Here is a 288,358-nt window from a genome sequence, read left to right as displayed (position 1 = left end):
TACAATTTGAAATAAAAAACCTACTGATGGAATTCATGTTATTTATTTGTATAGCACCAACAATACATTCTATTCTTAAATCTGATTTGTATTAATAAAAAGTAAAAATAGTAAATTGCTATCTTACTGTAGCAAGTGTAAAGCTAATAGATATGCCATCTTGTTCTAGGACAACTTTTATTGCATTAGTAAAAAGACAAATATGAACTTGTAATAGATACTTGAATTTGGCTAATACGCTTTTTTTATTACCATCCATATTACCAAGACAAAACATCTGTCTCTAAATAATTGAGTACCCATCCATGCATTTTATTATACACAGTGGAATTTGTCTAGATGTAGAGCTTTACCAACTATGTAAAAAAACCCGCACAGGTAACTGGGAACAGAATGTTTAAACCCCAGCTTGGATAGCTTTTAATATATTTGACCGCATTTTTAGGACAAAAATGTTCCTGTTGATGTTGGTTTTGCCATTGTGGGTTGTAGGTCACCATGTAGCACCATGGTGAAGGTTATAAAATAAAATAACTCACAGCCAATCATCATCATCATATATATATATATATTCAAAATCATGTTAAACAAGTTGTACTATTATACTCCTTTTGAAAGGAAGTTTTTCCCCCTTCCTTCCACCAGTTTTGACTTTTGTTTGTCATAAATCAAGGGATTAGACAATGTATTGAGCTTTGTATCAGGAAAGCAATTTGAACAACCACTTATCACAGCTCCCAGGTCTTCCATTCATAGGGTAACTAAACACAATCTCCCTTTATTAGGCTCTCTGGTTACATCATGCTGACAGGGGGACAGACACAGGTGACTTTCGCAAGAGTTAGTACACCATTGCAAATCAACAAGGGCAGTGGTAATAAAACCAAATCTTCTACCTGCAACATGGTTCTCACCTTCTGAAGCTGGCTGTGGGAGGCACTTCCAAATAAACACTGCTTCTTTATGTGGTCTATGCCCATTTAATTTGAAGATGTATGCCTGACCAGAATTTTATTAATAGTAGTATTAAAAAATATCTAGTACCATACACTTACAGAGCACTTTACACATTTGTTGTCTTGTTTCCAAGGGCCCTGTTCTGTCAATTACAGAGTAGGTTTCTTATTTTCAAACTAAAATTTTATGGAATATTTTTGTAATTGAGATTAACATTATGATGGAACAAGAAAAGGAAAGGAGGTACGCCATGGCAATCCCAGCCCCCACATATCTGGAAACAGAAGAAGCACAAGAATCAGCCTAGTCTCAATCCCCAAATAAATTTAATTAAAAATGTATTAGCAACAATAAACAGCATTAATCTACTAAACTACAGTTATATGGTCTAGTCAGTGGTTACTAATTACACTTCAGAATCCGTTTCCAGGGCTCTGGAACACAATACCATCTACTACCATAATGTACAGTTCAAATAAAAAAAGTGCATTGGTAAAAATGTTATCAAGTTGTTCCATGTTTAGGTCCTGATCCTGCACCACTGAAGACGATGAGCCAGACTCTCATTTCCATCGAAGCCACTTTATACTGCTCTAATAGTACAAAGGAGCTTTAAAGTGGGTACAAATGTAATTTATTTCTACTTTAAAGCCCCATTAGACTGCCGGAGCAGTGTAAAGTGCCCTTAGTGTAAATGGGAACCATGCCCAATGGCTTTGTCATTGAATTCCATGGATACAGGCTCAGACCTTTATTTTCACAAATATATGCTTCCACATAATTGAGTACTCTGCTAAATAGAAGGTAATTAGGCAATGTAAGATTTAACACAAATCACTTTTGTCTAATATATTTTCTAACAATGTCGTAATGGGGTTTTCCTTCCGCAGGAGCTGGGTTGCAGGGGGGTGTGGTTTGAAAAGCCGTGGGAATGTTAAATGAAATAGTGTTCTTTTGGAGGGTGGAGCTTCCTGTTGCCGGCTCTAAAATAGACAGGCACCGTTGCCTGAGGGCTTTGCCTGCATCCAAGCTTTTGTTGGACTTTTGACACTGGGGTCTTGCCTCATGTATTTGGCACCACCTGATCCATTCAATTTTCTACTTGGTCCACGTGCTGCCCTTGGGATGTGGGCCTACTAGAACAAGGCTATCTAAAGAAAACCTGTGAGAAAGTTTAAGATAATTTTACACAGAATGAAATTCTATCCTGAACGGATGGAACCAAGTCTGGGTGAAGGATGTTAAAGGAAAAGCAATTGTGATGATGTACGCTGACATCCCAATGTCACACCTCCTCATTTCACCCAGTGCAGCAGTCAAATATAACCAATGCTATTTTACCGCTGCCCTCAAGGTCTTAATGGATATGGTACAGAGACCATCAGTGAGATGAAGGCTGAAGTATCACCAGAGGTGAAAGTAAGTCGGTACGCCCCAGTATGGCGTACCGGTAAGAGCTGGTGTGCCATACCGGGACCGGCTTTCCCAGAGGGCAATTTAAAGCCCTGGGGTAGCAGAGGCAGGGCTGCAGTGGGGATTTAAAGGGCCCTGGAGCTCCAGCCGCTGCTACCACCCCGGGGCCCTTTAAATCCCTTCCAGAGCCCTGCTGCCCAAGCCCTGGGGTAGCGGTGGCGGGGATTTAAAGGGTCGGGGCAGTAGCAGGGGCTGGAGCTCCAGGGCTCTTTAAATCCCTGCTAGAGCCCCGCCGCCGCTACCCCAGGGCTTTGGCAGCAAAGGCTCTGGCAGGGATTTAAAGGGCCCCGGGGGGCGGGGGGTAGCAGTGGCTGGGGCTCACACAGAGCTTCTGGCTTCTTCTCCCCAACCCAGAAATTCTAATTAATTAATTCCGTGTCTTGCCACCCCAACCTCTTATCTACCTCTTCCCCAGTCGAGCTGTTAATTATGCACCCCCAGCCTCTTGCCCCTCAGCGTACCTCTCCTATGCCTGCAGCTCCAGGAGTTATTCACCCTTTCTCCATTCGCAGCCCAGTTTTTCAGGGATGGAAAGGGGGAGGGAGGAGAAGCAAAGAGCAGACTGATCAATTTTTCACAGGAAGGGAGTCGGGAACAGGCATCTTGAGCTGCTGGGCTCTTTCTGCTCTCTCCTCTCGGCTTTCCTCTTGTAACAATTATGTCAGCTGCTCCCTCTTTTCCCTACTACCTGAAAACTCCTCTGGGCTTCGAAGAGGGAGTGGAGGTGGGAAGGGTTGCAGCAGCCCTGATTGGTTGCTCTTCCCCAATAGGTGGGGATATGGAGAAGGCTGCCAATCAGAGGGAATTTCTCCCCCTTCTTCCCTCCCTGAAGAGCTTTCATTTCATCCCAGCAAAGGCCAAAAATCACATTACTCATGATGCAATCATGAGAGAGTTGGTCACACTGCAGCTGTAGTGTTCCAGAAAAAACATAGTGCATGCAGGAAGTTACAGAAACTGAAGCAATTTCTGAGATAGTTGGGCCTGTTAAAAGCAATGTATTAGGCCTAGTGCTTTTTAATGGATCTGGCAACGAATGGGAAGCCTGCATAGGTTGCAAAGGACTGGTGCTATATGCTCTTGGGTGGTGTGTATATTACATATACATACACACACTCTTCCAGCATGCAGGCCACTGCCTGGCAAACAAGCTGCAACTATTTTGTGCCTTTTTTTTACCTTCAAGCTGCACACCACATTGACCTCTGGCAGTCATCCTTAATTGATGGTGAGATCATAAGGTTTGCTGCTCTTCGAAAGTCTTCTCAGTATCACTTTAGCATCAGCCTTTTATGCTAGGTTGCTAATTGTGGTACGTCAGGGAGAAAAATCAGTGCTTCTACATACAAAACATCTCCCCCCTTCCACAGCACCTTGACTTTTCCAGAGATTTTATGTTTTGTTTTGTTTTTTTAAAAAGGACATTCACAGTCATCTAACAGCCAGAGATGATTATCTTACCTATAGAACAACCTATTCAGTGATATTCTTTTGTCGTCTTTCCTGATTTTTCCTCCCAGTTCAAGCGCTCTTGAAAAGAGCTTGTTCTTCCACCGATCACTGTAGTCATATGAGTTCATTCCGTGCCTTTCTTGTAGTTATTTTGGATCATCACTTTAGAATCAGAAATTAAATGTCAACATAACTAACATTTTGAAAATGCAATCAATTTCACCATGATTGAAGGAAAACAAGCAATTTAGACATTGGAAGGAGGCCTGGTAATGTTAAGTGAAACAAAAAATCAAATTGTCCCATTCCTCCTAGCCTAGGTCATTTTCAAACCGATTCTCTCTGACCCATCGTCTCATCAGTAAAGCGCTCCCTGCGTCACAGATGCGTATGTAGCACTGGTGTTCTGCAATGGATACCTCCAGTTCAGTTCTCTTGCTGAGTTTGCCCAGCTTCACTGCAGGTTATTTACTACACTGATTATTATTCAGCTCCAAAGGACATAAAAGAAGGAGGAGTTGACCTTATTTGGCACAGATTTGCAGCTGTTACCATGCCATTTTTTTCTCTCTCAGAGTCTTACAGGCCCTACTACCTTGATTTTTTTCTGACTTCATAGAGTCTGTCTCTAAGTCAACTGCCACGCTCATTTCGAACATTCTCCAAGAATTTCTGTGCTGTCACGCTCTAATTCTTAACTTCTAAATTTTTAGGTGACTTCACTACATGTAACAAATCTACACACAGATGGGATTTCACCATTATTCTTGTTCTGCACAGTATAGCCATTTGGAACTTCATGGCAAGAGCAAGGATAGCACTCAGTTTCTGGTCCAGAAGCCCAGGCCCCTGTCACTCGAACTAACGGACCATCTCCATTGATGGGTGGCGGTATATGGGCTGTGACATACAGCTGAGCAGTTCTGATTCCATCAATAATTGATTCTGATCAATCATACATCACACATCAATCCTACAAATCATACAGCTGAGCAGTTCTGATTCCATCAATAATTGATTCTGATCAATCACATGCACTGAAAGCCATCAAACTCTAAGTTATTAAGGTACAAAATCTGCCCTTTGATTTTAGCTCTCTTTTTTTCAGTCTGATGCCAATCCAGTGATTAATTTGCAACATTTACAAATTTTTTATCCAGTCTGAGTTGCTTGGAGAGGCACATTCTGAAAGTCCAGGGACTACTGAGAACCACTAATACAATAACATTAAATTGTACAAATATATCTGACCCAGTTTGAATATCTAAACCAAAAGTGAACTAAACCAACCCCACAAGCCAACCACTTTATTTATACCTGATCTAAGTATAATACAACACATTAACTTATTTTTGACAAAGTAAGACTATCAGCAGTCATTGTAATCAGAAAGATTAACAAGAAAAACCAAATCCATGTATAGGAATATGCAGTACTATAAAGATAACTGGCTTCTATCTCAAGCCAATGAAAACTCTGTTATGCTGTTATGGTTAATGGCAATGTATTCTATTTATCTGAGATATGTTCCCACCCAGATGCAACTAAGCCTATTAATCATACAGCTAGAGGATAATGACTACATAAAAAAATACTTGGATGGATTCATTGTATCAGATTGCTCAGGGTGAACTGTTTCCACCTGGAAGATAATAGAGTTTGTTTCATTACTGGTCTTCTGCAGACAGCTTTGATGGCAACATTCAGTAGCTTATTAGGATATCTAACATAGTACATTTGGCAGCACACAAAGGACGTTTTAATTTTATACACCTATTGTGAAAAGGTCACATAGATTTTCCTTCGTGGAATATTGTAATACATTGTTGTATACTTTACACTTTAAAAAAACAGAAAACTGAGATGTTTGGTTATGAAACTAAATTATATTATAATAAACAATGAGCTGGCTCATATGGTGGCTTTAATTTACTCTGAACACATCATATTTTGATGGTAAGACTAATTCTTTCACCCAGTAAGGGAAACTGAAATCACAAATACATAATCATTTCACAATGTAAATGGAGTGACTCTCCTTCATTCAGACCGTCTGCCAAAGCTTAAAAAAAAAAAGGGTGCAGGGGGAGGAGCAAAGACAAACAAACCTAACAGAAAATGAAAATAAAAAAAATTAAAGATGCAGGACAATTATCTGAGCTTAATGTCTGATTAGGACCATACTAGAATTACCATACTAAATCTGACCAGTAGCCCAGATAAGAGAATTTACTTCCTAGCCCAGGCAGTTAGTTCTTAGCTTATTTCCTGAAGCCTGAGGAATTATATCCTTTGTAAATTTGTTTTAAGTAATGTAACTGTGGATATTTACATTGTCTTTGTACATATGTAACTCTTTTGTGAATCTTACTAGCTCTTGTTCTCCATGTTATCTGATGGCAATGTGCTGTGTAAAACAGTATTTCCATTTATCCTGTCAATTTCCTTGAATGCCCCCTTGTTCTTGTAAACTAAGAACGGGTAAATGGGAGTCAATTTGCCTACACCACATCATCCATTATTTTATATCTCTCTATCATGTCTCCTCTTATTCCTCTCCAATCTAAACTAAAGTCTTTTCAATCTGTTCTCATAAAGAAGCCTCTCCATGATAACTGTCATCATCCATCCTTGAACCGTATTTCTGCTTTAGCTTTTTGAGACTGAGTGACCAGATCTGTACATTTAAGGGCATGTCGTACCACTGATTTATGTAACAGCATTGCTTGGTTTTTGGTCAAGCTCCTTTATGTGCTATCCCGCCTTTCCTTAGAAATCCATTTAGATAGCTGCTCTCACAGACTTTGACAGGACTCAGAATACTCTGACATCCACCTTTTTCTTCAGCAATAGTTCCAGGCAGATATAAACAGCTGAATAGATTTTTTTGTTCAGAAATATTCCAGGACTGTTAATTTAAACACAAAAAGAAAAGGAGTACTAGTGGCACCTTAGAGACTAACCAATTTATTTGAGCATAAGCTTTCGTGAGCTACCGCTCACTTCATCGGATGCATATATATAAAAGACATTATGCAATAGGCAAAGTAAAAAAAAAAGACAAAAGTAATGTAGTGTACTAAAACCATACTGAGAATCACCAGGCTTTTAGACAGAAAGGAAAGTAAACAGACTCTTCAGAAGGTAATTAGAAACAACCATTACAAACAGTTATGTCTGAAGGAGGTTAAAGCAATGTACTGTTCTGTTTCCTTGTTGAGTTCCACTTCTATATGGTGAATGTCAATGAAAAGAGCATTCTCATGGTATGGCAAATTAGCTCCTCTAAGTTAACCACCTTTCTGCCATTTTTTAAACCAGATCCTTTTAGGCCACCTCTTCTCACCCCAATATCAGCCTATTTTTCCAGTCTGTTCAAGCCTCTGTTTGATTCTCAGACCTCAAATGCTGAATTTCCCTGTTTCCACTGAAGGCAATGGGTGTGGTGAGTATGTTTCTGAGGAAAGAATTTGGACCTAAGACTTTTGAGCAGTCTCCACTTTCTTTCTTTCTTTCTTTCTTTCTTTCTTTCTTTCTTTCTTTCTTTCTTTCTTTCTTTCTTTCTTTCTTTCTTTCTTTCTTTCTTTCTTTCTTTTGGCATAGCTACATTAAATTTTAACATACTGCATCATACTTTATTTGTTCAGGATCAGGTTAATATTCTAAGAAACTGCTTAAAGCTTCTGGCTTGTAAGCACTTGTTAGCCAACACATATATGTTAGGTTAGCCACACTTGTTAGCCAACACATTATACAGATGCCTGGCAGTTACAAGAGCTGAACTGGCCTATGTTTTTCCCAGAGTTCTGTTCCCTCATGCTAAGCTACAGCCCACAATACTCTGCAGTTGTACAACTCAGCATTTGGGTGCTTTTGGGTGCTTTTACCCTATACTATACAGATTTCATGGAGGAGAAGTGTTTCTCAAATTGGGGTCCTGACCCAAAAGGAGGTTGAGGGGGGTTGCAAGGTTATTTTAGGGGGGGTCACAGTATTGCCACCCTTACTTCTGTGCTCCCTTCAGAGCTGGGTGGCCAGAGAGTGGCACTGCTGACTGAGGGCCCGGCTCTGCAGGCAGCAACGCAGAAGTAAGGGTGGCAATAGCATACCATGCCATCCTCACTTCTGCGCTGCTGCTGGTGACAGCTCTGTCTTCAGAGCTGGGTGCCTAGCCAGCAGCCACCGCTCTCCAGCTGCCCAGCTCTGAAGGCAGCACCGCTGCCAGCAGCAGCGCAGAAGTAAGGGTAGCAGTTCGGCAAACCCACCCTACAATAACCTTGTGACCCCCCCCCCAAACTCCTTTTTGGGTCGGGACCCCAACAATTGCAGCACCAGGAAAATTCAGATTTAAATAGCTGAAACCACGAAATTTACTATTTTTAAAAACCCATGACTGTGAAATTGACCAAAATGGACTGTGAATTTGGTAGGGCCCTAGTCATTCTGTTTAAAATGTAGATCCTTCACTGCAGCATCAAGTAAGCAGGTCAGGGGATCTCTAGGAAGCCACCATTTTGTTATGAGATGAATCTCTTTAATAATTTCCTCCCAAAACTATGACAGGTTTCAGAGTAGCAGCCGTGTTAGTCTGTATCCGCAAAAAGAAAAGGAGGACTTGTGGCACCTTAGAGACTAACACATTTATTTGAGCATAAGCTTTCGTGAGCTACAGCTCACTTCATCGGATGCATTCAGTGGAAAATATAGTGAGGAGATTTATATACACAGAGAACATGAAACAATGGGTGTTACCATACACACTGTAACGAGCGTGATCATGTAACGTGAGCTATTACCAGCAGGAGAGCTGGGAGGAAGAAAACTTTTGTAGTGATAATCAAGGTGGGCCATTTCCAGCAGTTGACAAGAACGTCTGAGGAACAGTGGGGGGAGGGGAATAAACATGGGGAAATAGTTTTACTTTGTGTAATGACCCATCCTTTTCTTTCTTCCAAAACTATCTAATTCCTGGATACAACAACCACATGTACAAGTATGTTCCTTTTCCCCACAATTCCTCCACCAGAGAGCTTCCATGGCAAAAATATGATGGATCATAATTGGAATCAAATGCCATCTATACAGTCATTTATAAACATTTTCTTTAGGAGCTACACAAATTGAAGATGTATATCCCCTTTCCCATATAGTGACCCACTTATCCAGCTCAATTTCTTTTATCCAAATCCTTCTCCCATCTTTTCATCTGGGTTGTTTTCTTACCAAGAACTTTGTCATGCTCAGCTTTTCCAGAATGATTTTTCTTAAATTAACCAAGTTAACCAAGGGGATAATTGAAATATTATAATCTCCGTGTTAGGTATAGAGACATTCCAGAGACAAGGACAAAGATGACTGATTTTGTTGATGCTTAGCAAACATGCCCTGTGCACCAAGCTATGACTGGTAAAGGATGTCTCTAAGGTTTTGCTGACGTCTACAATACTATGGCCAAAACAAGATAATGAACTAATTACAGGTTTGGTGCAGTCTATTGCATGGGGCTGTGCAAGCCTGGCAAAGTCTTCAAAAACATACAAAAGATAATAGATAAGAAGTAATGGAAAGAAATGTGAAACCCTCAACCCTAGTGTATATAGAGGTGGAGTGTGCTCAGATTTTGAGACAAATTGACCAGTTGCACTGCTGCCTCCTAGATCTGTGGTAAGATATTGTTTTTCCTTTCTGTGTTATGTTGTTTTAATCTTTGATTAATAATCTTTGATTAATAAAGTTAATTAAATAGCCTATCTATTTGACATCTCTTGTTACTGAATTAAGTTGAACCTGTACCAAATTATTATGAATATCTATAGTTAGGCTCCAGTCTTGTTCAAGTTATACTCAGTGTTTGGATGGTCTATTGATCCAGTTGATCACATCTTTTAACTGTAATGCATAATAAGACAAATTAGGGAAAGTTAGTCCATCCCACTTTGTAGGCTTTTATAGAACTTTGGAACTCACCGTTTGTCCTTTATGTTTCCTGGTGAATTTTAATAGCGCATCCTATCTTCTTTTTTTTTTAATGTCATGTCAGGGATACCAACAGGGATGCACTGAAACAAAAATACCTTTGGGAGGACATTCATCTTTACCAAGGCTACCCTACCTAGCCAGGCAATTTCATATTTGTTCCATTCCTTCAAGTCTTTTATTATTTTATTTCACAGTGTAAGGTAATTTATCTTTAAAAGATATTTATGTTTCTCCACAATCTTTATTCCTAAATATTTTAAAGATTCCTTTACTCATTTAAATGTATGTAGCTGACACCAGCTGGTTTTGACCCTTTCGGGAATATCAGTTCCTAAAATTTCTGACTTCTTGTTTGTTTTGAAGCCTAATACCTGCTCAAATTCCAAAGCTTCCATTTAACTACATCCCTTTATCATTATAACCAGTTGGATATAATATCCATTATTTATTGGAATGTCTTAGCCCAATTTTGTTCTTGTGGACTTGGACAGTTTCTTCTGCTCTCATGTTGTCTTGAAGATGCATCTCTTTTAATTATTCTGGCTCTCCTTGATCTCATTGATCCCCAGTGATTTCTTGGTGACCTGTAGGACAGAAGCTTTTGATCCCATCCAGATTGTTCTAGAGTTGATTCACAATTCCCATGTCCATAAGTACTTGTTTCCCTTCTTTTGCATCTGTCCTTCTATTTAAAGGACAGTCTAAATGGGAACCCCCTTAAGGCCAGTTATGCTTTGGAATAGGCTTCCAAGGGAGGTTGTGGAATCCCCATCATTGGAAGCTTTTAAAAACAGATTGGAAAAACTTACCTGTCAGGTATGGTCTACTTGGTCTTGCCACAGAGCAGGGGGCTAATTCAATGACTTCTTGAGGTCCCTTCCAGGTCCCTACATTTCTATGATTTATATCTTATATTGTTCTTTCTAAGAATTGTGGTTACTTGGTATAGCTGATAAGGCCTCAGCTGAAGTATTGTATCCAGTTCTGGGCTCCACATTTCAGGAAAGATGTGGACAAACTGGAGAAAATCCAGAGAAAAGCAACAAAAATTATTAAAGGTCTAAAAAACATGACCTAAGAGAAAATGTCGAAAAAGGTTGGTTTGTTTAGTCTGGAGAAGAGAAAACTGAGAGGGGACATGATAACAGTTTTCAAGTACATAAAAGGCTGTTACGAGAAGGAGGGAGAAAATTTTTTCTTGTTAATCACCGAGGATAGGACAAGAAGCAATAGACTTAAATGCAGCCAGGGCAGTTTAGGTTGGACATAAGGAAAAACTGCCTGTCAGGGTAGTTAAGCATTGAAATGAATTGCCTAGGGAGACTGCGGAATCTGTGTCATGGGAGGTTTTTAAGAACAGGTTAGAGAAAACACTTGTCAGGAATGGTCTGGTTAATACATAGTCCTGCCTTGGGTACAGGGGACTGGTCTAGAAGACCTCTTGAAGTTCCTTCCAGTCCTACATTTCTATGATTCTTTCCTTTCCCAGACACGTAGGTCTTCTTGTTGTCTTTCCTCATTGCTTGCTGCGCTGCTCTGAAAATGGCTGCCACCACACTTCCCCTTTGTTTTTCTAACTTTTCCAAAACAGCCACTGCCACACTTCCTCCTCCAGCCACAGTAGTACAATTTATATTTTTTTACTCTCATTGTGCTCTTTACAGGATAATGAGGGTCAAGTTTATCCTCCCCAAGCTTGTTCAGTCTCATGCTCCACCGCTCTACTCTGTCCAGTGCCAGGTACTCTGTAGAACATGAAGCAAGGCAAACAGAGTTGCAGCTCCCCCACAGTGTGGGGCCCTGTCTAGCAGGGCTATAATAAATCTGGCCATAGGTGGTATTAGGGGAGGCAGGGCCTCAGTTACACCTGGGGAAGTGGAGACAAGAAGTTAGTTTTCAGCAGAGTTTTTGCAGCAGAACAGAACCATGCAGGCCCACCCCCACCACCCTGCTTCTTTGAGTCCTCAGAGAGGAGGGGGCATTACCCTCCAATCCCCCTCCCACTGCACCCAAAGGCCTGGGAAGAATGGGGCATGAACCCCCTGCCTGATCCCTGAACTCCCCCTGCTGTGGTGAGTCCCAAGGTGAGTGGGGCTGTTACCCACTCCCTGAACCCTGCATCTACCCCTTCCCTGCCGCAGCCAAGGCTTGGGGGAGAATGGGGCATGACCCCCCTCCTTGACATACTGACCTGCCTCTGCCTCACGGTACCCAATTTCTGTGCTGCCACCACCATAGCCCCCACCCTCCACCTTGCTATTGGCCACCAAGCCTGGCTGTCCCCACCCCTCCTGCACTCCCACTGGTCAAAGCAAAAGCACAGCAGAGGTCAACTACATTCCCCAGAATCTTGTGACATACCAGGAGACTTGGTCAGTCTGTCCACTACTGGTTATTCATATTTAGGGCACAGATCTGTGCAGATTAGGTTGGCTTTGTTCTTTTTAGCTTCTTACATTAATTTCATTTATTCCTCATTTATAGCAGAGAGCTGAATTAAGCCGCCAGTTTGTTTCCTGGTTTAGTTGTAACCCTTCTGCCAGGCCAAGTTGATAGCAGCAAGGGCCGGGTTCAGTACACAGGGGTTCCCTCTCATCAAAGCAAATACAAAACTGGCTCGAGCCCCCACCCAGTGACCTGGGAAAATCTTACACACCCCCTGGGCGCCTCGAAGAGGCAATACTTCCCCTCTCGCAAGCACGGAGTCTCGGTGTAGTAGAGAATCTTTAATAACATGAGGTAAACGACATCAGCATTAAATTGGGAAAACACCACAACTAGTGTTCATTAACCAAACCATGAGCAAAGACCCACCCCAGAAAATTGGGCCACATCCTTTCCCTCGGGTTCTTGAGTCCCAGAACCCAAATGTCTCTTGAGTCCAGCAACCCTCAAATCACCCAAAATCCAAAAAGTCCAGCCCCAGAGTTCAAAAGTTCATCTGCAGAGTGTTACTCCCCAGTCTGGCTAAAATGTGCCTGTGTGTGGGGGAAAGAGGTAAGGGGTACCTTACGTGTCCTGAAGCTGACTGCCCCACAGGGCTCTGCTCTGCTACGCTGTCTCACGAACAGCTCCGCTCCACCACGACCGGCTCCACTCTGCACAGCTCGCCGTCTCACGAACAGCTCTGCTCAGCTTGCCGTCTCACGAACGGCTCCGCTCCACCACGACCGGCTCCGCTCGGCACAGCTCGCTGTCTCACGAACAGCTCGGCTCAGCTCGCCGTCTCACGAACACACCGCTGTCTCACGAACGGCTCCGCTCCACCACGACCGGCTCCCTCTGCACAGCTCGCCGTCTCACGAACAGCTCGGCTCAGCTCGCCGTCTCACGATCACACCGCTGTCTCACGAACGGCTCCACTCTGCACAGCTCGCCGTCCCACGAACAGCTCTGCTCAGCTCGGCGTCTCGCGAACACACCGCTGTCCCACGAACAGCTCTGCTCAGCTAGCCGTCTCGCGAACGGCTCCGCTCTGCACAGCTCGCCGTCTCACGAACAGCACCACTGCACTCTAGATCTTCCGGCTCCCCACTACTTGACACAGTGCTCAGTGATTTCAGCTCTCAGTGATTTCAGCTCATAGTAGTGGGGGCCTTAGTGCTGGTGCACCATAAGGCCAAAGTGAATGCAGCACAGTACCTGTAGCAAGACTCTTAATAGACCCAACATTAGCTCTGACATTCCACAGTGGAGAGAGACAGAGGTGCAATTGGTGCTTCAGGCCCTCACAAAGGGGCCCACACCACCAGGTACTAATACCTGTCTCAAGTCTCTCTCCCTTCACAGAGTTTTGGAACCCATGTCCCTTGCCTAGCGAGTGCTACTCAGTTGATGGTGAGTCCCTCCATCATAACAAAAGGCCAAGTACAGTTCCAAGCACAGTTCCCATAATCAGGGTAATAACAATTTACTCTTCCCGCCCCAATAACAAAGACACTGGGGATCCCACAACAGCCAAAGTGACCATTTGGGCAGTTATGGCCTCATTCTAGGCGGGGTGGGTGTGCCTATGCAAATTGAGATCAGCCCCTGAAGTTCTTTTCCACTACTTGCCACACCTCACCACCAGATGTCAGGGTGGAGCCCATCCTGACTCTGCTTACATAGTCATGCTTCCCCATTCTCCCCACCGCCACTCTGCAGGTTTTTTCCTGGTCTCCTAACCTACTTCACTCCCCAGCTTCTTTTCCACTTAGAGTAGACCCTTGCTCATTCTTATTCTGTTAACTCGCAACCCAGATATAGTTCATAAAATCCTCCACAAAAAATGCTGTTGTCTTACACCACACTCCACTTCTCAGCAAAGATACTTAACAGCATGTTGCTGTACTAAGGCACCATTTCTCTAAAACACCTTTATGTTTACAAAATACACGACAGTACCACTGCAGCATGCCGAAGTTTGAACATAGAGTTGAACCCAACTACATTTGTCAAGCAAGAAGCTTGTTTTCCCCCCTAAATCACATATTTCACTAATCTGCAATAGGTCTCCCAGTCATTCATGCAGATTAGCCAGGCACTGCTGATATTCAAGATAGTTGGGTTCTACTGGTGATTCTAACCTGCCCTTTTCAATATAGTCCCCTGAATGGCTAAATAATTGGATATTAGGGAATTGTCTCCTTCAGTCGGAAACTGCTTTTTGGCATTAAAACAACTATCTGTTCTATACAGTCCTTCACTGTTACTGTGCTGTACTATATTCCCCCAGAATAATGCAAATAGAACGAACATTTAGATTCAACGTCTTCCCTCCAACCTGCACTTAGTCCTTAATATTTTCTCATTTGCTGTTCATAAATGCACAACTATATACCACGAACAACACTAAAGCATAGCTAATGTCAAATATTTTACATGGATGAAAATATATTTAGAACTGTGAGCACAATTGAAATGTTTATTTTGGAACTAAAGTCTCACTTGTATACCTACACAGTAGGCAATGACTAAACTCATTTGTTTTCAAATGTTTGAAAGTTTCTGATTTTTTTTGAAGAGTATAAACAACACGTAGTGTCCAAGTAAGTATTACTGAATAAGATAGTGATTCACGCCATCTGGTTTGTTCGGTTGGTTCACATTACAAACTGCTGTTGGGTGTGAAAGTGGTCTACGTTACCTGAGGTAAGTTAACTTCCTAGAATGTGCTAATTTTTCCATTGTACCATGAAAAGCTGATATTGCCCATAACAGTTAAGATTTTTACATTTATTGTGCCCTCTAGCAATCATCCAACTAAAAGTTTGTCCGTGTATCCATTATAAACCTATATTTGCAGGGGTGGTTTAACTCCGCCATATTGGGGGAAAAAATGTCTGGGCTGATTTCTTCCATAGAAAGTGTAAGCCCTAAAATGAATTTGTAAAAAATAAAATTAAAATCTAACATGAGCAGTTTATAAGTCACAGATGTATCAGAAAGTAAAGAATACATATAAGTAAAAATACAGAGGTTTTAAAATCTAGATACTTTTCAAAATACTCAGTATGGTACAGGCTGCAGCATTAGATAACATGCCTGTCAGAGAACAAAATTTGATATCCCACATACCTGTATTTTGGCAAACAGATTGTGCCACACTGATGATTTATGGCATGCCACAGCCAAATATGGATGAGACATATCCACGTAAGATCATAATGTAGCTCTAACAGTTCAGATCAAACTGATTCCAGAAAGAAATTAATACAGAGCCAGGAGGCCAAAAATTATTGCCTGTAGCTAGGAACATGTCAGCGGATCCTCAGCGAGTTGCAAGATCTGCTATAAATTTCTTAACCACAAAAATATGGGCAGATCCAAGCAGAATATCAGGTGGTAGCATTTGTCTCTTAAAGTCCTAAATGTGACAATGTTTTCTATGATAATATTCATAATAATATATTTTGTAACATGTTCTGTGATATTAGAAAGAGCATTTTTGAAACAATTACTCAAATCAAGCAGAAGACTGTGCCAGATTTACAGCCTAATCCTTAAAATGATGTTCTTTTACCAGTGGGAAAGAACAGTACCAAGCAATAAATCAAACCGGTGCTTTACTTTATTAGTGAATGACTTCCATAAATCAGCAGTTGAATTACTAAGCCTCAGGTCTAGGTTAGCAGAAAGATGCTTGCAAAATGCTTTTTAATTAAGAATTTAAGTTATGATAGGGTTAAATAATGTATTTATTTCCAAGTGTTGCTGGGAATATCATTTCTGAAGCAAAGATGTGAGTACTGATACTAGTGTCACCTGGCACAGTTCTCTTCTTTCTTCTTCCTCAAAGGTAGATGTAATCACAGACTCACAGAGTCTTCCAGGTCTAGTCTGTGGCTTGTCCTTTAACATCGCCACATCATACTGAAAACTTTTATAGTCTAATTTATGTAAATGCATTCATCACACAATAGCAAATGGCAAACACATAAAATATTGATTTTTTTCTCTCATTCAGATAGATTTGATTTCACATCACCAGCGCTGCTGACTCCAAATGTTCAGAAATCTTTGAGTCATGCCTGGAACAAAAAGTCATTAGGTTGGCTTTAGAATCATTAGATTTTAAAACAGTAACAAATGCTGGGTTCTTTTTATTTCCTTTCTGGCCATTGAGCCTCTGGGGTGCGCTAAAGTCCCACTTTCAAGCTTTTCTCTGAAACCATAAAGGCTAGACAATTACTTTTTTAAATGAAAGCAAGAGTCTCACATAGTAACTTGTGTCCAGGAGCTGGGGCTTTAAGTGAAACTTCATATATTGCAGGACTGACAATAAATCATGAGAGCTGGCAACACTCCAGGATCTGGAACTGCTCATCTCTTCAGATCTGGGTCCACTCAGTGGCTGGAACTGTCAGAATGAAACACTGTAACAAAGGTCCATATAGTCAAGGGCTCAGGTGTGGAGGAATCTAGCTTTCTCCTTGATGTATGCTATTACTCTTTCTTAATGAAATGCTAGACTGTGACTGGCCCCTATGTGGGTATGCAAAATGGGAGGGTGCAAAGAACCTTGCTCCCACTGTTGACCTGTAGTACTTCAGTGATGATTGTGGCAGATTTTAGGATAATTTATGTATTTAACTGACAGCAAGAAATAAATTATACAACAGTACTGAGGCTGCTGTAATCTAGTCTGGCTATATTCTTTGATTCATACTCTACTAAGGCTTCCTGTTTGTGTGTGAGAACCAACAGGAAGCATGGCACTTGATAGTGTCCTGCAGGATATGTGCAAACTTTAAAATTACTGCTGAAACTTAACTCTTTATGTCATACCTTCCCTTTAAATGTTTTTTTCTCAATTCCCCGAGGGAATGAATACTCCCAAGAGAGTGATTTAGTTTAACATCAGTAGGTCTCTGGTCTCGTGTACACAGAGGACATTCAGAAAAATTAATCAAAATTAACTAAAGGTGTTAATTTAATGTAGATTTGTTAAACTGCATTAAATCCTTGTGTGGACACACTCATTCAGAATTAAAGTGGCTTAATTCACTTTAACTTAATTCACAATCTGTTCAGTCACTGTCCCATAGTCTGAAAAAAGGGTCAATCCACAACTGTTTTGGTTCGCCCTGTGTATCTCTCTCACTTCCCCCTTCTCTGCTAGCTGGTCATTTTATTTCACAGTCATGGTCTCAGCTAACTTTAACAATAGTGTACAATAGTTTGGCAAAATGTTCCACTTTCTGTGATCATTGAATATGAATGCAATGACATTTCATTAATCACTGTAGCTTGCTTTGGCCAATGACTTTACATACTCTTAATTATATTTAATGCTCCTCCCTCCCAGCAGTCAGTCACTGACAGGAGAAGGCTGGCCTGCTGAACCCTCTGGATTGGAAGGCTAATTGGGAAGGGTGTTGAGCTAAAGAAAACTGGCAAAAACCTTGTTGCTGCTTTAAGGCGGAATCCCAGCTGCTGAGACCTAACTGAGGGGGAAACCTCGGATTGGAGGAATGAAATATTGACTAGTTGTGACGTAAATGACATAACCTGTGGCCGTATACATCATTGTTGCAACCACTGTTATATATTTGCCACAAATATTGTACAAAGGTTGTTGTGTAAGGTATCTATGGAAAGGTTATGATTTGCTGATTGTGATTATGCTATCTGTATGGGTGTATCATTTTTGTAGTTGAAGTTATGAATATTGGCTATGTACTTTTATATCAATGTGTTTTGATTCTAAGTAGCCTCAGTGAAGCATTTGGTCAACTTCTTGAGAAGGGACTATTCTCAGTAAGTGCCCAGTCAAGAAACACTTAACTGATAATGGACTTTGGGAGACGCCAATCCACATCTGAACTTTCCTGGGAACGTTCAAACTAACATGTAAACAATGGCATCGGCCTGCAAACTGACATGCATGGACATATGACTTGCCCATGTGACTCTGAGCTCCATCTTGCTGTTGTAATTTTCCACAGTAAGAAGAAAGAGGTGTCCTTCCACCTGGAAGAGACTATAAAAGGCAGCTGCCTCATCTCCATTTTGTCTTCAGTCCTGCTTCTTGCCTCTGGAGGGACTTTGCTTCAAACTGAAGCTCTGAACAAAGGACTGAATGACCCATCCCAGCTGTGGATGTACTCCAGAGACTTGAATTGAACCTGCAGCTTATTCCATCACTGCTACAGGCCTGAACCAAGAACTTTGCCATTACTGTATGTAATTGATTCCATTTAACCAATTCTAGCTCTCATCTATATTTCTTTCTTTTCATGAATAAACCTTTTGATTTTAGATTTTAAAGAATTGGCAACAGTGTGATTTGTGGGTAAGATCTGACTTGTATATTGACCTGGGTCTGGGGCTTGGTCCTTTGGGATCGAGAGAATCTTTTTTCATTTACTTGGGTATTGGTTTTCATAACTATTCGTCCCCATAACGAGTGGCATTGGTGCTAATACTGGGAAACCGGAGTGTCCATGGGAATTGCTTATATGACTTCCGGATAGCCACTGGGGTAAAACCAGCGTGTTTTCTGTTCAGCTGGTTTGGTTTGCTTCGGTGTGCAAAGGAACCCCAGCCTTGGGCTGTAACTGCCTTGCTCTAAGCAATTTGTCCTGAATTGGTACTCTCAGAAGTGTCCCACCAAGGGCAGCATCGTTACACTAGACCCAGGCAAGAAACAGAGGAGCTACTCGTCACAGCCCAGCTGTTGCAAAAAAGGCTGGAAGCAGCTTTAAGGAGGTGCTGCTGGAGCTGCCAAAGAAGAAGTGGTGAGGACTCATACAGCCCAGGTGGGGATAGTAAAATTCAGAGATCTGGGGAGAAAACGTTGACAAGCTGGGCAAAAGGTAGGAGCAACTCAGGGAAAATGGCAGAGAGATTGAAGGAATAGGCCCCTGGGCTAGAACTCAGAGGAGAAGAGGGGCCTGGGTTTCCCTACCATGCTCCAGACCACAAGGAACGATATGGGCATTAGAAGGAGAAGAGGCCTAGTATTGTGGGCCCCTGTCATAAATATAAAGGGAAGGGTAAACACCTTTAAAATCCCTCCTGGCCAGAGGAAAAATCCTTTCACCTGTAAAGGGTTAAGAAGCTAGGATAACCTCGCTGGCACCTGACCAAAATGACCAATGAGGAGACAAGATACTTTCAAAAGCTGGGAGGAGGGAGAAAAACAAAGGGTCTGTGTCTGTCTGTGTGATGCTTTTGCCGGGGACAGAACAGGAATGGAGTCTTAGAACTTAGTAAGTAATCTAGCTAGATATGCGTTAGATTATGATTTCTTTAAATGGCTGAGAAATTAAGTTGTGCTGAATAGAATGAATATTCCTGTCTGTGTGTCTTTTTGTAACTTAAGGTTTTGCCTAGAGGGATTCTCTATGTTTTGAATCTAATTACCCTGTAAGGTATTTACCATCCTGATTTTACAGAGGTGATTCTTTTTACTGTTTCTTCTATTAAAATGTTTCTTTTCAAGAACTGAATGTTTTTTCATTGTTCTAAGATCCAAGGGTTTGGGTCTGTGGTCACCTATGCAAATTGGTGAGGATTTTTACCAAACCTTCCCAAGGAAGTGGGGTGCAAGGGTTGGGAGGATTCTGGGGGGAAAGACGTTTCCAAACAACGTTTTCCCAATAAACCCAGATAAACGTTTGGTGGTGGCAGGGGAAGTCCAAGGGAAAAGGGTAAAATAGTTTGTTCCTTGGGGAAGTTTTAACCTAAGCTGGTAAAAGTAAGCTTAGGAGGTTTTCATGCAGGTCCCCACATCTGTACCCTAGAGTTCAGAGTGGGAAAGGAATCTTGACAGTCCCAGACAGAGGTTGAGGACCAGCGTTAAAAGCCACTAGACTGTGAGGCTTCCTATTTGGGAATTTTCTTTTAACCCCAGAAGGGGAATGGATTGAGCAATGACCTGGCCAGTGGGTTAGGCCAGGTACAATCACAGACCATTGCAACACCAGAACAACTACAGGGGGTGCTATAATGAAAAAAGCCCTGCAACGCTGCACCCGGACACCAGGACATGCTTTGGCAGGGGCAATGATAATTACCTAAATATATTAATAAAGAGTTTGTTAATTGCTATATCAATCTGTATAATTTAGACACAAACACCTTCTCAGATACCTTGGATCAATTTTTCAAAAATATTCCATTACCACAAATTACTGCAGCCCAAATGGAAACCTTGACATGCCCCTAACAGAGGGTGAGTTAATTGAAGAGGTGAGTAAGAATATGAAAATGAGGAAAGCCCCTGGCTCAGAAGGTTTTCCTCCTGAATTCTGTGGACAGTTCCTTGATGTCCTGTCTGACAAGATGCTTAATGAGCCACTCCTAGAAGGCACCCTTTCCCCTACACTGAGGGAAGCTTTAATATCAGTTATTCCTAAACCATAAAGAGATGCCACTCTATGTTCCAATCATAGGCTAATTTAAATTAATGGAGATGTACAAATATTGGCAAAAATTCTGGGTACAAGACTGGAGAAAGTATTGGGTTCTATCATACACCCAAATCAAGTCACGTCGGTCAGAAGTCATCATGGGTCTGAGAACTTTTGACAACTTATTGATATTATAGCAGTAAAATATGATAACTCCAAAGCATATTAGCCTTAGGTACAGAACAGCCTTTTGGTAGGGTGGGCTGGAGGAATATATTTTATACTTTACAATAATTTGGATTTGGACCGGTATTTAGTTCTTGGATCCAACTGTTATATTTTCACCCAACCTCTTGCATCAGGACCAACAATGTGACCTTGGATACCTTCACAGTTTCTTCTGGGGTACTAGGCAAGGAAGCCTTGGTTTGTCTCTTGAGCCCCTGGCAATAGCTACACAGCTCATCCAGATAGTTGAGATATACAGCTTGGTTCAATGGAATATAAATTTGTATTAGATGCACATGATGCCCTTTTGTATATAGCCATATCACAAACCACTATTCCATCCCTCCGATCACTAACTCAAACATTTGGAGCAATTTCTGGTTATAAAATACATTGGGGAAAAACTGAGCTATTGGAAATCTCTTGGTTGTCATGTAGTGGGACTTTTTCTCAATGGAATTTCCACAGCCAAAGTGATGCAATTAAGCATGTAGGTATAAAAGTATAAAAACAATGAACAAACTAGTGAAGATAAATTTAGAGCCTGCACTCTGTCAAATAACTAGTGATACAAAGAGGTGACATCCTCTCTCCCTGAGCATGTGGGGAAGGATTAGTACAATACCAATAACTATTCTGCCTAGACTTCTCTGTAGTCTAAGCACCCTACTTGTATATGTTCCTCCATTTTATTTTAGAAAATGTAATAATATTATTGGAGCCTTTCTGTGGCACCCTCGTCAATGGCCACACCTATCACTTAAAAATCTCCAGCTCCCTGTAGCCAAGGTTTGGGCTCCCAGACCTACACAATTACTGTTATGCTTTTATCATGTCACATGTCAAACTGGTTCCAGCATGCTATCCCCCTGCCAGCCACCTGGGTGGAAAAGAAAGGATGTTAAGACAGCCAATTCCCCTTTTGGGTCTGCTTGGTTCCTTTTTGTCCAAAGGAGAAAAATAAGATACCTACAGTGGTGGTTATGCGAAGGGTCAGAGCTAAGAGGTACCAGATTCACCCTTGCTCTCATGCCTGGGATAACCCAGACATACACACTGGGAAAAAACCTATAATTTGGAAGAACTGGCTGAGCAAGTACATCATATGGATTTCTGAGTTCGTCGAAGATGAGGGCTGTGTCTCTTTTCTAACACTAAAGAACAATATCACCTGACACCCTCAGCGAGTGGCAGAACTTACAGCTAAAACACTAATATATCTGTTTGGTCCAGATGCCCTAAGCCTGCCAGAGAACCCAGAGTTACTGGGAACCTTGGAAATGCTTCATAAACTCCTTAGGCCCATGTCCACTATGTATGCTTTACTAATGATGAGGAACTCCACTGGTCTGGGGTTTTGTGAAAGGATGGGAAGGGGAGTTATCACAGCCCTTAAAAGAACACAACTGGCAGAGCAATATTACAGGACCTTAAAAATGCTTCTGTGGTCCTCAGGCAAGGCATGATATAGGAAAAGATTCTATTCAAAGCGTATTGGACACCACAGAGATTGTGCAAAATGGGGGCCTTGTCCTCTCATGTTTGTTGATGCTGAAATAAAGAAAAAGGAACCCTGATGCATATGCTGTGGGACTGTCCAACAGCCAGGCCACTGTGGAAAGAGGTGGACACAAAAGTGAACATAGTGCTTGGCTTTAGCAAACCTCAGCTGAAAATTATATCTTGAGTTTAACTCTGCCACAAAAAAATTGGTTCTTGTGGGCAGCAATGATTACCAAGCACATAATTTTATAAAAATGGAGGAATAGGTTTATGCCCAGAATAGAGCAGTGGTATTCGGACCTGTCTGAATTAGCAGCAAAGGAAAGATTAGCTTATCAAAATAGAGAGAAATTATATAAATTTGAAGAAAGTTGTATTCCATTTCTTGATACATTTGGATAAAGAATGCGGAGATAGCTTAAATAATGCCAGACTTTCACTCTTCCTGCCCCATCTCCTCCTTCCCCTTTTTGCCTATTTGTGTATGTCTTTTATTTTATATACAGTTACTCCCACCCTAACATGTTACATTTGTGTGATATTGTCTGATTTTGTAAAGTCTGGTATTGCATCTTTGGCAAATTGTAGAGTTGCGTAATTGCATAAGACATCCTCTGAAATGTGCAGTAATTGGTAACATATTCAAGCTGCAAGCCATTTACCATTCTGTATTTTTATTGTATTTCCTTATGAAAATCAATCAAAAAATAAACAATAAAATGGGAGATAATTTTAAAGTGGATTAGTAAATAGGAGTTTATTATGGAACCAGTATGATAAATAACTTCACATAGATGAAAGATGAGCTGACAACGCATGGAATGATAATGGTTTTCTTTAATATCTTTACCTCAACCGCATTAGCTCTTTTCCCTAGTGGAGATTTGGATCAGAGAATGCATTTTTCTTGTCAGTACTAAACTGTAGATTCATATAAATGATACAAATCTTTAAACTCCATATAAAGTGATTGTGATGTAGTTAGCAGGGTTCACGCAGTCTTGTAGCATGAAGACTCTTCTTACTTCCAGCAATGATTCGTTATTATTTAATTTTTACATATTAAAACGTAATAAACCTGGGAACTATAATAGATCTCCTGTTTGTATCTTTTAAATATGTATTCAAATTGGGGGGGAAATACCATTGGTTAAATTAGTTTTTAAATATATGTTTACAAGAAGGAAATTACTTGTGAGCATATATTATGCAAGAGAAATTGAATCACTAGTTACATATCAACTAAAACTCATTTGCACTCGTCTTGCAGCTCTGTGTAAAGACAATAGACAGGGTATTTTCTAACTGAGGGGGAAAGTGTGCCCTGTCCCTATACAATGGGAGGGTGTAAGGAGATTTCTATTCATTGTACCCTTTACCCATTGCTCTCCACAGTGCAAAGACTGCTTCTGGCTTGTCCTGCTAATGCTATTACCCACCCCAAAAAGAGTCAGATGGTGCACGGAGCAGATATCCTTGTGACTGACAGGGAGTATGGCTGCAGAGACCAAAGCTCGTTTTGGAAGGCAGGGCTCTCTGGACTGCAGGTGACAAGGGACAGATTAGACAGTAGCAGACAACAGCTAAGAGCAAACTAAGGTTTCTATGTTATGCAATTCTTATGTTATGCAATAAAAGTAAAAATAAAGTAAATAAAAGTAAAGCCAGAAACTGCCCCCTTCCCCATTGCTTAGTGGAACAGGCTAGGCAAGGAAGGGAGTACACGCTACACTTTAAAGGGTATGTCTACACTACGAAATTAGGTCGAATTTATAGAAGTTGGTTTTGTAGAAAGCGTTTTTATACAGTTGATTGTGTGTCCCCCCACACAAATGCTCTAAGTGCATGTAGTCGGTGGAGTGTGTCCACAGTACCGAGGCAACCGACGATTTCCAGAGCATTGCACTGTGGGTAGCTATCCCACAGTTCCCACAGTCTCCGCCGCCCATTTGAATTCTGGGTAGAAATCCCAGTGCCTGATGGGGCTAAAACATTGTCGCGGGTGGTTCTGGGTACATATCGTCAGGCCCCGTTCCCTCCCTCCCTCCATGAAAGCAAGGGCAGACAATCGTTTTGCGCCTTTTTTCTTGAGTTACCTGCGCAGACGCCATACCACGGCAAGCGTGGAGCCCGCTCAGCTCACCGTCACCGTATGTCTCCTGGGTGCTGGCAGACGTGGTACTGCATTGCTACGCAGCAGCAGTTTATTGCCTTTTGGCAGCAGACAGTACAGTATGACTGGTAGCCGTCATCGACGTAGTCCTGGGTGCTCGTTTAACTGACCTCGACGAGGTCGGGGTGCCTGGGCAAACATGGGAGTGACTCAACCAGGTCATTTGCCTTTTAAGTTTTGTCTCATGGCGATTGAGTCCTACCGGCAGTGCACTGTCTTTTAATCAGCAGCCAGCAGAAGACGATGGCCGGTAGTCATGCTGCACCGTCTTCTGCCGAGCACCCAGGAGATGACGATGGCTAGCGGTCGAACTGCACTGTCTGCTATCAGCAAGATGTATAAAGATAGATGAAGTGGCTCAAAACAAGAAATAGACCAGATTTGTTTTGAATTCATTTTCTCCTCCCTCCCTACGTGAAATCAGCGGCCTGCTAAACCCAGTTTTGAGTTCTATCCTTGAGGGGGCCATTCAGTTTCTAGCAAAGCCACCCCCTTTGTTGATTTGAATTCCCTGTAAGCCAACCCTGTAAGCCATGTCATCAGTCTCCCCTCCCTCCATCAGGGCAATGGCAGACAATCGTTCCGTGCCTTTTTTCTGTGTAGACACCATACCACGGCAAGCATGGAGCCCGCTCAGATCACTTTGGCAATTAGGAGCACATTAAACACCACACGCATTATCCAGCAGTATATGCAGCACCAGAACCTGGCAAAGCGATACCGGGCGAGGAGGCGATGTCAGCGGGGTGACGAGAGTGATGAGGACATGGATACAGACTTCTCTCAAAGCAAGGGCCCTGGCAATGTGGGCATCATAGTGCTAATGGGGCAGGTTCATGTGGTGGAACACTGATTCTGGGCTCAGGAAACAAGCACAGACTGGTGGGACCGCATAGTGTTGCAGGTCTGGGACGATTCCCAGTGGCTGCGAAACTTTCGCATGCGTAAGGGCACTTTCATGGAACTTTGTGACTTGCTTTCCCCTGCCCTGAAGTGCATGAATACCAAGATGAGAGCAGCCCTCACAGTTGAGAAGCGAGTGGCAATAGCCCTGTGGAAGCTTGCAACGCCAGACAGCTACCGGTCAGTCGGGAATCAATTTGGAGTGGGCAAATCTACTGTGGGGGCTGCTGTGATGCAAGTAGCCAATGCAATCAAAGATCTGCTGATATCAAGGGGAGTGACCCTAGGAAATGTGCAGGTCATAGTGGATGGCTTTGCTGCAATGGGATTCCCTAACTGTGGTGGGGCCATAGACAGAACCCATATTCCTATCTTGGCACCGGAGCACCAAGCCGGCGAGTACATAAACCACAAGGGGTACTTTTCAATAGTGCTGCAAGCTCTGGTGGATCACAAGGGACGTTTCACCAACATCAACGTGAGATGGCCAGGAAAGGTACATGACGCTTGCATCTTCAGGAACTCTGGTCTGTTTCAAAAGCTGCAGGAAGGAACTTTATTCCCAGACCAGAAAATAACCATTGGGGATGTTGAAATGCCTATAGTTATCCTTGGGGACCCAGCCTACCCCTTAATGGCATAGCTCATGAAGCCATACACAGGCAGCCTGGACAGTAGTCAGGATCTGTTCAACTACAGGCTGAGCAAGTGCAGGATGGTGGTAGAATGTGCATTTGAAACCAATATTCCCACTGTTATTACTGCTTGCTGTGCACTCCACAATATCTGTGAGACTAAGGGGGAGACATTTATGGCGGGCTGGGAGGTTGACGCAAATCGCCTGGCTGCTGGTTACACACAGCCTGACACCAGGGCGGTTAGAAGAGCACAGAAGGGCGTGGTGCGCATCAGAGAAGCGTTGAAAACCAGTTTCATGACTGGCCAGGCTACGGTGTGAAAGTTCTCTTTGTTTCTCCTTGATGAAACCCCCCGCCCCTTGGTTCACTCTACTTCCCTGTAAGCTAACCACCCTCCCCTCCTCCTACCTTCGATCACTGCTTGAAGAGGCAATAAAGTCATTGTTGTTTCACATTCATGCATTCTTTATTCATTCATCACACAAATAGGGGGATAACTACCAAGGTAGCCCAGGAGGGGTGGTGGAGGAGAGAAGCACCAGGAGGGGTGGTGGAGGAGGGAAGGACAAGGCCACACAGCACTTTAAAAGTTTAAAACTTTAAAACTTATTGAATGCCAGCCTTCTGTTGCTTGGTCTGTGCTCCTGCTGCCTTTCCTGCAGCTCAACCATACGCTGGAGCATATTAGTTTGACCCTCCAGCAGCCTCAGCATTGAGCCCTGCCTCCTCTCATCATGCTGCCGCCACCTTTCAGCTTCAGCCCTCTCTTCAGCCCACCCCTTACTCTCTTCAGCCCGTCACCTCTCCTCCCGGTCATTTTGTGCTTTCCTGCACTCTGACATTGTCTGCCTCCACGCATTCGTCTGTGCTCTGTCAGTGTGGGAGGACAGCATGAGCTCAGAGAACTTTTCATCGCGAGTGCGTTTTTTTCACCTTCTGATCTTTGCTAGCCTCTGGGAAGGAGAAGATCCTGTGATCCTTGAAACACATGCAGCTGGTGGAGAAAAAAAAAGGGACAGTGGTATTTAAAAAGACACATTTTATAGAACAATGGGTACACTCTTTCACGGTAAACCTTGCTGTTAACATTACATACATAGCACATGTGCTTTCGTTCCAAGGTCACATTTTGCCTCCCCCCAGTGTGTGGCTAGCCCTTCCCCTCCCCCTACCCCCCCCCACCCCCGGTGGCTAACAGCGGGGGGAACATTTCTGTTCAGCCAGAGGCAAACAGCCCAGCAGGACCAGGCACCTCTGAAAGTCACCTTAAGAAAAGCACCCTATTTCAACCAGGTGACCATGAATGATATCTCACTCTCCTGAGGATAACACAGACAGATAAAGAACGGATGTTGTTTGAACACCAGCAAACATACACTGCAATGCTTTGTTCTACAATGATTCCCGAGTACGTGCTACTGGCCTGGAGTGGTAAAGTGTCCCACCATGGTCAATGGAATAAGGCTGCCCTCCCCAGAAACCTTTTGCAAAGGCTTTGGGAGTACGTCCAGGAGAGCCGAGAATGCCAGGGCAAATTAATCATTAAATATGCTTGCTTTTAAACCATGTATAGTATTTTAAAAGGTACATTCACCAGAGGTCCCTTCTTTGCCTGGCGGGTCTGGGAGGCAGCTTTGGGTTGGTTCGGGGGGTACTGGCTCCAGGTCCAGGGTGAGAAACAGTTCCTGGCTGTCGGGAAAAACGGTTTCTCCGCTTGCTTGCTGTGAGCTATCTACAACCTCATCATCATCTTCCTCATCCCAAAAACCTGCTTCTGTGTTGCCTCCATCGAAGGAGTCAAACAACATGGCTGAGGTAGTGGTGGGTGAACCCCCTAAAATGGCATGCAGCTCATCATAGAAGCGGCATGTTTTGGGCTCTGACCCAGAGCGGCCGTTCACCTCTCTGGTTTTCTGGTAGGCTTGCCTCAGCTCCTTAAGCTTCATGCGGCACTGCTTTGGGTCCCTGTTATAGCCTCTGTCCTTCATGCCCTGGGAGATTTTGACAAATGTTTTGGCATTTCGAAAACTGGAACATAGTTCTGATAGCACGGATTCCTCTCCCCACACAGCGATCAGATCCCGTACCTCCCATTCAGTCCATGCTGGAGCTCTTTTGCAATTCTGGGACTCCATCATGGTCACCTCTGCTGATGAGCTCTGCATGGTCACCTGCAGCTTGCCACGCTGGCCAAACAGGAAATTGAAATTCAAAAGTTTGCGGGCCTTTTCCTGTCTACGTGGCCAGTGCATCTGAGTTGAGAGTGCTGTCCAGAGCGGTCACAATGGAGCACTCTGGGATAGCTCATGGAGGCCAATACTGTCTAATTGTGTCCACAGTACCCCAAATTCCACCCAGCAAGGCCGATTTCAGCGCTAATCCCCTTGTCGGGGGTGGAGTAAGGAAATCGATTTTAAGAGCCCTTTAAGTCGAAAAAAAGGGCTTTGTCGTGTGGACGGGTGCAGGGTTAAATCAATTTAACGCTGCTAAATTCGACCTCAACTCCTGGTGTAGACCAGGGCAAAGACTGCAGGAGCAGAAGCACTCTGAAAAATAAGGAAACGTGGTAGGGAGGGTCCAGTTCCTGGAATGGACCTTGGGAAGCATTGGCAGGCCGTGCAAATCAAGACAGCCTTCCGGCTGCTCTAATCTACAGTGGGAGACTGTCCAAGCACAGGGAAGATCTAGGATTGGGTGGCACAAAGAAGCATCTCAACCCAGCCATGGAGAAGGGAGGTACCAGAACAGCAGGTGAGTGCAGTGCACTTGTTGTTCAAAGTTTTGGCAGTAGCTGAAGTACTTGAGCAGCCTGCTGAGTGGGAAGGATTTTAATTAAAGGCAAATTGTCAATCTCCTGTGTACATTCATTTAAAAACAGTAGGGGAAATTTGATAACAAACACTTAGCTCAAAGCAGGTTGCTCTCCTTTCTTCACTAAGGAGATGATATCTGAATAAAGAAAGACTATCTCAGCTGAAAAATCAAATCAAACCTTTAAGTACATATCAGATTGGGAAATGTCACCAAACTCCGCAGTAAACAGGACAAATATGCCATACATTTAAACTAGGGATGTCGAGCAATTAAAAAAATTAATCATAATTAGTCGCTTGATTAATCGTGCTGTTAAACAATTAGAGAATACTATTTATTTAAATATTTTTGGATGCTTTCTACATTTTCAAATGTATTGATCTCAATTACAACACAGAATACAAAGTGTACAGTGCTCACTTTATATTTACTTTTATTACAAATATTTGCACTGTAAAAACCAAAAGAAATAGTATTTTTCAATTCACCTCCTACAGCTACTGTAGTGCAATCTCTTTATAATAAAAGTTGAACTTACAGATGTAGAATTATGTACAAAAAAGAACTGCATTAAAAAATAAAACAGTGTAAAACTTTAGAGCCTACAAGTCCACTCAGTCCTACTTCTTGTTCAGCCAATCACTCAGACAAACAAGTTTGTTTACATTTGCAGGAGATAATGCTGCCTGCTTCTTATCTACAATGTCACCTGAAAGTGAGCACAGGTGTTCACATGGCACTGTTGTAGTTGGTGTTGCAAGATATTTAAGTGCCAGATGCAGTAAAGATTCATATGTCCCATCATACTTTGACCACCATTCCAGAGGACATGTGTCCATGCTGATGACGGTTCTGCTCAATAATGATCCACAGCAGTGCAGACCGATGCATGTTCACTTTCACCATCTGAGTCAGATGCCACCAGCAGAAGGTTGATTTTCTTTTTTGGTCGTTCGGGTTCTGTAGTTTCTGCATCGGAGTGTTGATCTTTTAAGAATTCTGAAACCATGCTCCACACCTCATCCCTCTTAGATTTTGCAAGGCACTTCAGATTTTTAAACCTTGGGTCAAGTGCTGTAGCTATCTTTAGAAATCTCACAATGGTACCTTCTTTGCATTTTGTCAAATCTGCAGTGAAAGTGTTCTTAAAACGAACAACATGTGCTGGATCATCATCCAAGACTGCTATAATATGAAATATACGCAGAATGCGGGTAAAACAGGGCAGGAGACATACAATTCTCCCCCTGAGGAGTTCAGTCACAAATTTAATTAATGCATTATTTTTTAACGAGCATCATCAGCATAGAAGCATGTCCTCTGGAATGGTGACGGAAGCATGAAGGGCCATATGAATGTTTAGCATATCTGGCATGTAAATACCTTGCAACGCCGGCTACAAAAGTGCCATGTGAATTCCTGTTCTCACAGTCAGATGACATTGTAAATAAGAAGTGAGCAGCGTAATCTCCCATAAGTGTAAACAAACTTGTTTGTCTTAGCAATTGGCTGAACAAGAAGTAGGACTGAGTGGACTTGTAGGCTCTAAAGTTTTGCATTGTTTTGGTTTTGAGTGCAGTTATGTAACAAAAAAATCTATATTTGTAAATTACACTTTCAGGATAGAGATTGAACTACAGTACTTGTAGGAGCTGAATTGAAAAATACTATTTCTTTTGCAAAAAGAAAAGGAGTACTTGTGGCCATTTCCACCTTGATTATCATACACATTGTAAGGAGAGTGATCACTTTAGATAAGCTATTACCAGCAGGAGAGTGGGGTGGGGGGAGAGAAAACCTTTTGTAGTGATAAACACCTAATTTTTCATGGTCTGTGTGTATAAAAACATCTTCTGTATTTTCCACAGTATGCATCTGATGAAGTGAGCTGTAGCTCACGAAAGCTTATGCTCAAATAAATTGGTTAGTCTCTAAGGTGTCACAAGTACTCCTTTTCTTATTGCAAATACAGACTAACACGGCTGTTACTCTGAAACTATTTCTTTTATCATTTTTACAGTGCGAATATTTGTAACAAAAATAATAATATAAAGCGAGCACTGTACAGTTTGTATTCTGTGTTGTAATTGAAATCAATATATTTGAAAATGTAGAAAAACATCCAAAATTTTTTATTAAATTTCAATTGATATTCTCCTGTTTAACAGTGTGATTAAAACTGTGATGAATCACGATTAATTTTTTAAATCACAATTAATTTTTGAGTTAATCATGTGAGTTAGCTGCAATTAATCGACAGCCCTAATTTAAACACTGGAAAGATAAGAGCAGCCTTCCTGGAATATGAATAAATTTATTTCATGATTTGACCTTGAGTCATTTTTCTCATTTTCATTTTATATCAGTTTTCATTTGTCTCATATATTTGATATAATCTTTTCCAGTTTATCCATAGGATCAAAGATAGGTCAATATGCCTTCACTTGTTCATGCAATGGTTATGCTGAATTCGCACTACTCTTAAACAGTTTATAGAATCTCATGCCTTATGTTCATCTTCCCTCCAATGGTGCATTGATACTTTTGATAATAATGGTACCTGGGAGCACATCATGACATTACCTCTCCCTCACCAGTACAATACTACAGTGCTCCATGCTCAGGCAGATCTTCTATACTTACATTACCTTAAAAGTGCCATCTACTGTTGATGCAACACTGTGACCGTGATTGCCAATGTACTGGAATTTGGAACTCTACCCCTGGTATATTCTAAAAGAGGGCACTGAGGATTTGCTGGGGTAATTCATGAAAGTGCATCTATAGCATCTTTGATTAGACCTAGAAAGAAGTCTGAAAGTGAAATCCCAGTCCACTGGAATGCAATGGAAGTCTTGCCATTGACTTCAGTGAGGTCAGGATTTTACCCTGCGAGTGGAAACTGATAGGGTCAAATCCTGGCCCCAATCCACCTGTTTTGCACCACTCTGGTTGTGCACAGTAGGCAGAAAACTGGCTTAATGAGCCAGTTAGAAATTCTTCCAATGTACAGGAAGTCTTGGTGGGCAAAGAGCTGGCATATTTGATTATGTGCTATCCCCCAATCCTAGGCCTAGCATAGGGGATGTGTCAGAGACACTTCTGGGGGGAAAGAGGGATGGCTAACGTGACGTTGCAGTCATGCAATCTCAGGCTATCAGGGGGTGAGAAGGCATATATAGGAAGGAAAAATGTAACATTAGCAAGAAAAGTATTATCACGGAGGACTGTGAAAATATAGTTATCACAACGACTGAGAGCCTGATGATCATCAATAAAGTTGTCAGATTTGCTAAATAACTTTTTAGACCCCAGACTGGTTCCATCCAAAATGACATCAGTGTTCCTATTTTTTCCTGTCAAAATGACATGTGAGCTTCTCAAGGTGATGCTTCACCACAGGCGTCACGGTGCCACAGATTCAGGAGTGAACACTGACTGCTGTATGATACTGAGAGGGTCAAGGGGTTTCTAACTAATGTTAGTATCTGATGATGGGGAAAAACAACTCCTGCTGGCTGAGCAGCAGGAATGATCTTGGCAAACAGTTCAGTGCTGCAACTTCAGAAACTGTACATCTGACTAAGATACTTTCTTTGTGGCACTAGCACTGGGATTTGCATGCATGAACTCTGAAAGTCTGCTTCAAGCCAGTCTCTGCTACTGAGCTCTATGCAGGTGGCAGGAGGTTCAGTGGCTGACATTCACTTGTATTCACATGATTCAAGCTCAGTTGTCCCACTGGGGTTGGAAAGAAGTAAAGTTGCTCAGGTAGCAAATCACAATTTTCCAAATGAAAGACTGCATTATCTGCGTTACTTAAAATTCCTTTGAAATGGCACGTAGGAATTAAATGCAAGTTGGTTTGCCTAAACCTGTGACTATCAGACTTGATTGTAGTAGGAGAATCAAAGAACTATTGACTGGATTTTCAGTTTATGAATTGGTAATTGGCTGAGTGGCACTCTGAAGATGTCAAGTGGTCATTTTTACTTGAGTGCTATTATTATTTGAGGATTCTGAGAAGTGTAAGATAGTAGCAAAGGACATGGCTATCACAAGCAAGGCGACAGGTGGGAAGGGCTGGTACAACCAATGATATAGGCAAGCATATTAAGCTGTGCCTGTGATATGTGTGGGCAGCAGCAGAGAGAGATGCCAGAGAGATTCCTCTGCCTGAACCATTAACATGGCTTCCTGTGGGCCTGATTTTCCTCAACAGTGGAAACCAGGACTATCTCATGGACTTTGACAAAGATACTCCTGACTTTCACTGGTGTAAGCATAGAGAAGAATTAGACCTAGGATGTGATCAAAATATATAACCCTCTAATAAAGTTGATTCAGCACACATCTGTACCATGTGCTAAAACAATATGAAAATCGTAACTGTTAAAAAACCGTAATATTTATTTACAGTATCTGAGATCCTCAGACATCAATGACTGTGAGGCAGAAGAGTAGCATTATCCTTGTTTTACTTATTGGAAAGTGATACACTTCAAGTGGATTTGTGGGTGCTCTGCATCTCTCAAAGTGAGGCTCTGACTTTGAGAGATTAGACACCCAAAATTGAGGCATCCAAAATGAGTGGTCATATTTGAAATATATGTCCCTATTATCTGTTTGAGTGGGGAGGGATGGGACTCCAATAATAAATTAAACAACACTTTTTCAAGCTGATCATTTAGATATTTCATCTACAGAGAAAGTGTTCTCTTGGGCTGAAGACTTTCTGTGCTAGCCTTCAACCCACTGAGATTGCTGAAGAAAATAAATCCTTCAATGGCTCAGCAGAACACCAACTACAGTCAATAGAGATACTCCTTTGACTTCAATGAGAATTGAATCAGCTCCCAAAATACCAGCATAACTACGTGCCAATTTATATACTTTCTCTCTCTCAAATTAACTCTTTTACAATAATAAAACTGAAATCTAAGAAAATGATAAAACTTTTTATGCACTTAATATAATTATTCCAATCATGAAATGATCTGTAAAAATAGAACTGATAGATTTTCTTCCTTGTGTTAAGTCAAATGACACCAAGTTAGGATGCACTGAAAGACTTTTAAATGAATACATACAGTATTAAAAAAACATTAGTGTGATAATAAATTTGTAATCACTTAAATGAAGTATGTTAATCAAGTTTTTAATCACACTGGTAATTAATTTAGGGCAGGAAGGACATTAACAAAGCATGTTTTAAGCTTTAAGTTTGGCAGCTCTATATAATTAATTTTAATATTTCCAATAACCAAGGCACAGAACACCATGCACAGTCTATATGTCAGATATCACTGATGATCCTGTTAAAAATTAACTGTACTTGCATGCAAGTAAAGATGTAAAGAAGTCAGTATAGTCTGCCATTGTAATTTATATTCCTCTTCCATCAGAAGGGGCTACTATCCTTTCAGCTACATGCTCTTTCACACTGTTTAAAAATACAACCCTAAAAATGGCCTATTTCAGGAATCCTCCCCTTCACTATTAATTAACATATATAATAACCCAGCCGCTGAACACATATTTAAGATCTCTATGGTCTCCCACTTGCATCCTTGCCTAACAATCAGCCGTGACTTTGAGTTTGAAGTTCTGTCTCAGAAGCAATCATTCATGCCTGTAAACTTAATTCTGTAGCATCTGAGGAAATTCTAAGCAGCTGCAGTCATCCAGACATAACAGACATGTTAGAAAAGGAGAAGACTCTCCATTCTCCTTCCCCAAGCAGAAAGAGAGATTTGCATAAACTTCTATAAGTTTCCATAGCAATCTAAATGACATAACATCACACAAAATACATCTTCAGCACCTTTTCGTCCATACATCCCAAAGCACTGTACAAAGCTAGCATTATTACCTGCATTTTACAGCTGGGACAACAGGCACACTGGAGTTGATTGTTGCGGTTTCGGTCACTTTGACACTATTTGAGAATTCAGGTTGAATAATAAGAGGAAATATTTCCAAAAAAAGTCCGTGGTTCCTTTTGACATTTTCAAAACAAACCATTTCTACATTTTGTTTTGAAACAAACGGTTTTGCCTCAACCCTGTGTAGAAAAGGAGAAATTAAGGAAGTGAAGAGGGAATCCTCACGCTCTGTATGTGGCAGTCCGGACTTCAACAAACCATTTTTTCATCAAGGAATAATCAGGTCTTTGTTTAATCTTATTTTCTGTGTTGCAATTTATTACACCTATGCTGTTAATAGCAGGTAGCACATTATCTCCAACATGACTTTTGTCCTTCCTAAATAGAAAATTAAGACTAACTAGAGAAGAAATTGTTCACAGTTTTATGGGAGATCTAGCCATGTGGCTCCCATTAGGTGGCACAATGCAATCCCTGAACAAACTAGGAAAATGGACCTGCCAAGAGTCTTGTATGCACAGTGGATCGACAATGGAGAATGATCAAAACCCTACTAACAAGAACATAAGAACAGCCATACTGGGTCAAACCAATGGTCCATCTAGCCTTGTCTTCCAACAGTGGCCAATACCAGGTGCTTCAGAGGGAATGAACAGAACAGGTAATCATCAAGCGGTCCATCCTGTGTCGCCCATTCCCAGCTTCTGGCAAACAAAGGCTAGGGACACTAAAATGTTTCCAAGGTAAAAGAAAGCAAGTTGTTATGTTTCTATTGCTAAATCGCCACACCAAAGGTTCTTGACCAGCAAACTGAATAGTCAAATAAGTAGTTATCCCCTTTAAAAGTTTACTAACTGCTATCATCCGCTACTGTTACATAAATATTTTGAATAAAATATTTATCAGCTATAGTGCTTCAACAGAATCTCACTAATGAAGATCATTGGAGATTAATTGATGTAAATGCTCAGGTTTGCAGCACTGATTCATTTCTTTTATGTCCAAAATCAATAAACAATTATTTAAAAAACAGAGGACATGCACACAGACACACAAAAGTAATCCTAGCAGCAATTGCTCTTGACTTTGGTAACATCCTCATTTTACACAATCCATAGTACAGAAAGCTTGGGCAGGCAATAATTTTGTAGCTTTATGGGAGAGGTTTTTGTTTTAATCTCACTATTCATTTATTTTTCAGTTTGATTCCTCAGTTTCTTTTTAAAAATTGAAATATTTTGATATGAAAGACTCAGGCCAGAGGTTCCCAAGGACCCAGACTGTGGTATATGTAGAATTGATGGTACATGAGTTTGTTGGAAGTAGGAGGCCCCCCCATTTAAAGAGTAATAGGGCTTGGGGCTAGTTAACCCCTATTGCATTACATGGTCCCTCTAACAAAACAGATTTTCAAGGGAGCAGCAGACTAGCTGAAGATATTATTTAATTAGATCAGAGGCTCTTCTGCCTTGTGACACATGAAGTAACCCAGTGTGTTCAGCTCCGTCTGTCTAGTGCCATGTTTCTTGCTTCATTGTAGTCTGCTTCCATGACATGACATCTTTCTCAATGGTTTTCTTATACGTCATCTGTTGTCCTCCCCTTTTTCATCCTCTATCAAGTGGTATCCACTCAAGGACTTACTTATGAATACTTTTTTTTTTACATCTGTACAACATGCCCAAATCATTTCAGCTTTCTTTCTCAAATCATTGTCTCTACCACCTGTTGGCCAGTTCCTTGTAACACATCAGCATTAGTTACTTTGTCCCACCAGTGGACACAAAGTATTCTCCACAAGCATCTCTGATGGAATGTGTAAAGTTTCCTGTAATGGGCTTCTAACATTTTACAAGTTTCAGAAGTATATAACAATGAAATTGTATAACTTTATCTTGGTTCTTGTGTGAATGGTTCTTGGTTTATCTTGGTTCTTGTCCTTATATTTCCAAATATTTACCTGTCTCAGAAAAGCTCCACTTGCCTTCCCAGTTCTTGCTTCCACCTCCTTATGAAGTTGGCCATGACCACTGATTGTGCTGCCAAGGCAAACAAACTCATTAACCAAGATGTTCCTCAATATCTATCACAGGATGGTAGCTATCTCCTTAGCATGATAAAATCTAATCCTGTTAGGTGACTACCATGAGGTTTAAGAGGAAAGAGGCAGACAGCTTGGAGAGCAGGTTTTCCTGGGAGCATCAAGTCAGGTACTCATTGCTATAGGAAGCAAAACCAGACGAGAGAATGGTGCTCTGGGGAAGCCTGCCTGAATCAAACCATAGCCCCAAGAAGGAGGGCTGTGGGGCTCTGGTGTCAAGAGGACAAAGTGTGGGAATCCAAGGACCAAAGGAGGCTCTGTGGAATGAGGTTGGAACCCAGATCCTGGTGAGGCCTGCCTGAATCATGACACATCTGTGGAATCCTTTAACCCAGAGGAAGGAGTTGTGAAAGCAGGGCAGGAGAAGACTGGTTAGAAAGGCTCTCTCCAGAGAGGCCAGGGGCAGAAGTGGAACTGGCAACACTCCCGGATTCAGAAGCCTTGGAAGAAGGGAGAATTGGACCTGAAGCTGACTGATGCCCATGTGCAGCTCCCCACTTCCAGCCAATACTCCTCCATCTCTTTACCCCCCCCGCCCTTCCCCCACACACCTCCCCCCACCTTGGCCCCTTTCTGCCCCCTCCCCCCCCCGCACATCCTGCATCAGATCCATTTCTCCCCTTTCTTCTCTCTAACTCATACACACATACATTCACACACAGACATCACCAAAGCACTCCCTGCCCTCTAGCCACAATCCCTACCCTTAGTCAAACCTCATTATCTCTGAGCAGCAAACTGTTTTTCCATCTTGTGCAACTTTTTGTGACATCAAAAATGTTCCCATTCTGCATCATGATGAAAATGAGACCTTTTGAAGTTTTTCAAGGGGAAAAAAAAGAGCGCCCCCTTCAAATAGCCAGGTAGTCAGGGTGTGTATCTGAATCAGGCAGACTAGGGACTTGAACTTGGCCTCCCAAATCCCAGACGTTTGGATTGACCACCAGGATATTCTGGGGTGAGCTTCTCTCTGGCTTTGACCAGAAAATCCGGGACCTGAGAAACCTTTTCTGATAAATGTTTAGTCAAAACCAGTAGGATACCTCAAAATGTTGGTTTCAACAAATTGGCATTTTTCTGACAAAAGACAATTTTAATTGAAAGATTCTCTACCAGCTCTGAACCTCATCCAACCCTTCCAGCCAGCCTCCCCTAGCCAAACAACTCCCTTTACATCGAAATCTCCACAGCCAAATCCATAACTGATTTTACTGCAGAGTCTGTAAATACTTTATTAAAGCTGAAAATAAATATGGACAAAAAAGGGGAGGGGGAGAAAGAAATTTGCATGTGATACTTCAAACATGAATTTTTTAAACAGTTGGTAGGTGAACCAATTAAGTTTGGGAACTGCTGACTTAAATATAAAATCATTTATATTTATTATTATGCCTGGATCATTTATAGTCATTACATTACTTTTCACATACAGCATTAAATCAGCAGAGTCTTTTAATAGATATTTATGGTCAGATGGGACCCTTGCAATTATCTAGTCTGACCTTCTGCCTAAACACAGGCAATAGAAGCTCACCCAGTAATTTCTGCATCAAGCCCATAACTTCTATTTTAGCTGCAGCATATCTACTAGGAAGATATCCAGTCTTGATGTAAAGACTTCAAGTGATGGAGAATGCACTACATCCCTAGGTAAGTTGTTCAAATGGCTAATTACCCTCACTGTTAAAAATCTGCATCTTATTTCTAGTCTGAATTGGTCTAGTTTCAGCTTTTACCCATTGGATTTCGTTATGTCTTTCTTCTGCTAGATTAAAGAGCCGTCTACTCTCAGAAATCTCTTTCCCGTCTATCATCAGATGATAAGCAATCTTTAAAAATCACATTCTGTTACAACTTCATTGTCTACAAGAAGTGAGTTATAAAAAAAACCCCATGAATTTAACAATGCCTGTTAAGATGTCACAAACCTTAGGGACAGAAAGTGGCTGAGCCTAACATCAGCATGCAGGGCAGTAATGCTAAGTGAGATCCCTGCTGCGCAACTGCATTAGGCATGCCTGGAAAATGGCTCTGGGGACTGGGTGAGGGCACAGGCTATATGCTCAGTGTTCTCCTCCTGAACGAGTGGGTGGGGAATGGGCAGAGAGTGGTGGAGCAATTCCATTTACGGGCTGACCAGTAGAGCTGATTGGATGTGCAAGAGTCGAGACTTGTAGCAGATTAATCCCCCTCACCCCAGTGCAACAGGAGGAATTTGAAGGAATTGGGCCTTGGGGAGTGTCTTCAGGACATAATGCCTTCTGAAACTACTCCTGGAGTTGTACAGCGTATCCTCTGCCCTTTGCTCAGAGCAGTGTCTACAGTCAGTTTAATGCTTAATGATCCTATTTTCATTACATTTGTCCTTCCTTTCCCTTTCCTTCCCTCACGTGTTGTGTCAATATCTCACAATGTCAATTCAGATGTAAGGAAAGGGAGTGTGGCTTTACCTTTTTCTGTAAAGAGTCTAGCATATTTTTGTACTAATACATAACAATACTAATCTATCCTACTAAACCACTAAAGAAAAGAGCCAACAAAAAGGACACAAACTTAAATATTTCAATTTATACAACTCACACTATTATTTAGCAGCCAGGCATTTACATTTCATTAGCATTTTTTACTGCAGTGCCACTATATCTACATGCCATACATTTATACTGCTGTATAGTTAGATGACTTGACATTTTGAATATTACTTTGAAGTTTACAAAATTTGTATCATTTTTCCAGTTTCACTCAAAGCAGTTTTGCTTTCAAAATAAGATTCTGCCTTCAAATAAAATATTTCAGAAAATAAAACGAGTTAGGATCGCCCCTCTCACCTACATGTAAAAAAACAAAATTCATTTGTCAGCTAGCACCCTAGCAGTACAATTGCCCAGAGCTCTTACAAATACACCCTTTCTTAATAGGATTCTATATTCTAATAAATTGACACCTTTACAACCAAGTGGGCAACCTACCTTGAAATTGAAATGCCACTAAAACAAGAAGAATATGCACCCTCTGGCAGAACACAAATGACAGCTCAAATATTCCTATGAATCTTAAATGCGTCCCCCATTCAATTACCAATTCTTCTAGGGAAATAACCTCTTTTTAGTATATTTTGGTGCATTCTTAAGTGAACCACTAGACTAATGAAAACATACCCTTGATTTTTGAGCTCTGATTAGAATCAAATAATTGTAAATTGAAAAGAAGAATGTCGCTAATGCAGAATGAGAAAATAAAGAAAGATAAAGAGACAAGGTGGGTGAGGTAATGTCTTTTATTAGACCAGCTTCTGTTGGTGAAAGAGACAAGATATCAAACTCCAATAGAAATTTCAACCAGCAGCTTAATAACAATCCAATAGCAAATGTCAATGATTTATGTAACTAATACCAGACTCTCCCATCTTATCTCTTCCCAAAATAATTACTGGATACCAGAGCTGGATGCTGAAAAATATAGAAAAAATAATTACACTGCAGTGGAAGCACCCCTCTCTGGCAAGAGACTGCAACCTCCCACCCCTTGTGCTGGGATGAAGAACCCTGCTATAGCCTGACGGAAGGCAGGAATTCACCTTGGGATCACTCCAACAGGGAGATCTATTCAACATAATTATCAGCATGGACAGAAGAACCATGGTGCAACTGAAAGATGCAGTTAATGTGAATATAATAAACTGAATTCAAGGCATCGCAAGGAACTCAAACTCCACCAACAAAAAGCCCCTACAGCCTCAACCCCTCACTCCCCGATCACAGCATGTCCTGCCTTTGGACAATGGACAATTCTTGCATGCAAAGCAATCTTGTAATGTCCTGTCACAGGGTGACTGGTCCCTTTAAGGGAGAGCTGGTCTGTGCCCAGGATAACTGGTCTAGACTGGGATTATTCTGGGAAGGTCAGCCTGAAAAGAGGAGAGGGGTTAATGAACAGCTGGAGAATTTGAGTAAGCCTACTGGCTACATCTGGAGAGGGTGTGGTCAGGTGGGGAGCAGAGGAACTTTAAAGACAGAAGATAGGGCACTCAGAGGTGAAGTGTCTATGCTCTCTGGGAAAGGAACCCTTGAGGGAGTTGGTACCATGGGACTGTTTTGGTACCCCCTTGATGGGGCATTTCTGTGCGCCAAAAATGCTAACAAGGGGTTTGAAGAAGCAGAAGCAGCCAGCCAGTTTTCACAGCTGATTCCACCTTATCATTACTCTTTGGGTATGCTGGGAGTACAAGGGATGGCAGATCTCAAACCCAGGACTGTGTGTCCCCAGGCAGTGCTCAGACTGCAGCTGCCACCTGTCAGCAAACTGGAGCCACTGAAGAAGGGTGATAGTGGAACTCTAGCTCACCAAGAGCTCTGCCCATGAATTGCCCAAGTGGGGGAGGTGTGTGACCTCACAGATTGGCTTGGACACTCTACTTAAGCAAAAAGGAGGCCAGTGAGGTTGTCTGCTGGTGGCTGGGCTGACTGACTGGCTTTAGGTCCTTGTTCCTCTGCTCTGACTCTGTCTTTGACCCTTGTCTTGACTCTGACCACTAGGCATGACTGCTCATGCCCTGGTCCTTATAGGGAGATGTGGTAGTCAAACTCCCATTTATATGCAAATTCCTGGAATTCTTCTGAGGCAAATCGAAGTCCATTGTTAGTGAACACAGTGTCTGCAATGCCATATCTCACATTTGTTAGTCTCTAAGGTGCCACAAGTACTCCTTTTCTTTTTGCGATATCTCACAAAGTGGGCCTTCAGTTTGCCAGTCACTGACTTGTATCAGGAGAGGCATTGATCTCCCAACAATTTGAATATTAGTCCACTGTAATGAAGTACTGCTTTTTACTGATGATAAATAAGTCCACTCCCACCTTTTCTCATAGTCAGGTGGGCAGCAGTGTCCTTATGATGGCAGTTACCACATGACTGGCAAGTGTCACACCCTTCAATCAAGGAGTGGAGCTCTGTGTTTGTTCCAAGCCAATAAGCACATTCTCAGGCCCATCTAAGACAGCTGTCAATGCCCAGGAGTGAGGCATGTATTTTCTTTGCATGACATCCTTATGTAATGAGGTGGGGACAACAGCTTTCTGTCCTTGAAATAGGACTCTGTCCTCATCTTTAATCAGTTGGCTCATCTTTAATGTGAAGATGTGTGAGGCTGGCAGGCCAGATGCCAGCTTTTGCCCAGGCTGCTGGCATTAGCTAAGAACGGACAGACTCGTAGCTGGAGACCAGAGCAGTTCACTTGTGTGTTAGTTTTGCTAAAACTAAAATAGGTATTAGTGTTATAAGAATGTATTTTAGTGTTTAGACTCTGTGGGGTGCTTGTAAATTGCAGCATGCATTAATCTCACTTGTAATATCTGTATTCCATAGGCTTTAGTGAATTTGGGTAAGAGGTTGTCTTTACAGACTTGAGACCTGTAGGCTTTTGCATCAGTACCTTAATCCATACCTATACCTTAGTTAGCATATGCCCACGTATCTATAACATAGCTGGCTACACCTTTTCACTACCATTAATAGCAAAACCCAGACATAGCTCCTGATGCCCTGCCTTTGGCTTTGTGCAAGATGGCTGTATGACTACAAGCCTGAGTAGGTGCAGGTGTGTTCACATTTTATGTGTTTATTTTTTATCTGATATTGCACTTGTCCAGATACCGTGCCAACATCTTTACAACGAATAGAAATGGAACAGATTCAGAGAAAACTTACATTGATAAATGATGTCTACACAAATGTCTCTGTATCCAATCTTGCCCTGCAGTCTTGCCAACTCAGCTCCACAGGTTCACCAAAGGGAATGAGTTTGCCAGGAGGTGGAAGCCTTCTCCTGAGAATGCCCTGCCTTCATCCTCAGCAAATCTTAACCACTGGGATGGGTCCCAGGAAGAGAAGAAACTAGCTCTGAGACCATAAAAGAGATGTGCACCCAGACGCAAGTAGGTGGAAGTTACATTAGTACATAATGTGCCCACAACAAACCATCCTACTTTGGAGGAACAGTGTTTGTTCTGCACCAGCTGAAGTTTCTGGATTCTCTTAAAAAGTAACCGTGATAGGAGCACACTGCAGAAATCTAGCCAAGAGGTGAAATATCTGTCTGAAGCCTTGTATGGACCTCATCAACATATTACATCTGAGCATCTCAAACATGTAAATCAGTTCGTCCTACAAAACCTCTGTGAGATAGGGCCTATTATTGTACCCATTTTCCAGAAGAGGAACTGAGGCTCAAAGTGACTAAGGCTCTGATCAGAAAGTAGTTAGGTGCCAAAGTCCTGGGTTTAGGCTCCACTGTGATCCACATCCTGTAGGTGTCTAAGCTCACTCAGCACCTAAGTTTTCAGGGTAAAAGTTCCCTAGGGGCCTATGTTTCTGCCGCTGCATGTGTGCACTGTTGCCTCGCTCTAGGCATCCACACGCCTATCCCCCCCCTCCCCAAGCCCCAGAGCGATTCACTAATTGGGATAGGTAGAGCCCCATGTTTTTCACAAATGTCTGTACTGAAAAAAAGGTGTGTTCTTAACTCTTAACCTGTGTTAGCTAACTTTGGTTAAAATGGGAGGGATAAGGTGGGTGAGGTAATATCTTTTATTGGACCAACTTCTGTTGGTGGAAAGTAAAACCTCTTTTACTTTATAAAAAGAGCTCTTCTGTTCTGAGGAAGGATGCAGAGTGTCTAAGCTGAATCCAAGTTGAGACAGATTGGAAAGCAGAAGGGGTCCTGCATGTTGGACGCACTCACTTGAAATGAAATGGGAAACTGGAGGCTAGATTGTTCTGCATGAAGGGTTTGAAGTGGGCAATTAAGTTAGCAGGCAATGTGGTGTGTTACCAATTGTTGTAATGAGCCATAAAACCAGGGTCCCTGTTGAGTCCATGGGTTTTAGTGTCTGGCAGAGTTTTGAATTTAAGTTCCCAGGCTTGCTTTTTGAAGGTGTTGTGCAAGTTTCCTTTGAGGACAAATATTGAAAGATCAGATAAATACTAGTGAAGAGTTGGCGTATCAGGTTAGCAGCTCAAGTTGAGCTATACCAGTTTACACCTGCTGAGGATCAGGTCTTAATATGACTTGATTTTGACTAAACAGAATCCCTACTTTTTATATTATAGTCTGGGTATTACTCGAGAGCCCTGCGGTTAGGCCACTCACTTGAATGTGGGAGATCCAGGCTGCAATGGCTCTTTAACACACAGTGGAATAGCTTCGACAGGAGAGTTTGAGAACCACTTACCCCAGAATATCCCATAGCCTGGTAATTAGGGTGTTCTGTTGGATGGGGTGGGGGCAATGTAAGCTCAAAGCCCTTTGCCACAACAGATAGAGTGGAGAATTGAACCTAGGTCTCCCACAGCCTGGCTGAGCGTCCTAACCACTGGAATAAAAGGTATAAGGGTGGGATAGTATAACCACCATCTCCTCCTCCATTTTGTGCAAGGCCAAATCTGTTAGAGGGGCCTCTGAGCATGCCTATTGTATTGGGCTCCACATAGGAGATAGGTGGAAGAACACATATTTTGAGGATCCTGCTGGGGCTTAGGTGTGACGTAGGTGTCCAGGCACCTTGAGTAAGGCAGCTGTGTGCATGCTCTCTGGCCAATTTTTAGGCATCTAGGGCACTTTAGCAATGGAAATGTAGGCTTCCAGGGACTTTAGAAACCTACAGAGTTAGGTGAGAGCTGAGCAGGGATTTTGAGGATCTCATTGATGCCTAAATGTTGATTTGGGCATGTAAAGTGGCAGTAAGGTGCCCAAGTCCTTTTGTGGATCTAGCCATTGGACTTCCTGTCCCTTAGTTTTCTCATCTGCAAAATGGGGATAATAATAGCTATCTACTTCACAGGGGCCTTTGTGAACTTTATTTATTTTAACTTATAACATGCTATGATCTTCAAATGGATATGTTAACTTACTATTTTCTATAGAATTGCAAAAAAATTTAAATCTGTACTTTTGTTATAGGCAAGTCATATACCGGTCACAGAAATCAAAATACACTGTACTCCTGCTACCCTCATACTAATTATTAGAAGAATGTAATGGTTGATTGAGATTATCAAATCTCATTTACCTATGGCAGATGGTCCCAATAAAAGTGAGAGGATTTGGATGAGAATGTGAAGCAAAATTAATTTATTTCTGTAAAGTGCTTTAAGATCATTGCCTGGAAGGTGATTTAGAAGTAGAAAGTAATGTTATTTTACCACAGGAACTGTAACCCTAGCGCAGAGAGCCATACCCATAGGAACCCTAACTGTACAGTGCGGAGCAATACCCATCGGAACCCTAACCCTAACTCCAAGTCCCCTAGCCATGGAAACCCTAACCCTTGCGTGGGGAGATCTACCCATAGGAATCCTAACACTAGGAGGGGGAGCCCTACCCAAAGGAAACCTAACCATAGCCCAAAGAGCCTCCCTATAGGAACCCTAGCCCCAAGACCCCTACCCATTGGAACCCTAACACTAGCCACAAGTCCCCTTCCCATAGGAACCCGAATTTTAGCTCCAAGTCCCCTGCACATAGAAGCCTTAACACTGGCCCCAAGTCCCCTACCCATAGGAACCCTAACACCTATCCCCAACTCCCAAACCCCCAGGAACCCTAACACTAGCCCCAAGGCCTTTGAAGTTAGGATTAGGATTCCTATGGGTAGGGTCCCCCAGCCTAAGGTTAGGGTTCCTTTGGGTAGGGCCTTTGGAGTTAGGTTTAGGGTTCCTATGCCTTGGGCCCCCTGTCCAAGGGCTAGGATTCCTATGGGTAGGGCCCTCCATGTTATGGTTAGGGTTCCTATGAGTAGAGGTCCCCAGCCTAGGGTTAGGGTTCCAAAGGTTTGGGTGCTTGGAGTTAGAGTTAGGGTTCCTACGGGTAGGGTTCCAAGCCCTATGGGTTGGGGTTCCTATGGGTAGGGCTCTTGTATTTAGGGTTAGGGTCAAGAAAAGCTTCCAGACCGTGAGTTATTTCGTCATGTGTAACCCTCCCAAGGGATGTGGTGTAAGTCTTATTATGTGGAACTTTTAAAATTAGACTGGATAAAACACTAGAAAGTGTAGGGAATACATCCTGCACTGGCACAGTGTGTGGCCTTTTACTGTCTTTCAAGCAACCCCTAGCAGAGGTCGTACTATGGCACCCTGTCTGTGGCTGTCCTGTTTCTTCAGGGGCCCTGTAAGAACTCACAGTTCACAAAGTTATTCAGTCCCCAGAAGGGATCCCATTTATTTAGGCATCAGGTGCACAGTGGCCCTCCAGGCCCTAAACCCAGTTCAGTGCCCCTCTCCCAGTGGTTCAACACAGTCTTTCAAAACAAAACACAAACTAATGCAGCCCCCTCCTCCTTGAGGGTCTGCTGTCAGTCTTCCCCTTGGGCAGGGTCCCTTCCAGGCCTCGCTGCCTGGAGAGCATTCTCCTGCTTCTTGCAGTCTTAATTATGCTTTCCATTCCCCCCTCTAGCTTCCTGCTGCCTTTTAACTTGGGATCTCTTGATTCTCCTCAGGTGGGGTTCATCATGTAATCATGGCTGGCTGAGCCCCAGGCACTCCAGCCTAAAGGCAAGCCAGCGTGTTACACATACAAATGAACTGGATGAACCACTTAGTGAAATTGTTTAATTGTAGTGATGTATCGTACCTGTGAAAAGACACTAAGTAGTACTTTGGAGAGGGAGCAAATGCCTCATTTCACTGGTTCCTTATTTTGTACTGTACATTATGATTTTCACGCAGCTACTGTGTGTAAGACACATTAATTTTAGGTGGAGCTGGTAGTGCTGCTTTTTATTAGGGTTGCCCAACACTTCCCCCTAAAATCCTAATTTCAGTAAACTTTACAAAACTTTATCTCAAAAAGAAAAGGAGTACTTGTGGCACCTTAGAGACTAACCAATTTATTTGAGCATGAGCTTTCGTGAGCTACAGCTCACTTCATCGGATGCATACTGTGGAAGCTGCAGAAGACATTATATACACACAGAGACCATGAAACAATACCTCCTCCCACCCCACTCTCCTGCTGGTAATAGCTTATCTAAAGTGATCATCAAGTTGGGCCATTTCCAGCACAAATCCAGGTTTTCTCACCCTCCGCCCCCCCCCCACACAAACTCACTCTCCTGCTGGTAATAGCCCATCCAAAGTGACCACTCTCTTCACAATGTGTATGATAATCAAGGTGGGCCATTTCCTGCACAAATCCAGGTTCTCTCACCCCCTCACCCCCCTCCAAAAACCACACACACAAACTCACTCTCCTGCTAGTAATAGCCTATCCAAAGTGACCACTCTCCTTACAACGTGCATGAAAATCAAGGTGGGACATTTCCAGCACAAATCCAGGTTTTCTCACCCCCCCCCCTTTTTTTCCCAAAAAACACACACACACAAACTCACTCTCCTGCTTGTAATAGCTTATCCAAAGTGACCACTCTCCCTACAATGTGCATGATAATCAAGGTGGGCCATTTCCAGCACAAATCCAGGTTTTCTCACCCCCGACCCCCATACACAGGAGAGTGAGTTTGTGTGTGTGGTTTTTGGAGGGGCGTGAGGGGGTGAGAGAACCTGGATTTGTGTAGGAAATGGCCCACCTTGATTATCATACACATTGTGAAGAGAGTGGTCACTTTGGATGGGCTATTACCAGCAGGAGAGTGAGTTTGTGTGGGGGAGGGGCAGAGGGTGAGAAAACCTGGATTTGTGCTGGAAATGGCCCAACTTGATGATCACTTTAGATAAGCTATTACCAGTAGGAGAGTGGGGTGGGAGGAGGTATTGTTTCATGGTCTCTGTGTGTATATAATGTCTTCTGCAGCTTCCACAGTATGCATCCGATGAAGTGAGCTGTAGCTCACGAAAGCTCATGCTCAAATAAATTGGTTAGTCTCTAAGGTGCCACAAGTACTTCTTTTCTTTTTGCGAATACAGACTAACACGGCTGTTACTCTGAAACCTGTCAAAACTTTATCTGTTTGGCTTGAAATTTTCCATCCCAGGTGTCTGCTTCAGGCAGAATGTTGTTGGGGGAAAATTTCAGCCAAAGCAGTTCAGCCATTTCTGAGAACAAGATTAGGAAATAATATGTTGTGTTGCCCCTGTTAAAAAATTCTGGTGAATTCCAAACAATGGGTGTATCCAGAAGACCAGGTCCTTCTCCGTTTCAGCACTTTCCATTTCAAATATGCAAGAACATCACTTATTTTTTGTGTTATTTGTCCTGATCTTCCCAAAATTGTTTCTATAAATATTACAACAAATTTCCATGGCTGTAGAGATGGCATCTCCTTCCTCTATCTTTACTGGAGAGAATAGAAGTAGCCAAATTGAATATCTGCCCACGATTGACTTTCATCATTAGCCTATTGTCTTTCAAAGCCTCTCCCATGCCCTTTTCATGCAATTTATATGGAATAGGGCCCTTGTAGTTAGGGTTAGCATTCCCATGGGCAGGGATCCCCGCCCTAGGGTTAGGTTCCTATGTTTGCCTCATTTGTCACACAAGCCTCTTACAAATTTCTGGGCAACTTTGGGTATGAGATTGCCAGATTTGTATCTATGTTATCTAGCATTCCAAATGTGTCCTATAGCAAGGTGGTTCCCCTTCAGTGGATCTCTATCCATACTGGGTTGTTTTGAGATTGAAAAAAGCTTAGCTATGCCGTTTGATTCCCTCTCTTCTTTTCTATACCTGAAGAGGCTACCTACATCCTTAAGGAAAAATCCAGTCTTATTAAAACAGTCACAGCATGCAGTCATATTAATTCTCATCTTGTACCACTATGGGATAACCTGCGCTTCCAGATCAAGGTCAACTACACACGTAAGACAATCTGGATAGAAAAATGATTAACAAAAATTAAAAACATGATACAAGATGACAGACTGGCCTCCTCTGATTATATATGTAACAAATGAAGGTTACTTGCCTGTAACTGAAGTTCTTCAAGATGAACTCTGCATATTCACACTCATGGATGCTCTGACCCGTGCAGCCTGAAAGGTAAAATTCTACTAGCAAAAAGAAAAGGAGTACTTGTGGCACCTTAGAGACTAACCAATTTATTTGAGCATAAGCTTTCGTGAGCTACAGCTCACTTCATCAGATGCATAAAAGTGGAAAATGCAGTGAGGATATTTTTATACACACAGATCATGAAAAAATGGGTGTTTATCACTTCAAAAGGTTTTCTCTCCCCCCACCCTACTCTCCTGCTGGTAATAGCTTATCTAAAGTGATCACTCTTCTTACAATGTGTATGATAATCAAGGTGGGCCATTTCCAGGGTTTAACAAGAATGTCTGAGGAATTGGGGGGGGGAGCGGGCGGTGGGAAAAAAAAAGGGGAAATAGGTTACCTTGCATAATGACTTAGCCACTCCCAGTCTTTATTCAAGCCTAAGTTAATTGTATCCAATTTGCAAATGAATTCCAATTCATCAGTCTCTCACTGGAGTCTGGTTTTGAAGTTTTTCTGTTGTAATATCTCAACTTTCATGTCTGTAATCGCGTGACCAGAGAGATTGAAGTGTTCTCCGACTGGTTTATGAATGTTACAATTCTTGACATCTGATTTGTGTCCATTTATTCTTTTACATAGAGACTGTCCAGTTTGACCAATGTACATGGCAGAGGGGCATTGCTGGCACATGATGGCATATATCACATTGGTGGATGTGCAGGTGAACGAGCCTCTGATAGTGTGGCTGATGTGATTAGGCCCTGTGATGGTGTCCCCTGAATAGATATGTGGGCACAGTTGGCAACGGGCTTTGTTGCAAGGATAGGTTCCTTATCATACACATTGTAAGGAAAGTGATCACTTTAGATAAGCTATTACCAGCAGGAGAGTGGGGTGGGGGGAGAGAAAACCTTTTGAAGGGATAAACACCCATTTTTTCATGATCTGTGTGTATAAAAACATCCTCACTGCATTTTCCACTTTTATGCATCTGATGAAGTGAGCTGTAGCTCACGAAAGCTTATGCTCAAATACGTTGGTTAGTCTCTAAGGTGCCACAAGTCCTCCTTTTCTTTTTGCCAATACAGACTAACACGGCTGCTACTCTGAAACCTGTCATTCTACTAGCAGAAACTGTTGGAGAGTCCATGTGCCATCCTTGCCCCCACCCCCTAGCTGAACTCTGCACTTTCCAGGGCAAGGTTTTAAAAGGAGCTTGGCACTCCACTGCCTTGGTTCCTTCCCCTGCGACCAGCTGGATGGTTATGTTGTTGCTGTATGATCCTTTCAGATTGTAGATAGATAAAGTTACATAATTTTATTTAGTGATCATTAGTTAAAGGATATATCAGCCCTAAAATGGTGAAGGCTCTGGTTCCTATGAGCTGAAAAAAGGTTACCTCAGGTTAACTAGAGACACCTGAGGCCAGGTAAGGGCTGCCAGAGACCTTTAAAAAAACCCTCTTCTGGTGAGAGAGAAGCTGCAGCGGAGGTAATGGTAGCAGGAAGGAAAGGTTTCCCCTGGGCGGAAGATGGTCTCTCCTCTCTGTCTGCGGAGAAGGGGGTGGTTTTGCTTAAGAGAACTTCTTGGGCCAACTATGTAAATAGGGAAAAATAAAACCACAGTGAAAAGAAAAACCCTCTGGAGTCAGACTGATTTGCTCCAGGCCCCATACTATACAAGGAAGAAATATTGAAGCCAACAAGGCAAAGGAGGTACCCTGACACAGAACCTTTATTTTTCTCTCTGTATATATAATATCAGATTACATGCAATGCTCTGATTGTTCTCACTCTTGTACTATTGGTGGGGTTTTCTTTAAATAAAAATTTTAAAGTACTTTTCTAGTTTGGACAACTTTATATTCTGTTCACCAAGTGTTCCAGGCACACAGGGTTCTAGGCACATAAATCCTATTAACAATAACGAGAGTCCAATGTCTATGATACATATAATCCTAGATATTCAGTAAGTTTTCCTGAATACATTTTCATGGGCTAGGGCTTCCTGACTCCTGCCATGTGTAGATAATAGCAAATGGTAGCACAGATTCAGCATCATGGTAAATATGGCCCAACTATCTAGTAATGTGTATCCATTGCTACAGTACAACATGAGGTTAGGTTTATTGATTATTTTATTTTCAGCACTTTAGATAAATTACTTGTATTAATAGGCAAGGGAGAGATGTTTCAATCCTCTACTCTGACAATATAAACACTTGCCGATCCTCCACAGCTGTGATTAGCTGAGGAGAAAGGTGAGGTCTGTTAATTAGATTCTCATTCATATCATTATTAGAGCTGGGTAAAATTTTTCAAACAAATAGGTTTTTTTTGCCAAAAAATGCAGTTTTGGTGGAATTAATGTATTCAGGATCAGAGGAACAAGAAGCCTCCCTTACGCTGTCATTATGACTACAAATTGCCATTATGAGTGACAATTAATAGTTATTGGGCCAGGGAAAGAGCAAGAAGGACTGTATGGTGTAGTGGTAAGGGCACTCACCTAGTATGTAGTAAACTCAGGTTCTTGCTCCAGTGACTATTTATAAAAAAGTGGAACACCTTCAACAGGAGAGATTGAGAGAGCCCTTCCCTAGAATATCCAATAGGCCAGTGGCTAGGGAATACTCTGGCAACGTAGGAGACCCAAATTAAAATAATTTCTCTACCCCCTGCAGAGAGGGTTATTGAACCTGGGTCTTCCTCATCCCAGATGAGTGCTCTAACCAGTGACCTAAAGGTTAAATGGGAAGTGGCTATTGCAAAACATCCATTTCAAGTCAAATGAAACATGGTTGGTTTGACCAGAAAAGGATTTCTTCAATTCACCAGTATCCTCTGCAATTTTTTTATTTGGTTTGACCCCAATTTAATTTTTTATAATTATTTTTGGGATTGCCAACAATCCAAAAAATCAGTTTGTACTTTCAGAGTACTGTGGTTCACCTTTAAATAACATTGACAAGACTGAGAATACTAATAAAAACAATTTGGATATGTGCTAAAATGACTCTGAATTGAAAGTTTTATCACAGAGATGTACTTTGGAAAATCTCATAAAAGCTAGGACACTTAAGTACATGTTTTCAACATGACATTTATTGTATTAAAAAGCAAATGGATTTTAATAGAACAGTCGTATCTTGAATTTCATAACCTTTTGTAGTTGGTTTATTTTAACCACTGATGTTAATGTGCCTGCAAACCTTGTTGAGAAATACAATAGACCCTGTCAGCTGCGATACAGCAAGCTGTGCATCCTGTGTGCTAATTAATTTTTTCTATACATAAGTCACCTGCCTAGTTTGCTGTTAATATTTTAAAATGCTATCACCTATATGTCAAAATATATATAGCAACAACATACACTCCACAAAACCAATTAAATCCAATAAATTGTCATATTACTATGTGCAGAACTCCATGAGCATGTCAGCATGTTAAAATGCTTGAGATGGATTTTTTTTTTTTTTTGGCGCTTTAGAAAGCAGAGGCCAATCCCGTGAGTTGGTAAAGATTCCTTCTCAGCGTTTAATTCAAGGGGAATTGAGAGCACTCTACAGGGCATGGGAAGCACTCAGCATCTTGCAGATTTGTTGAGCTTAAATTGCCCAAGGGACATTCTGACTGTGTGTCATTTAAGAGTAGATTGAGTAAATCACTTGTAATTAAGATTAAGATTTTGTCATGGGTATTTTTAGTAAAAGTCACAGGCAGGACACAGGCAATAAACAAAAAATCACAGAAGCTGGAGCCCCACCACAGGGGGCTGACAGCCCCAGGCCAGAGCCCTGCTGCGGGGGGCTGACAGCCCCAGCCCAAGCAGGGCCAAAGCTGAAGCCGAAGAAGTCATTGAGATCTGTTAAAGTCACGGAATCTGTGACCTCTGTGACCAAATCGTATCCTTACTTGTAATATACCGTAGGGGAAAACTCTGCTAAATCAATGTTTCATTGATCTGCAACTAAAAAATGACTGAAGAGGTAAACTCTAATAATTATGAAATTTACCCTACCTAATGCTTTAGTGTTACACCTACAAACTAATGTTTCCTCCCAAACCCTTGTGAGATAGGGATAATAATATTAACCTATTTCACAGATAGTGAAATTGAAAAACAGAGGGGAAGGCCAAAATTTTCACACTTGGTTACCTAAACTTATGCACCGAAATTCATGTTCAGGTACTTAAATAAGAGTCTAATCCAAAGTCCACTGTGGTCAATGAAAAGACTCCTATTGACTTCAGTGGGCTTTGGACTGGGCCTGTTTTGTTTCAGGCTGGTCACACAAAAATGGAGGCCCCCAAAATTAGTGAATATTTTTGACAATTTTGGACATGCTGTTTGTGGAAGAGCTGGGATTAAAATTCAGAATTTCTGTCTTTCATTTTCTAGCCTGCTTTGTCTGGTATAGAGGAAGAATTGAACTATGCTGATTTTCAGTCTAATTAGACTGAAAATCGAAATACCTAAGAAATAGTACAACAACCCCAAAACTAGTCTTAGAAGTGGATGAATTATATTTTTGTGCATAATAGTAATTGCAAATGTTGATATTTTTGATTAAATGATTCATATATTTTCTATTCAACCAGTTCTAACTGGTGTTTATAGTGAAACAAATGGTTATCATTCGAGACATGTCTGCATGGAAGAAAATCATCCCATGGACCATGGCTATCAGAATCTGTTCTGCTACATCATCTGAAAAATGCTGCCCTCATTTCCATCAGGAGTTGGTATTTAATTGCTGCTTGGGAGTATATCACATATAGAAGTTGTCAGATGGAAAAACCAGCAATAGCTTCTCTTCAAATAACCTGCAGATAATAAAACACTCTTGGGAACAGGGCAGGCTCACTAGTTTACAAATGTGTGTGTGTGAATACTGCTAGACTTCTCCTAACTGTTAAGTAAAATATCAAGGTGAAACTGGCTCAGTCCCATGACATTTGTCGTGGGACAGGTCCTCAGAGGGTACAGCATGAAATTCATTGCTATAATTTTTCAAAGAGTTGTGCAGTTTTAGCCACAAAGATTCAGTTAAAGCCAATGGACACAATGCAGCTAACACCCTGCACAACGCTGAAAATGTAGGGATTGGTGGTATTTTGGTAGAGTTCGTTATTTTAAATATTACCAATAAAAACTGTCCATGCAAACCTTACTGGGCCGGATTTGAAAAACTTGCTCTATAGTAAAAGAAAGTGTTGCATGTAATAGTAGTTGCACATAACGGTTAGATAAGCAGTTTCTGCATTCATCATTCTTCATTCTGATATATAGTGAAGCTCACGAAAGGTGTTTTGCTGTGGAATGAATTGTCCTCGAAAAGATACTGTAATATATAGTTTTTAAAACATTAGTACCAGCATTTAAAACTGAATAATGGAACTGCTCATATTTATTCTTCCAGTTGAAACACAGAATATAAAATAAACCATAAGAACTACTGACTTTACTTTCATTGGCTCAGGAAAGCATTTGCAATAAAAATATAACATTTTATGAGGCACACAGGAATATAAATAAGCAAGTGGCCTGACATCATAAGATGCTGGGAATGGCTAGCCTACTTCTGTTCTATTTTTCTAACTAGCAGGTGTGGAAACTTCACATTCTGTCTTATAAATAGTCCTGTGTCACTTGCAGAGATTTTTCTGCAGGCACCAGGGGTAAAAAATATGCACAGAACAAACAATTCAAAGAATCAAGCTGGAAGGTGATAAGTGATTAAATTAATAAAGAACATATATTTGTGTGAAACTGAGCCAGAAAGGGTTAAGCAACTGGCAGGCTACGTGACCCAAATTCAACCTTTAAAGACATATTAGAATAGTATATAAATGATAATTAGGGCTGAAGGGCTAAAATCCATATGCTGTTTATGTTACAACCTGATATATAGACTATGTCAGCTCTTTTTACAGGCACAAAGTCCAGAGTTTGGTCAAGAGGCCACAGGCTTAGCAAATAGTGAACAATATTAGCTAAAAGAAGCAGATCAAACAAAAGACAACCTTGCTTATTGCTGAAATAAGCTTGGTCAGCAAGATGCCAGATGGAGAATTATAGTTGGTGGTTTTATCTAAAAGTTGCAAGCAGACCTAAGGAATGAAAGGGGCCCTGTTTCTTCTGTAGAAGAGGTGCGTTCCTACACACCAACCTTGAGTTTATGGAAGAGGTTCAAATGTGTCAGTATGAGATATGACATCCTCCCTCTCACAGATGTACACCCCTCCTCCCAAGCCATTACCAGTGCCAGCCTTCAAAACACAAATGAGCAACTAAAAGGCAATCTTTATTGCCATGTACTTTTCATTTGCCTTTTTGCTTAAACCCCTAGGTATGTACCTGTTGGACAATCAGATGAGCTACTTCATTCCTATGGACCCCAAATCAGAATTCAACATATATATTTTATACTAACACAGTTTATACATTGTTTAAAGGAAAACACCTATGTACTAATTGTATGTTACTTGTTAACCTGAAACCATGGGCAGAGACATTATGTAATCTTTGACTATTGGCTACTGTGCTTATCTTGTCTTGCTGCTAGACCTATCCAGGGGTTTGGGACTGCCTACCCCGTCATTTCCCTCTGCCCATGGAAAATCCATATAATCCATTGTAATCAATTGTTTCGCAGTGTCTCCGAGCATAATAAGCAAGGTGACACTCTGCCAGCGCTGTGCATAATAAACCCATGTGCTTGATTCTACATGGTGTCCATACTTTGTTTCTTCAGGGCCATTCATTATAAATAGCTAACAAAGCCATGTTAGATAGACTAGAGCTTTGAAATGTAAATCTGCAATTGTTAGAGAATTAGACGTAGATACTGATTGTGTTTACCTATATCTTGTTAGATGTTAACAATGTAACCAGATTAGCTTGTAGATGCTAAACTTAGGTTCTTTCTGTTACTATATTCTATTCATTCAGAGATCCAAAGGGAATATTAACATTTAGATGAGATGTGGTGTAATAATATCAGCCTTTATTTCTCTTTGAAGTTTGTAGTAAACTACCTATGAATGGCTTGAATGACTAATTACCTATGCTACTCAATGCAACTAATTACCGGTGCATACATAGTAAATAGAATTGACTTCAAAGCCATAATGTATATTCTTCATCCAATGAATGCCTGCTGTGTTGACTACTGTCAAGAGGCGATTGCAGCCTGGCAGAAATCTATAAAAACTCTAGGGCTCCAATCCTGTTATCTCAGATCTGCTTAAGCTTGGTCATGGGAAGCTTGACCTGCAAGACTGAGGTCTCTGGATTACCCTGCTAATTCTCATGGAGGAATCTGAACAAATTCTATATATAGACTGCCTATTGAATTATAACCTACGGAATTGATTTTGAAAGAACTTTTTGTAACTCAGCAGCTCACCATCTCCACTATGATACTGACCTAAGAACTTCACTCATATCTGTATTTATAATGATCTTTAACTTCAATAACTCTTTTCTTTTTTAATAAATCTTATTAATAAGAATTGGCTGTAAGCGTGTATTTGGGTAAAGTCTGAAACATTCTGGTGGGTAATGTGTCTGATCTCTTGGGATTGGTAGAACTTTATATATGGTGAATAAGATTTTAAATAATCTTCACCATATTTGACTTAACTGTCTGGGTGGGAGCCCAGGGCTGGATTGCTTAAGGGAAACTGTATTTCTGGGCTTCTGGGTAACCAGAAAGGTATCGTAGAAGCTGTTCAGTTGTTAGCTTGGTGAATCTAATTATTAGAATAAACCACCAGTTTTGATGATCTTCTGTCCCATTATTTACAATTTGCCCTGACTGAGCAATCTCAGTGTGGCCCCTTCACAGGGGCACCATTTCAGATTTTGGTTGGGGGTGGGCAACTTTAACTGTGATTTCAGGGGCTACTTAGGCACTTGAAAACTAGTTTTTTTGGCAAATAATTTAGCAATTAGCTTACAAGAGCACTGTATCTAATTCCTATATAAAAGAAAATTAAATAAATATTTGATCCACTGACTCTAATACTAACATGTTCTGACATCTTGTGGCAAGTCACTTAAGGGTTAGGTTTAAAATGTTAATGTATATTCTTACTTTGTTACTAGCTCTGTGGAAAGAGAGACCCCATCAGGACTTCTGGGTTCTACCTCAGCTCTGGGAGGGATGTGGGGTCTAGTGCGTTACAGCAGTGGGCAGATACATGTGGGTTATATATAGGAACATCAGAATGGCCATACTGGGTAAGACAAATGGTTCATCTAGCCTAGTATCCTGTCTTACAACAGTGGCCAATACCAGGTGCTTCAGAGGGAATGAACAGAACAGGCAATCATCAAGTGATCCATCCCATGTCGCCCATTTCCAGATTCTGGCAAACAGGCTAGGGACATACAGAACATGATGTTGCATCCCTGCCCATCCTGGCTAATAGCCATACATTGACTTATCCACCATGAACTTATCTAGTTCTTTTCTGAACCCTGTTATAGTTTTGGCCTTCACAACATCCCCTGCCAATGAGTTCCACAGGTTGACTGTGAAGAAATACTTTCTTTTGTTTGTTTTAAATCTGCTGCCTATTGATTTCGTTGGGTGGCCCCCTAGTTCTTGTGTTATGTGAAGGAGTAAATAGCACTTCCTTATTTACTTTCTCTACACCAGTCATGATTTTATAGACCTCTGTCATATCCCCCTTAGTCATCTCTTTTCCAAACTGATAAGTCTCAGTATTTTTAATCTCTCATTATATGGAAGCTGTTCCATACCCCTAATCATTTCTGTTGCCCTTTTCTGTACCTTTTCCAAAACCAATATATCTTTTTTGAGATGGGGTGACCAGATCTGCATGCAGGATTCAATATGTGGGTGTACCATGGATTTATATAGAGGCAGTATGATACTTTCTGTCCTGTTATCTATCCCTTTCCTAATAATTCCAATATTCTGTTAGCTTTTTTCATTCACCAGATGTTTTCAGAGAACTATCCACAATGACTCCAAAATCTCTTTCTTGATGGGTAACAGCTAATTTAGATCCCATCAATTTATATTTTCCCATGTGCATTACTTTGCATTTATCAGTATTGAATTTCATCTGTTATTTTGTTGCCCAGTCATCCAGTTTTGTGAGATCCCTTTTTGTAACTCTTAGTTAAGTCCAAAGCTGACTGCAATCTTGAATAATTTTGTATCATCTACAAATTTTGCCATTTCATTGTTTAACCCGTTTTCCAGATCATTTATGAATATGCCAAACAGCACTGGTCCCAGTACAGATCCCTGGGGGACACCACTATATACCTCTCTCCATTCTGAAAACTGACCATTTATTCCTACTCTTTGTTTCCTATCTTTCAACTGGCGTGCCTGGTAATGCTTTCAGGATCATGTAAGATCCTTAATTTAATTTAATTCAGTGACAAGCCATTTGATACCTTAATTACTCTGCCTCTGTTTATAAACAAACTCCCTGCCCCAAGGGCGGAAGCTGGGAGCAGCACAGAACTCATCAGATATCACACTCAAGATGCGTTGCAGTTAAGAGCTCCATCTGGAGGTGGAGCATGTGCTGTGAGCAGACCTCTGGGATGAAACTCAGGGTTGGGGGGAGGGAGGACTCCCCCATCCCCCCTAAATGACACCCCTGCCCTTCCAGCGACCACGGTCACAATTCTAATATAGATGTTTTAGCCACAGAGAGATGAATACTCCTACATGCTTGAGCTCCTGTGCAGCCAACCCGAACTAGGCCTCTATACAACTTAAGTCCCACTTAAACCCTATTTTGAATACTTAAGTGGAATTCAGGTGGTGCATAACCCTTGTGCTGGCCTTCTGCACAGCGGTGAAGTGTACCATTTGGAAGCAATATTAGATTGCGTTTGAGCTCAGAGAAGGGTCTTTCCTTCGAGTTGCCTACATACTTCCTTCAGCCAAGGTTATTGCTACCATTTGGGGTACATCTATACTGCAGCTGGGTGTATGTTTCCCACCTGGTGTAGATAGACATGCTTGTTCTTCTCAAGCTAATGTGCTAAAAATAGTAGCATAGCCAAGGGTAGCATAGGCAGTGACTCGGGCTAGCCACCTAAATACATACCCATGGGTTTGGGTGGGTCTGTCTACTGGAGTTGGGAAGCACATTCCCAGCTGCAGTGTAAGTGTACTCTAGGAGGCCAAGAAAAATGCCAAACTTGCTAATGGGTAGCAACAAGTTTATTTATTCAAAACCAAGGGATGGAGGTGGTCACTCCCCCCCATAATAAGGTTTATAACAATAACAGAAAATTAGGGTTCTTCATAGCATGGTTTTACAGCCTCAACCACTCACTCCACCTCATTGGTTGGCAATACTGGCTTCTTGCTTCTGAGGTACAATGCCTCCCAGAGCTACTTCTGGAGTGGTGAAGTTTCATCCCTGCCCCTTACTGAGGATTGTTCCTAAAGACATGCTCTTGCCCAAGGAAAAGACATTCATCTGGTGACAACGGTAGCTCCAATATCCTCTACGTTTTCATTACTAACGTACGAGAAGCAGTTGTCTTTTTTTTAAGACACATTACACTCTCCCCTTGAAGCAATGGTTTGGGGTGACACTGTGGTGGAGTAAAAGCCTGGGACACAGGAGCATCTAATACAACTACTGCTTTCTTGCCAAATGACTTCCTCTGTACTGTCTCCCCTTCCGATGAATGAGGATACCAACAGGACTGTAAGAAGGAAAAGTTGTGCCTCCAATCAATGGGAAATTATTTTAGATTTTTCATTGTCAAAGGAGACATTATGAAGTTTGATTTTTGACAAGCCTCGTTGCTTGTGGTTCATGTCTAAAATGTGACTAGGAAAATGACTCACTGGTCTGGCAATTGCCTGAAAAAAGTAATTTGAGAAAACTACGGTACTCAGAAATAGAATTTTTTAAAATGGAAAAGAGTTATTACACTTAGTAGGGGGTATCTCAGAGACAGCTTGCCCAGTCTTTCATGTTTTCTTTTTCCACATAAATATATCACACTGCCAAGAGTGGTGGGCCGGGCTGTGGTGACAGAACACAAAGATCTCATAACATTTTATGTGCAGCAATTGTAATTTTTGTTTCAAGTGCATGATGCTAATTATTTTAGTACAGTACCTGACAAACCAAATTATAGAATTTAAAACATAGATTAGGCAGGAGACTAGTAAATGTATGATTAGCCAATCAAACAATCATAAATGGATTTCTATAGCCATTCTGCCCATCCACACAGAATAGCACAAATAATCACTCTACCTTAAAGAGAGGGGGACAATGGCACACTTTTTCAACCATTCTTTTTCTGATGGAAAGCTCTTTGCCTCCTCTTGTCTATTAGATACCACTCTCATGTGTTCTAGCACCCTAATTATCCACAGTGGCTCACTTTGCTCCTGCTCCCCTCTAAGGCAACCACACCAACTTGGTGCTGCCAGTAAATGCTTATTGAGGATCTGTTCCAAAACCTATTGAAGACAATGGGAGTCTTTCCCAGTGGGCCTTAAATTAGACCTTCAGCCCCTAAACCCTCACAGTATCAACTTTGCCAGTTCAGTTTAGTCTCTTGGTTAAAGTCCTTTCCAGGAGGAGGTTCCTGTTCCAAGCCAGAGTGTGGTTGTTCTCATCAGAGCTGCATCTACACACATTCATCTTGTGATCTGCACCAGCTACGGCTGACATGGATCCTGCTGCAAGTCCCTGACAGTGGATAGTACACCCAGGGGAAGGTTGTAGCTCTGAAAAGCAGCCACTCCTGCCCCTCTACTAGAGGCCATCATTGTACAAGAAGTGAGTGGTGCTAGCCAAAGCAAGACCTGGCTAAGGCAGCCAGGTGATGTCCTTATTGGTTGAAATTCACCCCTGTATGGTGTCCACACAAGACCTAGTCACCACTCAGCTCCTACTTCAGCCAAAAATAGGGTGGCCCTTATGTTGGCCCTCTACATAGGTGGGAGTTCCCTCCAGGAAGCAAATGCCTCCTCAGTCCCCTTTGGATCCCAAATTGTAATCTAAAGATGCTTCCTCCATGGTGGGAATTCAAAGGGAGAGGGCAATAGAGCAACCATCTTTCCATCCTCGGGCTAATCCCAACTAACAGCAGGGGATCAAGAATTCTTCTATTTCTTGCACAGAATGCTTATTTATTTTGCCCATAGATTTATTAAAATAAGATTAAGTTAATCCCCTGGAAGACTATTTTACAACAGGCTGAAAACCTTCACACACAAATGGGAGCAGGCGCAATAATCCCACTTTGTTATCATACATGTGCCTCACATATTTAACCAGGACCTTTTAAAGCTCCATCTTGGTGGGCAAAACCGCCAAACTGCAGAAGAACCCATCTCTGTGTTCTGATTGGAATACACAGGATGGTATAGTGTGTTGGTACAAGAGTGGACAGTGAAAGTGTGTGAGCAAAATTTGTATGCCCAGCAACAGCATCCACAAAATCAGTATTTGCGTATAACAATCTCTATCTATGCATGCTATCTGGGGTAACTGCAAGATAGTTATGGATGACATTACTAGATGAATAAATACATATATTGTCATACATAAATACATATACTGAACTCTAGGGTACAGATGGGGGGACCTGCATGAAAAACACCCTAAGCTTATTTTTACCAGCTTAGGTTAAAACTTCCCCAAGGTACAAACTCTTTTACCTTTTACCCCTGGACTTTATTGCTGCCACCACCAAGCGTCTAACAAATATATAACCGGGAAAGAGCCCGCTTGGAAACGTCTTTCCCCCAAAAAATCCCCCCAAGCCCTACACCCCGTTTCCTGGGGAAGGCTTGATAAAAATCCTCACCAATTTGCATAGGTGAACATAGACCCAAACCCTTGGATCTTAAGAACAATGAAAAAGCAATCAGGTTCTTAAAAGAAGAATTTTAATTGAAGAAAAAGTAAAAGAATCACCTCTGTAAAATCAGGATGGTAAATACCTTACAGGGTAATCAGATTCAAAACATAGAGAATCCCTCTAGGCAAAACCTTAAGTTACAAAAAGACACAAAAACAGGAATATACATTCCATTCAGCACAACTTATTTTATCAGCCATTTAAACAAAACAGAATCAAATGCATATCTATCTAGATTGCTTATTAGCCCTTTACAGGAGTTCTGACCTGCATTCCTGCTTTGGTCCCGGCAAAAAAAAACACACAGGCAGAGAGAACCCTTTGTCCCGCCTCCCCTTCCAGCTTTGAAAGTATCTTGTCTCCTCATTGATCATTTTGGTCAGGTGCCAGAGAGGTTATCTTTAGCTTCTTAACCCTTTACAGGTGAAAGGGTTTTTCCTCTGGCCAGGAGGGATTTAAAGGTGGTTAGCCTACCCTTTATATTTATGACATATATAGAATGTGTGCTCACATTTTATGGGTGCAAATTAGATAACCACTTATGAGAGGAAGGATGATTTAGTAGCCAGGGTGCTAGCCTAGGAGTTGGGAGACTTAGATTCAATTTCCTGCTTTCCAACAGAGTTCCTGTGTGATCTTGGGTCTCCCAGCTGCCTCGTAGCCACGCTGTGCCTCAGTTCCCTATCTGTAAAATAGGGCAGTGCTCTTATCCCTCTCTCTCTAGTGGTGGTGGGAGGATAAATTCATTAACGATTGTAAAGTGCTTTGAGGTCTACTGATGAAAAGTGCTATATACAGCTAAATATTATTATGAAAATATGGCCCATAGATCTTAAGGCACATAAGACCCTGTATTGTTTTCCCTTCCCTTGTTGTATTACTTTCTACCCTCCCTCATTCCTCTGTAGCCAATTAATTTAGTTATTATTCATTTATTGTGTGATGTGATGATTAATCAATATGTTATATCATATATATTCAGTGTATGTTAGAGTTAATTTGTAGGGTTATAAAAGCATCAGATTGATCAGTATTTAGAGGAACCAAGTATTAGACATGAGTAAGACAAGCTGAAATGCAAAACCTGTAGATTGAGTCCTGCAAGACTTTATCTTAGCTATTTTAGACCTTGGAGACAAGAAATGATGACATAAGTGACCAGAAAATAATCCGATGCCCTAAGCTTATGGGAAAAGAGGTACCAAATGGTAATATTGCACAAAATTACCCAGAAGATTAATAATAGATCATAAAAATGTTATAAAGGTGCACCTGTCTCTAACATGTGTCTTAACCACAGGATACAAGTTGTGCATCAATGCTAATGAGAATAAAGGGAACTTACACAGCCTATAGAAAATTGGAGTCCCTTAAGTTTCCAGGGGACCCAGACCAATAAGAGAAAAGAGCGTTGACACTTTTATGGACATGCACAGAATGTAGGTATAAACAGAATCACACTATAAAAAGGGGATGCCCAGAACACGAAAATTGAGCTCCCTATAGGAGACTCCAGCAGGAACCATTCCTCTACTGATGATCAAGCCATGAGAAACCCATCAGACACTACCACTATTGTTAAGGGTGTGAGTATAACCACATTTGTAACATGTGCATAGGTCTGTATAGAATTTCAATATGCTTGGGTATTCATAACTGTAATGGCAACTTTAATAAAACTTGTAAAATAGACCAGACCGTGTAGTTGTGAATGTATGTGTGGTCACTATCTTAGGTCTTTATGTGTTCCTAGAGACTAACTCTGAAGCAAGTAGCAGAGGTGACTTTCACTCTGTTGAAACTGTAGCCGCCAGAGCCAAACCCATGGTGGTGTAATACCACATTACAAAATTCACTTTAACTACAATAAAATAAAAGGCTACCTCCTATCCTCTCTCTCATTCTCTCAGCTTTTCATCAAATCCTAAAATCAGCTATACTGCATTCATCCAAATTTGCCTTGTCAAAGAAGAATGGATCCAAATAGATGACATCCCTGATCAGAGCATGAACCATTCCAAGCAATAGGTGTCATGACCAACTAGCCAGCCGTCCAATGTTCCAAAACATCAACAAAAGCTATATTTCACCCATCTTTTCTATCCTGTCTCACCTCCACCTTATGTCTGTCTGTCTGATAAGAACAGGATAAAAGAACGCCCTTCTCACATCAGAAATGAGAGTAAATATGAATACTTGTTTAAATGTCTTGTTCTTTCTTGTGTTTAATCAATAAACTTTCAATTTGAATGAATGCTTTTGGATGTTTGCCAAATAACTGAGTAGAACCAAAGCCTCTGTAGAAACATAACCCCAAACCTATCACTGTTTAATGTTGGACAGTGAAAGAGTTTATAAATACCTTTAACTCTTAAGGCCTTTGAGATAAATATCAACACAACGGAGTGATTTCTTGCAAGAGCCAGACTAGGGGAATAGAGGGGAGCGCACTTGCAGGGCCACGCTATGCCACGAGGGGGTGCCCTGATAGATGGCTGCCTGTCACACAAAGGGCTATTATTATTATTTGTACTGTAATAGCACATAAAAGCCCTAGCCCCACTGTGTTAAACAGTACAAAAAGACAGTCCCTGTCCTAAAGAGCTAACAATCTAAGTATAAGACCAGAGACAACAGGTGGATACAACCAGCAGATGAGGGTAACAGTGAGACATTATGATGGCCTGATAAGTAGCATTACAACACAGCAGCCTACTAACCATTAATCCAAAGCTGGGCATTAATTGCACAAAGCTTTTAAAAGATGTTTTATAAAAATTTACTAAGCTGTTTTTTTATGTGAACTAAGGTAAATGATGGAGATCGTGCTGTACATGAGTGACGTAGTCCATTCAAAGATTTTTCATGGTTTTTTCTCCAACATAACAAAAACAATCCATTAGAAAAGTGTCCTTTTTCTTTTCTTGTTCGATACTCAACCCAGCTTGCCGCATTATTCACCTCAGGCTACATTGAAGGAAAAATTTAACCACTCCTGACTTATACTCCTGCTCCCTACCATAGTAACCTGCATGGGGTGCTGCCAGCCCAATGCAGATAAGAGAAGGCTTTTCCATGGCTGCATGGGATATAAATACCCCCTTCTGTCCCCCTCAGACACACACTCTCTTCTAGGCAGCAGGAAGGGCTGTGCCCCCCCTCAGACCTGGCCCAGTTGCTTCCTGCTCTTCTCTTCTACCTCTGCTCCAACCCAGTAAAATTTACCCATCCCCCCCTACTACCTGTTGTTGGGGGGAAAGCCCCCTTAAATGGAGAAAGAACCCCTTTTCCTCCAGCAAGCCAGGCAAGGACTCACCTCATGGATATTGCAATGAGCACATCAGTATAAGATCAGTAGTAAACATCTGTGCAGCTGATGTAAAAAGATGTGATTTTCACCAGTGACAGATTATACTGTGTGCATATTTTAACCTCCCACCCCCAACAATTAATAGCACTAACCACGATTTCTCTGCTTCTATTACATTTTTTATATTTGTTTTCCATTACTCCTTATGATATTGGAAATCCATATGTCTGATGCTAGGTGGAGAAAGGTTAAGTTTCAACTGCCTACGGTTTAATGGCTTAGTACACTAAAAGGAAATCATTCCAATTCAAGGGTCAGGCCAGAGACCTTAATTATCCAGAGGTTAATATATTGAAGAACGATCAACATTCAGGGTTGTTCAAAGGGGTGGAGAAACTGCATCTGAAACTAATGAAACTGCTCTGGAGGGAAGAACCTAAAGGGAAGGGTGATTTAAAAACCCACCTACACAACAGCGTGAAGGAGCAGGAGGTGGGGGTTGAAGGGAGCAGGGTGTCTAAATAAGTTTGAATAGGGAAGACATGCTTGCTGGTGCCATGACCATCTGACTCACAAGGAGTCTTGGTAAGATTTTAAACAGAAATAGCTATACGTTTTGGTAAGTATATTTACATGTATAGTCTGTAACTAAACTTTCTGCCACATCACCAATACTTACTTTCTTGTTTTCAGTAATGTGGTTTTTTTAAATACTTCACTTCTGGCCCAGATCCTCAGAGGCAGTCAGATGCCTAATTCCCACTGAAAGGTGCCTGAATACCTTTGAGGATCTGGGCCCTCTATTTTTAAGTTTCCTCTCTTGTGTTTGGCCTGGAACGTAGTATAATTAAGTCTCATGTCTACAATGTTCTTTGACCCTACTGAGTTCACCCAGGAAACCTCCTTTGAGCAAAATGCATCCATTGTCATCAGTAGAGTAGGATGAAAAATGGGCTGAAATTTTGTGAAAATTACCTTTTTTAGGGCAAAAATTTGAAATTCTGATGTAAAATTTTGATTTTTTTTTCAACCAGCTCTAATGATCAGATATTGCATTTCTTTAGTTTAGGCATCCCTGTGCCAAAGATGGTCCCTTTGGTTTAGTTTAGTGACAAGTCATTTTGCACAATGGCGTACAGCATTGCATTATGGTGTGAGCCTGGACTGCAGTGTAGCCGCTGTTTGTTAGCTCTCCTGCCAACAATAATTTCCACCCCCAATAAGCAGCGTTAGCTTTGTCAGCAGCAGCTTTGTCAAAGTGCTGTTCACACCGGTGCTTGTTGTCGGCAAAACTTTTGCCTTTCAGGGTGTGGGGGGAGGGTTTAACCCCTCTGAAAGGCAAAAGTTTTGTCGTTCAGTTGCCAGTGTAGACATAGCCGCAGTGATTTGGTCACAGCTGTGGGAGAGGAAGGAGATTTTTGGCAGAGGTAGTCTGATCATTAGCAGGGAGGGTGAGAAGATGCAGGTAGGTCAGAGTTGGCAGTAGCTAAAGAGAAATGACATAAAAGAGAGCATTAGCAGTGGGGAAGGGGAAGAGTTAAAAAAGGATGGATGTTACAAATGTGGTGCAAGAAGAACCAATAGGCAATCACTCATCAGTCTGCAAATCATAGCCAAAGAATTCCTGGAAGCAAGGGAATTACACATGATGAAGCTACCAAACTACAGTCAGCTGCCACAAAGTGAGCAGCGGCAGTGACACACCAGTGGGAAAGTCAGCCTCACGTGAGCAGATCACACCACAGGAAGCCCTAGGAATAAGGAAGCCAATCACAGCAGCCCAGACAGCAAAATGTGAACTGGCACAACTGTAGGTGTTACCATGGTGTGTTCTTGATCCCGCAGTTCAAAGACACCCAGCAGCCCTGATACAGATACCATTTTCAAAGCCCAAACGGTCTGTAATATATAATCTGTATATTGCTAGGATTTGTATTTTGCAGAAATATACATTTTTCTATAGTTTTGAAAATAACCATAATCTACACGTTTTTCACATCATTTGAACTAGGAATTTCCACCACATTGGAAGAAATACTCATTTGACAAAGATGAGGCATTTCTGGTAGAGGTGAGAGATCATTAACTGCTTGCCTTTCAGAGAACAACAGGAAGGTTGGGTTTAATGTTCCTTACATTTTTAATGTTAAAAAACTTCAGTCAGAGAAAGAAGGTCTGATTTTCTTCATCTGATCATAAATCAAAATGCAAATAAATAAAAAGCTTACAGTAACCATCACAGATATTTCAGAATCCTATGGTGAGCATGCTTAAAACTGTCCTTGCTCATAAAGCATATTTTTGTCTACATAAGAAAGACAATTATCTTGCTAAGTAACCCTATTTTTTGGCTAGTTTTATTGTATAATGTGACTTTGCTCCTTTTGAAGAATCTTTATCATTTCAGTTCTGCAGAGTATATTTCTCAGGATATATTCACACCACCATTTGGTGATGAAAAGAATGAAAAATACAAAAATATGCCTTATGAGCAAGGACATATTTAGTAGCATTTTGCTACAAGAGTAGTCCCACTACTCAAGGTGTTGCATACTGTTTACTGTGTGTGTGAAGGAAGAATGCTCTAAATTACTGTTAGTAACGTATTTTATGTTAGTCAAGTTTCTTCATCCTAATGTATATTTTTAAATGTTCACAATCTAATGGGGACATTTTTGTTTTAGATAATAGCAGACTTCAGGGAAGGAGTAGCAGGACCAGCTCTCCAACGAATTCTCAAATTTCTTCCCTGTCCCTGGCAGCTAGAAAGGATGGTATCCTGTATAAATTCCTCTACAGCATAATCTTTTCTAACATGGGGGGGTACTTGGTTTCTATTTGCAGCAGGAAGTTCTCTTGATTTCATTTAATCTTTAGTTAATGTATTTCCCTCAATAGTCACTTCCACGGGATGCACTGAGAGTTTTTAGATTAATCAGTTAATATTTGTTAAGTGCCTTGAAAATTTAAACACTAAGTGCATACTGTCATGATTACTATGTGTATATAATGTCTTCTGCAGTTTCCACAGTATGCATCCGATGAAGTGAGCTGTAGCTCACGAAAGCTTATGCTCAAATAAATTGGTTAGTCTCTAAGGTGCCACAAGTACTCCTTTTCTTTTTGCGAATACAGACTAACACGGCTGTTACTCTGAAATATGTGACTGTAATTTCGCTGTCTTGGAGCTTTCTGGTGTTGCTTTTTAAGGGAAGGAGAGGAGAAAACCTTTTAAAATTTCACTATTTTATATTCAACAGAACAATTGTCCAAACCTTCCCAAGAGTGTATATACTAAGTACCGTAAAGAACCTATTACTAAAGTTTTTATATATTTTCAGACAGTACAAATATTTAAAATAAAACAAAAAGATCACACACATCAATAACCCCTCTTCCCTCATGTGCACACATGAATTTTCCTATAGATTTAATAGATTCCCCCCCCAACTCTAATTTCTATGGTTCCATATGTCTGCAGGTGCAAGAGCGTCTTTATAGCCTCCAGTCAAAACTCACTGAAGTCAATCAGAGTCCAAGGGGCAGCTCACGTTCTAGCCCTAAATATATATGTCTCCCAAAATGGTTATTTGTGACTACTGACAAGGATTGTGCTGCTCCCACGTCATCTTTTCCTCTCCACCCTGGACCTACATTGTCATTAAATTGCTGTTGCCATCTCTCCACAACTGATTAGCAGATTTACTTCTCTTATATGGGAGACCAAAGCTACCATGGGAAGGATTTTGCAAGACAGGTGTATTGTAGCAGGTTGAATGGCTCCTACACAGGATTTGGCTAGGATGCAAAACCTTCCAGGATCTCATTGCAATCACCTTGCTGCCCACAGTCATCATAGGTTAGTGCAGGGGTGGGCAAACTACGGCCCATGGGCTGGATTCGGCCCATGAACTGTTTTAAGCGGGCCCACAAGCCGCACCACCTGGCTCGGAGGGGCACTGGGTCAGGGGCTGGACCACACTTGAGGTAAATGCTGCTCGGAGCCTGCACCCCTGAGCCTCTCCCCATGCCCCAACCCCTTGCCCCAGCCTTGATACCCCTCCCACTCTCCAAACCCCTCGATCACAGCCTGGAGCACCCTTCTGCACGCCAAACCTCTCATTCCCAGCCCCACCCCAGAGCCTGCACCCCCAGCTGGAACCTGCATCCCTGCCCCAGCCCTGATCCCCCTCCCACCCTCCGAACCCCTTGGTCCCAGCCCAGAGCACCTTCCTACACCCAAAACTCCTTATCCCCAGCTCTAACCCAGAGCCCGCACCCCCTCCTGCACCCCAACCCCAATTTTGTGAGCATCCATGGCCCGCCATACAATTTCTGTGCATTTACTCCTGGGGGAATTCTGCACCACTGCGCAATGCAGAATTTTCCAGTATTCCCTGTTTGCCCCACAAAATTTCTGGCCACCACGAGGGGCCACTGGACTCTGCAGAGCCTGGCTTGCAGTGAGTGGAGCACTCAGACTGGCTGAGCTGGAGGCTGCATGCTCTTTGATCCTCATTCTCCCAGGGATGGGAGAGGACCTGGGAGACCCAGCCAGTTCTGGCAAAGCATGAGGAAGGGCAAGGCCACATCATACCATGTCCCCTGGCGGGACAGTAAAGAAGCAGGGTGGAGTAAAGGCTCCAGGGTGGTTGGTGTCTGGGGGTAGGGGAGCCTGGTGTCTGAGGGCTGCCCTGAGGCTTGGCTCTGTGGAAAGTGGGGGGCTGGTGACTGGGGGCTGCCCTGTGGCTCAGCTCTGTGGGGCGGGGTCTGGTGCCTGAGGGATGCCCCACAGCTGGGCCCTGCGGGGAAGGAGGATGCTGATATCTGGGCTCTGTGGCCCCACACAGCTCCCTCCAGCACCCCCGAACTGGGTCTTGGTTGTTGTAGAGGTTTCTTTAACTCTCTACTCCTGGGGGAATCTGTTGTTTTCTATATTGTTGACAGGTATTTTGAAATAAATTACCAAAATAATTGAAACCAGAGTGATTATATTGTGTTATTTTGACAAATAAAATACACAGAATTTTAAAATATTTTGCACAACATTTTTAATTTTTTGGCACAGAATTCCCCCAGGAGAATGCCATTGTTGCTGGGCAGCACATTGCACCTCCTGCTACTTCTGCAGGTTTTCCATAAGCTGCCAGAGAATTCCTGCTGTGTTTGTTCCTGCTCTTGCTGCCTTTGTAGCACAGCCATATGTTGTTGCTGGGCAGCCTCCAGCAGATGCACCACTTCTTCCATTTTTTTCCCTTTAGGTTAATGATGAGTCTCACCCTCCCCTTTTATTAGGGTAGATAGTCAGACCCGCACTCTCCACCCACATATAACAGTAACTCACTGCAGGCACATCTCTTCATACCTGGACATGGCATAACAGGCTTTCTTCCTCTTGTGCCCTCTGCTGACAGTTGCTCTTGTCCTGTAGTGATCTGGCTCTTCTTGTTACTCAGCTCTCTGGCCAGGTTATGCTTTAGTTCCACCCCTTCTAGGATAACAAAAAGTCTAACAAATACAAGTGTCTGAACCCTTTATCTGCTCTGCCACCCTCAATTCTGGGCCAAATGCTCCATATGCCCATTTCTCAGGGCTTCCAGTAATCTATATCCCCTTCCCAGAGGCTTCACACCACCTTACCAGTGGCTGGTAGGGGAACACTGGTCTCCAGTGCAGGGACCCTAGAACAGAAAGTCAAGCTCTAATCCACCAGACTCCTTACTGCTATCTCCCTGGGCTTTTTCTATGTCCAAACCACTCCCTAGCCTTTCTCCTCACGCTGCAAGAGTTGCATATAGATCCCTGTTGCATATAGCTCTCGTCACTCCCTACCACCAGGAGCATGACTGCAGATTTTCTCCCTACACCCTCTTCTTCTCCAAACTTCCTCTGTTTATAGCATCACCTAGACCCTCCCACACTGGGTTTCACCATTAATTAGGCCGGACCACTCTCCACGTGCATCCAGGTGGGACTGATGGGCCTCTCAGGCCCAACTTAACCGTTTTGCCAGTTTTGTGGGGTAGAAGCCCGATCAGAGAATTCCTGAGTGTTGATGAGGCTAAATTAATTTGTGTAACAAAAATAATGTATTTAAATGATCAATCATGTATAATTCATCATAACATAGTGTGACGGGAGCCCCACAGTGCAACCTGGGACTGTGAGACTGCTGTGCCACCTTTTCTCACTATCTTGGGTTGTCTCTCACAATGCCTTACTGGTAGCAAGCAGCAAACCCCTCCAGGTCCTGTTACCACTCAATGAAACTGTATGTGGAGCCCCACACCCAACTAGATTGCATGAATGCTCCCAGAGCCACTCATGAATCACACAGAGAAAGGCACCCGCCAAATCCCCCAAGCTCCCAGCCTTGTACCCTAGGAATATACCATCTTGCACTGCTCAAGACCCTTTCTTGAGCAACGCAAGTTTATTAATTGGTTCACCACTTCATCAATGGAAAGTGGACATACACCACTCTTGTGACCTGAGCAGATTTACCAAGCACTTCAGTCAAACTCACTGGTAAGGAGAAACATTAAAATAAGTTTATTGATTACAAAAGATAGATTTTAAGTGATTATAAGTGATAGGCAAAGGTCAGAGTTAATTACCAAAATAAAATAAAAGATAAGCATGCAGTCTAAACTCTCAATCTTATTAGACTGGGCAACATCTAGATTAAGCAGTTTTTCTCACCCCACTGGATATTGTAGTTGGTCACAGTCTTTTATAGGCAGGCTTTTCCCTCTTAGCCCAGGGATCAGTGTCTTCAGCTCCAGTGTTCTCGTTGCCTTCAACGTGGGTGGGGGAGAAGAGAAAAGATGAACCATGGGTCCACTGTGTTCTGTTTTATACTCTTAGTCCATGTGCTTGGATAACGTAAGTCCAGGCATGTCTGGTGGGCATCATTGAGTCACCAGGCAAAGTTGAGCAATTCCCTTGGTGTGGCCTTATGCAAGTGAGTCATTGGAATTGCAACTCCCTTGCTGGACAATGGCTGTTGATGGTTGTTCAACACCTGCCCAGGCATTGTTCGACACCTGCCCTGGTTATTGTCTTTGGGAAACTAGTATCTGGGTGCTTCCCAAACCCACAGCATATTTTAGTGACAACCATACAACATAATTCTCGTAATTTCATATGCATTAACGACATACATATTTAGATGGAACAGTGGGTTTCAGCAGATCATAACCTTTCCCATGATACCTCACATAGCATGCTTTATATGAGATATATACAAATGCTGAATATGGGGGTTACAGGGTGCTCTCCCGGGGTGTAGCGTGTCACACATAGCCAAAGTCAGTATCTGTTCAGACCTCTTCGTTTCCTAATTTTTCCTTTGCTTTAACCTATCCTCCAATCCTAGGTTACAGTCACACTTTTCAGTAAAGAACTGGATAGAATTCCCTTCAGAGCCAGCCCGTGTTGTTCTTCATCAACTAGAAGTGCCTCTATTGAGCAGGATGACCCGCTCCCTTCCACAGAGGTTGAGAACACTTCCATCCATGGTGCCCCTGCCCAAGCCTGGTCGGGTACCTTGCTATTTTAAACAAATAAATACATTGCTAAGCCTAATTCTTACAATGGACATCAGTAAATCTTTTTTACCCCCCACCTCCCCCATTTCATGCCCAATATATTTTTAGTATGTTTCTGTTTCTTGGATGGAAAAAGAAAGTAAGGCATAAATGGGTTGTTGTTGGAAAGTACAAGAGCAGTCTCATGGTAGTGTGCTGCCATACAAGGAATCCAACTTTGACTCATGAGATCCTAGGACTGGCATAAGCTTGGAATGTGGAGAAGAAGAATGCTCTGTCAATGGTGGGAGAGAGCACCTTATATTGTTCTTCTGTGGCTTCTATGAGATGCATGGGGTAGTGTTAGGGGGCCCAGGTCAGGGCTGATGCAGCCTTCTGGTGGAGGAAGAGAAGCACAATTACAGTTCAAATCCAATTCTAGTTCAGCAGATACCATCTATCTATACATTTTCTACAGCAATCATAATGGTGGTATCAAAGCACTTCCTAGGAACTTTAGGTCTATATGGCAAGCTCCCTAGTGGACCTCATGGATTCTTCTGCTCTTCTCTGGAAAAGAAGCTGTCATTTGGCACATAATATTTCCTGTTTTTCTTTCTTTCTACCCCTCTTCATTTACCATGTTATGATTAGACATTTTTGTCAATGAGGAGGGTTTTACAACATGCTCTGAAGATTATCAGACTCTGGATCAGTCTTAGTTCCTTTGGAAGCTTGTTTCACAGTTGGACCTCCTGGATAAAGACCTTGTATAGTTTTCATACTCTTCATTTTAGGCTTTGCGAACTGCATTGCCACAAAAGAACATAGCTTTGTTGGTCATGAATGGAGATGTGGTCACTGATGTAGCTGATGCCAAATGCACTGAAGATCAGGATCAAGCTTTGGAATGACAATGGAAATGAACAGGGAGTCAGAGGAAGTACAGGAGTGACATCCTTACAGTGGCCTGTCCCATTGAGGAGATGAGTTATGGCCTTCTGCACTTGCTGGAACGTTTGAATAGCTTCCATCTTCAGTCCCATATACAGTAAGTCATGGTCATTCAGTATGGTGGCAATGAATGAATGGATTGCTGTGGCCAGATCCTCATCTGGGAGGAAGGGAGGAAGTTTCCTAGCAAACTATGGATAAAGGAAGGTTATTTACCATCACTGATTTTTAGGTTAAATGCAGTGTTCAAAAGGACCCTGAAGAGTCACATCACTCAGATAATGGGTGGGGTGGCAGGAGGCAAGCACTCTTTTTTGGAGGGGAAAGGCAGTAACCAGCCCATCCTTCAAGACTGTTTCTTCCTTCTGATCAGGATCACTTTGGTCTTGCCTGGGTCAAGCGCAAACTTCTCAGGGCTGGTCTCCTCTAGGCACTGTGACGTTTTTGCAAAGGTGTTGGTTGCATCAGTTGAAAAGGAAAGATCAGTACACAACTTAGTATCATCAGCATGTTAGTGGCAGCAGAACCTGTGGGGTCTCAGCACCTACCTGAATAGTCTCATGCAAACACTGAAGAGCACGGGGCCAGGATGTAGTTCTTGGTATCTGAGTGGGTAGAATCTTTTGTCACACAGGACTCATCCTGATTTAGCTATTACACACACAAAATCTGTACTGACCAGATTCTGAGAGACCCATATGCAGCTGTCCAGGAGGCAGAGCATACAAGGAGCCCCTCCAATCTCAAAAAGAGGCCTGTCAAAAATGCCATCCTTGTGCTCCTGGGAGGGGCAGAGCGTCAAGAGCAGTCCTCCTGCACACAAGTGAACCCGTTCATGATAGAGCAGCATTATTAGAGCCTTGTTGCACAAGAAAATGGAATACAGAATAAGTTTCCACAGATATATGGGCTCTGCGGTGCTCACAGGAACACTTATTCTTGTCTTAGGAGAAAAGACTCAGAAGACCCAAAAGGATAAGATATGGGGCAGCCAAGATATTGATTTTTAGATTCACTTTTCACCACACTTCAGATTTTTTTTTAAACTTATTTTTGTTACATATTTTTAGAGGCCTCTTCTAAATCATTGTGAATACATATAATGCCTTAGCTTGGATAAAAAATTGTCAAATCATATCTTTATGAATTTAAAAGGAAATGAGCTATTCAATTTCTTGTATGCAAAAGTGAAAAAACAAAAAGAGAAGTCCTATCCATTGTGAAAGTAGAATGAATTATATTGAAATTATAATTCATTAAAGAAATGCTACTTGAAGGGTTTGTTGAAATATAGTTGTCAGGAAGAGAAACATTAAGGAGTGTGAGACAATGGGTCCTCAAACTAATTAACTTAGAGCTCCTACTGAGCTAGGAGATCGGTAAACGTTAGTATGCAAATAAGATATGTATGTATATTTGTCAGTTTCTGCTTCCTTTTGTCTCTTATGTTAAATTGGCTTTGGCTTAATCGTATAAATAAGTTAGCATGAGCCTCAGAGAGGGGCTCACATATATCTGGGTGCATTAGCAAAGCGCTTTGCTAATAAACAGAGTGGTCTGACAAATTCTGTGTGCCTTGAATCTGACTTTGACACCATTAAAGCATAACAAAGGTTATATATATTTTTAAAATTCACAAGAGTACAGGAGGTATGTGTAAGTCCATAGGCACCATTTAAGCCCTTAAAAAGGGATCTAAATAGTATGTAGGGACTTGTGAGGGCTTTCTGCTCTGGGGAATTTCACCCTGATAGAGGTTGCTATTCTTTGGGATGCATTATGATCTGCCCCTGCACAAATGTGGCAGGAGGCAGGGTGTGCACTAAAAGCTTCCTGACCCCATGCACAGCATGTAGAGAACACTCAGCAATCCCTGTGAGTAGGAACTATACTTGGTCCTTCCTCCTTCTGGTGATAAAATCATACAGCTACACAATGCCCCCTACAATCAGCCTTGAGTGAGGTTATGATCTAGCTCCTAAAAAATTAATTTCAAATGAACTTCCTTTTGGGCTATAAAGTTGAGACTTTTTGAGAGAGAGGTGGAAAACTACATATGAGCGATACTTAGAATCTTCCAAAAATTAATCTTTTTGACACTATAAGTACACAGTGGAGTAAGAGACTTTTATTAGTAGTACTCTGAGTAATTATTCCTTTTGATCTCAGGACATTTATAATTTTTCAGAAAATAGCATCCTCATGGACTGTCAGATATTAATCAATCAGAGGTTGTTAAAGCACAGAAAATTCTTTCCTATCTCTTAAAGGCATTTCCCTATCTCCTTTCCACTTCTGTCTCCTAAAATTGGCATTTTAATTAAAAATGAATAAATCTATCACTTTCATTCATCTCCAACAAGGAGTTTGGGGTTGTCAGGGTTCCTTCCCCACTCTGAACTCTGGGGTACAGATGTGGGGAGCCGCATGAAAGACCCCCTAAACTTATTCTTACCAGATTAGGTTAAAACTTCCCCAAGGCACAGATTCCTTTCTTGCCTTGGGATCGCTGCCACCACCAAGTGACTTAACAAACAATCAGGGAAAGGACCACTTGGAGTCCTATTCCCACAAAATATTCCCCCAAGCCTACACCCCCTTTCCCGGGGAAGGCTTGAGCATATATCCTCATCAATTGGTTACAAAGGGACTATAGACCCAAACCCCTGGGTCTTAGAAAAATGGAAAAATCAATCAGGTTCTTAAAAAGAAGGATTTTATTTAAAGAGAAAAAATATGAGAGACTTGTTTAGAAAGATTTGGAGAACATGGATTGATGTCCGGTCCCTCTTTGAGCGAACGGCCACAGAAACAAAGAACCCAAAACAAAACCTCTCCCTGACACCAGATTTGAAAGTATCTTTTGTCCGCATTGGTTCCTTTGGTCAGGTGCCAACCAGGTTACTTGAGCTTCTTAACCCCTTACAGGTAAGGAGGAATTTAGGCTACCCCTATGGTTATGACGGGGTATTTGCTGTTGATTTAGCCTTGTAAATACTAGAAGTACCTTTTGTTGAGGAATTATTTATCTTTTATTAAACCTTTTGAGTTTTGAAGAAACTTTCCTTTGTAGAATGACAGTTGTTTGAGGTTTTGTTGCCCTCCTCTGGCCAGTCTTTGTCATACAATTCTCTTTAAATGCATGCAAGACCTACAAAACCTGCAAGCCACATACTGCAGTATTTCCCTCATTCATACCCAGGGGCACCAAAAAAAAAGGCATCAATTTGAGGGATAGAAACAAAATTATCTATAAGATTTTGCTTTGCTTTACATAGGACATTTTCAGCATTATCATTCTGCAAGATCATGCACAGCAAATACTGGATAACCAATGCGGCTTTTCAGTATGCATAGAACTTCCAGTTTTCATTTTAAACAAGTATTTAACAATAACCTTGTAATTTAGTCTGCCAAAATGAAGATTAAAATGTTCAGTGTCAGCCACTGGCTATTATTATTAATCATATTTATTACAGCAGTGCTTAAGGGCCAATCAGGAATGGGGGCCCCATTGTGCTAGGCACTGCCCAGAGTAGTAGAAAGTCCCTGCCCCAAAAAGCTTCCAGTCTAAATAGACAAGAAACAGAGCTGGGGAAAGGGTAGAACATAGCAGAGTGAACAATGTCATGGTGGCAAATGGCATGTTAGTTCCACAATTCTTTCTGTGGGTTTAATTAGGAGGGGGGTCAACTAAATAGAAAGGGAAGGGAAGGCGGGTGACGGGGACATGGCAGGGAAGAAGAAAGTAAGAGGGGTAGGGAAGGAGTGATGCTGAGGTGAAGAGACTGAGTGGCTGTTTGCTCCAACACTCCCACTCAATCAGCACAGGGCAGAACTGTAGAAAGTTCTCCCAGGGTATGTCCGCACAGCCAGCGACAGCAAACTGCTCAGCCCGGGTCGAGAGACTCGGACTCACGATCTAAAAATAGCTGTGTAGACACTACTCTGAAGCTGCTGCTCAGGCTGTCGCTTGGGCTTTGACAAGGGGGTGGAGGGGGCTTCGGAGCCTGAGCTGCAACTTCAGAGCACTGTCGACCCACCTATTCTGAGAGCGCTAGTACGTGCCTCACAACCCCAGGCCTGTCGAGCGGGCTGGGAGGCTTGCTGCCACAGGCTGTGTAGGTATACGCCAAGTATCCAGAGGTCCTTGCTTCTGCTCCTATCAGCTAGCTGGCTCCTCTCTGCAGTTTTTTGCCCCCCAAAGCCACATGGTGGGGGGAGGGAAGGCGCCTCATGGGTCTTAGTGCCCCCAGATTGGGATTGAGTCACAGTTCTGGGTGCTCAAGGGACAGGTGACCCCAGCTGGGCTCCATTTTATGCCCTCTTACAGATGCCAGCTGGTTAAACCTTGCTATTTAAGGGCCTAATTCTTCTCTCACCCCAGTGTAAATCAGAAGTAACTCCGCTGAAGTCAGTGGATTTTCTTTGAAGTAACAAATGGTGGCTGTGAGCAAAATCACTGCTCTCCTTAGGGGTAAAATCCTGGCCCCATTGAAGTCAATGGGAGTTTTGTCATTGACTCCAATGGGGACAGAATTTCACCTTCTTTCCTAAATGAATGGGAGACCTTTCAGTTTTGCAAGATCTCTCCTTAGCCTGACTTCATTTTTTATTGTTTCTATTATATTGTTAAATATTTATTTTAAATGAAAATACTTGAAATTTGTTACATTTCCTCAGATGTCAATTAATGCTATTTCCAGTCACATTCGCATTAAGCAGCTCCATGAGTTGGGATCACATAGTAAAAACAAAAAGGTAAAACACATGAGGGCTTCCAGCTATTTATTCACTTACCAAAAATACTCCCATATTTTTGTTAAATACTTGAAAACCAGAACCTCCAATTATTTATCTAGTGATATACAAGCTTCAGAAAAGTATTAAGACCCAATTAACTCTATACTTCAAAGAGCCACTTAGCACTGAAGCAGGGTTCTTGATGCCATGATAGTAGAAATGCCTGTGCTCCATCTATTCGAGCATTCCCACCTTTGGTAACACTGGTAGAGCTGTACTGATGGTTGCGTGATAGTAAGAGATTTCCCCAAAAAGGTCAGTTTAGACATGGCCTCATTTTACTTCACCTCATCTCTTTAACCTATCTTAGATACTATGGATGAAATCCTGGCCTCATTGAGGTCAACAGAAGTTTGGCTTCAATGGATTCAGGATTCTATCTTGTGTCTTCGATTGTTTTTCGCCTATTTCATTCATTGGTTTTTTGCTGTTCTGAAAAAGTCATGGCTTCTTTACTAAGTGAATATATTCTCTCCTATTGAAGAAACTAAAGTTGCTGAGCTCTTGAAGATCTCATCAATTTACATCACTAACCCAACCTAATATTTAATATATGAGCCAGAACCAGAGGATTCTGAAAGAATGATGAATGGAAATTTGAACAGCCATGGAAAACAGATTGAAAGTGACAAGAGAAGTTTAAACATTTACCTCCCAGATGGCATACACATCCAGAGGTGCTGCAAGGCCCACTGGTGCAAGAATAGGTTAGGAGCTCCCTTCAAAACTAAAAAAAAACGTTGAAGATTTTGCATACCTTTACCACCTTGGAAAAAGAGAGCGTACCTGTCTAATCCATAGATACGCAAACACAATATGCAGACTATCCACACCCAGAAAAATTCTGTTTATACATTTATACAAAATACTCACTGGCAGTGATATAGTGTTAAATTTTATAGTGCAGGAGCTGTGCAGAAATGATCTCACGTTGATAATTCTGTCATGCATGAAACAGTCTCCAAAATTTATCTTGTGTGTGATGTCATCCTAAGCTAAAGCATCCATATTGAAAACCTAATTTTTTTTTACCAGTAAAACATATGTAATTAAAAATCTGCACAACAGCAATTGTGACATCACACATTAGTAATAAATACACATACCACATCCACATAGAACATGCACAACTCATCTTTCATATGCCAAACTTTAAACTAAGTAGCAAGGCACATCCAGAATACACGTGTAGTTAGGCAAAAAGCCCAAGGCCTTCAGTCACAATTGTGTTAGTTCAGTTTCAAGCTGGCACAGCTCTACTGGAACTAAACGAATGGAGTTACACCTCTGTAAAATGGGAATAATGTAATAGGGACTCAAGCCCCAGATCTTTATACCTAAGCCCACAATTTTGCCCATGGAAAAACTTGCAATTTGAGCACAAACATTTGCTTTGCATTCATCAATCATGTGGCTGGGCACCAAATGCCAAGAAGTGTTGTCACAATGTGACACAGAGGCCCACTGGTGGTTCACTACTCTGTCAGCAACGCTTGTCAGGCCTGACATACTCGCAACATCTAACACACTGGTTTCATAATCTGTAACTAAAAAGGTGTTATGTGAGATATTATATACAAACTGATAACACGCTGTGTTAACAATCTTTGTGTTTTGTACAAATGGGGTGTGTACAAAGAATTATAACTAAGAGCTAGAATTATGTTCTTAAAAGGTGTTTGGCAAGCAATGAATAAGCCCAGCTTGTCCTAGATGAAGGAATGTATACTTGCTTTTCTGACCAGCCTAGTCATCAGGCACCAACAATGAAGGCAAATTTACATATAAGGTAAACAAAGCTATCAAGCAGGGGAGAAGACAAAATGATGTTACACCCCAGCAGCAGGACAAAGAGACTTTGACTAGGCTTACTTTTCAAAGAACACATTTCAGAGGTTTCCTGGGCCATAAGAAGAAGGGGAGAGATCCCCACAGTTATCCATCACTGGGCAGATACAAGAGTCCAGAGCTGTTGTACATCTGAGAAAAGTGGATCCTCCGACCAAGAGGGTTGAAGTCCCTGGGAGCTAAATTTTGGTAAGAAACCTGCTTAGGCAAAGATTGTAATGTGCTGAAATTAAGTTTTAGTCTTAGAAGTGCATTTGCACTTTTATTTGCTTGTAACCCTTTCTCTATCTCCATGCAATTAAACAAACCCAAAAACCTATTTAAACAGCTACATCCTCAGCACAATGTAGTCCATTTTACATTACTACCCAAGTCAGGTACTTATGGTGTATCTGCTTCCATATCACGGAAATGTTACCTGACCTACATAAAAAACTAGTCCCCACCCATGTCTGTAACATCTTCTAAGTACCTCTTAGATACACATACTATTCAGACAGGGTTTGCTATTACCCCATATGGGGCAAGATTCACTGGCATACTCCAGCTTCTTTTGGGCCACTGCATGAACTCATTTTAACTGGCTGGTCAGACCAGGTTGACAATGGTTTTATATTGTCAAAACGTTGCCCAAGAGCTAGAGTGCGCCAGTGAATCTAGTCTGGTTAAGAGAAACATACTCTTAACAGAGGTTAATTCTGATTGAGGCCACTACATATCTAGCCTCCCCTAACCCTCCCCCAGCCATCTGGGGACCCTTGAAACCTTTCCCCTGGAGCCGCTCTGCCCAACCACAATGGGACCTAGGAGCACTTCTGAGCTTGGCCAGGATCTTACTCACACTGGGGGAGGAGCGCTTGTGCAACAGCCCAGCTAGGGGAAGTTTCCAGCTCTTTGAAGCCCCTGGGGAGGGGCAGTAGCACTTCCCCAGCAACCTGGCTGGGGGCCACTTCCTGGTCCTCAGAGCCCTGGCTGGTAGGCAGCTGCCCAGTCATAGAACCAGAGGGTTAGAAGGGACTGCAAGGGTCATCTAATCTAACCCCTGCCAAGATGCAGGATGTGTTATAGCTAAAACCATCCAAGACAGAGGGCTAGCCAACCTCATTTTGAAAACCTCCAGTGAAGGAGCTTCCACAATTTCCCTAGGCAGTCAGTTCCATTGTCCTACTGCTCTTACAGTTAGGATGTTTTTCCTGAGATTTAATGTAAATCTGCTATGCTGTAGTTTGAACCCATTACCTCTTGTCCTGCCCTCTGTGGCAAGAGAGAACAACTTTTCTCCATCTTTTTTATGGCAGCCTTTCAAGTATTTGAAGACTGCTATCATGCTCCACCCTCCCATCTCTTCTTCCAAACTAAACATACCCAGTTCCTTCAGCCTTTGCTCATATGGCTTCCATTCCATCCCTTTGATAATCTTTGCCACTTGTCTCTGGATCCTTTCCAGTTTCTCTTCATCTTTTCTATACATTGGTGACCAAAATTGGACACAGTACTCCAACTGAGACCTAACCAGAGCTGAGTAGAGCGGTACTATCACCTCCCGTGACTCGACTCTGTTAATTCAACTTAAATTGCATTTGTTTTTTTTTGCAACAGCATTGCATTGCTGACTCATGTTGGGGTTGTAATCCACCACAACTCCCAGAGCCTTCTCAGCAGTGCTGCTGCCAAGCCAATTATCCTCCATTCTGTATTTGTGCATTTGGTTTTTCTTCCCTACGTGAAGCAACTTACATTTGTCTTCGTGGAACTTCATTTTGTAGCTCTCCAATTTATCAAGATCCCTTTGAATTTTAGCTCTCTCCTTCACAGTGTTTGCAATCCCCACACCCAGCTTTGTGTCATCTGCATGCTCTCTATTTCTACATTCAGGTTATTAATGAAGATGTTGCAGCCGGTTCGGTTCCAGACCATGCCAAGAAAACAACTGTACATGCTCATGCTCCACACTCTTCATGTCCTCACTCTCGTGTCCCACTCCGACATGAAGTGGTGGGACCTCCTGCCACCTCTGGAGGGTGAGGCGCCCTGGTGGGCCAACCTATATTCCACCCTGGTCCCGAGGCCCGCTGGGGACATCAACTGGCGGCTCCTTCATGCCAAACTCCTGCCCCTTTTGCAGCATGAGGGAGACCCTGGCGCATGTACATCTGGAGTGTGCCAGGTTGCAGCCCCTATTCCAGCTCCTCCTAGATATATTATTATGTTTTTGGTTGCACTTTCCCCTTCACCTTCTCATCTATACAATCCCTATCTGTGGCCCCACAAAGTCGCAGGACCTCCTTGTTAACCTCCTCCTAACCCTGGCCAAAATGGCCATCTACAAAACCAGGGAGACGAGGTTGGCCGAAGGGGTTTTCTGCGACTGTGGGGCCTATTTTCACTCCTCAGTCCATTCACGCATCCGGGCAGAGTTCCTCTGGGTGGCGTCCACTGGCTCCCTTGACACTTTCGAGGAGCAGTGGGTGCTGTCCTGGGTTCTCTGCTCGGTGTCCCTGTCAGGTTCCCTTTGTTTAGCCCTGTGACCTCACTCCCATTCCTCTTATATCTTTAGTTGTCCCCCACACTCATTTGGAATCCCGGACCTGTGGATCCTCCTCTTAGGCTGTGGGGAGATCCTTCAGCAGTGGGCGGTCTTCCGCCTGCCCACTTCCTGGATCCCAACAGGATTAATAAAGATGTTAAATAACACTGGACCCAGAACAGATCTCTGTGCAAACCCACTTGAGACCTCCTTCCAATCTGACATCATTCCATTAATAGTTACTCTTTGTTTGCGGTTGTTTAACCAGTCATGTATCCACTTAATGGTAGTTCTGCCAAGCCCACATTTCTCCAGCTTGTCATGTGGACTGTATCAAAAGCCCTGCTAAAGTCCAGCAATATTATGTCCCCTGCATTGCTTCTATATGCCAAACCAGTTACCCTGTCAAAGAAGGAAATCAAGCTGGTTTGGCATGATTTGTTCTTAGTAAATCCATGCTGGCTGCTAGAGATTACCCCTGCATCCTCCAGATATTTGCAAATTGAATGTTTTATGCATTGTACTAGTAGCTTCCCAGGTATTGAGGTCAGGCTGACTGGTCTATAGTTCCCCCACTCCTCCTTTATCCCCTTTTTTAAAGATGGGCAGCACATTAGCTCTTCTCCATTCTTCCAGGACCTCTCCTGTTATCCACGAGTTTGCAAATATTATTGCCAGTGGCTCTGAGATTTCTTTGGCTAATTCCTTCAGCACCCTGGGATGAGTATCAGGCCCCATTGACCTGAATTCATTCAAATTAGTCAGAAGATCTCTGACATGTTTTTTATATTATTATATTCATAATATTATCTGCATCCCATAATGTTTTGTATCTCTTTTCAAAAGCCCTGCAAACCCACACATCCACCATCTCTATGAGAAACATGGATCCTGCTCTGCTCTTCAGCATTGTGCTGACTGTTATGAACACAACGCACCTGGTCCTTTGGTATTTTCACAGCCACAGAGGAGCTGCGGAGGATGTGATGATGCCTTGCAGGCTGCCTTGTTGACGGACATACAAAGAAACAATTCAAGGTTGTTGTTGGCATTCACAGGGCAGCTGCAGACAGAGGAGCACTGGTTCTGGGCCCGAGAAACAAGCACTGAGTGGTGGGACCACATCGTTATGCAGGTTTGGGATGACAAGCAATGGCTGTAGAACTTTTGGATGCACAAGACCACATTCATGGAACTGTGTGAGGAGCTCATCCCAACCCTCCAGTGTAGCAACACCAAAATCAGAGCTGCATTCACCATGGAGAAGTGAGTGGTGATCGCTGTGTGGAAGCTGGCCATGCCAGATTGCTACCAATCAGTCGGGAATCAATTTGGAAGTGGGAAATCCACCGTGGGGGTTGCTGTGATGCAAGCGTGCAGGGCCATTAATTTTGTCCTGCTACAAAGGACTGTGACTCTTGGTAACCTGCAGGACATTCTGAATGGTTTTACAGCAATGTGGTTCCTGAACTGCAGTGGGGTGATAGATGGCATTCATACCCCTCTTTTGGCACCAGACCACATTGCCATGGAGTACATCAACAAAACTGAAAGGGCTACTTTTCTGCGGTATTGCAAGCACTGGTGGATCACCAGGAACGTTTTACCAACATCAACATGGGCTGGTCACGGAAGGTGCATGATGCATGCATCTTTAAAAACACAGGCCTGTTCAGAAAGATGCAAGCAGGGACTTTCTTTCCAAACCAGTGGATTACCATTAGGGATGTTGAAATGCCAATAGTGATCCTGCAAGACCCAGCTTATCCCTTATTCCCATGGCTTACAAAGCCGTACACCAGCCACTTCGACAGCAGAAAGGAGTGCTTCAAATAGAGGCTCAGCAGGTGCAGAATGACTGCTGAATGTGCCTTTGGTTCTCTGAAAGGGCACTGGCGCTGTCTAGTCATGCGATTAGACTTTAGTGAAAAAAATATCTGTGATTATAGCTGCCTGCTGAGCACTCCATAATATCTGTGAAGCAAAGGGGGAAAAGTTTCTGCAGGGTTGGAGCCTGGTAGTGAAATGCCTGGCTGCTGATTTTGAGCAGCCAGATACCAGGGCTATAAGAGCAGCTCAATGGGGAGATATATGGCTCAAGGAGGCTCTGAAAGACCATTTCAATAGTGAGCCACAGTAATGTGTGTTGTTATTGTAGTGTGCTCTGCTTGGCATTGTTTTTTAGTACCTCAGTATAAACCTTGTAATGAGTGCTGTGTATAAGGTAATATAACATTGCAAGTGAATCTATTGCTATTTTCTTTGAAAGATGTCCGCCCCAGCCACCATATGTTGTGAACTAATAAAGATGAATTAAGTTTCCATAAACAGACTTTTATTCCAAACACACATAATTGTAACTGAACCTTTGAAGGGGGGAAAACAGTCATTCTCATTTATTTCAAAAACATGTACAACAACTGTGTCTCTCATGGGTCAGTGTATGTGTGGCTGTGATTGTGTGTACTCTCCCTCAGGATAGAATGGTAGGGGTACTGCAGTGGTCCTGGACCATAGGTGGAATGTGCAGGGAGGTCTCAGAATGCACTTACCAATAGGCTGCAGTGGGATGCAAATATGGGTGACTTGGACCTGAAGGTTTGTAAGAGTCTCCAGCATGTCTGTCTGGTGCTTGAGAAGTGCTATCATGTCCTGCTACATGTCTGCTCTTTTGCTACATATTTCTCCTCTCCCCACTCTCCCTTTCCATTCTGTCTGAAAGAGTGCTCCTCCAAGCCCTCTGCTCAGTATCCGCAGCACCAGAGGTGTGCAGGATCTCTGGGAACGTGTTATCCTACATTCTCTTTCTTCTCCTTATGTGGCTGAGCCGCTCCACTGGTGTGGATGGAAGGACCCTCAAGGCCACATTTCTATCTGCAAAAGACACAATGCACAGAGGTATTATGAGGAGTGTTTTCACTCCCCTTGATCCATACAAGTTATAAGCACTACATTCTCACTTCCCCTTGGGATTCATAGAGCACAGCAGCAGTCCCAGCCATGGTGAGTACGGCCCCGGGGAAAGGGGGCTATTTGGGACAATGAGCAGGGAGCACATGGGCATCAGTATATGCATATAGGGCAATTTAATTGAATACAGGCACCATTTTCCACAGGCTGTGGTGATTTTAGCGGATATCTCACTCCTGAGGGTAGTGGAGCCTGAAAGGAAACAACTCTTGCATGCATCTGGCTGCAGACCAGGTCTGTATTCTGCTAGCCTGTGTTCTGCAATGGTGCCTGCTGAAGTAATTGCTGACTGGCGTTGGAAAGTGTCCTACCGCGGTGGAAGAAATAAGGCAGCCTTCCCCAGAAACCTTTGGCAGAGGATTGCAGACCTCCTCCAGGAAAGTTTCCTTGAAATCTCAATGGAAAAGTCACGGGACATCCCGGTGCACATAAACAAACTATTCCACAGGATCCCCTCTGCCCAGCTGCACAGAGGAAAAAGAAGCAGGTAGCAACTGTACCTTCATTGGTTATTTCACTACCTCTTCTAGCCTGATTAAACAATAGTAAATGAACAGATGTGTTCCTGCAATATCAAAGCAAACTGCATACTTACCAGAGATTCCTTCCTCCGCATCAGACTTGTCAGTGCTTGACTGCTGGGAGTGGCTCAACTGCTCCAGCATCAGAAAGAGGTCCTGGCTTGCTGTGCCACTGGATCCCCTGGTTGCCTGTCCCCCATAGTCCTCCTCCTCTTCCTTGTTCAGTACCTCCTCCTCACTGTGTGGGCCTGTGACTCCAACTTCCCCAAAGTATTCACAGGTCTCTTGGTGGTGTTGGTGGAGTCTCCCCCAAGGACAGCGTGCAGCTCCTTGTACAAGCAGCATGCCTCTGGCTCTGCACCAGAGCCACTATTTGCCTCCCTTGCCTTCTGGTATGCCTTCCGCAGCTCCTTGATTTTCACGCGGCACTGCTACATGTCCCTGTTGTAGCCCTTCTCCCCCATGCTCCAAGGGATCTGCTCATATATTGTATGTTAACATTTCTATGGCTGGTTCAGAGCCTGAAGAGCCTTTTTTCCCCTCCCAGGAGATCCACTACCTTCTGTGTACTCTGGACAGGAGTGCATTTGCTGCGTGGAGCCAGCATGGTCAGCTGGGCAGTTGCTAAGTGAGTTCTCCACACCAACCAAACAGGAAATGAAATTTCAAAAATTTGCAGGTCTTTAAAAGAGGAGGGGCATGTGCCCGCATACCTGGCCGTGGGGCAGCAGAGTTTGAAATGATGACCAGAGCGGTCACAAGGGGGCATTGTGGAACACGTCTTGGAGGCCACTAAAGTCAAAGTAAGTAAAGCAGTGTCTACATTGATACTTTTTTCAGAGTAGCAGCCGTGTTAGTCTGTATTCGCAAAAAGAAAAGGAGGACTTGTGGCACCTTAGAGACTAACCAATTTATTTGAGCATGAGCTTTCGTGAGCTACAGCTCACTTCATCGGATGCATTCCTGAAGTGAGCTGTAGCTCACGAAAGCTTATGCTCAAATAAATTGGTTAGTCTCTAAGGTGCCACAAGTCCTCCTTTTCTTTTTACATTGATACTGTGTCAACCTAACTATGCCAACCTAAGCACCACGCCTCTTATGGAGGTGGAGTTATTAAGTCAGCATAGCAGATGAGTTACATCAGTGGGAGCAACATTTTAGTGTAGATGCTTACAGAGTTAGATTGACATAAGCTACCTTGTGTCGACCTAACTTTGTAGACCAGGCCCAAGTATCTTGAACGTCTGGCCCTTACACACTACAGTGATAGGCATCTCTAAAAATACTTAATTACTGGAACTGTAAGAAAATATTATCAGCCTTTTGTTTGTCAAAATAAATATTTCAAAAGAATGACAATATCAAAATAGTCACAGAACACAGTCTTCATTTTTTCCTAACAATGAGTAAAAGTGGTCCAAAAGAAATGCGTATACACCACCAAACACAGGGCTATTCGGGAGAATGGAGGTAGGTTGGAGACAATGACTATATCTCACCTCTCTAGCTTTGTCTTCGCTACATTTTATCATGTTAGAACACAATGGTGTAGAGGTGAGTTAGCTAATACATTGTTAACATGATGTGTCAGTCCAGTTTAGCAAGGACGAGTGAGCATTGGGTCAGCTAGTCCTATTTAAGCCCTGGTCCCAGTTATATTTTTGCTTCATCAATGCTGAATCCTGAAGGCCAAGTTTACACAAAGCAATGTATGCTATAAAATGTGAGGTTTTCATATGCCCTTTCTGGCAAGAAATTGTATTGTCTATAACATTCCAGCAACTCTTCTGAGAACAAGACTTCATACTACTTCATGTTTAACTATTCACATAACAGCAATTCACAGGGCCTTGAATATTCTTCTAGAACGTTGTGGTGCTCTTTATTTGGTAACTTGCTATATAGTATCTCAGTAAGCAACTAGGACAAAGCTGGCCATCTCAGAGTAATCTCCTAGCAGGACTTCAGTGCTAGGAGAAAAGGGAAACTACAACTGGCCATGGACATTGGGGTTCCAGTCTTGGTCCCCTAATACAAAGCAGCCATCTGCACTTGCTACTGAGATAGGGCTGCCTTCCCAAGACTACTTCCTCCTCCTCTGTAAAACAAAGTGTGCATTTCTCTCTGAGACAGAACGAGAGTGAAGCCCTCAGATGGCTGAAAACAAACACAGCTTGGATCCTTTCCTTTTCAGAGCAGAGGGAGAGGATTATGCCCCCTTTACCAGCTAATTCCTGACTCATATGCAGGTCTGTGCAGTGGCGCTGGATCCCTTTTAATAGTGGCGCTGCTGAAAGCCAGCCCCTTTACCCCTGTCCACACCTGCCCCACCCCAGCTGGGGCAGGAAGCAGTGCCATGTCTCTGGGAGGGGGGGGGATCTGGACAGGGATAAGGGAGCAAAGGCTGGGGGTGGGCACGGGGCCAGGAACAGAGCCTCAGGCTTGGGGCCCGCAGCTGGGACCCGCGTGTGGGGCCAGTAGCAGAGTCCTGGCCACGGGGCCAGCGGCTGGGTCCCCATGAGTGGGGGGCTGGGTGTGGGGTCCCGGGCATGGGGCCAGTGAGCGAGGCCAGCACCCCAAGAGTAGAGCCCCAGGTGTGGGGCCAGTGGTCAGGAAGTGGGGCCGGCTGCTGAGACCCAAGCCCCAGGTGCTGGGCCAGTGGCCAGGACCTGAGCCCTGGGTGCAGGGCCAGGGAGCGGAGTCCCAGGCACAGGGCGCCAGGAACGGAGCCCCTGGCACAGAGCCCCAGGCATGGGGCCAGTGGCTGGGGGGCAGGGCCAGCGGTTGGGACCTAGGACTGGTGGCTTGGAATAGAGGCCTGGGTGTGGGGCCAGCATCTTTGTTCATTAATAGCCTTGGCAAGACATGTTATTTGTATCACATCATAGTTGTGTAGGCCACTGTACTTGGGACAGCAAAAAACTCTTATTAAAGCATAACTGTAGGTGCTTGCATTATTATAGAGCACCACAGAAAGTTAGCTTTGTTTAACTAAGCCCCATTTACCCTTACTTTCCCCCATATAACTCCAAAGCAAGAACTAGACTAATCTGTAATTCAACACAACTGAAGTAGTTTGGTACCCTCCTACTTTAGATTGCCATACTACCAGCGTTCCAATCAGAAGCACTAGAACTGGATACTCTCACTTTAAAAAGGCGGATGGGGTAGAGGGGAAGTGTTCTCTGTCAAAGGGCTCCACCTAGGGAATAAGTTTTCCTCCCTTATTCTGACCCTCAGGACAGTCCCCAGGGTGCGTCTACTTGCAAGGGCTGCTGGGAAGAGGGGGGCTTGATGGGAGTTAGATCTTCATGATGGTGGTCAGGTAGGGAGTTGTGTGATTGGTATAGGGTTCTGTTCTATTGATTATTGGGGGTAGCTGCTGTTTAATGCCATTTATGTTTTTGTAACAGGTAGTGGGGTGCCTAGAGCCTTGCCAAAATAAATAAAAATTTAAATTAAAAACATTCATGAGAACTGATGACAGTCTGAATACACAAATCTAACAGCAACAATTGCAAAGCCATACAAAAAAAGTTGAGGGGCAATGCAGAGTTCCTTGGTGCATAAAGTATTCCAGCTGTTCAACTTGCAACACCCCAAGCGAAGGCCCGGTAAGGTTAGTTATAGACATCTGCTGAAAAACACCACTACCATTAGAATATGGATCACTGAAAGTAAAACCTGCTCTAAACCAACTAATAAACTTACGGATGCAGATATTTTCTCTACAGCTACACAGAATATAATTACTTCCCCACTGTTTAGGCATCCCAGGATATTGGCCTTGAACCTAATTTATATTTATCCAAGATAGAGTTAACCAATAGGGATGCCAAGGCCCAGGGTGTAAACAGCGGTATTTCTGCATGTTTATGCAAGATTGCCTATATTAGTGTAACTGCCCTGAGTGAGAAAAAGCTGAATTTTATAATTGATGGCAACTGATGTATCCAGTCTTGCTTACCTGTAAATAATTCAAGTGCTGAAAAGTTTGATGAAGCTGAGCAAGCCTTGGGCACTTTTAAACAAATCTGAGGGAATTCCATTGGAGATTTCAGCTTCATTAAGACAGCCATGGTTTTTCATTTCAGCACAGGTTCGATCAACAAATAAAGCCCTAATCAAATTTGAGCTTTAAGTTAAAGATTGGCTGACTATCCCTTGACATTACTCTACTGTAATAAAAGAAACTGAAGATAATAGACAATGATTATTAAGATTTTTGTGTTGCAGCAGTTGCAAATATAAAGCTTTATTCAGCTTCAGTTGCCACCTTTCTATGCCCGGTTCTTATCTCATTTCCTGTTATTGAAAGGGAAGAAAGATACTGTACATTAGGGTAAGTAGCTTTTCTAGGAATGTATATAAACATTTTTCTTTCAATGCACAGACTATATGTGAGAGTGCCTTCAGTCAAATACTTCATAGCTTATGGTCTTCAATCCATTCCTAGTAAACTAGTATTTATAACAAGTACTTAGAAGGATCACCATGGCACTACAGTACTATTTAATGTTCTTTGCCTAGAATAGTCAAGGCTCTTTCCCATTGTCATTTATTAAATGTTTCCCAGCCAAATTTGTAAAAATAATGAACAAATGGAAAGTTCTTTCTAGTCAGACTTCAGAGTGCTGTAAAGCCAGTTTCTCTATGTAGATGGCTGGTGCCTTTACTGCCCTCTGCTGGTACATGCCAAAAGTGCTCCCTCTTCAAAACAGCTATAATATTTTTGTACGCAGTGTAATTGTAGCCTTGTCAGTCCGAGGTCAGTTTTGTTATTGGCAGTCCCAGACCTGATGAACATCAGTCTGAACAATATTTTAAAGGAAAAAAAGATGTGCAAATATTAGTACAATCAAGAATTATATATCTTAATTAAAGTCAGGGCTGAGTAGATTCCCAAATAAATCACCAAATAAAGGTGATTGCTCGGGGGCCTTTTAGCAGGTCCTGACCACTGCCCACATTCTCCACCAAGTGTTGTGGAGCCAGTACCCCTACACCCATCACCCTGGGGGAGGGGTAAGGGCATGGTAGACCCACGGTTAAGTCAATATGGTTGCGCTCAGCCACAAGTCTGCATAGTCAAATGGCCAGAATCAACAGAACTCCCCTTATCTTTAGGGAAGCACGACCCAATGGCCAGAGTCAATGGGATTCCCCTTGTCTGCAGGGGAGTGCGACCCGCTGGCCAGAGTCAATGGAAGGAGGGTTTGGTGGGCTGCCCTGCACCCCGAAAAGCGGGGACAGCTGGGTAGGAGGACCCAGGCCCTCCCTGCTCTACCAGGTCCCAGTCCAGGGCTCTGGTAGTGGCAATGGGGTTTGCTAGAAAGCTGGTGGGGGCCACCCACAATATGCCAACTGCTTCAGGGACACTGACTAGTCCCTCCCTGGGCTCCTGTAGCTGAAGTCAGTGTGCCTTCGGTGATGATTGCAGTCTCTCTAGGGCATCTGCAGGGGGCTGGGGGCTTGTCTGGGCCTTAGCATCTGCTGGTCCCTCGTCTAGGTACCTGGCTACTCTTCAACTGGAGCTGGCGAGGCGCATCCTTCCTCCTCAGCAGTCCACCCAGACTGAGCTAGGCTGCTCCCTTTTATACTGCAGCAGCAGTTGGAGCATACCCAGCAGGGTCGAGGGGGTGTGGCTTCTGCTGCTAAGAATGGTTCCTTAACCCCTTCTGCTCCAGTGTGGGGCCAGTACACCCCGTCATAGGCTTTCATTACCTTAGTATCTGAGCACCTTAGTACTAGTCAGTGGAACTAGGGGTTGGCATTTGAAATAATGTTGATATTTGCAGCCTGGGTAGGATAAGCTCTCCTTAAAAATCAAATACCAGTGTTTTTGCATACCTGTATATGTGTACATGCATGTTTATACAATACAATTCCAACTGGATTGTACTGTTCCTGGGTGTCATGTTTATACAATCAAATTCCAACTGGGTTGTACAGTCCTGAGTTGTACTCCTGGGTGATTCTGTGTGTTAGTTCTACGTAAAATTTTTTACATACTAGATTCCAGCACTTGGCTGATTTTGCTAACTTTAGAATTATACAAACAATGCCCAGCCTGAAGTAAATGTCTCAATCTTCTATACATTAAAAATAATGGATGCACATATAAAAGATTAACACATTACAGACATTCATTTAAAACTGAAAAGTGTATATAATGGCATTTATAAAACCTTTATCCATAAATATACATAGCCTAGCTCAGAATAAATAGGAAATTGCTTTTAGCTGCAGAAACTGTACATAACTTTTGTTGTTACTCTAGAGTTCCTATTGTGATTTTACATGAATTTGCTCTTGAAAGGGTTTTTTTGAGAACAGCAATTGGTGTACTCCACGCCACATAAAAGCCCCATCAATCCTGACTCAAAGTGAGAAGAAATACTGGGCAGAATAAGCAAGGTCTGTGCTTGAGCTATGCAATGTTGAATGAATGGATAAAACTTTCATAAATGCCATTATATATACAAAAGGCTTTGGTAATTTTATGAGTTGCCCAAAGCAAAAATTCTGAGCTGAATTATTCACTCAGGGCAGCATGAATTCTCTTCTCCCCTGGGAATCGATTTTCCAAGGTTTCCTCTAGGCTGTGCCTTCTTCTATCAATCCATTGTTCTCCACGCTGTTTGAGATTGGATTGCTATTCTGTAGACACCATGTTGCCCAGTAACCCTTGGCAAGAGCTCTTAAACATCAGGGTGACTGATTCTCCACATGCTTTCCTCATTTCTGATGTGGATTTGCCATGGGAGACTGTGGATTCGCACAATTTTCAGCCAGATTTTCTTAGGTTACTGTCAGACACAGAACTCAGAGTAGCAGCCGTGTTAGTCTGTATCCACAAAAAGAACAGGAGTACTTGTGGCACCTTAGAGTAACAAATTTATTAGAGCATAAGCTTTTGTGGGCTACAGCCCACTTCATCGGATGCATAGAATGGAACTCCATTCTATGCATCCGATGAAGTGGGCTGTAGCGCACGAAATTTATTAGAGCATAAGCTTTTGTGGGCAACAGCCCACGAAAGCTTATGCTCTAATAAATGTGTTAGTCTCTAAGGTGCCACAAGTACTCCTGTTCTTTCTGCGGATACAGAACTGTCATCTACTTATTCATTATGCTCCAAGCAAATTTGAAATGGAGGCATATGCCAAACTCTCCCAGACTGATCAGTTATGACTGTAAGCAAGTCAGCTCAGAGATTCATCAGAGGGCGCAGGACAAGTCAACATATGCCTGTCTGATATTCATTCATTTTTCAAAACATTGAGCCAGATTCAATTATATGCTCTGGTTGCTTTGTTCTGCTTTGGCAAAATAAGAGTTGAAAACCTAGTTCAACCAGCTACTTAAAGCAGGTTTATTTCTGTTTTGCGTCAGTGGAGTGCACTGCTTAATGGGGCTCATAATGTAAATAGCTTTGATTTCTTTTTCTGGTTTACCAATTGAATTCCAACTGGGGACTGGACCTATCCCTGATGTGTATTGAAGGTAGCCATTTTGATACATCCCTTACTCCTATCAAATCATCTGAACTAACCTAGTTAGTTAAAAACTGTTGTTTTTTCTATCCCTCCCAGTGGCTATACTTTTTAGTCACAATTTACTATCCATTTTTCTATTTTAGCTAGAGACAAGCCCAAGTCACGAATCTTGCTGTTGGATCTGAATTTCACTAACGTTATAGGCTGTTTAAACATGAGCTTTTGCTTTGGGCCCCTATCTAATTTTAACAAGTAAAACAACCAACACTAAACTGCTGTTCCTACCTGTTTACTTCTAGGCCTTGTTTTTACTAAGCCACCTGTAGCAACTCACCTACAATGCCTAGTAGATCCCTGCTCTCCTCCAGGAGATACCCCCGCTCTCCAAGCCACTATCCTGCTTATCCAAATCAACCCTAGGATATTAATAAGTAATACTAATCAGGGTCTTGCATCAGTTAGGCTGTATGTTTCATGCTTTTCCTTATAGGTGTGACTCGTATTTGTTGGTGCATTCTGTAGCTGCACCGAGGGACAAAACACCCATCAGTGAGGTAGACTGTGTTTGCACAATCACCTTTCTCTGGTTATGTTGCCAGGGGAGGGTAGTAGACAGATCTTCAGCTGCTTTTGGGGCTGTGCTGGCCAGACATAGAACCTATAGTGTGGCCTATAAGATCTAGATGGTTTCAACAGACTAACTTTGCATTCTAATTTGTTGTTAAAAATTGCATGGAGGGCTGATTCCAGGAGAGAGGGCTAGCCTGTTCCCCTGCAAGTGACATCACTTGAAACCTTGGCTCCCTCTAGCTACTGCTGCTGCCACTTCTGGGCTGGGGACAGAGCCCCTGTAACAGGGCTCCACTCACCATGCTGGTGCATCCTGCTGGTCATCCTGGGGATTAGCGCTGCAGGTCAGTACGCCCTCTCCTGATGATGCTTAGCCTGCTGTCACTTCTGCTCCTGGACCCACATCACTCCAAGGACCACGGCATCCTTTCCATGACACAGCCTTCTGGCCGTGTCATGATCTGTGCTCCTCTCTTCTGGAGGTGAGTGCTGCAGTCCAACTGTCCTGCCACTTTCCAGTGGCAACTGTAGCCAATTGCCTGGCCACTTCCCCGAGGCCCCAGCACCCTCTTTGTCCTTGCCTCAGGGCCTAAGCCTGCAAATCCCAGCAACCAGTCAGGAGCTCTCTCTAGATCCCTGGTCCCTGCTAGCAGTACTGCTCTATCCAGGGTGCTCACTTCTTTCTTTCTTTCTTTCTTTCTTTCTTTCTTTCTTTCTTTCTTTCTTTCTTTCTTTCTTTCTTTCTTTCTTTCTTTCTTTCTTTCTTTCTTTCTTTCTTTCTTTCTTTCTTTCCACCCACTCCTCCATCCTTAAGCTTCAGGGAGTAACTGACCCTGCTCTGCCCTGCAGCTCTTCTTATATGGGCTTTCCAGGCCCTGACTGGCTGCTCCTCTCAGCCCCTCTCCTATTGGCTGCTTTCTGTGTAGCCTTCCTAGGGCTCTATTAACCCCTTAGAGGCCAGTGTGGGGCCAATGCCTCATCACAGCCCCCTTCCCCTTGTGGGCTGCATCGCTGGGTGCGGAGCCCTTCAGTTATGCAAAACCTTAGCTTACACATTTCACCTCCTGTTGCAGGTTGTGGCTCCACCCCCACTGATTACATATGACTTTGGTTTTTAACATGTTAATGGCAGCCCTCCCACCCACTGACTTCTATCAAAAAAATTAATGATCAAGACATTAATTTAGGAGGAAGAAACAAGTAGCCTTAATCAGACTAAGCCAATTGTTAACGGCTTAGTTGATCCGATATTCTTTGCCTGTGTTAAAAATCCCAGACACCAACTGTATATTTTAATAAATTGGATTTTATACTTTTGGATAGTTTGACTGGGTAAAAGCAGCAGGAAATCAAAAAGGTGATATGCAGGAATTGCCTTCTGTTAATTGAGACATAATGAACTATTTTTTCGTGTCTTCCCAGGCAGTCTCTGAGGCTTTGTCCAATAGATTAGAAATGGATTGAGAAACCTAAGCAAAAAACAATTAGACTTAGCAATATTGCTTCAACAGCAGTTCGTTAAAGAAACTATTAGAGAATGTAATGATGGAATCTGAGACTTTATTGGTCACTAGTTATTTCAATTCAAAGGACAGAGGGCATTTTAGTTAATAGATAACATCTACCTTTATGAATCACTTTCAGGAAGAGGGTATATAAGAGTAATGAGGTATGATAGAGCTATTAGTGCATAGCTAATGAGTCTCCAGTGTGATTGATGCGTGTATTTTCTACACATGAATGGACAAACTAGGAAATTGCTTTTGATTAGTCCAAGCAGAAGAATGCAGATGGACACAGGAATGGCATTAAAGCAGGGGCCCCCAAACTTTTCAGGGTCGCAACCCCCCTTGCCCCTGTTTGTGGCCCCCTCCCCCAGAGCCAGGAGCACTAGGGGGGACACAGACAGGGATAAGGGGGCTGAGGCTGAGGCTGCAGCTGGGGGCAGGCTGAGGCTGGGGCTGGGTGTAGGGGAATCTGGGGTGGATAGGGGCTCTCCCCCTTTGCTGGGTCCCAGCCCATGGCCCTGGAAGTGGGATAGCACCTCCTGCTCACCTTCCCCTGGGCCACTTCCTATCCCACCCAATACCTCAGTTTGGGATATGGCTGCTGCTCATTTATACTCCTTTGCTCCAAACCCCAGAGTCTCAGGGCTGATGCAAGCAACCATATGGTGTCCTGTACATGGTCCTCCCTATCCCTGGAGTGATGTCTCAAAGGAGGGGGAGAAAGCTGTACAGACAGACCTGCTCAGTAAGAGCCGCTGCTATCGTCGTCGTCATCGTCATCATCATCATCATCATCTCAGGGCACCACTCCTCCAAGAAATAGTTTCTCTCTCTCCTTCCCCTGCCTAGGCTACCGGAGTTCTCTCTATACAGCTCCTTTCTCCACAAGCATGCTCAGCAATGCCTGAGAGGCAGAGCTTTCCTGACCCAGTACAGCTCCAGCCTTTCCCCTGCCTTGGTCTGAGTGTGGGGTTTGTAAGTCCCTTCATATTAGGCTACAACTTTGTTAACTTTTAAACAGACTAATGTTGTGGGACAGCTGCTCCCTCAAACTACCAGGCATTAATTGGGTTTAGTGTGGAGTCAACTAGCCTTAAGCCAGACAACTACATGAAAGGAGAGTCAGCTGCCTTAGCCCAACCTTTCTGAAGGAAAGGCAAGCTTCAGCTCAGCTGCTGACTCTTCCTACCAGGGCAGACAGGGGTACAGGTGCTCAGTCTCAGCAAGGGTATGATCTTCTCAACCTCTCAGGTTGCTGAGTTCCATGCCAGCTGCCTCCTGCGCATGGGTTTACCCCAACAGGTGGTCTCCAAAACATTTTCCTCACACTGGCTGCAACAACAGTTGTTCATTATTATACTACTTTCTTGTTGTTGCTATCTCTGTCCTTATCATTCCACCAAGCAACCTCCTGGTGCTGTGAGAAGAAGGGGGTGGGGGAAGACACATGACACCTTGCCAGTCTTCCCCCTGTTGGCAAAATTCCTTCCTGATCCCCAAAAAGGCAATCTGATCAGACCCACAGCAGGCCTGTAGCCCAGCTACCCCGGTGATGACCTGTAAAGCAGGGCAGCATTTGAAAGTCTGAGATGGATCTTCGGTGACAGAGCAGCCAGTCAGCTTCCCTGCCTTGCCCTACTTGGCTAGTAGGTGGCCATTGGAGGCACAGGCTATCCTGCCCAGCGTGGGCTTCACATGCATTCCGGATACTCCATGCCCCACAGCTGGATATATCCATGTGTGATGATAAGGGTCTACTACAGACTACCTACCCGGAAAGAAGAGGTGGATGAGGCTTTTTTTAAACAACTAACAAAATCATCCAAAACACAGGACTTGGTGGTGATGGGGGACATCTGTTGGGAAAATAACACAACAGGGCACAGATTATCCAACAAGTTCTTGGAATGTATTGGAGAGATTTTTTTTATTTCAGAAGGTGGAGAAAGCTACTAGGGGATTGGCTGTTCTAGATTTGATTTTAACAAATAGGGAAGAACTGGTTGAGAATTTGAAAGTGGAAGGCAGCTTGGGTGAAAGTGATCATGAAATGATAAGAGTTCATGATTCTAAGGAATGGTAGGAGGAAAAACAGCAAAATAAAGACAATGGATTTCAAGAAGGCAGACTTTAGCAAACTCAGGGAGTGGGTAGTTAAGATCCCATGGGAAGCAAGTGTTATATTTTGAGTCCTATGCAATTACATGTTACATCTACAGTATTACTAAGTAAGTTTACATCATTACCATTTTTACAATAGATGCCTAAGGAATGAATAAAGATGACACAATTAAACTATGTGGGTTATTTGAATATAAAAATAAAAGCCATTAATTTTTAAAAATGGGAGTCTCATCTTTCTTTTATGCCTCCATTTTAGTTCACTGTTTATTGAAAGAATTAGATTCTGTCATCCACATATTTACAGCTTGTTAAAGTGCTGCTTGATATACAAACAACTGCAGACAAAAACACTGCCTATATAACCAGAAAAAGAACAGATTTACTGTGATGACAAGAGTTCTCCTACTTTTATGTGATTAAGTCATACTGTCCCCATATTTTGCAATAACTGCAATTAATTTGTGTCAGTTCTGCAGTAGTCATTTACCAAGACGTGTGACAGGTTCCCCCCAGGGTGCCACCTGGAACTGGGGTACCACTGAGCCCCTTGTCCCACCAGCCTGGGCTCCCTCTCACACGGTACTTCAGTGACAAGCTGCAAAGCCCTCCAGCCTGCAGTTTCACTAGCATTCATACTGGTAGGGACACACGCAGCTTCAGTTACATGTAGGCTCTCTGTCCAACCCCTGCAATGAACCAACAATAGAAAGGCTACAGCAAGGCAACTCCCCAGTTCCCCAGGCATGCACCCCCTCTGGAGTATAAACCCAAAATTAAGCTGTCTTGCACTGCACAGGGAACTGTACAGCATAAGCTCATAAAGTTGGCCCCCTCCCTCAATGTGGAGAGGAATATGCAACAGTCTTTGCCCTTTGAGCTAAGATTCCCATACCCTTCACTCCAACTCACTGGTTTAGATAACACAAAACCAAGTTTATTAACTACAAAAGATAGATTTTAAGTGATTACAAGTGATAGCAAACAGATCAAAGCAGATTACCTAGCAAATAAACAAAAATACAAGCAGGATGCAGATTCTTAAGGGGCAAGCTGCATTTGGTTTACAGGTTGGAATCCCCAGGCGTTTCATTCGCAGGCTAGAAATCTCTTTAGCCTGAGTCCTGCACTTCTCCCAGTTCAGTCTTTGTTCCTCAGGTGATTCCAGGAGTCTTCTGGGGAGTCAAGAACACCAGATGATGTCACTCCCTGCCTGATATAGCTTTTGCATATGGTGGGAACCCAAAGCTTGGTTCCCAGACCAGTCTGTGGAAAAATACTGACATGCCAAGATGGAGTCCAGAGACATGTGGTCTGGTCACACGTCTTTGTAGAGTCACAGCAGCCATTACTTGGAGGCTGTCTGTAGTGTTCTCAGGACGGCTCCTCAGGTGGGAGAAAGCTTCTCCTAAGGCCTATTGTTTTTTCCTAATGGCCCATTGCCTTGAATAGGCCCTTCCCCACCCACTATCTAGACTGAAAGCATCTTGTCTAGTGGCCATTACTCAGGTGTAACTACATTTGAAATACGGATAGTAGGGATGTAAATATTGTTTAAAAAGTTAACCGTTTAAACGATTAAAATTATATCATTTAAATGGTTAACTGATTAAAGGGAGAGGGGCTGGGGCCACTCCATCTGGTGCGGCTAGGGCTGGGGCCACTGCGGCTGGCTGGAGTGGCTGTGGCTGGAGCCACTCCGGCCAGCCGGTGCTGGGCTGCTGGGGTTGGCAGACTGGACAGCACGGAGCTGCTGGGATCAGTCGGTCAGTTGGCTGGTGCAGGGCTGCTGGGGTTGGCCAGCTGGCTGGCCCAGGGGGTTAATGGTTAAGGCAGGTTAACCGGTAAGACTAATGCTTACTGGTTAACCAGTTAATATTTTACATCCCTAATACATAGTCAATATTCATAACTCCAGATACAAAAATGATACATGCATACAAATAGGATAATCATATTCAGCATATCACAACTTTTCCAATGACCCCTCACAAGACTTATCTTACATAAAATGCATCATAATTATGCTGTAGCCATATCATAATAATCACTATGAAGAATATGGGGTGCAGTGTCACAACATGTACTAAGGTTATGTCAGAATTTGTAAATAATCAGAAGTAGTTTGCATTGACAATGATTCAGGATTGGGAACTAATTAAAATTTTGATGACACAGTTATTAATAACCCCGTATAAGCAATCTTGCTGGTCACTGAATTTTGAGTTAGACCCCTTTTAATATAATGTTGGGACATGTATTAAAAAGGAGGATTTCAAAAAGGGTGAGGCTGATCTTTGAAGCACTTGTTCTTCTTACAAGATCTAAAGAGCATTGGAAAGGGCTTTCCAGTGGTGTTGAGCCAGATGGTTCCAGATCACATAATTTATTGTTTCTTTTTTAAACTGTAAGCAATCCAATAAAAAAAAGGAAAAAGAATCTTCTATATGTTTAGATTGCTTTACCATAACAAGTTAAAGAAGCTCAGAAACTGACAAAATTAAGTCACTTATTTCTCAAATCTAGCCACAAGATGGCATCTCACTACCACAGAACGTTTAGCAAGAGGAAATACATTTTTGAAAGAGAACTAGGCAATTACCAATATAAATATAACTAAAGTCAAAGCAATGGAGATTGTTTTAATGGCAATAGCGTCCTAATGTTTTTAATTCCCACCCTTACAAAAATTGAAATTGCAGTCTGAACACACCATTAATATAATGAGGGTACTTTGAGGATTTTTAGGCATTTTGATCATTAGAAGCTATTTGCTAACTTTGTGGTAATAGATTGCTCTAAAGTAAAAAGTTGGCAATGACTTCCTAATATTTTAGTAATATATAATTCTCAATGACTGAAAAAGTATCTTCAGATCCAATATAAAATGAATTAGGCAGATTTATGTGCAAAATGTCCAGGCATTAACTGGCAGTGAAATGTAAAGTAGAACAGAGATCAATTTACTGTTTTGTAATTATATTATTGTGGTACCAGGTATCACTGGCTTTTGAATTGATGTAATAGGGAAGATCAGCTGTTTCTATTAAAGTCTATCTTGACTAGACCTGACCAAAAAAAAAAAAAAAAATGGAATTTCCCTCCCGGGAAATTTAAAAAAAATTGGGAAGACTTTTTGTCTGTTAGTAATGAAAAAAATCAAAATTTTGAATTTTTTTAGCCATGCAAAACTTTGTTTCAGGAGAAGCAAAACAGATTTTTTTCACCTTGCTCCTACCTGCCCAACTCCCTGCACAGCTGCCTCCATATGATACTTGACTCCCCAGGGATCAAGCAGCCCAGGAGGCAGCTGCCAAGGAGCTGGGGAAGTGGTTCCCTGAGCAGTTTCCTCTCAGTGATCCCTAGCTCCTCAGGGAACGGGCTGCCTGGGGAATCAGAGAGCCTACGCTGGCAGGAAACCAGGGTGGCTAGCCTGGTTTCCATCAAAAGTTTTGATGGAATTGACACATTCGCTCAGAATGTTTTCATGTTTTCTGATGGAAAAGTGTTCCGGGAGAAATTTTTTGACCAGCTCTAATATTTTGATAAATATCTGGGGACTTGTATACACTTTAAACTAAACACTGTTTAAAATAGAAGGCCTTTAGTCATTTTATTCCTATCATAGTTATACAGCACCTCGAGGATCACAAAGCACATTTTTAACTATGGACTAAATGTGGTGGTGCGATTCCATGATTATTTAATCTGGGCTAGAATTTAAGACAGATTCTGTGACTCTGTACAGCATGAGCTGTGTTGGTCTGCCAGCTTGGGAACTATATGGTCTCTGTGTGTCATGCTGAATCAATAAAGAATCCCCTTTGTCTTTACCATACCTGAATGCTGTCTTTTCTCTATCATGAGAGGTACTGTTGCAGCACCTGTCAGGACTTGGTGGGACTGTGGGGAAGCAGATTGCACCAACCTAAAGGATGGTGCAGCCTGTGTACTCCCCTGCACACTAGGCCACCTGGGGAAGGATTGTGCCTCGGTGAGTAAGTCCTTCCTCACACTACTCCTGTAATGGTGCAGGTCTGCACTGCCCCCGGCTCACGCGAAAGGCCCCAACTAGCATCACTTCGCCACCACCGAGCTGCAGTCCCTTCTGAGCTGAAACACAACATTTTTCCCCCCAGTAGCACACTGCACAACAGTCAAGGACAGCAAGTACACTGCATGCGAGTGAAACTCCAGGGAGAATTTAGCCACGCAGGCTGTGATCATCCAAACTGGAACAAAAACAGGATTAACGGCTCTGCTTTTTCAGAATGTGACATGAGATCTTTAATGACCATCGGAGGTCAGGAACTCAGCTTAATGGCTCATCGGAAATCAGCACCTTACTCCCCAGTAAAATGCTGGGGTATTGGTTCACTTACTGCATCATCAGCATTGGTTCCTATAACAGCTCTGTTTTGCTGAAGTCTCTGACTGAAGCACTGGACATATTTCAAGCTGCAATTAGCTTCTGAGATCTAAGAAACTAAAGCACAGGGTGCTATGGCTGCAGCCTTCTTCAAATGCAGCTTGGAGAGGTGCTACATCATACTTTTCCCAAGCAAGGGCCCTTTTTTAGCTGCATAAGGGACTTCTTGTTCCCAAAAATACAGTGAATAATGTGTGCAACTATCATTATTACTAATGGAAGGTGGACAATGTTTCCAAAAAGATACATCAGTTTTTGTGCTGAAATAGTCAAAATATGTGCAACATAAGAAGGGTGGTTCCCTGCTTAGAAAATATCAGGGAAAAATAATCAAAACAGCCCTTTCCTTTCATACTGTAAATTCTTAAACATTTTTATCTGTTCCATTTAAAAAGGGTTCTCTGATGTTTGCAATAGGACAGTAATGACGTGCAATTTAAGCAGAACAATTACCGATTTAAGAGCTATTGCTGTTAGAGAACTGCCCAAATGATATTGTTCTAGAGACCCTCCTAGATGCTGTTCCACATTAGAACACACCTAAGGTGACATTACTGACACTTAGTGTAATCTCAGTAACTACAATGACTATACTTTATGATAAGTTTCACATCTGAGAGTATCCTTCGATAGTTTACAATACTGGATCAAGATCTTTCTCACAAACACTGCTAAGAAAACTATATTCAGAATTATTAACTTTTTTACTTACAATAGTGTGGCAATTTCTCAATATGTTTCCTCTGCATTTGTGTATTTTTATTTTAATATTAGGATTGTTATTCTGTCTTGCCCTATAGTTAAGAACTAAAACACCCAGTTCATCCATGATGCTGGGGAAAATCCTGCCATGGAAAATAAAGCCTCTTAATGAAAAATCTGTGGTATTTTAATAGCATTGCCTCTGTAACTTTGGGTTCCCTACTTCTGTCACCAGGCTTTCCCTGAGCTCCTTACAGACCACCGCCAGCATCTTGACAACAGTACAGGGGCATGCGCTTCTTTCTGGCTCACCCCTTTGCCCAAGTATTTTATGTCAGGTACTTTTTGATCCCTGTTCTGCTTCTTATCATAGTTCAGAAGTTTGTTTTCCCTGCCTGTGGGTATAATCTGCACTGGATACCCCAAGAGGAGACCAAAAGTATCTCAAAGGAATGTTTGTTATAAAATCCAGGTTAATAAATTCACAGCTAGTCTATGGTCTAGGTTACAGTCTAACAAAGAGGTAAACTGTGCTATTTAAGCAGAACCCAGGATAAGGAGAGCCTGAGTGCACTGCCCCAGGGGAAGCATCCGGAGCCATTCTGCCTCAAGCTGGTGCAAAGGGACAATAAGGTACCATTGGATCAGGCCCTAAGAGAGTTTTATAATGGATCCTGTTGGATCAAATGTAAATGGCTAGATTAAGTAGCCATAGGAACGGTTAGTTAACCTGTGGGCTGTCTGGGCTCTGTTTAACATTATAAACGCCGTACTTTGCAAGCTCAGGAGACACTGTGCTAGAGGAGGGGTTTCTCAAAAGAGGTACTTTCCAGAATCATTCTACCAGGAGGCATTTTATTTAGCAGGGCTTCCCCTACCCCTGTGAGAGGAATCCTCCAAAACATTTTCCCTTGCAGACATTTTTTGTCTGGAGACTCCTTTCCCCAGAGGGTTTCCTCTGACCCCCTTAATAGAGGATTTTATTGATGATACACTTTTAATGTTTTCAAAGTATAATCTAGTTTTGTTTGATTTGTGCCACATCATTTCTTTTAGCTAGGCTCACCTTCCCCAAGAGGAGGGCGGTATACTTGACATGTGCATATTGTCTTTTTGCTGCTCTGGACTATACTAGATACTGGTTGTGTGTGTGAAACTCATTTTACTGTAAGTTTATCTTCTTGGTGCACAATATCAGACAACATTCCCATTGCCTGAATAACAGTGCAGTCATTATGAAGGCAGTAAGAACTGAGTTACTAGCTCTGTGACTAATTGCTGTTAGATTTTGCCTAAAATTGCAAACAGGATGTTGTAATCTTATATACAATTATCTTCACTTAGCTACTATCTGACTGTTGGCCAAGCTATTAGTGTACCCTTATGCTTCATATAGAATGCTATTATTTTCAGCTGAGCTGGAAATAAGCATACACTGAGGCCATACATTAGAGTATTATCTTCGTTGCCATGCATCTCTTTTTATACGTAGCCATCTTCCTTGTCAAGGATGAAATACATTTCAGTGCAAACTAGTAGGCTGATATCTGTTGATTCACTGGTTTGCAATACTCATCTTGAGTCTTCATCTCCCTCGCCCTTAAGTGTGAATGTAACACAGCAGGTTGTTGGAAGCTTCTGGACATCTGCATTCCCCCTAAATGTGATCAGTCTTCTACTAACAGCGAATCCCTGCAAGTGGGTATGACAGGGCATCGTCCTGCTCCTGTCTCTTTTCTAGACACAAATGGGTTGGAGATTGTATACTGGTCAAACATATTGTGCAATTTATTTACTGCATTCTCCCTACCACCTTTACAAACATGTAAAGCTCTGCATTCACAAGCGTACGATCCTTAGCTCACTTAGCTAAGGAGCAGGGAGACAGAAGATATCTTTCCCCCTAAGCGATCTCTCCTGGCTGTGACTGTCAAAAGCCTGCTAGTCTCGCTCCTCCCACATGAACACTTCCTTCCTGTGCCTCTTCCACTTTCAGGCGAATTAGCCTTTTGGGCTCTCCTCAGCAAATCCCAATCTATCAACTAGGCACAGCTTTGCCCCACCAGTTTACTCCAGAGCGATTTAATTGCTGATCCAGGGACGAGAATGCTGTGGGATACATGTTGCAAAGTCCTCATCTATATGGATAGGGCAGAAGCAACAATACAGTGGGGACCAAAGATACAGTTTCACTCCTGATGTTGGAGTTTCAGAAACAGAGGAAGAGGTCAAATCTGAAACAAACTGGTTTCAGTTTAAGCTGAAGTGTCAGTTTTCACATATACCATTTTTGGGGGTACATATATATATAATTTTTTTTAGAGTTTGGTGTAGCTCTCCCGTTAGGGTGGCAAGTGTGAAAAATAGGGACACTTTTTTTTGGGGGGGTGGGGGGGGGTAAAATTGCTTATATAAGACAAAGACCCTAATATTGGGCTGTCTGGTCACCCTATCTCCCCTATACATGTGTGTTACAGCAGCTGCCAGTCATTGTTTCCCAGGGGCTCCCACTTGCTCTCAAAACTTACTAGTTTGAGCCTGCTGCACAACACAGTGGCCATTTGATCAGCAATACACACCTGAGACAGCTAGCAAATTTCCCTATTCTGGTCTAGTCATCAGCATTAGCCCCCTTGTATGATGTAGGTATTGGTTTTATTATTAGTTAGTTATTCATTATTAGTATTGCAGTAGTGCCCAAGCTCAGAGTCCCTAGTAAAGATGAAGGACCCTTGAATTATCTGCTGTCCAGACATGTAGGTAGGCACAGTTCCCGCCCTGAAGAGTTTGCCATCTTGTATTCATGTGTATAAATTTAGTGCCAGTCTGACAGTCCCGAACAGTAAAGTTCCCTCTCCACACAGTACATGAAGCATGATGCCAGCTTTTCCATGCTGACATGCCAATGTGGCTCATGTCACATCTGGAAGAACCACTGCTAGGAGCAAGAGGTCAGTCCTATTTTCAAGCCTATTCTGAGACTGGCAATAAGCACACCAATGGTGGAAGGTGGTTTTGGCATGTGACCTGGACTAGGAACACCTACTCATTTCACACATGCCTCTGAACATCCATCCGGGGTAACAGCTTTTTGTCATTACTAACCTGGGCTGAATTTGAATTGGCAGCTCAGATCTGAAATGCTCCATATCCTATAACCAGTCTCCTACATCATCCAGTCTTCCAAAATGATCCTCCGGGATTGCACTTGGCTTCCATTTCAAATCCTTCTGTGTGACTTAGTCCAACATTCCCTTATTTTATCTTTTTTTAGAAAATGCACAAAATGATTTGCCACTTTTCTCCCCACTAATACACAAGGGAGACACACCACACAATGCCTTCAATTTTCAGTTTTTTCTTTCCTATTGGACTATTCACAGAGAGTGAAATTTACCCTCATGTAGTAGGGCAGCACAAGGCATATGAACCAAGTACTCCTTATTTTGAAGTCTTAAATGGAATTTAGATGGTGCACAGACTTTGTGTTGGCTTCTGCATGGTACTGAATTTAATCCACTAGAACTTCTTTCATCAAGCTCTCAAAATGACTATCTACATAGTCCCTTCTAGACCTGTAAGCAGTCAATATTACTGCATAATAGAGCTCAATTTTGTAATAACCTCACTCCCCTGGCACAAAGCAACTGCACCCTAGCCATGGTATCTTCTTTACCAGGGAAATTGACCATCAGGTGAGGAAACATGCACCTGGCCTTCGTTGCCCTTAAAGAGCTTTAAAGCATGGAAGAGCACTCAGGAATTCTTTCCATTTCACTACCTGCCTTACCATCGTCAAGGCTCTCCTTTCATTGCCATCCATGCGCTAGCCTATCAAACTTGGTAGGAAGCACATCCCATTAAGAAGACTGCATTCCCCATCTGACTGCATGATTCTGCCCTGTGCTACTAGGCCTTGACCAATGCATCATTAGTGGAAGAAAGTTAGAAACAGACTCAATTATCTGGTCGAATATGGAAGGCCAGTACTTCAAAATGGCAGAGTAGGCTGCTAACAGGGATCAATCCTTTGGCAATGACCCCTTTTCCTGCAGACTACTTGCTGAGTTGAACCTAAGACTCTTATTATAGATTCATGAATGATTTTAATCTATCTTGGCAGCTTCCATAAGCATTGCAGTCATCTGGAAGAAAAAATAATCAGCAGTCAGTGAAAAGTAATACAGCTATGCTTTGTATTTGCCTCTCATAGATCCGGATACCTGGTGGAAAAAGAGAGTTTGCATTTTTTATTTTTATATATTAAAATTCATCAGAAAAATGTTATAGTTACAGAAAAATGTTTAGTGTATAATGCTAAATAAGATGCAATAACTGTTCTCAATATTATGTTTAGCAGAAAACTAACAAAAAAGTATTTATCGATGTGTGTCTAATCCTTGTTGTATTCGAAGGGTAATCAAAGGTTTACTACTAAAGTTTCAGAAGTTAACAGCATTTTAGCTGGAAAACCGGCAATCAGACACTCATTTATTTCTTCATTTAATCTTTTCCCCTAGACATGGGTTTTTCATTGAACACTTAGAGGCAGTGTTTGTTGTGGACACAGGGCTATCAGATGGCAAACCGGATCCAAGAGTTTTATTTCCCTAGGACATTATGGTGCAAGATGGTATCAGGGATCACAAGTAACACTTCTTGGGATAGGTGCTTGATGCACTACCATCAGATATCTAATACTATCATCTGACATCTAGTGTCTGATATCTAATACTGCTTTCCTAATGTTACTTTTCCCTGTAAGAAGTCGTCGTAGATGCAAGTGAGGTTACACTGTCACAGTTGGGAAGGAAAGTGTCCATGAGAGCATGAATGCAAGGGAGATGTATTAAAATGTGTAATCTCTATATTAAAACGTGGTCCAATCCACAAAAAAAGTTTGGTAACCCATAAAGTAAGAAAAAAATCCTTAGGCTGCAAACCTTTTAAAATGTCAACCCTTATTTTTATACCTTGCCTAGCACAATGGGATCCTGGCACATAACTAGGGCTCCTAGGTGCTACAGTAATACAAAATAAATATAATAATAAATTGTTATTTGTAATTGGTAGAGTTCAGTCCCACTTTGACAAATGTCTGAAATGAGCTGTAGGTAGAGATATCTTATAATTCATCCCACAAAAATGAAAAAAGTTTTTGTCACTGAATGAATAGATTATACACTCTTGATAGCAGCTGAAATAAGGTGTGTCAAAGAGCTCTATGTGCAATCACCATAAAAATATCCATGTAGTCAGAAGTAGATAAGACAAAAACCTGCAACATACTAAAAAAGAGCCCTCTGCCTGAAACAGAGCAACAGAAGAGGGAGTATATAAATCAACTTCTATTTATTTACAAGTGTTGTTGGCAACAGATGGTTGCCAGCATTTCATCAATACGTCTGCTTCAAATCAGCAAACTAAAAAGCTATAACAAACAGCACAGTTTATATAGTGACTCTCCTCCTCCAGCCCACTCCTGTGTGCGTTACCAGAAACAAGTGGTATAATTCGTCAAAGAGTGAAGCAGTGAGAAAAGGAAAGAAATGCAGTTATAAAACAAGGAAAACAACATGCTCTTCCACAACCCAAAAGCAAGAATATCCTGAACACGAACGTCTCCTTAGTAATGTCTCCTCTCTATGCTGGTTTGTGCATAACAAATAGTTTGGGGAGGATTTCTTTCTCCCCCAAATACAGAGCCTCTCCTACAGTAACAGGGAGTGTATAAATAGCTACTGTAGCTAGAAAGAGTCCCTCTTCTGCCTCCCTTTGTAAGGCAGTATGTTTAGAAGATAAATCAAATCAGCCTATATATGTCTCCTTTTATACCCTTTTATTTTCAAGTAACACACAAACTGAGTAATCTAAATATTAGTCCATCCTTCAGGTGAATTTGGATTTCAGCCTGGATGCCTGTGGCACACTTACATCTGACAATTTTCTTGGCTAAAGAAAATACATAAATAAAACTGATGACTTCATATTATTTTAATTTTGCCAAACTGGAGGTTTCATACCTCACATATTCACCCTCAGAGTTAGATCAGTTGACATATGGGAGCAATAGGCTTGGGAACTTTCCTTTGAAGTTGTTCAAGTCAGTTCAGCTCCTGACTCTCATGAACACTAAATTAACTCATACATTTAAAGAGAAAGACCCCGTCCCTGTATGCATCTGGGAGACACTGCTTTTGAGGACAAAGTGGAGATAGAAGAAAAAGTCAATTATATCATTATAAGTGAGAGAGACAATGTAATGAAGAACAGCTGTTTGAAAATGGAAACAGATGAATGTTTGCTTTGAACCTCTCTTATCTATTAATCTTCTGTAAATATTTAATTTGGAATTGATTGTCCTGTTCCAATGTTAGCATGTGGCAAGCAACAGATAAATCTCTCATTAGTTCAGTCCAGCAAGTCAATCTAGGGCCAGAGTATTACTCACATCACAATCTGCCTGAGCCTACACAGCCTGCTTGGGGTCAGATGCCTCCATTCAGCAAGGTATTTAGGCATGTACCTAACTTTAAGCATGTGAGTTGCACTGATTCTTTTTCAATGGTATTGCTTAGTGCTTAAAAAGAAAAAAGAAAAGGAGTACTTGTGGCACCTTAGAGACTAACCAGTTTATTTGAGCATGAGCTTTCGTGAGCTACAGCTCACTTCATCGGATGCATAGCATATCGTGGAAACTGCAGAAGACATTATATACACACAGAGACCATGAAACAAAACTTCCTCCCACCCCACTCTCCTGCTAGTAACAGCTTATCTAAAGTGATTATCAAGTAGGGCCATTTCCAGCACAAATCCAGGTTTTCTAAAACCTGGATTAGTGCTGGAAATGACCCACCTTGATTATCATGCGCATTATAAAGAGAGGTTTCAAAGAGGGATGGGCTATTACCAGCAGGAGAGTGAGTTTGTATGTGTGTGTGGGGGGGGGGGGGAAGGGTGAGAAAACCTGGATTTGTGCTGGAAATGGCCCTACTTGATAATCACTGTAGATAAGCTGTTACTAGCAGGAGAGTGGGGTGGGAGGAAGTTTTGTTTCATGGTCTCTGTGTGTATATAATGTCTTCTGCAGTTTCCACGATATGCTATGCATCCGATGAAGTGAGCTGTAGCTCACGAAAGCTCATGCTCAAATAAACTGGTTAGTCTCTAAGGTGCCACAAGTACTCCTTTTCTTTTTTCTTTTTACGAATACAGACTAACACGGCTGTTACTCTGAAACCTGTCATTAGTGCTTAAAGTTATACATATGCTTCAGTATCTTGCTGCATAGGTGCCATGGTCAGTAGCTGTGCATCATAATAAAAGAGGGAATCTTAAACTGAGTTGAAATATAATTGAAGCAAGTTCAGATGATTTGTGAAAAAAACAAGCTATTGAGGGAAAGGTAGCAAGGTTGTTTTTATTCCTTCTTTTTCTTCTGCTTTTCATGTATGTTTGATAAATCCTCATTAACACATTTGACAAAATTGAGTATTTCACTACTTGGTGACTGGGAGTAAAATTAAAAGCAGATCTGTTGTGAGAGTAGACCCAGCACAGACCCAGCTTTAGGTTAAAAAAGGAATTTGTTTGCACAGGTTTAGGAAGAGACTGCCTGACTAGCTCAGCACCTCCCAGAAGAAACTGCCTGAACATGTTCAGAGCCAGAGGGAGGTGCACAAGAGGTCACACTCTGGTCAGGTTCTAAGAGAGACAGACACCCCAAACAGTAGACAAAAAGATTTTCACTGTGAATCTTTCCACTGGAGTGATATGGGAAGGAGCCAGTGCCTTGCCACTTTATGGAAGAGCTCTGACACATCAGCTTTCATATAATAATATCTCTGTAGCTATCTGCAAGAAGCAGAACTATAGGCTCTAGCTACAGTGTATTTAGATCCTATCATTAGAAGTGTTAATAATGTATACTTTTAAGATATACCAATATATATTACCATTAATGATGTAACTTCCACAATGGGGAAGGAGAGTAATAATCTCTTTTGTGCTTTAATGTAACATACCAGGGCTCTGCTCCCACCTGCCACTCCAAAGACTAAATTGTGGAACCTACACTGGCTTGAAAGAAGGAAAATTTCCATGGACAATATTGTCAACCCCGAGTGCTCAAAAACCATGAGTTAGACCCAAAAAAGCATGAGATTGCCTTTAAAAATTATGAGATTAAAAAAAAAATCCTTTTATTTGCCTTTAGTTTCTGGGCCTTTACGGTTCACTCAGGTCACATTTTAAGGCTTTTCTCTGCAACCCTATGACCTTGAAATGTAGCTTTTATTTTTTTTAATGATTCTCACAAAATCATTTGCCTCCACCATTTGCTTGAAGAAAGGCAACAAATGTCATGAGACTTGCACTAATTGCAAGAGCTGGCAACACTGCAATCTGGATCATTTAATAACGAGGAAAGGCAAAGTACACAGTCCATTTTACTGGGCAAGAGCCCATCAGTCAAAAATACCCGTGCCTGACACTTTCAGCATAACGGTCAGCATGTTGCAGAACACTTTTAATGAACAAACCTGTTCCATTGCCATTAATTGCATAGCTTATATAAATGCCTTCTATGTCTCAGTACCCCTCATTCCTGGGACTCTCTGTTCCCTAACTGATGGCGGCCCTTCTTCGGACTAGGTGGTGGGAAATTTTGTTTAAAGAAAAATCTTAATACCAGGGATTACCGCTTCCTCAACTATGGGAGCCAGAAGGACCTCTGTGGAGGCACACCTTGGCTCGAGTATGCCCAAAGGCATTTTTGTATTTATGTTCTCATTTTAAACATAAAAAAATATGCAGAGAGAATTAATTTTGTAGCTCAAATGCTGCTAATATTGTTATCTTTGTTTGATAGTTTAGCACCATCTGTTCATCCAAATTAAAAGTTTCTGACAAATCATCTTAGGGAAAGCTGATTTTTTGTTTCTCCATGCAGCAGACAAACCCTTAGTGTTACACAGATCTGGTTGGGCAAAGAAATATTTTTCTAAACTGATTGGTTTAAATCTGTGTTGTCTGAGAAAATGACTTTTTAATGTAGTGACAGCTGGCTCCCTCTGGCATATTTTCAGTTCACATTATATTGGACCTGGATCATTTGTTTTATAACTGGCTGTAGCATAACAAACAGATCCTTTTAATCTCAGGTAGGCACAAATTGCACATAAATTATATTTGTGTCCATGGGGATACCTTTCCAATGTTTTTAAAATCATGCCCAAAAAGAAATATAAAATGGCCATATGTTACTCCTGCACTGAGACATATACAATTATAAAAAGAAAAGGAGGACTTGTGGCACCTTAGAGACTAACCAATTTATTTGAGCATAAGCTTTCGTGAGCTACAGCTCACTTCATCAGATGCATCCAAAATAGTGTAGCTCACGAAAGCTTATGCTCTAATAAATTGGTTAGTCTCTAAGGTGCCACAAGTACTCCTTTTCTTTTTGCGAATACAGACTAACACGGCTGCTACTCTGAAACAATTATAAAAGTGCATCAACTGGAATAGTTGTATATTCCAAGATGCTATTTTTATTAGGCCGTTTTTATTAAGAGTTGAAAAAAACTACCTTGCATATTAATCTCTATTTTCTTATTGAAATAACTGTATTCCACTTATTAAAACCATAACTAGAAAATTAAGATTCTATTCTTAATTTGTATTACAGTTGCACCTAGGGTCCCCAACCAAAATAGTGTCCCCTTTATACTAGGCCAGGGATCGGCAACCTTTGGCACATGGCTCGCCAGGGTAAGCCCCCTGGCAGGCCGGCCAGTTTGTTTACCTGCCGCATCCGCAGGTTCGTCCGATCGCAGCTCCCACTGGTCGCGGTTCACTGCTCCAGGCCAATGGGGGCTGCGGGAAGCGGTGGCCAGCACATCCCTCGGCCCATGCCACTTCCCGCAGCCCCCATTGGCTCAGAGTGGCAAACCGCGGCCAGTGGGAGCTGCGATCGGACAAACCTGTGGATGCGGCAGGTAAACAAACCAGCCCGGCCTGCCAGGGGGCCAACCCTGGTGGGCCACGGGCCAAAGGTTGCCGATCCTTGTACAAGGCACAATGCAAAAACAAACAGAGAGATGGTCCCTGCCCTGAAAAGCTTACAGTCTAAATAGAGAAATCAGATAAAGGGTGAAACAAAGGTACAGAGACGTGAAGTGATTTGCCCAAGGTCATTCAGCAAGAAAACAGACAGCAGATCTGAGTTCCAGTATAGTCCTCTAGCTACACTGCCTAATAATAGCTATCTTGAACAAACCTGAAGCACATGGCATGTAAGGGGCATGATATAAAATGGGTAGTACCATGGGTTACGCTACTTCCTTCTGTTTCACAGGAGGAGCACCTGCATGGTGCTAGTCACTACAGTGGTGAATATGCACCATGTAGCCCCAAATATGTATTTGATAAGGACTTTTTAAATAATCAGTTTGGTAGGAATTGAAGAAATGTTGATGCTGTCCAGAGCTAGAACAATGGAGCCAGAGCAATACACAAACTTCCCCACGTGGCTCAGGTATGCTCCTTGTTCCTGACCTACAGCCCTTAGGCTGTTCTAAGGTCCTGCCCTGCAGGAAGTACTTTACCTTACTTCCAGAGAGGGAGGAACTAGCTGAAGTTTGATGGATTCGTTTTTTTATACCAAGTGGACAGCAATAATGGTCAGAGGGTTTCTCAGAATACTCTCTGTCTATGGCTAGTCCCAAGGCTGTGAGCATTCTGTGCTGAAGGAGGAGGGAAGAGAACCATTACTCTTCTAAGTGCTGGGTTGTTGTTGTTTTTCTGCAATAAAGCTATTAAAATTTAATAAGCAATCGTTTATTTGGAATTAATGAGCAACTCAGGTTATAAAAGTCTCTTAGTTTACCAATCATTCATGTTCCCAATAACAAAACACAACAAAATGCTATTAGGGACCTCAGACTTGGCATTGCAACAGCAATAAATTGCCAGATACCAGGATGTTGGTAGTTTTCCTTATTAATTTTTATACAACACCCACATTCCCAGTCCAATCTAATAAATTTTAACTACTGTAATTAAAAAAATTAACATAAAGCATACCTTGCAAAACAAGCAACTTCATCTTTAATTTGGGCAAGCCTCCTTCCTCCCTCTCCATGGCCTGTTGTCTTCTTTCCCTGCATCACATCATGCTGGATGAAATCTAGACAGCAAAATCTCCTGGCCCTGGGACCCCAGCTGTCGTACTTCTCCGTGTGAAGGACCATATACACTTATTGTACCAGATGCAAATGTTATATAATAATACAAAACGAGAAGGAGAGAGTCAATGATTTTTGTTGATTGTACATTTTGGATTGTTTAGAAAAGTGTGGCCATTATTGTTTTATGGAGCTGGAAGACGCAGCCTGCTTAGTCCTTACTAGCTTCGTTGGAGGGGGCCATAAGTGTTGCCAACTCTTGTGACTACATATATACTCTTTTTAGTTCCTGCCCAGTAGTCTGCAACCTTCAACCAGAAGAATGTACCCTGAAGGCTTGCTTTGTGTTTTACAAGGGGAAAAGGGACTTTGCAAGTATATCAGGGTTACAAAAATAAATACTATGGAGAAAACAGGCCCATTAATAAAAGAGAGGGATAAAACTAATGTCTTCAAAATACGAGAGGTTCTGAACTCATTTTTAAAAATCCATCTTGTTAAAGTTGTCTATGAGTATGTCTACACTGCAGCAGGCAGTGTGTCTCCCAGCACACACAGACAGACATGCGCGAGCACTGTTAGGGGTCTAAGAGGTATATAGCCAGGTGGGTGGCAGCTCGGGCTAGCTACCTGAGTACAAATCCACCCAGACACCCTGGGTACGTACTCAAGTGACTAACCCCAAGATGCTGCCTCTGCTACCCCTGCTATGCTGCTATTTTTAGCGTGTTAGCTTGAGCGGAGCTAGCATATCTGTCTACCCAGCACACTCCCAGCTGCACTGCAGACATACTCTAAGAGATGGTAAACAAAGGGTAATGATAAATGAGCAAAGTGAAAGGAAGACTCATTGTGCCATGTCTAAAATTAGATTGTGAGCTTTTGGGGGCAGGACCTGGGCTTTAAGTCTATAAAAGTCCCAGCACACTGCTATATAAGTAATTATGAAAAATAATTACTGAGTTATGGAAATAGTGATTAGCTGGTTATTGCAGGGATCAGTATTAGGCCTGATCTTAATTAATATCTTTATTATTCAGTAGAAGTTGGTGTTAGCATCTCATTATGTAATCTTGCAGGTGATATAAATTGGGAGGATTTGCAAACATAATCAAGATAGAGAAATAATACAATGAGACCTAAAGAGAAGAGAAGTAAGGACAGGAAATAGAAAAAAAAAATTCATCTTGAAAAATGCAAGCTAATATAGTCAAAGGAAAATAATCCAAACAGATATCCACTGGGTGAGAAACAGCAGCGGTAGTACCATTGAAAGAGATCATGGACAGACTGGACAGCAAATGTGACATTAATTTGGAGTATGATATGAGAGCTAAAAAAGTCAATGAAATTTTGGGGCCTGATCTTGATAACACTGAAATGTGTACATAATTTGAAGCATGTGACTAATACTCAATGAACTACTAAAGTGCTTGAGATAAAGCTTGTGCCTAAGTGTTTGTAGGACCAGGACCTTGGTCTGCACACATAGATATGTCGCTGAGCAGAGAGATAATAGATCTTCTTTATATGGCTCTGGTGTGATACTGGAATACTGTGTTTGCTTTCTGCGTTCTGTATTACCAGAAGATGCTAACACACTGGAAGAAAAGCAACAAAATTGACCAAGGAGTTGGATTGATGATTTATGAGGAAAGATCAAAACTGAGAAAACTGTATTGCTTGCTTAAGCAATGACTAAGGAGAAAATACAAATATTTGAAGGATATATATGCCAAGGATGGAAAAGAATTATGTAGTGCATAGGACAGTAAAAGGAGTAATGGGATTTAATTTAGGAAAGAGACAATTTAGGCTCAATATCAGGACATTTTCCTGAACAGTGAGATGTATTAGACTGGAACAGTCTCCCAAAGAGAGGGATGGAACCCTATTCTGCGGGACTTCTAAAACTAGAATGGCCAAAATATTATAAAATGTATTGTAGGGAATAATCCTGTACTGGCAAAAGGATGTACTTGTTGGATTAAAGTGATAATTAATACACTTCTGTTATGGGAAAATGTAAGAAAGAATGATTCCAGAACAAACCCCGGATTTGGCCTGACCATTAGAAAGAAATATGTGTCTCAGCCTGCTGAGTTTGTGCTAATTGAAACATGCCTGTCAGTTTACAAGGTCTATGTTAATTGTAGAACAACATCCCCTGACAAAAAGTCTGTTCTAAAGTGATAAGATAACCATTAAGGACAGCTGTTTTACAACTCTGTTTTCCGGGACTCAGGAATAAGATTTGTTAACCCCACTCTTGCATTCTTATCTTGCTTGTTTCCTTTTCATATGTAACAAGTGGTATGAATGGGCTTATTGAAGTCTGTCATGCCCCAATGATTTTAGAATGGTCATGATAAAGGATGAATAGATAATAAAATGTAGATGTGATAGAAAATACAGTTAAGTGAAATAGGGTGTGATTGTGGATGTATATTTGGATGGGTAATAAAAGGTTGAGGTGCCAGCCCTAGAATAAGAAAAACAACTATCCAGGACTGTTTGGCCGAAGAATGCTCTGGGTGAGATAGCCCGATAACCCTAAGGGCACACCAGAATCCACCCACAACCGCCCCAAGGGGGGGGGGGGGCGAAGAACCAAAGAACAAGATAACAACAAGCTGTCATTGCTGTGCCATCTGCGTGACTTATTATAACTCCAAACGTGAGAACGTGATTTAACAAATCGGTATATAACTTCTCTCTTTCTTTTACTCATCAGCAATAAATAAATCCTGGACTCGTGGAAAGACAAGTTCATATGAGGACTTGATGAACGCAAAATAAACATTTACATATTTTGGAGACATGTGCCTTAGATAGTGTCTCTGGCCTAAATCCACAAAGTTACTTCATCAATTCAGCCCCAGATTTAAGCACCAGGAGTCCCAGGAGTCATGCCAGAGTCTATTGCAATCAACATAATCCTGTTAGGCTGCTGCCTAACCCTGTTGTTGTCTAGACTCTTTTGGTGCCTAAATTTTCCAGGTAAAAGTTTCCCAAGTACCTATGTTTCTGCCTCCTGGCATGTGCACTGCTGCTTCGCTTTAGTCCTCTGCATACCCATCTGCTGCCTAAGTCCCAGCATGATCCACAAACCAGGGGAAGATAGGCGGAGGGGTGCCTATTTGTCTGATCTGATAATCATGCTCAGAGCATGCTAAGGGATCAAACTTTGTTCAAAAAGTAATCTGTGGGGGGAGAGCAGGAGGTAACACTATAACTTTTAGCCCAATGGTTAGTGCATCACCTGGGATGTGGGAGATCCAGGTTCAATTCCCCCTTCTGCTTGCAGGAGAGCAAGGATTTGAACAGGTAGTTCTCACAAGGCTGCACTAATTTACCGTCCATTTTGGTCAATTTCACGGTCATAGGATTTTAAAAATAGTTAATTTCATGATTTCAACTATTTAAATGTGAAATTTCATGGTGTTGTAATTGTAGGGATCCTGACCAAAAAAGGAGTTGTGGGCGGGTTTCAAGGTTATTGTAGGAAGACTTGCAGTACTGCTACCCTTACTTCTGCACAGCACTGCCTTCAGAGCTGAGTGGTGGCTGCTGGATGGGAACCCAGCTCTGAAGGCAGAACCACCACCAGCAGCGCAGAAGGATTTCCACCCTTACTTCTGTGCTACTACCTGCAGAGCAGGGCCCTCAGCCAGATGCCATCACTGACCGGCCACCCAGCTGTGAAGGCAGCAGTGCAGAAGAAAGGATGGCCTGCTACGGTATTGCCACTCTGACTTCTGCGCTGCTGCTGGTGGGGCGCTGCCTTCAGAGCTGGGCCCCTGGCCAACAGCCGCCACTCTCTGGCCGCCAAGCTCTGAAGTCAGCGCAGAAGTAAGGGTGGCAATACTGTGACATCCCCCCCCCAAATCACCTTGTGACCTTCCCTGCAACTCCCTTTTGGGTCAGGAGCCCTAATTTGAGAAATGTTGGTTTCCCCTGTGAAATCTGTATAGTATAGGGTAAAAACACACAAAAGACCAGATTTTGCAGTGGGAGACTAGATTTCATGGTCCATGATGTTTTTCATGGCTGTGAATTTGATAGGACCCTAGCTATCGGATATTCTGACATGGGGCTCTCTCCTGTTAAAGTTGTTCCACTTTGAATAATGACTCACTGGGCCAGGGAGTGAGAATGACTGTATAACCGGTGGTTAGAGCACCCACTGAGGCAGTGGGTGACCCAGGGTCCAGTCTGTGGTTCACCAATGTGGTTGCCAACCTCAGGGCAGACTGTTACAAACCAGGGCACGAACCCCAAACTGGCTGTGTGTTCTATAATTAGATTTCACCAACCCAGGAACAAGTGTGAACTCCTAAAGCACTGAAACGGCCTTACCATGGAGTCACAGATAGTCCCCCTGGGTACTCTGCTCTATATCTTGCCACCCAAGCAAACGTGTCTTTATGATAGATAGTCCCTTAAACCAAAATCACAACAATATTCAGGTTACGACCAGTCACTTACCCCAGATCAATTATACCCTAGATCTCTCTCCAAAGACAACACTTTGGCCAACCCTGTAATAAACTAGCTAAAGATTTATTAACTAGGAAAAAGAAATTAGAGTTATTTACGAGGTTAAAGCAGGTAAACATACACACACAAATGACTTAGGCCAGGTCTACACTAGAAGGGCTACATAGGTGCAGCTGTGCCGCTGTCGCCTGTCTGGTGAAGACACTCTATGTCAATGGGAGCGCGCTCTTCATCAGCATAATTACTCCACCTCCATGAGACGTGGAAGCTATGTCGGCAGGAGAGCATCGTCTGCTGACATAGTGCCGGTGTTGACCGCATTTAGGTCACTGTAACTTGCGTCGCTCAAGGGGGTGTCTTTTTCACATCCCTGAGCGATGTTAGTTAGACCTGCCCTAAGTCTTAGATTCCAAAAGGTAATAGTAGCTGCTAAATATGCAAGTTCTATATGTACTTGAAGGCTAACCCAAAAAGCAACTTGTACTCCTGGAGGAATTCTGTGCCAAAAAATTGAAAATTCTGCACACTATGTTTTAAAATTCTGCATATTTTATTTGTCAAAATAACACAATATAATCACACCAGTTTCAATTATTTTGATAATTTATTTCAAAATATTTGTCAGCAAGTATGTCTGTAACAATACAGACAACAAAAAAGATTCAGGAAATTTTTTTTGACAAATAGATTCCTTACTAGGTATATTAATACAGAACTTTGAGTAATAATTCATTTAAACTACAATACAGAAATTATTTCCTGCATCCCTCAGAAGCAGTGCAAAGGCTTGGGGAAGTCAGGGGTATCAGAGGAGCTGAGAAAGAGGGAAGAAATTTCTGGGAAGGGTCCTGGGAATGAACCTGGAGGGTTGTTGGGTGTGGGTGGGAGAAGTATGGAACATGGGCTTTTTTGGGGGGGGGAAGGACTTTTAGGGATTTGAGGATCCTCCCGCATGCAGACCCTGGCTGACCCTTAGCCTCTCCCATACAGTCAGGCACATCTGCCCCATTCCCCATGTGTCAGTGCCCTCCCACAATCCCCCCATCCCCATGTGTCCCTGCAGCCCCACTCAGCCACCCCTCCTCCCTCATCCCCATGTGTCCCTATGTCCCCACTCACCCATCCCCTCCCCCCTTTCCCCATGTGTCCCTGCACCCCTACTCAGCCACCCCTTACCCATCCCCATGTTGCCCTGCATCCCGACTCCCATTCAGCCCCTGCCCCAGTCTGTCCCCTCCACTAGCCCTTCTGAACCCCAGTTTATGTGACTGCCCCAGCAGCCCTATGTGCACTGCCGTCTGTCCCCCCATATCCCATGCCTCCTTACCTGGTCCCATGGGCAGGGCACCATGAGGCACACAGCCTCTCCTCCTCCCTCTCTGTGGCTGGCTGAGTCGGTTACCCTCTGTTCTGGCACCACAGCAACCCTGGTGGGCAAAAGGCATAACTGTACTGCCTCTCAAGCAAAAGGTATTTTCTGCAGAGAAAAAAAATCTGCGGAGGATCTGAATCCTATGCCTGCGCAATTGTGCAGAATTCCCCCAGGGAGTAAATTTGGGGCTCTCTTGCTTATGTTCTAAATTCCAAGCAGCACAGTGATAAAGTGCTTTCTGGTTAGTGATTTTTATTCCTTTTCCCCAGAGTTCAAATTGATGGGACAAGTGTTAGTGCCTTTTTCCTCTTCATGGATATAGGGTATAGGGTGAGGGCTGGGCTGGGTTGGGTTGTGCTGGGGTGGGGATATGGGTGGGGGAGGGGAAGGGCAACCAACAAATTCTTTGTCCTTTGATATTTCAAAATGGCTCATTTGGTTTCAAAAGGCCTTCTTGTGAAACCACTTCACATTCATTAATGCTTCTTTCCTGTTTGGTGAGTTACACAATTAGAGAGCTTTACAATGCAAACACTCAATATAACTTCCTACTACACACTACAGATGTTATAAGTAAGATCAGTACATGCAGCATCCTACAAGCATTTCATCAAGTCTAAATACATTCTTATCACACTAAATACATTCTTATCAACTTAACATCTATTTTAACAATGCTAACACACAGGTGAGCCAGGATGGTTTTCAGCTATGCATTTGTCAGTGTTCAATGAGGCTTAGGGACCTTGGCATGAGCTGGCACCTGGTCTACCAGCATCACAGGACTCCCTCAATCTCTCCTGTTGAAGCTGTTCCACTTTGAATACCAATTCAGAGTCATAGGGCCAGAGTTGAGAATGCCTGCATAGCTGGTGGTTAAAGCACCAACTCGGGAGGTGGGTGACACAGAGTCCAGTCCCCCTGCTGCAATGACGCCTTCATTATTTATGCAAGCTGACTGTGAAACAGCTTCAGCAGGTAAGATTCAATAAATCCCACATCAGCATAGCCCATAACTTAATGGTTTGAGCACGTGCCTCCATCAAGCGGAAGGGGGAATTGAACCTGGGTCTCCCACCTCTCAGGGGAGTGTTTTAATCAATAGGCTAAAAGTTATAAGGTCACCACTTCCTCTTTTGACCATTTTGTGTGGAATGAGCAGGTGCCTCACTCATTCTCACTAGAAACAATTTAGGTACCTAAACTGCCTGACTCCAGGAGAGGGGTTCCTAGCTCTAGATTGCAAACAGAGATAGGTTTCAGAGTAGCAGCCATGTTACTCTGTATTCGCAAAAAGAAAAGGAGTACTTGTGGCACCTTAGAGACTAACCAATTTATTTGAGCATAAGCTTTTCTGAGCTACAGCTCACTTCATCAGATGCATAAAGTGGAAAGTACAGTGAGGAGATTGTATATACACACAGACCATGAAAAAATACACATTGTAAGGAGAGTGATCATTTAAGATGAGCTATTACCAGCAGGAGAGTGGGGTGGGGGGAGAGAAAACCTTTTGAAGTGATAATCAAGGTGGGCCATTTCCAGCACATTTCCAGGAGTAAACAAGAACGTCTGAGGAACAGTGGGGGGTGGAGTTTGAAGTGTTCTCCGACTGGTTTATGAATGTAATAATTCTTGACATCTGATTTGTGTCCATTTATTCTTTTACGTAGAGACTCTCCAGTTTGCCCAATGTACATGGCAGAGGGGCATTGCTGGCACATGATGGCATATATCACATTGGTAGATGTGCAGGTGAACCAGTCGGAGAACACTTCAATCTCTCTGGTCACTCGATTTCTGATCTCAAAGTGACTATCCTTCAACAAAAAAACTTCGAAAACAGACTCCAACGAGAGACTGCTGAATTGGAATTAATTTGCAAATTGGATACAATTAACTTAGGCTTGAATAGAGACTGGTAGTGGTTGAGTCATTATACTAAGTAAAACTATTTCCCCTTGTTTATTCCTCCCCCCCCCCCCACTGTTCCTCAGACGTTCTTGTCAATTCCTGGAAATGTGCTGGAAATGGCCCACCTTGATTATCATTTCAAAAGGTTTTTTCTCCCCCCACCCCACTCTCCTGCTGGTAATAGCTCATCTTAAGTGATCACTCTCCTTACAATGTGTATTTCTTCATGGTCTGTGTGTATATAAAATCTCCTCACTGTACTTTCCACTTTATGCATCCGATGAAGTGAGCTGTAGCTCAGAAAAGCTTATGCTCAAATAAATTGGTTAGTCTCTAAGGTGCCACAAGTACTCCTTTTCTTTTTGCAGAGATAGGGGCCTCCCTGCAGCCTGGATTTTGGCACCAAACTCCTTAGAAGGTTTAGGACACACTGCTCTCTTCAGTATCTCCCACTGGTAAGCATAGGCAGCTCCTTGTCTAGCTTGGTCGTGTAACCCACACACCTTCTGGATGTGGTGTTCTGTCCCATCTAGTGGCACCGAGACCACTTAGAGAGAGAGAGAAAATGAGTCTGCTCTACAGCCTTAGCTAACTGTCAGTTGGCTTTTAGCTCATGCAGTAGAGGCTCATGCACTAAGCTCCAGAAGTCCCTGGTTCGACCCTGCCCACCACTGACCATCTGTTACACTTGCTTCTGTAGATTGCATTTGGGTGCCTATCTCTCCCCATTCATTGTATAGGGAGTCTAGGTGCCTCAGTCAGGCTTTGTGGATCCCACTGTTGCTTCAATGATTTTCTAGGCACCTAAAAGTTAGACACTGTGATGCTGGCCATTGCAACGTTTAGGTCCCTTTGTGAATGTTGACCTCTCTCTTCTTCTGTTTAGTCTTCAAGCTTGTAATCAACTTTTCCATTCAGTTTAGTTCCACACATTCCTCCCCCTCCTTACATTAGGTTCTAGTCTTACAATTGCCACCTGGGCTATACAAGGAAAAAGTAATATATTTGCAATTTTCCTCAAGTACTTTTGATTAAAACATCTTATGAAATGGCAGGAAACATTTTAAAATACTGTTTTCAGTAACAGTTCTGCTGCTACAACTGTTTTCTCTCCAAAAGCATATAATTTATTAAAATAAAGTATATTAATAGTAAAAAGCTATATAAAAATGGACACTTTCCAAAGTGATTGAAGCTATTGATAAGGGAGTGAGCGATGTGTAGTGGTCAAAGCACAAAATTGGATTCTAATCCCTAGTTCTGCTAATGATTTACTGTTGGCCAAATTATTCACAGCTTTGTGTGGCTGACTTTCTCCATCACTAATATTGGGGGAAAATAATTATTAACACCATTGGAGTGTTAAAATTTAAGTTGTTTCTTAAAGCACTTTGAGTACCTTGGATAGAAGTTGCTTTAGAAGGGCAGCAGGTGCATGTAACATTGACTATAGACTATAGTTTAAGACTAATTCCATCCTCTGTTTTATCATTCCGAATTTTTGCTTACTCACATTCTTTCTATACTGAAATTTTCCATGTAGGCTCTCAGTCCAAAGATGCATAAAAAGGCGGGTGAGAAAAATAATTTGCTGTTTGAGCTATGTGAATGTGGAAAAAACACTTCTTCCATATACACTAATCAAGAAATTTTGCACTCTGACGTAATTCAAACCTCTGACCAGAGGACGTTGGGATTACTTTGTGAAGCTCATTGACACTCAGAAAGAAGGTGACTTTTAAGAAAATTTGTTGAGTAAGTTTAAAATTATGCATGTCTAAATTCAGCAGTTTTGTACATGGACACAATGTATTTCCAGTTTTGTAGACTCAGTGTAGCTATGCATTTGTTAAAAAAACAACAGTACCCAATGGATTTCAGTGGAATACATTATATTCAAGAAAATTCATTTCAAGGAATTTAGTTAATATTTCTGGAGGGAAAAAACTAGGAATAAAACACATGGGGAAAGTGCATTTTAGGGAGGGATACAAAGGAGAAGGGCGTGCTGTGACTCAGGAAGGAGACTGAAATGGAGGCACTTGCACTATAAAATATACAAGATGCATAGCATGGATGGTATAGAGTTGCAGGGACAACTGTAACTCTTGGGAATTTCTGACTGTACGAGTAGATGATCTCGCAAACTTTAATGTGGCACTGACACTAGTGCGTGCACGTTAATGAAAAGTGCAAGGCGTCACACTCAAGCCTGCTCAGCAAGGAAGTCTTTGTTCTCTACAACTAAACCTTGTACTGCGAGGGTGCGAATAACCATATCCCCTCTTCAGTAACTGCGCCCGCCCCCCGGGGGGGAAACCAGTGGGAACCACCGACTGCCCTTCGCCACCCGGATACGGCCGCGGAAAAGCCCCTGGCCTGGGGCAGAGGAAGCACGTGCCTCACTTCCTGCCCAACGGCCGTTGACCCTGGTCCCCCTCGGAGGCCTGGCCGACCCTCCCCCCGCTGTGCGTGCCCGAGCTTTAGGGAACACCCATGGGACGTATGTGTATAGATTAGACTAGGGAACGCTACCGCGGGCGCATGCGTAATGAGCACCTCCCGCTCTCAGTCACTTCCGGCTTTGTGGGTGGATTAGAGGGGTTTATCTCCAGGCTGCTGATTGACTGAGGCCATTTTCCGATCTGTGTCTCCCTCGGTGATTGGCTACTGTAAAAAAAAACGCGGTGTGTGTTTGATTTTCTCGTTGGCTGCCGTAATCCCTACTTCTCCCCTATTGTGGTTCTGTCGTGCTGATTGGCTCCTTTCATTCCCCCCCCCCTTGGCCAGGGTGCCTGGCTCGCTGATTGGCTACTGCGAGGCTACCTCCCGAGCTGCCTATATGCCCGGCTCGCTGATTGACAGCTCCAACCGTGCCGCCCCCCGCCGGGTGCGCGCAGCCCCTGCGGCTCCTGTGTTCGCCGAGCTAATAAAGTTTTGTTGGAAGAAAAGCGGCGCCTCCTCTCGCTCCTGCCCCTCCCTCTTGGAGCCGCTCGCCGCGCCCGGCTCCTCCCTCCCGGCTCGGGCCCTGGGGCGCTTGTTTCTCGCCCAGCTGCGCGCGTGCCAAGAGCTCGAGCCGGAGCCTCCCGGCGGCTCCCCCCCAGCTGCTGCCGCCGCCTCCTCCTGCGGGCACGGTAAGCGGCTCCCGGTCCGGCCGGAGGAGGGGGGTGCGCGGGGAGAGTCTCCGGGGCACAGACCCTCTCGCCCCGGCCGATACCGGGGCTCCGCGCCGCTCCCTCCGTTGCGCAAACTGGGGGGGGGGGCGCGGAGCCCAGCCCAGCCCAGCCCTGCCCCGCTCCGACCCCGCCCGCCTGCTTAGCGCGTGTGGCCGCCGTGACTTAACGGGACCCCGGGGCGGGGGACACCCGGGACTGCGCCGTGCGCACCGTCCCCTTCCTCACCCCCCCCCCCGGGTGTGCGCGACGGTTAAACTGCTGCTCTGCCCCCGGGGGCCGGACTCGCCTGCCGCGGGCCCCTCTGTGCCCGGCTCCGGGCTGGGATGCCAGCCCTGCCCCCGGGCGGCTCCGCGGCTGGCGCTGCCCGGCCTCGGGGTGGTTTCCCTGCCGCCGCTCGTGGGGCGCGCTAGCGAGGCGGCCGGCTGCCGGAGCCCTGCGTGGGGAGAGGCCGACCCGCGGCGGGGCGGGGGGGACCCTTCGCGCGGCAGACCCGCCTGAAAGGCAAATTGGGCGTCGCTGGTGCTCCCGCTTGCTCTTCCCGCTCAGTGGGCATTTGAGGCCCCCCTCCCCCCCCAAGTGTGCAGGAAACCGTGCTTAAAACAAGTGCTTCCTCAGACACAGTCGTACTATCCCTGGGGGAGGGACAGCAGCCCCTTGGCCAACCTCTTCGTCTTTGTTCCCTTTTCCCCATCTGTGAAACGGGGAAAAGGCTTGCCACCTCCCAGGGAGTTAGGAAACTTGATCAGCGTCTTTAAAGTGCTTTGACGTACTCTGGAATAAATTAACATTGGTGAAAAAAGTATTCTTAAAGCAATATCTATAATCCAGTTGGCAGTGAATTTGGTATCAGAAATCATGGGTTTTGACATTAAGGAGATGAGGGTGCAGTTTCTTAATTTGTCGACAGTGGAACAGCTATGTTGAGGACAAGGAATATCAGCAAAAGGTGCGAGTGTACTAGCGCTGAACATGGTTTATCTGCAAGCTTGGACTAATGCGTTCAGCATCTGGTGGTGGTAACCTCTGTTTCTGAAGTTCCCGAACACTGTTTCTTTGTCTACACATTAATCTTGTGCAGTCCTCTGTTTAACTCGTTGTGGACATCTGTTATCAGCAGTGCTTCATTTTTTTCTAGTGTAGAACATGCCTTACACCTTTAAAGTGGTTACACCTTTAAAAGTATCTTGTAGAGTATACTAGCTTTTGAATGGCTGTCATTGACACTTGTAATTTCTTTTCCTACTTTAAAACATATTTCAACTAATAAAACAAAACTAATTTTAAAATGTTTGCATTTGATACAGTTGAAGGACAGAGTCATTACAGTTTTATTTGTTAATTCAACAGATGCAGTTTATGTTGCTTTTTAGTCGTCAGGGGAAGCTGAGACTTCAGAAGTGGTATGTCCCGTTGTCTGACAAAGAGAAGAAGAAAATCACAAGGGAACTTGTTCAGACAGTGCTGGCTCGTAAACCGAAAATGTGCAGCTTCCTGGAGTGGAGAGACCTGAAGATTGTCTACAAAAGGTGGTTCTGCCTCACTAAGCTTGTAATTACTAGACATCAAAAAAAAATGTAATGAATAGCAAAGAAAATGATGAATGTGAAATGTTTTCTCCCTTACTGATGATGAAAACAGGCTGGTTTTGAGCTTTTTTTTCTTAAATCTAGTTTGATAACCTAGTAGGAAGCATTTATATGTAAAGAGCCACTCATGCGTTTAGAAATGTGCTGAAGAACAGAGATTAGATTTTCTTAAACTTAAGAAAAAGTGATTCTTTCCGGTTCTGTGTTCAGCTGTCTAAGTAAAAGGATGAATACAAATATGAAAAACAATGTATGATTCTAGGGCTATTTAGAATGACTAAATTCTATAAACATGTTTACCTCAAGCAGAGGGTAACTATAAATTGGTTACAAATATAATTTGGTCTCAGGCACCAGATATATGAATAAGAAAAGATTTTTGCTGTCAGTACAAAACAGTATTTTTTTACTTTGAGAAATCAAGATCAGTTTTCTATGGGTGAAAGTACTGTCTAATTTTCTTAGTCAGAAATCTCCCTTTGTACCTGTTTACTTGCAAAATGCTAAAGTTGTGCAGCTGGAATCTTTTCATTCTGCTGACCTTTTACATGTAATACAAAACAGCTGTGAAATTGCTTTTCTCCACAAATTACTGTAATTGACATTCCAGTGAGATGAAGGAAATAAATGAATCCTACTAAAAGCTAATTTTATAAAAGGAGTTCCATCCTTTCATTTTTAATATTTAAGTAGGGAATCGGGGCACTTTCAGAGGTTTATATTTTTTAGCATTTCCTGTAATTCTCTCTTGGATTGTAAATAAAATATCTTGCTCTACTGTTCTCGCCTTCTTTCCATTGGTGAGAAGATAGTTTCCTCCACCCCAAAACTGGAACTGAAATTGTTATGTAGGTAACTTTAATAATGTTGAGGCATTGTGTCAAATAGTATAACTGGATTCAAGAAAGAATTAGACACTTAGGCCATGATAATGCCTATGCTTAAGAGTGTAAATAACTTTATTCATATCAGTACTGCCATTGATTAATGTCAGTCTAATCATGTGAGTTAAGGTATGCTTATGTTTGCAGGATCAGGGCCTCAGTATGAAAGAGGATATAACCTGAAGCATATATATACATGGGTCTATACCTCTCATGCCTCGCTACTTGGCCATGAAACCTTTGTAGGCAGTACTTGATGAGGGGGTACGCATGCGTCCTTTGAGTCCTATAACCTACTGACCAAAGGCATGCAACATCCACTGTAATCACTTGTTTCACTCTCTCCACCAACTGCTGTGGTCAAGTTGAGGAACTTATTAAAAAAAATTGCAAGTTAGTTGATGTCAGGGAAAGTAATTTAATTTTTCCTTTGTTTTATTTCCTTGTTTTTCTTCAAGTTTGGGTAGTTATGGTCGTCACACAGCTGAGGGAACACCACCGAGAGGACTGGATTTAAGTAATGATAAATAAAAACCACTTAGTCTGATAGGTATAAGTGCCTTTGGGCTTGGAGAAAGTGCATTCTTCCAAAGATAATGATGAAACCCAGAAGCAATAGGAGCAGGCTCTAGTGGCCCAAGAGTCCAAGTGCAGCCTTCAGAGGAAACAATCCTTCATATTCAGGGCATTCCGGTAGTCTTTGTCCTGGGCAGGTAGCCAAAAGAGAACCAGACAATGACAAACCTTGGCAGGGGTCACAATCCTCCTTAGCAAGAGGTGCTCCATTTTGGTTGCAAGGTTGAGGACTCTACAGAGAATCCTGAGCCAATCCTCTACCAAGGTCTGCTTTCTTCTATCCCATAGTTTGGGGACAGTTTGACTCACATTGGGTAAAAACCATGACTTGTTAAAAAACACAAAACATTTAACATTTTTTAGTTTCATGTTGCTAGTTCATGTTTTTCTTATTTCATAATCTAAATTGCTGAAATGCATGCTTAATCCTTATTTCTTCTAGAACTACCTAATTGTTAGAATTTCAGATATTACAGAGCAAGGTAGTAGGTTTATTTAAATCAAAGCAAATTTTAAGCAATCAATTTTAATTGTTTTGCCTTTGTACTCCTAAAGAGAGGTGGTTTTACTGATTGATAATACTTAAAACGTGTTAATTTGCAACTAAATACAACCTTTACACTAAATTTGGTGCTGCTTTTTGCAAACTTAGGAGGAAACGCTATATCTATACACATTTATTTAAGCAGTTATATAGCTTACTTTACATTTATTCAGATGCTTAATTTTTTCATTTTGTATTATGTTAGTAAATGGTGAATAATGCATTTCTTACTTGCAAGATTAATTTTTTTACTTGTGGTTTGTTTTGAGCTCTTTGGATAGGAACTCAAATGCAATTAAAATGCAAACAAAATTTTAAAGTTTTTAATTAGTAAACTAAAGCTACCTTAAATATGTTGGATACACAAAAAAAAAAAAAATCAAAACCCGCTTAAAACTAACTGATTTATTAAACAAAGTGTTACTTGCAGTTAGTGAATTGAACTAGTTGTTTCTGGTGTCCTTCAGGATTTTAGAACTAGCAGATCTCATCCTCTTGCATTTAGTTTTTATTCATAGATTGGAAAAAAAAACAAGCTTTACTACTTTTCAACTTTCGAATGCTTTTTAACTTTGAATTAACTAGTCATTGAACTTAAACTAGTTAAATAACCTGAAATGAAGAAATTATTCTCTCTGCATCTGCAGAAGAGGCTACTGCTGTCAAAAGCTGATTTACTATTTCAACAAAACCTGGTTCCAGGTGTGTACCCAACGACATATACCAATTCAGTGGTTTGACTTTCTTTAAAACTTTGGCAGTAAACATACACTGTTTTAATTTTTTTATTTGATATAAGTGATTTTAATAGGTTAAAGTAAGTTTAACCTTAACATGGGTTGTCATAATTTCAAATAAGATTAGTTTTAAATGAAAAAATTGACTTTTTAAAGTCAGTTTTTATCCACTCTTACAGAGAATTTTCTAGGAAATTTCACACTTGAAGTGATCATTGATGCTCTAAAAAAAGAAGTCCAAGGGCCTCATCAACATCCCTTTGTTGTGAGATCAGTACAAACTCAAATACAAATTTGGTATGCTTATAGCTCAGAGGTGGGCAAACTACGGCCCGCGGGCCACATTTAGCCCACGGGACCTTCTTCCCCGCCCCCTGAGCTCCTGGCCCGGGAGGCTAGTCCCCGGCCCCTCCTCTGCTGTTCTCCCTCCCCCACAGCTTCAGCGCGCCGCTGGCGCACTGCTCCTGGCAGCCAGGCAGCACAGTTGCAGAGCTGCAGCCTGACCTGGTGCTCTGGGTGGCGCGGTGGTGGCAGCGCTGCCAGCCACCGGTGCTCCAGGCAGCATGGTAAGGGGGCAGGGAGCAGGGGGGGTTGGATAGGGTGGCAGGGGACAGTCAGGGGTGGGAGGTCCGGGAGTGGTTAGGGGACAGGGAGCAAGGGGTGGTGGATGGGGCAGGAGTCCCGGGGGGGCTGTCAGGGGACAGGGAACAGGAGGGTTGGATGGGGCAGGAGTCCCAGGGAAGCCGTCGGGGCGTGAGAAGTGTGGGGGGTTGGATAAGAGGTGGGGGCCGGGTTACGCCTGTCTGTTTGGGGAGGCACAGCCTCCCCTAACCGGCTCTCCATACAATTTTGGAAACCTGATGTGGCCCTCAGGCCCAAAAGTTTGCCCGCCCCTGTTACAGCTTGTGCCATATATACATCACCTGAAATATTCAATGTACGCAAATCAAAAAAGTTGAAATGCTTTGACCAAGCCGGTAGCCCTTCATCATGGTTAGTATTGGCAAGACATCCTCTTAATGAAGTGTTCTAAGAGGGAAAATATATATTTTCATGTGTGTCCATGAGAAAAAACACAGAAATAAACTCTTGCACATTCTCATCTCCAGAGGGCCCACTCTAGACTTGACAAGAGATTTAGCTTGCCCGTCTCAGGGCTTGTTTTGAATATTTTGAGGTCCAAGCTAGGAGAACCAGTATGGCTGCCTTCAAGCATTGGGGCCTGATGAGGGCATGTGCCTTTATTTACTTCTTCAGAAGATTATAGATGTGGCCCTTGCAATTCTGGTTGTATCTGGTGTAGGTGCTTGGTGTTCATAGCCTGGTTATGGGAGTGAGTTTCTTCAAGAGATCAGGCTACTAGCTCCTGTTTCGATTATTTGATTATTGCTGAATGTTTTGATGGACAATGCTCTCTTCCCTGCCAGCATATCATTATAGGTACCTTTGCCTCCAATTTGTGTTGGGGGTTGCAACTTAGAAGCTTTTGTACTTACAGATATTTAAATTTCCCCCTTCAAACTGTATGCTGTGGAACTTGAAAATGCATTCTAGTTAACACTTGCTTTAACTTAGTTGAAAATACTACATAGACAGGGTTTCCATCCTTAAATTTGTCTTTAAATATGGTTATGAAGGACAAACAGTCTTCTAAGAAGAAAGTTCCAGGTGATATCCTCTTTTGTATTGTTGAAAAGTAATTTGATGTATTAAAAAGGACTCTGAAAGCAGGGCTTTGGAGCGGAGCCTGGAGCTGGAGCATGGAGCAGCTCCGGAGCAGTGGAGCTGCAGGTTTTTAGCTGGAGCGGAGCCAGAGCACAGCTCCAAAGCCCTGTCTGAAAGGGTTGGGTGTAGTTTTCAAATCTGTATTTAGTTGTGAACACTGTATTGTGACCAAGTGTTATGGAGTGGGAGTTCATTTTTTTTTTTAAAGTGACACAAAAGCTGTTTTGTCTGAAACCGGTCAAATTGCTTGTTTAATCATGTTTAAGGCCAGTCCTTTTAAGAGCTTATTACTAATTTAACTTGAAATAAAGGTCTGCTATTGTCATGAGGTTCAAATTATCCTTAAGCATTGGAAGGGAAACAATTTAGCTGAACATAGCAATAATCAGCTGACGTTAAAATGAATGTGGAGAAAGTCATGTGCCTTGAGTAACAGAATAGAAGTATTCAGACAGATTTGCTTTGAGTGCTAGTAATTTAGAGTAAGCTTCAAACTGTTGTGCTAAAAAATACAGATATTTTTCTTTCCAGACTGATGTTTTCATAATGTTTTATTTAATGTTTTAGTTCTAATTTAGATTTTCAAATCTTATCTATTTTAAAAACTAAGCCAGTAGAAAGTGATTTACCCAATAACTGTGTATAAAAGACATAATTGGTTTTGTAGTGCATTAAAAAATCCTGTGGAGTTACTGTTTTTATTTCTGTTAAATCGGGTTTGACAAAAAAGGTGTAAAAAAAAAAAAAAAAATTGAAAAAGCATTTTAAATTTTCTAACAAGTTCAGTTTGACGTGAGAGAAGTCAATGGTTAAAAAGGCCATAGAAATTGAAACATTATTTGATCCAGGGAGGTGGTCCCTCCCAGTTCTTTTTAAGGAACAGTGGTCATATTATGTGGGAAAGCTTGCAGTGCTGCTGCTTCTAATCTGTTACTTCTGAGGATACACAGATCTTAGTTTCCAGGACTGAGAAGAATCTCACCTTTCAGGAGCACAAATTTAAGTGACATGGGGGCTGGTGTTTTTATAATAACATAAAGATAATTTTGTTGTTGTAGATATGCAAGCCTTTATTTCTGCTGTGCTATTGAAGATCAGGACAACGAACTGATAACCCTGGAAATAATTCATCGTTATGTGGAACTACTTGACAAGTATTTTGGCAGTGTAAGTTAGTGACTCTGATTTTGGTGTCAGTTTTTTACAAAATTCCATTGTGTTTTTAATATAGTAAGTGCATCATCATCTTGCTTAGTGGACAAAAAGTATTTTTAAAAGTGATATGTTTGCTGCTGGACGTGGATATCTGATATATATGGTAAATCTTACATCACTTGTTCTGCCAAACCAACCTGGTAACTAACCTATCTTCACAACACCCTTGTCAAGTGAGGAGGTGGTTGTGTGTCCTGTTCCTCTCCCCCCAGGCTCCATCCCCAATCTGCTTTCCTTCAGCTGCAATTTCAGGAAGAGTTCTGTGCAGCACTCTGCAGCCGCAGGCTAGAGCATACTCAGTGCAGAAAGAACCATAGTTAGCTATGAAATTCAAGCAATTCTCTACTAGCAGATGCGAACTGTGGTTTTTCAGGTGCTTGGGCCAAATCGCAGTTTGGGTGTAGTCTCATGGGGACAGTGAAAGGCTCATCCCTGACACGCAGGCCTCCCTCCTGCCAAATTTCAAGTCCCTGCTCCAAAGCTTGGGGGGACCAGAGCTTGTCAGAGAAATGGTCACCAGAATTTTTTAACATGGGCAAGATGTATTTCTCACTAGCCTCACTCTCAGAAGTGGCATAACCATTTTGGCTGAAATTCTCCACAAAAAATTCAGCCTTAGGAAAATGCCTGAAATCGAAATTTTCAGCCCAAACAGTTAGTTTGGCAAAGTTGTGAGCAAGTGAAAGAAGAATCTAATAATAGGAAGTGTCAGGCAACTTTAATAAGGCAGTGCTACCCCCCCCATCACAACACTTTTTGTGCTTTTCAGGTGTGTGAACTTGATATCATCTTCAATTTTGAAAAGGCTTATTTTATTCTGGATGAGTTCCTGTTGGGAGGGGAAGTTCAGGAGACCTCCAAGAAAAACGTTCTTAAAGCCATTGAGCAGGCAGATCTGTTACAGGAGGTAAGCAAATGGTACTTCTCCTGCCTAAGCACCAGCCTGCTGTGCTCTGGCTAATGTCTAATGAAGGCTCTCACTTTTCTAACATGATAGAAAGCGCTTTTTAGCATGCTTAGCATGTAATCTCCTGTTAGTTTTTCTGTTTGTGTAGTATATGTACTATCACAGTATTATCTTTCAGCTTGTTTATTCTTTTCACCTTGTATTCAGTACACACATATGTAAAGCTTCTTTTTAAAGCTTCAGATTTATTTAGAGATTCTCTGTGTTGTATGTTTTGCTAGAATTGCAAGCTGCTTTTTTCATGCATATACCTAATATTTATAGATGTTGCTCTTTTTAATCTCTCTTCCTTAGATTTATCTTTGTTGCACTTTAATCATCTTGATAATTATCACTAGTTTTTTGTCATACCTGATGCATGTGTGCTTCTTTACTGTTTCATTGCTCAAATCCAGAAGCTAGACTCTCTTCTTTGAGCCTCTTTCAGGTATAGTTAATATTAACTATTCTAAAGGCATTATGTCTTAATGTAGTTAATTTATTTTAAAATAGAAATGCATTATAAAGTTAGAATAATAGTTCGTCAGTAGTCATAGAAATATATAGAATGAAGTAGAAAAGGCATTCAAAACTTCACCTGTTATTCAGTTATTGAAATAAAAATATTTCCACTGTTCATTTCTGACTTCGGAGAAATGTTAAAGTATGAACTCAGATCTTCCAGAATTTGGAAAGCAATTTTTAAAAATTGTACTGCAAAATCCCTAGTAATAAAGTAAATTTAAAAAAACCCTCTTGTCTCTAACAGCCCCTTTGTATTTTATTATTTACTAACTGTGGTCTCAAGGTTAGAACATTGAACTGGCAGTTCAGACCCTGCCAATGACACCTAGTAAGACCTTGGGAAAGTCACTTAACTTCTCTGTGCACCAGTTGGTGACAGGGATGTACAACTTGCCCATCTCACATGCATGTTAAAGTTGAAGGCTTGTAAAATGTTTAGAGGTCACTGGTAAAAGAAGCTATATAAATGCAAAATAGTATTCGAGCTTTGTCCTGTGAACATTTTAATGAGTTATTATTTTGTCTTGTGAGAGATCTGTTTCTGTTGATCTGTCATGTGAGCATTCCATAGTTCTGAGGTTCTCCTTCTGCCATCTTTGATATTGCCCCATGAACATCTTATTGCTAAATTATAGGATTGAAAAATCATCCCATCCTTTATTCTCCACTCTCATAGTTTAGTTGCATTTTGTAATCCTATTACTTGAGGTGAAAGTAAGAGGATGACATATCAGCTAAGACTCATATTTGTAGATAGTTTATTAGCACCTCTGTGTGATGTATCCTTTTTTGGTTTGGGAAGCGTAATTATTCCTGCTTTCAAAGGATGCTCTGAAACCTTCCTCTCGTCACTCCTTTATTGAGGTGGATATTACAGGTCTGCTGAAATTTTAGCTGTTTGGTACTCTACTGATGCCATCTGTTATGACATAGAGAAAATGTTCCATGGGGTTTTTCATCTAAAGCATCTGCTTTCCTAGAATCAAAGAATTGCAGAAGTTACAAACGGGAAGTGATCTAGGAAATAATCGGTCTCCCTGCAAATGCATGATTGTTTCCTACAATGTCTTGCAGCATTTTGTCCAGTCTAGTTTTAAAAATTACAAGCAATGAGACTTCCTTTGGGAGGCTGTTTTATTGTATCCTACTGTCAGAAATAATTCCTGATATTCTGCCTAAATTTTATTTTTAATTTCATTCTACTACCCCTAGATTAGTTTGACACTAAAAATAAATAATGCAAAATAAAAAGCCTCCCTTTTAAATTTTTTTACAATGGGAAATTTTCTCCTTCCCTCCATTTTCTTTTTAAATGTGGACTTCGCTTCTTTGAAAGTAGTCATCCACCCCCTCTCCCCCCCCCCCCCCACCTTCTGATTACTTTTATGGTCTCTGGGTTAACTATTTTCCTGATTGTAACCAATAAGTAACAAAAATGTGTGTTCTTGCTGCTTTTGAAGTTTATTTTACATTGTGGTGGTGGAAATTTAATTGAGATTTTTGTCACCGTTTCATAGATTAATGATGTCAATTAAATGTAAAATGGCACTCTTTATATGGCTGCTTTTTTACTTCAGTGGGAGTTCAGTTGAAGGACTTCAGGATGTTAAAGAGGTTTAGCACAAAATTATATATTTTAGTATAGGATCTTTCCTTTCATGCTAGTTGATGCAAAGTGAGTCCAGAGTCTGACAATGAAGAATACTGAAATGTTGAATTCATGTGTCACCATTGGAGAATCTTTTTATTTCAGTGAATTTCTGTTTCTCTGAATAGTTCAGAAAAAGTCCACAAGAATAGAATACATTCTTCAGTTCTACCAATCCCAAGTTTTTTCAAACATCACTGCTTTTTTCTCACCAGATCCACTCCTCATATGCACAATATAAGTCAAAGATAAAGATTTTCTTTGAGCCCTAAATGGATTGTTACTTGACAGTCATTTAAAAAAAAATTAAGTACTGTATTTTTAATACATTAAATGTAATAAATTTTATATATGTATCATTAGTTAGTGTTTCTAACGGATTTTGATGACTAGCTGTTCAGAAATGTTTATCACACAAAGGAACATCATTTTACGGATCTTAAGTGGGAGGAAGCAATGACTGTTGTGAGTAATATTAAAAGGAAAACATGTACAGGCAAGAGTTGTTTGAAGAGTGAATTGGCCCCTTATAGGCTTGTCCATTTGTATTCCCCCAGCAGTTTTCCAGGAGATGCTTTATACTGTATAGCACCTTTTAGAGTATCATGCACTTAAACTTTCAGTACTGTTATAGTCACTTACAAACACTCAGGGCTTGTCTACACTTAAAATACTGCAACTGTGCCTCTGTAGTGCTTCAGTGAAGACAGAAGGGCTTCTCTCATCAGCGTAGGTACTCCACCTCCCTGAGAGGCAGTAGCAAAGTTGATGGGAGAATTCTTCCATCGACCTATTGCTGTATACACCGGGGGATAGGTCGGTTTAAGTGCATTGCTCAGCAGTGTGGATTTTTCACACCCAAGAGCGACGTAGTTATACTGATGTAATTTCCTAGAATAGAGCAGTCCTCATTTCTGTTAGCGCTCATCTCACTAATATACTGATTTTGGAGACTTACATGCTGTGGTTTCGTGTGTAGTTGATGCTCATTTTTCTTTAGTGTTCTTCTTAGCTCTCTTCCCACTGACAACACATTGAATGTTTTTGTATCTGGTGCTGTCCACTAAAGTTATCAATGAAACACAGCTCACCCTCATCTTTAAAAGAGCTGCAACCCTGACAATAGTTTGACATTCTGTGTGTGGAGGTGTAGGGGGGCACATGCATTTCCATTTGAGAAGGATACATTTTTTGTCATATTATGGAGCTGTGAAATAAAATTTTTCAGGTCTTGATGTGATATTAACCACGTTGCATTGTAATTATATTTACAGAGCCAGTTCTCCATGCCACTTCCCTCTATTCTTCTTTTCTCAGGTTGGCATTGACATTAGTACAGTATTCCAGAAGAACTGTAGCAATTTCTAATATCTGTATGCAATTTTTTCTTCTGTGTGGATATTGCTTTTTTCATTTTATATTTTATTTTTGTTGTTTCCTGATGTAAACATCAATTCAGCAAAGCATTTAAGCACAATCTTAAGTAAATCCTGGTTTAGCGGAGCACTTAAGCGTTGTGGTTCACTTTACGTTAAGGAAGTGTTTAAGTGCTTTGCTGAATCAGGGCCTTATTTGATAATCCTGTTTTATTGCAGTTACCAGTCTATTTAGTAACTCAAAACCATTACTGAGGCATACCTTTGTTAAGACATTTTGCTTTTGAGATCATAGCTCAACTCTTTGCCTGTAGTGACTTTTTTCTTCCCTAAGCATAAAATGCTATTGCGTTTGTGCTCATTTATGTATCTCCTATTGAACAGCTGAAAAGTAATTTTACTTTTCCTTATGCATCATATTTTTGTGGATGAGTAAAGGTCATGTGGCCAATTTCATGATTTTTAACAATTCCAGTTAAAACTGCTAATTGTTTTTAATACTTGACACCGTAACAAATAAATAACACAAACAATATAGTTTGCATTGATATTGTAGCATGGTGATCCTAGGATTTGAGAAACAAAGTTGGTAAGTTTACATCTTTTATTGGACCAACTTCTGTTGGTGGAAGAGACAAACTTTAGAGCTGCACAGACCTCTCTTTCAGGTTTGAAAAAGGTTAGTTGCCTATTTCATTTTAAGAAGTTTCTTGCAACATGTGTTAACCCTTTATTCTTAACAATCTGTCCCACCTTGTATTTAGCTGTGATACTCTAGTTACCTTTTCCAGACCTGAAGAAGAGCTCTGTGAAGCTGGAAAGCTTGTCTCCCACCAACAGAAGTTGGTCCAATAAAAGATATTGCCTCACCTACCTTGTATCTCTGAGTATAGTACAGAACAATAACAAAGTATCCATTTTTCGCATAGGAATATAGGAATTGTCATTCAATAATTCAATGGTGGCCATTAGTATGAGATACTGTCCAACTAACACTGTGCAAACCTACATACTTGTCCCAATACAAGTTACAGATACTATTATATATATATATTTATTTATTTAATAATACGTAAAGAATTAATCTCATTAAACAAAACCATTACCATCAGTGTTTACTAAACAACGAACATAACCGTTAAAGGCTTGCCAGCTGGTGAATATTTTTCTAGTAACCACATTTCAAAATAGTTTTGTAATCTTTTTTTGTAGGTGAATTTTTCTTTCACTGGAATTTCCCAAATCTTGTTCAACCCACATATTATCACTGGAGGTTATTTATTCCTCCATGGGTCTTCAGAAGAACAGGTTGGATATTTCACTGTAAATATTGGTGTTTGTTTTCATTGGAAGTTCCAACAGTTTGGCCAGAAGGTCTGTTGGTAAATCAAAATTGTTTACTTTTTGTTTCCATATTATTCATATAATTGTCTAATCCTTTACTAAATACTACTAAAGGATGTGCTTCATGAAAATTAACAATTAGCTGTATTTGTTTCATCTTTTAAAAATATCTTGCATCCTAATTTCAGTTAGTGACCTCTTGTCCTTGTATATGAGGAAGAATAAGTGTATTTTCAATCTGTTATTTCTCTATCTACTTTTTTGAAGGTGTATACTTTTTTTTGGTATTAAAAACCTACTTCCCCACTGAGATAAGCAACTTGTGTATGGAAGTGGAGGCTATTTTGGAATTGCCATGAGAATTTTTCTTCAGAGGAAGAACTTCTCGACTGGAAAGAGCAACTACATGTAGACTGTAGGATTGTGTATGGTTCTAAAGGCTGTAATATGCCTTCAGTAGTACACCAGACCCTCTCTAGAATGTGCGTCTATATAGTGCGAATTCGCATATAAGGCGGTTGTGGCCACAGATCCCAAATTTAATTACTTTAATTGGAATTCATTTTAATGTGGTTCCCGCTGTAACGCGGTCCTTGCATTAACACGGTACCGCACATGGATCCCAAATCCCATGTTCTAGCGAGGGTCCAGTGTATATAACCGTTGTGCATATAAATAATGCTAGCAATAGCAATTTTTAAAAATAAAAATCCCCGAACATTTTAACCTGTATAAGGGATCTCTACAAGTGGGTGGGAACATAATTTTTCACCATCTCTATTAGAAGACCACCTCTGTAAGCAGCTGCTTTTGTTTGTCCCCCTTGAGTGATTCCTTAAGATAGTTCTACTGTATTCAAGTAAACAGAGGCTGAAAAACTCAGCCACTGGTGAGTGGAGCACTTTCTGTGTGAATGTGGTGATTTCACATTCAGTTTCTGCAGAATCTGATCTTTCATTTAAAAATGTTTCTAGCCTTTATAGTTATGAATATAATCTTAAAGTATAAAGCAATGAAATACTGTTGTCCTGACTGTTGTCAGATTTGGTGCTTCTGCTATTGCTCATATTCCACAAAAGCAAAAGAATTAATGAGAATAGCAGAGTCTTGACTAATTAATGCAAGCTTGCATATCATGACAGTATTATTGGGAAATGTGTTCTTCATACATAACTCCCACTGACATCAGTGGGAGTTGTATACGGGACACATCTCACCATCATACCTTTAGACCTCAATCCTTTAGAAACTTATACATATGCTTTATTTCATGCAAGGATTTTTTTACACTGAACATTTTATTTGTATTTTATAAATTAAGCTATATTGTAGGAACCCTGGTGGGAAAGCAATATTGTGTGTGTCAGTGGGAGGCATTCAGTTAATGAAGTGTCCGAAGATTGGGCAACAATGGAAATCTATATATTGGTTGGGAGACATTAAAGTCCCAGGGAGATGTAGGAAGTGGTGGTGTTGATTTAAGTAGACAGCAGTCTTCCCCTAAATGTAATACTGAACCAGTGTCCCAACATGTCAGGAGGGTGAAGGGGAGTGAAGCTCTGCATTTTGGAGGTGTAGTCTTCAGGAATTATTTCACATCTCATTCCAATCAGCTGTACTTGTAGGAGATGCTAAGGCATATTAAGCAACAGTAGAGGTGCCAGCCAGCCAGCCACAGCAGGGCTGTGTTATTGCCCCAACCCTTTTTTCCATCTTTCTTGCCATAATCTTGATTCTTCTTTGTGACTGCATTTCTTCTGGAATTGGGATTGAATATCACATGGATGGCCAGCTCTTCAATCTGTGAGGTCTTCATTCTAAAATTAGTCACCAGGACTGTTATTACTGACTTTCAGTATGCTGATGACTGTGCTATCCTCACGCACATTGAGGCTGGCTTGCAGTCCGCCCTAGATCTCTTCTCACACGCTTATCATAGCTTGGGACTTTCCCTCAACATTAGGAAGACTAAGGTGCTCCTCCATCCTGCCCCAGAACAAGCTGCTCCTGTTCACCCACAAATTGTCATTGGTGGTGAACCCCTGGAAAATGTTGAGCATTTCCCTTACGTTGGTAGCCACCTCACCTAGACACCAGTCTTGATGTGGAGATTGAACATGGGATCCGTTGTGCCAGCGTATCTTTTGGAAAGTTGCTCCGTTGTGTCTTTATTGGAAACTAAGATCCCGGTCTACAATGCAGTAGTAATCCCCACTCTTCTTCAGGGATTGAGACATGGGTGACATACCAAAGCCATATTAAGCTTCTGGAGTGGTACCAACAGTGCTGCTTTAGGTAGATTCTCTGTATCGGATAGGAAGACCATTGCACCAATGCCAGCATTCTCTCTGCAGCTAACATCACCAGTGTTGAGGCAAAGATTATGAAACATCAACTTCACCAGGCTGGTCATTGTGTATGGATGGCTGATGCTCATCTTCCATAGCAGTTCCTCTTTTCTCACTTAGTCATGGTAAGAGGACCCGTGGAGGACAGAAGAAATGCTACAAAGACACCCTGAAAGTATATCTTAAGAAGGGAGGCATTGATCCCATGAATTAGGAAGAGCTGTAGTGATGGCATATCATACGTCAAGCCTCATCCCATTTTGAAGAGAATCGCCTTGCTCAAGAGACTGAGAAACAGCAGAGGAGGAAGGAAAGGGTACAGCATCCAGGCCAGCAGTTGTATTCTTTCCAAGCAACCACCTGTCACGTATGTGGGAAAAACCTGTAAAGCACGAATTGGACTCCTCAGCCATCTTAAGTCTCATCAATGACTTTTCCCCATGGCAGACATCATCCTAGTATTGAGGGATAGCCAACAAAGAGATGTTAGCCCTAGTGTCCTGGCCAGATACAGGAAGGACGATCTCATGCCTATGGACCTGTTTTGTGACATGTTTGGGTCATGAGATAGATTTGGGTTCTATTGTGGCTGTGTCATAGATTTCCTGTGATCTTGAGCAAGACGTTTAATCTTTGTGCCTATCTGATTATACATTTTTGTGAAGATATATTGATGTTTGTGAGGCGCTCGAATACTATGGTGATAAATGTTGTAGAAAAGCCTATATGTAAATAAAATACTTAAGCACAGTTTGGGAAGCTACATTCATCCTACTTAACTTTCCCCTGAAGTCTCACTTGGTTTCTTGTATCTTTTAGTGCAAGATGTGGCTGTATCTCAGTGCTAGGGTTGGGGAGAAGTGTATTACTTTCTGTGAGCCACTTTGGAATCCTCTGGGATAGAAGGCTCTGTAGGCTCTAACTGTGAAATAAAATAGTTTGCACAGCTTGTTTCTTGAGATTTGGGTAACTTGTTACAAAATATTGAATTCCAAAGCAAACTGCAACAGCTTAATCCAAATTAAGTCAATTATTTAAATGTTTGTTTTCAAGCTTATAACTTGAATAGACATAAATTATTATTCTTTCCTGCCTAGTTAGTTACTTTTGATGGAATGATGGAAGTAAATGTTTATATTTTAAAGTTTCTGTCCCCATGAGCCAAGAAGAGATTGCTAAAACAATGGATATAACTTTTATGAACAATTCATATTTAGTCAAATTTTATGTAATGTGGGTTGAACTAGTTGTCATTCAGTTATACTGTGTGCTGTCATTGGGTTGTACAGCAATTTATAAATAAAACACTTCTAAAATAATTTCTTTGGTAACATGACATATATGGGGTACATGGTAGTGTGGTATCGAGGTTTGATCAGAACTTGTTTGCAATGACTTGCAGAAATACGGTCATCCCAAAGTCATGCTAATAAAACTTCTAAACCATGCCACATTATCATGTAGTCTTTGTATGTGTCTGTTTTATAATTACTAAACTCTTCATAGCATTATATCTGAGCATAAAATATGATTTATAATCTTTATATCCTGTTTTTATATTAATTGTTTTATGGTTGGCTAGATGTTTGACTACTCTGCTTGTAGTTGGATTTGTGTAAAACGTTTTAAAAAAGTATATAAATTCACTAATATACTTTCCATTAACTGTTTTTGAGGCTACTGTTAAAATGTCCTAAACATATCATAGAAGTAGAGCTGGCTTTGTGATAGATAAATTACAAAAGTGTGCATATTTGCAAACTGCAGGAATATTGGAACATCACCCTGTTGGTTAGTATTACTTAAAACAATAGAGATAAAGTTTGAGTAGCAGCCGTGTTAGTCTGTATTCGCAAAAAGAAAAGGAGTACTTGTGGCACCTTAGAGACTAACCGATTTATTTGAGCATAAGCTTTCATGAGCTATAGCATCCGATGAAGTGTACTCCTTTTCTTTTTGCGAATAGAGATCAAGTTCTCAATTTGTTAAAATAGTGGTAGGCTAAGCTGGTGTTGCTAGTTTAGTGTGGAATCTATATTATAAGTTATAATTTTTATATTTTTTATATTATAAAAGTTATCAGCCTTTTAATGCCACTAACCATGCTTTCTTTTATGAACAACCAACAAACTCTTTCTCTTGTGTCTTTGGAGGAATAGGAACCAAGGTAGATGAAAAGCTGCTATGCGAATTTCTCTAAATAGAAAATAAGTTTTTTTTAGTTGGGAAACATGATTGCAGAGAGTTTTCACTTAATGTGTGCTGCTGCAGGTTTTCAAGCAGTTTTCTAGATCCTTAAAATCTCCTCATTTCACCAATTCTGCCTCCCAAAAAATTTGTTCAGCTGTGTAACAATACCCCTTTCCCTCTCCCCCCCGCTTCAATTTTGTTCACATGGAATTGGATAGGGGACTTCAAAATTTACATGTCTTTTTATGAAGGACGTTATAAAAAGGAGCTGTGTCCTCAAAAGCTTCATATAGTTAAAAATAAAAATAGAAAATAAATTCTTAATGTCACATATGCCAGCTGGAAAATGTCTTCCTCTCTAGTGCTAGATTTAGTTTTCTAGAACAGCTAGCTGTGTTCAAAGTACTACAAGAAATCCCAATGATAATACTTCCTATTTAGAGGCTCTCAGACTCATTAGTACTAATTGGAAGTCCTTACCATCTGATAGCTGTTCAGTAGCCTCTGTGATGCAAGGTCTAGTGAAGAGCATCCATGTTCCAAAACTATTATCATGAAATTATCAACAATCTCTGTAGACATGCCAAGGAATCAGTATATCTGCAATCTAAACTACCAGTTCATCCCTAGAGATGCTCTATTCCAGAACAGGCTTGAGGCATGCTGCGACGAGGCAATGTGAAGAATCTTGCATTGCCATTGGATGTATCATACTTACTTTGAGGATTTTACCTTCTGGGGTTATCCGTCAATGTGCACAGTAAGCTCTCTGAACAAATGGAGAACATTCTGCTTTACAATAAAGCTGCTACTACATCTTGTCTCTCAAATCCTGTGTTTCCTGTTTAGTGATATTTTTATAATCTACATTTCAGTATATTTCATACTTTCCTTGAATCAACACAATGCTGAAGAGAGTAATATATAATGTTTCATATGTACAGAGGCTTTCCAGTTGCATGGAATAGCTTGCCATGTAGTGTTCTCACCCTCTTTGTTCACGTTATTGCTAAAGATGTGTTTCATGAGGCTTCAAAACAATAGGAAAAGAATAGTAAGTTAACACTGCATCTGTCCTCCCATTGTGTCCTGTTCTGTGTCTTATACTGTAAGTTCCTTGTGTTGGGACTGTCTTTCTCTGTCTTGTATAGTACCAAGCACATTGTTGGTGCCCTTTTAGCAGTAGCTTCTGTTATGTCTATCTCTACGCAAAAGAAGAAATTTTGACCAAGAAGATATAAATTCTAGTGCTGAATTTTAAGGTCCGTAACAAATAATTGCAGAGTGTTTTTAGATGTTAAGCCAGAGAATCTATATGATTGAACATAGAAAGAAAATGGTTTTTTTACAATCAGTAATCTAAATAAATTTGATAATCCATTGACATTTGTACTTAATTCATCTACTGTTTTTAACATTTTGTATATAGTAATGCTACCTGAAAATAATTGCTATGAATTAACATACAGAACTTAGTTGTTGATAATGGTAACCAGAGGAGAAGTGATGTAAAAATGGGGTTGAGTAAATTTTGTATTAAAATACTTGCTCTAAACTGCAACAGAGAGGAGTATGGTAGCTAATAAGTGAACCTATGATGTAACTTTTGCCTTGTACAGGCATAAAACCAATTTTGCTGTAATTACAGAGCAGTATTAATGGTTTAAAAAATCAGTTTTCTGTGTGAAATACAACCACAGGGATTAAATAGATACAAAATATTGTAGCTTCCTACTGATACTTCATAAATCTTACGGTTATAAGTAGTGAACAATTGATACTACAGTTTTCTTGTAAGAAAATGCTCAGTTGGTTCCTGGGTGGGGGTTAATTATTAATGTGGGTTTCTAAACAACTTTCAGTAAACTTTTTTTTTTTAAGGTTTAAAACTCCTCTATCCTTAAACTTTATGCTTCTGTTCAAAAAATTATCAAAATCAAACCATAGTGAGCTTTTTCTTACAATGCAGCTTATTGGGATCCTCAAACAGATGTTCTTCATCTTTGCTAGTTGCATTTTTCCTAGCAGTGGACTTTAGTTAATCTAATGAAATTATTTGTTTTCTTGAAAATCAATAGCAGCTGAAGTATACTAGTGCTATAAGTAACTGATTTTATTTTTTGTATGAAGTTCAGAATATTTTTTTTAGTGTATCTAGACAAAGCCACCTACAAATAATTTGTTAAAGTAGTAACTATGAAATTTTCACTGCTGCTTGATTTTGTGTTTGTAGAGCCAGAATGAAGACTGGGGAGGTTTGTCTGAGGATATCTTATGATTAAGAGCAGTCTAAGGCCTTAGCCCTTTTGACCCCCCTCTAAATTGGTAACTACCAGATTTACCATTTTGGTGGCATGGATTAAATGGGTGCTATGCAGAGACTGTTGCACGTGTAATGAATTCCTTGCCTGATGAGTAAAGGATATACGCAGAAATTATGGGTGATGGGCTTAACCTTCTGCAACATTCGCATGATGGTATTTGGAGAGTGCTTTGGGTGTTCTGTTTTATTTTCATTTTTATACTAACAGCATCAGTTTGAAATGTGATTTTTTTTTTTGAGTTTTGTTTTGGTGTTGGTAATTAAGTGGGTTAATGGAGTTTAGAGAAGTAGTATACCAAAATTAATTACTAAACAGATGTTTGGCTTTGTTTACTTGTAAGCAACCCACTTAAACATATGTTTACTGGAAATTGCACTGTTACCTCTGGTAGGCAAATGACATGGGCCCCTGTGTAGAATGGGTGCTGCTTCAATTGACTGTATATCTAATACTGGGTGATGCTGCATGAGAGAACAAACTTATCTGCATATATAGTGCATTGCAACATATTTTTGTGCAGGCCCCTAAGAGAGGAATACATTGTGGCAGTGTTACAAAGAAAAGGTAAGACTGTCTTCAGAAAGCACACACCTGAAAAATGAGTCACTTTGAAAGCCTATTAGTCAAGGTCAGTTATATTTAACTACCTTTATGTAATGTATCAACTTTTATTGTGTACAGATGCAACCAGGAATGTTTTATTTCAAGTGTAGTTTCAGATATATAAAGATTAAGACTTAATTCATTAGACCAGTTGAATGTAAATGTACACAAATTTTGCAAGTAATGAAAGGAAATTTCATCATTAAGAAAATACATTTTGCAAAGAATGAATTCAGATGCTCAGTTTGCCTTTTATGATTAGAGTCATAATTTTGGTTTATATATGTGATAATTATTTTAATGGTTAAATTTTCTTAAATATGCCCAATGGCCTGTGATGGGATGTTAGATGGGGTAAGATCTGAGTCACTACAGAGAATTCTTTCCTGGGTGTCTGGCTGGTGAGTCTTGCCCACATGCTCAGGATTTAGCTGATTGTTATAGTTGGGGTTGGGAAGGAATTTTCCTCCGGGGCAGATTGCCAGAGGCCCTGGGGGTTTTTCGCCTTCCTCTGCAGCGTGGGGCACGGGTCACTTGCTGGAGGATTTTCTGCACCTCGAAGTCTTTAAACCATGATTTGAGGACTTCAGTAAGCTCAGACATAGCTTAGAGGTTTATTATAGGAGTGGGTGGGTGAGATTCTGTGGCCTGCGTTGTGCAGGAGATCAGACTAGACTATCATAATGGTCCCTTCTGACCTTGAAGTCTGAATCTGAGTCTTTTTTTGCCTTTTAAATAAAATTTTGCTTGCTGTTCATTTGATGACTCCTGTGATGGCATCCAAGAGTGTGGATAAAGTTTTGACTTTAAAGGAGCTGGATTGCACTACACTATTTTATCCTACATGAACGTGATTGCCAGCAATTACGATTTACATGATGCTGCATGCATTTTAATAGGGTAAACAAGGACAAAAAAATCAGGTTCATGTCAGCTGACTACAATGCTTTTAGTTTGTTCTGGTCTACAGTGACCACGAAATTGCATTCAAAATCATGTCCGTTAATACCATTGTTGGCATCTGTGTTTAAACAGTAAAAATCTTGTGGCCCTCATAGATTCAGTTATAACTTATCTAGATTTAACATTATTAATGACTTTCACTGTGGAATTGATTTGGAGGAAGGGAGTCTTTTTACTTTTTTGGAATGTGAGGGAGTTCAGCGTTGTAAAGCGTGTGGGAAGAGGGGAGGGGACTTGATAAATTGTGTAGGATGAAGATTTAGGGCACAAGAACAAAAACTTGGATTAATTCAATAAAATAATAGGCTGGTTTAAGGGAAATAGAGAATAAACATTCATAACAATGCATTTGGTTGTTTGGAATAATTTTGAAACTTAGTTGGGTGGAGCTCCATGTGAAAGCCTTACAGCACTTTTTTCATGCAGTTAATTAATTGTCCTATGGGATGGAGCCTTCATTAGAATTATTGGCACTTACTGTATCTTATTAAAACAACCTCCAGTGTGGCCTTTATATAGTCCTACACGCCATAGGAGGGTAGTTATTTATAATGATATAGAAGATACATACTACATTTATATTTGAAGGACATTCATCTAGGACATGGGTACTCGAATTAGGGGTTGTGCTGTCATCCTGCCTTTCCCATGTTACATTGCCAAATAGGAAATGGGTCTTGGCTAGATATTGGGTACCTGGCATGGATGGGAATTCCTAGAGGTAGTTTGGGGCTACAGTATGGCAGATGCTGAGTGTTACTGACCTTTGGAATACACCATTTATCAATTAACTGGCAGGTGTGAAGTGTTGCATTCTAAAGGGATTATCACCTTTGTTCCAACCAGATCAGGGAAGAAGTGGGAGAGATTGAGGGGGGAAAAAGACACCCACTGAAGACTGATTACACTGAATGAAGGTTCAGCTGGTACTTCTGTTTCCCCAGGAGAGAGTTGAGGAGGAGAGAGGTCACTACTGTTGTGTGTCTCACCCTTTCCTTGGCTGGTGAAGTGAAGACTAGGGAAATGACAGTTTTACTTCACTGTGTGCCTGTGTAAAATTTTTATATCCTTGCAAAATAATGCTTGAATTGCCTAACGATGGAACTGCAGAGAAAGTGAACAGTAGCAGCTTTGTACAGAGAAGTCTCTTATGAAATATTTCCTGGTGACTCAACCTCTATTTGCTAAACTGATCTAAGATCTGATGGATTCCTGTATAATGTCTCTTTAAACAAAATCTTACTGTTGTAATTATTGTTTTGTTTCTTATATTTACATGGCTAGGATCTGTAAACCTGTTAATATTTCCTAAACAAATTGTGTGTGTGTGTGTGTGTGGGGGGGGGAATCATTCATTTTGCAATCTTATCTTCAAGTGCATTTTTCCTTGAAATCTATTCCCATTGATAGTTGTTAATGAAGATTTCAGTCTTAATCAAGACTTCTCACTGTTCCCCCAAAAAGAAAAGGAGTACTTGTGGCACCTTAGAGACTAACCAATTTATTTGAGCATGAGCTTTCGTGAGCTACAGTGAGCTGTAGCTCACGAAAACTCATGCTCAAATAAATTGGTTAGTCTCTAAGGTGCCACAAGTACTCCTTTTCTTTTTGCGAATACAGACTAACACGGCTGTTACTCTGTTCCCCCAAAGATAGTTTGCTTCTTTGACCAAAAACACTACTGAAAAATGGACTACAGTTATTACCAATTCTATACTGACTACTGATTTGTTGCTCCAGTTTTGTATTTGTTTAGACTAGGAAAAGTGATCAAGGTTGGCCTGAGGTTAGTTAACACATTTCCACTCACAGTTTAATGCATTTCTCTTTCCTACCTCTAAACCCCTACCAGAAAAACAAAACCAACCTTAAAAATCATCCTCTACGCTACGCAGAATATTGATCCCAAAAATGGAGCAGTAAGAAACTCTATGAAGTCCACTAGGGATTTCACTATTGCTATTGATTTTATGTAGAAGGTGTTCAGATACTACAGTGATGGTGTATGCATCATCATTTAATGCATACGTACTTAGAGAGCTAATATCAACTTTTCCCTGATCTAGACACAATATTGCCTCAGTTTAACTATTACGGACATCAGTCAGCTACATTGAGGCAAAAGTTGTTAACCTGTATATGTATGCTTGGGAAAGGATTAAGGTTACGTTGGGGTTAGCTAGATATTTTAGCTAACATGAATCTCATCTGAACCACTTTCCTAATGTATACAAATCCTTGGTGACAGGCTGGGGTTTTCAGAGGAGCCTTACTCGCTTCGGTTCCTTTGAACATCCTTCCCTTAAGAAAGACTGTGTCATTTGAAGTAGTACTCATGATGCATTAATTTCCAAATAAGTATTTGAGAAAGAGAAATCTGAAACCAAGCTCATGATGTCAGGCGAAGTGTTGGAGTTTAAATTTTCAAAAATGACTAGTGATTTTCAGAAGTGGGTGGTTGATGTCACAACGTGGACAGTTGTGCTGCAGCTGTACGAATACAAGTCTATTGTGAGTAGACCTAACTGCTGGGTTCCAAGTGCTTCTAAGCCCACGGGGTCTGGGTAGAATCTACTAATTGTTTGTAGTCCTGGGTCTCTAGGTTGCACTCCCAGGCTCAGACCTTGTGTCTGAGTCCTTCCTTGGGACATGGGACTTCACAGTGCAGCCGCCTAGGCCCTGAAACCAATGTCTCAGATTTTCTGAGCCCCCAGTTGCTTAGACACGCTCTCTAGAGTTCCGTCTAGGCAGTGGAACTCAAGCTTCTGGTTTAACACCTTCAGGGAAAACGTGGCATGGAAGCAAGGAACATCAGCTTAGCAAAGGAATTTCTTAACCACAGTTACTCTACTCGTGAAGTATTTGAGAGTTACAGGTCTTTGAGAACAGGCCTGAGACACATCTCTCCTGGGCCTGATCTGGTTCCTTCTGAGAGTCTGAAACTTATCAGTGTTCAAGCTGAGCAGAGTCCTTTCTGCCCTTTCTGTTTCCTGCACATCTGGCTTACATGTGGTGATGGTCAAGCCCCCTGCTTCAGAGCAGCACCCCTTTTTAAATGGCTCTTTAAATGTTTCTTCTTTTGCCATGTGGCCAAGCTGAGAAGCTGCAGATTCATCAGCCATGCTAGTGACCAGGTGTAGAAAATTCATTGTTCCATATGTCATGGATTTACAGGATCTGTGCCATTTCCTAACCTTTAGACAGTCCCTGGGGAGGATATGTTCAGTGTGCTAGACTCCCAAAGGGTCACACTCTGCCACAAGGGTAGGTCACATAGCCTCAGTGGCTCCAAAACTGTGCTTCTGGGCTCCAGCATTCCTGTTTCTCTCATTGTGAGCTATGTGCCGCGAGTCCCATTGAAGTAGATTCCTGTTCAGAGACTTACTCCCTTCAAAGACAAGTGCATTTCAGCAAATATTTGCTTTTCAAAACAGAGTAGGGTTTTTATTGTTCAGCTGGAATACAGCATCAGGAAGCCCTTAGGTTAGCATAGAGGAAACAAAAGTTAAGGCTTATTCTGTATTGGCACTGAGGCAAGAATAAAAATAAATCTAATTTGGAAAGTACAAAAAACAGCAAGATAGCAACTGGATAAACCATCAAGTGAAGGATTAGGGCGTTCTTATTTGTCATGTACCAATCCTGCAAGAAATTGAATTACTCAGAGGCAACCCCCTGTGCTGGAGAGAAATTGGCACTGTGCTGGGAAGATCTTAAATTAATTGGTGAGTTTTTTGTTGGGTTCAGTAAATCTTCCTTCTCCCTGACCAGAAAGTGCTTTCAAGTACCTGTGAGATGAGGGATAGCCCAGCCAGGTGGAATAGTGGCAGGTGCTGGACTAGGGGAGGGGAGCCCAAGACCCCTTCCAGGAGGAGAAAATGATACACATTCAAGGCTATTTCACATACCTTTCCCAAATCTAAATTGGGGGCAGATAGTTTAAATGTACTTACTAAGAGACACAGTAAAGTTAACATTCATATACCATTGTTAAAGAGCAATTTCTTTAGACTCGTTAACAAAATATTCAAATAGGCAGTCTACTATCTTGCAGTGCTTCCCCTGGTCCACTAACTTGCACCACTCAATCAGCACAAGGGAAGCTGAAACTTCCTGTAAGTACCCTGTAGGGAATACCTCTTGCGTGGGGGAGATCTCAGTAGGTGTAGAGCTAGCGCCTATACCTCCTTTCCCAAAGGCCACAGCACCAGGGCCCAGCGCTAGAAGATGCCTCCTCCCTGAAAATATGCCTCAAGAACTCAGCTACATCATTGTAGCACTTCAGTGTAGACAGTATGTATGCCAATGGGAGAACCCCTCCCGTCAGCATAGATAATCCACCTCCTCGAGAGGCGGTAGCTAGGTCAACAGAATAATTCTTCTGTCTCCCTAGCACTGTCTACGCAAGGACTTAGAGTTGTTTAACAACACTTAAGGGTGTGGATTTTTCGCATGCCTGACTGACACAGGTAAACCAGCCTGATTTTTCTAGTGTAGACCAGGACTGAAACTTTCTCTTCACTATTTGTTAGTTTACATCTGTTTTGGGTTGGGCAATGAGAAAGTTTTCAAACTTCAAGACCTATCATGCCATAGCATTTTTACTAATTTAATCAGTGCAGTTCATATCTGAATAAGAATCCATTATAAGTTTAAACCAACCCATATGCCACTTGATTGTTGCTCTCCTACCAATGGTACATGTAACATAGTTTTAGAAGTGCTGAATTAGTCAAATTCACTTGTTTATAGTCAATTTCTAAATAACTGGGGGGCTGCAATGTTTGGGTCGCAAACATTGCGGAGTAACGTTACTTCCTCAAGAATGGTTTCCATGGAAATTGGGAATTATACATTTTTATTCTTTGTGATTTGTTAAAAACATATGACATTAAACTGAATTGGAGATATTTAAAGACCAGCTATATGGGGGGTATTACGGAGAAGATTAGCAAGTGTGGAAGTTTTTCTTGTAAGTATTTCCATCCCTTTTTAAGAATTTTGTTTGTATTGAGATTTCTTGTTGACTCCTGGAATGGAAAGTGAAACAATGTCTTTAATTGGCATACAGTAAAGGATAGTAACTGACAGGAAGATTTTCAAAAAATGCCTGACAGACTGAAAAGTAAATGTCCCCAGTCAACTTTCAGTGTGGCTTCTGCTCCTAAGTCCCTTGAGCGCTTTTGAAATTCTGACCCAAATGTCCTCAAGACATCGTAATGCATTGCATAAAGTGAACATGTGTTATGAATGCTGTGTGGGTTTTAACAATATACTGTAACTGAAGCGGTTTTTCTAATGTGCATATTCATAATGCAGTCCAAGAACAAACTGTTATTTTAATAATCAAGAGTATTTTCAGTGAAATAGTAAGATTTAATCTGTGGAAAAGTTTTTGATCAGGACACTGAGTTAGGGAAGTCTTGCAGTCATTAAACAAAAGTGCTTTTTTGAGAGGAGGGAATCTTGATAGTGTCTGGCCCCTCTTCATGAGACATACACATTTTAAAACCACAGAAAAATGAATTGTTGCAGCTGAACCTTTTGGAGGTACAAATGGAATTCTAATTTTTGTAGAATATTCCTTTAACTTCCTTTAACAATTTGTACTATGCTGTAGATGATAACTGTAAGGAAAAACATACCAGCCCATCATTTTGGTAAATTTAGTTGAAGTACAGTTCCTTTCTGAGTATCTGATGATTAAAATATTTGTACCTTCAGAGGCAGGACTCTCACTACAGAATTTTATCAGAAAATTCTTATCTGCACTATCATCGTTTCAAATGCACTGGTATTAGTATGCGGAGCCCTAGTGTGGGCAAGTCTTTGTTGGCTGGAACTGGTGCAGATAAAGTGTTGGTAGCACCAGCCGTAATCTGGTTTAAGGTAGTTGATATGGGTCCTTTCCACATGTAATGCACAGTAGAAGATTAGATAAGTTTATAAAGCTCTCAATATCCAAACACAAACATTTTAGCAGCATATTGTTACATGGATGTTGTATTCACCACTTCTAAAGAGCTGTCCTAACAGTATGAAAGGCAGTCTTCAATCTATGAATGAAATTCGTGGTGTTTATATAAAGGAAAGAAAAAAGGGACATCTTTTCCCAAAAAAACAAACAAACAATAACCGTACTTGGAATAATGATGGTGCTGTGTCTACATGAAATCTTGGAAATCTCACTGGGGCAGTGCTATTACTGGTAGCAGTGGTGAAAGCTTACGCAGATAGATCTCCAACATGTTGTAACCCATGTCTTCTGGATCCACTTATATTAGATCTAGATGATATAGTGGTAAAAATGCCTGTGCCCTGTCTTAGTGCTCCCTGCATTATATCACCAGTGGAGGAGCATTAATGGTAGTACAATGGTAAAATATTTCCCCCAAAGGGCTAGTGGAGACAAGGCTAGTGTGTAGTTCTATATTAGAGATAGTATTGTAAGAACCTTTTGGCAAGAATATTTATTGTATATATGTCCACCTGTGTACTATGTGTAAGAATGTATACATTTCTTTTTGTAGCCACGTCATGAATACTTTAATGTCCCAGTTTACTAAATGACTTCATTCATCATGCATGCAGAATTTCAGAGAGGAGATAGACCTGACTTATTCATGGCAGAACTTTATCCTCAGCTTGGTGAAATCAATCATCTTGAACACACTAGACTAAACCACAACCATTATCTTCGCTGTTGTACTTTCCTTCTCCCCTTCTGTTTGTGTATTCTCATGTCTCATCTTGATATAACTTGTTCTTGTCAGCATATGATCTCTTACGGTGTGAAAAGTTTCAAGTCTTTTGTTTAACATTTGTGTGGAAGTCATTCAGCTTGAATAAGTGCATATTGTAACATTACTTGATCTTTTAAATATTTCAGCTGTGGTGTTACTTTAAAATACATATAAAATTGTAGTATACATCAGAAGTTTACAGAGAGAAACTAGTGATCCCATGAAATAGTGTAAGCCTTATCTTTTTAAAGTGTGTATAGAATATATACATACATATGTATAAGCTTTATGTATAGTTGTAAAACTGTATACATCTCTAATGAAAAATGCAAAAGTAAAATGCATTTTCCTCTATCTTTACTTTTAATTTCTTTTGAAAGTATTTGTTGGGGGCAGTGGTGATTTACTGTTTGTTTTGTATAGAGGTAGCGGGGAGAAATTGTTATGCCCAATCATTGGCACTTAAGATAGATAATGTTTTTGTAATGTCACAATCTCAGAGTTCTAACATTCTGATTTGTGTTTAAAGGTTGAGTAAGCTTGAGCACTTGTCCTCCTAGTAATGGTTAAAATTGTTACCCAAGTACATTCCTTTGCAACCTAATACGTCAGAGTTGTAACTTTTTGCTTTTACTATTCAGTCATTACTAGCATATTAAAATCTTAATGTTCATTAATCAGTATTTGTAGTTTGAAATGTATTTAATCGCAAAATGAAGACTGCTTTAAAGATGTCTATTAAAATAACTATCCGTGTATGCAGAGCCAGGATGAAGACACATACTTCACCCTATATTGCCCACTAAAAGTGAATATTGTTACATTATTATATAGAGCTGGTTTATCTTTAAGGCAAAGATTACATACATTTAAAGAGAAAGGAACTGGTGAAATAAATCGTTTATTTCACCAGTTCACAAACAGTTTAAAATTTCAAAAGTATTTCATATATGGTAATGCACTACATTTTAAATGTCTATCTGACTTTAAAAAAAATTGGGGGACATGAAAGGGGAATTTTTGGATTTGATTTTGCAGCATTTTGGAATATGTTATAGAAAATTAGATTATAGGGATGGTTTTCCATTTCCAAGTTTGTTACTCTTTTTTGTAAGACATTAACAGTTTGTGTGAACATGTGCAGTTGGTTAATGCTACTTTAATCTGCATTCTCTCGTGCCTGTTGGCTTAAAATGCTATGCATTGAGCTGTAACAAGATGCTTTTTCTCTTGTTATCTGTATACAGCTGCTTGCTTTTAAATGACTAGATAATGAATTAGCTTTCCTGGCATGTCTGAAATAAAGTATTGCATGCACTTCTGTCTCATGTGAATGACTTTTTTTTTCAACTCTTGGTTCTGGTATTTCAAATGTGTATTTGTTACCTCTGTTAAATTCTGTATTGCAGGTGCCATATAAAATGTTGTAAAAAGCATTCCATAACAGCTAGATAAAAATGTATGCTAATGTTTTCTAAATCTAAAAAACACAAATAGAACTAAATATAGCATAGATCCTGTCCATGTTTTTTTAAGTCTTAAATTGATTCCTACAGTTCGTAACAAAATGTTTAAAAATATCAAGGCATCCTAAATTGGAATGATGAAGGCAGTTGGTAAGAATTCACGATAAAATGTCTGTCACAAGACTATTGCTTATCGCTATTGTACAATAAGCATACCTCATGATTTACTCGTGAGGTCTAGCTCTAGATTTTTAATAACACAGTATCCAGTCAAATTCCATTGAATTTTATTTGAGTCATGAGTGAAGCAATGCACTTAACTACACAGGATCAGTTAGCTGGAAGAAACTTTATTTTGAGTACAGTAAATACTTTTACAATTAAAGATTATCTGGAATTTGAATATACTGTGGCAGAAAAGTTCCTTAGTGTACAAAAATTGAAGTGACAATATTAATCTATAGTTATCTTGTAGTTTATTGTGAAAAGTGTTCTTTGGTCATTTAGGAAATAATCAATTTCACCTCTGTAGTTGTAGGTTTTCAAATCCATTATAATTAAAAGTTAAAATCACAGAAATGTAGGGCTGCAGGGGACCTAGCAGTCATCAAGTCAAGCACCCTGCCCTGAGGCAGGACCAAGTAAACCTAGACTATCCCTGACAAATGTTGAAAAATTGCATTAAAATAAACAGGATAAATGTGGACATCAAGCTTCCAGCAGCTTGCATGAGAATTTAACAGTTCTATTTCTCTTAATTCAACCATCGGAATAAAGTTCAACCCTCATTTATTATAATAAATGCTTAAATTAGTGCACAGGGAAACAAATACTTAAAAAGACACTGTCAGCTCATTGTTTTAATATACTTTTCAATTTGTTTTTGTTCTGTAATATTCTCAAAGCATGAAAATGCTGTTTCTTTTCTCACCAGTTTTGATATTTCATTTTAGAACAGGGATGGACAAACGTTTTGGACTGAGGGCCACATCTGGGTGGGGAAATCGTATGCAGGGCAGGGGGTTGGGGTGTGGTGTGCAGGAACGGGCTCCGGGAAGGGGGTTGGGGTGCAGGAGGGGTGCGGCGTGCAGGAGGGGGCTCAGGACAGGGGTGCAGGAGGTGTGCGGGGTGCGACAGGGGGCTCGGCAGGGACTTGGGTACAGGGTGCAGCAGGGGGCTCAGGGCAGGGAGTTGGGGTGCAAGGTGCAGGCAGGGGGCTTAGGCCAGGGAGTTGGGGGGGGCAGGGTGCAGGAGGGGTTTGGGCTCCGGCCCGGTGCTGCTTACCTAAAGTGGTTCCGGGGTGGCAGTGGTGCACACCGGGGCCAGGGCAGGCTCCCTGCATGCCTGCCCTGGCCCCACACCACACCACTCAGGGAAGCAGCCGGCACCACAACCCAGCGTGGCCCCTGAGGGAGCGGGGGGGCACAGGGCTCCGTGTGCTGCTCTTGCCACATCTCCAGGTACCTCCCCCGAAGCTCCCATTGGCCGCGGTTCCCTGTTCCTGGCAAATGGGAGCTGTGGAGGGCGGTGCCTGGAGGCAAGGGCAACGCATGGAGCCCTCTTCTCTCCCCTCCCCCGGGGGGCCCAGGGACGTGGTGCCGGCCGCTTCTGAGAGCAGCGGGGGGCCTGCAGCACCATGGGGGGCAATCCCATGGGCCAGATCCAAAGCCCTGAGGGGCCAGATTTGGCTCATAAGCCGTAGTTTGCCCACCCCATTTTAGAAATTTTTTTTATTATTATTATGGAGTAGAAATTTGCAAAAGTATTTTTAACATTTTTATAATTGATAGTATGCCAAGGCTCTTTCACACCAGCTTCCATGTCAGTACAGGTCTGAAAATATTTAAGTATTTCTTCAGTGGGAAAACATATCTGTGGGTGTTACATGGTTGGAAGTGAGATTTTTATGTCCTTGGCTTTATTAGAAAGGGGAAATTTTTAATTTTATTGAAAAGTGGGTGGACTGAAAAAATCCACAGGATTTTCTTAATCAGATTGTAATAACACTGAGTGATTTTAGTCTCCTTTTCGTACTTAATTTCCAGGATTATTGATGGAGTTGTGTATACATTGAGGGTAGAATGGACCTCTTGGGTCAAATGTTGGGCGTAAGCTGCTCAACAGTGTCCTTTCAAAGTACAAAAATACACCTGTTTCAAGTGAAGTGGAACTGTCTTAATACTTACCTTTCTGCCTTTAATAGTAAATCAGTGTATACACATGGGTTAATCTAAGATTAAAAACTTGCTCATTCTACGTATTACATGTATAGAGGTTAAATGACTCATTTCTGAAGTGCTAGTGTTACAATACTAAACCACTTGAGTCAAATAGGTACAAGACTGGTAAACTGACACTTTTAAAATGCATTTAAATAGTCTGTAAAACTAAGCTTTCTGAGGATTTGCTGCTAAATTGTAATCTTTCTTTTTCTTGCTTCATGACATGCCTTGTCTTAGGATGCTAAAGTAAGTTTGTGTTTTTTCATTCTCTGGGTGCTTTAAAATTACTTTGGTTTTGGTTTCGGTTTCATAAAGACACAGTATCTCTTTTCATTGACTATGATGATGTTGCTAGTAATTGTGGAAATGGACAGCCCAGTTTTTCTAATTGGCTAGATCTTCTTCCAGTTGCTTAGAAATATTTCTTCAAATTCCCAAAATGAAAGTCGGATACAGATTTTAGTATATATAAATATATTAAACACTTATTTGCTTTATTTGGCCAAAGGTCTTCATTGAAAATTTAGTGCAGTACCTTTAGGAAAGAACTGGTTCCAGAAGTTTATACCTGGTCTAGAATACTAGAGCACAAAATCTTGGGCTTCCCTTCACTTCAAGAGTGGCCATTTCATCCTTCTCAAATAGTTTTTATCCAGTATACAATAGTGTCTCTAGCTGGGAGGTCTATTTTGAGAATTAATACTGTTGTTTCTGTCTGACTAGGACCTGTTGCTTCCAAAACTTAGGTTTAAAGGATATTGTAGCTGTACAGTACGTTAGCCATTTCATTTTTACTTGAGGAATTTTGGGTTCTCCATAAAATATCACAAAATGAAGTAAAGTTAATCCATTACATGATTTTTAAAAATTCATGTCTGTTTTACTAAGTTGTGACTTGTTCCATGATGGAAGGTCTGTTGATTTATTTTCTTTAGTGTTAAGGGGTCATAAAGCTTACAAGCCATCCCTGTAAACTATGGCAAACTTCTTAATCCTTTTAGAAATGCATCTGATGTCATACATATAAACACATTTTTCCTTATGATTTTTTTTAATTAAGCACTTTCCATATTAACTTTCCGCATATAAGCTTGTTTAGTAGGAGCACAGGATCTGTTTACCACTGTCTCAAATTTTCCCTCCACAGGAAGCAGAGACCCCACGTAGTGTACTTGAAGAAATTGGACTCACATAAATCTCCTCTGAAGTCTCCTGGTGTTTCACATACTGTAAATGTTCACTGCCATCATTTTAATGTTTAGCTAATGGTGTAAGATGCTGTTTGTCAGTATTACTGTTTTGCTAAGTTGCTTCATTCAGGCCTACAAGAAAATATCCCATTTAAAGTTTTAAAAAAGGGAACAAAAATTTAAAACTTCCAAAAAAGGATAAAAGAAAGGGATTTCAATTCAAGACCTCTCTCTGCATTTGAGAGCATCATAGGTGACGACTTCAGTAATTATACTGTTTTATAAGCACCAGTGACTTAAGGAAACAAATGAATCAGCTTCAATACATTGTCATGTTTAACAGAGAGGAAAGTACATGTGACAACTTTAAATGTGAAACATAACAATATGGAACTTGGTTTTATGCAACCAAAGACTTATTTGTTCACCTACATTTTATGTCAACATTTGTGAAAAATCTGCTTTTTTCAGTTAATACAGAAAGATTGGGAATTAACTGTTTACTATGGAATTTTTTTCATTATACCAAAGAACCCTATTATGATCTGTATATCAAACTGGTATGAGCTGTTAAGGTGGTTTCATTTTTTAGGAACAGAGCTGCAACCAGACCATTTGATAAAATGGAAGTATACAATACAAAGATTTTTCACACAAGTACATGAGAGTTAAGTTATAAAGGGAATGCAGGTTGTAAGAAGTAATTTGTTTATTGGAACCATCCTGTTTTAACATCAATATTATTGCTTAATCACTGTAGACTTGTACCTAGATTATGTACTTTGCCCTTCTGACTATTCAGATGAGTAGATAGATAATGTAAAATACGCTGGGGTAGCACTTGACATCATGGAGAGAAGGGAATAATCTAAAGGGAAAGTTAAAAATGTGCAATTTAAAAGTTAGAGAGAGCAGGTGGGTAAGATAATATCTTTTATTGGATCAACTCTGTTGGTGAGAGAGAAGTTTTTGAGCTTACTACACTTCAGGTCTGAGAAATGTACTCTGAGAGTCACAGCTAAATACCAGGTGGAACAGATTGTTTAGCATAAGTAGTTAACACACATTTCAAGGGACCATTCAAGGTGAAGTGCCCCACTAACACCCCTCCAGTCATAGGGGGAAATGGAAAGGGGGAGAAGGCAGCTGGGGGAGGGTTGTTAGTCAGCTCCGGTGGAGCCTTCCCAAAAATGGGGGGGGGACCAGGGCTCCTGCCCCTTCTGTGGCTCTGCCTGAGTTCCTGCCAAGCCGGAAGCTGGAGCAGGTTGGGAGCCGTGGACTCTCCACCTGCCTGGGGTTTGCGGGGGTCCCTAGAGCAGCACGTGGTCTGTGTCCCCGCCCTGCAGGCCTCCTGCCCAGGGTAGGTGGAGGGCTTGTGGCTTTTACCCCAACTCAGCTCCAGCTGGGGGATAGGGCCTCGGAGCTGCAGCCCGGCTGTGGTAAGAGCCACACAGCCAGTCAGCTGTGAGGAGGCATGGACCTTTCACCTGCCCTGGATGGGGAGCCAAGGGGCAGGGACATGGGCCAGGGGCTTCTCTTTGGCCCCCCACCCTGGGCAGGTGGAAGTGTTGAGTCAGTGGCACAGTGCCGCCTGCTGCCCAGGCTCCCCAGCCAGGCTCCAGTTGCTGGCCTGGCGGGGTGGGCCTCGGGCAAAAGTTGGGGGCAGGGCATGTGGTGAAAAGTGGACAGGCCAGGCCCGTCCGCTTTCAAAAAGTGGGAGGGCCATAGCCCCCCCATTCCAGTGCTGATGTTAGTGGGGTATAGATTGTTGTGATAAACCATAAATCCAGTGAAAATTATAAGACAAAAACACCACATCACCTGTGGATGAAAACTTTTCTCAAAGTGATCACTCTATATCTATCAGTCCCCATCCTCAAAGGAAACTTGCACAACACTTTCAAAAGGTGAGCCTCTGAGTTTAAATTCATAACTTTGCTAGAGACTAAAAATCATGGACTGAACAGACACACTGAATGTATGGCTTATAACAACAATCTTGTATCCACTAATAACTCCCCTACCCAAGCTGCCTTCCCCCTTATTTCTTCTGCCCCTAGAACTGGAGGGGTGCTAACAGGCCACTTGACCTTGAATGATCCATTGAAATATGCGTTATCTGTTACGCTATCTGTTCCACATTGTGTTTAGCTGTGACTAAGTACATTTCTCAGACCTGAAGAAGAGCTCCATGGAAGATCAAAAGCTTCTCTCTCACCAACAGTTCGTCCAATAAAAGATACCATCTCATCCACCTTGTGTGTTTAATATTCTGTGACAGACATGGCTACACCACTGCATATAACTAATTTAGAAGTTTTTATTTTGAACCCTAGAAACAAGACTAATGGCTTTGCATTTACTAGTATATTATGGTATGCTCAATGGGGGCATAAGCACCTGTTTTAAAAATCTGTTTTATTAACCTGCTTCATTGCTATACATTAATGTCCTGACTGTTACCGTACATGCAGGTGACATTCATTGTGAAATTACTAAGCTTAAGCAAACAAGTGTTTATATACAGTACCACCAAACTAATTAACACTGAGGTCCTATTGAAAATTGGTGAGGGAGTTTCAGCATGTAAATGAACAAATAATCAAGGGTAATACACCACAAAATATACTTTCGTTCATTTACTTTGACAGTTATAGGTGTTTTGCAATATAGTCTACACTTTAAGTATTTAGTCTTATGAGATCTCTGTACAGAACTCTGTTCTGTTGCTAAGAAGTCAGTGCCATTTTTTTCTGCAAATTATATGTGGAGTAGCAAAGTTCTACTGTGCGTATCTGCAGTGATCACAAGGTGAGTGTTTTTCTAAGCTTGTTATATTGGAACTGATCATAGGCTCCATAACATTTCAGTTTGCTCACTTGACATAAGCAGTACCACACATTTACAGTATTCATTTCCACTCATCTCATGTACAGAACACAAGCCTCTCAAATCACTAGACTATCATGTTTGAAAAGGTACACAAGAGCCCTGTTCTGCATTTCACTCATGTCGAATATGTAAAAAAAAAAAAAAAAAGAGGAGATACAACTGGTATGGGATGGCCTGCTGTTTGTGCTGTTGAAGTGATTGAATTTCCTTCATTTAAAATGTCAATTTGAAAGCAGTTTTATGTGTTTAAACAAACCTATTTCTAAGGTTTACGCTGTCACTTGTATGTGCTAGGCTGGATTAAGCTTTGTTGTGATTGTATCAAAACCTGTAACCACTGTCTTACAATTAAATTAATGTGATTCTAATAAATGTTCACTTTTACACCACAGCTGTGTGCTTATATATAATCAAAGGTTTAATATTTTTGCAAGGGGAAGAAGAGGATGGGTAAATCTTTGATAGGTAAAAATGCACAATTAAACTTCATTACATCACTGGATTTGCATCAAACTTTATTAAAAAAAAATAAGGTGTACTGAAGGATTCCATTTATTTACAGCTATTAAAAATTTTACAGAAAACAATAAGTTAGCAGGTAATTGAAAGCTTAATCACATTAAACACTTTACTGTAAAGAAACTTCATCTAACTGGATATTCAGTTTAGGCTATAGTGCTATTTCATTTAAGAATTAACGCCAAAAACACATTAACTGAAGGTGTGTTGGATAATACAAACTTAACATTCAATTTCTTGATTATGATAAAGGGCAGTTCAGTACAGCATAGGCAGTCCTCATTTCAGTTGAAGTGTGTGTCTAACTGGGAGAAGCTGCCACCCATTTTTCAAAAAGCGAGCACTAAGATTCTTGTCTGAATTCCACTTGGCTTTACCTGAAGGAAGAAAGAAGTGTGGAAAATCATTAGTACCCTCCCTTTAAAGGGTTCCTGACACGGATAAGATGAAAGCAAGCTTAAATGCAAGAGCAAGTTTCTCTACTTCATCCTTTTCTACACCAGCTATTGCCACACAGTCTGTGCTGTGCTTGGAATACTGAGCATTGGACTCTTCAAGAATTTTCAAATTGAATGCCTTGCAGAATATTTTTCCAAGTGTTGAAGGATAGACTGCAAAACAGCATTTAGGGGTATAAATCAACCTCAAGCTAACCTCACTTCTCTAATTTATAGGCAGGATTCTGCTAATTCTGCCATGCTGCAAAATTTACCTGTATGGGCCAGCTACCATGGAAATCTAGTTTTCCTGGCAGTTTGAACTCCATCTTTTGATCTCATTTAGTACCAGGACTGTAAAAGTTTTGTTCTGCTTGATTTTACTTGCCTTAGAAAGCAGGAGGATGTTGTTTTGTATTCATATTTCAGTGAAGTGATAAACCAGCATCTTTACAAGGTTGTCAGATTTCTCTCTCCAGTGTATTGTAAACTAGCGCTGCCATTTATCTGTTACTAACTAGAGAACCTGAACATGCACCCTACCTTCCTTCTCTTCTTCCCTCAAAGCGACGCTCTCCCCCCAAAATTGTTGCTTTAGCCACTTGTCCCCCCAACCTCCTCTGCCAATGCATTCTCTATTTGCTTTCCCTCCCATTCATATCCTGTGAAGCTGGAACAAGGGTGAGGCATACAGACTCCATAGCTTATAAGGGATGCTGATGTTTGCAGCATGCTAAAGTGGAGTCCTGTAGCTTGCTAATAACCTACTCAATTAAGGCTCTTTTGAAAGAGGTTCATAGATAAGGTCTTGAGAGACTTATCTAGCCTGACTTGTATAACACAAGCCATGCCACTTTCCTGCATTAATTCCTGCTTGAACTAGAGCATACATCAGAAAAATCCAGTATTGATTAAAAATGTTAGTGATAATCTACCACAGCCTTGCTAATTTATGCAGTGGTTAATTACCCTCCTTGTTAAAAATTGCATCTTTAGTTCTAGGGCTGTTGATTAATTGCAGTTACTCACACAATTAACTCAAAAAATGAATCATTAATTGCACTGGTAAACAACAGAATACCAATTGGAATCTATTAAATATTTTTGGATGTTTTTCTACTTTTTCAAATATATTGATTTCAGTTACAACATAGAATACAAAGTGTACACTGCTCACTTTATTTTTTATTACAAATATTTGCACTGTAAAAATGATAGTATTTTTCAATTCCGTTTACACAAGTACTATAGTGCAATCTCTTTATCACGAAAGTGCAATTTACAAATATAGCTTTTGTTTGTTTCTTACATAACTGCATTCAAAAACAAAACAATGCAAAACTTTAGAGCCTACAAGTCCACTCAGGCATCCTTCTTGTTCAGCCAAACTCAGACAAACAAGTTTGTTTACACTTATGGGAGAGAATGCTGCCCGCTTATTTACAATGTCACCAGAAAGTGAGGACAGGCATTCGCATGGGACTTTTGTAGCTGACATTGCAAGGTATTTACATGCCAGATATGCTAAACATTCATATGTCCCTTCATGCTTCGGCCACCATTCCAGAGAACATGCTTCCATGTTGATGATTCTCATTTAAAAAAAAATTAATGCATTAATTAAATCTGTGGCTTAACTTCTTGAGGAAGAATTATGTGTCTCCAGTTCTGTTTTAACTGCATTCTGCCATATATTTCATGTTATAGTAGTCTCAGATGATGACTCGGCACATACTCATTTTAAGAACACTTTCACAGCAGATTTGACAACACAAAGGTGGAACTAATGTGACATTTCTAAAGATAGCTTCAGCACTTGACCCAAAGTTTAAGAATCTGAAGGGCCTTCCAAAATCTGAGAGGGATGAGCTGTAGAGCATATTTTCAGAAGTCTTAGAAGAGCAACACTCCAATTTGGAAACTACAGAACCCGAACCACCAAAAAGAAAATCAACCTTCTGTTAGTGGCATCTGACTCAGATGATGAAAATGAACATGCGTCAGTCTGCACTGCTTTGGATTGTTATTCAGCATGGACGCATGTCCTCTGGAATGATGGTTGAAGCATGAAGGGACATATGAATCTTTAGCACATCTGGCATGTAAATATCTTGCGACATTGGCTACAACAATGCTATGCAAACACCTGTTCTCACTTTCAGGTGATGTGAACAAGAAGTTGGCAGCATTATCTCCTGCAAATGTAAACAGACTTGTTTGTCTGAGTGATTGGCTGAACAAGAAATAGTACTGAGAGCTTTGCTTCTGAGAGCTACTGACCTAGGATAAGAAGCAATTTAACTTGTCTGACATGCAGTATAGCTGCAGTTTTTATTCTTTGAGGCAAAGTACAATGAATGACAAATATCACTGAGACAGGTGTCACTCACTGTTGAACAACTGTGTAGCCTTTAATACAATAATTGTGGTAATGCACAGGATGGTGGTCATCTCTGTTGAGGAAATGACTCTTGCCTTTAAGCATGAAAGGCAAAAGTTAGAGCTGAAAGATTACCAAAAATGTTTTAAACCTGTCCTGCTACTGCTATGAATTGGAGAACCAAGAATATCAGGGTTGGAAGGGACCTCAGTAGGTCTAGTCCAACCCCCTGCTCAAAGCAGGACCGATCCCCAACTAAATCATCCCAGCCAGGCCTTTGTCAAGCCTGACCTTAAAAATATCTAAGGAAGGAGATTCCACCACCTCCCTAGGTAACCCATTCCAGTGTTTCACCGCCCTCCTAGTGAAAAAGTTTTTCCTAATATCCAAACTAAACCTCCCCCACTGCAACTTGAGACCATTACTCCTTGTTCTGTCATCAGCTACCACTGAGAACAGTCTAGATCCATCCTTTTTGGAACCCCCTTTCAGGTAGTTGAAAGCAGTTATCAAATCCCCCCTCATTCTTCTCTTCCGCAGACTAAACAATCACCGTTCCCTCAGCCTCTCCTCATAAGTCATGTGTTCCAGTCCCCTTATCATTTTTGTTGCCCTCTGCTGGACATTTTCCAATTTTTCCACATCCTTCTTGTAGTGTGGGGCCCAAAACTGGACACAGTACTCCAGATGAGGCCTCACCAATGTCAAATAGAGGGAAACGATCATGTCTCTCGATCTGCTGGCATACGTATACATCCCAAAATGCCATTGGCCTTCTTGGCAACAACGGCACACTGTTGACTCATATCCAGCTTCTCGTCCACTGTAACCCCTAGGTCCTTTTCTGCAGAACTGCTGCCGAGCCATTTGGTCCCTCGGCTGTAGCTGTGCATGGGGTTCTTCCGTCCTAAGTGCAGGACTCCGCACTTGTCCTTGTTGAACCTCATCAGATTTCTTTTGGCCTAATCCTCTAATTTGTCTAGGTCCCTCTGTATCCTATCCCTACCCTCCAGCATATCTACCTCTCCCAGTTTAGTGTCATCTGCAAACTTGCTGAGGGTGCAATCCATACCATCCTCCAGATCATTTATGAAGATACTGAACAAAACCGGCCCGAGGACCGACCCTTGGGGCACTCCACTTGATACCGGCTGCCAACTAGACATGGAGCCATTGATCGCTACCCGTTGAGCCTGACAATCTAGCTAACTTTCTATCCACCTTATAGTCCATTCATCCAGCCCATACTACTTTAACTTGCTGGCAAGAATACTGTGGGAGACCGTGTCAAAAGCTTTGCTGAAGTCAAGGAACAACACATCCACCACTTTCCCCACTTCCACAGAGCCACTTATCTCGTCATAGAAGGCAATTAGATTAGTCAGGCATGACCTACCCTTGGTGAATCCATGCTGACTGAGGGCCAGAAGAGATGAAGGGCCTGATTTTCCACTATCCTGCATCTAGCTCAGTAACTTTCAGCTTTTCTCTGACATATAGCCATGAAATTAGTTATGTGCTCTGAAGAAATGCTGCAGCAGTACAGGAACCCTGTTTAATTCCACCAGGATTAAGTCATTTTGGGATGGGATCCTGTCAATAGCTACACTCACTATAGACTGCTTGAAATGCCCTCATTCGGGGTGGGGGAGGAGGAAGAGTGTCTGTCTTTGATTGTAAGCTCCATGGAGCAAGGACTGTCTCTGTATTTGTACAGTACCTAGCACACTGGGGACCTACTGTCATATTCCTTTAGGATACCATGTGATAGGACCTGTACCAGTACTATTGCATTTTGTAAAGTCTTCATGAGCTGTAATGGCAGTAGAAATACACATCACGGAAAATCCATCCTCAAGTTAGTTCCTTTTTGCGCCCTTCTGCTATTTCTCTTGCAATATTTCAGCTTACATTTAAAAAAACCTTTAGGTGTGATTTCAAATAAAAATAATCACATACTAAACTGTAGTGTTATTACAAAAAGCCATGCACATGACTGTTTGATTCTGAATCCTCACACACTCAGACCTCACTTAGGTGTTCTGGGAAACGGTAGTACTGAAGCATGAGGTATGAAAGCAGTTGGAAAATGAATGCTAACACCTCAAAGCTGTAGCAGCAGACCTGTGGCAGTCTAGTTTTTGGTGCTGAATGCATGCCCATACAGCTGAAATGTGGAGGAAAAAAACAACAGCAGCTGCTGAATGCACAACTGATATTAACCGCTGATGCACGGTAAAAGCTTTAGAAGAAGCTGCACCCTCAAGTCAAGGCTGGAATAAATATTTCCTTTTCTATTTAATAGTGTGGCTATAAGTATCTGCATTGTGGGGGATATTTTCCAGAACAAGATAGGCTCCCAGTTCCTCTTGAAAAAAATCAGTGGGAGTTGAGGAGAGATTTGCAAAGGGCAATTAGGCACCTAAGTATTGTATCTAATTTATACCCCAAGATTGTATGGGTTTCAAACATCCATTTGGAATGCTAACAAAGATTTTAAACACTAATAGCACCCCATCTATCAAGATTAACCTTGATTTCTAGAAGTTATTTTATTACCGCTTTGTTCAAAACAATTCATCCAAATTCATTAGTGGCAGCATGCTCCACATAGGAAAGTGTATAAGGAATTGGAATGAGGAAGTCCTGACAGCCCTATAAGTATTAATTACTCTCCTATACATACTTTATTCATTTCTTCAGCTACTCTGCTCCTCAGTTAGCAGCTCTTGTGTTTTGGTTTATAGTATCCCTGCAGTAATCTTTAGCCCTTACTTCACTTAAAAAAACCCAACCCACTTTAGATTACCGTGCCTTAACATTACTGCCTTGATTTATGCCCCAGCTAACTTGTTGAACCAAGCACATAATCTCTACAGCTAGCTCAGGGAGCACAGTATTGAATATCAAGTGGGCTACCACTGAACCAACCACCTGTGCACTCCCTCTTGGTATTTTTGTTCTCCAGGCTTGCACTTCTCCTTCCCTCAGCACGACCACCTCCGTGCTGTTCCTACATGCAGGATTTGCTCAGTGTCATTAGCAGCCGAGGCAAAGTGACATTCACATTCTTAATTTCACCCCCATGTTCCTGCTGGGCAAGCACTGTGTGGAAGCAGCAGCACAGGGAGCTTTCTTCCACGGTGGGGAGAATTTGATCCCTGATCTCCAGCTGATCGTAGGATACATTTAGGTGTCTAGTCCAACAGGAAGGATTTACACAAAATATTGAATTCCCAGGATCCTGTGGTAAATTTAAATCAATAAATCTGTACCATCTTTCTTAAACTCTTAAGTCCTGCTTGGGTCCTTTACTATGAAGATACTCATTTTAATACAAGATATACCCTAATGTAGTATAACATTATTCTTGGTACATAGCCATCTACTGCACACATGGTATCTTTGGTAACACAACAGTTGCTCAAGTGGCAACTCCTCAAAGAATTCTCACTTTTTTGGAGGTGGTTCATTACTTCTTCCTCTGCTATTTGACCTCTTTTTGCCCCGACTCCTGGACCGAGAGGAGCTTCTACTTCGGCTTCTGCTACGACCACGTGTACAACTACGACTTCTGCTGCGACTACGACCTCTCTTCTTCTTCCCTCTACTATGTGACCGCCTTCGTTCCCAACTTCTTGACCTGCTAGACCGCCATCTTTTCTTGCTCTTGTGGCTACTTTTTTTCCTCTCTGATTCTCCATTTCTTTTGTAAGAATGATCTGGGCTAGGGCTGCTCCGTCTTCTTGACTTGCTGTAATAGTCCTCATGATGGCCTGTTCTGTTTCTCCTTTCAGAGTTTTTAGCTGACAGATTGGTCCGTTCAGGAGAAATATGTATGTCTCTATTGGCCTCCCAAAACTCATTGTGTGGATTTCTGAATACGTGAAGAAAGTTGCAGTGTTTCCCTCTTGGGCATTTCTGCCTTTCAAATAAACCTGCAACAGATATTTTAATTTTTTTAAAAAGAAGGTTACTGGTAATGTTATACAAAGGCAACAATTCTATTTTTTTAATGAAATGTCAGCCATTTTAATTAAATATGTATTTTAAAAGATTTGTTGCGCTTAATCTTTTGGCTTTTTCCACTATAGATAGTCATACCACGCCTATCAGCCTCATCGACAAAGAAAAAACACACTTCAATTCTTTTCAAAGATTATACTCTAATCTTACTCATGAGACACATCCATCCTGATATTAGTTTTAGCTTTCAAACATTCTAGTATGTCTTATACTAAAGTGAGCTAGTAATTTTATAACTTAACTTTCCTACTTATGTAAATTGGGCAGGATGGGTGTTAGTTAAATCTCAGGGATTTTTGGTAAAGGCATGAGTTAATCGGCATGGACTGGCCCCTTATAGCCTAAGTGCTATCCTGGAGGTGCAAATTTTCTGTTCAAGATAAATACATTTCAGATTGTAGCAAGACTGAGGTAAGAGTCAGCTAAATATAGTTAACACTGATCATAATGAAGAAGCTATGTTTTAACGTTTCAGAACCAGTTAGGTTGCTGGTTTTGAATGAGATATAAAAATGTACATCCTGCCTATTTTACAATCATCTGTTATCCCAAAACACTCTTCCTAAAGGTTGAGGGTGTTACTGCATCCTAACTACAGTCAGTTTCCTAAATCCCCCCGGCAGTGTCAGTTGGACACCATATACACTTTCTGCCCAAAGCTTGTGTAGTCAAGTTAGTACATGTTTTCAGTTTGTTGCCTTGCACCCCAAAAGGTTCCTGTAATTTTATGTGGATCTCTCTGATTTGAAAGCCAGTAAGACATCACTTCTTAATCTTTCAGTTCTCTAATAAGTCTTTTAGTAATGAGAGACTTTCCCTTTTATAAAGGTTGATCCCTGACATACCACATATAGCAGTTTTCCACCTTGTCACTGGGCAAAATTCACACTGAAGTTGTCGTCCTGCATACCATCGTCCATTGAATAGAGTAAGGGCTTCCTGACAGTCTCGCTCCCTTTAATTTAAAGATAAGGCAGTCTGTAGCATTATTGGGATATCATACAATCCTTTAAATTCTGTTCTCTATCAAATGTGGACTCTTACTGCAGTGTGGGGATGGATCACATATATAAAATGGGGTTTAAGTGACATTCAAATTTAAGTAAAATAGAAATATGGAATTAAACCTTTTAGAACCCAACAGGAAAAAGTAAAATTGTATTACTTGGGTACTGCTTATGATCTAGCGTATATAACCGTCAAACGTCATAAAGAGTTAACTGCAAGGCACTTACGATTGGTACTGAACATATACATTTCCCCGCAGGTGAGGCTCAAAGTTGCAGCTGACCTAAGAGGAGATGAAATGTTAGATTAAGGCTTCTGAAATACTGAGAGATCCACATAGTTCATTCATGATGGAACTATACGCATCCCAGTTTAGCTCATACGTAGGGTGACAAGAATGTAAAAGTATTTTATTTATCAATTCTTCTGGCGTGGTTTTCACATACAGGTTTAATAAAACTGAATACTTAATTCTGATTAAATAGAAGTTTGTTTAAAAAAAGTATTTGTGGTATATTTGAACAACATTTAAAATGGTTTGCTTTGATGTTAAACATAGGAGTTTTCTTTTCCCCTATAGCTGACAGCTTTTAGTTGAAAACACACACACACACATCTCATACTACACCTCATGCTCTGTTAATCAGGTTCTGTTTTATTCTCTAGAATTGCACCCTGGGTAGGCAACACTGATGTGTCACCACATGATTAATCCTCCTGATTACATGGTGTTCTGTCCAGCTGGACTGTAAGAAGGCATCATCAATACTACAGAGGCAGTCAACACCACCAGGACTCTTAATAGCTAATGACAGTTAGTAGTAATAAAGGCTAAAAGTGCTGTTGGAGCTGCTAATGCTCATCATTAGACACTAATAGCACTTATAGGAGAGGAAAAACTGACAAGACAAGGGGGAGAATGAATAAGGAGATGGAGAAAAACAACAGAGGTGAAAAATCAGATATGAAAAAATAGCCACAACATGTATTTCAACAGACAAGCAATGCTGACACTGGAAAAGTTTGATATTTTGGGAGGTGGGGTTGCCACCCTTTTAAATATGAGATACTCCAGCTCTGAAGTGGGCACTAAGCACTAATTCCTAAATTCACATATAAGCATCTCAATCTGACTAGGAATGAGGAGAAAGAAGGCTACTAGGCAAATAGCTCTTAAATATTTAGCCCCTCCTGTTGTTTTCTTTCCTGTACTGGACCAAAAAGTTGGTTTCATTCCACTGAAAGTGATTTAAAAGCTCTTTTGATGGCATGGTTTTGTTGCACAAATAGATTTTTCTAATCTTTGAAATGTTACGTAAAGGTACATTATTTCAGATTTAACTTACTGATCAGATGTATGTTACCCAGGTTGAAAATGCTTAGGATAGGAATTTTCAGACAGATATAGGTGAAATACTTGAATAAAGAGAATGTGGTATTAGCAAGTAATGCTACAGTCAACATTTCTGGCTCAGACACTGTAAAATAACTCAAGCCATTAGATATAGAATGGCCCCACGGCAGCATAATACAGACAAGCTTTTACCAATAGTGTACCACAGATTACACCATTGACATGCAAGAAATAAGCCGAGTGCGCACTAGGGAATTTTATAAAAATACCTACCAGTGCAAGTTAACCAATGGTAGCTTTAGTGTTGACAAGGCTCTGCAGCTTCAAGTGTTTATCACCATGTTAGTTAAACCTGATGAAAAGCAGGTTTAATTGCATGGCGGTACAACTGGGACTGGCCTTAGGAGCATTGTCTACACCTGGACTGGTGGGAATTTGTTGTTGTCTTGTCCCACAGTAATAATGTCCAGCATGAAATCTGAGAATGAATTAGGTGACTCCTATAAGGTTCTTTGTAAGGGCTTGATGCAAGGTGTCAAATCCGTACAATATTATATTCAAAGGCATAGGTGGTTGTGAAAGCCTGCTCCTGAAACATCTTGCAGAGTGCATCTATCTAGATCCCATCTGCTGATGTTCATTCCTACAGTGTGTGTCCCTTTACTCTCACAACAGTGGATGTTATTTTCAGAAATCCTTTGGTTTCAGAAGATCTTGTCTTTCAACCATTTATTTCAGCTAATATTTTCTTTGATAAGGCATCAATATCCTCAACCATTGTCATTCCAATCTGAGTTTCAGATCTTCCAACTTCGGCCACATCATCAGCTAACTCAACTCCTATATATATTACTGTGTAATGAAATCCACTGAAAAGTCATTGTATTGCCTTGCTTTCTGATCCCCCAAGCCTCATTATCAACAATGCAATTCACAGCGTTCAGGTGGGAATTTTGTTTTGTAATACAATTCCCAACAATGGACAAGTGTATTGTACAACAGGAGAAAAATATCTGGGGGGAAAGGAAAGGCAGAGAGTTCAACAAAAGGAAAGAGGGTGGAGGGATAAAAATGGAAAACAATCAGGACTGGTCATGAGAAGATATTTGTCTTTCTTGGAATAGATCAGAATTAAGGCTATAAGAAAAGAAAATCGTGGTTTTTTTGGTTCAAAGGTTGTAGCCACAGTTGATTAAAGTTGTGGTTTTGGTGTGGAGGGCCTGAGCCCCTGTGCTCTAGAGTTGGCCCCAGGCACAGAGAGACTTCTGAAAGCCTGTGGGAGGCTGGAACTGCTGGGGCTCTGCTGTCCCAAGCCCTGTGTCTGTGGGAGGCACAAGTCCCAGCCTGGCCCCATTCACTTAGGCCTCCCCAAGCCTATCCTCTGGTGCAGCTGGGCAGCCACAGAAAGCGAAGTCCTCAAGATCGCACAGAAGCTGCTTCTTGGCGGACCTAGCCCACATCACTTGGTGGAGGCAAAACTGCATCAAGTCAAAGTGCAAGGCCAGCACCAGCAGGGCCGAGTGCAGGCAGCAGCACTCACCACAGAGCTTGGGTAGTGAGCAGGACAAGCCTCCTGGGAAGCCTGGCCTCAACCCACATGGATCCCTGGCCCCATCCTTCTCCTCAGTGGCCTCCGCCCCCACCTGCTCAGGACAAAGGGGCAGCCAGGCCAAATTTGATTGCACGGCACTGCAACTTGGTGCAGGAGGTCCAATGCCACTCAAACTTGCAGCAACTATAAAAAGCTGGTGTTTGGTCACAGCTGCAGTTTCTGCAACAAATTCTACCATTTCTAACTAGTCAGGTACTATTCAAACATTTTACTTTCATACTCGTTCAATCTGTCAAACAAATATTTTTCTGCTCTTCACCAAGTCCTAGTAGCAAGTTACATTTTTAAAAAGTGAATTAAACAGAAAGTTGACTGTGTTCTAAATAAATCAAGCATATAACCATTTTACTCCATTAAATTACCACAGGCATAGCTTGTCAGGGGAAAGGGGGGGAAGGTGAGAGACGCACAGCCATGGCAGCACTGCTACCTTTACTTTGGCTAAAAGGCTTAGTCCTTGGGCTAGTAGGTGGTTGGTAAAATTTTCCAGCCCTGAAAACGATCTGAGAATGTGCTGGCCTGCTCAAAAGCTTAGTAAGATGAGGGCTGAGAAATAAGCAGATTGTTTCAGAAGGTAATTTTATAGATATGTTGTGAGTTTGTCCCAGAATACGTTTTGGGAGGGATTTCACCTAAATCTTGAAGAAATATAATCCTCTGTGATGACACAGAGATTAGTTTACAGGTGCCATCAGAAATACGCAGTTTGAATTGAGAAATTGTACATAAACTTAGCTATGACCTATTCCACAACTGAGATTTACACTAGTCAAGACTGGCAAAGGAACAATGAGATGTGATGGTTATCGCTGGGCTCATATGCATACCTTGAATTGAATAACCTTTCCCACATTCTTGAACTCAGGCAGTACATCTTCATAGAAGTCTAGGAACTGCTGGTAGGTTTCCTCCTCACTGTACTCAAGACTCGCATCCGTATCATAGTCATCTCTTCTACACTGCTCCATCCCAAACGTAACAAACATACCTCTGATCAGAAGCGTCTGACTAGATGTTGGGTAGTTATGTTTGCGGGAACACCTATATAATTTACGATAAAGAAAAAAACCTCACTTTCAGCAAAGGCTACACCTGCTAAAGCTGCAAACATTTGCTATTTCTGGACCCACTAACAGCTCTGAATTGCAAGAAAATATTCTAAAAAGGAGCTTCATTTGTGTAATTATGGGAATCAGCATATTTCAAGGAGTAAAGCAGGTAATTCAAGACAAGTTTCCTGATAGTTTTAAAGCATCTTGCCATATACAAATGCCAATAGTGTTCACAAACACACAAAGAATCATCAGTTGGAAATTTCAAAAATGATGAAAGGCATTTATTCAAATGCTGCTATTTTGGAATGTCTGTTCAATTTTTGAAGGGTCTTGCAAGATATTTTAAAGTCTTACTTCTGTAAGAGCCCCTCCATTCTTCTCTGCAAAATTAAATAACTCTTATTGAAGTTAATGAAACTACTCTCATCCTTTTGGGAAGGGGAAGAGGAAGGAAAATTAGGCGCCAGCTTGTGAACATCTACAGCTATGGAAATACTACATTTTACAAGTGACAGCTCTGTACAGAAGTTTTATTTTAACCTACATCACATCATATTGGTGGCTATAAGTGGCCTTCAGATGCTGCAATACGGTGTTCACCGTAACAGCCTGAAGCTCAGTGAGACACCCTCAAATAGTAATCTCTCTGTCTTGCTTCTGAATGAGAAGGGTTTCACTATGCTTTAGGATCTCTGCTTCAAACACTCCCCTGTTCACCCAGGTAACTGAGGCAAAAAGCTCTGTCCAAAATGTGCTAGTTCTTTCTTGGAAGCACACTTCAGAGGATACATCTTAAATACAATGCAGTCAAACTACCACATTTATTAAAACTCTATACAAAGAAACCTTGTATGATAGGAAACTAAAATTGGAAAATATAGAAACCCTGTTACAATAAAGCTAGGAGGTTTGTTCATGATATACGAATGTAAACCCCCGTTTAGCCAACCCTCCATTTTCCTGCTCTCCGCATTAGCCAAACAACCAGGACCCAAGGGCCAGAAGCGCTGCTAGCTAGTGCTGCAGCATTGCACTCTCCCATTCTCCAGATTATCCCACTTTCTGATTATCCAATCTGGCCCCGGTCCCAATTAGATCAGATAAACGGGATTCTGCTATACCGGATCAGACCAGTGGGCAATCTAGCTCGGTATCATGTCTGACAGCGGCAAAGAGCAAATACTACAGAGAAAGGTACAAGCCCTGGAACAGAAAACTATGGAATAGGCTGTCCATAGGAAGAAAGTTTTTTCCTATCTCCAAGCAATTAGTGATTGACACATACTTAGATCCTACCTACTGTAAATATGTTTTCATTTTTGACACGAGTCTAACTTTGAGTCCTACTAAGCTCAACCTCAACATGTAGACTTCCACTGCTTATTTATGAATTATACAAAAAGGCTTCATTTCAGGTTTAAATTTGTTGCCTTTCAATTTGATGGTACGACCCCTTCTGGTATTGCAAAATGGTAAGAGCACCCTACTGACCTTCTGTACCATTCATTTTATATATTTCATAACAGATGAGTGCCCAAGAAAGGAAACACGTGTGATTCAAGTCATGGGAACATATTAGGGCTTATTAAGTTTTCAGAGGCAATAAGTAAGAGATTAGAAGGTCAGGTAGTTCTGTTCACCTTGTCTTATGAGAACAGGGGGATTCCCAATGAAATTAAAAGGAAACATTTAAAACCACTGACATTTTTATTTTTACACAATACATACATAATTAACCCATGGAACTCTCTGCCACAATATACCATTGAGACAAAGAACTTAGAAGGATTAAAATGGGTTAAATAGTAATCTGAGTAATAAAAATGTCATCTGCAGTTGAAATAGCTAGGATGAGGTTTAAAAGTGGTACCAACTCTCATCTTTCAGGATTGAAGCCAGCCATTAATTGCCAAAGAAGCTTCCCCAGAATTATGTTGTAGAATTGTCCATAATGGGTATTTTGCATGTCTCTCTCTAAAGCATCTAGTACAGAGCACTTTTGGAGAAAGGATACTAAATTAGATGGACCATGTGCAATGACCATGTGTACTGTACAAATAATGAGATACTGGAAAATCACGTGACACTTCCAGTCGTGCAGATGTACACTACCTTGTTTTTGTAGCCTTTTTAGGTGCAGTGTATGCAAATTTAAGTAGACATCTGACTGGACATATTCTTTTGGAGCTGCACCAATAATAACAGGAAACTGCATATACTCTGATGACATAATGATCTACCTCTGCAAATGCTTCTGCTGAATCAGTCAGTCAGATCAAAACTGGGACCAGACTATTAGCAGTTTGATGTTCTAATAAAAAAAGATAACCCAATTCTGACTGTGCACTGCTTTTACTCTCAATTCACAGCTGTATAACTGAGAACAGAATCTTATCTAGTAAGTCTACAGGAAACCCACACAGCAATAGTGAGGAGATAATCTGATCACAAACCTGTAAGAAATCCCAAAGGAGCAAACCCCTTTCAACCATGTTATATTTCCAACATTTGACCAGTTACCTGTCTCCAAATCTGCAGGATCCTGTTTTGATATAAAATGGGCAATTAGCTCTATCTTTCTCCGTTCCTATGTTCTCTGGGGGTTCTGGGTTATGCCAGGTAGTGCCATTTTCCAGCTGTTTAAAAACACCATTAACAACATATCATTACTTTAACAAGCAGAACACAGTAAAATAAATAAATAAATGTGACAGCAAGGAGTCAAATTCAATACTTATGTAACTCAATGTTATCTCCTTTGACACCTAGGTGAGTTTGAACCAAGGATTTTAAATACTGCCCTGTATGGTCATCCAAGTGCTTCTAATCTATCTAAAGATGGACAGCTCTTCCTTGGTAACTACACAGATTCGAGGAAACTCTACAAAGAAGGAACTTAAGATCACAAATGGAAATTTTCCATTTGCCAGAGTGCAGGATACATTAAGTTTTTACAAACAACGACAGTACTCAGTCCTTACACTGGACTTGCACCGTCAAAGAGAATTATGAATATTCTTTCTTGCATTAGGATAGCCCACCATTCTAGCATAGGGGGATCCTCAGGGAAGAGATTCACCTCAGAGCAAAGCAACCCCAGGACTGAGAGAGTGTAACAGTGGCTAAAGACATCTTTGCACCCCCTTTCCTGAATTGGGCTGAATGCTTTCTGGCAGGAACTGAGGGTTGGGTCCATTAATTGGGCTGAATGCTTTCTGGGAGGAACTGAGGGTTGGGTCCATTGTTTATCCTTACAACAGCCCAGTGAAGTAGGTAAACAAGTATCAATTTTTATGCAGATAGGAATAATGAAGTACTAAAGTTAAAGTAACTTGGCTCAAGGCCACAGAAAAAAATCGGTCAGAGCTATGACTGGGATTAAAACTCAGGAATTCCCCATTTCTAGTTCTGTCCTCAAGCCACTGACCTGGGACTCCTAAAATGCAACATGAGATTACCAAATTGTAAATATTTGTTGACTTGAAGCAAAGTTGGAAGCACCCTTCAAAAGGTGAATTTTACTCATTTTAATAAGCAAAGCAGTTTGGAAAAGTATTGAAGTAGTGCTTCTCACACCAAATAAAGTGAAAGCTATAATTATTTACAGTTGGCACTTCTACTGGGGCTAGCACCATTTGGGAGGGGGCCAGGGCAGAATGTCATTTGGGGCTTCAGCAGTGGTAGAACTCACAAACTGAAACCTCGTATCTTTCAATTTCAAACTCCAATATACTACATTTTCCCTTTGTTTCTCTCCCAGAAGTATATTAGAGCCCTAGACAATAAAAACAGTCAAAGAATTCCATCCAGATTTTGTCAATTAGAAGTTTAGTTTCCTTGCTCAGTCTAAATATAATTGAGAATCCAACACTATTCCAATGTGGCTAATAGCAATCAACTCTGAAATGGGTAACTATAATTAAGTTTACTTCTTAGATACGTGCAAGAGTCTATTCAGTGCAAAAACCTTTACAAACCTTTACTGACTGGGTGAGATAAAATGAGTTGTTTTCTTTTAAAGAAATGGAAAGACTGAATGCAGGCACTGAGATCTAATTTAAGAACATTCTGCAGATTTTCTTACTACTTTTGACCAATTTGAGATCTACACTCTTCCAGGTAGCCAAGTGGTTCCCTCTTTATTTCAGAATCAGTACTTTCTCCTGCTGCAGACTGCTTTTATTCAAAGAAAACATACCATCATAACAAGTCTTCAGTGGCCCAGAAAGCAGAATCCCAAAGTCATTCTGGACCTGGCTCTCCTGAACAGCAACAAGCACTCTCAGCTGCACTGCTACCAAATAGCCACAACTGTGCTTAATTATATGTTCCAGCTAGTAAATACATTGTTTATGGCTCATGGAAACCATTACATATTAAATTATACAAGGCCATTAGCTTCTCTTCAGAAGAGATTAATATCATGCCAGAAAACAAAAATCAGATGGTAGTGAATAGTGATCTTTCAGTTCTTTATTGAAGAGAGACTGAACATACCTGACTTTCAGCTTGATCCAGCATCTTCTGCACAGCTTCCTATAAATGGTGCAAACACAGGACTAGTGAAAACCCTGAAGGGAGGTAACGCATCTGGTTTCTTTAGTTAAGAACCTAATTTGCAATATTTAATGACCATACTCTCTAAAGTAGTGTGGTGGTTTGTTTTAAAAACACTGAAAATTTATATTTTGCTTTGCAGTAAGTCAGACCCCCTATAATGTTGTTAAAGGATACATCTGAGAAGACTTCGATGTAGATGATCGTTTTCTAATATCTAAATGCTAGAGCACTTCACAAAGTTACTTTTGAAGCTAGTAGTTTTCTCTCTCTATTTTTGCTGCCACTGAACTGTATGTTACTTTGCACACCTAAACATATCTGTGGCACTAACACTCTGCTTGATAAGTGGGCATAAATATAAAATGGAATTCAGGACAAACCAAGAGAAGTGACCACTTAAGTTTAAAATGCATTTTTAATATTAATAAGTTAGCTTTGGATTTTCCTAGTCTTAGGTCTCTTTGCATACACACAGCCCACTCAGTAACATCTATAGCAAAAGTTTTGGATTTTATTTTAACTCTGGTATTCTCAATTTTTTTTTTTATGGACTGAACTATGTATTAATAACGAATGGCTCATGCACCCACCTCCCCTCCCAGTCACAATCATGGGGACCACTTCTCTTCCAAGTGTTGATCATATATATTCTCTGGGCAATTACAGCAATCGTTTACATTGAAGAGCAATTTTAGGAGAGTATGTAATGTATTTATATTGATTTTAATGTAATTTAGCAGCTGAAACAAGGTGCAGAGTCAGCACCATTTGACCATGTAGTTGTCTGTGGCCCACCATCAGGTGACCACGAAGAATTCAGGAACCAGTTTTAGCTAACAATTCAGAAATTTCTACTGGCCAATTTAAGCATGACATTTATTCTGTCAACTCAGTAGTGCTCTTCTATACTGTATACTGGATTCCAGGAATTAACAACTAACACCTTATTTCCACCACTCTCTTCCCCTTTAGTTATCATTTCAATCTTTCTATTGTTTTCTCTTCTCTCCATTTCAGACTGTCCCACCATGTTTGAGGTTCTCCTCATACCTTCATCTTGGTTTGGACATCTAGAATCATACACAGAAGACATGCATCATAGCAACTTTCTGTTAGGTGGAGGGAGAGGGGGAGTGGTGGATAGAACTGCTTTTGCAGCCAGACAGCACAGTATTCCCAGCTCCTGTTTACCCAGGGAATGAGGGACATAATTCTGCCCCAGCTGGGTAAGTGCTGACTGCTGAACCGAGTCCAACCACCCTTTCCTTCCTTTACAGTCTCCACTCTTTCATTCCATTTGGATCAGTCTTCTATCCTCTTAGTCTACTGTCCACTTCTACCACTCACCCACATTTTACTTTTTAGTTTTATCTTTATCCAGACGATCATATCTATATCTTGGTGGCTGCCACCACTCATATCGCTTCCTCAGTAGTTCCAGAGAGTGACTGACAATTTCTGTCAGTGTTACTCTTTTGCTTCTACAGGAGAAGTACAGTAACTCCTCACTTAAAGTCATCCCGGTTAACATTGTTTTGTTATTAGGTTGCTGATCTATTAGGGAACATACTCATTTAAAGTCATGCAATGTTCCATTATAAGGTTGCAGGAGCAGGGGCTTGCCCTATTCTGCCTGCCCAGTGCTTCTGCTGGGAGCAGGGTCGGGGTGCAGGGGCTCGCCCAGCTCCGCCCAGCATTCCAGCTGAGGAGCAGGCAAGCCCCTGATCCCGCTCCCTGGCAGGAGCGCCAGGTGGGCAGAAAAGGGCAAGCCCCCATGCCTCAACCCCACTCCCTGGTAGGAGTGCTGGGCAGGTGGAGCGGGGCAAGCCCCTGTGTCCTAACCCTGCTGGGCCCCTGCCTCAACCAAGCTTCACAATCATCATTGGTGAGTACAGTATTAAATTGTTTAAAATTATTTAAAACTTACACTGTATATGTACATAATGTCTTTTGTCTGGTGAAAAAAATTTCCCTGGAACCTTCCCCCCACCCCATCTACATTAATTCTTATGGGGAAATTGGATTCGCTTAAAGTAGCATTTTTCAGGAACATAACTACAACATTAAGCGAGGAGTTACTGTATGTACAGTAGCCTCAGTACTATCTTCCATTATTAAAAGCAGGAGGGAAAACTACTTGTTCTCTCTCCTCTCCTGCTGCAGTTACTTGAAGATGGCAGTGGGCTGAATCACATCTTTGTTTCTGGTGAAGCAGCTCTGAATGAAACTGAGTAGGATCAGATTGGTTTTCATCTCTTGCTGCTCTGGAGAAGTTGAAATGAGATGGATGAACTCCAGAAAGTTGTGATCATCCCTCCCCGATGACAGCAATGGGTCAACTTGACTTTGGACCTTTGTAGGAGGAAATCCAGGGGGACAGCTACAATCTCTCTAAATTCTAAGCAGATACTCTACCAAATAACTTTTTTTGGTTAAATTCATTATAAAGCTGTTAACACTTTTCAATATTGTATTCTTCCCCACCCAACAAGTTATGAAAAAGATACATCCTGATGAATGAGTCAGGTATAGAGGACCTGTAACATCTTTTGAGTAAGAACACTGTTAAGGAACAGCAGCAATATAATTCCAGATCAAAGTAAGGAACTTTTTAAAAATGATTACGTTAAGACTGCTCAGATGTCTGATAGGGAAAATATACAATACTATGTTAAGAGTTATCTTTAACGTGTCACATGTTAAGTGCACATGTGAGAATGAGTGCCAGCAATATACCTTCATATTTCCCCAATGCAAATAATTACAAGGGAAGAGTAATACAAGAAGCCATATGTTGCTACACAGACTGAAGGACTGAGGCTACTTTTGTATAATTTTTATCCCCAATATAAGGCTTCATTATAGTATAATAATATACTGAGGGTCTATTTCCAGGTCTCAGAAAAACACCTGTCAATTATTTCCACTCCCCGTTTTTTAACTCCAATAAATAGACAAGCTGTCTTTTGACATTTATATATAATTGTAGACTGTTACATTTGGTACTGTAAGAGGATATGCAGTGTGTTTATCCTCCCAGTGCAGGCATCACCTCTCTCTCTCTCTTCTCCTGTTGCTTCTGCTCCTCCTCTTCTCTCTCCTTCCTTTGCTGTTCTTCCCATTCTTCTTTTATCTTTCTCTTTATGAGAAGAAAGAAACTGTTCATTTTCTTGGTAAATGATTAAAAGAATATTCCTTCAAAAATACAATACATACACATATGTACGTGAATGAGAAAACTAGAGGTAAATCCAAAACCATCACCCAGGGTGGACTCATTTATATCAAAGCAACTTAAATTGTCAATTTTAATCATGTTTTAAATCACCAAGCAATAAACGCTGATTTAAATCTTTAATTTTAATCCTGCTTTGCATTTATACATCTTAATTATTTTCCTAAAGAAGTGCTGATTCTCATTGTTTGGTAACCATTACAACTTGCAAAAAGAAAAGGAGTACTTGTGGCACCTTAGAGACTAACAAATTTATTTGAGCATAAGCTTTCGTGAGCATCCGATGAAGTGAGCTGTAGCTCATGAAAGTTTATGCTCAAATAAATTTGTTAGTCTCTAAGGTGCCAAAAGTACTCCTTTTCTTTTTGCGAATACAGACTAACACAGCTGCTACTCTGAAACCTGTCGTTATAACTTGTTGATTTGCAACTAAATATAGCCTTTCCACTAAATTTGGTACTTTTTGCAAACTAGAAGGATACATGATATATATCTATATACATTTAAGCAATTATACGGCTTAACTTACATATTAGATTCTTAATGTTTATATTTTTAATATGGTAAAAAATGGTAAGTGATGCATTTCTTATTGACTAGATAATTTTGTACCTGTAATTTGTGTCAGGCTCTATTTGGATGGATATTTGAATTCAATCAAATATGCATAAAGACAGCATTTTAAAATATGTTATTACTGCAATGCGCTGGATACATAAGAAAAAGGTTAATTAAAACATGTTTTGCATTTAAAACTGATTTATTAAATAAAGGAAACAATCTGTAAAGAGTGAATTGAACTGATCACCAAGTCCTTCAAGATTTTAGAACTAGTTGATCTTATTCTCTCACATCGAGACTGGTAGAAGAAAATAAGCTTTCATACTTTTTCAACTCCCCATTGGTTTCTTAACTTTGAATGAACTACAATAATGTAACTGAACTTGCTGACTAAACTGAGATGATGACAATATTGTCTATGCATCTGCAGAAGAGCTACTGCTATCAAAAGCTGGCTCAGTACTTCAGCAAACTGATTCCAGATGCTCAGCTAGTGACTTTCACCAGTTCACTGGTTGAGTTTCTTCAAAACTTGGCAGCAATCATGTATTACTTAAATATTTTTATTTAATTTAAATTATTTTAATAGATTACAGTGTGACGTGTCAGTCCATATTCTTTATGGAAATACGCTTATGATATGAATGTGACATAACTGAGATATACTTTATGCAAGATGGCTCATGTGAGATATTATTGGAAAGGTTATCATTTACTGAACGTGATTATCCAATTTGTATGCCTGTATCAGTTCTGTATCTGAAGTTAGGAATACTGACTATGTATCTGTATTTCAACTATGCTACTTTGGGTGATGCCCCAGCTAACACTTCAGGTAAAACAATGAAAAAGCCAGACTGCGCTGATGGCCCATCAGCAAGAGACAATGGACAGTAAAAGAGCTTTGTCTTCCTGTGAACATGTGGATCAGCCTGTGAAGAATGGCTACAGGGGCCCTACAGAGGCATATGACCATGTCACTTGGTACTGGAACCCATCTTGAATTCTGTACTTTTCTAGGAGAAGATGGGGAGGTGGGTCAAACGAGGAAACAAAGGACTCCCGCCTTATGCAAAATCCTATTTAAGGGTGGGGAGTAAGGTAATCCAGGTCATCAATTTTCCCCTGCTACCCCACCCAAGATGACTACTGGAAACAACTAAGACTGAACTGGGGGAAAGAACTGGACCCAGGCTGGAATGGCGTCTGGCCTGTGAAGAAGATTATTAGAACCATATTTAGGGTGAGAATTTACATGTAACCAGTTTCTTTAGTGTATTAAGCTTTGTTTGTGTGCTCTGTTTTTATTTTCTTAGTAATCTGCCTTGTTCTGTCTGCTACCTCCTTAACTACTTAAAATACACCTGTTATAGTTAAAACATTTATTTCTGGTTTAGAATATAACCCAGTTTATGTGATTTCTAACTCGGGGGGCGAAAAGTTGTGCAGACCCTCCTCCACATTGAGGAAAGAGACCAATCTCATATAATTTTGGGTTTGTACTCCAAGGGGAAGGGGAGGTGAACATCTGGGTATTGTGGCAAGCTCCTTAAGCTGAGCCTTCGCAGAGCCAATCTCTGTCTCTCTGTGCAGCTGGGTATGGCCCTGTGGGTGTGCTTGGCTGGAAAAGGCTGGGGAGCCTAACACAGCAAGACCAGGTAAAGGGGGCCCAGGCTGGCAGAAGAGTCTGACTCAGTGGCGTCCCAGCACACCAGGCGACATCCCACGGAGTCCAACCCGTCACAAATAGGCCTTAACATATTTCATATTGTCATTTCAAATTTAAGTTTTAAGTCAGCACAATTTTTAACAATAAACCTGTATTTATATTTTAAATATGATTTTTTATTAAAAAATAGTAATAATTGATTTTTATCCATCCTGCCATCAACCATGTTATACACTGTAACCTTTCCAGAACTGAGTTTTTAGATTTATGGCAAGGGTGGCCAGAGCATTGCATAGATATCCTTTGGTGAGGAATGGTTTATATGTTTTTTAAGATCAAAACTGAAAAAAATAAACATACTGGACTTCCAAGCATTGTGTAACTGCTACACAACAGAAAGACATTAATATTTTTTCCAGATGATGGGCAGTATCAGTTAAACACTGTTCTCAATTTATACTTCACCTCTTCTTCTTCCTGAAGTCTTCTCGTGGCCTCTTCCTTTTCCTTCTTGAGCCTGAAATCCTCTTGAGCCTTTTCTTCTCTCAGCAACCATTCCTCATGTAGTTTTTGCCTACCAATAAAATCAGATGCTACTTAGCAAGAGAAGTTCAGTGTTCATCAGTAATTTGTGGACATACTTTTGTTTATATTTCAGCTGCCATGGTTGCAGACTTATTAAACATAGTTATAATTATTTAACACAGCAAGATATTATAAGTTTTTTTTCTTAACATTACATTTCCCCAAAAAGGTGCTTATTCATGTTCTTTTGAATTCCTTTGCCAGATTATGAGTTTCTTGGGATATGCTTCCAATCAATAGATCAACATTAATTCTGGGCAGGACTAGAACATAACTTAATATGGTTTCAGAGTAGCAGCCACGTTAATCTGTATCCGCAAAAAGAACAGGAGTACTTGTGGCACCTGAGAGACTAACACATTTATTAGAGCATAAGCTTTCGTGGGCTACAGCCCACTTCATCTGATGCACAGAATGGAACATATAGTAAGACAACATATATATATATATATATATATATATATACACACACACACACACACACACACACACACACACAGAGAAGGTGGAAATTGCCATACAAACTATAAGAGGCTAATTAATTACAATGAACTATTATCAGCAGGAGAAAAAAACTTTTGTAGTGATAATCAAGATGGCCCATATAGACAGTTGACAAGAAGGTGTCAGGATACTTAACATGGGGAAATGGATTCAATATTTGTAATGACCCAGCCACTCCCAGTCTCTATTCAAATCCAAGTTAATGGTATCTAGTTTGCATATTAATTCAAGCTCAGCAGTTTCTTGTATGATCAGCCATATGTTTGCGGCCATAATAGTCAGCCATATGTTTGTTGCTTATCCTAGGAGCTAAAACTAGGCAAAATAAACTGATTTAAATTTTCCAATTTAGTGATTTTGGTTAAATTGTTGCATATATTATGGATACAAGGAAATCCAGTTTCTCTGAAATTGCTGCACACAGAAAACTCTGTTCGATCCACAGTTACCGTATATACTCATTCATAAGCTGAATATTTTTGGTAAAAACGCGATGCATCAAAGAGCGGGGGTCGGCTTATAAACGGGTCTATACCAAAATGTGATGATTTTAAACGCTATAAAATCATTGAATTGATTATCTATTGTTGTTTTGTTTACCTGGAGCATCTGCAGGCATGGAGCCCCTCAGTTCCCTGTGGCCACGGTTCACTGTCTCCAGTCAAATTGGGACGCTGTGAACGCTCCAGGTAAACAAAGCGTCCCGACCCACCAGTGGCTTACCCTGGGCCGGGAGCCAAAGTTTGCCAACCCCTGAAATATAGGGTTGGCTTATGAAAGGGTCATACAGTTTTTACTATTTTTACCTATCCATCTTGGGGAGTCGGCTTATAAAAGAATGGGCTAATGAACAAGTATATATGGTAATTTTTCAGAGAAATCTGACTGTACGCTACATAATATGGACAAAAATAGATTTTGATTTACAAAATATATAATTGTCAGAGATTTCAACATGAAATTAAATAAAAGACTAAACAACAATTTTTCAACTGCAGATATTATTTTAAACTCTAGATTATTTACCTTTCAGCCTCAAGTTGTTTTTCCTCTTCTTCCAGTTCCTCCTCTTCAGGCAATGGTTCACTTTTTTCTGTGATTTCTGAGGAAAAAGTAACATGTCCCTGTACATACATCTAAATATAATTTTTCTCCTGGTCCTCATCACTATGTATAACAGAAATGCTATAATATAAACCTTCAAATTAGAGCTACCCTAGTTTTTTTTTTAAATTAGTTTCTCCTTAAACTAAACATCAAAAATACCATTTCTTCAAAGATATTCATGTGTTAGTGTACATGCTTTCCTTTACTCTTGTAGACTTAAACTTAAGATTCATTTAAAAAATATTTACTACATATTGTTTTAAGTCATCTGACACTGTATGTGGGTAATAACACACTACATGCTCAGATCTCCTAAAGAAAAATTCTATTTTATAAATCTCATTCTTCTGGAGCATCATTAAAATTGTATGTCTTCTGGTCCTTCAGCTAACGTTGCTCACATTTTAATGTCTCCTTTTCTTTGTGACAAGAAAAAATAAGTTGTACAAGTAGCAACAAAGTAGTAACAAAAAAGACTTATCTATTACCTGAATCTCTTAATCTGGCAAGCGCTTGTCTCTTTTTCTTTCGTTTTTCTTTCTTCAGAATAGCTTTGTATTTTTTATGGCTAAAGATGGTAAAGTACATCACTTGTATTATGAAAGGTTATCAGAACATTTTTGTTGTATAGTTAAACATTTCAAGTTTGTCATCAACAAAAAAAGTCATAAAATCAAATATGCTAAATAACACCAAATATTCACAGAAGCAGTATTTCTATAAAAGTTTTAGACATTACTTTAAAAAAAGCAGCAAAACTTGACTTTAGAACTCCATCTGGCCAGTAGTAATAATTAAGGCTACTAATTAAAGCTCGCTGCTGCTTTTGACATTACAATGTTGATCACACATGCCTTATCACGTTCTTCTTTGACTTATAACATGTAGGGACATGAGGCTAGCAGTGACAGTTGTTTACTCCACTTTCTCCCAATTATTCTCACATCTCCCCAATTATTCCTCGGGCATCTCTTTTGGTGGGTCCTCTTCCTCCTCTCTTTTGTTGTCTGTAGGGCCCTTACAACTCTGTCCTTGCCTTCTACCCTTTCTAAATATTGTCTGGGTGTATAAATACTACAGACAATTCTGAGATCTACCTTTCCAATTCTAATTTCTAGCCAACAGCACATCTCAGTCTGCATCTGACAGTTCTGCATCAATGTGGCTCTCCATCAAGGTAAATTTACTGCAGCCAAAACTGAACTCATGATAATTTCCTTCTGAAAACTTCTCCCCTTCTCCAGTTTCCCGGCACTGTTACCACCATCTCTAGCCTTACTCTCATTCCGGCCTGTAATTGGGCCTGGTGGAGAGAGAGCGAGAAGAATCCTCGTTGACTTCTCTCTTTCTTGCCCCAAATACTCAGGCATGAGCCAAACATATTGCTGCTTCATCCTCCACAACACATCTACAGGGGAGAGAGGGGGGCGCTGACTAACCGCACGATACAGACGGGACAGGCGCAGCGCGGGGCAAGGATCCTGCTTATGTCGCTGCCGACCCTGGCGCGGGGGGGAGGGGCGCTCCCAGGCTCCCCGTTGTTGCTAACGGCAGCACAGGGCGGGCGGGGGGAATCTCACTGCGGCCCGGGCGGGCCCGGCACCAGGGAGCGGCCCCCGGTGGTGCCAGCGTCAGGCAGGGCGAAGGGTCGTCACAGCAGCGCCCCCAGACTCACCCCAGCTTTTCCGGGGCCGCCGCGGGAATCAGCATGGGGGCCGCCATGTTGTGCAGGGAAGGGGGACGTCACATGATACGAAACCGGAAGAGTATAAAGCGGCGCCTTCCTTCCGTTTCCCTGGGTCGGGCGGAAGCAGGGACTGGTGAGTAAAACGGCGCATGCAAGACACGGGGACGACGGCTAAACCTGCGCATGCGGGGTGAGTGTCGGCTGCGGTGCGCATGTGCGGGGGGCGGGGCGAAGGGACGCGGGGGCGGGATTGGTGCTGTGATTTGATCCCAGACGGGGTGGGTTGTGCTCGTGCGCGCGTCTCTTTCCTCGGGGACCCATGCGCCCCTCCGCGCGCTCGGCGTGTCACAAAGGGCCGGAAATACCCCTAGGGAGGGGATGGCCGCGCGGGCACAGGCCGGTCCGGAGAGAGGCGAGGCCCTGGCACGTCACGGCCACTCACCCCGCCCCGCGTTTGCTTGTCCAGCCGTTGGGTCCCTGCGCGCGCCCGCTGCTGCTGCTGCTGCTACTGCCCCCTCCCGGCCCCCGCCCGCGTGCGCGGGCCGCGCTGGAGCGAGGCAGGAGCCGGGTCCCGGCGCTGCCGCCCTGGCGGGCGGACAGAGGCTGGTGCCGAGCGGCGGAAAACAGGCCACGCCCAGTGCGGTGCGCGGGGGCCATCGTGACGCGCACGGAAGGTGAATCGCGTAGTTTAAGGGATGGGCCCGGGGCCTGTGGCCGCATAGTTTGCACAGAGTGGATCTTAAATCCTTAAAACTCTTGGGGGGGGGGGGGGGGCGCTGGAGCCCTCTCTCCAAGTTACGGCCTTGCACGTGTGCTTGCCTGAAGCCTGGCCCTAAAGTGCTCCGTGCGCGTCTTGCTGCAGTGCCTGGGCCGGGCCGGGCCGGGCCGGGGGGGCTTCTTCCCAGTGCTAACTCTTTCACTTTTTTTGAAGTTGCATTTTTATTTATTAGGCAGACAATACAAAGAGATTCACTTAGATTTCTGACTCTGCGCTTGTGCCTTCAGCACTTTCACAACAGCCTTCTGCTCCTCAATAAGGAAAGCTGGTTTGAGTCTGTCACAGACACATTTAGCACACGTGGAACCGCCATAGGCTCTCCTAACCTGCTTCTTTATTTTTGACAACCTCATAAGGACTTTAGGGCACACAGCACGAACACCGCGAAGTCTTCCTGGACACGCACTACATGCAGACTTTGGTGCCTTGCCAACTTTCTTAGTGTAAAGATAAACAATCCTGTTACCTGGTGTCTGGGACAGCCTGGTCTTGTTAGAGGCTGTGTTGTAGGACAACCTACGACAGTATGTCAGACGCTGAATCATTTTTTATAATTACCCCATATTTCTCACACACACGCACATGGTTTCCACACCCAGAACCCAGAATTTCCAGCAGGGCATCCTCACTTTCTGTCCAAAATCTCCCAGAGGAATTCTGTCTTCCTGGACAGATGTGCTCTGTACAGGCTGGTAGGACACTACATTTAAAGTGTCTCTCTAGGACGGGGGGAAAGAGGTGATATTTATTGTTTAGACAGTATGGAACTACATAATTATACGCAAGTCTGAGTGCAGGATCTGGGAATGTGCAGGAAATCCAAAACTTGGAATGGAGTCAAATTTCTCTGAAAAATTACTGTATATACTTGTTCGTTAGCCCATTCTTTTATAAGCTGACCCCCCAAGATGGATAGGTAAAAATGTATGACTCTTTCATAAGCCAACCCTATATTTCAGGGCTTGGCAAACTTTGGCTCCCAGCCCGTCAGGGTAAGCCACTGGCAGGTTGGGACGTTTTGTATATATGACATAACTGGAATATGTTTTGTACTACATATGCCATGTAACATATCTCTGCAAAGGTTATGACCTACTAAATATATTCATCCTATTTGTATGCATGTATCATTTTTTTTATTTGAAGTTATGAATATTGGCTGTGTACTTTGTTTGATTTTAAGTAGCCTCAGTAAGGCATTTGGTCAGCTTCTTAAGAAAGGAATTTGCAAGTTAAGTGCCCAATCAAGAAACACTTGACGGACAATAGAACCTTGGAAGACTCCAATCCACATAAGAAGTCTACCTGAGGATGTTCAAGATAGCATGTGAACAATGGCTGCCACCTGTAAAGTCCTGAGTAATGCATGGACATGTGACTTGCCCATGTGACTCCCAAAACTCCAGCTTGTAGCTAGGTTCTGCATAGGAGAGAGAAAGGGGTCTCCACCCACAAGAGAGAGTCTATGTAAGCCCCTGGGAGACTCCTCCATTCTGTCTTCAGCTGGTTCAAGAGAGAGCCTCTCCACCCCAAAGGATACCTGAAAGAAGCTGGAACAAAGGAGAGTAACTACACAGGTGTAGTCTGGACCCAGACTAGAAGGAGGCTAGTCTGTAAAAGAGGCTTATTGGAACATCTCTGAGGGTGAGATTTTATCTGTATTCCGCTTCTTACTGGATTAGGTGTAGACGTGCATGGTTTATTTTATTTTGCTTGGTAATTCACTTTGTTCTGTCTGTTATTACTTGGAACCACTTAAATCCTACTTTTTGTATTCAATAAAATCACTTTTTACTTATTAATTAACCCAGAGTATGTATTAATACCTGCGGGGGGGGGACAGCTATGCATATCTCTATATCAGTGTTATAGAGGGCGAACAATTTGAGTTTATCCTGTATAAACTTTATACAGGGTAAAATGGATTTATTTGGGGTTTGGACCCCATTGGGAGCTGGGTACCTGGGTGTTGGAGACAGGAACACTTCTTAAGCTGTTTTCAGTTAAGCATGCAGCATTTGGGGGATGTGGTTCAGACCTGGGTCTGAGTTTGTAGCAGGCAAGCATGTCTGGCTCAAACCAGGCAGGGCACCGAAGTCCCAAGCTGCCAGGGAAAACAGGCTCAGAGGTGGTCTCGGCACATCAATTGGCAATTCCCAAGGGAGTTTCTGTGATCCAGCCCGTCACAGTATGTTTAGTTACATTTCCATTATTTTAATGATAGTATGGGTCCAATCCAACTTCTGTCTGAATAATGGGAGTTTTTCATTTACTTTAATAGGAGCTGGATTGGGCCCTATATCATCCAACGTTGACCTATCATTTGGGGACCCCATGTTCACTTGAAGTACTCAGAAATGTGCAGGATCAGATTCCAAGAGGTGCTGAGTGCCCTGTGATCCCTCTGAACTCCGTGGAACTGCTAGTCATCTTATAGGGTTGGGTCCATACTGCCTTTAGTTACATTTCCGTGAATGATTAAATGCTGATAGTAGCACATTGCTACTTTGCACATAAGAGTTAATTTTTAGTCCCAAGTGGTAGTGATTAACTTTCTCAGAATTTAAAACTATTAGTTGGTCAAACAGAAAAAACAGGATTAAGCACAGCTATGGTTGTTAATTAACTTATATGACAGCTGTCAATAAAGAGAGAAAGTGGGGTAAGGTACTGTCTTTAATTTGGACCAACTTCTGTTGATGAGAGAGACAAGCTTTTAGTCTCTCTCACCAAGAGAAGCTGGTCCATTCAAAGATATTCCCTCACCCACTTTGGTCTCAGGATATTAGAGAGACAGCATGGCTACAACAACACAGATATCAATAAATACTTGTTTCTTGGGACTTTCCATTTCAAAGGCATTTAAATGTGGGGAGGAAGCAGAATAGCACCTTGCTAAATCTACTTTAATTGTCGCGGGCGATAACTGCAAATCAAAGTCATATACCTACTTCAATGGTATAATTTTATGTATATACTTATAAATTGTATAGATATTTTTGAGGATTCTACTATTTAGAAATATCAGTTATCTTGTATTTTGAACCAGTCAGTCATATTCATGTTTAGGGAGGTTGTGGAATCTCCAGCATTGGAGATTTTTTAGAGCAGGTTAGACAAACACCTGTCAGGAATGGTCTAGATAATTTTTAGTCCTGCCACGAGTGAAGGGGACTGGATTAGATGACCTCTCGAAGTCCCTTCCAGTTCTATGATTCGTACTAAATTATTTGCACTAGTTCAATGATATTTCTAAGAAGTTAATCAAATATCAGATTCTGCGTTGCTGTCTCTTGTAATTCAAAGATGGCTAAAAAGTATTTTCTCTCGTAAAGTCATTACAAAAGATGAACAGTTTCAAAACTTTTTATGTTGAATTTTTTGAAAATGTTTTTAGATGCACCATATGTACATCTAAAAATGTCATGTGAATGTTTTGACAAATGATGTGTAAACATATGAGTACACACGTGCAAGCAGATTTACACATCAAATCAGAAGGGAAGAAGAGTGGGTTTGAAAAAGACTTGTACATGCATTTGAATTTCTCATTGTGAACATATGAAGGATAATTACAAAATGGTGTGTGCCTTTTACAGTTATGCTGATATGCTCCGCTTGTAGCATAAAAAGGCATGAACTTGTGATACCCTAAATCTCCTTTTCTAGCATTTTTACTGGTATGTCTTCGAGTTGGCCGGATGACGACAGTTCCATTTAGAATGATTTCAAAATTTGGCTTCATTTCAAATCAGAGGAATTATTTTTTTGTCTTTTGCTCAAAATGTTTTGTTTCAACAAAATCAGAATGTTTCATTTTGATTTCTGCTTTCTAAAACAAATATAATAAATCGGGGGAAAAAAGTAATTTGAAAATGAAAAATCAAAGCATTTTATTCTAACAATATCAAAACAAGGTTTATAGAGACTATTATGTCAACTTTATAAGCTTTGTAGGTCTTCCTGGGCTGGAAAACAACTGGTTTAAACAGCGCTTCACTGTGTGTGTGTGTAATGAGTTCCAGAAAAAAAGGAAGACAATCAGAAGGTAGCCTTATTTTTGACAATCTCTGATCCTCAGGTATTTGATGTGTTTCACAGTTTTCAGTAAATTCAGGCAGAGGAGGCCAACTAGAAAATGTATGACAGAAATTTGAGGAGTAATACACTCCATGTAAAATTGAAACAGGTGAGATTTTTTTTTTTAAACAAAGAGTACAAAAAGAAGGTGAAACCATTGAAGAGTTTGTGACTGGTATAAGGCTGAAAGAGCCAATCATGCATTTTTGGGGGATATCTCTGATTGTAACTGTGGGGCACCTTCATGGGATGAGGGTGGGCACCTCTCCCATCCTTTCTGGCTGAAGGGGTTGCTGTTGTACCTGTTTGGTGTGCAGGATACAGTTTCCTAGCTGTACGTCTTAGGGAGCCGGCTCCCCCATCTCTGAGCATGACCACAGTCCAGACAAATAAAAAGGAAAAACAAAGTAATTCTGCAGCCACAAAACAGTCAGGCTCACCTTACTTTTCTCCGCATTTGCTGTGAAGGTGGCTGGGTTCCTAATGCTCCCCCTCCCCCACAACAGTGTGAGAGCCCCAGTTTGAGCACTCTGGGCTCAAATGAAAAGTACAGTGAAGATGGTCCCTCTACCTCTCCAGAGGGCTCAGGTGGCAAAGGTTCTTCAGCAGCTTTTTGGGTAAGTAGCTGTGCTCTGTGGTGCTAGGGAGCTCTAGCTCTGCTTCTCTCTAAGCAGGGGTGTGCACAAAGGGGGGCAAGCAGAGGCACAACCCCCCAGTAATCTGCAGGGTCACAGAACTCTTCTGGCCTCAGGGCTGCAGCTAGGGTTACCACATTTGAAATGCAAAAAAACTGGCATCACCCCGCCCCCAGTACATGCACACAAGGCAAGCCCACCACAACACTAACCTCCAATCACAAGGTAACTCTGCAACCATCCGTTCTCCTCACTCACACATGACTTAAACCCCTCTCTCACACATGCGTAGTGCACTTGTGTGTTGGTGGGTAGATTGCTGTATTTTCAACAGTTTTGATCTGTTATTGCTTAAACTGCAGAATTGGAAACACTGCAGCTGTACTCAGAAACTTTTAACATTAGATATCCCAGTGTATTGTGATAGTAATGCAAATCTTTAGATCCACATTAAAAAAAAAATTCAGCAGATTAAATTATTTTTCTGGCAACTGGCAAATCCATTAAAAAAACATCCAGGCTGGTCAAATACCGGCCAGGTAGTAACCCTAGCTGTGGCAGGGTCACAGAGTTCCTCTGGCACCGGGGCCACAGCAGGGACAGCGAGCTCCTCCAGCCCTGGGGCCGTGATGGGAGCTGAGAGCTCCTCTAGCCCTAGGGTGCGGTGGGGGCACAGCTCTGGCCCCCTGGCCAGAGGAGCTCTCTCTCCCCACCATGGCCCCAGGGCCAGAGGAGCACTCTCTCGCTCTCTCTCTCCCTGCTGCGGCTCCGGGGCCAGAGGAGCTGTCTGACCCTGCCGCAGCCAAGTATTTGTGGATACATTTATTTAGATGGCTCCACAGCACATGGATTTTCATTGAAATGGTGAGTGTACTGCTGTGTATTTCTATGCACATGATGTATGTGTATGTGTTGATCGGATTTAATGTGTATATAATATGTGGGTGTTTAACGTGCCCCTCCAAAAGCAGTCAAATTTAAATTCCTGCACATGCCCCTGCTTCTAAGTGCCACCTGCGCTGGGCTGGGAGCCTCCCTTTTAAGGAGCCTATCTTGGTGCAACAGGTTGGGGCTGATTGTTCCCAGAGAGCTCTTTAATCCCTTCCTGACCAGGTTGAGAACCTATCCCACCACAGGGGACTGAGTCCTTATTAAGAGACCAGATTGTGATTGGAATCTGGAACAAACATCTCAGAGAGACTACTGAAAGACCAGAATTAACCCTCAACAAAGCAATTAGAATTTGCCAAGGAGCAGAAATCCCTCAGTCCAGAATGAAGCTTATGGAGCATGGACAGTGCTCTGATGCTGTAGACATGATAGAGAATCCAAAATACAAAAGAAAATAAACCTGAGGCAGAAAAGCATGTGGAGCTCAGAGTCCAGCAAAAACAGTACATGAGGCTGCACAATCAAGACAATGCCCAGCATATGGGAAAAGGCGCAAGGCGTGAAATTGGTTACATCACTTTGCAAGAGTTTTCAAGCACCAGCACAGTATGCACAAAGAGGACGATCACCACACCACTAGCTTCTTTTTAGGAGCAGTGGACGTTGTTGCAGTAGAAGACAACTGAACTGTCAATCTGAAAGCATACGGGACATTTATTACTTTTAAGTTGGCCACTGGTGCACAAGACAATGTGTTGCCAGAAACAGTGATAAAAGCACTAAAAGAAAAGCCACAGATAGTGGAGGGTAAATGGGTGACACTCCTGGCTTACGGTGGTGAGTATATTACCACTAGAGGTATATGTGAACTAAATGTATGGGTAAATAACAAATTTGAAAAGATATAATTTGTAACAGTACCAAGGAAAACAGCACCCATTGTTGGGTTAAAAGTGTGTCAAGCCCTTGGTCTCATCAAGAGGGTGCGTTCATTGGACGCCAAAGCAATTGAAGAGTTGGAGGATGTCTTACATGGGATAGAGAAGCTCTCACCAGAGTACAGAATAGAGCTGAAAGAGCCTATGCATCCCACATTCAACCTCAGGCAGAAACTAAAAGATGTGCCGGATAGGCTCATTACTCTAAGAATCATAATATGAATAGAAAATCAACAGAGCGGGTACACTTGTTGGTCATTCTGAAAAAAGACTGAACCCTTCACTTTGGTATAGACCCAAAAGATTTAAATATGTAAAAGGGAACATTTTCCACTACATGGAACAGAAGACATTTTTGGGGAGATGGCTGATGCCAGATGTTTTTCAGTTTGATGCATCAGCAGGATTCTGGCAGGTGCCCTTGCAAAAACAGGACACATTTATTCACATTCAACATCCCTTTTAGGAGACACTGTTTTCACCGACTGCCATTTGGCTTGTGTTTGACACCCAAGGTGTTTAACTGGAAAATGCAGCAAATTTTTTGTGGTATAGAAGGTGCTAAGGTTTACATAGATAATTGTTTTGATTTGAGGGGGCAAAAATAGTAGATGAGCATGACCAGAGGCTCCAAGCAACCTTGGAAGGAACCAGAGCTGCTGGAATAAAGATAACCGAAATATACATGCCATGTAATGGAAATAACATATCTGGGAGAGAAGAGAGCACAGCGAAGTGAACAGATAGATCACAGTAAGGCTGAGGCTATCACCATCATGCCTGCCCCAGTAGCCCAGGAAGAGGTACAACAATTTATTGGAATTGTGAACTATATAGGGAAATTTGTACCTAATCTAGTTGCCTGTACCAGCAACCTGAAAATACTCCTTTGCAAAGATGTCTAATGAACATGGGATGCAAATCTTACTAAGGATTTTGAGAAACTGAAGAAGTGAATTAAAGAAGCCTCAGCTGTGAGGTACAGTGAGGGTAAGCACAAAAGTAAGTTGTCCACAGATACCTTCAAGGAGCATAGGTGCAGTCCTCTTACAGTAGTACTGTAGAACCTCAGATTTATGAACACTAGAGTTACAAACTGACCAGTCAACCACATGCCTCATTTGGAACCAGAAGTAAATTGTCAGGCAGCAGAGACCAAAAGAAAAAAAGGAAATACAGTACTGTGTTAAACGAAAAAATAAAGGGAAAGCAGCATTTTTATTCTGCATACTAAAGTTTCAAAGCTGTATTAAGTTTCAAAACTTAATACATTGTTCAATTGTAAACTTTTGAAAAAACTATAATGTTTTTTTCAGAGTTACATATAACCTCCATTCCCAAAGTGTTCGTAACTGAGGTTGTACTGTATAGTCAAAACTGGAGACCAGTGGCTTATGTGTCACAGGCACTAATAAAAACTAAGTGTCCATATGCTCAAATAGAGGAGGTAACTTTGGCCTTAGGTAATGGATGTAAAATGTTTCATGTCTTTATTTATGGGAGGCCTACATTAGCTGAAATTGACCATTACCCACTTATTGCCGTTGCCAAAGAGGACTTGCAAACATTCTCCTGAGAATAGAGATTAATTCTGCAGATTCAAATGTATGATTTTCAAATTGAATACAAACCTCAAAGAGATTAGGTGGTTGCAGATACACACTCTAGAGCATTTGACAAAAATGCAGTGAAGCAAAGTCCAGAGCTAGAGTTAGTACATGTCAACCTTATTTTAAAAAAACAACACCCCTGTCTGGACTCAGATGAATTGTAGACTGTGATTGCCACAGCTACTGCTCAGGATTAGACTGTGCAGAAAGTCATTGTTTTAATAGGGTGGCCAGGGCAGCTTATTCCGAGCCCCTGGACAGGCAGGGCAGAAAAGGTGGGGGAGTAGCACTGTATGTAAGGGAGCAGTATGACTGCTCAGAGCTCCGGTACGAAACTGTGGAAAAACCTGAGTGTCTCTGGATTAAGTTTAGAAGTGTGTGCAACAAGAGTGATGTAGTGGTGGGAGTCTGCTATAGACCACCGGACCAGGGGGATGAGGTGGATGAGGCTTTTTTCCGGCAACTCACGGAAGCTACTAGATCGCATGCCCTGATTCTCATGGGTGACTTTAATTTTCCTGATATCTGCTGGGAGAGCAATACAGCGGTGCATAGACAATCCAGGAAGTTTTTGGAAAGCGTAGGGGACAATTTCCTGGCGCAAGTGCTAGGGGAGCCAACTGGGGGGGCGCTTTTCTTGACCTGCTGCTCACAAACCGGGTAGAATTAGTGGGGGAAGCAAAAGTGGATGGGAATCTGGGAGGCAGTGACCATGAGTTGGTTGAGTTCAGGATCCTGACGCAGGGAAGAAAGGTAAGCAGCAGGATACGGACCCTGGACTTCAGGAAAGCAGACTTCGACTCCCTCAGGGAACTGATGGGTAGGATCCCCTGGGGGACTAACATGAAGGGGAAGGGAGTCCAGGAGAGCTGGCTGTATTTCAAGGAATTCCTGTTGAGGTTACAGGGACAAACCATCCCGATGAGTCGAAAGAATAGTAAATATGGCAGGCGACTAGCTTGGCTTAATGGTGAAATCCTAGCGGATCTGAAACATAAAAAAGAAGCTTACAAGAAGTGGAAGGTTGGACATATGACCAGGGAAGAGTATAAAAATATTGCTCGGGCATGTAGGAAAGATATCAGGAGGGCCAAATCGCACCTGGAGCTGCAGCTAGCAAGAGATGTCAAGAGTAACAAGAAGGGTTTCTTCAGGTATGTTGGCAACAAGAAGAAAGCCAAGGAAAGTGTGGGCCCCTTACTGAATGAGGGAGGCAACCTAGTGACAGAGGATGTGGAAAAAGCTAATGTGCTTAATGCTTTTTTTGCCTCTGTTTTCACTAACAAGGTCAGCTCCCAGACTGCTGCGCTGGGCATCACAGAATGGGGAAGAGATGGCCAGCCCTCTGTGGAGATAGAGGTGGTTAGGGACTATTTAGAAAAGCTGGACGTGCACAAGTCCATGGGGCCGGACGAGTTGCATCCGAGAGTGCTGAAGGAATTGGCGGCTGTGATTGCAGAGCCCTTGGCCATTATCTTTGAAAACTCGTGGCGAACGGGGGAAGTCCCGGATGACTGGAAAAAGGCTAATGTAGTGCCCATCTTTAAAAAAGGGAAGAAGGAGGATCCTGGGAACTACAGGCCAGTCAGCCTCACCTCAGTCCCTGGAAAAATCATGGAGCAGGTCCTCAAAGAATCAATCCTGAAGCACTTACATGAGAGGAAAGTGATCAGGAACAGTCAGCATGGATTCACCAAGGGAAGGTCATGCCTGACTAATCTAATCGCCTTTTATGATGAGATTACTGGTTCTGTGGATGAAGGGAAAGCAGTGGATGTATTGTTTCTTGACTTTAGCAAAGCTTTTGACACGGTCTCCCACAGTATTCTTGTCAGCAAGTTAAGGAAGTATGGGCTGGATGAATGCACTATAAGGTGGGTAGAAAGCTGGCTAGATTGTCGGGTTCAACGGGTAGTGATCAATGGCTCCATGTCTAGTTGGCAGCCGGTGTCAAGAGGAGTGCCCCAGGGGTCGGTCCTGGGGCCGGTTTTGTTCAATATCTTCATAAATGATCTGGAGGATGGTGTGGATTGCACTCTCAGCAAATTTGCGGATGATACTAAACTGGGAGGAGTGGTAGATACGCTGGAGGGGAGGGATAGGATACAGAAGGACCTAGACAAATTGGAGGATTGGGCCAAAAGAAATCTGATGAGGTTCAATAAGGATAAGTGCAGGGTCCTGCACTTAGGATGGAAGAATCCAATGCACCGCTACAGACTAGGGACCGAATGGCTAGGCAGCAGTTCTGCGGAAAAGGACCTAGGGGTGACAGTGGACGAGAAGCTGGATATGAGTCAACAGTGTGCCCTTGTTGCCAAGAAGGCCAATGGCATTTTGGGATGTATAAGTAGGGGCATAGCGAGCAGATCGAGGGACGTGATCGTTCCCCTCTATTCGACACTGGTGAGGCCTCATCTGGAGTACTGTGTCCAGTTTTGGGCCCCACACTACAAGAAGGATGTGGATAAATTGGAGAGAGTCCAGCGAAGGGCAACAAAAATGATTAGGGGTCTAGAGCACATGACTTATGAAGAGAGGCTGAGGGAGCTGGGATTGTTTAGTCTGCAGAAGAGAAGAATGAGGGGGGATTTGATAGCTGCTTTCAACTACCTGAAAGGGGGTTCCAAAGAGGATGGCTCTAGACTGTTCTCAATGGTAGCAGATGACAGAACGAGGAGTAATGGTCTCAAGTTGCAATGGGGGAGGTTTAGATTGGATATTAGGAAAAACTTTTTCACTAAGAGGGTGGTGAAACACTGGAATGCGTTACCTAGGGAGGTGGTAGAATCTCCTTCCTTAGAGGTTTTTAAGGTCAGGCTTGACAAAGCCCTGGCTGGGATGATTTAACTGGGAATTGGTCCTGCTTCGAGCAGGGGGTTGGACTAGATGACCTTCTGGGGTCCCTTCCAACCCTGATATTCTATGATTCTATTTATCAGTTTAAGGGGAAGTTGTCAGTATTAGATGGGATTTTATTTAAAGGCACCAGGATGGTGATTCCTAAGATGTTGCAGAAAAATATGTTAAAAAGTGTATATGAAGGTCATTTCATGATTGAAAATATCTAAGAGAATGTCAGACATTTTATACTGGCCTCAAATGAGCAGTGACACTGAGGAAGCAGTTATAGCTTATTTCATATGTCAAAAATACATGGCAAGTCAAATAAGAGTTCATGTTGGTGGTACAGGAAAAATGGACCCCTTGGAAAAAAGTAGTCCGTTTTTTCCAGCCAATATTAAAAAAATAAAATGTACTTGTTCTGGACTGTTTATTCACCCTTCCCTGAGATAGCTTTCTTATAAAATATTGCAACTGAACTGTTGATTGTACATATCAAATCTGTTTTTGCTAGATAAGGTATACTTGACGTAATGTCTGACAGTGGGCCACAGATTCATGGACGTGAATTTAAGCAGTTTGAAGTGTAGTACAGGCTTGGACGTTTAACTGCTAGTTCCATTATTCCCAGTCCAACTGGTTGATGGAAAATGGTGTCAAAATAATAAAGCACCTACTGAAAAGGGATGCAGAGTCAGACTCTGACCCATATTTAACACTGTCTAATTACAGAATGGGCACCAATAAAAATGGGCTGTCACCTGCTGCCATTTTATTCAACGGAAAACTGAAAACAAGAATGCCTGATGTCGGAGTCACTGGAGACTTGCAAATGTATAAGCAGACAGATAGGGCAAAGCAAAAAAATCAGGATCCTGGGAGCTGCCACCACTTCATGAAAATGATGCTGTGCATCTCTGTGATAGGAAACAGTGTTAAAGAAATGTGCTTGCTTAGAAAGCGCTGTGTAATAACGTATAATGGGTGGCAGTTACAGCTGTCATGCCTTGGGAAAGAAAGGAACACACAGACGCTGGCCTATTTAGGCAGTCTGATTTGCTGAAGATATCACAATGTGAGCAAGGAACTGTGGAGCCTGGGGAAAAGGTGACACAGTCTGTACCCCTGTGTTCACCCCTTTTACAGGACGATGATAAATTTTGTGCAAAGTATACCTTATGAGGTATCATTTGAAAACTCATAATTTGCTGATCATTATTGCCCTGGTAAAATATGTTGGGCAACATTGAATGTAAAGCTATAAGACTTCTCCATATGATATTACTAAGACATGATCCAAGTCTGAGGGGAGGAGCTATAAACAAGTTCCTCAGAGGCAAAAGCCTAGCCAATGCCTCAGCCAGGTGTCAAGAAAATCAAATGGACCATCACCTGGTTAAGTGGCTATTCTTTGGCAGGAAAGAAGATGTTGGTGAAAATCTACATCTTGACAAAGAAACAGATGGGGGTTATTGTCCACATAGACTTTCTGTCTCCTGAACTTCAGCTGGAGATGATTCCTGAAGAAGAGAAAGAAGTGTAAGAAGAGACACCCCATATGGTTCCTCCCTTTGTCTCTAACCACGGCACTTAACAGTTGAAGAACAAAGGAAACCGCATCAGACTGGGGGAGGGATCCTGACTGAAGGCGATTCAGCCAGTAAGACCGCTGTAACATGCGATGAAAGAGACATCTGCTTTGAATTCACTTAGCTTAATAAGTTAGGTATTAGTTTTGCTTTACTTTTATTTTCTTGTAACCAGTTCTGACTTTTATGTCTCATTACTTGTAGTCACTTAAAATCTATCTTTCTGTAGTTAATAAACTTGTTTTATAGATTCATCTAAATCAGTGTGTTTGGATTGAAGAAGTGGGAAAACTCCATTTGGGATAACAGGATTTGTGCATATCATTTTCTATTAATAAAACAACAACTTTATATGAGCTTGTATTGTCCAGGAGGGTACTGGGCAGTACAAGATGCACATTTCTGGGGAAAGTGCGGGACTGCAAATTTGCTGGTGTTGCTTTGCAGCATAATAGAGTGGCTGGTTATAGCAGTCATACAATATAACTGGGGGTAACTTACATGTTGGAGGCTGTGTGTGAATAGACCAGGAGTGGTAGCTCTCACAGCAAAGCAGTGTAAAAGGCACCCCAGGTTGGAGAATTGAAGGGACACAATTGTTCATCAGTCCAGATTGTACACTGGGTAATGTCACAGAGGGAGAGAGATGTTGGTCTCTGCCCAAGTGTGGTGATGGCTGAGGAGCCAGGAACCTAGAGCGGATGTCTTTGGTAGACCACAGAGCAGGAAATACACGTGCAGTTGCCCTGAACTGTGACATTGAAAATTTTTGTGTGCTCTCCTTTTGATGCACATGCATAAATCCTGTTAGTCTAAACCATCATTAAAAATGAATACACCAGTTCCTTTGTTTTCATATGCACAAATATGCATCTGAGCAGACAACAGAATTAGCTCGCTGGAAACAGTAAACAGGTGTCCATGAATCAATACGCTTTAGTCTCTTCAGAAACTGGGAGACCAGGTTTTTTTTGCAGCAGGTAGTTATTTCCAAAAACAAGATTAAATTCATAGATGAGACAGTTCCTAGTTATACTGCTGCCCGCTTCTTAATAACAATGTCACCTGAAAGTGAGAACAGGCGTTCGCATGGCACCATTGTAGCCAGGATTGCAAGATATGTACGTACCAGATATGCTAAATATTTGTATGTCCCTTCATGCTTCAACAAATTGATAAATTAAACAGTAATAAGTCACCAGAACCAAACAGTACTCACCCAAAAATTCTGAAGGAACTCAAATATGAAATTGCAGAACTATTAAGTGTGGTATGTAACCTATCATTTAAATCAGCTTCTGTATCATATGACAGGTGGATAGCTAAAATGACACCAATTCTTAAAAAAGGCGCCAGAGGCAATCCTGGAAATTACAGGCTGGTAAGCCTAACTTCAGTACCAGGCAAATTGGTTGAAACTATAGTAAAGAACAGAATTATCGGACACGTAGATGAACATGATTTGTTGGGTTTCAGAGTAACAGCCGTGTTAGTCTGTATTCGTAAATAGAAAAAAGAAAAGGAGTACTTGTGGCACCTTAGAGACTAACCAGTTTATTTGAGCATGAGCTTTCGTGAGCTACAGCTCACTTCATCGGATGCATAGCATATCGTGGAAACTGCAGAAGACATTATATACACACAGAGACCATGAAACAAAACTTCCTCCCACCCCACTCTCCTGCTGGTAACAGCTTATCTAAAGTGATCAACAAGTAGGGCCATTTCCAGCACAAATCCAGGTTTTCTCACCCTTCCCCCCCCCCCCCACACACACATACAAACTCACTCTCCTGCTGGTAATAGCCCATCCCTCTTTGAAACCTCTCTTTATAATGCGCATGATAATCAAGGTGGGTCATTTCCAGCACTAATCCAGGTTTTCTCACCACCCCCCCCCCCACACACACCCCCCTCCAAAAACCACACACACAAACTCACTCTCCTGCTGGCAATAGCTCATCTTACAATGTGCACAGCAATAATAAAATAATAACAAAAAACTTGATTATTGCTGTGCATCTCTGGGGAAGAGTCAGCACGGCTTTTGTAAAGGGAAATCATGCCTCACCAATCTATTAGAATTCTTTGAGGGGGGGTCAACAAACATGTGGCAAGGATGATCCAGGAGATATAGTATACTTGGACTTTCAGGCCGCCTTTGACAAGGTCCCTCACCAAAGGCTCTTAAGCAAAGTAAGCAGTCATGGGATGAGAGGGAAGGTCCTTTCATTGATCAGTAACTGGTTAAAGGACAGGAAACAAAGGGTAGGAATAAATGGTCAGTTTTCAGAATGGTGAGAGGTAAATAGGATCTGTACTGGGACCAGTGTTCAAGACATTCATAAATGATCAGGAAAAAGGGGTAAACAGTGAGGTGGCAAAATTAGCAGATGATACAAAATTACTCAAGATAGTTAAGTCCAAAGCAGACCGCAAAGAATTACAAAGGGATCTCACAAAACTGAGTGACTAGGCAACGAAATGGCAGATGAAATTCAGTGTTGATAAATGCAAAGTAATGCACACTGGAAAACATAATCCAGAGCTAAACGAGCTGTTCCAACTCAAGAAGGAGATCTTGGAGTCGTGGATAGTTCTCTGAAAACATCTGCTCAACATGCAGTAGCAGTCAAAAAAGCTAACAGGATATGAGGAACCATTTGGAAAAGAACAGATAATAAGACAGAAAATATGTCACTATATTAATCCATGGTACGCCCACATCTTGAAAACTGCATGCAGTTCTGGTTGCCTCATCTCAAAGAAGATATAATAGAATTGGAAAAGGTACCGAGAAGGGCAACAAAAATTATTGAGGGTCTGAAACAGCTTCCAGGTGAGGAGAGATTCAAAAGGCTGGGACTTTTCAGCTTGGAAAGGAGATGACTAAGATGGGATATGATAGAGGTCTATAAAATTGTGAATGGTGTGGAGAAAGTGAATAAGGAAATGTTATTCACCCCTTCACGTAACACAAGAACCAGGAGTCTCCCAATGAAATTAATCAGCAGCAGGTTTAAAACAAACAAAAGGATGTACTTCTTCACACAACACAGAGTCAACCTGGTGAACTCATTGCCAGAGGATGTTGTGAAGATCAAAAATATAATGGGGTTCAAAAAAGAACTAAAAAAGTTCATGGAGGATAGGTCCTTCAATGGCTATTAGCCAAGATAGTCAGGGATGCAGGCCCATGCTCTGGATGTCCCTAGCCTCTGACTGCCAGAAGCTGGGAGTTGATCACTAGATGATTGCCTGTTCTGTCCATTCCTTCTGAAGCACCTGGCAGTGACCACTGTCAGAAGACAGGATACTGGGCTAGATGGACCATTGGTCTGACCCAGTGTGGCCGTTCTTCTGTTTATGTTAAGGCCATTTGTCAGGCAAATCGAACCTTCTAGCTAAACTTGGTTGCAGTTTCTCTCGGAACTTGTCAACGTTGCACAATGGCAGCACAATGCAACTTCACATCCTGTGAGTGATAGCACATCACACAGCTACTAGACCTGCAGATTGACCTTGAATTAAGTACCTTATGATCTCAGACATTTTTGGTATGTGTTGGAGATCATGACCAAAAAGACCAGAAAGTATAGCTATGGCTAGCATATGAAGTTTTTTGATTGTTTTAGGAAATAGCTTGGAGGAAGAAAATTAAATGTGTCTTCTCTCTCTCTTTGCTAAAGAGAAAAAGGTAAATAGAAAATGGTTCTTTCCAATGACAGTTTTAGCTAAAATAATGGGGTTAATTATTAAACCTTTTACTTAGTTGCTCATTTTTCTGCTGATGCTTTAATCCTGGGTCACAGAAAGTTTAAGACTGCTTTACTGTGGTGACTTTTTTCTTTTTGCCACAAGTTTTCCACTCTGAAAGGATGTTAGGGGTTTTGCTGCTTGCTTTCTCCTTGGTTACCATTGCTCATTCTGACTTCTGCAGGCCAGGTAAGTTTTGCAATTGAGCCTCATCCTTTATCAGTTAAATGTCTCAACTTGGTGAACACTTTCAAAGCTGGCCACTTAGATTTATTAAACTGTAACACTTCTGTATAGAGTTTGAGGGTGTATACTCTGAGCCTTCGCCTCTTTTGTGAGTTTGTGAATAGGTTGCTAAAGCCAATCTTATTCTATTCTGAAGAGATCATGGTTAAAATCACATTGAGAATCCACGGTGTCCAGGCTTGTTCACACTAATAACGTTGAGGTCTCCTAATCATGTAATAAGATACATTTAGAAGCTTTTATGCTCTGATCTGTAATACAGTTGGAAAAGTAAATAATTTAAAAACCAATTTTCCAAGATTATTTTTCTGTTTATTGCTTTCTTTTTCTTTGTCTCAGATGCACAGAATGCTTTCAAAGTACGGATTAGTATCAAAACAGCTTTGGGAGATAATGCAGTAAGTAGAGTATCTTCATGTATTCTTTCTGACTGAATAACTGACTAAGTAGAGCTAATTTAAATGGTAAAATCTCTGAGGGGACAATTTGCATTGATGTCCTCACTGTAATAAACTGCCCATCAAGTCATAATTCAGGTATTAGTTTCTTGAGGTTAGGATAGCATTGGTGTAAAGCAAACGTCCTTTAACAGTAAGTATAAAGCATACCTCTTCATAAAGAGAATGTTCCATGTACATTATTTTAGAAAGCACTTGGAGATATTGTACCTTCAATATGAAAAGTGCTATGTAAATACAAATTCTGTCTCTCCTAGTTTGGCTAAAGCTGCTCTGCTTGAGAATGCTAAATGTAAAGGCAAGCAAGTTTTGGCAGATAAGCAGGAAAAGACTTACATCTTCTTTAGTTTTTATTTTATTTCAGACTTTCAGATCAGTGGACAGAACCCATCAATTCATCCCCAGTTTCAAATACTTACAGTATATCTCCTGTATGTTACAGGGTTCAACATTGAATTAGATATGAAATGTCTTGAACTTTTCTTTATTGGAAGACAAGAACCCAGTTATGCTAGAAGCCTGGGAAATAAACTGCCACAGTAACATGTTGTAAGAGGTATTTGTTGCAGATATGCAAGCTCTTTTTATGGCACAGGAAACTATTCCCAAATAAAACTGAAATGTGAAATAATTTAAATCTGTGTGAGCAGGGACTTGATTGTGATAGAAAGTGCAACAGCCAGAACAAATAGGGAATAGATTCTCAGGATATATGTTAAAGTATTTGTCTTTGAAAATCAATATTTAAATCAGCTTTCCTTGGCTAAGAAACTTTAATAAAAACAAATTAAATTGGATTGTTTTAAAAATATATTTAAAATAACATAATCCTGAAACAGAAAATATGATGAAATTGTATCTGACACTCACCTTGATTACAACTTTTTCCATTTTGAGCAAAGAATGAAAATGACAGTTCACGGTGTTTTCTCCCTTAAGAATAACATCATCTCTCTGACTATAGTCAAATAAATATTTTTTTCAGTGACATCACTCTTTACTGTTTTACTAAATTCTGCAGCACCTAAGACCTGAAGCAGTAGCCCAAAAAGGTACCCCTTATTTTGGGTTTTGTTATAATAAAGTATTCCTCTAGTTGTTTTACACAGAATAAATTGTAGCTTATTTCTCACAGTATGAGAGGTTTGAATAAAGCTAAGACCTGCAACAATCTGATTTAGGATAGTTTTTACATCAACAACCTTTTGAGAATAGTTTGTTGACACACAGAAGTATCAACAGATGGTCAATAATTTCTTCTCTATATGCACAACGAATGGTTACCTTTTTACAGTACTTCTAATGCCATCTGCAAATAAATTACATTCAAATATATATAAATATACTCTAAAATTAATTCAGTCTTAATAATTTGGGGCACAATGCTATCTTTCCAGTTTTAACATGGAGGAGAGATAGTACAATCACATAAGTTTCAGATGGAAAATACTTAGTCTCCTATTGCATCATTGATTAGATGCTCTGGTACTTAAATCTCTTTTATTCATTTTCAAATGAATGTGCAATATACAGTGATACAAGACTATAAGCAGTACTGGCATTTTAAATCTTGGATGGTAGGATCGCCCATAAAGATGTATATATCCAGGGGTTTAGCATATAGTCTGTAGAGCTAACAAATAATAGCGAATAATGTAATCAATGATTTTCGCCTATTTTGTAATGGTAGCAAAGACAGACACCATTCTTTATCATGTTCAAGAATAAGACTGTTAATTCTTTGGTGCAGGGACCGTCATTTACTATGTTTATACAGCACCTCACACAATGGAGCCCGGACCTGGCTGGCCTGTTGGTGTTACTGTAATATACATATGATAATATTGTTACTTCTTTAGTTCAGATCATTATAGGTTATTACTGAGTTTCCTAAACTTTGTTGTCTGGACCAGTGGCTCTTAACCTTTCCAGACTACTATACCCCTTTCAGGGATCTGATTTATCTTGCGTACCCCCAAGTTTCACCTCACTTAAAAACTACTTGCTTACAAAATCAGAAATAAAAATAAAAGTGTCACAGCACACTGTCACTGAACAATGGCTTACTTTCTCATTTTTGCCATATAATTAAAAATAAATCAATTGGAATATAAATATTGTACTTACATTTCAGAGTATAGTATATAGAGCAGTATGAACAACTCATTGTATGAAATTGTAGTTTGTACTGACTTCAGTAGTGCTTTTTATGTAGCCTGTTTTAAAACTAGGCAAAATATCTAGATGAGTTGCTGTTCACCCTTGGAAAACCTCTCTGTACCCCCAGGGGTACACGTACCTCTGTTTGAAAACCATTGGTCTAGACCATTGGTGATCCCAGAGAGCCTCTGATCATATGGTACTGTATAGCCTCTGTATTTCTAGCTACTAAATCACACTAAAGGGGAGCTGAAAATACAATAAATGCTTTACTAATATTTCTTTTCCATGTAAGCAGTTGCTGTAACTGACACAAAGATGTTATTTCATCACCAATGGAGGGAATATGATCACACAGCGAAGGGGAGGTGATCTGCAAGATAATCCATTAAAATGGTTTTAACATGATGAAATAATTTGAGAACTCTGGTACTACTCAAATCCTTTTGATGACTGCCAGTCACATAGGTATTTAGAGTGATAGAGTTAAATTAATAGGACCATACTGGCCAGGGTGTAAATAAATACAATATGTGTTAAAGTCAATGATTGTTATGCCTTCTAGGGTCAGTTTGACCCACAGAGTCAGACTTCTAAAGCATCACATTGCCTTCTGAATGCTAGATCTGCCTGTATAACTCTGCTACTTACAGAATACAGAAGATGGTATGTGCAATAGCTCTCTGATCAGCACAGAACCTGTAGTTTTAAATACTGCAGTTCTCTTTCACTGATAGTGTGCTAATGATTTCTGAATTGCAAGTGATGTGTTCAGAATATCTCTTGTACAAAGCAGTGCAATATGTGCATAAATAGTATGTAAACAAGCCAAATTTGTACTCAGCTATTTAAAAATAAATGTATTTGGTGATGCTGCGCTACGTCTATTACCTATATTAGCATGCACTAGAGCTTATATAGTCATCTGTTTTCAAGGCACCTCATGTGGATGTCTTGAGATCTGGGCACATAGGTATAATGATGAATATAACAGGGATTTTTTCCTCTCGGAGCGGTCCTGAAAAAGTACAATAGTGAGTCATGATTCAGTCAGTAATTCCATGAACAAATAAGAGGAAGATCTTTTCTTTTAGCACTGTAAACAGTGCTGTGTTGTTTGAATGCGGATATCCTTAAAATGATGAAAAATAGGTTTGTGGTTCTCATCTACATTCAGTGTTCTTTTATACTATATCTTTTATTTTTAAGTGTCAGTCTTTTTGTTGTTGCTGTCTCACATCTTCATCAGTTCTGTAGGAAGAAAGTTTAGGCCTTGGGACAGAGTCCTTTGTTCAGACTACCATTCTGTCTTTCTGTGTTCTTATGTTGGCACGCATCACCACTGTATGTTAGCACCATTCTTATTTCCTAGACCAGCGGCTCTCAGCCTTTCCAGACTACTGTTTCTCTTTCAGGAGTCTTGATTTGTCTTGTGTACCCCCAAGTTTCACGTCACTTAAAAACTACATGCTTACAAAATCAGACATAAAAATACAAAAGGGTCACGGCACACTATAACTGAAAAAATTGCTTACTTTCTCATTTTTACCATATAATTATAAAATCAATTGGAATATAAATATTGTACTTTCATTTCAGTGTATAGTATATAGAGCAGTATAAACAACTCATTGTATGAAATTTTAGTTTGTACTGAGTCCAGTAGTGCTATTCATGTAGGCTGTTATAAAGCTAGACAAATATCTAGATGAGTAGCTGTACCCCCTGGTTGGGAACCACTGTCCTAGACATTAGCAATGGGCCCAAATGCTAACGTTCAGATGTGGATCTGTATTTGAACATTACTCAAGTTCTGAGTTGTTACAGATTCCATGTCCAAGTTCAGCCTTATCTCAAATGGCCTATGTAAGGTCTCCTCATTTGGTAATGAGTAGTTTATACCATAGTTTATATAACCCACCTAGCCCCTGCCTCTTCTCCTGTGTGGATCCCAGGACCCAAGGGAGGTAAGGATGGTATCATGCATGTGGCTCACATCCTTGTTTATGTGAGGAGTGAAATCCCTGCACAGAGGTACCCTTCCTCCTCCTGCTCATGTGGCTGTCAGGGTTTAAAAATCAAAATTGGTCATTTTCACTATTATGTTTGGATCTGTATTATTATTTATGTTTGCACTGAAATTGCCCCTTCAGAAAAACAAACAAACAAACAGTTGCAAGCTGTGCAGCAGAGCTAAGTATCTGCTCTGCTGGGACAATTATAATGTGGATTTTTGAAAAGCTCATTTTATACTGAAAGCTACAAATTAGGTGTAGAAAGCAGTTTCTGACCTCCCATATTATCATTCCAACAAATTTTTAATTTTCAGCAAACTGCTGGAAGAAGGTTAAATGAACCTGTCATAGAAATGGCAATAGATGCAATCCTTGTGGTTGATTAGAATTAAATACAAAAAATAAAAGACCATTGGACTTGTTGAAGCTGCCTGAAAACCTGAAAGTGTGAAAACATTTCTTCATCAGGATAACAGAGGACTAAACCAAAATAAATGGATGGAGCCTATATTTTGGTGGCATTTGTACTTACTGAAGCAGCCTGAGTGCCTCTCTCTTTTCTCCCTCTCTATGTGCAGTAATAATCTGCAGTGTATTTGATGCTTTTTGTAACCAGGCTATAATCAGTGCGAAAGTCTCAAGTGCGCTGAATCATGCTACTCCAAGGGATGTGTGTGGTGAGTGTTGAGATTGTCATTCCCAAGGCATGTCTAGACCAGCAGGACTTGCGTAAGTGTATGGAATCCCAGTAAGGCCTTTTGAAAATACTAGCAGACATCCCTTAACCACGTTCCGATCCTGCCTCATTGTTCACCACTCTCAGCTTGGTATTGCTGGCCCTCAGTGACTGCTTATATCCCTTTTAGAAAATTCCAGAAATGCCCATAGGACCCAAAACACCCTTTCAATGACCAGTCCATGCAAGTTTGTCAGTGTTCTGGCCTCAACCATTAAAACACCCAGTGAGAAGCATTATTATATCATCATAATAGAAGCCACTGACCGATCATACACTGAAGGCAAAGCAGTATTTCCAGAGCAGATTCTGAAAGCTGCCTTTTCAGGGATGTTACGTTCACCACATTGGTCTGCTCTTACTCCTATGAAGAACTGTTATCCTGTACATAGTTGTGAATGAAAATATATATAAGTGTTGTGTCATGCTAGTATATTTCTCTTTCTGCATATAGAAAACCTTGGTGAAATCCTGGCCGCATTGAAGTAAATAGCAAACCTCCCACTACATACCTCCCAACAATCCTAGGTTTCCTGGGATCGTCCTACTTTGACCCCCAAAGCCTCCTGTCATGGATAAAGTGGCTCCTGTCCCAAGGGGCTGGCTGGGCCCAGCTCCCCACTCCGGGCATTGCGACCTTGGTCCTGGCACACGGGGTCACATTGCTGTTCAGGTTCGACCTGCCTCCCTGGTGACGGGCAGCATGGCACCCATCGCAGTGCCACTCAAATTTGGCATGGCCACTACCCTATTATGGTGAAGGGAGCCAGGTCCAGACCTGTGGGACAGAAGCCGCTGCTGCGGGGTGAGTGCAGGGTGGGTTTGTCCTGCAACTCCCCAGGCCTCCGACCTGCTGGGGGCAGCACTCAACTCCCTCCAGCCAGGGCCTTCCACTCCTCAGGGCAGCACCTGACACCGCCTCCTGTGGCAGGACCTGTCCAACACCACTGGAAACGTTGGGAGGTATGCCATTGAATGTTATGGGGCTAGGATTTCAGCCACTGTATAGGAATGTACTTGTGGTTACTTTGTGGCTGTATTGAAATGTAAAATAACATGCCCAGTGGTTAAAATGTTTTCCTTTAGCTGAATATCCTAATCTGTCCTAACATTTGCTTTGCTTTAACTTTAATTCTGCAGTCATTTCAAAGTGCAGTTATAATCAGCAAATTGACTATATAAAATGACATCTTCTTACCCAAAGTTAATTTTTACTACCTTTTATACCCTTTACCACTATTCAGCCAATACACCCATGGAAGGGTTAGCTGAATTCTTTTCTGTCTGGCACACAATCAATAATTAATAAAGACGGCTCAGATTCACAGCTGGTGTAAGTTGGGCATAGCTCCAGGGAAGTCAGTGGAGGTATGCCGCTTTACACAAGCTGAGAATCTGGCCCTATATTCCAGTTGCAGAATCTTTATAACCGATGTTGATAATTTGTGAACAAAAATAACACAGCTTGACTTTCAGATCTTAGAATAGGTACGCAGAAGTGGGCAGTTAGAGGAAAAAATCATTGTACTAGCAAACTGAACAAATGCAATATGAAGTTATTTAGGAATAATAAACATGGACCCACACAATTTTTTTTTTACAAAGTCATTTTGCGAAGTTTAACTGCACTTTAAGCCTCTTTGTTCTATAGTTTCAATAAACGTTGTTACAATTATTGCTTAATATGGACTCAGAGATAGGAATGTTTTTAGAAGCTTTCAGTTTTTAGCTCTTAGAACATTAATTATGTTAAGTGCAGTTTTCTGTCAGGTGTCAAGACAATGTGTTAAACTCAGCCCTTACATAAGCAGGTGCAACTCCATTCAACTTAATTTAGAATTATACCTACCTGTGCCAAAGATTAATTTGGTAGAATATAACTGGTATATATAGCTTATGTAAGGGCTGAGTTTTTATATATACACACACTTATATTTGGGAAACTGTATGTACAGATAGTAATGTATTCATTGTAAAAGAGGTATAGACAATGGTCCTTCGTTTCTATGTCACTATCTAGCCTTGTTCTGTTTTCTCTGAAAGTTGCTACTGTCTGATTACTGTTCACTTGCCTGCATGAAATGGGTTCTTTTCATGATGTACAGATGTCCATATCTTAGAAACCAGCATCACAACTAGCACGTCTTCCCCAAACTTAATGAAGGTGCCTGTGCCCTGTACTGTTCAGACTACCTCTATGAATGACGGTGAAGACTACTCTCTCTGCCTGTTCAGGCCAAGGACTGAATGGGCATGGCTTGTAGACTTCACTTTTGTTCATAGAGGTGATCTGACCAGGATAGGGCCCAGGCACCTTGGTGGAGCTTGGGGAAGCTTCTGTTGGTATTCCTAGTCTTTGATGAAGAGTAAAATTAGATCTCTAGTGCTGTCAGTCTGGCAACTTTCATAAGCATTCAGTCCATTCAGATTTTTGAAAAGTTATAACTTTCTGACAAGCCATTTAAAAATCTTTTGTGCACAACAAACAATATTCAAGAAGTTATTTTCATAGCATTATCAGGAAGGTTTATTTCTTTTTGAATGATGGACTATTTCAGGGTCAGTGCTCCATATAACCCCCTCCCTGCCAGTACTAGTGCTAGAACTGTTAATTTTCTGTCTTTCTTTACAGTATGCCTGGGATGCAAGTGAAGAATACCTGTTCAAGGCAATGGTGGCTTTTGCAATGCGAAGATATTCCGACAAAGAAACAACTCAGTAAGTGCACACTCAGTCCTCCAATATACCTGTTTACAATATTGCTTATGATGGAACCTATTTTGATATAGAGAAGTTATAAAAATAAACACTGTGTAGAACCAGCATACTGCAATGCTGTTATTTTTTTTTTGCCATCCTGACATGTGCTAGGCAGCTTATAATCTCTTCCCTAAGCAGTGTACAATCTATGGGCCAAATTCTCTGTTGCCGTAAATTAGTTAGTCGGCTTCAGGGGACCTGCACCTATTTAAACTAGCAGAGAATTTGGCCTTAAATGTAATATATGACACCATAAGTGAAGGTTCTGAACAGCCAAGAGTTGAAGGAAGGGGAAAGAAAGGACAAGGGTGGCAGTAATGAGAAATGCAGTGTTATTTCTCAGGTAGGCATGATGATAGAGGCTCGGTTCCCTTTTTTGTCACTGGTTACCTGTGCTCCCCTCTGCATCTCATAGACAAGATGGCAGAAAGGCCAGCATGCAAGAAGACAAGAGTGATGTACAATGGCACACTTATCAGAATTTGGAGGGTTACCTGTCGCTAAGAGTACAACTGCCTAATTACCTTACACTCAATCAGGAAAATGCTTCAGATTTCACACTTCAGGGCATAAACTGATTACCAGCTAAAGTCAGGAGAAAATCTCCCCCATGTTATTGAGTATTATAACTTCCTCTCAAATTTCTGGTATTGGCTACTGTCATAAGACAGGCTACTAGACTAGATAGGTCTTTGGTCAGTGTCAGTGTGACAGTTCCTATGTCTTTAATATGCTCACCTCCTCCTTAGAGATTAAAACAATATAAAGATATTTTGGTATCCTGTATTGTTTTGTTTATGAATATAAATAGAAATGCCTGCAGCTCTAGTACTTTACTGAGACCAGGCTTTAGATTTACTTTTAAGCAAAACTGGCCCTGGCTGGCACTGAGTCTGATGAAGCATTTTCCATATTTGCAAAGAGATTAACTAATCTGAGTCATATGATATTTGATTGCAGCTACAGTACTGAGTTTTAAATAGGACAACCCCCTCCATAATTGAGATGTTGGTTCATTACCATTTCATTCTGATTTGTAAGAAGCTGTCCTTTAAGCTAGAGAGCCATATCTGGTATGTACCACCATTGCTTTCCTCAGGTTCCACAGGAACAAGTCAGGTGACAGCAGGCTTCTATTATTTTACGTCATTGCAAACAACATGAGTGCTTCTCAGAGAAAATGAGTTGAAGTAAACAAATCATTAAAGGTGACCTGTAAAGCTTTTTCAAGATTGTTCACTTTTTCAGCTTATGATCCATGAAGATTCACTTCTTACTTACTTTAGATAGAAACCCTGTTTTCATAATTGTTTTCTTCAAGTTTGTGGCAATTTCACCCACCTGGGGAAAAAACAGGGGAGTTGCTCCATCCCCTGCTGACATCAATGCTACTTGCATACCATGCTAATAGCAATAGAAATAATAGTAAGTTGACTTGGAAGCAAAAAAATTATTATGCTGATATCAAATGGGCTTAAGTTTTAATATTAACCCAGTTATCTGCCTTGGGAATTTACAAATCCTACTGCTCAAATAGAATCATAGAAGTGTAGCACTGGAAGGAACCTTGAGAGGTCTTCTAGTCCAGTCCTCTGTACTCAAGGCAGGACTAAGTATTATCTAGGTCAGTGGTTCTCCAAGCTGGTCCGCCGCTTGTTCAGGGAAAGCCCTTGGCACGCCGGACCGGTTTGTTTACCTGCCGCATCCGCAAGTTCAGCCGATCACGGCTCCCACTGGCCGCGGTTCACCGCTCCATGCCAATGGGGGCTGCAGGAAGCGGCGCTGGCCAAGGGACGTGCTGGCCACCCTTCCGGCAGCCCTCATTGGCCTGGAACAGTGAACCACGGTCAGCGGGAGCCACGATCAACCAAACCTGCGGACGCGGCAGGTAAACAAACCGGTCCGGCCCGCCAGGGGCTTTCCCTGAACAAGCGGCGGACTGACTTTGAGAACCACTGATCTAGATCATCCCTGACAGGTGTTTGTTTAACCTGCTCTTAAAAATCTTCAGTGACGGAGATTCCACAACCTCCCTGTGCAATTTATTCCAGCGCTTAACCACCCTGACAGTTAGGAAGTTTTTCCTGATGTCCAGCCTAAACTGCCCTTGCTTCAATTTAAGCCCATTGCTTCTTCTCCTATCCTCAGAGGTTAAAGAGAACTAAACAGTTATCATGTCTCCCCTCAGTCTTCTTCCACACTAAACAAACCCAATTTTTTCAATCTTCCCTCATAGGTCACATTTTCTAGACTTTTAATAATTTTTGTTGCTCTTCTCTGAACTTTCTCCAATTTGTCCACATCTTTCCTGAAATGTGGCACCCAGAATTGGGCACAATACTCCAGCTGAGGCCTAATCAGTGCGTAGCAGAGTGGAAGAATTACTTCTCATGTCTTGCATACAATGTTCCTGCTAATACATCTCAGAATGATGTTTGCTTTTTTTGCAACAGTGTTACACTGTTGACTCATATTTAGCTTGTGATCCACTATGACCCCCAGATCCCTTTCCACAGTACTCCTTCCTCGGCAGTTATTTCCCATTTTTTATGTGTACAGCTCAGTGCTCCTTCTTTAGTGGAGTACTTTGCATTTGTCCTTATTGGATTTTGTCCTGTTTACTTCAGACCATTTCTCCAGTTTGTCCAGATCATTTTGAATTTTAATCCTATTCTCCAAAGCACTTACAACCCTTTCCAGAATGGTATCATCTGCAAACTTTATAAGTGTACTCTCTATGCCATTATCTAAATCATTGATGAAGATATTGAACAGAACTGGACCCTGGACTGATCCCTGCGGGACCCCACTCAATATGCCCTTCTAGCTTGTCTGTAGGAAAATACTGTAACAGTTTCTCCTGTCACTTAGGCCAGTTTGACACCAACATAATTCCCCTTGTGGAAAAAAATCTTTTCCATAGACATTTTTAAACCTGCCTATCAGTTTTAATACAGAATTGAATTTCTGCTATGGAGTCCTATGGATTAATTTATATACTTGGTAGAACAGTTGTCATTCTCTATTAAATTCCATATTCACTTCAGTTGAATTATTGCTCATTTATACTAGTTTAGGTGAAAAAAAGAATCAAGGCCCACAGAAACTATTATAATCTATACTTGCTTGTCAGGACCTAGCTGGCTCCAGGTGTGGCCTCCTAGCAATCCAGTGAGCTTGGCTGAGCCCAATAAAACCCTTACTAAGTGACTGTGCTCCCTTATTGGACAGAAGGGCCAACAGACCACCATTTAAGCCTTGTAGCAACAACAGCACAGTGGCTGCACAATGTGTTCCATGCCCACAGCTGTGTCACACCTGCTTCCTGCACCAGCCCTTGCTCCAAACCTTGCCTGCCCTGCTCCAGCCCTGGTCCCTCCATTCCTCAGAACTGACCCCGACCACTGTCTTGTCTCCTGACCACCTTTTGCTTCTACTCTGGCTCTGGCTAGTGGCCTGTCTCCTGACCATGCTTCCAACTCTATCCTTTGGTTCTGCTCCAACCACTAGGCCAGGCTCTTGTTCTGATCACGAGGTCGTACTGCCGACACCCCGGTGTGTGACATTTTGTGCCAGTGTTATTGCTTGCTTGGAGGTGAGGTTTTGTGTGTCATTGGAAAAGGAATAATTCTTTGGTGCTACATTGTCAAAGGAGAATCAGTGTATTGTAATGTGTCATATTAGACCAATTAAAATGTTGTGAGTTGAAGTCACAGAAACATTCCCCTCTCCACTTTCTTTATTGGGTAGGGTTGTTTTAATCTAGCAATGTAACTTTTGTGCCAGTTAATTTTTTGATTAGGTAACCTGCTTACATTCCATTTTACAGTATCAGTGATTTTACTGGCAAAATGTCAATGAATTTTCATTAGGGGTTGTAGAAGATTCACCATGAGTTACTCAGTATCATAAAAGAAAAACTAGCTGATTACCACTGAGGCATGTTATGGTCTAGATTTAAACAATATGAGACATACACAATTGATCAAAGATTTATGAAATCACAGGAACCAGAGAATGCTTGAAGGATTACATTTTTGCATAAAGGTCCAAATCCTTGTTCCCCTTGCAAGTATAGGTCCAAATTCTTGCTGTGCACAGAGGGGGACGATCTGGGAGTGGAAAGAATCATTGCCACAAAGTCACTGATCAGCACGAGAGATGCTCCATAGCTCCTACAGCAGTTTCAGGGCTTCATTAACCGTCACACCTGATTCGTACTCTTCAAGAACATGAGAGATGAATAGTGGATGGATCAGCATAGACAGAACCCCCTACCTGCTAGGATTCAAAGTGACCCCTTGCTAGACTCTTGGAGGAGGAATAATAGAGGATTTTCTTCACTACAGTGACCAGCTTTTGGTGTAGGAGATGGCAATAGGCCAGCAGTAGGTGGCCATTACTGCCCCTCTGTTACTACTAAGCCCTGTTTAGACCTTACTTTATGTCAGGATGTCAGAACAGGTTCCCATTAAATTCAAATTTCAATCTAAAATGTATCAAACTAGAATTTAAAAAATAAACCACTGATTTGTGCTTAACACTTTAAAGACATTAAATTTACAAAGTTGTGTGAGACAGAAAAATCACGCTACCCATTTGAGTACTCTCTAATAATAGACAGAAAATGAATGTTTATTGAAAAGTTTAACTTTTCCAACAGAGGCACAAATCCTTGATTTCCTGCTTAATAGGGCCTTAATAGGGCACTCTGAAATACAGACATTCATGAACTACATAAACCAACCTTTGATCGTGCAGTCTTAAAAATTGATCCTCTGTAATTTGTGTTGGTAACCCTAGTTTCCCTAATCTGTGACTTGTTTGAAATAATGTGCATCTCTTTTGTGTTGGAGACAAGTTAATCTTTAGCACATAAAGAATGTGAGAACATTTACTTTCAATCAAATAGCAGAATCAGTTGTTGCTGTATCTTTTATCACACCTGTATTTAAAAATCTGCAGTATCTTTCATTGACCTGCCACACAGAACCAAACTTTGTTCTGTATCTTCCACACAAGGATCATATCCGTATTTAAAATATTTTGACCATTTAGAAATGGAATGACAAGTGTTCGTGTGTTCTCAGATTTGAACTGATTATGTCAAGATGAGTATTTTAGCCCTGCTGGTTACTCTTCACAGAAAAATCCTCATAGTGTCCAGAAGGTTCTACTGGGAGGAGAAAGGTCTGCTGCCTTGCAAAATGTCAGGGCAAGGGGCTCAGAAGAACCCAAATTCTGTGATTCTCCTATGATCCAGTAGAGCAGTGGTTCTCAAAGCTGGTCCTCCGCTTGTTCAGGGAAAGCCCCTGGCGCGCCGGACCCATTTGTTTACCTGCCGCATCCTCAGGTTCGGCCGATCGCAGCTCCCACTGGCTGTGGTTCACCTCTCCATGCCAATGGGGGCTGCGGGAAGCAGCGCGGGCCAAGGGACGTGCTGGCTGCCCTTCCCACAGCCCCCATTGGCCTGGAGCGGCGAACTGTGGCCAGTGGGAGCCGCGATCGGCCAAACCTGCAGACGCAGCAGGTAAACAAACCGGTCCGGCCCGCCAGGGGCTTTCCCTGAACAAGCGGTGGACCGGCTTTGAGAACCACTGCAGTAGAGGACAGGGTCTGCACAGAAGCTCTCTGCTTCTGCACTGTCTTTTAGCTCCCTGCCACTTTCTTGTATTCCTTGACAATCCGATAACTCCCCAAGGAGAGAAGTTACTTTGCCCCCTGACTAAGAAACTTACAAGTTTTTGTTCCTTCTGCTCACTGATCTGGAGAAAACTATTACTTGGATCGTAAGCTTTTTGGGCAGGGCATGTCTTTTGTTCTGTGTCTGTGCAGTGCCGAGCACAATGGGGTCCTGGTCCATGACTAAGGCTCTTAGGTGCTACAAGAATGCTCATAATAATAATTTATTGTCGTATATTAAAAAAAGCTAACTGGTGAGATTTGCTAGTGCACATACTGTGGGTCCTAAGATCTGGTCCAGTGTGTCACTGTAACATTGATTCATCTATCATCTCCCATGGCAAAATATTGACACTTGCTAACTATTTCTAACACAGAAGGCAGTTTTATTGTAACTTTACCTTAATAAAAAGTTGCAATAAATAAAAAATATTCACATCATGACATATGTTTACAAATTTACATAATGGTAATTTACATAATGAAGCCAAGTTTTGCAGTCTGAACAAATTCTGGCTGTTAGCTACATGTATGCTGACCAGATGTCCCAATTTTATAGGGACAGTCCCGATTTTGGGGACTTTTTCTTATATAGGCTCCTATTACCCCCCACCCCTTGTCCTGATTTTTCACACTTGCCCTCTGGTCACCCTAGCTACATATAATGTTACAGCACAGTATGAATGATCACATGTGGGCATGGGAAATGGTATATATAAAAGAGTAACTTTGTATGATAACCATGCTGTGAAAGGATATGTGAACTGGTGTGTCTTGCACTGTAGTCCATCTTGGTATTTACTCAGCTGACTTGAAACTCCCATGAACAACAGTTTCATTCTTTTCAAAGCCTAGAAGGATTTGCTGCTCTCAGATTCTGTTGATGAAGAGTGGCAGTGGAGCCAAGTTCTGGATGATTATAATCATGGAAGGATTTTATACATAACAGGGAGCTCAAAGGAAGTACAATTTACCTGTTTTCATGAGTCTTGCTGCTCGACTATTAAAAATATTAATAATTGCATTTGCCTGTTAATGATATAAATAGAGATGGAAGTCAGTTAATTATGTTTCTGATCAGCCAGCAGATGTCACTATAGAACATTTGCAGTACTCTGTTGTGGGTAGCTGTTTGCAGAAGGAAATATATCCCACTAGAAAACCAGAGGGGAAGAAATATTAAAACTTGTGTTTTAAGAAGAAGGATGGGCTACGCCATAAAAACGAGGAGGAATCAATGGCAAAATAATAATAAATACTGGGCATTATAATTACTGCATACATAGCCTCAAGGATTCACTCCACATGAGGGCTGGTAGTGTCCTCCCAGTGGGGATCTGCCAGGGCCCCTGTGTGTGGAGACTTGCCAGTGCTATGCTGAATTACTGCCGGAGTTAACCAGCCCAGGAAATTCAGTGGAAATAAATCTGGGCCCTTACTCTTGAGTTTGATCTGCAAGTGCCACTTGCTCAGAACAGCTGCTTATACAAATGTCACCTAAAATCTGTTCAGAGACTGGAGTCTCAGTCTGGGGCCACTTTGATAGTGGTTGACTTTGTATTCTGAAAATAAGATATACTTTACATTTCTATTGGATTTTAATCCTTCATCTATTTCTAATGGTATTTTCATTATGAATTACTGATAAGTATAGGAGTATCAAAAACCTAAATTTTAAAGACCTTTTCAGACTCCATTTTATGTAGCAACTCATGAAAAACTGATTGTATACAAAGCTTCCAATAACTGCTTCACATCCACCTGAATGTTTCTGTCTCTAGAAAGTTAAATGTAGCTGAACATAACCTAAATGCTATGGGTCAGTGCTAGAATGATTCGACGTTTAACAGTCCCTAGTAAACTTAGCCCATTGCCTCCACAATCCACTCAGCTCTTACTGCAGCAAGTGACAAAGGAGCTAGATTCATTCGCAGGGCTAGACTGGCTTTTTCTGGCATAAACCCTCTCAGAGAGGTTCAAGATCAAAAGTCTGTAGAGGAGACTGCAGTCAGACAAAGTGTCCACAGCCTCCCTTCTTCCACTGGGGGCACAGGGAACCAACACATCCCCAGTAAGATGGGTGACACTGGTCGGAAAGTGGGCTTGGCCAGGGCAGCTGGGAGGTGCACTGATTCAGCACTCCCGAAGGCATCTCCTGCCCCAGGAGCGCCTTTGGAGTTCCAAGTGGAAATAAAATCTCTTCTGCCCACAATCCTCCCTGAGGAACAAGGGGCCATACTGGAGCAGGGAAGTACAATGTGCACTTCCTTATGGCAACTTTAGGGAATTTGCTCCTGATTTCATAGTCCTAGCTGTACACTATTATTATTATTATTATTACCTTATCCCCTAGGAGCCCCAATCTTGGACCAGGACCCCATTGTGGTGAGTGCTGTACAAACACAGAACCAAAATATGGTCCTTGCCCCGCTAAGCTGGCCCTACAAGTTCACTGTTTAAATTTCAATGGTTGAAATTCAAACAGTGATAAAACACACTTCCTAGTGGTGAGATGACGGTGATGATATGGCTAGAAAATGTATTTAAAATAAAATAAAGCCTCTATAAATACAGTGATTTTGTTGTTGTTTTGTTACTGTAGTGGAGGATAGAAAATATGACCAGTTTTCAGAGTAGCAGCCATGTTAGTCTGTATTCGCAAAAAGAAAAGGAGGACTTGTGGCACCTTAGGTGCCACAAGTCCTCCTTTTCTTTTTGAAAATATGACCAGTATTTCTTTCTCAGTCAGATTAACAGAAGCTAATAATTTCCTTTTCTAAAAGATTTTTCTCCTTAGACTAAAACACTGCTAAATATGGTGATAACATGTACCACTTCAGTATGTACTTCTGTTTTGTACTTATTTTCCAATGACTTCATTTTGTTTTAAATGTTCACAGAATTTCCAATGTGCTGCTTTGCAATATGACAGAGAGGGTGTCATTTTGGTTTGTGGTCACAGACTCTGCCAAAAATGTGACAACTGTTCCTGGAAGTGAAGTAGAGGCAGCCATAAGGTAAAGTAATTGGCCCTCCCTCTGACTCTTCCTCAGTAAACAAAGATGCTTTCTTAATGTGGGCCTGTGTCTCAGGCCGTATGAACTAGCACTCTGTGTCTTTTAATTACATGAATTAGTTTATAGATAAACACAGTGGGGTCCATACTCTTCTTCCGACATGCATGTGAGATTAAAAGGAATTATATATGGCTGAAGGAGAACAATTTCTTTGAACTCTCGTAACGTGTATGCCTTTGGGAGGTTGACTGCAACTTTGAAAGGTGTCCTTTTTTTAAACGGTGGGTTCTTATGATGTCTAGACATGATGAGCTCTGACTGTAGCCCACTGTTCAGTGTGCATTGCACATGCCCCTCTAATGGCTGATCCACAGAGTCTGCTACAGCTCCCAGACAGGAGATTTAGTACTTTTAATTCAAGGAACAGAGGCTCGTGCTTTTAGTGCTGAATGTTCCAGTTTCATATTGCACTGTCAGACCAAGCAAATAAGCTAATGCTCATATTCTTTTTATCTTAGGTCTTTGTAGGAAGCCTGTCACTGTAGTAGATGAGCACCATTTGCACACAATACAGAGTAGCATAAGTTATCCCACTTTTCCATTAAAAATCATGCTCTGAAGTTAGAAAAACAATAATATGGAGCTGCGTAGGAAGAGAAGAAAAATAGGTTATCTGACATCAACAGTTTGGGATGTATTCACAAGGGCTTTGCAAGGGTAACTCCCATAAACAGAGTTACCCACATGTGTGTCCCAAGCATCAAGCGAAAAATAAACCCATTGTTTTTAAATATACTGCACTTTGTCTTTAAAAATCATGTTATCTTTGCAAAGGCGTAATACCGAATTCCTGATGAATGAGTATGCGTTCTTTTGGAAAGATTAACTTTAAGCTTCTGAGCAGATTAAACTATTTCTTACAGAGATACCCAGCAACAACTTCAGTGCATTAGTGGGCGAAGGAGGTTATTTATTCACTGAAACTTGCTAAGAGTGTTGGAATGTACCTTTTTAAAATTCATTTCTGTTGTTCTTTGATACATTCGGTAACATAAGCTGATTTACAGTAAGTCTTTTATAGGCACTGTTTGCCACAGAAATTGGATGCTGTTATAGCATGTTTGGTTTTTAACCGTTGTCTCTCACCTACTAAAGAAGAGTATACGCTTTTAAAAATGTTTACATTCCTATCAGTAGGTTAGAGACAAGAAACAAAATTCTCTGCAGAATGAGAACTCCTGTGCTCAGTACTCAACTACTTTTGCTGACAGTATTCTGAATCTAAGTTGGACATGCAAAATCTGTTCAGTGTTTATGAATCAAAATCAACATCTCACAAGTGCAAGATTCCTCCTTTAATAATAATTACACTAATAGTTATAATAATAAAATTTGTTTTAGCAACAATTCCATTTGTTTTGTAGATATTCCATCTCATGAGAGTCTATGCATGACCCAAAGTAGAAACAATTAATACTATAATAAATACATAAACAGTGATAATATCAATTGTCATCCTTATCCCCTAAGCTTTCAAAAGTTGCATAGGGGAGTCTGTGGCTAACACCCTGCACAGGATATATAGGGATCAGTGACAGTGGCTATGCAATGTATGCAGTCTAAAAACTTCATATTGGGCCACATTCAGCCCTGCCAGAGTTGTACTGCCTATATCAGGGCTATATTTTCCTCATTGTCTTTTCATTTATAAATGTGTTTATCATTGTGTTGTGTTTTGTATTTTTTTAAAGGATGAACAGAAACAGAATCAACAGTGCCTTCCTACTGACAGACAACACGCTGCAGTTCTTGAAAATTTCCTCCACTTTATCACCACCCATTGAACCCACTGTACCTGTCTGGCTTATCGTGTTCAGTGTTGTTCTTTGCCTCGTTGTGGCTGGAATTCTTTTCCTTGTTGTGTCAGGAATCCGACAACGCAAAAAGTAAGCTGTGCTTTTGTTTTAACCAAGTGTTAGTGAATTAAGTGAACTAGAAGTGTTAGAGTTGGGTCACTCTGCAGTTCACATTGGTTACAAAGAAACAATAGCAGCCTTTTCTCCCCAGCTGAGGATATCTGTCCTTTCAAAGGGCAGGTGTTGTTCTTTTGGACTGTGGAGTTATTAACTAAAGGTAGGAATGTGATCTTGGAGGCCTTGTTAATAAAGATGATTGCTTTACAAGGAGTTTATTTGTCACCAGCCCCGCACTGCAGGTAGGTCTCCTGTCAGAGATAAGGCATGCGAGAGGGGAAAAGGCTGGCAATGATTGTGGCTACTGATTTTTAAGACTGGCAGATATAAAACACTGCTCCTGATTTGTGCAGATTCAGGAACCACACGCAAGCCAGACCAATGACCAAAGGGCTATTTGACTGAAATTTTAAAAGGGCCTGATCCTGTAAGTCAGTGTATGGCCTCAGCTCCCATTCACTTCATGAGGAGTTCTAGGAGCTCAGCATCTCACATGGTCAATTCCAGATTGGACTCTCCATGAGACTAAATTATCACAGCTATGCTGTAGAGTAAGGAGTACTTGTCTCCCCTCTCCTTACTACCCTGCTCATATTGCAGCACCAGTCATAGTGTTGAGTGCATAGTAGTCATAGCAGTCATAGTAAGGGTTACTTACTTGATACTTACTGCTGTGAGCCCATGAGTTCGTGGGGATGGAGAGGGGAAGGGAGTGGGTGAAGCCTTGGTTTTGACCCCCGGCTCCCATTATGTTCCTACTTGCTGTGATTTCAGATAGTTGTACTTAGATAAGGACATCTCTAAGCTCATCTGAGACTCTCCTGCTTGACCATACAGTGAAGAGAGCATCCTTTATTTGACTTGGATCATCATGGACATTGATATGTTGTCACAAGCATTATGATTTCATTGCAGGCTCAAACAGGAATCGGAGATAGATTGGGAAAGCACAAACTCTTATGGACAGCTGGATAGCTTAAAAATTAGCAAATGTCCAGTGGCAAAAAAAATACTGACGAATAATCCAATGTAAATGGATTTATGTGTGAAGACTGAGATGTTGCAGAGATTGCCCCAGTATAAAAGTGCCTCATTTTAGGCAAAGAGGTTGAAACAACTGGGTAAAAATAACATTTACTGCTAGTGTTGAGTGAACCCCATGGAGTTGGAGGTTTGGTGAGGCTTTCAAATTATTTTTTTGTATACAGAAGACTAGTATGAATTTGTGAAACTCTTCCCTATCTAATCCCATCCCTGTTTTAAACAACAAGAACAAAACCCAAGTGAATGAATGCTTGTTCTTGTGGTTAAGTCACTGACCTGAGATTCAGAAGATCTGGGTCCAGTTCTTAGCTCTGCCACAAACTTCCTGTGTGATCTTGGGCATCAATCAACTCCCCTGAAATCAATGGGAGTTAGACACCTAAATCCTTTTGAGGATCTGAGCCTTAATCTCTCTGTTACTCTTACAGAAATTACCCCTTCTGTACATCTAGGATAATAATACTTCCTGTATCTCATCCTCTGACTGTCTTGTCTACTTAGACTGTAAGTTCTTCAAGGCAGGGACTGTCTCATACTGTGCATGTGACTGTGCCATCCTCTCCCTTTAAAAGCATGTCAGAAGCAGGAGGAGAGGAGTTGATTAGTCACTCTCATTTATTTTTAGCAGGTCTCTAAAGTCCAAGTATCTCTCGCAGGTCAATAAAGTTTTATTATTGTTAATATTACTGGTGTATAAGTACTGAGTCAGGTTGTCACAATGTGTTATGGGATTGGAAGAAATACTGTAGCTAACCTGTGAGTTTCTTATCATTCTAAGTTGCTGATGCTACAGTCTGTAAAGTACAGCAGGTTCTTCAGCTATGAATCAGCAGATCTCAAGGTCAAAATAAATCTGGAAATTAAAGGTACTATACAGACATTGTTGACTAAATTTGCTTACAGTTTGTCAGTTTAGATCATTTCTTCAGCAGCTATTTTAGTATGGTTGGTATCAGAGTTTGAGTCTGGAAAAGTGAAAGTATGCAAGACATATTGCTGTTTAATCTAGCAGGCAAAGATCTATTGGCTGGAAGTTAAAGCTAGTGAAGTTTGAACTGGACATAAGATACAAATTTAGAACAGTGAGAGAAACTTACCATTGAAATAGATTACCACGAAATGTGGTGCGTATATTCTGTAACATCTAACATGTGTCTTTAAGTCACAGCTGGATGCCAAGATCTGTTCTAGTTCAACCACAAGTTGTTGGGATCGATGCCGGAATCATTGAGTGAAATCTATGGCCTGTATTATGCAGTAGGTCAGACAATGATCATGGTGGCTCCTTATAGCCTTGAAATCTATTAAGTACATGAATGTGTATTTTATTCTTTATTTTCCTTTTCTATTTTGCACCCTCCTCCAAGCCATTTTACAGAAGGGGAAACTGAGGTATAGAAGTTAAGTGAGGCAACAGAAGGGTGCCAGTGTGAAAGTGATATTAGAAATAACTTAGGAATTTCTGTCTCCCATTCCTATCCTCAGATGACTAGACTATGCCTCTTTGTATATAGTGTGTTGTAAACGTCTTAATAAAAGTGCATGCTAAACTATTTTTCTTATGTCCAGGCTTTGCTGAATGGTACACTTTGATTGCAGTAATGTTATTTTGTTATTCCTTTTTAGAAATAACAATGAGTCTGTAGAGATAGGCGATTTAGAAGACAAATGTGACACACCAGTGACAACAGAAAATGGGATTCCTTGCGATATACTGGATTTAAAAGCAGGCCAGATTAATGGAGTCTACGCAGCAGATGATGAACAGTTCACACCACTATGAAATGTCACAGTTTCTTTTTGGCTTCTTTGAGAGAGACTGTGCTAACTTTATCTAGTCATGACTGATGAATTTCAAACATCAAGGCAAGAAAAATATGACTTGTCAGTTATTTTCCCTTGAGAGAAACTTTCCTTGATAAAATACAAACACACAAATCTGTATTACAAAGCTAAAGCAAATGTGAGGACATCCACTCAGTTGTTCATTAAACATTTTCAAGAAGTGTGTGGTGGAATGAGGTTGAAGGCTGTCTTACATCAGATGCTTAGTTATTAATGATTATTTAAAGACATCATTATGACTAGTTCATTGTTCTTCTTCAAGTGATGTCCCTATTGGTGCTCAGTTGTAGGTGCGGCAGGGCCTCCTGCACCTGGGATCGGAGATCTTCACCAGAAGTGCCTGTAGGACTGCACATGCGCATCTTGTCTCTCTCACACTGTGCACAGGACATATATATATATATATATATATATATACAGAGCGCTGTTTGGTCAGACAGACAGCCCCAGTTCCTTTTCTACTACCTTTGGTCTGGGACGGAAGCCGCTAGCAGAGCCTGCTGCTCCTCATAGATAGTTCCTTACCTGATAGAGTAGTTAGTATTTTCCTCTTCTTCTTTCAACTTCTATCTGTAAAAAATTTTTTTTCTTTTGTTTTAACTTTATCTTTACAATTATTCTCATAGCTTAGGTTTCCGTATTGCCCACTTCCAGCCTTCCAGACTGGGAAGCCCTTTTCCCTTATGCCCGGCTCTCCCAGGTATAAGAGCATTCTTGTGGGGCCACCTTCTCGATAATGGACATCCACCCACAGTGTATCCACTGTCTGGGAGAGGGACACGTCCCTCAAGTTCTCACTGCCTCAGCCTGAAACCCAGAGCTAGAAAGAATTGGGATATTAGATTGAAACTTCTCCTCACGGAGAAATCGCTACATCCAGGATTGGACCTGGGCCTGGATTCTTCCCCAGAGAGGCCTTAATGCTCTGCCAGATTGTCTGCTGACCCCCACTCTCCATGCCCTCTGAAGAGAAAGTCATCCGTGATCATGCAGATGACAAGAGACAGGCTTCCTTCTCCTCACACTCTGAGGTACAACCCTCCAGAACACCATTCCTGGCTATGTCGGTGGCTTCAACCTCATCCAACAAAAGACATAGCTCCAGGGCACATCCAAGTAGCTCTGGTACTGTCTCAAAGAAATGGTCTAAAGACATTGTCTGGGCACCTTCAGCCCTCAGTGCCATTTCCCAGCTCTGGGGAGCGAAGCAGCCCGCTTGCAGGAGCTATGGCACCAACACTGTTTCTGGCACCGACAAAGCTGTTGGCACCGAGGTAAGTCCTCAGCACCATCAAAATAGTTGGCACTGGCCAAGTCACCAGCACTGACCGAATCATCAATACCAAAATCGTCAGCACCAGGCAAGTCATCGGTACCGGCCAAGTCACTGGCACCAGCCAAATCTCTGGTGCCATCTTCTGAAACTTCAGGGACATACACTCTCTCTCCATCACTATGCGTTACAACAGCACTGATAATGCTCCTTCCCCTTCCACAAGACTTCAGATACCCTAAAGACCTCTGGTATCTGACACTCCCGAGTCTCCGCTTCTTCCCCTCATTTCTACCCTCCTCTCTGGACTTATGACATTCCTCCCTCTCTCTGTCAAGGACAACACCTTCCTTCCCCAGTGAGGAGGAGGAAGAGGAGAAGGAGGACTCTATTGTTCCCCTGACTGCTGGACAAATTGCACCAGCTTATCCTCACTATATGCAGACTACCTCTGGCTCCCGTCCTGGCAGGGTCACTGTGGATGCAACCACATGTGCCATTCCCACCAAACTGACCATATTGGGACCCTTCAGCCAGGTACAGGGCACAATTTGGGAACCGTCCCAGAAAGCAAAGCCAGAGACCTACACTTCTCCTTCTCCATCAATCTCTCATCCTCAGGAAGTGAAACCACGACCGATACCAACTCAGGAGGAAGAGTAGGAAAAGGAGGTTCCCCCAACTTTACATTTTTCCTCCTCCTCACCTGATGAGGCAATTATGCCTCCATCCCCTACATCTGCCAATGACTTCAGGCACTTCAAGATCTATTCCATAGGATTGCAAACTCCCTACAGATCCCTTTGGAGGAAGTCAAAGACCAACAGCATAAACTGTTGATATCCTCCACGCATCCTCTTTCTCAAAGATCACACTACCAATCAATGAGGCTTGTCTCGAATCTGCAAAAGTTCTGTGGCAGAACCTGGCTTCCATCCTTCCAACCTGCAAACACGCCGACAGAAAATATGTTCCGGCAAAGAATGCTGAATTTTTATTTTCACACCCCACCCCAAATTTGTTGATGGTCAATGCGGTGTAGGAAAGGAGCCGTCGGTACCAATCTTGATCTAGCCAGCCAGCCAGAGATTGGAAATGTCTGGACCTATTTGGATGCAAGACATACTCTTCAGCCACAGTCCAGTTTAGGATTTCAAATTATGAAGTTCTCATGGCCAAGTATAATTATCTGAACTACTCCAAATTGGAGGAACTTTGCTATGATCTACCAAAGACCAAAAAGGAGCAATTCCAGTCCTTGATATTGGAGGGATACCTCCTAGCCTGTATAGCCCTATAAGCCTCATTAGACTCTGCAGACACTGCTGCTCAATCCATCGCAACTGCTATGGTCATGAGGCATGCGTCATGGCTCCACCTCTTGGGCTTTCCTAAGGAGGTACAAACCACAATAGAGGACTTACAATTAAAAGGCTAGAACTATTCTCTGAGTGTACAGATGACTCTTTGCACTCCCCTAAAGACACCCGAGCTACATTTCGTTCTCTCAGGATATGCACACCAGCACCAAAGAGACGCTCGGGGAAGTACCAACTCCCACCGCAATCCCAAACTCAACAGTATATCTCTCAATGCCACTACAACACCCAACGCCATTGACAAAGGCCTCCGTCTAAATGTAGACAGCCCACTTCTCAAGGGGCTCTCTCTCATGTACTGGCACCAAAGCAACAATTTTGAAGGTGTGGTCAAGGCCCCAAGAAGCCTTCCATTGTTCCAGTCATCCCCACCATCTCTGATGTTCCAATAGTTTGGTGACCAACTAGCTCAATTTTTCCCATCTTGGAGTCTCAGCACCTCAGATAAATGGATTCTAGAGATAGTCAAGGAAGGATACTCCTTCCCCTTCCTATCCTTCCCCCCCCCCCCCCGCTTTCCCTCTTCAGGGACCCCTCTCATAAGTCCTTTCTAAGGGAAGAAATAAATCACCTTCTGCAACTGGGAGCCGTAGAACCGGTCCCTCCCCAACACATGAGAAAGGATTTCTACTCCCACTCTTTTCTGATTTAGAAGAAGCCTGGTGGCTGGCATCATATCCTAGACCGTCACAATCTAAACAGATTCATCAAGCTGCAATGTTTCAAGATGGTTACCCTCTCCACTATTATCCCAGCATGGAACAATGGGGCTGGTTCTCTGCCCTCAACCTCCAAGATGCATCCTTTCATATTTCTATACATCCTGCCCATAGACGATTCCTCTGGTTTGTCGTGAGCACTGACCACTGTCAGTACAAAGTACTGCCCTTCAGACTATCCACAGCACCTCGGGTGTTCTCCAAGGTCCTCGTGGTAGTTTCAACCTACTAAGGAAAAGAGGAATGATCATTTTTCCATACTTTGATGACTGTCTCCTGGAGACCCCATCTGAAATCTATGCTCTACAAGCCACCCACTTAAAAACAGATCTGTTCATGAAGCTAGGTCTCCTCGTAAACCTAGAAAAGTCCACCCTAACACCAGTACAACAGCTGGAATTCATTGATGTGCAGTTATATGTCATATAAGCCAGAGTCTTCCTACCATCTCTCAGATTCTCAGCTATAATGGATCTGGTATCTGCTGCATGGATCTGCCCCCAGATCTCTGCACGAATGTGCTTCCGGCTTCTAGGTCACATGGCAGCAGCCACGTTTGAGGTCAGGCACACAAGACTGCACATGCTGTGTCTTCAAGCATGCCTCCGTACTGTATACTTCCCCCACAAGCACAGCATTCACAAACTTTTATCTGTGCTGAGGCGAGTCAAAGATTAACTGCTGTGGTGGACACAGCCCAGCAACATCTGTGTTGGAGTTCCTTTCCTACAACCATCACCGACTATGATCCTAGTCACCAATGCCTCCCTAATCAATTGGGGGGCGCATCTAGACAAACGCTCAGTGCAGGGTAGATGGTTGTCCACTGGATTCACCTTACACATCAATGTCCTAGAGCTACAAGTGGTCTGCAGTGCCTGCCGATATTTCCTACCTCTTCTCAAACATCATAATGTAAGAATGATGATGGACAATCTCACCTGCATGTATTACATCAACAGGCAGGGTAGAGTGAGGTCCCACTCTTTATGCTCAGAGACGATCAAACTGTGGAACTGGTATATCCACAACAACATCTCCATTTCAGTCATGTACCTCCTGGGACACCAGAACACCACCAAGGACACACTGAGCAGGACATTCTCACACGATCACGAGTGGGAGCTGGATATGTGAGCACTTGAACCCATATTCAGCTCATCGGGCCTTCCCACCATAGATCCCTTTGCCACTCAACACAACACCCACTTCCCTTAATTCTGATCCAGAATGGGACTGGGGCATGGATTGCTGGGAGATGTATTCCTCATAACCTGGGACGCACCACTCCTTAATGCCTTCCCTCCTTTTTCCTTCCTATTCTGAGTACTTTGCAAAATAGAGAGGACCGAACTCATGTCTTACTAATAGCTCCAACATGGCCACTACAGGGTTGGTATACTTACCTTCTATTCATGATGGTATGCCGACGAATCTCTCTCCACCTAACACCATGGCTCCTCTCACAGGACACAATTTCCATCCCAATCCACAGATGCTCCACTCAGAGCCTGGCTCCTCTGTGGTTCCAGGGTCCAGAAATAATCTGCTCAGATACTGTCAAGCAGATACATTTGAATAGTAGGCATGACACAATCAGATACACTTACATTCACAAAAGGACTAGATTTCACTGCTGGTGTGCCTCACATTAGGTAGACGCAGCACATGCTCCGTTGCCATTTATTCTTGACTACGTTCTACACCTTAAACAGTCAGGATTGGCCAGTAGTTCTATTAGGGTACAACTGGCAGCAATCACTACCTTTCACGCCCCCTTTGACAGCCACTCCTTCGCACATCCGCTCACAAAGTGCTTCTTGAGGGGTATTCAATATCTCTATCCCCATATATGATAGCAGACCCCGGCCTGGGACCCCAGGCCAGTCCTACATTCTCTGACTAAGCCCCCATTTGAACCAGTGGCAACCTGTTCTTACATACACCTGTAAATGAAAATGGCCTTTTTTGTCTCCATCACCTCTGCTAGACAGGTAGACGAAATCATGGCCCTCCTGGCATATCCACCATACACAGCATTTTATAAAGATAAAGTTACACTGTGCCCACACCCAAGATGCTTACCTGAGGTCCCAACATCTTTTTATCGCAATCAACCGAACTTTCCGAAGCCTCAGAGTAATAAAAAGGAGGCAACTTTTCACACCCTAGACATAAGGTGTGCATTAGCCTCTACTTGGACAGGACTAAACCCTTCCAGAAATCTCCACAATTATTCTCCTTCACCACCAAAAGTTCCAGAGGCACTGCCATATCTAAACAACGCCTCTCTAAGTGGATCTCACAGTGTATGGGTTTATCTTATGATGTTGACAATAGACAACCTCCTACCTCAGTCAGTACACATTCCACATATTCGTTATCTACCTCGATTGTCTTTCTTAATAATGTCCCCATTGATGACATTGATAAGGCTGTTACATGGTCTCCGACAGACACTTTCACCCAGCGCTATGCTATTACGCACGACATCTCAACAGACACTCTCCTAGGGCAGGCTGTCCTCTCCTTGGCAATACGTGTCGCTCTGAAGCCCCAGCCTTCCAACTAGGGGCACTGCTTTATAGTCACCTGCAGTGGAGCACCCACAGGGACATCACTCAAAGAAGAAGAGGGTGACTCATCTTGTGCAGTAACTGAGGTTCTTCGAGATGTGTCCCCCCATGGGTGCAAATTAATTCCAATTCTCCGAGAGACTGCTGAATTGGAATTAATTTGCAAACTGGATACAATTAACTTAGGCTTGAATAGAGACTGGGAGTGGATGGGTCATTACACAAAGTAGAACTATTTCCCCATGTTTATTCCCCCCCCCCCACACTGTTCCTCAGACGTTCTTGTCAATTGCTGGAAATGGCCCACCTTGATTATCACTACAAAAGGTTTTTTCCCGCCTCCCCCCGCTCTCCTGCTAGTAATAATTCACCTTAAGTGATCACTCTGGTTATAGTGTGTATGGTAGCACCCATTGTCTCATGTTCTCTATGTATATAAATCTCCCCATTGTATTTTCCACTGAATGCATCTGATGAAGTGAGCTGTAGCTCACGAAAGCTTATGCTCAAATAAATTTGTTAGTCTCTAAGGTGCCACAAGTACTCCTTTTCTTTTTGTCACTTTTCACTGGCACTAGTCTTGAGTTGGATATGAATATGTCTTTGCAAATGGACTCTGCATGCAGAAATGCAGTGTGTTTTTGGTTTGAATAGGAATTCATATGTGGTGTTTTTATTTACTGTGAAAAAGTGAAAGGCCAAGGGTCTGATCGTGCAAGGTGTTGGCAGCCTTTGTAGCTTATGGAAGAGAAGGTTCAACGGTGACTTAATTACAGCTTGTAAGTATTAAACAGGGAGACGAGATCTAGTACTAGAAGCCCTTTTAATCTAGCAATCAAGGGCATGGGATCCAAAGTCTGGAAATGAAAGTCAGAAAATATCCCCCAGGCATCTCATTTTCCAGCTCAAACTTTGTTAAGGCACAAAAGACAATTAAATGCCCAACTGTCATTGAAAATCCATGGGAACTGGGCACTTAACTGCTCTTTGAGCCTTTGGAAATCTTCCCCCCAAATTTTTAACAGTGAAAATAGAACAATTTCCAAGGGATGTGGTAAATTCTGCTTCACTTGGACTCTTTAAATCATGACTGGATTTCTGTCTAAAAGATATGCTCTACTTTGACCACCAGTTATTGGGCTTGATACAGGCATCGCTGTGAAATTCCATAGCCTGTGTTATGCAGGAGATCTGACTGGATGGTCATAATGGTCTATGCTGTTGGCCTATTCATATCTGTGAATCTCCCATTGGCATGAATGGGAGCTGAGGGCACCTAAAGGTTCAAGCCCTGAATTCTGCCCTTGGACAGTTTTAATGGGAGCCATTCACACATAATCCATGGTAGAAATTAATATTAAGGACACTATCCTGCTCCCATTGAAATCCATAGTAAAAGTCCAATTGACTTCAATGGAATAGAATTGGGCCCTAAGCAGAGAAGAATTATATATATTGTAAAAAGAGGATATGAGTATGCTGAGGTGAGGAATTATATCTACATGACTGCATAAACATCTGCTTGCTTACGTCTACGTCCTGTCCTGTCCTCGCAATTCCTTTGAAAAATACAGTAATACACTTGAGGATAGAATTTGGCCAGTGTCACTACAATTATCATTTCTTATTTCAAGAGAACATTTAAACCATTATTTAAGCATTAGTGTTTCACAGCATATTTTCAAACTCTTTACCTACAACAGGAGCAGGTGTAAAGTGAAAAGAGCTGGCAAAGACTCCAAGGTCCGGACTGGCTATGCTGATCCTGGCCCCCAGGAGACCAACCCCACCTTCATTGACTGTGTTTTCCTTTTTGGTTTCTCCCACTCATCCTTGAATCTCAGGTATGGGGTGAGAAGGGACCAGGGTACAGAACAGTGGAAACAACACATGTAACAAGGACAATGGGGGATTGAGAGACATGAGAAGAGGGAAGGGAGGAAAGAGGCAATTAATAAAAATAAAATCATAGAGCTAACAAGACATATGCCTAGGATGGTCTCAGTTTTGCTTGCATCTCTGACCACTTCCCACATCTGTTGTGTGTCCCATCAATTTAGACTGTAAGCTCTTCAGGGCAGGGATTGTGTCTTCTCTATGTGCTGTGAGATTCCTAGCACAAGTTTGGGCAATGGATTAATAAAATAAAAAAATGGAAATGAATAATAATCTCCCTGTGTCTCAGATTTTCCATTTGTAACATGGGGATAATTATACTCCCCTGCGTCACAAGGATATTGCAAGGTTTAGTCCATCAGTGTTAGAACATCACTTTGAGATCTTTGGATGGAAGATGCAGTAGAAGTACAGAATATTATTAATGGCCCCCATCCTGAGGTCCTTAACTCAGGCACTGACTTATTTAAGGAACTCAGGATTAAGCCCAGTATTATTTTGTTGCCTATGTAGGTGGCTGGCTACCTTCGTAGGTGCCATACTCTATATTGCTAGGAGTGAACTGCAATGTGATCTGTGCTGAATGGCTGGTACTGTGACATCTCTTCAGAAATTGCGGAAAGATTTCTACAGTGTGGACCTTTGGGGGAATGGCTTAATAGCACAACGGCAAATGGGAAGTGCAGATGAAAAGAGGCAGTTCTACAGTATGGGTGAAATTCACTTAAAGTGCAAAGAGGCCTTGGCAAGGCTTTCTACACCACACACGACTTTAATGGGGATTTGTCTGAGCCTTCAGCCATGGCCAGCACTTTGAAAGTGGTTCTCTTCTGAATATTTTATGTGAGGTAGCCTGTTATTGGTAGTAAATGGTTAATCACTAACCTCCTCTTGAATTGGATCTTCAGCAGTGAGATTAAGTAACAGTGGCTTGGCATGATTTTCCTTAGTAGTTATGTAAGGTGAAGACAGAGAGTACATTTTGTTGCCCATAGGAGCTGTGAGTGAATAGCCTGTGGGATATAAAGCAAATGGGCTTGTATCATTTGTAACAACCATTAAAAGATATTCTTGGTTTAAGATTCCTGGCTGAAATAGTAATCAGAAGCTGGGTTCCACAAAAACATATTTGCTGTGGAAGAAACTAGTCTGTGTTCTAGCGTTCTCATACTGCAAACTCTAGAAAACAAAGAGTTTGACTTGGTGAGTTCTGCCCTGTAAACACCACTAGTGGCACAATGCTGATTTACGCCAGCCGAGGAGCTAGCCCAACTATCTTATACAACCTTTGCTTGTTTGCAGCTGTTGTTTTTCCTCCAAGCAACCTGTCATAGAATGTTGAGCTTTATATAGGTAATTCAGTGAAAGGCAATATGCCTTCAATCACTCCGTTAAAGACAAGTGAGACAATTATGCTGATGCATCACATCAGTGCAGTGCCATGAGGTACAAATGGAGTGACACTGATGTGACTGGGAGGAGAATTTTGCTTTTCTAAGAGCTTGATCTGAGGCTATAGATCATTACCTAAATTCCAGATAAATGAAATAAAACAGTTAAACAAAGCAATTATAAAATTCAGAGATTCTAGATAAAGCAAAGGTTGATCAAAGTTTATCAGTAACTTCATTACCAAAGTTGGTCACAATTTCATCTAACAGGGAGAGTTTTGATTCCTGTGGGTTAGCACTAATGCAAATTATGCATCCATTATGCATAAACAAACTGAGTTTATGGTTTACTCTGTCACTCATTACTTCAGAGTGTTTAGAGAAGAGTTTTGAGAACTTGGAGATATCTGCCCTGGAATTAGAGAACAAGCTAATGTTTACTGATTAAATCTGTAGAGAACTGTGAGTGCAGCACCAGACACATTCTTTACTTTTAAATGAAACACAAATGTAACAATTTATAGGAAAAAGTGTAAACTTAGGGACCAGATGTTGGAAATGCTTAGTCAGGTAATTTTGCTATTGAATTGGGTGGGAGTTTGTAGTAATCCCTTACCACAATTTATGGTGCCTCTCTACTGGTCTGACCTATCCTGAGGCCTGATACGTATGGGTGAGTGAAGGGGTTTGCACTTGCTCTGCTGGAACAAGGTGCAAAGCTACTCAGAGGGAAAGGTGTTTGTGCAAATGAGCTTCTTATCCCCCACAATCAGACCTCTATGGATCCTGGTCCTTCTCTTTTCCCCAGTTTCGGTTAAAAGGGTTATAATTCCAGTCCTTCATCTCTGCACATCTACTGCGGGGAAAAGATATGTTCAAGAATGGGCTCCCCACCATGAGAACAAAATAATCATAGTGCAGGTGCTGAGGAATCTCTTTAACATTATGTCCCCCTCCACTTGATCGCTTTGGAGGTCTGGCCCAGTGGGCCCTGGACTTTGCTCCCAGATGACAACTCTGGTTCAGTGGCTCCTTTCAATCTCTCTGGGTGGCTGTCTTTCCTCTGGGAAAGAATTTGCCCTCTGTATTGAGTCAGTAAGACAGTGCATGCATTTTAGTGCCTATGGGCAGGTCAGAGTTTGTACCTATATCCCTAGGCAAGGGAACCGGTTGGGGAGTTGCATAAGCCTTGTAGAGCTATCTGTGAGGGCAAATTTTTTTCCCTTGGAATATGTACAGACCTCAGGGTTTCAGAACCTGGCTGGGTGGCACAGTTCCAATACTCTGCTTTCCATGGATGCACCAGGGTTGGGGATTAGCACCATACATAACAAGGAACTAAGGTCCTGCTGGTCTTCAGCAATGTCACTAACAGTACTGAAGCTGCAAAAGAGAGAGCAATTTTTGTTGGAGCTGCTCATCACATCACTAGGGGAAAGAAACTTCCTTGTTACGTGTTGGACTTCATGATGAAACACTTTCCTGGATATTCCTTATTAATCATCATCGTTTGCTCTATAATTTGAGGGAAAACAATTTTGCAGTTTAGGTCTTCTCTCTCTCATATTGTTATCTGCAAAGGAAGAGGGAGAGATCTGCATTTGGGGCTCTAGGAAACTGTTCGTGGGAAAGGATCAGTTTCAACAAATTTCTTGTTTTGAAATTTTTTTTGGAAAAAATGTTTTGAAATTGTTGAAATCGGACATTGTGACATTTTCAAAATGAAAAATTCTGGATTTTTTGTCTTCAGAACTACTTTTCATTTAGAAATGTAAGTTAATTATAGTAAACAACATAGTATAAAAAGGTCAAAATCAAACAAAATTAGCCAAAACATTTTTCAGTTTGTTGATTCACAACAATTTTTCAGATATTTAACTTTTTGTCCCAATTCAGAATGGGATAATATTTTGAAATCTTGAAATTTTTCTTGGGATGGGAAAACTATTTGCCAGCCACCCTAGTGTCATGTTCATATCTTGAGTGGTAAAAACTCCAACCCATCGTATCAGAAAGAATATACACTTAGAAGCTTGGGACAGGAGCACTATGAAGAATAAAAACAACAAAAACCTAGGATTTTTTGGTCAGTTCTTCACTGCAATAACCTGTTGCTTATGAAGTAATCTGTTTTAAATGTGTCAAGTTTACTTAGGTCATGTATCAACCGGCTGTCCCCAGCCCATTAGCTGGGAGCAGTCGTTGCTCACCTTTCTATGAACTGCTCTTATTTGTTTCTAGTATTTTTGTTTTCTTTAAAACAGACAGGTAATAAGGGATTTGTGCAGTTTAATTATGTTCCAATTTTGAAAACTAACAAACCATTATGCTAATGAACTAATAACTAATTACTAATGAACATCATTAGCTAATTAATGATTAAGCAGTTACATATACCTGTTATTTTAAATGATTGAACTTAGTAGTTTTCAAACAACATGGAACAGGTACAGTGACTGAGTGATTATTAGTGTCACATGTGCCTATGCATGGTGCAGATATGTTCACTTGTATAAGTACATTAAATGCCTTCACACCCTGTGGATGCACATATAAAATGACGATAATAATATATTTAGGTTTCATAACTGAATATTCTGTAGCCATATAAATATATATGCATTTTAGACTCCGGTAGGATGGCAAGTGAAAATTCCCCCTTTTCAATGAGGGCAAAACCTTCCATTAAAGTCAATGGCAAACTTCCTGTTGACTTCAGTGGGAACTGGATTTGTCTCAAGAGTGCATAAGAGGAAAGTTCAGTTTTTCTGCTCTCTCTCTCCTCTCCCTCACAATTGCCTTTTCCTCTTACCTGTTTTATGTGCCATGTTAGGTGGGTTTTGTTACCTGGTGCATGACTCCTTGGGGCTGACACTGAAGGTTTACCGGCTCATTTTATTTACTATTTACTGATTTACTATTACTGATTTAATAATAATTAAAAAGAAAAAAAATCCTTTGGAAAATCAAGATGAAAAATGTTTACCTCTTGCTATTATTTTATGATTTGTACTAGTCCTGTCTGTCCGTTTGGTTTCTGATTCCCACATAGTGCAGTATGTAGCTTTTATCAGCTGTGGACCAACAGGAATTTTGAACTTTGAATTAACTTTCTCTGTGATATTGTATCTAAATGATATTGCAAACTATGATGTGTGGACACATGCCCATTAGAAACTACTGAGACCTCTCCCTCATTATTCCATGTTCCCTACCCTAGCCTGTGGTAGCAGCAGAGCAGTATCTAACAATGTGTATGCCTGTGTTTCATGCAATAAGCAGAAAGACAGAATGAAGAGTGATTGCAGAGATATCAGAGCAGATAGCTGGACTGATGCCCTGGTTTGGCGTGTGGCCTGACAGCTACAGTGTAAGCTGTCAGGCTTACATTGTAGCTGACTGAAATCAGAATCTCTGTCATGCCCAATAGGTAGCTGACTGAAATCAGAATCTCATATTTTGTTTATATTTAGGTGCTGTTTGATACATACAAAGTAAAAATCTCTGCCTGATGGCCAGCATGAGTCAAGTTACATGGTACAGCTCAGCCAGCGCTGTAAGCATCAAGCCGGACACTTCACTAAGAATGGCAACAGCAGCCACTCAGCTGATCACAGCAAGGAGCTACTGAAGGGGCTGTGAGATAAGTCAGACTCTGAAAGAACAAAATAGGGTTTGCAAGGGAGGAGCCAGGAGCTGCCACTGATGCTGTAGCAGCACAGGCAGGGAAGGTGAGGGGGGAACTGGCAGACCTGGAGGAGCAAGAGACATCTGCTGTTATAGAAGGCTTCATCTGCACATTGCACAACAATTATGACATGTTCACTATGTTCCCCCCTTACCCAGGGCCAGCAAAATCAGCCCTGATTTCTCCATATAACAATACATGTTATGTAGAGAACTTCTTACCCAATTGCTTCTCCTCTTCCTCCCAAATTGCTTGGATGCTGTCTCCTTACCATCTCCAGAACTTGGGACCCTCTGAAGAGGCTGTGGGATCTCAGCATGGTCTCAGGTATCACATGTTCCATGTCCTTATCTCTGCTGGGGCCTCCAAGTTAGTATTCTCCCTATCCCCTTGCTGTTCTTCACTGGAGTAGGCCAAGCTGTGTTTTTACTCTTGAACAGCATCCCAAACTAAGTTGAAGAGCAATCACCAAGAAATCTGTCCAATTTGCCATAGAATGGGCAGGTTTCCTCCCTGCCCTGGACATGCTGTTATTGTTTCAGGCCATATTATAGAGTCATAGAGTTCAAGGCCAGAAAGGACCACCCGATCATCTAGTCTGACCTCCTATGTATTGCAAGCTATCAACCCCACCCAGCACCCACACACTAAATCCAACAATGGAAATTAGACTGAAGTGTTACAGCTCACGGTAGACTAGACTATTATGTACCACAGGCAGGGAAATGATTACATGAGATACACCCAGATAATGCTGGCAAGTCACCCGCACCCATATGCTGCAGAGGAAGGCAATACACCCTTCAATCTAACGAGGGAAAATTCCTTCCTGACCCCACCAATGGTGATCAGTTAGACCATGGGTGAGCAAACTACGGCCCGCAGGCTGGATCCGGCCCGTGAGCTGTTTTAAGCCGGCCTGTGAGCCCCACCATGCAGCTCAGCCCCGCTCCGGCGTTTCAGCCGGGACGGAGGCAGCACCAGCGGCTCAACCCCTCTCCAATGCTCTGGCTGGGGGGCGCTGGGTCAGGGCCACACCACGCAGCTCAGCCCTGCTCCAGTTGGGGCTGCACCACGTGGCTCCTGGAAGCTGCGGCATGGCCCTGCTCCGGCTCCTATGCACTCCAATGGAAGCTGCAGGGGCGGTGCTTGCGGATGGGGCAGCGTGCAGAGCCGCCTGGCCATGCCTCCGCATAGGAGCCGGAGAAGGGATGTGCCACTGCTTTCGGGAACTGCTTGAGGTAAGCGCCGCTCAGATCCTGCACCCCCTGAGCCCCTCCCCATGCCCCAACCCCCTTCCCTAGCCCTGATCCCCCTCCCGCTCTCCAAACCCCTTGATCCCAGCCTGGAGCACCCTCCTGCACCCCAAACCTCTCATCCCCAGCCCCACCCCAGAGCCCTCACCCCCAGCCAGAACCTGCACCCCTTTCTGCACCCCTGCCCCAGCCCTGATCCCCCTCCCGCCCTCCGAACCCCTCGGTCCCATCTCAGAGCACCCTCCTACACCCCAAACTCCTCATCCCCAGTCCCACCCCAGAGCCCGCACCCGGTCCCGCACTCCAACCCCAATTTTGTGAGCATTCATGGCCCGCCATGCAATTTCTATTCTCCGGTGTGGCCCTCGGGCCAAAACGTTTGCCCACCCCTGAGTTAGGCCCTGAGCATGTCAGCAAGAACCAGGCAGCCAAGCACCTGAGAGAGAGAATGCTCGGTGCCACCTCAAAGCCCTGGCCAACCCTGCTGAGTGTCCCATCTCCAGCCATGGCCATCCCTCAATTTTCAGAGTAAGAGAGAAAAAAAGTTCCCAGAATATGCTGAGAGGCGGAATCCCTTCCTGACCCCTGCCCTTAACATTTTCCTGCATTACTTGCTCAACTGAGTGATGCCTTGGTCAGCAAGGGATTTGGAACCAGGTGACAGATTGGGTGTTCTGAATTACAGATTTCAGCTATGACTGGATCTCCTTGTTGTCCCAGATGGTCACCAATTCCCCCACAACTGCCTCTGGACAGCTGGCAGCACAGCCATAGGAATCCTTCTCCTGAGAATTGTTGGTAAATAACAATGCTGCGGAAGAAGCTGGTGCTGGGATCTGGGACAGGCATCTTGGGTGGTCGCAATGTGGTGGTTGTCAGGCCAAATTTCTCTAATGTAGGCAAAGCTCAAGTTTAAACCTCTACTAATTCATATCACAATAAAGGTTTACCCTCTGTGAAAATACTGTAGAATGTGCAAAGTGGAATTCCTGTCTACATTGCAAATAATAGTCTACATTATGAAATATTTTCACTTACTGGTGCACTTTTTCGTATCCTATAAATAAGTCAGAAAGTTTAAAGGATTTCATAATGAAGTCATTTTGTGATATAATTTAGAACTCTACCTGATAGATTGAGAGCAAGGTGCAAAATGTATATGTAATGTTCTGCATGTGGCACATTACATAGATCCTCAGCTAAAAGAGACTTGAGCTGCCTCTTGGTAAGTTACCTTGGAAAACCCAAGATATTATCACTTAGAATGTCCCAGGTTTATCCTTCTTAATTCCGTCACAAATGGCCTTTCTCTAGGCACTGACCTAATACAAATAATAAACAATAAAATAACTATGAAATCTTATTCTTTTTCTTCTTTGTTTCTGGTAGTGCTCACACTGTGCTAAGCCCTTCCCAAATAGAAAAGAAGGCATTGCAATGCTTAAGAGACTTAGGAGCCTAAGTATCATTTTCAAAAGTGACTCAGTCACTTAAAAGCGTAAGTCCCATTGACTAAGGGCCAGATTTTCAAATATATTTAGGTGCCTAAAGATGCAGATAGGTACTTAGTGGGATTTTCAAAAGCACATGAGCAAGTTAGGTGCTTAACTCCCATTAATTTCAGTAGGAGTTAGGCACCTAAATACCTGGCTCCTCCCTTGCAAACCCTGAGGATCTGGGCCTAAAGGTCTGTCTACACAGCAAAGAAAAACCCATGACTGGCCTGTGCCAGCGGACTCAGGCTCTCAGGGCTCTGGCTGCAGGGAAGTTTCACTGCTGTGTAGATGTCTAGGCTTGGGCTATAGCCTGAGCTCTGGAACCTTCCCACCCAGCAGAGTCCTTGAACCCCATCTTCAGCCCAAGCCCGGAAGTCTACACAGCAATGAAACAGTCCCGCAGTCTGGGCCCCGAGAGCCTCCATCAGCTGGCAGGGGCCAGCTTGGGGGTGGGGGCGGGGGCGGGGTTCTTTGCTGTGTAGACATACCCTAAGAGGCCAAGCAGCAACATTACACTAGTCCTACACTGAATTTGTTTCTTCCCAAGAGATAAGGTCAGGTCGTGTCTCACTGAATTGGCAAACTATTTTTGTAGATTATCATCAATCTGTTAAAGGATTTGCAGATCTTGGACTTCCTCTGACACTGTGAGACTATAGATAATAACCAGCGGTATCATTGACAGCATACTGGGGAAATATTAACTAAAAGTAAAAGCCTTTTATAAGAAGACCATAAAATGCTACTAGTAATTATGTTTCTCCAAAGTTAACTATTAACTTCTGTTTATTTGCCTTTTTAAAGCTATTTTCATTTTTGTCCTTTGCTGGATAAAAACAATAAAAGATCCAGCAAATTGGATTCTCCCTTTTTCCCCTAGCACACACCTATGTGCAAAGGCTGTTGAGACAGAAGCTGATTAGGAAGCTTATTTGAGGGAACCTAACTCAATCAGTGGATCTTGGCTCAAAGGAAGTATGTTGGTCCATCTTTGGCTTCTTTGCAGTCTCACTGCTGTTGCTACATCACAGGATACAACACAAGAGGCCAGCAACTTTTTGTCTCAATTCAATGTACGAGCAGAAGATCTGTCTTATGCAAGTTCACTTGCCTCCTGGGACTACAACACCAACATCACAGATGAGAACGCTGAAAAGATGGTGGGTACATAATGCGGACTCGGAATGCTTGCTATTATATTAGAAATATTCTAACTACAAGATATTTTATTGTATTGCTGTAGATAGATATATAGGAATTGCTAATGAATAAGGAACTAGGGATGGGTTCAATTTTGGATTTTAGTTTAGTAGTTACTGAAAATTTTCTGATGGTCATTTGGCGGGTTATGTGAATTAGATTTAGGTCACTAACTCATTTCACAGTGGATGATTGTCTGCCTCAGAACACTGTCGCTATTCTCATAGATTAGCATCCTTAGCAATCACCAGTGGAATAGGTAGAATTGTACTGTGAGGAAAATGTAATGAATACATAGATTTCCAGATTCCCAAGGCCTGATGTCCTGACTAATAGAAGCTAGTATATAGCCACAGGAAGGACAGTGACAGTTGTCCTTGCCCTATCTCACAATAGGATTCACTGTCTCCCAGTCTCTAACTATCCAGCCTCTGCTCAGCCTCTAGCTATGCAGTACAATCACCTGCCCCTCTAGACAGATATCATATGCTGTGACAGCATTCAACCGTAATCTGACTGGTCACTGAGGATTCAGTGCTGCAGCCATATTAGAAAGCATCTACTATTCTTGGAATCTTGAAAATCAATGGAAAATATTGTGGTGAATTTTGTAGCTACACTTTAAAGCAAACTAGTTTCTAAATAAACATTTTGGCATGTGATGATGCAGTGTAATCTCAACAGACCTAATTTTGAATAAAGGTATAACCCAGAATCACCACATCCAGTGAAGTCTTACTACTTAATGAAAACATGGTTTAAGTGTAACATTTCTTAATTAAAATATAGTCCCTGATTGCAGGATGAAATCCTCCTGGCTAATCGTGGTCTGTGACATTCTGAAACACATAAAATTGAAGCTCCATTTAGCAGCTTTAAGCAATAGGATAAGATGGTGGCTCAGTGTGATATCAGTAATGAACACAAGTATGATGGTGCTCAGGGACGGTGCCTCTGGTTGTCCCTCGTGCATGCACTATTGTGATACCACCAGTGACACTGGTATGACCCCATCTGCTAAAGGGACAGAGTTAATGAGAGGTGCCCTCAGTGGCTTACTCAAACCCACTTTTTCATAGAATGGGGTCACCCCTCCATAATCACACAACCATTTCGCCCACTCCTCAACCAGTTCTCCAAATGGGTGGGGACAGCCCATGCACTCAACCAGCCCGTCTCATGGAGAGGTACTGGCTGGCAACCCAACTTCCCCCAGCTGGCTCTTCTCATTGGGCAGAAAATGCCCCCTCTCTGCCTGATCCCCAACTTGCTTGGTCATCCCCACTGGGATCAAATAATGTAAAAAATACATTTGCATACTAATAAATTTTACTCTGGTTGGGTATCAAACACCAGGACTGAGGTGTTAAAAAGAAAATGATCCCCATTTTTGCTCATTCCCAAAGAATAAAGAAAAAAAAGACATTGCCAACATATTCATACATAGTTCTGAATGTCTGCATGCTGGGTGGTAATTCTTATCTTCTGATGAGTCATTAGCAAGGAGCTATGATAACTGTAAGTACAATGGCCCTTAAACATCATGAAACATACAGAAGGGAGATTAGAAGTGTCCTAAGATTCCAAACCAAACCTGCATGTGCTCATTGTCCATAACAAAAGATGGAAATGAAAAATGGCTCTTCTAGTGACTGCCGAAATCCAAATAATGTCAAGTGCTAAGGGTTGCACTGCATCTGTGAGCCAGCTTGTCTTGTAGAGTATAGACACACAGAGTTGGTGCAAGCAACTGCATGTTGTGGGTTCATATTCTGCATGTACAGTTTAGGATCTTAAACTGCATTTGGGAGTGTGGTCTTCCACGTCCAATCAGTAAGAATGAATTATTATAACTTTGTGAAGATTAAATATTTGTGTAATCACATGAATTACTAGCAGTGACATGGCAATTATGATTTATTACTTCTATTGTAGCAGCACTAAAAGGACTCAGTCAGGATCATGATTCTTGAGCTATGGACTATTTAAATGCATAGGTAGGAATGCCCCATACCCCAAAGAGCTTACAGTCTAACTCAGGGGTGGGAAAACTACGGCCCACAGGCCACATCTGGCCCATCTGACCTTTTAATCCAGCCCTCGAGCTCCCACCGGGGAGTGGGGTTGGGAGCGATGCTTTCCGCGCTTTGGTTCTCCAGCTGGGGAGCGGGGTCGGGGGCTTGCCTTGCTCCACTCCACGTGGCTCCTGAAAGCAGGGGCAGCCAGCTACATGCTGCCCCCTCCCCAACTGCCGTCTCTGCAGCTCCCAGTGGCCGGGAACCACGGCCAATGGGAGCTGCGGGGGTGATGCCTGTGGATGGGGCAGCGCAATATGGCCCCTCCTCCATGTGGGAGCCAGAGGGAGGATGGGCCGCTGTTTCCAGGAGCCACTTCAGGTAAGGGCTGCCTGGATCCTGCACCCTCCTTTCCCCCCCACGGCCCAACCGCCTGCCCCAGCCCTGATCGCCCTCCAAATTCTTTGATCCCAGCCTGAAGCCCCCTCCTGCACCCCAAACCCCTCATCCCCAGCCCCACCCCAGAGTCTGTACCCCGAGCCGGAGCCCTCATCCCCCCCTTGTGCCCCAATCCCCTGCCCCAGCCAGCCCTCCATACAGTTTCCATACCAAGATGTGGCCCTCAGGTCAAAAAGTTTGCCCACCCCTGGTCTAAGTTAAGACAGCATGCAACACCCACATGCAACAAATACAGGAGGGAAGAAGGATGAGGGGAGCGGTAATAAGTATTTATGGTTACATAAACCAGCTATGTGCACAGCTTGATGGTTCTGAATCCATTAAAAACTGGTTTGTTTGTTTTGGGGAAAGGGTATTGGCTACTTGATTACTATTTTTCCAAATACAAATAATTTGAAAAGCTCTACATTTGAGAATAAATTGAATCCAAAATGTTCCCTAGTTATTTTCATTTTATAGTAGAAATATTTCCAAAGCTAATGAGAGAACTAGCAAAATCCACAAAACTAATTCTTCATGCAAGGAATGTTTTCTCCCCTAAAACCTATTATCTTGCTGGATTTCTTACAAATGAGTAATTCAGACTTTAATTAATCTGTTTTAGAATGAAGCAGGAGCCAAATGGTCTGCATTCTATGATGAAGCATCCAACAATGCCAGCAAGTATGCAATAGATAAAATTATGGATCCTATTGTCAAACTCCAACTTCAGTCTCTTCAGGACAAAGGAACATCAGCGCTATCTGAGGAAAAATACAGTGAAGTAAGTTGCTAAACGTATGTAGGCTGTCCCAAGAGTTGAAATACATTTCAAAATGTCTCTGGCAGTGGTTATAATATTATTCCTAGTCTTTGTTTATCCCAGCAACATATTAAATCCCAACAGTGTAGTCTTGTTGTGAATGATATGTCTTTTATTAGCTAATATTACATATGTGCACATTTAATTTATTGCTAGTTTATATTGTGCATTAAATATCTACAAGTTTAGATCATTACATGAACTCATTGAATACACAGATCCTTCAGCATATGTTACATACAATTAAGCAACACGCATGTGTCTGTATAGCATAGTCAATGGGACTGCTCACATAAGAAAAATTATATACACACTTATGTGCTTTGTAGGGTCAGGATCTTGGGGAATAAGTAGAAACACAAATGACAAGAAGTCAATGAAATTCAAAGGTGGCAAATTTACAACTAAGACAAGGAAATAATTGTTCAGATGTGTAATTACCACAAAGTGGTTGAGGCCAAAAATCTAGGAAGATTCAAAATGGGACTGGGCATTTATATGGCTATCAAGACTATCCAGAGTTATGCCTAATGACTATGCACATGTCCGAAGGGATATTGAACTTTGTGCTTCAGGGCTTAAGCCAGTCTCTAACTACTGGAGATCCAGATGAGACCTGATGTGGAGGCAGATTATCCTACATCCGTCTACTGCGGGGTTCTTACATGTTCCTCTGAGGCATCTAGTGTTGGCCACTGTCAGAGACAGGTTGGACCTTGGGTCTGATCCAGTCTGGCAATTCCTGTGTTCAGAGAAAGGCAGATTGTCTGTGAGCAATTCCAAATGGTTCAGGCAAATATTTTGTATAATTGTAGTGTTGCAGTGGCAGCGTTGTGGTTGTGAGTGATAAGGCATTTCCATCTTTATCCTCTATTTTTAGGCACTTATAGCTTTCCAGAAGGAAGACTCACTGGGCTGAAATTGTTCATGCTGGTTCTCAGCTCAAAGGCGACTTTCTGTACTGTTTGACAGAACTCCATTTGTGTATTTTTAAATTTTCTGATTGTGACCCCCCACACACACACACAATCATTTTTCATTCTTACAGAAATTGCTCAAACATTTTTTTTTCCTCTTGGATAGCTCAGAATAGCTCTGATACAAAATATAAAAGCGAGCAGGTTTGTGAATTGGAGCTATGTCTGTACAGCTTATGAATTCTGGTTGATATTATGAAGTTGTATTATGAAAAACTGCGATATCATTTGTGCCTATATGTATGTGGATCCACTATTGCTGACAGGGCCTGTAGCAGACAGAAATAATAGAAGGTGCTTACCAAGGGAGAACGGCTAGGTGTGCTCACTACAGGTGGCAATGAGGAAGAGAGATTTCAAAAATATGGTGGAGATTTCAAAGGGGGGAAGTCCTCCAGTCTCTGTGACCTTTAGGCAGTGGAGTTTACAATTGTGTCCAGAGTGATCACTGTTAGAGGGAATTGGGCATTATGAAACAGCTGGTGGAGGACTGTTAACGTTGACATGGGTCATACAGTGTCTGCACTCACCCTGTGTTGACCTGAGCAGGTGAACCATGATTTTATGCCATTCGGTGAGGTGGTTTTACTGTGTTGCCGTAGTGGGGCACTTACGTTGGCTGGAGACAAATCTGAGACACATACACATATAGGTCAATACAGGGTGACTTATGATGACCTAACTTTGTAGTGTAGACCAGGCCTAAGGCTCAGTGGTCCTATTCAGATGCAATCATCTGGGACAATGGATGAGTGGCAGCCTTAGGAAACCAGTTTAGCTGACTCCTCTGATGAGGTGTGTGATAAAGTAGCAGTGGAAAGCTACCAGGAGGAGAACAAAGGCAATCAGGTGACTGGGAGGAGTTTAAATAAGAAATCCACAGGCAGGTTCAAGAGACAGGAAAAGGAAGCATGGGGCATGAAAGAGGAAGGTCACAGAAGCTAGGTAAGGGGCTCCAGGAGGGAGAGACTACCAATCATGTAACAGCCTTCAGGAGGCAGAGGTCACCCTGCCTGCTTTCCTGGAATCAGATGGTCCCTAAGGACTCACAAGGGAAGGGCGTTATAGGAAGGGGTATGCCTTTAGGGTTAACTGTTTTGTGTGATCTGTATTCTCCTCTGCTTTACATGATTAAGTATAAAAGAGTATTAAGGTGTTAGACTCCATGCAAAGTCTGTGTGTGTGTGTTGATTGCTTCACAACTGCTGTGTGCCCCTGAAAGAGTTAAACTGTAGCCAGAAGCTTCACACTTTGGGATGGAGTTCTGAGAGAGGGTGTGTTTGAGTGACGGGGGTATCTTGCGGGTCAGTGCTGTTTCTGGAGGGCAAGGGCAGGTGGGATGAGGAGCTGGGTTTCTGAGAAGGGGTAACAGACTAAGGGTTGGTGACCAGGAATTGTGCTAAACGGGACAAGGGGGAAACAGTGCTGCAATCTGCTGAGGCTCCAGAAGCTTAACATGCCCTAGAGGATCGAAAGCAGAAGAAGCTGTGGATTCCTCTCACAGCAATCCTTGTGAGTGACCGTGAAGGGGCATTTGCTAGGACATGTGACAGGTATATAGTCCTCAATGAGGGAATATGCTTTACTTGACACTGGAAAAGTTGAGGATAGTTGAGAAAGAAAGATGTTAACTATAGATAAGTGAAAAGAGAATGCTCTGTAGCACAACTGTAGAGGCTGAGATGGAGCTGAATATTTTGAGATGCATTTGGCCTTCAGCTGAAGCAAGACATAAACATTAAATTCTGTGTAAAGCCACAGTAAACAGATTCACATGAGCTACCTTATGTATCATTAAAAAATACAACCAACAATCAACCTGTCTGTATCTGGAAAAGGGACCTTTCCCCTCCATTAAAACATATGTACTGTATACTTACCTAGAAACCCTTGGCATGAGTGCCATATACATAAAATGCATTGTTAATCTTTATGATGATGATGTATCTGAAGGGTTTTGTGGAGTCACTTAGTATCCACTCAAAAGATATTACATTATCTGTCTTGTCCAAGTAGGCTCCAACTTAGCAAAGCATTTAAGCAAATGCTTAAATTCATTTTTACTCAAGTACAGTGCTTAAGCACATGCTAAACTGCCTTGCTGATAGGGATAGGCTGCTGTACTGAGATTTTAAGGACTAACAGTTATGGAATATTTATCATTTTGTATTTATTGTTTTCTTTTTTAATGGGCTTTTTTGTATTTAAATTGCAGCTGAAAACTATTTTAAGTACAATGAGCACCATCTACAGCACTGGGACTGTGTGTAAACCTGATGATCCATTTAACTGCTTGCTGCTGGAGCCAGGTACGGTATAGAAAATGTCTATCCTGTGCCCTTTACGTTAACCGGTTTCAAGAAGAGTCGAACAAAGCAGAGAGGAGGTTTTTAATTGTGAAAGATCAAAATTTAGGTTTAATAGACCTGTGTTCTCCAAATGCTCTTATTTTATAAAGCTTATTTGTTGTTGGTGGTGTGGTTTTTATTTCCCAGTACAATTTTGCTGTGACTTTTCACACATGGAAATAATTTAGTGAAATACCATGAGTTGCAGAGTTCATGGTCCTCCATCTGGTTTGCTCAAAATTACATGCCCCGTTTCAAATGATGTAGGTTTGTGTGGCCAAAACTTGGCTGTGGCTTCTAATGTTGCAGAGCAGCCTGTGCTAACTTTACATCACTTGGGGGTTCTGCCATACTGGAGGAGTTTTATCAAATTCTATCAAAAGAGATAGAAGTCCTATTGGTGGACTTCAAGCTAGATTCTGATTTCTGTTACATTGGAGTAAGTCCAGAAAACTGCACTAACTTCAGTGAAATTAATCTAGGGTCACACTTGTTTTACCTGAATCACAAACTGGCCCCATATCTCAGGGCAGAAAAGCTGAAATGGAAACAAATAAAACATTTCCTTCAATAAACCAACGTTCAGCTACAGCGTGACTGGTTTTACCTAAAATGTGTATTCTGCTGTTTTCATTCTTCCCGGTTTTCCTGTTGGTTTTTTAATGTAGAATGACAAGTACTTAAAGAATTCATCTTGTATTTATGGCTCTGGTTCTTTTTTTTAAACGACGACAGGGCTAGATGCTATTATGGCTAGCAGCACTGATTACTCTGAGAGACTATGGGCATGGCAAGGCTGGAGAGCTGAAGTTGGCAAGAAGATGAGACCGTTATATGAACGTTATGTTGAGTTGGAAAATGAGGCTGCAAGACTTAATAGTAAGTTACAATTGCAATTATTTTGTCCTTCAGAAACACAGAGGGCCTGATTCTCCATAGCCCTTCATACCTTGTGCAGTCATTTGTGTCCAAACAAAGCCAGGATCTTCCACACACTGGTGGGTAGCCTTGTGCACGCACTTTGCACTCTCTTCATACATGTGTAATCTGCAAAGTCCTGGTCTAAACTTAAAAGTTGATTAACATAGATACGTCCTGTGAAAAATCCACACCCCTGACCAACGTAGCTACGCCAACCTAACCCCACAGTGTAGACACAGCTGTGTCAATGGAAGAAAGCTTCAGTTGATATAGTTCCCATCATTCAGGGTGGTTCTGCCTTACACCAACAGAAAAAACCCTTGTGTCCGTGTAGGCTGTGTCTACACCAGGGAGCCATGCTGGCATAGCTACGGTGAAATACCTATGCTGGTATAGTCTCTGTAGTATAGACATGCCCTAAGGTTTTTGATTTCCAAAGGGCGCGCTTTGAGAAATTACTGGAGCTAGGTAGTGAAGTCAACTGCACAGAAGAGCTCAGGGACTTAGAAGTGGAGGCGGCTTGGAATTTCTTTAAGTCAGAGGTGCAAAAACGATGTGGAATTTGCAGCCCAAGCAAGGGGAAATAACTAGTAACAAAGGGCTGCGGACCTAATGAGATGAATAACAACCTCAGAAAGGATATTTGTGGTAATTAGAGAGCCTACAAAGAATGGAAGATGGGATTGATCAGCAAAGAAAGCTATGTCTCGGAGGTCAGAAAGTGTAAGGATAAAGAGAGAACTGCCAAAAAGCCAAGCTGAGTTAGATCACGCCAAGGAAATTAAAACAATTAGTAAAAAGTTCTTTAACCATATAAATAAAAGAACAAGAAAAGAAGTGAGGCCACTATGCTTTGAGGATGGGGTAGAGGCTAAGGCTAATCTAGGTGTGGCCCAACAACTCTCAGCTCAGTTTTCCATAAGGAAGATAAAGTAGAACAGTGGGAGGATGGCTAATAGGAATGAGTGTACAAAAATGGAAATTACCACCTCTGAAGTGGTAGCAAAAACCAGAGCTTAATGCTCTCAAATCAGGGAGACTAGATAATGGAGGTAAACAGAAAAAGGGATAAAATGCAACATGGGTTTACCAAAGGTAGATCATGTCAGACTAATCTGGTATTTTTGATGAAATAACTAGGAACTGGCTAAAGGGGAGACAACAAGTTGTACTGAAAGGAGAGCTATCAGGCTGAAGGACAGTTACTAGTGAAGTTCCTTCTGGATCTGTCTTGGGGCTGAAAGCCTATCTCATGAGGGGCGACTAAAAAAGCTTGGTTTGTTTAGCCTGGAAAAACAAAGGCTGAGGGGAGGATAGGATTTCTGTCTAAAAATACAACAGGGCAGTAAACACCTGGGAGCGTTGAAAAGCTGTTTAAGTTAAATGACAATGTTGGCACAAGAACAAGTAGGTATAAACTGACTATGAATAAATTTAGGCGGGAAATTAGAAAAAGGTTTCTAACCATCGGAGGAGTGAGGTTCTGGAACAGCCTCCCAAAAGGAGTAGTAGGGGCAAACAACTTAACTAGATTTTAAGATGGATCTGGATCATTTTATGAATGGGATTATATGATGGGGTTGCCTGCAGTAGCAGGGACTGGATTCGATGACCCAGGAGGTCCTGTGCAGTCTGACAACCCATGTTCCTATGTGACTAACTGTACAAGGCAGTGGAGAATCAGGCCAGTGATCCGACCAGATACATTTCACCAGTCTTACACCATAATGAAGAGGTCTGTCTTTGTTGGCATTTTATCTTACTCCCATAACACCATAGTATCTTTCACTACCTAAAGTGAAGCCAATAATTCGCCTAGGTGAGGTGCAGATGCAGCTATTATCTGAGCAGTTGAAGGAATTTTTAATTTAAGGCACAAAAGATTATGCAGTGTGATGCTTTTCAGAGATCTTCTTCCCACCAATCAGAGAGGATCATCCTCTCAAGAAACAGCAGCCTGGATGAGTTGTTTTTATCCTGAGAGCTTCTATGATAGATCATACCATAGCATATAAATAATACCTAGCAAGGTGTAGCTACATCATATGAACATAAGAACAGCCATACTGGGTCAGGCCAAAGGTCCATCTAGCCCAGTATCCTGTCTTCCGACAGTGGCCAATGCCTGGTGCCCCAGAGGGAATGAACAGAACAGGTAATCATCAAGTGATCCATCGCCTGTCGCCCATTCCCAGCTTCTGGCAAACAGAGGCTAGGAACACCATCCTTGCCCATCCTAGTTAACAGCCATTGATGGACCTATCCTTCATGAACTTATTGAGTTCTTTTTTGAACCCTGTTATAGTCTTGGCCTTCACAACATCCTCTGGCAAAGAATTCCACGGATGACTGTGCATTGTGTGAAGAAATACTTCCTTTTGTTTGTTATAAACCTGCTGCCTATTAATTTCATTTGGTGACCCTGATTCTTGTGTTATGAGAAGAAGTAAACAACACTTCCTTATTTACTTTCACCACACCAGTCATGATTTTATACACCTCTATCATATTCCCCCTTAGTCGTCTCTTTTCCAAGCTGAAAAGTCCCAGTCTTATTAATCTCTCCTCATACAGAAGCTGTTCCATACTCCTAATCATTGTTGTTGCCCTTTTCTGAAACATTTCCAATTCCACTCATCTCTCTCCCCACGCAACCATACCTTTACCTGTCTACTTTCCTGTATTTTATCCTTCCTCAAAAAAATCTAAGTAGAGGCAGTGCCCAAGCATGGAAAATTTAAGTCCAAATGGTAAATGTTTGTCAAAGTTACAAGCAATTGAAAAGGAAGGGTTGTAATGGAAAGTATCAAGGCAACTTTAACTAGAGGCCTTGCTACCAGCTCCCCCCGTATTAGAGAGGGCCCAGACAGTGGGCTTTAAACATGAAGCATCCCCTCCCCAATCAAATTTCATGGAGGTGATGTTGAATTTGAATCCCAGGATCTGAGCTTGCCCCTGTAGTTGTACTCTTGAGGTAGATTCAAAACTAGAAAGGGCTTTTTTCCTACGCCTAGTTTGGAGGCAGCCCGCCCTGCATATGTTTTATGAGACTGATTTGTGAGATTTCATTGTCACTGAAACTGAACCCAAGTCTTTGTTCTCCCTTGATACCTAATCTAATGAAGAACTCTAGCCTAATCCGTCTCTTTATTCTTCCTCTCTGATGAGTATGAATCACAGACAGTCCTTCAAACAGTTCCTGCAATTTCTGTTTCTGCTGTCCCTGGAGACTTGGGCTATCTAAACTGCAGTGGAACAGAGCTTTTCCATGGGGTGGCTTCCTCCCTCCCACCGTCTCAGAGGGCACACTCATGCCTTCAGTTCCAATACTAGTAACTTCATCTCTTCCCTTATAGGGAGAGATTGTTTAAATTTCAGGTTGGACTCTGGTCTCAGTAAGAGCATGCTTTTGTTTTGCAGAGTATTCTGACTATGGAGATTACTGGAGAGGAAATTATGAAGTAGATAATTCCCCAGAATATGCCTACAGCCGTAATCAGCTGATTGAAGATGTGGAAACGACATTTGAGCAGGTAGTGATTCAGTGTCAAGTTGTGGGAGTTTTCTTAACCACTGTTCTGAAGTTTCATTTTGTCATTTCTACACTGGTTTGTAATTTGTGAAAGTTTTGTGACTTAAACAGCTGTACCATGGGGAAATAGTACAACTCTGCCTAGCCCACTGGCCTTGGGTAATGTAAGCTCCACAAACCATAATCAGGTGGTTTTGTTCATACCATTTATTGCTCTCACAGTCCTTTCAGTTTCACCTGGAGTTTCACATTCTCACGAACTTAAGACTTCAAAGCAAACCTGGGGCAAGCCCAAATGGAACTTGCAGGTTTCATATGAACTTGGACTCTTTTCTGGAATTCCCTTCTCCCCTTGCTCCAACAGGGCCTGAATTTGTTACAAAGCCTATATATTTATCTAGTCTTTTAAGGGAAAATTTAGTTTCCTCCGTCACAACCATAGAAGGTACCCTTTGCCGTGGAACCGGTGCATTTTTACTGCAAAAGGTACAGTAGTGAGCAGGAGGTAGGAGAATGAGGGGTGTGACTACATGCTATGCAGCTTCTTACATCCTTCTCCTGTGTGGGGACTGTGTGAACCCTCACAGGAGAGCATTCTGCCAGGGGACTGTAGTGACATCCATTGAGTGGCTCCATAGCTATTCCATGGCTTAGGGATAGACATGCCTCCCTCCCTTACACCTGTGCAGTGCTATTAGGGCCTTACTGAGGGGAAGCTGGATTGCAGTAGCATTTTGTCTCCAAGCTCTCGTATGCAACTTAATGGTGGGAATATGGTTGCCAGGGTCCTGTTAGCCAGCCATTTCCTCTGGGAACACCCCAGTACCACAATGAGGTCAGGATGGTCTTTACAAGGGACCCTGTAAAAGTCACAAAATTCATTCTTGAATTGCTTGATATCAATATTGTGGGACAAGATGACAAACAACAACAACTGGATTGCAAATTTCAGAATGTATACACAATGTCATGTGGACATACACCTAGAACATTGGACAGGTGCATGATAATACAATAAGCAATATCCAGTTGGTTGAATCTTAGGGGCTCTGCATTTCTAGATGGTGGCTTAGACAAATTAATGGCTCTGTGATCTATCCCCATTTTTTTAGATAAAACCTTTATATCGGGAGCTACATGCTTATGTGAGGTACAGGCTGGAGAATGTCTATGGCTCAGACCGCATCAGTTCAACAGGATGTCTTCCTGCTCATTTACTCGGTATGAAAAAACATCTGTATTATAGAAGCTTGATTTCATAGACACTTACTGCTGTGGGAGCAGGACAGTGCCATTTAAGACATAAATATTAAGACATTAAACTGCATGTGAATCCAGATTCTTGATATAATTTTGGGTCCCATTCCAGTAGGTGCTGTGCAAACACACAGTGAAAGAGACAGTCCCTTCCTTGCAGAGGTTACAATCTAGAAAGACAAGACAGAGAAAGGGTGGGAGGGGAAACAGAGGCATAGAGAGTTGAAGCAATTTTCCAAAGCTCATACAGCTGGTGAGAGGCAGAGGTAGGAATAGAACCCAGGTCCCCTATCTTCCAATCCAGTGCTCTTTCCATTAGACCATATTGCCTCCCCAAAATGACATGATATAATGTAGCCAATTTAACATCATTAAAGGAAATTAGGTCAAGATTCTCAGAAATGGGTATCTAAAGCTAAACTACTAAATTCTTATTTAGGAAGAAGATTTTAGGCACATTTTTTGAAAATCTTGACCTTAACCGTGACATTCTTATTTTAACTGTGCCACTTTTATGTTGCATTAATGTAATGTATACATTTAGCCATATGCGAATGTCAGTTAATGAAAATAATCAATTGTAGTATTACACATAGAAATGCAGTGGATGCTCAGTTGTTTCAATTTCAAATGGTCCTGAAGCTGTATGGTAAGAGGTAGTTTATCTCTCGGAATGATGATGTTTGTTTTTCATTGAAGAAATTAGCACCTTTGAGGTTGAAATAATTTTGGTATGGCAAATAAAACTTTTTATATATATATATATATATATATATATATATATATTTTCTAAAATATTCTACTTGTGGTATCATTATATTAAATATATCCTGTCTATGTCTATCCATCTGTTGTCTCATATTTAGATTTTAAGCTCTTGGAACAGGGACCATTGTGTTCTGTCTTTGTACAGCATCTAGCACAATGAGGCCTTGATCCATGACTGGGGTTCCTAGGAGCTAACATAATAATAATAAATAATAACATGCCTGATGCAAAGCCCATTAACGTTAATGTAAGGACTCCAATTAATTCCAGTGGGCTTTGCATCAGGCCCTAGCTTACATGTGTGAAAATCCTTACACCTGTTATGATACAAACCCAACAATCTTTGATGACTTTGAGCATGGCAGATAGTATACTATTTAATTAATTTGTAACTTTCCCTTCTCTGTTGAAGGTGACATGTGGGGTAGATTTTGGACTAATTTGTATGCCTTGACAGTCCCCTATCCAGACAAACCAAACATTGATGTAACTTCTGAAATGGTTAAAAAGGTAAGACTTCTAATGAGATGTCAAGCTGCAAATATGGTTTTGCTGCTATTCTCATGGTTCTTTAAATGACGTTTTTAGGTAGTTTATTAAATAGAATACTTCAGCCATCCCCCTGGAAACCAGGGCTGGTCTTAGGTATAGTCATGCTTCAGGCACAGAATTATTTCCTATATTCCCTTTTATTGTTTCCTTTACTCTTCCCCTGTGTTTATCCATTCACTTCCCATCTGTTCCCCTCTCCCTCACTATTCCCTTCCCTGTCTCTCTCTCCATCCTCTTCCACTGTCTAGTCTCAGTTCCAACTCCCTTTCCCTCTTCTGCATCTGTTCCATGTTTTGTGTATAAAAATCCCGGTAAATAAAATCCCACCCAAGAAATCATTGCACTAACAAGACAATTGCCATGATCAATCTGCTTGTATGTTGTATCCTTTTCCCCCCAACTCTGCCAGTCTTGCATCTTTAGATTGTAAGGTGTAAGGACAGTGACTGTCTTTTATGTGTTACACAGTGCCTAGCACAATAAGGCCCTGAACCTGGTTGGGGCCTCGAGGCGTAACAATAATAATGTTCTGTGATGTTTAGTCAAATGTTTGTTTTTGTAAAATGAATGAAATTCAGGCAAATCTACAATCAGGAGAGCTTAGTATTTAACATTTAACTATTTATCCTAAATATACCCACTTCTTGGATAAGAAGCTCCACTAATATGGTCCCATTGCCAGAGTACCTGAACTCAATCTTTAATGGATTTATTCTCACGACACTCCTGGTAAGGTAGGGAAGTTCTGTTATCCCCATTTTACAGGTAGGGAATTTAGGCACAGGGAGACTAGGGGCTTATCTACACAGTGAAGCCTAGTGTGCAGTAAATTGTGAAGTTGTGAATTTACAACTCTTCACTAACTCCCCAGCTGGACACTCTTACTGCACACTGCTAGTGAGGACGCACTCCACCAACACAATGAGGGTGGTGTAAACATGCAAGATCGATTTGCTTAATTTGGAGGCTCGATGTCAACTTACATAAGTATGTCGACTTAACTTTATTGTGTAGACATGGCCTAAGAGTGCTCTCAGGTGGCTTAGCTTAGTACACTTGCAAAGTGCATTAAGCTAATGTGCACAAAGGCACTCTTAGTACGCAGTAAGAGTATCCACACTGGAAGTTAGTGTAGAAGAGCTAGTGCACGCCAGCACCTGTGAGCTTTCCACACACACCCCCGCCCCCATGTAGACAAGCGCTAAGTGACTTGCCCAATGTCACCCAGGATGTCTATAGCAGAGAAGGGAATTGAATCCATCTGTGTCTCAGGCTAACACCCTCACTGGACTATCCTACTCCCCTAATTTTAAAGCCTGTGACTTTATGGCTGCCACACTCATAGGCAAATAAAGAGCTCCCCCTATTTAGAATAAGTAAAATTGCAGAATGAAATTCAAATGAAGGTTTTTAAACTAACTTTCAAGTACAGTTACGATCAGATAAATGACTCTAAAATTGAACCCATTTTTACTCAGCTCTGCTGTCTGTTTGTATTCTGAGTTACAGATCCAATTTCCCTTTCACACTGGTTTTACAACACTGCCACTCCACTGCCTTCAACAAGTTACTCCAGACTTACACCACTGAGAGGGGAGAATCGGACCCTATATCTGTGTACATTACTGACAGAACTAAGATTTTACTGCTTTTCACTCCTGTTAATGCTTTTCTGTTCTGGTTCATACATTATCAATAGGCTAGCTTTGACTGCGGAAACCTGATTATTGATGGTGATCCATAAGTCAGCTTGACTCAGCTCCTGTAATGAGTTTTCAGGGCTGGCAGTAAGCTACCAACTTACTTGCAAACTGTAAGACTTTGGTTTGAAGTCACTGAGATACAATAAGTATGGGGACTGTGATGCTGTTTTTCAGAATCACTTTTCAGACTAGAATCTGTTCTACTGGACTGTGAGAAATATCTAGCTATAGAATGATTGGCTAATATTATCAGTGAATTATCATTGTTTGTTTCAGAATTGGGATGCAACAAAAATATTTAAGGCTGCTGAGGATTTTTTCATCTCTGTTGGCCTCTATGAAATGACTGAAGGCTTCTGGAACAACTCTATGATTACAGAGCCTAACGATGGCAGAAAGGTTGTTTGCCATCCGACAGCTTGGGATATGGGAAAAAAGGATTATAGGTACTGTAACAATTGTAACTCTTTCCTATGGGTACTCATAGAATCTTCACATTTCTCTTCAAAGATGTAAAAGGTTGCTATGAAGAGGGCAGTGATCTCTAGTTCTCCATGTCCAATGAGGGGAGGACAAGTAGTAACTGGCTTAGTTTGTAGCAAGAGAGATTTAGGTTATAGAAGAGGAAAAAACTTTCTAACTGTAAGTGTGGTTAAGTACTAGCATAGGTTACCAAGGGAGGTTGTGGAATCCCAGTCACTGGAGGTTTCTAAGACGAGATTAGACAAACACTTGTCAGGGATGATCTAGGTATACTTGGTCCTGCCTCAGCACAGGGGGCTAGACCGGATGGACTCTTGAGGTCCCTTCCAGCCTTACATTTCTATGATTCTTTGATATCTAGTCAAGTGCACCAGGGAAAACTGCTATTTTAATTTTATCTTTTCCTTACTTCTCTAATATTTTTGGCAGGGGGCAGATTTAGGGTGGTTAGGGGAATCTAAACTGGATTCTGTAACATTTTTCTGTAAAATCAATGGGCTACTCTCTTCTATTAAACAGAGGAGTGTGTTTATATTCATATAAGTTAGTGGTATAACAACTGTGTTGTGGGACTTTAACACAATTATCAAAAAAGGACAGTGTTTAGCCTATTAACTTCACGGGGACCATGTGGGATGCAAATCAGTGAAAATTTGTCCCCCATGTATCTGCTTCATATTCAGCGAGAATGTGGATTTATATATAATGAGACCCATTGGAGCAGGTCCTATCTTCCCTTGAAATCAATGGTCGTTACCAATAGCCTGCAAGGAGAGAATTGGATCAGTGTTGGGTCACCAGATATCAGTCATTGATCTAGGTGTGAAAATTTCCAGTCCTGGACCATCTACCAATGTAATTTGGTGACAGTGAAGGGAAGGCACATTTGAGGGGAAAGAACAATTTGTCTGGTGGGGTTTTATGAAATAGCAGTTGTATGAAGGTGTGAAATATCAGGAGTAGCTTTGGGTGAGATGGATTAGTGAGCAGAGTCCAGGGGAGGTGGTCCAAGATTCATGATATATTCAGCTCATCACATGCTTTCATAATTTAGCACATGGATGTCACTATGTGCTGTATGTACTTTGTCCTTAACTGCCACTTCATAAACATTACATAGTGAGGCCTCAACACCCACATGAGGTGAGCAGAAATCAACATCTCCATTTCACACATGGGGTAACAAACACCGGAGTTAAATGACAGAGTCTGTGGCAGAGAGGCAATTAGAAAGCAGGTCTCTTGCCTGTTACGCCCTATGTCTTATTCACATATCATAATGGCCCCCGGGGAAATCGTGTCTTAGCTACCCCAACTGTAAATTGTGGCAAATGGTGCTTATGCATCTCTATAAAGTGTTCTGAGATCAAGAGATAGAAAACTGCTGCCGTAGGTGGGTACAAAGTACCATCCACAGCAGGGAATAGAGACACAGAAAGGGTAATTAATTTGCTTGGAAAGCGCTGTGTTCAAGTGGATTATACAGAGGCTTAGCAGAGAAAGGAAACCTGGGTGTAACGATTTTGGTTCTAAAACCAACTTTCTGTGACTTGGCCATGTCCTTTAACTTCAGAGATAAGCTACCTTTCCTCTAAGGCACAAACCCTCCTGGAGCTCCTCCAGTGTTGATGTAACTCTGCGCCACACCTTACTCTGGGCTGTATGCAGTTTGCACAGTCCAGCTAGTCATAAGGGTGCAATAAAGCCGTAAATCTCCACGTAGCAGCAGAAGTGTTAATAATGCCTATTGACAAAAAATGAATATGTTCAACGTGCATCTGTACATTTATAAATACTCAGGCTAAAAAGAGGTCTATATGCAGTCGCCAATATTTGTTAATTTCTTACTGTATTAATTATTCAACCAATTATGTAAACTTGGCAGAGATTCTCCTTAATAAGCACTGTTAATGTGCCAGCTTTCAGAGTAGTAAAAAATGGCTGCATACAAAATGCATGGCACTATTCATTTTACCTCTGCAGAATAGCCAAAGGAATTTTACTTAAAACTTTCCCCCAAAATCACCTTTAGGCAGGGATCAAACATAGAACAGACCAAAAGGCGAATGTTTTAGAAAACGATGAACATGAAATACACCAGGGGGTTAGTAAGTGAGTTATTTAAGGTGTTTTGCAGCCACAACTACAGCATCCAGTACCAAGCAAATGGTATAGCTCTGCCAGTGTCTTTATTTAATTTTAAATGCTTTGCATTGAAATGCAGGATCAAGATGTGCACTAAAGTGAGTATGGATGACTTCTTGACAGCACATCATGAGATGGGGCATATAGAGTATGATATGGCATATTCCAACCTCTCTTTCCTGCTGAGAAGTGGCGCTAACGAAGGATTTCATGAAGCAGTAGGAGAAATCATGTCACTGTCTGCAGCTACTCCAAAGCATTTGAAATCACTTGACCTTCTAGAATCTACTTTTCAGGAAGACAACGGTAACTAATAAAAATGTATTCATGCCATATTTTGTAGCAGAGTATGAGTAAGTCTGTAAGACGAGTGAGTGACTTAGATGCTTTAGAGAATTACAGCTCAGTTACATATCACAGTATGTTCATTTCCAAAATGACTTCATGAACCGGGAAGCGCTTATTTGTAATGCGCCACTCATTTGATGCTACTGCAAGAATTTAGAAGTAAACTGGTAGTTCTTCACTAACTTCAGAATTGAATAATTATTGAGGAAATCTTCACAGCACAGTAAGATTAGTGGTGATCCTTGTACTTTGTTTGCATAAAGCTATGCAAATCTATATCAAAATGTAAAGGGCTGCTTTGTCCAACTTCTTCTTCACAGCTGAATTTGTCTGACTTGTCCAGTTGATTATTACATGATGAAGATGAGCCTAAATCAAATCCCTCAATCCAAAATCCTCCAAAATTTGGGGAAATGCAGATTAGGATTTGGATCCGAACTCTTGAGCCCAGGGCCATCTTAACTAAATAAATACAACAAAATAATGTTGCAACAAAAGCCACAGGGATTATGAATGTTTAGAAAGTAGAATTGGAGCAAAAAGAGAAAAAAAAGGCTAAATTTGCATAACAATATCTTCCTGGGTTTCTTTGGGTTTTTGTGTTTGTGTTTCACTAAAATTTTCTAAGCAGATGTACTCATTAGCTATGTATGGTGAAGGAAGCAACATTAGTAGCCTGGTCATGTATTCATCATCACCTTAACAGTTACATTGTGCTCTTTTTTCAGAAACGGATATCAACTTCCTACTCAAACAAGCCCTCACTATTGTTGGAACAATGCCTTTTACTTACATGCTAGAGAAGTGGCGATGGATGGTATTTAGAGGTGACATTCCAAAAGGTGAATGGATGAAGAAGTGGTGGGAGATGAAGTAAGTGTGGGGAAACAGGAAGAAGAACTTTTGGGGAAGAGGGTTTCAGGGATCGTTCAGTTTTCATTTTCAGGAGTACCAGAGGCGCCAGGGAAGTGGAGGGGAATGCCAAATTAGTTAGCAAAAGTAAACAGCTCTGTTGCAGTGGCACTGAAATGCTATCCACTGGTAGATGATGTTCTTGGTCTTCATACACCTGTATGGACTAAATGTCTGCAGTTTCAGAGATTTAGGTATGCTGAAAGAAGTCTGTCTCCATGGTACAGTTTGGGAAATCAGCTATTCGTGAGGAAAAAAAGGAGCTATATTTCTCCACTCCAAAGGCACAGCAGGCAAGAGACCTGCTTTCTAATCCCATCTCTGTCACAGACCTTTTAACTTCTCAGTGTTTCACACTTATCCCATGTGTAAAATGGAGATAATAATGGTATTCACTTACCTCATGGGATGTTGCTCAATATCACTAATGCACTTTCTGGGACCTGCTCCCAAGCCCATTCAGTGTAATGAGTGTCTGTCACAGGGTTCACAACTCACCGCTGTGGCACCTCCTTCTGCGGATTATCTCATGACCAGTCTGATGCCCTCTCCTTTGGTTTCTCTCCCCCTGGTATCACTCGCACTTGCCCTCTGCAGTCAGGTTACTCCCTTTTCACCACTCCAGGTGCTCCCTCTTCCTGGCTTGGCCCTTCGCCCAGGTCACTATAGTCCTCCTCTTCTGGGGTATCAAAGTTCCATTGGATGGCTGTCCTAGGCCATCTTCTGCTCCACTGCAATGTCTGTGCTACTTCCCCAGTGGCTAGGAGGGAACCCGGGCTTGCCCACTAGTCTCGGTTCCAGGCAGGGATCCTACAAACAGTGGCCAAGGTCGGCACTGTCCAAAACCTTGCTGCTCTTTCCCTGGGCTGCTTCCCACTTTGCTTCTGTCAGTCTCCTTTTCCAGCCTCCTTTGGGTTTGTGCCCTTTCCTCAGGGCCCCCAGATCTCAGAGCTTCTATTCTCCCCCAGGTTCCTCCTTTCCTTCTCTAAGCCCAGAAAGTGACTATCTGCTTTCTCTACTGCAGCCCCCCTCTTACGCTCTACTTTGTATCTACTTTACTGTATACTTTATAGCAGCTTAGCCTGCCCCTTGCCCAGCTGGGCTTCATCAATCAGCCCTGACTCTCTCCCAGGTGCAGCCTGTCACAGGGTTAATTGGTCCTTTCTCTCTACTCAGGCCTTGTGTGGGGCAGATACCCATCACATACCCTCCCACTCCAGTCTGTAACCCTGGGGGGGTATGGATGCCTTTCCCCCTGGAGTTGTTGGAGCTAGTTACCTTGCTTCTGCTTCAGATTGCCCACCATAAGGAGCTGTCTACCCTTCTCCTCCATGGTGTCCTGAAACTTTTCCCTCTGGAATTCTAAGTCTTGTGAAGCCACTTGCAAGGCTTACTCTGCAGCTGCCAGCCTCTCTTGTAGCTTTTGCCCTGGCTCTGCAGACTCCCCCAGCTCTCTTTCTCCCGGGGTCTGAGTTCCCACTGCATTCTGGTTACTCTCCGTATTTGTCCTTGTATCCTTTAACTTTGTCTTTGGCAGACTCTTTCTTCCCTCCAATCTCTCCTCACCCTCTAGGCCCTCTTGACTACCTTTGTGCACTTTCTATGGGCCTCTGGCTCATCCTTCCATTCCTTTCTCGATCGTTTGCTCTTTTCCTGCTAGTTTCTCTTTGTGTGAAGACAGTGCCTCTGCACTTGCCCCCATTTCCCACAGACAAAACAGGTCCCTCCTTTTCCTACTCCTTCAGGAGATGGGACTCTTTGGGGCTTTTCTGCATCCCTCCTTTCCAGGCAAGACTCCTTGTCCTGATACACACAGGGACATTCCCTTTTCAACTGTCCCCACTGCCCACAGGTGTAATACACACTCTTGACCAGGCCTCTGGCCTCAGAGCATTTTTTCTGTTCCCAGCCTCTTCAGCCCTGGCTCACTTTTCCCCATAGGATCTTAAATAAAGATTTCCGCTTTTCTGCTAGCTTCATTAAATGCCCCTGCAGTTATAACTGGGCCTCCCTCTGTCTCTGCTGGTTCTGCAGAAGCAGTGCCTGGAGCCCCATGATTGCTTTTCATTCCCCTTAAACAGGAGCAAAAGCTCTGCATCCATTTCAGGAGGGTATACTGGCCTTCTCCAAAAAAGGCCTCCATATGCAGCAGCTCCATAGTCCCTTTACTTCTTCTACAACTGCTGTGGCCCCTCACTTTTCCCTTGTATCAGTGGTGACTGTTATGCACTGTACCTCACACTCCCCTCATCTCAGAGGTGACCGACATGCATAGTTTCTCACTCCACTTGTCTCAGGGATGACTATTATGCCCACATTCATCACAGGGTTTGCTGCTCACTGTTGTGGTGCCTCCTTGTGGCCCATCTGGGGATTAGCTCATGACCACTCTGACACCACCTCCTTCAGTTTCACACCCCAGGGTGTCTCTCTTTCTCTTTCCCTCTCCCTCATCAGATTACTCCCTCTTTATTGCTCAAGGTATTCCTTTTTCATGGCTTGGCTCTCTGGTCAGATCACTATAATCCTCCTCTCCTGGGAGATCCAAGTCCCATTGGATGACTATCCTAGGCTGTCTTCTGCTCCACTGCCCACTCTGTGCCACTTCCCCAGTGGCTGGTAGGGGAACCCAGGCCTGCCCATTACACCAGGTTCCAGCCCAGGGACCCTACAACCAGCAGCCAAATTCTGCACTGTCCAAAACCTTGCTGCTGTTTCTCTGGGATGCTTCCTCTACTTCATCCCTATCATGCTCCTTTTCCACCCTTCTCTGGATATGCCCTTCCCTCAAGGCCTGGATCCCAGGGCTTCAATTCACCCCCAGTTTCCTCCTTTCCCTCTCTAACCCCAAAAGGTGACTGTCAGCCTTCTCTAACTACACCACTCCTTACTTTCTCCTTCCTGGTTTTACAGCAGTTTAGCCTGCCCCTTGCCCAGCTGGGCTTCATCATCAATTAGACCTTTTCAATGCTGACTCTCCCCCAGCTGCAGCCTGTCACAAGGTTAATTAGGCCTTCTCTCTATTCAGGCCTTGAATGGGGTTGACACCTTATCATGGTGTCTTTGGTTCAATGGGCTATGCATCAGACCGATGACAAGTGGAGTGTGAAGCCAATTGATTGTGGAATATTTTACAACAATGATTTTACCTTTCCTACCCCATCTTAACATAAACCCTTTGGTTTTTAATCTTTTATGTAAAAGGGCCATATCCTGCTATTCATTTTGAAGCAGTGCCACCATTGACATCACTGTGAGTTCTGTTGTATTGATCTCAAAGGTAAAAAAAGTTAGCAATGTTATAAACTCTTTCACAATCCAACATTAAAACATAGATACTTAGGCTTGGAGTTTTCTTCCACGGAGGCCTTGGTTTTACTCAGTTCCTTAGCAAACACCCAAAAGCATTCATTCTAAAGTTGAAACAAATGGAAGAACAATAAATTAAAACAAGTACTTATATTGAAAATGAAATAGAGTAGTATGTAAAATTAACTTAAACCTTTAAAGTTTCTCTCCATTTGGAGGCAATATATCAGTTTCTTCTATTCGCAGAACAAACTTACTTTGATGAAAAGGAAAGGGTTAATTTCACTTTCCTGTTGGGTAAAATGCCTCCTGTTTCTAACAAACACACAGACACAAGGTGGAGGAGAGATGGGATAGAAAGGGTGAGGGAAATATGGCTTTGTTGATGTCTTTGGAACACTGGAAGGCTGGTGAGTCACAAATGGATGCTTTGGCTGGCAGGCCAATCAGGGCACCTGTTGCTTGGACCGTGGGGCATAATCTGGTTGGGTCTTTTCTCCTTAAACAGGACAGAATTGTGGTCATCTCATCCCACTGTGCTGATGCAATGCAGTTGATTTCAGGATTTGATGAAAAATTGAGATAGGATAGGAGGAAGGGGGAGATGGGGAAAGCAACACAAGAGGAGTGGAACAGAACAGGATCTTATGTGCCTTTTCAATGCTGGCAATTAGGTATCCCCACTGATGGGCTGAGGCCCGGATGTCATGATATGATTTCCAGGACTCACAAGTGAAAAACGAAGTTCTTTGAACAAGAGCAAGGCCTAGTGGCCTTCCTCTCAGGAAGAAAGTCTTTCAGACTGGTCAGCTCCTTCTATCATGGGGTTAGGGAAGATGAGCAGATGAGACCAACTGGGATACAAGGTGGAAAAGGAGATGAATTTTTTTTCAAAGTCTTTTTTTAAGGAACCCCCAAAGGGGACAAGTGAGTGGCATAGTTCATTCCCTCTTTATTTTGTCCATCAATTAGTCCTAATATCCACCACACCAATTTTAGTTCATTAATTTCAGATGACACCTCTTCTTGTTGTTACAAAGCATCATTTCAACAGTCCTTGAATGATATCAGTCACCTCTTTTTGTTTGGACTAGTCTAGTTGAGCTGCCTGGTTTTCTTGCATTTATTCATAACATTTATCATAAAAAAACCTGTTTACCATGGTTAATTTTCAAACTGGCAAAAAGGTCTAGATTATTGTGACATTTTCACTCACTTCTTACATTTGAGTTTCCAGTCAGGGTTAAATGTTTAGGTCCAATAATCCCATGCACAGTAGTTCCATGGACATCCCAATAGCAGTTTAGGAGCCTAGTTTATTTAGCTTTGTTATGTCCGTGTTTGGAAGGTAAGGGAGATGCCAACAGTGATGACTGCTACAAACAGCAGCTGCCATGTGGAAAGGTCAGTCTATATTTTTCTCAAGAACTAGTAATGGGAATGCCTCTAATTTTTTCTTCCCCTACCCACAGGCGAGAAATAGTGGGTGTGATTGAACCACTGCCTCACGATGAAACATACTGTGACCCAGCTGCTCTGTTCCATGTGGCCAATGATTACTCTTTCATAAGGTACCTTTATCATCATCATTTAACTCCTAGATGACAAGCAGCGGCTTGCTCAAATACTTCATTCAGAGTGTTAAGGCCAAATTCTTCTTTTGGTTAAGCCCTGGCCTAAGGCCTCCGGAAGTCAATGGGAATCTTTCCAGTGACTTCAATGGGCATTGGATCAGACCCGCAGACTTGTTAGGGCCGGATTCTCGCACGGCGTAATGCGACTGGAGATGCCCAGTAGCAATTTCTTGCTGTGCAGAGGAACTTTCTGCTGCTGTAATGTTGGTGGAGATGGCTCTGTTGTTTCCTATGCCAGCTGCCTCTCTGATCCTCACCATAAGGGGAAGGAGGGAGAACGCTGGAAGTCCTTCACTGGATTCAGGTGCCTAAAGAACCAGGGGAGCAGGCCCCTGAAGGATCAGAGGCTAGTGCCAGTGACATACATTAGGGATGTCCCTGTACAGCCCTGACTCAGAGAGCTGCAGCTGGCTCCCTGGGGCTCCTCCATCCAAATGATCCCAGCTGTGCTCAGCTAGAGTGGAGAATCAGAGTCTCTGAAACTTCACTTACTCCAGCTAGGGCCCATTGTAATGAAGAGCACATCTTAGCTCTTATGATTTTGGCATTTGAACATTATCAGGATGTTTGGCCCAGCCCGTCATTAGTGTTTTGTCTTTCTCTACAAAGTGCCCAGGGTCACCAGCAGGAGCGTTAATCTAAATTGCAGTCCATTCCAAAGGGCAAGGCTATTTGCTGCTCCAGGGTGAGCTGGGTAACACAAAGTATGGCTTTTGTTCTTTTTTCTCTTTTCTTTTAGATATTACACAAGGACCATTTATCAGTTCCAGTTTCAGGAGGCACTTTGCAAGGCTGCTAACCATACAGGTCCTCTTTACACATGTGACATTACTAATTCCACGGCAGCTGGGCACAAACTGCGGTAACAAAACACACAATTTGTTATATAAAAGGAGATTGAATATAACTGGGCCAAATTCATCCTGGCTGTAAAGCCACTTAAGTTCCTGAAGCCAATGGGGTTACACCAGGGATAAACTTGGCTCGACGTTAAAGTCTGTTTCCTCAGCTAATTCCAGTGGAGTTATGCAGACTTATACCAGCTGAGGATCTGACCCATAGGGGTTTAGTCTCCTATCAATGAGAAGGGAATTTATTTGCATTCATATGAGTGCACAGATGGAATCTAGCAATAATTATTGATCCTTCGATACCCAGGGACATGCTTGTCTTAGGGAGATCACAGCCCTGGACCCAGGCACTAGAAAGTATAACAGGAGAAAAGAAGATGAATGCAACACCCTTGCTCCACTACTTTGAACCCTTACATCAGTGGCTGATAAAGAACAATAGTGGCAGATCTGTTGGCTGGAACCCATTCTGGACTCCAGGTACGTAATGGTTTTATATGTAATTCAGAATGCTTGACAATACAATTTCTCCTCAACCCATGCCCCCTTTCTCTTTCCGCAGTTGTTGAATCTGGCAGTTGGGAGAGGCAACAGGCAACGTCTATGGCCCTGGGACCCATCAGTAAGAGTTGCTCATGCAAAAGTTCATTGACTTCATCACTCCCAAAGCTAGAGAGTCAGGATACTCAGGGACCACAGTGGCCATCAACTGCCTGTCACAGCTTCATCTAATTCCCAGAAACTGAGCACTTGATCCTGATAATGAATTATTGACAAAGGTCACTTTAAAAAGCCTTTTTACATTGGCAGTGCTAAAAACTCAGGACGGATGATCAGAATGAAGGGAGAATAGTGGTTTGGGTTTGTAGGTACTGATCAGTTTCAGATCTTCAATTATAACCCTTGCTTGAGCCTACGGAGCATGCTTCACATCTGCCGGGCTGGTGAGAACTCATCTAGAGTCTCTGTCATCAGAGCTGGAACGGCAATCAGGCTCAGGATGGGCAAGCCAGTTTGGAATGTTAAATGTCATCTCTCCCTGGCTCTCCATTACTGGCCACAACAAAGAGGGTGCCCAAGAAGTGGGAGTAGTAGTAAAATGCTTTATTCAGCCCAGCACCACTACATCAAATGCTGAAGCACATGTGAGACACACGCCTGTAGCCACAGTCAGTATGGGAGAATGCAGCATATCCTAGTGGCTGAGAACAGTGTTGTATCTGATACCTTCATTAGCCTGGGGAGGGTAAAAACTATCAGTAAAACAAAATCACCTCATCATCTCACTTGCTACACAGCAGCTTTATGGAAAAGACTTTGCAGTTGTGATGCAATGCTTTTTTTCTTTTTAAATCAGATTCTCTCAATGCAATCAAAGTGAGGATCAGTCTGAAATCAGCACTTGGGAACAATGCAGTGAGTAAATCCAGATTAGTGTATTCATTCTGTTACTATGTCATGTTTTGTTTAACAAATCACAGATCAACATGGAAATATCTAACTGAATTCTATACAGGAGGTATTGGACACTCTCTGTTACAAACAATATGACTGCTCTTTCTAGCAATTTGTTTGCATATTTGATGTCATCTTTCCAGGCACTGATAAATCCTTCAAACCTCCTCACAGCCTCCTCCTGCCCATGCTCCTAGCTCAGATGCCCAAATGTCCTTACTATTATGTTTCTGGAGTGCAGTAGCTAGTAGGCAAAAGATGGTACTTCCCTCAACATCGTGCTGGAGGACTGGCTCACTGCTAACTCAGCTGATCTGCCAAGGCTGGGCATTTGGTTGTGGATTTGCTCCTTATTCTAGATTTCCTTCTTCATGTTACTCTCAGTGGCACAGTGCACAGACCCTTCCTTCCTGTGAAAGGTTTATAGAATATCAGGGTTAGAAGGGACCTCAGGAGGTCATCTAGTCCAACCCCCTGCTCAAAGCAGGACCAATCCCCAATTTTTGCCCCAGATCCCTAAATGGCCCCCTCAAGGATTGAGCTCACAACCCTGGGTTTAGCAGGCCAATGCTCAAACCACTGAGCTATCCCTCCCCCATTATCATTGCTGTCAAAGCAAGAGCATTTTTCCAGGTAAAATTGGCTCATCAGGCACGTGCTTTTTGCTTATGTATCCAAACATTCAAATTTGAAATTCACACCTAGGTGTGGGAACCTATTGGTCTAGGAAGGTTACACAAATGTGTTATTTTTTCTCACACAAACCCACACTCTTTCAGTTCTGTCACTTTCTTTTATGCAAGCCCTAGTAAACTTTTTTTGCTTCCTGTCCCCCTGAGTTGAGTTAGATGTCATTCAGTGGTGATAGCAACACCACTAAAAGGCTCCATATTACAACACATTTATTAGCCATTATAGTTAATGGTTAACTTAACACCATTTTATGCCTGGCTTTTGTCATCATGTTCTTGTATCGTGCAATTGAGTGGCTGTAAAACAATCTCATTTACAGTACTTAATTTGAATGACTGTAAGATATGGTCCCAAGCTGCAAAACAAGCACATTACATAAACATTGTCCACTAACTACATTTCTGTTCTGACACTCCTTCTACACAAGTAAATAATTCTGAAACCTTGTAGTTCAGCAAGGGATCTTGGTAACACGTGTTAACTAGTGTGTAGGCATGTTGGGAAGATTCCTACATAGGACTTGCCGCAGCTCATAATGAGACACATTCAGCAATGCACTTCAACTCCTTCGTACTGCCCAGACATTGCAAAGCAGCCCAAATTCCAGTTTAATTGGTTGGCTATGCTGGGTTTACCACTGATTTGCATCACCAGAGTAGCACAAAATAGCTAGCGAGTGTACAAGTGAATCTGGCCTAAGAAGTGCTGATTTGTAGCAGTCAAGAACACTGATGGAAAGGGCCCCTCTGATTCAGACGTGAAGTAATGTACGTTTTTTCTGAACGAAGGAACAACTTCACAGTATCTTACAGGTGCTTAGAAGTGGGGCTAAGTACATAGCAAACTGCCTGTATTAGACCATCTCATGGTCACAGCTGTCAGAGCAGGCATCCTGTGTCAAGTCAGGGACTGACTGTGCAATGGAGATAGTGTAATGTGATCCTGGGAGTGACTATGGGCCTAATCCTGTGCCCATCAAAGCCAGTGACATCACTGCTTTATATCACTGAGCACAGCTTCAGGCCCCATGCTAATGCCTCGGTTAAGCCTCTAGCCATGTCCCTTGTGTACTACATGGTCCAGTCCTGCAGCCAGTGTAATTTACTGTAGCTCTTTTGAAGTCAATGGAGCTACACTGACTTACACTAGCCGAGGGTCTGGCTCAATAGTTCTAGAAGCCTGAACAGCCTTAGCCTGAGCTGTTGTACAGTGTGAAAGCTCTTCTCTCCTTCTCTCCTGACAAACCTGACTTCTGAATCCTTTCTAAATACAGCAACAGCTATATTGTATTACGCCTGACAGACTGGTGCTGGTAAAAGTCCAGGAAAGATTGAGGCATTCCCTTCCAGTTATGGAAATGCTATAAAGTTAATTGAGGCACAGTGGGTTTTGCGAAAAAAGTAAATGGAGAACTTCACTGTCTGTTTACTACAGCTTATGTTAAAGAAGCAGCATGCTTGGAACAGCACATATAGAATTATAGAATATCAGGGTTGGAAGGGACCTCAGGAGGTCATCTAGTCCAACCCCCTGCTCAAAGCAGGACCAATCCCCAGCTAAATCATCCCAGCCAGGGCTTTGTCAAGCCGGGCCTTAAAAACCTCTAAGGAAGGAGATTCCACCACCTCCCTAGGTAATGCATTCCAGTGTTTCACCACCCTCCTAGTGAAAAAGTTTTTCCTAATATCCAACCTAAACCTCCCCCACTGCAACTTGAGGCCATTGCTCCTTGTTCTATCAACTATCACCACTGAGAACAGTCTAGATCCATCCTCTTTAGAACCCCCTTTCAGGTAGTTGAAAGCAGCTATCAAATCCCCCCTCATTCTTCTCTTCTGCAGACTAAATAATCCCAGTTCCCTCAGCCTCTCCTCATAAGTCATGTCTCCAGTCCCCTAATAATTTTTATTGCCCTCTGCTGGACGCTTTCCAATTTTTCCACATCCTTCTTGTAGTGTGCGGCCCAAAACTGGACACAGTACTCCAGATGAGGCCTCACCAATGCCAAATAGAGGAGAATGATCACGTCCCTCAATCTGCTGGCAATGCTCCTACTTATACACCCCAAAATGCTGTTAGCCTTCTTGGCAACAAGGGCACACGGTTGACTCATATCCAGCTTCTCGTCCACCATAACCCCTAGGTCCTTTTCTGCAGAACTGCTGCCTAGCCACTCGGCCCCTAGTCTGTTGCAGTGCATGGGATTCTTCTGCCTAAGTGCAGGACTCTGCACTTGTCCTTCTTGAACCTCATCAGATTTCTTTTGGCCCAATCCTCTAATTTGTCTAGGTCCCTCTGTATCTTATCCCTACCCTCCAGTGTATCTACCACTCCTCCCAGTTTAGTGTCATCTGCAAACTTGCTGAGGGTGCAATCCACGCCATCCTCCAGATCATTAATGAAGATATTAAACAAAACTGGTCCCAGGACCGACCCTTGGGGCACTCTGCTTGATACCGGCTGCCAACTAGACATGGAGCCATTGATCACTACCTGTTGAGCCCGACGATCTAGCCAGCTTTCTGTTCACCTTATAGTCTATATATAACTTAAATCTATTGCACTAAGCATCTGTTTAGAATGCACTGACGTCTCAGGTGACGTTGATCAGGTAGAGACACTTCCAGCTTTGCTCTGGCTGTGACTTTACTAGAGTGTCTGAAAGATAAAACAAAAAATATTTAAAAGACTGCCAGGATCAGTCCTTTTGAACTCAATTAATTTCTGCCTAACTGTAGACAAAATATTTCATAAATCATTTAATATGAGGATCTGTCTCTTATTTTTTAAAAATCGACTACTTTTTAAATGTTAACCAGAACCACTCTGTCAGCATCTTCTGTGTGATCACACCATAAAAAGCTGAAACACAAACTGCTAGGTCAGCAGCTTGTAGACAACTAAGTGTATTTTAAAATGGAAATTCCTTCTAAAATTAGAGGCCAAACTTACATTTTCTCTTAAATAGCACATGAGATATTTGTTTGAACACTTTTATGAATGAAAACATCATAAAATAGATTTTATAGAAACAAGATAAATTATTGAAAAGCCAAAGGAACTGATAAATAGAACTGGTCAGGAAAGTTTTTAAGATTTCAAAAACATTCATCCTGAAAACCAAAATTCTGAAATTTTTTGGAAAACAAAATTTGAAAAATAATTTATTTTCAGTCAGTCAAAGTGTTTTGTTTGGCTAAATCTGAAATGTGGTGGTTTTGATTCTGATCCTTTTTTATTTTTTTAAATTTTTATATCAATAAAGTAAATTTCAAAACAAAAAGTCCTTTTGAATTACCAATTAACCTTGTTGTTCTGAAAATGTCAAAACAGGACATTTTGCCATTTTCAAAATGTTTTTTTTTAAATTTCTAAATGATACAATTTCATGAAAATAAATCAGTTTAGTTGAAACAGCATTCTGCAATGGAAAACTATTTCAACACAAATTTTCCAACCAGCTCTACTGCCAAATATGAAAAGCGATGGCTGTGGAATCAAACTCTGTTAATATACTGGGTTCTTTTGGGGCAGGAGAAATAGATATTGTAGAGTAGAAAGGGACAAAGGATGAAAGGAAAATTAGAAAAAAGCAAACACAATGGCATGATGGACTGTGGTAATAGCTACAGGAGAAAACAATGCTAACTCCTATGAATGCTTAAGTAAAGGCACTGATGTGTGTAGTATCAGCTAAATAACGAATGCCACTGCAGAGATAATCCATACAGCTGTATCGTTCATTAATGCTAAGGACCAGATCCTGGGGTGCTATCTTTGCATGCTCAACACACCTCAGAAGAAGGTGTTTGTGGGCAATGGTGGCTTTAAGCCCCCTTTATTGTCCCGTAGGGCCTCATCTGTAACTCACTGAAGTCATTGCAAAGACTTCATTGGCTTCAATGGACTTTGGATCAGAACACTGTCCCTCTGACTGCTGAGCACTGGGCCTGTCCCTGTAAGTAATTTAGATTCAAGTCAATGGAGCTGTGCTACACTATACTTGCCGAGCAATTGGTCTACTGACTGTGTCTGAGTTTAGAAGCATTTCCTTCTGTTCTAGCTGAATCCACCATTCACTTCCATGGAGCTAGGCTGACGTATACCAGCTGAAGATATGGCCCAACACATCCTCCTTTTATGAAATTCACTGCAACAGGAGATCAGAGAGTTAAAAATGTAGCAGTATTTTTTTAAATTGCTATTATATAGGGGGTATCTAGAGTTTTGTACCATGCCCATGAGCCTCATATCAGGGCTGGATAATATTACCAATAACAACATTTATGGGCATGCATGCTAAGATATAAGTGTAATCAAAGCTCTGGCTTCAAGTTATAAACTGATTGCTACAGAGGTCAAAAATGAACTTTCCTTCCACGTACACCATTGCACAATTGCATAGGATACATTCTCTGTTATTGCTGAGTTTTTCCACCTGCACAGGCAGGGGCACCTGCCAGAAATGAGCTATTTAACTTAACGCACCATTCTCTGTTTCTGTGTTCCACTGGAGTTAATATCTGACCTATCATGTAGTTTCCTATGAAATACCACAAATGCTCTGCCTTTTTTGAATCACTTGTCTGGTTTTGGGCACAAAAATCAATAACTACCTTATGCAGAAACATGGCTGCAAAGAATTCTTAACAAGAAAAATACAAAGACCAAAACAGCTTGGTCTCCTACTAAATGACTTGTTTATGTATACAATTATATAATGGAAACCAGTGTCTAAATCATAAAGTCCTTTCCCAGACAAAACTCTCAATAACTACAGTGGAAATACTCCTGGGTAAAGAATCCATGAGAGCTAGGATTTGGCTTCTTGTTATTTTAAGCAAAAAAGATCTTTTCAGCTATTATGAACCCTTGGGTTGAAATGGGATAGATATTCCTGGTCCTATTTGTGGGATTCAGTCAAGACACAAAATAGCCGTAGGTGATAAATAACCTACAATGGCAGAACTTCAGATAGATGACAACACATTCAAAGATGGTCAGGTGCAGAGGAACAGCATCAGCTGTGGACTAGATATGGGACTGGAATCCGGAAACCCCTGCATTCTGGGCTTGGCTCAGCAATTGACTCACTCAGGGTATGTGTATACTGAGATAAAAAAACCTGTGGCACCAAATCTCAGAGCCTGGATCAGCTGACTCAGACTTGCAGGGGTCAGGCTGCAGGGCTAAAAGTTGCAGTGTAAACATTCAGGCTTAGGCTGGAGTCTCAGCTCTGATACATTCCCCTGTCACAGCGTCTCAGGGCCCTGGCTCCAACCCAAGTCCGAACGTCTTCACTGCAGTTGTATAGCCCCACAGGTTGAGCCCTGCGAGTTCGAGTCAGCTGACCTGGCCCAGCTGCAGCCATGCCACGGGTCTTTTGTTGCAGTATAGATCTACCCTCAGTGAGCTTCTTTACAACACTCCATTTATGTATGTCTCATTTTCCCCGTTTGTAAAATGGGGAATCAATCACTTATCTATTTTGAAGGGAGGTGTGATGATTAATCAGATATTTATAAGTCACTTTGGGCATGTAAATTACCTTTGTAAATAAGTAAGTGGTGAGCCAAGACTTCCATTTTTCTGCTAACCTCTGTTCATTTTGTTACCTCATTCTCACACGTTTGTCCACCTGTCATGTGCTGCCTGGTAAAAGGTCTGTGAGCTCTATGGGGTAGGGAATGTCTTCTTCGTTACCTTCTGTACAACTCCTAGCTCAATGGGACCCTGAGCCATGACTGGGGTTTGAGCCAAGTCAACACATTTCATTTTTACATGTAACTATTTTTTAAAAAATAAAATTGAATGAAATTTTGAAATGAAAAGTTGTTTTGAAAATATTAAAAATGAAAGAATTTTTTTTGGCGGGGGTGTGTCTGGTTTCCAACCAAAACAATTCGGCAGGTTCAACGAAGTTACAAAATGTTTTGGTTGACCTGAATCTGCATTTTCTGGCCAAAAAATAAAAATAAAAATTGCCTAGCTGTAATTATAATTACTACTACTGAAGCAGTATTTTAAAAGTCATTGCTTAATGCACAGTAATTTTCAGCATAATTATAATCTCTACTGAAGGTCTGTTTTTTATATTTGTAGTACAAATGGGATGAAAATGAATTATATTTGTTCCAGTCATCGATTGCCTATGCCATGAGGAAGTATTTCTCAGAGGTCAAGAACCAGACTGTCTCATTCCAGTGAGTTATTTTGTTTGACTGTGCATGCGATGAGCCTACAGTATTGCTTTTGGTTCAGCAGGGATATGTACTGGTGGAATTTATTGTGATTTCTGTGTAATGTAGCTGGAGGAGGTCTGATGGTTTCATACTAAAGGACATGAGGGCATTGGCTGGTCTTAATAGGAGAGCCATTTGCTTTGCCACATGCTGTTTAATCTTCAGAACTTTTGACAGAAAGAAAAACATCACCTGTGCAATAGTTAGACGATACTTTATTTTTAGCTGAGGTAGGAGACTGTAGTTTACCACTTACTAATGGTGAGATTTGATCCTGAGAACAGCTGCCCAAATGCTAACAGGGGAATAGGGCTATGATAGCCAGAGAATGGAGCAATAGAGATACCTTCCCGAGAGGAGAAACATTCCATTAAAAATAAAAAATGAAATTATATAAAATTCTGGGCAATAACACTTGTATCATATACATGATGCTGAATAGCCAAGGGATTTTGGACCCACAAAACGTGAGTTAATTGATCCGAATGAGGTGAAAAGTCACCCACGATAAATAAATGCAACCCTAATCTAATTTCATTTAAAAATATGTAGTCCTTTACTAACATAGGCTCTGACCAGAAATAGATATTCGTACCAAAAATAGCATTATTCTTGCTAAGTCTCTTGGAACTATTTTTAGATAGGCCTCTTCGGATGATTTTCTGAGGCGATCTGCCTAATATATCTGATCACATTTATAGCACATCAATCACCATGATGTCGAAGCTCAATTCTCAGCAGGCCTAGGTGCAACCAAATGCTAGTTTTTATTCTCTAGTTCAAAGTGCAAGAAGCTGAGCTGAGTTTTGCCCCAAACATGTGAGGGCAACCCCGCTGTTCTGTGCTTGGCCAGGTGCTTTAAGGCAGGGGGTCCTCAACCTTTTCCTTTCTGAGCCCCCCCCCCCCCCCCAACATGCTATAAAAACTTCACGGCCCAGCTGTGCCACCACAGGCTGGCTTTCTGCATATAAAAGCCAGGGCCGACATTAGGGGATAGCAAACAGGGCAATTGCCGAGGGCCCCATGCCACAAGGTGACCCGCGAAGCTAAGCTGCTCAGGCCTCACCTTCAGGCTCGGGATGACTGGACTTCAGCTTTTTGCCCTGAGCCCCAGTGAGTCTAATGCCGGCCGTTTGGTGGACACCCTGAAACCTGCTCACAGCCCCCCAGGGGGCCTTGGACCCCTGGTTGAGAACTGCTGCTTTAAGGGATTCTCAATCCTGGGGTAATGCATCTGTATCTAGAATTACTTAAAGAAAAGGAGTACTTGTGGCACCTTAGAGACTAACCAATTTATTTGAGCGTAAGTTTTCGAGAGCTACAGTTCACTTCATCGGATGCATCCGATGAAATTGGTTAGTCTCTAAGGTGCCACTCGTACTCCTTTTCTTTTTGCGAATACAGACTAACACGGCTGCTACTCTGAAACCTAGAATTACTTAGTAATACAAAACTGAAAGCTCAAGTATTGACAAAAATACCTTTCAAGCAATGGACCCTTAAGCTGTGCTGCGAGGTGTTTTTTGTAGGTATAGTGGATGCAAGATTTTCATTCATGTGATTTATTTGGGGGTATCTCTTTAATCATGAAACATTTTTTTTATATTTCCCTTCAGGAGCACAGACATCAAAGTAGAGAATGTAACACAAAGAATCTCCTTCTATTTTACTGTCAGAATGCCTGGTAATAACACTGACATCGTTCCCAAAACTGAGGTGGAAACAGCCATCAGGTGAAATTTTGCTCTTAGAGGAAATAACATGAAAGAGGGCTGGAGCCATATAAATACTCAAATGACTGAGGGAGGTATTATGAGAAAGTGTGACACAAAACTAAAGTAAGGAAAAATTAGGATGAGCGAAATTGTCATATCAAAAAAGATCAATAGCCTGTCTAACTGGATGTTGTTTTCAAAGCAGCCAATATAAGGTGACACAGAAAAGTTGTGAAACTCCTAGAATACATCGAATTGTACTGTACTGTGCCATGGAGAAGGAACATTTCTCCAGCCCCAGCTGGTGACTAATTTATGCCCTGAACTTGAAGATAGAAGGCCCATGTAATTTTAATCTAACTGGTGTAAGTTCAGGTGCTATTTTTAAGCAGGACCTTCATGATGATATGTTGGAAAGAAAGCCAGGTATGGGAGACTGCACAGAAGAGATCAAGGATGGAGAAGTAGATTTGTGATACTACCACAGAGAGAATGAATTAACTGTGTGAACAATAAGGTTGTGGATGACATAGAGAGAGAAAAGAAGAAGGGACAAAGGACAAATCCTGAGGGACTGGCTGGGGAGAATTAAAAACCAAAGGAGGTACTGATAAGTAGTCAGAGAGATTGGAAAACTAGGAGAGAATATGGCCAAAGAAGTTATGGTCTCTTGCAAATTTTGTCAAAAGCAACAGAAAAAGATCAAGGAAGACCAAGATGCAGAAAAGTAGCTTATACATGGCCAGGAAAAGGCCACTGGAGACTTTGGTGAGAGTATTTTTGGGGGAGTGAAGAAGGCAAAATGCAGATTGCAGGGGATCCAAGGGGGAAACAGAGAAGGGGAAGTCAAGGCTGTGGTGGTATGCTGGGCATCCAAGGAACTTAGAGGTAAAGGGAAGGAGAGAGATAAGATGCAAGTAGACAGTGAGGTCAAAGGGTTTCTTGTCTTGGTTTGGTTTGGCTATTAAGATTTGGGATACTATTGTGTACAGTAACAAATCTGAATATGTCAGTTCTGGTTGCTACAGAAATTCAGGCTTTCACTTACTGTCTTTGTAGCAGGAACAAATCTGGCATGTCTTGCTGCTGTATGCCTGTTGTATCATGCCGGGAAGAAAAATAGTTTATCACTCCAGTACTGAAGCAGCATCTTCAAGCAAAGAGTTCAATGGAAGTTTAAAATACCTAGAGGATTATAAGGAATCCAAAAATATTTGATTTGTTTGTGTTTAATTTATTCATCTATTTGATTGTACTCTTGATGGCAGAATGTCTCGGGGACGAATCAATGAGGCTTTCAAACTGGATGACAAAACTCTGGAGTTTGAGGGTATTCTTCCAACACTGGCACCAGCTTATGAACCACCTGTCACTGTCTGGCTAATACTGTTTGGGGTGGTCATGGGCGTAGCTGTGATTGGAGTCATTGTCTTGATCATCACTGGGCAGAGAGACCGAAGAAAGTAAGTATTATTTTAAATAATATATGCCAGCAGCGGGAGGCCTGGCAACTCAACATTATTGAAGCTAGTCCTGAAGATGGGTTTTCAGCAAGCCTAAATTGTTTTTTTGGATTCCAACCCACCCTAATGCACTGGAGGAACTCACCTATAATGTGCTTTGTACGTCTTTTTTTCATAAGAATTGTTTGAAGCATAGTTTTGATCTGAAACCAATACAACAAAGATTGGTTCATTGTTTTACAACTTATTTGTATCAATGGCACTTCTACAACATGCCATATGATGTACTTCCTCCTGCTCCCTTTAAAGTCAATAAGCCCAGAGTAATTTGTTTTGGTAAAATGAATCACATGGAATACAGTATTTTTTTTTACAATAGTCTCTTGTTAGAATCCATAAGAACTTGATCAAAGCAGAGACTCAGCTTCCTATATATTAACAGATTCTTTTTGCTTATAGGAGAAGGAAAGCAGCCGCAAATGAATTAGTACAAACCAACCACATTAATCCTGAACCTGAGGATGGAGAAGTCAATCCGGCTTTCATACAACATGAAGAGCAGCAAACATCATTTTAGAAAATAATGCAAATTCTCTATTTAATTTTTTGTTTTCATTTTAGCTTTAACAACAATGCATTGGAAAGGCCAAAATACTTCAGATATCATTAAACATTATGACAGGTTTCAGAGTAACAGCCGTGTTAGTCTGTATTCGCAAAAAGAAAAGGAGTACTTGTGGCACCTTAGAGACTAACCAATTTATTTGAGCATAAGCTTTTGTGAGCTACAGCTCACTTCATCGGATGCATACTGTGGAAAATACAGAAGATGTTTTTATACACACAAACCATGAAAAAATGGGTGTTTATCACTACAAAAGGTTTTCTCTCCCCCCACCCTACTCTCCTGCTGGTAACAGCTTATCTAAAGTGATCACTCTCCTTACAATGTGTATGATAATCAAGGTGGGCCATTTCCAGCACAAACATTATGGGTTCTGATATTTTCAAGCAGTTGCCCATGTGCAGCCCAAGGCAAGCAAATGACTTGTTTGCCTTCTCTGTGTTCAATCGGTGACGTACAAATACAAAAGAGGTACATTGTGTGTAGCCCTTTCATGAAATATATTTATCATATCGCACTGCCACTCATGCTGCTATCCGTCAACCAGCTATTTGCAATTTCTCTGTGTTTCCTCTATACTCTATTTCCAAAGGTTTTTAATTTAGCTGTTTCTAGACCAAGAGCAGATATATAAGAAGAACTGAAAAAGAAAGTGCTTCCTCCAGATGACAATGAAGCTGTCCAACAGGAAGAAGGAAAATCAGAATTTATCAGGAGAGTGAGCTGAAAAAAAGACCTATTAGTCAGTGGACACACACTGAGCACCTGAGGAACCTCAGCTTTGGAGGACACAGTCTGAAATTACATGAGTTTTTGCACCTTCAAAGTACCTGACTCCACACTAAACCCAAAACATAAACTGAAAGAAGACAAACAGGAACTTGAACTTTGTTAAAATGTTGTGGCATATGTAATTTGCCCAGTTGGTTGGCCTGGTAAGTATGGTGTTGAGGTCAAACAGCAAATGTCCCCCCTCCAAAATAGCTTTTTGGGTCATGCTTCCAGCTGAAAAGGAAACCTATTGTATAACTGTGTGTTGGAATAAACTACTCGAAGATCAAATGATCAGAACTTGAATTCTAATTTAAAATATTTCAGCATTTGGTTCCATTATTGGACACCTCACCAGTGGTAGCAGTTAGGTCATCATAATCTCATAAGCAGCTTTTATTTGCATGTATGGAAGTTGCTATTCATAGCCTGGTTTCTGACTTATCTTATTTATTTAATTTAATAGTTCATAGACATTAAGGTCAAAGAGTCCATCCTGATCATCTAGTCTTACCTCCTACCCATTGCATGCCATAGAACCTCACCAACCCACTCTTGTAATAGACCCTAAGCCTCTGGTTGAGTTACTGAAGTCATCAAATCATTGTTTAAAGTCTTAGTTGTTGGATTTTTAAAATAATATTTCTGACTTTAGTAAAGAACAGGATAAAACTGAGATCCCAGGAGCTCTCTGACTGATGGTTGTGAGGAAGCAGACTGTTCTTGGAGTTATTAATGTTTCGCATTGAACCATTCCATATCTCCAGATGTACAGAAAATGAAATATGCTTTCTCCACTGCCACCAGTGGTTTAATTCCCACCTAAAATGGGACATTCATCTATTTCTGTGGTTTTCAACCTTTTTTCATTTGTGGAACCCTACAATGTTGTGAATGGAGGTGCAGACCTCTTTGGAAATCTTAGGTTGAAAACCACTGATCTAATTTGTATACAAATAAATCTGTAATAATCATTAACTCACTGAAAAACCCATATAAAAATAAGGGCTGTCAAGCGATTAAAAAATTAATCACCATTAATTGTGTGATTAAAAAAATTAATCATGATTAATCACGCTGTAAAACAATAATAGAAAACCATTTATTTAAATATATTTGGATGTTTTCTACATTTTCAAATATTTTTATTTCAATTATAACACAGAATACAAAGTGTACAGTGCTCACTTTATATTTATTTTTATAAATATTTGCATTGTAAAAAACAAAAGAAATAGTATTTTTCAATTCATCTAATACAAATAGTGTAGTGCAACCTCTTTACCATGAAAGTTGAACTTACAAATGTAGAATTATATACAAAAAAAATGCATTCAAAAATAAAACAAGGTAAAACTTTAGAGCCTAGAAAGTCCACTCAGTCCTACTTCTTGTACAGCCAATCACTCAGACAAACAAGTTTGGTTACAATTTGCAGGAGATAATGCTGCCTGCTTCTTGTCATCTGAAAGTGAGAATAGGCATTCGTATGGCACTATTATAGCCGGCATCACAAGATATTTACGTGCCAGATATGCTAAAAATTTATATCTTCCTTCATGCTTCAACTACCATTCCAGAGGACATGGATCCATGCTGATGACGGGGTCTGGTAGATAATGATCCAAAGCAGTGCGTACCAATGCAGGTTCATTTTCATCATCTGAGCCACCAGCAGAAGGTTGATTTTCCTTTTTGGTGGTTTGGGTTCTGTACTTTCCGCATCAGAGTGTTGCGTTTTTAAGACTCCTGAAAGCATGCTCCACATTTTGTCGGTCTCAATTTTTGGAAGGCACTTCAGATCCTTAAAGCTTGGGTCGAGTGCTGTAGCTATCTTTACAAATTTCACATTGGCACCTTCTTTGCATTTTGTCAAATATGCACTGAAAGTGTTCTTAAAACAAACAACATGTGCTGGGTCATCATCCGAGACTGCTATAACATGAAATATATGGCAGAATGCGGGTAAAACAGCAGGAAACATACAATTCTCCCCCAAGGAGTTCAGTCATAAATTTAATTAATGCATTATTTTTTAATGAGCGTCATCAGCATGTAAGCATGTCCTCTGGAATGGTGGCTGAAACATGAAGAGGAATACGCATGTTTAGCATATTTGGCATGTAAATACCTTGCAATGTCAGCTACAATAGTGTCATGGAAATGCCTGTTCTCACTTTCTGGTGACGTAAATAAGAAGTGGGCAGCATTATCTCCCATAAATGTAAACAAACTTATTTCTCTTAGTGATTGGTTGAACAAGAAGTAGAACTGAGTGGACTTATAGGCTCTAAATTTTTACATTGTTTTGTTTTTGAATGCAGTTATGTAACAAAAAAATCTACATTTGTAAGTTGCACTTTCACAGTAAAGAGATTGCACTTCAGTACTTGTATGAGGTGAACTGAAAAATACTATTTCTTTTGTTTATCATTTTTACAGTGCAAATATTTGTAATAAAAAATAAATACAAAGTGAGCAGCGTACACTTTGTATTCTGTGGTGTAACTGAAATCAATATCTTTGAACATGTAGAAAAATACCCCAAACTATTTAATAAATAACTTAATAAATTTCAATTGCTATTCTATTGTTTAATAGTGCAATTAAAACTGTGATTAATTTTTTGAATTAATCACATGAGTTAACTGCAATTAATTGACAGCCCTAATAAAAATATATTAATTTCTTTCCTAATAATCTTATTTTTCTATGGGTATGTCTACACTACGGAATTAGGTCGAATTTATAGGAGTCGGTTTTGTAGAAAGCGTTTTTAAACAGTTGATTGTGTGTGTCCCCACACAAATGCTCTAAGTGCATGTAGTCGGCGGAGTGTGTCCACAGTACCGAGGCAACCGTCGACTTCCGGAGCATTGCATTGTGGGTGGCTATCCCACAGTTCCCACAGTCTCCGCCACCCATTTGAATTCTGGGTAGAAATCCCAGTGCCTGATGGGGCTAAAACATTGTCGCGAGTGGTTCTGGGTACGTATCGTCAGGCCCCCCCTTCCCTCCCTCCCTCCGTGAAAGCAAGGGCAGACAATTGTTTTGCGCCTTTTTTCTTGAGTTGCCTGTGCAGACGCCATACCACAGCAAGCATGGAGCCCGCTCAGCTAACCGTCACCGTATGTCTCCTGGGTGTTGGCAGACGTGGTACTGCATTGCTACACAGCAGCAGTTTATTGCCTTTTGGCAGCAGACAGTGCAGTATGACTGGTTGACGTAGTCCTGGGTGCTCTTTTAACCGGGCGCCTGTGCAAACATGGGAGTGACTCAGCCAGGTCATTTCCCTTGTTTCGTCTCGTGGCGATTCAGTCCCGCACTGTCTTTTAATCTGCAGCTAGCAGAAGATGATGGCTAGTTGTCATACTGCACCGTCTTCTGCCGAGCATCCAGGTGTTGACGATGGCTAGCAGTTGTACTGCACAGTCTGCTGCCAGCAAGATATATAAAGATAGATGAAGTGGCTCAAAACAAGAAATAGACCAGATTTGTTTTGTATTCATTTTCTCCTCCCTCCCTCCCTCCCTCTGTGAAATCAACGGCCTGCTAAACCCAGTTTTGAGTTCTATCCTTGAGGTTTTGAGTTCTATCCTTGAGGGGGCCATTCAGTTTCTCGCAAAGCCACCCCCTTTGTTGATTTTAATTCCCTGTAAGCTAACCCTGTAAGCCATGTCGTCAGTCACTCCTCCCTCCATCAGGGCAACAGCAGACAATCTTCCGCGCCTTTTTTCTGTGCAGATGCCATACCATGGCAAGCATGGAGCCTGCTCAGATCACTTTGGCAATTAGGAGCACATTAAACACCACACGCATTATCCAGCAGTATATGCAGCACCAGAACCTGGCAAAGCGAAACCGGGCGAGGAGGCGACGTCAGTGGGGTGACGAGAGTGATGAGGACATGGACACAGACTTCTCTCAAAGCACGGGCCCTGGCAATGTGGGCATCATGGTGCTAATGGGCCAGGTTCATGTGGTGGAACGCCGATTCTGGGCTCAGGAAACAAGCACAGACTGATGGGACCGCATAGTGTTGCAGGTCTGGGACGCTTCCCAGTGGTTGCGAAACTTTTCCATGAAAGTGCCCTTACGCATGCGACTTTGTGACTTGCTTTCCCCTGCCCTGAGGCGCAAGAATACCAAGATGAGAGCAGCCCTCACAGTTGAGAAGCGAGTGGCAATAGCCCTGTGGAAGCTTGCAACGCCAGACAGCTACTGGTCAGTCAGGAATCAATTTGGAGTGGGCAAATCTACTGTGGGGGCTGCTGTGATGCAAGTAGCCAACGCAATCAAAGATCTGCTGATATCAAGGGGAGTGACCCTAGGAAATGTGCAGGTCATAGTGGATGGCTTTGCTGCAATGGGATTCCCTAACTGTGGTGGGGCCATGGACGGAACCCATATCCCTATCTTAGCACCGGAGCACCAAGCCGGCGAGTACATAAACCGCAAGGGGTACTTTTCAATAGTGTTGCAAGCACTGGTGGATCACAAGGGACATTTCACCAACATCAACGTGGGATGGCTGGGAAAGGTACATGACGCTCGCATCTTCAGGAACTCTGGTCTGTTTCAAAAGCTGCAGTTTACTGACTCGGTTAGACCTCAGTGAAACCAATATTCCCACTGTTATTACTGCTTGCTGTGCGCTCCACAATATCTGTGAGAGTAAGGGGGAGACGTTTATGGCGGGGTGGGAGGTTGAGACAAATCGCCTCGCTGCTGGTTACGCGCAGCCAGACACCAGGGCGGTTAGAAGAGCACAGGAGGGCGCGGTGCGCACCAGAGAAGCTTTGAAAACCAGTATCATGACTGGCCAGGCTACGGTGTGAAAGTTCTGTTTGTTTCTCCTTGATGAAACCCCCCGCCTCTTGGTTCACTCTATTTCCCTGTAAGCTAACCACCCTCCCCTCCTCCCTTCGATCACCACTTGCAGAGGCAATAAAGTCATTGTTGCTTCACATTCATGCATTCTTTATTCATTCATCACACAAATAGGGGGATAACTACCAAGGTAGCCCAGGAGCGGTGGTGGAGAAGAGAAGCACCAGGAGGGGTGGTGGAGGAGGGAAGGACAAGGCCACACAGCGCTTTAAAAGTTTAAAAGTTTAAAATTTATTGAATGCCAGTCTTCTGTTGCTTGGGCAATTCTCTGGGGAGGAGTGGCTGGGTGGCCAGAGGCCCCCCCACCGCGTTCTTGGGCGTCTGGGTGTGGAGGCTATGGAACTTGGGGAGGAGGGCGATTGGTTACACAGGGCTGTAGCGGCGGTCTGTGCTCCTGCTGCCTTTGCTGCAGCTCAACCATACGCTGGAGCATATTGGTTTGATCCTCCAGCAGCCTCAGCATTGAATCCTGCCTCCTCTCATCACGCTGCCGCCACCTTTCAGCTTCAGCCCTCTCTTCAGCCTGCCACCTCTCCTCCCGGTCATTTTGTGCTTTCCTGCACTCTGACATTGTCTGCCTCCACGCATTCGTCTGTGCTCTGTCAGTATGGGAGGACAGCATGAGTTCAGAGAACATTTCATCACGAGTGTGTTTTTTTCGCCTTCTAATCTTCGCTAGCCTCTAAGAAGGAGAAGATCCTGTGATCCTTGAAACACATGCAGCTGGTGGAGAAAAAAAAAGGGACAGTGGTATTTAAAAAGACACATTTTATAGAACAATGGGTACACTCTTTCACGGTAAACCTTGCTGTTAACATTACATACATAGCACATGTGCTTTCGTTCCAAGGTCACATTTTGCCTCCCCCCAGTGCGTGGCTAGCACCTCCCCCTCCCTGTGGCTAACAGCAGGGAACATTTCTGTTCAGCCACAGGCAAACAGCCAGCAGGAACGGGCACCTCTGAGTGTCCCCTTAAGAAAAGCACCCTATTTCAACCAGGTGACCATGAATGATATCACTCTCCTGAGGATAACACAGAGAGATAAAGAACGCATGTTGTTTGAACGCCAGCAAACATACACTGCAATGCTTTGTTCTACAATGATTCCTGAGTACATGCTACTGGCCTGGAGTGGTAAAGTGTCCTACCATGGTGGATGGAATAAGGCTGCCCTCCCCAGAAACCTTTTGCAAAGGCTTTGGGAGTATACCCAGGAGAGCCACGAATGCCAGGGCAAATTAATCATTAAACATGCTTGCTTTTAAACCATATATAGTATTTTAAAAGGTACACTCACCAGAGGTCCCTTCTCTGCCTGGTGGGTCCAGGAGGCAGCCTTGGGTGGGTTCGGGGGGTACTGGCTCCAGGTCCAGGGTGAGAAACAGTTCCTGGCTGTTGGGAAAAATGGTTTCTCTGCTTGCTTGCTATGAGCTATCTACAACCTCATCATCATCATCATCTTCTTCGTCCCCAAAACCTGCTTCCGTGTTGCCTCCATCTCCATTGAAGGAGTCAAACAACACGGCTGGGGTAGTAGTGGCTGAACCCCCTAAAATGGCATGCAGCTCATCATAGAAGTGGCATGTTTGGGGCTCGGACCCGGAGTGGCCGTTCGCCTCTCTGGTTTTCTGATAGGCTTGCCTCAGCTCCTAAAGTTTCACGCAGCACTGCTTTGAGTCCCTGTTATGGCCTCTGTCCTTCATGCCCTGGGAGATTTTGACAAAGATTTTGGCATTTCGAAAACTGGAACGGAGTTCTGATAGCATGGATTCCTCTCCCCATACAGCGATCAGATCCCGTACCTCCCATTCAGTCCATGCTGGAGCTCTTTTGCGATTATGGGACTCCATCATGGTCACCTCTACTGATGAGCTCTGCATGGTCACCTGCAGCTTGCCACGCTGGCCAAACACGAAATTGAAATTCAAAAGTTCGCAGGCCTTTTCCTGTCTACCTGGCCAGTACATCTGAGTTGAG

General features: G+C 41.8%; 5 protein-coding genes across 10 annotated transcripts; 3 read left to right on the top strand and 2 right to left on the bottom strand.

Annotated features, from left to right (window-relative positions):
- The first annotated feature begins 124,945 nt into the window (after positions 1–124,945).
- AP1S2 (adaptor related protein complex 1 subunit sigma 2) lies at positions 124,946–161,666 on the top strand. 3 transcript variants are annotated; one of them, XM_074967357.1, is made up of 5 exons: positions 124,946–125,189; positions 126,579–126,757; positions 132,342–132,450; positions 133,268–133,405; positions 158,344–161,666. In XM_074967357.1, the coding sequence occupies exons 2-5, from the start codon at positions 126,579–126,581 to the stop codon at positions 158,389–158,391; spliced, it is 474 nt and encodes a 157-aa protein (XP_074823458.1). In that variant the 5' UTR covers positions 124,946–125,189; the 3' UTR covers positions 158,392–161,666. The 3 variants fall into 3 exon arrangements, with proteins under 3 accessions (XP_074823458.1, XP_074823466.1, XP_074823475.1); XM_074967365.1 differs by lacking the exon at positions 158,344–161,666 and adding an exon at positions 145,109–145,201; XM_074967374.1 differs by lacking the exon at positions 158,344–161,666 and adding an exon at positions 153,296–154,795 and having other exon boundaries at positions 124,948–125,189.
- A 259-nt stretch (positions 161,667–161,925) lies between these two features.
- On the bottom strand, positions 161,926–187,685 carry ZRSR2 (zinc finger CCCH-type, RNA binding motif and serine/arginine rich 2). 2 transcript variants are annotated; one of them, XM_074967336.1, is made up of 12 exons: positions 187,566–187,685; positions 186,379–186,458; positions 185,810–185,885; positions 184,160–184,268; positions 181,282–181,368; positions 178,167–178,205; positions 176,190–176,305; positions 173,442–173,655; positions 169,876–169,931; positions 169,486–169,595; positions 168,069–168,552; positions 161,926–162,174 (listed from the first exon to the last, which is right to left on the bottom strand). In XM_074967336.1, the coding sequence occupies exons 1-12, from the start codon at positions 187,610–187,612 to the stop codon at positions 162,171–162,173; spliced, it is 1,422 nt and encodes a 473-aa protein (XP_074823437.1). In that variant the 5' UTR covers positions 187,613–187,685; the 3' UTR covers positions 161,926–162,170. The 2 variants fall into 2 exon arrangements, with proteins under 2 accessions (XP_074823437.1, XP_074823445.1); XM_074967344.1 differs by lacking the exon at positions 161,926–162,174 and having other exon boundaries at positions 168,065–168,552.
- Positions 187,686–188,546: 861 nt separating this feature from the next.
- Positions 188,547–188,902, bottom strand: LOC141983188 (large ribosomal subunit protein eL34-like). Its single transcript, XM_074946022.1, has one exon. The coding sequence runs from the start codon at positions 188,898–188,900 to the stop codon at positions 188,547–188,549; it is 354 nt and encodes a 117-aa protein (XP_074802123.1). The 5' UTR covers positions 188,901–188,902.
- Positions 188,903–204,750: 15,848 nt separating this feature from the next.
- CLTRN (collectrin, amino acid transport regulator) lies at positions 204,751–234,750 on the top strand. The gene is made up of 6 exons (XM_074967324.1): positions 204,751–204,887; positions 205,284–205,342; positions 212,946–213,031; positions 221,656–221,772; positions 223,524–223,718; positions 226,416–234,750. The coding sequence occupies exons 1-6, from the start codon at positions 204,821–204,823 to the stop codon at positions 226,570–226,572; spliced, it is 681 nt and encodes a 226-aa protein (XP_074823425.1). The 5' UTR covers positions 204,751–204,820; the 3' UTR covers positions 226,573–234,750.
- An 8,438-nt stretch (positions 234,751–243,188) lies between these two features.
- ACE2 (angiotensin converting enzyme 2) lies at positions 243,189–286,378 on the top strand. Of its 3 annotated transcripts, XR_012641411.1 has the most exons (20): positions 243,189–243,468; positions 246,587–246,745; positions 249,977–250,070; positions 250,845–250,988; positions 254,451–254,563; positions 255,675–255,783; positions 257,000–257,097; positions 259,119–259,288; positions 261,550–261,776; positions 262,547–262,691; positions 267,512–267,610; positions 268,413–268,535; positions 268,832–269,004; positions 269,087–269,146; positions 269,882–269,940; positions 276,775–276,875; positions 278,531–278,647; positions 279,898–280,092; positions 280,552–281,652; positions 285,233–286,378. XR_012641411.1 is itself a non-coding variant. In XM_074967303.1 (19 exons), exons 1-19 carry the CDS (start codon positions 243,286–243,288, stop codon positions 280,667–280,669), a joined length of 2,487 nt encoding a protein of 828 aa, XP_074823404.1. In that variant the 5' UTR covers positions 243,189–243,285; the 3' UTR covers positions 280,670–281,766. The 3 variants fall into 3 exon arrangements, 2 of the variants coding, with proteins under 2 accessions (XP_074823404.1, XP_074823413.1); XM_074967303.1 differs by lacking the exon at positions 285,233–286,378 and having other exon boundaries at positions 280,552–281,766; XM_074967312.1 differs by lacking the exons at positions 269,087–269,146; positions 285,233–286,378 and having other exon boundaries at positions 280,552–281,766.
- The last annotated feature ends 1,980 nt before the right edge of the window (positions 286,379–288,358 follow it).

The sequence above is a fragment of the Natator depressus genome, chromosome 1, assembly GCF_965152275.1.
Source record: "Natator depressus isolate rNatDep1 chromosome 1, rNatDep2.hap1, whole genome shotgun sequence".
Classification (NCBI taxonomy): Eukaryota; Metazoa; Chordata; order Testudines; family Cheloniidae; genus Natator; species Natator depressus.
This window is presented reverse-complemented; position numbering and strand designations above follow the sequence as displayed.

Coding starts and splice junctions, on each gene's coding strand:
- ACE2 (XM_074967303.1), top strand. CDS start 243,286: ATGTTGGTCCATCTTTGGCTTCTTTGCAGTCTCACTGCTGTTGCTACA. Junction 246,746..249,976: donor CTGAGGAAAAATACAGTGAA/GTAAGTTGCTAA, acceptor TTTAAATTGCAG/CTGAAAACTATTTTAAGTAC. Junction 276,876..278,530: donor AACCAGACTGTCTCATTCCA/GTGAGTTATTTT, acceptor ATTTCCCTTCAG/GAGCACAGACATCAAAGTAG.
- CLTRN (XM_074967324.1), top strand. CDS start 204,821: ATGTTAGGGGTTTTGCTGCTTGCTTTCTCCTTGGTTACCATTGCTCAT. Junction 205,343..212,945: donor CAGCTTTGGGAGATAATGCA/GTAAGTAGAGTA, acceptor CTTTCTTTACAG/TATGCCTGGGATGCAAGTGA. Junction 213,032..221,655: donor TCCGACAAAGAAACAACTCA/GTAAGTGCACAC, acceptor AAATGTTCACAG/AATTTCCAATGTGCTGCTTT.
- ZRSR2 (XM_074967336.1), bottom strand. CDS start 187,612: ATGGCGGCCCCCATGCTGATTCCCGCGGCGGCCCCGGAAAAGCTGGG. Junction 186,459..187,565: donor GCGGCCCCGGAAAAGCTGGG/GTGAGTCTGGGG, acceptor TACCATCTTTAG/CCATAAAAAATACAAAGCTA. Junction 185,886..186,378: donor TGCCAGATTAAGAGATTCAG/GTAATAGATAAG, acceptor CTTTTTCCTCAG/AAATCACAGAAAAAAGTGAA.
- AP1S2 (XM_074967357.1), top strand. CDS start 126,579: ATGCAGTTTATGTTGCTTTTTAGTCGTCAGGGGAAGCTGAGACTTCAG. Junction 126,758..132,341: donor CTGAAGATTGTCTACAAAAG/GTGGTTCTGCCT, acceptor TTGTTGTTGTAG/ATATGCAAGCCTTTATTTCT. Junction 132,451..133,267: donor TTGACAAGTATTTTGGCAGT/GTAAGTTAGTGA, acceptor TGTGCTTTTCAG/GTGTGTGAACTTGATATCAT.
- LOC141983188 (XM_074946022.1), bottom strand. CDS start 188,900: ATGATTCAGCGTCTGACATACTGTCGTAGGTTGTCCTACAACACAGCC.